The 288,358-nt window shown below is 49.6% G+C and overlaps 1 protein-coding gene across 7 annotated transcripts; it reads right to left on the bottom strand.

Annotated features, from left to right (window-relative positions):
• Nucleotides 1-52,421: 52,421 nt before the first annotated feature.
• On the bottom strand, nt 52,422-282,142 carry DYSF (dysferlin). 7 transcript variants are annotated; one of them, XM_030827268.1, is made up of 58 exons: nt 281,512-282,142; nt 254,743-254,798; nt 253,684-253,775; nt 232,654-232,759; nt 224,129-224,243; nt 222,718-222,810; nt 222,123-222,328; nt 219,978-220,106; nt 219,487-219,549; nt 218,705-218,755; nt 215,493-215,523; nt 214,796-214,911; nt 209,328-209,454; nt 207,266-207,369; nt 200,562-200,630; nt 200,340-200,383; nt 196,424-196,506; nt 187,906-187,947; nt 186,111-186,226; nt 185,547-185,660; nt 184,084-184,261; nt 183,343-183,467; nt 181,205-181,311; nt 175,277-175,469; nt 173,027-173,182; nt 169,137-169,268; nt 168,881-169,047; nt 167,185-167,299; nt 166,785-166,890; nt 166,382-166,524; nt 162,305-162,478; nt 148,629-148,722; nt 148,031-148,108; nt 139,593-139,774; nt 137,490-137,630; nt 136,789-136,818; nt 135,508-135,537; nt 129,702-129,743; nt 126,945-127,046; nt 126,665-126,826; nt 125,482-125,647; nt 124,877-124,953; nt 116,951-117,013; nt 94,016-94,114; nt 81,789-81,917; nt 79,044-79,199; nt 77,432-77,523; nt 74,696-74,866; nt 73,830-73,972; nt 71,611-71,750; nt 70,288-70,376; nt 69,919-70,014; nt 69,380-69,521; nt 64,841-64,940; nt 59,967-60,145; nt 58,073-58,182; nt 56,509-56,656; nt 52,422-52,731 (listed from the first exon to the last, which is right to left on the bottom strand). In XM_030827268.1, the coding sequence occupies exons 1-58, from the start codon at nt 281,597-281,599 to the stop codon at nt 52,693-52,695; spliced, it is 6,441 nt and encodes a 2,146-aa protein (XP_030683128.1). In that variant the 5' UTR covers nt 281,600-282,142; the 3' UTR covers nt 52,422-52,692. The 7 variants fall into 7 exon arrangements, with proteins under 7 accessions (XP_030683128.1, XP_030683132.1, XP_030683130.1 ...); XM_030827272.1 differs by lacking the exons at nt 116,951-117,013; nt 129,702-129,743; XM_030827270.1 differs by lacking the exons at nt 129,702-129,743; nt 187,906-187,947.
• Nucleotides 282,143-288,358: the final 6,216 nt, after the last annotated feature.

Raw genomic sequence — 288,358 nt, 5'->3', positions numbered from 1 at the left:
GATCCCCAGCCTGCTGCAAGCCCTTAGTCTTGCTTTCCCCAAAGACTAAGCTCAGACAGAGCCAGCATCCCCAACAGTGATGACATCGATGAAACCTGCAACTTGAGAGGGACAGCTGTTTGATGGAAATTTCTGAAAACTTTACTTATCCTTTTCTTCACAGACCCTTCATGAAGCACCCTACTCCAATCCTTGTCCAGCCTAAAGCAGCCATTGCCTCCAGCACTTCAGGAGGCAGAGACAGGAGGATCGCTGGAGCCCAAGAGTTCAACACCAGACTGGGCAACATAGAGAGACCCTATCTCTTTAAAAAAATACAAAAAATAGTCAGTTGTGGTGGCATGTGTCTATGATCCCAGCTACTCGGGAGGCTGAGGTGGGAGGATTGCTCAAGACCAAGAGTTTGAGGCTGCAGTGAGCCATAATTGTGCCACTGCACTCCAGGCTGGGTGACAGAATGAGAGCCCATCTCTTTAAAAAAAAAAAATATATATATATATAGATAGATAGATATTTTTAAATATTTAAAGAAATATTTAAGTATATTTTTATATAAATATATTTTGTTTAAATATACTTAAATATACAAATATACTTTTTATATAAATATATTTAAATATATATATAGCATGTATGTATGCGTGTATATATCAGGGAATAAATAGATATATGTGTGTGCATGTGTGTGTATATACACACACACTCAACATATATATATATTAGGGAAGGAGTCTGATTGGCCTGGAAGACACATGGCTGGTCTGGAATCAATGAACTAGAACCCGAAGGGGAGGAGTTGTGACTGGCTCAGCTTGAGAAAGTCCATCAATTGTGATCATAAAGGTAGGGTTGTCAAAGACCAGAGAGGGCAGTCCCCTCTCTTCAGCCAGGTGAGTGGTGGGGGCATCAGGGAAGGGAGAGGACTCCACATGAAAGAAGGCATGCTGGATGTTACTACCTCAGTGAGGCACTGCACTCTGCTGACAGACAATAAGAACTATATAGCAATGTGAGCAGCAGGGTGCAGAGGGAAGACTATGTGACTGAGTTGGGCGGATCGAAGGAGGTGGCATGAAAGTTAGTCCAAAGGATGAGCAGGTGTTCAACAGGTGAAGAGGGAGGCAAAGGCACTCCAGGCTGACAGGAGCAAATGACAAACACTGGAGCCCAAGAGTGGGTGGTTATGGCAGGAAACGGCATGTGCAGGTGATGAAGAGGGAGTTGAAACTGAAAAACCTGATGGTTCCTGACACGGTTTGGCTGTGTCCCCACCAAAATCTCATCTTGAATTGTAGTTCCCATAATCCCCATGTGGCAGGGACATGGTGGGAGGTAACTGAATCACAGGGGTTACTCCCACGCCGTTCTTGTGACAGCGAGTTCCCACAAGATCTGATGGTTTTATAAGGGGCTTTTCCCCCTTTTGCTCAGCATTTCTCCTTGCTGCTGCCATGTGAAGAAGGATGTGTTTGCTTCCCCTTCCATCATGAATGTAAGTTTTCTGAGGCCTCCCCAGCCATGCTAAACCGTGAGTCAATTAAACCTCTTTCCTGTATAATTTACTCAGTCTCAGGTATGTCTTTGTTAGCAGCATGAGAATGGACTAACACAGTCTCCACTGAAATGCCTTGGAAAACAGCATGGACTTTATGATATAGTCAAGGAGACACTATGGATATTTCCCGAGCCAGGTTTACATGGTTACCATTAGTACCTCATTCTATTTCTCAGTTTTTGTTTAAAATGCATGTATATCAGGCTGGGCTTAGTGGCTCATGCCTGTAATCCAGGACCAAGAGGTGGTCCTTGCTACATGGTCATGCATTCAACAAACACCTTGAGGATGCTTGTTATCATCCAGGCATCGTGCCAGGTGCTGAGGACTGGGAGAGGGAAAGCGTGTGATTTTGCCCTCATAGAGCTCCTGGGCAGGTGAGAGACAGATTCATAAATGGATCATCATAATTCTGGTATGCGACAGAGGTTGTGCTGTGCAGGCCAAGGATCAAAGATAAACCTCAGCCCCCCCAAAACGAATGGAAAGGGGAGTGAAGGGGCTTCCCAGAGGGGTTGACACTTAGGCCAAGTCCTGAGGGCTGAGAGGATGTTAGCCATGTGGTTGAGGAGAAGGAGAATCAGATGATGCAGAAAACCCAGGCAGAAAACAAGGATGGGCAGTTTTCAGAGCTCACCAAGCTGTTTGGAACAGCAGAGCAGGACGATGAAGAGGCAGAGCCCAGGGGTTGGACGGGAAGGAGCAGCCAGTGGGATGTCCACTGTGAGCAGTGACAGCCAAGGAGGTCTAGAAGTAGGCAACGGCTTGATTGAAAGCACATTTTGAAAGAGTATGGCTGTATCATAGATCTCCCAAGGTGAATGCAAACAGAAGTCAAGGGGACAACCAGCAGGCGGCTGTGAGGCCAGGTGAGAAATTAACAGGACATAGACCGAGGCAGTGGAGATGGAGAGAACCAAAGGCTTTGAGGGAGCTTGAGGAATGGATTACATAGGAATGATGGAGAGAGACCAGGGGAGGGTACCAGATACAAGAGCAAAGGCCCCAGGAGGAAAAGGAGATTCAGGAAGCATATAATGAGTTAGGTTTGGGGAATACCAATTTTGAGGTGCTAGTGGGACCACCAAAAGAAATTACTCAATTGTGAGGTGAAACTGTGGGTGTTGAGTCAAGAGGTACATCTGTACTAAAGTTAGTCACTTGGAACACATATAGAGAGAAGAGAGTAGACCTGAAACAGGAACCCTGGGAGCAGCAGCACTTGATGGGGTAGACAGAGGAAAACAGCCCATGAAACATATCGACAAGGAACCATGAGGGACGGCACCCTCCCTCCCCTACCCCCGCCCCTGCATCTGTTCTCCTCTCCTTACAGGCAATAGGATTCTTAGCCAGGTACATGTCTGCCTGCCTGGAGAGTATCGTCCTCGGTGAGACATGGCCAGGTGCTTATGTTCTGGCCAGGAGGAAGGGAGCTGATGTGACATTGCAGCCTCCAAGTCCTGTCTTTCAAGAGAAGCTGCTGGCTTCCCCTTCCTCTTCTTTTTCCCTGATGACAGGGTCTGGAGCGTCCATTCCAGGCCAAGAAATGAAAGCACATTGAAGATGGCAGCACGAGTAGAAGGAACAGATCCTGACACCATCAAACCACCGCACCAGCCATGCACCTAGCCTTGTACTCAAGAAAGGAAGGAATTTGTGTCTTGGTTAATTGTATTTGAGGTTCCATCAGTTCAGAGAGGTAACAGAGAGGCCAAAGAGAAGATGTGGTCAGTGTAATTGGCTTTGCAGAGGTCAAAGGAGGACTTGGCAATGAGGCACTGGTCACTGCAGTGAGCGTAGTCCACTGGAGTGGAGGGGCCTGAGTCTGAGTGGAGTCGGCCAAACTGTGGATGGCAGGTTGAGTGGAGAAACGAGGGTGGACAGCAACTTCAAGAGGCATGGAGAGCCAGGAGATGTGGGTAGGAGAGAGGGGGTAAGGAGTCACCTTCTTTGCAGGAATGATGTGGAAAACATTAAGCCCTCGACTAGAGCAGTGTGGCTGGGTTAGCCAAGAAGGGGGCAATGAGGGGCCAATAGGTAGGGGCATCCCAGGCCACAGGGACCCAAAAAACACCCCAAGGTCATGAAAGAGGCCAGGAGAAGGGAGGGCATTGCCAAGGCAATGGCTGCTTTGGGCTGGACAGAAGGGGAATCTAGATAAGGCCTGGAGTCAGGTGCTTCATGAAGGGTTTGGGAAGAAAAGGATAAGTTTCCAGAAAGGTCTGTCACACAGCTGCCCCTCTCAAGTCACAGCATTTATGGACGTCATCACCATTGAGGATACTGGCTCTGTTTGAGCTGAGTCTATGGGGCAGGCAAGGTCAAGGGCTTGGGGCAGGCTGGGGGCAAGGGGAGGAGGGAGAAAGGCTGATGGGGAAGACAGACCAAAAGGAAGAAGAAGGACCATCTCTTGGTCCTGGGCTTTCCATCCCTGGAACAGGAAGAGTGGAGACTGGAAAGGTCTGGGTCAGGAGTAGGTGCTGCCTGGACGGCCAGCCACACGCTGGGCCCCAGGCTCCCCTGGAGAGTAGCCGGGAGACAGAGGGTCATGGGCTCTGGTTCTCACGTCGCCAGGGCTGAGGGGAACATGGCTGGAATGCACCACAAGCCAGCAGTCATCCCTCAGGGAGGCCAGTGGGGAATCTCCAGCCCTGAAGTCATCGCCACCCGAGGAGCCTGGACCCCGACATGGAAAAAGGGTCCCGCAGGGGCGCCCGGCGCCGGCCGGCATGGATGAGCTCATCGTGCTTGCTGCTTCTTCCCCTCTTTTCCAGGCATCTCAGATTTCTAGATGTCAGGAGCATGTGACAGAAGGGAAGAGGACAAGAAGGGGGCTGGATATGGACTCAAGGTGGAATGTGGGATGTAGGGGGCCAGAGGTGTGCCCCCCACCTCAGCACTGCTTCTGCCTCCCTTGCTTTGTCGTGGGCCAGAGGCAGGCGTGCTACCTTCCCTCTTCACTTCCCATTAGGGCACCAATGGAGCCCTCCATGATCAGGCCCCTAAGAAAACACACCTGTGTTTCCTGGAGGAGCGCATGCACCTCTGTCCTCTCCCATCAGCCCAAACTATTATCACAGATTTGCTTTGGAAATGAGAGGCCTGGACTCAAATGGAATAGGAGACAGGAGGTCAGTGGCAGGAGCCTGGTGGCGCTGGGGGCATCATGGTCGGAGACAAGGAGCTTTCACATTATGCTACAGAGCACTGTGCTAAGAGTCAGAGATACGGCCCTAGCTCCTCCTCCACCACTTCTTAGCTCTGTGACCCTGGAGAAGCCACTTTCTTTCTCAGAGCCTCAGTTTTCTTTCTATTAAATGGAAATGCCACCCGACCTTAAAGTGAGGATCTATTGAAAGCACAGAGGTGAGCTTTGAGACCTTAAAGTTCTTTGCACTCAAAGAGAATGTAACATTAATGCAAATAAAAAAACAATGGTGCCGGGGGCACCATTCACATTGTAGCCTTTAAGCATGGCTCCCCCAGGAGCACAAGCCCATTTACAACTGCAATGTGAAGGGTGCTCTAGGAAGTGCTGCAGACCTGCAGACCTGACATGGTTTGGGTGTGTCCCCATCCAAATCTCATCTTGAATTGTAGTTCCCATAATCCCCATGTGTCGTGAGAGGGACCTGGTGGAAGATAATTTAATCATGGGGGTGGTTACCCCATGCTCTTCTCGTGATGGTGAGTTCTCACAAGATCTGATGGTTTTAGAAGGGGCTTTCCCCCTTTGCTCGGCACTTCTCCTTCCTGCCACCCTGTGAAGAAGGATGTGTTTGCTTCCCCTTCTGCCATTACTGTAAGTTTCCTGGGGCCTCCCTAGCCCTGTGAACTGTGAGTCAATTAAACTTTTTTCATGTATAAATTACCCAGTCTCAGGAAGTTCTTTATAGCAGTGTGAGAATGGACTAATACAAGACCCAATCCTATGGCTGGGAAAATAACTGTGCAGAAGGGTCCTTGGGTGGGGAGTGGGACTGCCATAGTCATCTGACCATTTGGGTGGCTATCTGGGAGCCAGGTCCTTGTAGAAGAACAGTTCTGCTAAAGACATTCTAGTCTAAACATTCATGCTGCTTTCCCAAGAGGGTGCTGCAGGAAGACGCCAGCCCGTTGCCACCCCACTGCATCTCCAAAAGCTAAGCCAAGAGACAAGGAAGAGATAGGAACACCTTGTCAGATCTGGCACCTAGGGGGCTAAACCAGACACCCCTGGATCACTTTGCCCAGAACCCTGTGAGTTTATCAGTTTTAAAGACTAGATTTCCTGTCTGTACAGGGCATACCAGATTGTCAAGGTTATTGCCATTGTCAATCAGAAATGTTAAAGACCAAAAGTGGCCGTGGAGTTTGAACACTTGGGCCTGACCCCTCCCCAGTATAGAGTCTCCACTGTGGGAATCTGAGGGACAAGGGGCAGCCAATCCTTCAGCTGGACAGCTCTCTTTCAGCACCCAGAACTAGAGGTTTCAAGGTGGGAAGTGTCATTTCACCAGCAGGGAGGATTTTCTAAGGGAAGAGAGGGAAGAAAATGAGTTACCAGTCACTGAAGCCTTGATGTGTGCTAAATATTTTACCTACTATTGCCCAGCATACAGTAAGTGCTCAGTAAATAAGGTGCTAAATGAAAAACTAGATGAATGGGGAGAGGAGTGGGAGCCAAAAGTCATTTAACACCCTGACTGCAGTAATTCAATTTCCTATGATATAATGCCTCTTTTAAGTAGATACCTTAGTGTTAAACTAAGCACCTTGGAGGATCACGTGGTGGCAAAGCTGGCCTTGGAAGAGAGATGGAAGGCAAAGTGAAATAAATTGCTCAGCACAGAAAAACAAAAAGTTGACAGATTTTGGAGAGAATCCAAGGGACCAAAAAAGGATGCCTGGGACCTGGGGAGAGGGGCTGGGCTGGGCAGTACAGCAGCAGGGCTGGGTCTGCAAAGAAACACAGCCGGTGAGAATGAGCAGCAGACTAAAATACTTTTCAGAACAGTAAGGTCTAGAGATCACTCTTGAAGCTATCACCTAAGCTGCATTTGCAGGGATCCAACCCCTAAAACATCACCCCCCAGAGCATAAGTAAAGGCTGCCGTGCAATTCTGTGTGAATTAGGCCATCAAAACTTTTAGGAAATGTAACAGGCTGCTCCATACATGGAGAGTGCTCAAGTGCTGGAGGTTTCTAAACAGAGTTCTTAGAAGCGGGGTTCAAGCCTCAGAGGTGCGTTGAACTCCTAGGTCACTCCTACTCCTGATAATTTGCGATTCTGATAAAACAGTCAAGAAAGTCCTTCCTTCCATTCATTGAGCCAACGCCTGCCTCTTTGTATGTTTCTCTCTTCTGAAGCAATGCTCAGAAAGTTTTGGCCCTTGTTCACATTGAAGTCCTTCAAATATTTGAGGTGAGTTCTCATGAAGCGAGCATTACATGTCCTCCAAAATCTCATCTCTCTGGATTTGGGCAAACATTCAGACTGTACTTCCCAGTCTCCCTTGTCGTTAGGTGTATCTATGTGACTGAGTTATCTCCAGTGATATCTGACTAGAAGTGATGTGCACCTCTTCCTGGCCTGGCCTATTAATAACCTCCCATGGGCCATTCCTTGTTCTTTTTCCTCCCATTGACCAGGATGTTGACATCCGGGGTGACTTTGGAAGCCATGTATTGAGGATTGCAGTGTTGTCACCAGAGAGCTTCCTGATGTAAAGAGAACCAATGTACAAAAGGGGGACAAAGCATACAGTATTCCCCAACCTTATTTAACTATGCTGCATTTTATTTATGGTTTATGTTGCAAAACATCTGAGCATGGCATTTGAATCCCCTTCAGGCTCTGGGTCTACCGATCTTTCCATCCTTATCATCTGCTGCTTCTCTCAGTGAATCCTGTGCTCCAAACAAATATTCTTAGAATCTGTTGGATTTCTGGGAAACCAGAAATACCAGAAAAACCGAGGATCAATGGCAAGTAGGTTTGTGGACTTTGCCATGACTTGTCCTGTCTCTTGCTCCTGGTGTTTCCTTCCTCTAAATTATTTTCCCCTCATCCCTAAGCCCCTCCACATTGGCCAAGTTCCTCCCCCATGACCATACCAGCCTTCCGTAATTCCTCCATTGCTCTTTCTACCTCCCACACTCCATGAGCAAACAGTGCCTATCACAGTCATTAGAGAGTTCACAAAAATTCCAGTTATCCTCTTTCCAGGCACCTAAGAAGACTGTATTTCCCTGTCTCTTTTGAAATTAGTTTTGCTTTAGCCAATAAAATGTAGGCAGAAATGATACGTGTCACTTCTGAGCAGAAGCTTGAAAATCCGGCACATGTTTAACCATATTCTCTTTTTCTTCTGCCACAAGACTGGCAAAGTTACAGATGGAGGCTGAACCACCAGCCTTGATCCCAGAGTGAAAATGATGAGGAGCACAGCCACGGCCAACCCACAGTGTCTAGAGAGTGTGAGTGAGAAATCCTGTTGGTAAAGGCTATAGAAATTTTGGAGTCTTTCATTACCACACTATAACCTAGCCCAAGCTGACCGACACAGAAACAGTGCATAACTCATCACATTCTCTCCTTACTGCCACAGTAATCCTAAGAGCACACCAAATTGGATCCTTCATCAGCACAGGTCCATAGGTGACAATGAGAGCAGGTCCCCCTTCTAACCTATTTTAAAAATTTTGTATGAAGATTTAACTTTTGCTGTGCAAACTCCCTAAGATGTGGGAGCTGGCTGTTACTGCAGCATAATCTAGCCTGTCTCATCTAATGACTTTAGATGCCCTACATGTATATCTGTCTTTGATCTTAATATCCTCCTGTTTACAATAGTGTCTGTCATTGCTGCAGCTACCATCATTGCTGTCATTTCCAATTCCACCATCCCCACTACTATGAGATTCAATCATCTTTGCCAACATTCCTACCACTACCACTTGCAACAACAATTCTACAGTCACTCCCACCATCCCCATCATTGTCATCACTAAGTACCACCGCTTATTTCCACTTTCATTGCCGTAATTATCAATGCTATCCTTATTCCTAACCCCCCCATTGCATCGCCCTCATTACTGCCATCAGTCCCATTATTACCATCTCTCTCAAACCACCACCACTACTGCCACTGTATCACCTCCACTATCTTTGCTAATAGCACCTTCTCTGTCATGTCTGCCTTTGCTGCCATTATCACCTCTATCGTCACTAGTACAATCACTTTTGTTATAGCACTGTAACTATTTCACCATTATCTCCAACAGCATCATCAATATCATTTTCACTATCACTGGCACCATCACTGCCTGTACCTTCTCCTGTCACTTCCTCTCTTATGCTCATTATAAAAACCCCCACTGTCATTGCCACTTTTTCCACCTCTGTCAACTCCATCATCACACTATCACCTTCAACTTCATTGCCACCATCACTGTTGGATTCTAGGAGTCATTCACAGCTCTCCCTTCCCCTTGTCCTACCCTCAAGGAGGAGGATGGCAATGGTTACTCAGGTCTGAGAAGAGCTTATGGTGCAGTGTACTGAAGAGACAGTGTGCCAGACTAAATGTCTAGCCCACATGGGTGAAGTATGAGGGCTGGGGACTGCTCCCCCAGTGAGAAGGCTTTTGGCTTGAACCTTTTCTCCCCACTCCTCTCTCTCCCATGTGGCAGCCACATGGTCCTGGAAAGGCCAGAGCAATGGAGCAAATGCAAGATGTTTCTGTGTTTCTTAAGCTCCATTTTGTGGCTTTCTGGTGAGTGTGGACATATCCAAGACTTGGGTTTGGACCTAGAGGCAGTAGATGGAGCAGGTCTTTTAGCTGATTTTGGTTCTGAGCCATTTGGACTGACTTATTTGGTCAATATGTTCTCCACATCATCTAGCATGGCTCACTAGAGTTCTCATTTTTATATTCTATTTAAATCTTTATTTTTATCAAAGTAATACATGTACATATTTTTGAAAGTAAAATGTTCTACAAGGTTTATAATAAAAAACATCAGACTTCTGCTCCAATCCTGCTCACTTCTGAGTCCTCTTCTCCTGAGGCAAGCATTTTGAATTGTTTTATTTCTAAGTGACATGATAATATATTTTTGCATTTTTCAGCTTCAGATTTCATCTTTTGACCTATCAATAAGTATTGATCTAGATGCTTATGGAAGATGAGAATTAAGTTCTCTTGCACTACCACTTACCCACACATATCACCCTCTAACACACACACACACACACACACACACACACACACACGAATATTGATACTGATCACAGCCATATTCAGGCTTTGCATTACTGTTACTATATGACTATGACTATCATTCACAATTGAGCCACTTTCCGTTCTTATACAACTTTTTTGTTCTCTAGGAGTTAGTCATTGCCTTGTTTTGCCATTTGCTCAATTTTCCATGTATCATTTACCAATTCATTCCCAAACTGTCCAACAGAACTAAAAATTTCCCTTGACTATAAATTACGATCAGTTCCATTTTATTCTTGTGGATCTCTTTCCTGATGAGTCCTCCATCCTTATGGCCCATCTGACTGATTGTTCTCTACATATTTGGATGACTGTCATCCTGAAACTTTCCTTCCATGATTCTCAGACTTCCCTTTGACTCTATCCTGATTGTTGGATCCTTCGATTCCTTTCTCTTCCTTGGTTTACTTCCTAATTCAAAATGGATAACATTTGTCAATATCCTCCTTCAAAAATGATGCTTAGAAAGTAGTTTTTAAAGATCATTCATGTCTAAAATTATCTTTATTTTTACTGTCACACTCAATTGTTAGTTTGGCTGGGTATAGAACTCTGGTTTGGAAAGCATTTCCCTCAGAATGTAAAAGCATTGTTTATTTTCTTCTAGCTTATATGGCAGTTGTTGAGAACTTTTATGCAATTCTGGCTCCCAATAATTTGTAAATAAACTATTTCCCTCATTCTGGAATTGTTAAAGTTTTTGAGGCCAAGGCGGGCGGATCACGAGGTCAGGTGATCGAGACCACGGTGAAACCCCGTCTCTACTAAAAAAATACAAAAAAATTAGCTGGGCATGGTGGCGGGCGCCTGTAGTCCCAGCTACTCAGAGAGGCTGAGGCAGGAGAATGGCGTGAACCCAGGAGGTGGAGCTTGCAGTGAGCCGAGATTGCGCCACTGCACTCCAGCCTGGGCGACAGAGCGAGACTCCGTCTCAGAAAAAAAAAAAAAAAAAGTTTTTGTCTCCAGTGTTTTGAGATTTCACTACAGAGTGCCTTTGGCTGAATTGTTTCTTGGTTTGGTTGATGTTTTTTAATTCAGCTTGTCATGTACTCATAGAAAATTTTCAATCTCTAAATTCATGTTTTATAGTTCTAGGAAATTTCTTATATTTTTCCTTTGGTAGTTTCATCTCCTTCCTTTATTCTGTTTCTCTCTAGGACTTATAGTTGTGAATGCCACTCCTAGACTGATAATCTAACTTTTTCTGTCAATTTCCATTTCTTTGGTATTTTTGTTCTACCTTTTGGGAATTTGTCTTGACTTTATCTTCCAACCCTTCTTCTGTTTTGATTTGATCTTTAAATCAAATAGGAATGTTATATTTGTATTTCTTTATTCTGTTCCTTTAAAAAATATAACGTTTGATTCTCATTTAAGAGAGACATTGGCTGAGTACAGTGGCTTACACCTGTAATCCCAGTGCTTTGAGAAGCCAAGATAGGAAGATCACTTGAGGCCAGGAGTTTGAGACCAGCCTGAGCAACAAAACAAGACCCCATCTCTACAAAAAATTTAAAAATTAGCCAGGCATGGTAGCATGCACCTGTAGTACTAGTTACTCAAAAGGCTGAAGTGAGAAGATCGCTTGCACCCAGGAGTTCAAGCCTATAGTAAGCTACAGTTGTACTACTGCCCTCCAGTCTGGGCAACAGAGTGAGACCTTGTCTTCTAAAAAAAATTTAAAAATGGGCCGGGTGCAGTGGCTCACACCTGTAATCCCAGCACTTTGGGAGGCCAAGGCTGGCGGATCAAGACCAGCCTTGCCGATATGCTGAAACTCGTCTCTACTAAAAATATAAAAAATTAGCCAGATGTGGTGGTGCATGCCTGTAATCCCAGCTACTCGGGAGGCTGAGGCAGGAGAATCGCATGAACTCAGGAGGCGGAGTTTGCAGTGAGCCAAGATCACGCTACTGCACTCCAACCTGGGTGACAGCGTCTCAAAAAAATAATAATAAATTAAAAAATAAAAGTAATTTCACCTCATTTCATCATTCTGAAAATGTTAGTTGTAATTTCTGTGCTGTTTTTTTCTTCATCGTTTCCTTTATCCTCCTTTTTCCTCTTTGTTTTGATCTCTGCCTTTCATGTCGAAGGACTTTCTTAAATGTCAAGTAATTATTAGGTCCCCATTTATGTCGAAGTGTGAGGCATTAAAATCTTGATTGAAAGCAGTGGGAGGAGAAGAGAGAATGGTACCGGCAGGTGGGCTTTACCATCGAGTGGCTGAGTGGGCTCACAGTTTCCCTGGGAGACCAAACGTCAACAACTAAGTCTTTTCCCTTGGGAAAATCAAGAGACGTTTCTCTGAGAAAACTTTTCCCAGGAAAGTTTCCTCGAATGTCTTGCTCATGTAATATTAACCTGGCTGCCAGTATTCTGGGATTTGAATGAGAAGAGAGCTAACAGCCTCACCTTTCAGAAAACAAATTTATCCTTAATATCCCTGTTTTCAGATTGGCTCCTCACTCCTCCCTCAACTGTGTCTGGTGCCCCTGTGCCCAGAACCTTTCTGGTTTAACATCTCAGAGCATAAACTCTGTTTTCTGCCAGCCTGGGAAGGGACAATTACCTGAATGAACAGAGTAAAGGAATACATCTGGGATGGAGAGGTTCTTACTGCTTCTTTAAAAAACTTGTAATCAACCCTCCCATTTTTCAGCCTCACTCTGAATCTGTGCCTTCAGAAGTAACTGGTGCCTCCAACTCCCAGGCCTCTGTAGCATTCTGTGGCTAGAAATAGTTCGCTACCTGTTGGTTTCTACCATCTACCCGCACACCCTTGCAGTCTTGGGTTTCAGTTTTCTGTGGTCTGCTAAGTCAGATACCACTCATCCATCTACTTTCTAATTTCTAAATTGTTAGCTTCTCTTATTTGCTGATGTTTCCTTTCCCATTTTCTTTTTTCTTGTGGGTTTATGCCTTTAAAAAAAACTATATTAATGACATTTTAGTGGGGCTTCTGGAGGTAACCAAAATAAACATTGTGTTCAATCAGCTATAATTAAGAAGTTTAATGTTCTGTATTATAGTTTAGGGCCAAAGTAACAGTTAATCATAAAGCATTCTTCTACCTTGCTGTGCCTGCCTTCTCTGTGCCTTTATCTACTGGAGTGGAAGACTGGTTGAGGTAGTCCTGATCACAAATCACCCTGTCTCACCATGACACCAAATCAAGTGGAACTTATCCATCGTCCTAAACAAGCAAACATTGTCACCTCTAACATAGCCTTTATCACCACCATCACCATCAATCACTTTTATCCCCATCACCACCACTATCCTCACCTTTACTTCCCCATTACCTGCATCATAGCCTCCATTACCACTTTTACCACTACCTCTATCATCACTTTATGCACCTTCTCCATCATCTCCTCCATGATTTTTATCACCACGGTCACTTCTGCCACCACCACCACTCTCTTCACCATCATTATCTCACCATCAACTCCACTGTCATCACCTCCATCATTTTCACCAAGACTTCCACCATCCTCCAGCATTATCTCCTTTAGAAAGATATTTTACATTCTATGTTGAATATATCCTTCTCCCATGAGTTGTCATAGTGATTTTCAGTAATATAAAGAAGTGATTTCCACATTTGAACACACATACTCTACTTCTTTCAGAAAAGAAAGTGGTAGAAAAGAAGCTACTGATTTCTCCAGCTCAAGTCACATTCATGGGTAGAGAGAGGGGGACAGGGAACATGTGGTGAGCCCTTTCTAGGCAAGAGGCATCATACTAGGTGTGTTAGAAAGAGGATCTTCTCGGGTGAGAATCATTGCCCCAGTTTTATAAGGAGGTAACTGAGATTCCCAGATGCTAAATAATGTACTCAAGGCCACACAGTTAATAAGTGGTGGAGCCAAGATTCCAACCCTGTGTGACTTCAAAGTCCATGTTCTTTCCATTACATTATGCTGGCAAGAAATCTCAGGAGCTTGGTTTAAGCACAATGGGATATGACTCTGAGCAAAAAAAAAAAAAAAAAAAAAATGTCATAGTCATGGTCTCTAATCCCAGCGCGATCTGGTCTGATGAGACAGGAAGAAGCCCCTCTCTCAAACAAAGAGAGAATCACTGTTATCTGATGAATAAGACTAAATCCCTGCCTTTACAAAGTAAAGGCAGACCCTTTACTTTGCCTGAAGTCCCCAGCAACTCTTCCCAATGCACAAGCCCTGCCACCTCTCCCTGACCTTGGGTTCCCTGAGGGAAAGAGAAGGAGTGTGGACATCCAGTCCTGGGAATGCCTGGGGTTGGGAGAGCTGAGTTATTTTGGGATTGTTTACATTTGGAATCTTCCTGATCTTTGGTCCCAGAAAAACACCCACATGTTGGAAACTCTTCCGAGTTATTCACTGTTGGGGTTTTTCTTCATCTCCTTCAGCTTTTTCTTCTTCTTGGATGGAAAAAAAATCTGCTAGTGATTAGTCACAACCTGTGAGGTTCAGCTTTTGACAGCCCCACTGAGAAGAGAGAGACAAAGAGGCTCAGAGAGGGGCCCAAGGGCAGATGCTGCTGGGAGGGAAATATGGGTTCACAGCATTGACCTCCCCGGGGTGAGGGATGGTCCGTTCACCTCTATCTACCAGAGAACAACCACTCCCTGGATGTAGGGCCCTTAATGGCTGTTCCATTCCAAGCCCTCATCCCAACTTCACCGGGGAGCATAGGCCAGGGCATGTGTTAGAAAGAAGCCAGGGGGTCAGGACTGGACAAGCAGGCTACAGAGAGAGGAGAAGAGGCGTGGCTACCAAGAGCAAAGGATGCTTGCCCCATGGGGTCCCTTTGACCACAGCCTCCATGGATAACCCAGAGTGCCCCATGTCAAGGTGGAAATAATACCTGTAGATGAAAATCCCAAACCTCCTTGGGCAACCAATGTGATCTCTGGCAGGTTTTATCATATCTTTGTTTTCCTGGAAATCCCAGGGTGTAAGTGGGCCTCCTGCTTTTTTGCAAGAAGACTAAAGGTTGAATGGGGCTAAGCACTGTCCACTGAGGCCAGGACAAAGGGATATTGTTTTAGCTGAAGAACTAGGGCCTAGAAGTCAGATCTGGATTCAATTTGAAAATCTAAGGATTGTGAAACAAGGTGGGGAGGGGGTAATAAAGGGAATTTGGGAAATCTCCCTTTGTGTAGGTCTTTTTAAAGAGGTTTCAAAGCAACAAAGGGAAAATCAATTTCCGTACAATAAGCAACAATACAGCAAGATGGCTTAATGTCAGGGAGATGGCAGAGCCTTCCCTAGGGTGAATGGGACCCTGGGCAAATATTTTCTTGCCAGGCTCCTGTCTATATAAACAATTGAGTCATTCAAAATCAGCATGTCAGCACCATTCTCAAGGCCCAATTTCGTGTGATCCCACATAAAAAGTTCTTCACCAGCCAGGGGAGCAATCCACTCACCAGACTGCCTGCCAGGAACCAAGTCCAGCTATGTGGCCCCAAGATGACTGCACAGGCATGAGGCCCATTGTTCCTTGCTACATCTAGTCAACCTCACACATGGGTTTGAGTGTCAGAGGGTGCCCCAAAGAGGAGAAACAGGGACTGGGGCCCACACAGGTGCCAGTTCAAGCTCAGGATGCCCCAGCTAGATGGCACTGCCAGTCTTGGTCAGTCCCAGCTACAGATAGAAACCTAGAAGATTTCAAGGCGAGTGCTACAAGGCATGAGGTCCTTCTTGCCCAGGTCTTAGGGTGGTCCTGGGGCTGGAGGCAGTAGCCTCTCAACAAGGCTCTTTATACCTCTACAGTGAAGGAGGCTGAGGGGCAGGCAGCAACACCAGGTTTTCAGTCCAAGCTGTGTCTGTTATTGGCTATGTGACCTCAGGTCACCCTCTGTTCCTCTCTGAGCCTCAGGTTTCTCCTCCATAAACCAGTGATGGCAATGCCCACCCCATAGAGCTGTTGTAAAGACTAATAGTCCAGTTTCCTGATCCTCCCTTTGCCTGCAAAGGGCCGACTTGCCTATGGGCAGTGTGGCCCAGGTCTAGAATCTTGGCCCTGCCTCCAGGAGCTCTGGGGCAGGCCTGTGCTGGCACCATTTCTCCTTGTCCCTAGTGCTAGCCTTGGGAACATGGCTCAGCCTCATTTGAAAAGAGGGGCCACCAGGCCAGGGGGAAAGCACAAGGCCAAAGTAAAGGCCTGTTATCCAAAGTAGGCAGTCGAGGGCAGTGAGTCCAAGCTGCGGGTCTGACAGGAGGGGAGGAAGGCACAGGCTGGGTCACCAAAGCAGGGTGCTTGAGGCTGTTATTCCAGCAGAAACACTGCCAGCTTGGACTGACGGAGACAGAGAGGAGAAAACAGGAGAAGGCAGCCTGACAATGAGAGCAGAATTGCAGTGATACAGCCAAGAGCCAAGGAATGAGGAAAGCATTCACCCTGGAAAAAGAAAGGAAATCACTTATCCTTTATGGGAACTACAGGGCAGGGGGCTGAAGAAGGTTCTCGTCTAGGGGTCATGCTGACCTTGTAGGAAAAGGAGGTGGCAGCTGAGCCCTCAGAGAAAACAATTCAAAACTGTTCAAGCCTCCATCTCCATCCAGTGCTATGTATGACTGAATCCTGGTGGCTGCTGAGCACAAGTCCACATTCTTTTCTACAAAACTGCCCCAGGAGCCGGCTGAGGAGCAGCCAGGACCTGGGGCCAGCTGGGAAGTAGGGATCTGGAATAAGCTAAGTATGCCCTCTCTCTGTCTCTCTCTTTCTCTACTGATTACCCACCCCCATTCTCCAATACTAAGGGAAAATCCCCTCTGATGACACCTGCTCTTGCCTGTGGAGATAGATGGAGGTCCCCTAGGACCTTCACAATTGTCAAACCAAGCTAGAACAGCCCCCAGAGGAAAACAAAAAGGACGCCCCTGGCAATGACCCATCAAGGACTCCCCTAGAGCCTGTCATGGAGACACTCCATGGACTTGCCATCTCCACAACTCTCCCCTGCCAGGCAGCTAGCTTGGTCAAACACTGTGGAGCCCTCTGCATTCCCAGCCTGGGGAACAGACCCCTGCCCAATTCTCACCTCCACTAGGGAGTGCCCCACTACCCCATTTATGGCCACTTTTTTAAAAAATCCAAAATGTAGTCTGTCAAAGAATCTTTTATCTTACTCGAAAATTTAAACGAAAGGTCTTACCAAGATATAAAAGTCAATTTCATTTCATTACAGTACACATTTAATGTACCAACGTTATCAGAAAGAAGAGGCTCTTCTGTACATAAATGGCCCCAGAACAAGGGGTGGAGCTGCAGGTGCAATGCCATAGCTGGCAATGCAGTCCTGTCCTGGTGACAGAGTATGGGACAGGTACTGGCCCTACCTGAATAGGGGGAGGAGCTAAGTTCCTGCTGAGTCTAGATTCCGAATGGGTGGAGGAGAGATCTCCATAGTTGTATCCCAGATCAATTAGTCATCCAGGCCTGAGATTTGCCAGAGGGAAGGGGAAGGGTGAGAAAGACCACTGGGCGAGGAGAGCACATGAGAGCATCTGCACCCAAGGGGAAAACTGAGACAGTGTATGGGGATTGAAGCCACAAGACTGCTGGGGTTTGGCCAAGTTTGGTGACATCGAGAGGCTACGACCCCTCAGGTCAACCAATGCCTTTCTGCTCAGAATGTCACTCTCATTTATTGTGATAATGAATGATTGAATATCCTTTTAGATCACTCTCATACCTAACAGCTCCAGAGAGGGAGGCTGTACATTATTTCTGCCATTTGACAGTGGAGAAACTGAGGTGAAAGGATGGCAGCATGTCCTTCCCCTGCACCACCCTCTTCAGAGGCAGGAGTGTGGGAAGGAGCCTAGGGCAGCTGTATGGAGCCCCCAGGGCCTGGCCCACCCCAGCATTTGGGTGGAGCCCTGACATCCTTTCTTACCCTCTCTTGATGGAGGGAAAAAGAGCCAAAGCTTCCCAAGCCAGGGCATGAGAAGATGGCTCTCCCCAGGACAGGAGGGGCCACTGGTCACCAGGAAGCAGCCCAACCATTTTCACCAGGCACCCTCGCCCACACTCACCGACCAAACAGCCTGGGTCAAGGCCTCTGACCTGGGCCTGTTCTCCATGATAACTGGCACCTGGGGAAGCAGCCCTCCTCTTGTAGGAGAAAGATTTAGCCTCATCTTGGGTGCCTGTGACCAAATATGCCCACTTCATCCTGCTTAGGCCACTTGATGCTGAGATCAAACCTAGGCACAGTCCCGCCAAAAGACCAGGAGTTCCCTAAAAGCAAATTAAACTGTTATGCATTTACTCCCAAGACCAGTTCTTGCCCATCTATTTCCCAGAAATAACTGGGATTTGAAGTTTGATAATTCCTCCTCCCAGATAGCCATTTGTCTTAGGTTTCCCTCCACAGACTGACCAGGTCTCACCACCTGTTTGCCATTCAGTGAATGAGCCTGAGTCTCCCCATTGCCCAGATGGAGAAAGCAAGTCCCAGAGACATCAGGTGACTTGCCTGTCAGAAGTGTCCTTAGTCCTGGACCTCTGGCCTCCCAGCCTGGGGTCCTTTCCTCCAGACAACCTCGCCATGGCCTCATGGTGTTCACCCCAAGTAAAATCCTGGAGCCAGGACAGGAACTGGGACAAAGAGAAGGAGGACACTGGGGCCCAGGCCTTGACCCCAAGTTCCTATTTATAATCCCTGTTCCGGAGACGGCCACTTAAACACACATTCCTGATAACTGAATAATCTTTGGCACCAAGCAAAAAATAGCCTGTGGCCCAGACCACAATTGCACAGCTGGAGCAGGGTGAGCAAGGACGGCGCGGCCCCAGTGGGACAGGACAGGCTGCTGAGGGGGAGGGGTGTCGGGTGGGGCCGGGTTGGGACAAGTGAGTGGGACAGCAAATATAGCCGGTTAAATATAGCCTTGCCGACCCGGACACAGTGCCAGACTCCTCTGCAGTGAGCATTTCCCAAATTGACTAGCATCTCCTCTTCCCAAAGGAAGTGATAGCCAGAGGCCTGGAGGGGAGGGGCTTGAGGGGCCTTGGTGACGATGGACCCCAAGGCTCAGGAGAAGTCTGCAGACAAACCGATGCTCTGCCAGCGTCTCCTGGAAGTGCCACTTTGATGGAGGAAGCGTGGCTGTGCCCTGAGGTGGATAACAGAGGTTATCTCATTCCCCAAATGAGCTGGTCAAGACCCCAGACACCTTCCCATCCCCGGAAGACTGACACTGAGGCCTTTTCTCCAAGAGGTCTCAAGTCAGAAATGAAAATGAGAGAAATGGAAAGTTCTGAAGTCCAGAGCCCAGAGGGGTCTCTGAAGAAAGCCAGGGGCCTGACCTAGGCGGGGGCCTCAGAGATGGCAGCCATGGACCTCCCTACCCGTACCCCCTCCTTCCCCTGAAGGATCTTGGCCACGCTGGCTGCTTGGGCTGACAGTCTCGCAAATCTTTCTCTGCACCTAGCAGTTTCCTCTCAGGGCCCCTCAAGTTGCTCCTGCAGGGCCAGAGCTTGGTTCTGAGTTCTGAGACTTGGAGAATCCGGTGGTGCACCCACCTAAGGAGTTATGACAGTGGTAAACAAGGCAGACAGCTCCAGATCTCAGCCCCTCTGCGTGCTGGTGTCTCCTGCACTCCCTGGAGGTCCCAGGGAGCATCACACTGTGGCTGAGAACAAACCTCCTCCTCATCCATGTCTACTCACCTGTAAGCCACCTGAAGAAGTCTCACCCCAGCCCTTGCTGCCATTGTCCCCTGAGACCCCATCCATACTCAGGTGTGTCCCCAAGCTCCCAAGGTCACCAAGCTGTACTACTCTTCTGCCAGTCCTTCCTTGGCTGGAGTCATCAGGGTCCCATGCGGAATTTGAGGAGAACATCCCTGTCCTCATTACTATCCTCACTGCCTGTGCCTCCAAATCTCACAAAGCCCAGCACTTTCTCTCTAAGCAGGATATGATCCACACTTATCATACTTCCACCATTCCTGCCTTCAGCCTCCTTCCAATCCAGGGATATCCTCCTTGTATGTGCTCTTGTGGGAAGTAGTGGCACACTCCCCCAACTCAGAAAGTACGATGTGCCAAGCCCTCCCCATCACTGTTCCTGACAGTTGGGCCAGGTAGTCCATGTCAGTTCAGCAAGGACCCTGCAGAGAGGAACTGCTAAACCTCCCCAAGCTGCGGCTGTTAAGGTTTCTGCAATTGTGTGCGGGAAGGGGCTGGGGCATGCAGGATCGGTGCAGCCAACTTTGGGGTCCCAATGTCAGACACTGGCCCTTCATTCCACAAAGATGCCCCAAGAGCCCACAATATGCCAGGCAGCACTGTGCGTATCGGAGGGAATGAGACCCAGGAGCTATTCTGGCAGATGGTCAGAATCAAGTGTGCTGAGCAGGAGAGCATGAAGACGAGGGATGTACAGGAAGCCTAGCCAGGGGATGGGGTCAGGAGAGCCTCTGGGGGGCAGGGGCCAGAGGGGTGAGGGACTCCAGGCAGGACCCCTGTGTATAAAAGGGCTCCAACTGCAACAAAGGGGGGCTGTTTGAGATGTGAAAGAAGGGCAGCCTGGCTGGTGCTCAGAATGAGAGAGAGAGACAAGAAAAGACCAGAGAGACAGGAGGAGGCTAGAGAAGTGTGTAGGGGCCAAATCATGCCTTGGACTCTGTGTTAAGGGAAGTTCTGAGGGCAATAGGAAGCCACTGAAGGGTTTTAACCAGGGGGTAGCCTGATCTATTTATATGTTACAAGGATCCTTCCAGCCACAGTATGGAGAGTGGATGGGAGAGGGCTTGGATGGGATGTGCGCAGGCCACTTCAGAGGCACTGTGGACATCCAGGGGAACAATGGCAGCAGCCCGAACTCAGCTGACGGAGGTAGGAGGTAGGGAAAGGTAGACAGTCCTGAGACATCAATAGGAAACAGAAACCACAAGACACAGTGAATATTTGGAAGAGAGAAGGAGAGGTAGAAGTAAAACACGCATTCATTCATGTATTCAGCAGCAATGCAATGAGTGTCTGATGCACATCAAGTTTTTTGCTAGGCACTGAGGATACAGTAGTGAGCAAGACAACAAAGTCCCTCCTCCCGGGGGTTACACTCTAATGGCATGGGAGCAATGTAAAATAAATAAGTAAACACATACAGGATCATTCACAATCATAAGCCACATGCCAGGAAGACAGAACAAGTTGAAACTGTATGCAGCCTTCCAAGCCCCTTGTTGTCCCTGCTTCTCCTTCTGGAATGGGCAGTCTCTGGGACAGCACATTAAAAGGCATGAGCTTCAGGCAAGGAAACTGCTTGATTGCCACTCTCCTTGGGCAGAGAAATGACCTTGAGTGAGGTCCCTGGTTATTTTAGAGGATGAGGTTGTCATCCAGCCTTGCTAAAGGCTTACATAGAGTCCATAGTCAGCTCTTCAGATCTGAAGAGCCCTAGCCATGGGCCACATTCCACGCCAAAACCTGGCCTCCAGGTGTCAAGCCCAGAGTCAGGAAAACCATCTGCCATAGCCCTCCTAAGGCCCCTCAGACTAAGGCCATATGCAGGAGTCCTGCCAGTGAGAAGCTAGGGTCATCCAGTTATAGGGACACATGGCCCGGGAGCCCTGCTGTCCACTGCCCCAGGCCTCGCCAAGGAGTTTGGAAGTGAGAGATGCTAACATCAGGATATGGCAAGAGTATCCATCAGAGGAGTGAGCGGGAGACCTTTCATCAGCTGAGGCCTCGCTGCAAGTCTCATCCACACCAGTTACACTGAGGATCAACTGCTTCCCAGCCACACTCAGCCCTAATTCTGGTCACATCAATGTGACCTCAGACTGACCACAGCCATGGCCACAGACCCATCCCGAAACTGACTCAGACTGATTCCAGTCCTGGCCAAGACTAACCTCTGATACTGGCCACAAAACTGACCTTGTCCAAAGACTAACCCTACCCTGGCTACAAAACTCACCCTGACTTGGACCACAGACTGACTCCTGACCTCTGAACAGGGTTAGTGGTATGTACCATGCCATCACAAGCCTCACAGGGCCCACAGGTGACGGTCTGGCTCTACTTGAGTGACAGCCACATGCGCCAGGAAAAGGAGGATCTGTCCTGTGCAAACCTAGGGCCACCTGCAGCAATCAGGCTCCCAGGCAAGAGGGCTCTGAAGCAGCATCCAGAACACCAGAAAGAAGCCATGCAGTTGTCCAGCACACCAGCTTATTGGCCTGTGGATCTTTGCAGTGCAGTTCCCCGCCAGGCATGCCTCCTTCTCCTCTCTGCTTACTCTAATCCTGCCACCTGCAATCTCACCCACCCTAGGAAGCTAATCTGACTGCTCCACTTAGCTTTTCAAAGATCTTTGAAATGGGCAGGAAATGTCTTCTAAGAGGGCCACTGAAGAGTGTCTTTCTCCAACCTTTCAATCCGAGAGTGGATGCAGGACCTGCCCCTTCCTTCCTCCAGCAAAACTCAGTGGAGACCAGCCTGGAGTTTCTAAAATAAAGTTTCACTGTTTTCTTGCACATATCATTGCTGGGGAGAAGTCTGGTGTCAATTTGACTTGGATTTCCTTTTGTAGGTTATCTGTTCTCTCTCTCTAAATAAGGCAGGAAGAAATGGGTTTGGGACCAAAGGATCAAGGAGAGGCTCATCCCTCGGGACAGCGGGTATGGATAATGAAGTGGGAGCCTGGTTGAGGGTTCCTGGGTCATGCTGTCCCCCACACTCTCTGCTGTGCCTCTGCTCCAAGCGCCACTTGTTCTTCCCACTTTTGTATTCCAGAGCCTCCAGGTTCCTGGGAACCAGGATGCTCTCCATACTCAGTCCCTATTCTCAGAGCTCTGGACCCCCCTTATTTCATGTCAGGGGGCCATCTCCCATTCCTGCATGGCTGGCCAAGGGACCTCGCACATATGAGTACCTCTTATGCAGAGTGTGTGAATAATTGTATCCATGCATGTGGATATGAGTGTGTGCATGATTATATGTTTCCATGGGTGCATGGATATGCCTGTCCATGAACATGGATGGGAGAGTATGTAGAAGGCACCTGTATGCATGTGAATGTTTGGTATGCATGTAGACCTGCATGAGGTATGTGGGTATTTGTGAATGTATTATGTGTCTAGGTGTGTCTATATGTGTGCATCTGGGTGTGTGTGTATGTGTTTTAGATGTTGCTCTTCCATCCCTGAGCAGCAGCGTTCTCCTTGCGAGAGACTCCCTGCAGTGCGCCCTCACCTGTGTTTCCTACATACTCCTCAGACTGGATGTGGCGGATTCCCAGCAAAGCTTCAGGGCTCGGGTTCAGTGGGACAAGATCCCAGGCCTCCCCTGTCTGTGGACAGTAGCCTTGACAGAGCCAGAAGCCTGTCAGCAGTTCAGTGCCCATGGGTGGCCTGGAGAAATGAGAATATCAGAAGCCTTTGGGGTGGCCTTGTGCCTCAAAGTTGTTACCCCAGTGCCAAATCCAAGTTCAAGGGGCAGTTACTGCCAGTATATGCCACCTGCAGCTAAAATCCTGCCCCCAGGCCCCAAGACCGCCAGTATGCAAAGTACTAGCTCCGGCCCCCACTCCGCCCCCACATCATCACTAACTCCAAGGTCCACCTGCCCCTCTCCACCCTCCACACACACCCTTGCAGAGAACAGAAAGAAACAGCCTGTGTGTCTTTTACCCCCAGGAAGTTAAGGCTTCCCACAGTTGGGATTCTGAGCAAGCCTGAGGGGTAAAACCAAAGATCACCGGTGGACAGATCCTGCATCCCTCCCTCTCAGCCCTGCCCACCCGTAAAGGAAAATCAGAGGCTTCAGAAACTGTTTAGGGTCCTACCCCACCCTGAAGGCAAGGAGAGATTTTTAGAAGGTGAATTGTGGTCTGAGAGACAGTTTGTTATAATTTCTGTTCTTTTACATTTGCTGAGGAGTGCTTTACTTCCAACTATGTGGTCAATTTTGGAATAGGTGTGGTGTGGTGCTGAAAAAAATGTATATTCTGTTGATTTGGGGTGGAGAGTTCTGTAGATGTCTATTAGGTCCACTTTGTGCAGAGCTGAGTTCAATTCCTGGATATCCTTGTTAACTTTCTGTCTCGTTGATCTGTCTAATGTTGACAGTGGGGTGTTAAAATCTCCCATTATTATTGTGTGGGAGTTTAAGTCCCTTTGTAGGTCACTCAGGACTTGCTTTATGAATCTGGGTGCTCCTGTATTGGGTGCATATGTATTTAGGATAGCTAGCTCTTCTTGTTGAATTGATCCCTTTACCATTATGTAATGGCCTTCTTTGTCTCTTTTGATCTTTGTTGGTTTAAAGTCTATTTTATCAGAGACTAGGATTGCAACCCCTGCCTTTTTTTGTTTTCCATTTGCCTGATAGATCTTCCTCCATCCCTTTATTTTGAATCTATGTGTGTCTCTGCACGTGAGATGGGTTTCCTGAATACAGCACACTGATGGGTCCTGACTCCTTATCCAGTTTGCCAGTCTGTGTCTTTTAATTGGAGCATTTAGCCCACTTACATTTAAAGTTAATATTGTTATGTGTGAATCTGATCCTGTCATTATGATGTTAGTTGGTTATTTTGCTCATTAGTTGATGCAGTTTCTTCCTAGCCTCGATGGTCTTTACAATTTGGCATGTTTTTGCAGTGGCTGGTACTGATTGTTCCTTTCCATGTTTAGTGCTTCCTTCAGGAGCTCTTTTAGGGCAGGCCTGGTGGTGACAAAATCACTCAGCGTTTGCTTGTCTGTAAAGTATTTTATTTCTCCTTCACTTATGAAGCTTAGTTTGGCTGGATACGAAATTCTGGGTTGAAAATTCTTTTCTTTAAGAATGTTGAATATTGGTCCCCACTCTCTTCTGGCTTGTAGAGTTTCTGCCGAGAGATCCACTGTTAGTCTGATGGGCTTCCCTTTGTGGGTAACCCGACCTTTCTCTCTGGCTGCCCTTAACATTTTTTCCTTCATTTCAACTTTGGTGAATCTGACGATTATGTGTCTCGGAGTTGCTCTTCTCGAGGAGTATCTTTGTGGCTTTCTCTGTATTTCCTGAATCTGAATGTTGGCCTGCCTTGCTAGATTGGGGAAGTTCTCCTGGATAATATCTTGCAGAGTGTTTTCCAACTTGGTTCCATTCTCCCCATCATTTTCAGGTACACCAATCAGACGTAGGTTTGGTCTTTTCACATAGTCCCAAATTTCTTGGAGGCTTTGTTCATTTCTTTTTATTCTTTTTTCTCTAAACTTCCCTTCTCACTTCATTTCATTCATTTCATCTTCCATCAGCGATACCCTTTCTTCCAGTTGATCGCATCGGCTACTGAGGCTTCTGCAATCTTCGTGTAGTTCTCGATACTTGGCTTTCAGCTCCATCAGCTACTTTAAGCCCTTCTCTCCATTGGTTATTCTAGTTATCCATTCGTCTAATTTTTTTCAAAGCTTTTAGACATAGATCAATGGAACAGAAGAGAGCCCTCAGAAATGATGGCACATATCTACAACTATCTGATCTTTGACAAACCTTACAAAAACAAGAAATGGGAAAGGATTCCCTATTTAATAAATTGTGCTGGGAAAACTGGCTAGCCATATGTAGAAAGCTGAAACTGGATCCCTTCCTTACACCTTATACAAAAATTAATTCAAGATGGATTAAAGACTTAAATGTTAGACCTAAAACCATTCAAATCCTACAAGAAAACCTAGGCAATACCATTCAGGACATAGGCGTGGGCAAGGACTTCATGTCTAAAACACCAAAAGCAATGGCAACAAAAGCCAAAATTGACAAATGGGATCTAATTAAACTAAAGAGCTTCTGCACAGCAAAAGAAACTACCATCAGAGTGAACAGGCAACCTACAGAATGGGAGAAAATTTTTGCAACCTACTCATCTGACAAAGGGCTAATATCCAGAATCTACAATGAACTCAAACAAATTTACAAGAAAAAAACAAACAACCCCATCAAAAAGTGGGCAAGGACATGAACAGACATTTCTCAAAAGAAGACATTTTTGCAGCCAAAAAACACATGAAAAAATGCTCATCATCACTGGCCATCAGAGAAATGCAAATCAAAACCACAATGAGATACCATCTCACACCAGTTAGAATGGCCATCATTAAAAAGTCAAGAAACAACAGGTGCTGGAGAGGATGTGGAGAAATAGGAACACTTTTACACTGTTGGTGGGACTGTAAACTAGTTCAACCATTGTGGAAGTCAGTGTGGCGATTCCTCAGGGATCTAGAACTAGAAATACCATTTGACCCAGCCATCCCATTACTGGGTATATACCCAAAGGACTATAAATCATGCTGCTATAAAGACACATGCACACGTATGTTTATTGCGGCACTATTCACAATAGCAAAGACTTGGAACCAACCCAAATATCCAACAACGATAGACTGGATTAAGAAAATGTGGCACATATACACCATGGAATACTATGCAGCCATAAAAAATGATGAGTTCATGTCCTTTGTAGGGACATGGATGAAACTAGAAACCATCATTCTCAGTAAACTATCACAAGGACAAAAAACCAAACACCGCATGTTCTCATTCATAGGTGGGAATTGAACAATGAGATCTCATGGACACAGGAAGGGGACTGTTGTGGGGTGGGGGGAGGGGGAGGGGGAGGGACAGCATTAGGAGATATACCTAATGCTAAATGACGAGTTAATGGGTGCAGCAAAAACATGGCACATGGATACATATGTAACAAACCTGCACATTGTGCACATGTACCCTAAAACCTAAAGTATAAGAATAAAAAATAAAAAAATAAAAAAAAATAAAATAAACCAATACATTTTTATTAACTAAATTCCAAAAAAAAAAAAAAAAAAAAAAGAAGGTGAACTGACTCCCTCTAGCTAGCTTTCAAGTTCTGGAAAGAGTCTAGGATCTCAGCACACAGGCTCACACCCTGATCTACACTATTCTTCCAGCCAGGTGGAGGGAGAAGCAGAAAGTGAGACATCTTGGGAGTGCCATGAGGCATCCTGGGAGAACTGTGAGGCACCCTGGGAGGGTTGTGAGGCATCCTGAGAGGGTTGTGAGGCATCCTGGGAGAACTATGAGGCATCCTGGGAGGGTTGTAAGGCATCCTGGGAGAACTGCGAGGCATCTTAGGAGGGTTTAGAGGCATCCTGGGAGAACTGTGAGGCATCCTGGGAGGGTTGTGAGGCATCCTGGAAAGGCTGTGAGGCACCCTGGGAGAATTGTGAGGCATCCTGGGAGGGTTGTGAGGCATCCTGGGAGGAGGCTGGGTTGTGAGGCATCCTGGGAAGGCTGTGAGGCATCCTGGGAGTGTTGTGAGGCATCCAGGGAGGGTTGTGAGGCATCCTGGTAGGGTTGTGAGGCATCCTGGGAGAATTGTGAGGCATCCTGGGAGGGTTGTGAGGCATCCTGGGAGGGTTGTGGAGCATCCTGGGAGAGTTATGGGGCATCCTGGGAGAATTGTGAGGCATCCTGGGAAGGCCGTGAGGCATACTGGGAGGGTTGTGACACATCCTGGGAAGGCTGTGTGGCATCCTGGGAGGGTTTTGAGGCATCCTGGAAGGGTTGTGAGGCATCCTGGGAGGGCTGTAGGGCATCCTGGGAGGGCCATGATACATCCTGGGAGGGTTGTGAGGCATCCTGGGAGGGCCATGGGGCATCCTGGGAGGGTTGTGATGCATCCTGGGAAGACTGTGAAGCATCTTGGGCAGGCCATGAAGCACCTTGAGAGGAGCATGTGGTTTGGGTCTGGTGCCAGCTGAACTGCTTGTCAGCTTTGTGACCTTTGGCAGGCTCTTTTGTTTTCTTATATACAGGGATGAAATCATTTGAAACCCAAATTGGAGCACTCTTGAGAGTGAAAGGGGGGTAGTATTAATAAGTATACCCAGAGAACAGGTATCAACTCCAAATATTGGAGGGAAATGGATCATATGATCACCCTACATCATCTAGAGTAGCGATGATGATGATGATGATGATGATGATGATGATGATGATGATGATGATGATGGTGGTGGTGATGATGATGACAGAAAAGGACTGTCCCTGGTAGATGTTCAGGCATTTCTACTTGGCCTGGAACCAGGGGATGAGCATGAAGATATGGAGAAATGACTGCAGACACTCCCTGCATCTTCCCAGCGTTGGCAGCCTGCCTCCCAGCCCCTCTGCCCCAAAGCCTTCTGCCCTCTCCCTGCCCTGTTCACCTCCACTTGCCCCAACTCTACAACAGCGCTGATGCCTTTAGCAGTAGCCTACGTTTATCTCCAAGCGAGTGTGAGGTTCAAAGATCAGATAAATTTTCTGGCAGACATGGGCCGATGGCAGACTGCCAGAGGTGGGAATGGCCCTGCAGGCATGGGGTCAGTTGGGTTATTTTGATTTCTCCATATGGAGTGAGGGGATCTTGGGAAAGAAAAATCTACAATGTGGAGGGAGAGAGATTGAGTCTCTGATGAGCTGCACTTGGCTTTGCCATCTAGCTTGGAACAGGAAAGGAAGAAGAAAGAAGCCCCAGTGCAAAGAGCTGAAAAGGCAGGGAGGAGAAGGAGCCAGGGAAAAAATAAACCTGGAGAACCTATTTTAAAAGTCATTCTTTTTGGTTCCAGCTCTCCCCCACCACACCCCAAAGCCCAGGCATTGGGCCACAGGGTGTGGTGACAAGGTGTGTGTGGTCAGTGATGGGAAACCCTTAGACATCCAGAACAGCTGGGGAAAGGCCAGGTGGAAGTGAGGGGGTGGGCAGGGCCAGGCAGAGGTCACCACAGCCAGTCCCCTGTCTCCTCACCCTTGACTGTGCCTTAGATTTTTGCCTTAGACTTCAAACTTTTTTTTAAAGTGATACACAGTATATGCCACAACCCAGGATACACAAAATTTTCCTCCAAAATACTTGCCCTTATTAAGTTGATGATCCTATATTTTTAATTCTACTGTTTTATTTTTTTAACACTGATTGTAACTCATGACATTGCTTTCACAACCCAGTATAGGTCATGACACGTGGTTCTGAAAAATCACTACTCCAGACTAGTACTTCTCAAACGTTAATGTACCTGCCAATAAATCACCTGGGAGCTTGTTAAATGCATATTCTGGCCCAAATGGACTGGAATGAGACCTGAGACTCTGCACATCTAACAAGCACCCAAGTGATACCGATGCTGCTGGTCCTCAGACCCTGGAGTAACAAGGCCCTGGACCACATTTCCCGGGCAGTACCAATTTCAGCAAAGTGTTTTGGGGATCATGCATGAAAAGTCAAAGGGGAAGATGGAGGATTATCCCACTGAGGGCTGCCCATCACTCAGCCTCCAGGCAAGGCTGCAACTGAAATGCAGCAAAGACATGGTGCCATATGATGGCAAAGAGCTGCCTCCAGGGATCCAGGTCAACTGCTATGATCTTAGGGCCAAGTGAGGGTACAGTGGCCAGTCAGCATTAGGAACCTTACACAAAGAAGAAATTTGTGGCCAAGCACAGTGGCTCACACCTGTAATCCCAGCATTTTGGGAGGCCAAGGCGGGTGGATCATGAGGTCAGGAGTTCAAGACCAGCCTGGCCAAGATGGTGAAACCCTATCTCTACTAAAAATACAAAAATTAGCCGGGCGTGGTGGTGGGCACCTGTAATTGCAGCTACTCGGGAGGCTGAGGCAGAGAATTGCTTGAACCCGGGAGGTGGAGGTTGCAGTAAGCTGAGATTGCACCACTGCACTCCAGCCTGGGTGACAGAGGGAGGCTCCATCAAAAAAGAGAAGAGAAGAGAAGAGAGGAGAGGAGAGGAGAGGAGAGGAGAGGAGAGGAGAGGAGAGGAGAGGAGAGGAGAGGAGAGGAGGAGAGGAAGGAAGAAAGAAAGAAAGAAAGAAAGAAAGAAAGAAAGAAAGAAAGAAAGAAAATAAGAAAGAAAGAAAAAAGAAAATAAAAGAAAAAGAAAACAGAAACCTGTAAGTCTGGGGCCCTCATTCAGCACTCTAACAAGTAGGATTGATAACATCACAAACTGAGGTTACTCATTCAAAGTCTAGTATTAACAAAGAAGAGCTCTCTGGTTACTGTCCCGTTCTCTGGGGAGAACAGTAATGTTGACCCTGTCTGTAAGGTACTCAAGTTAGAAAAAATTATGCAGGAATTGATTAGGGCAGCAGGTCCCGAACAGAGCTCCAGAAAACACTGGCTCTGCAAGATGATCAACCAGAAGTGAATTCCAAGGCAAAATGTGTTTGAGAAACACACAGCATGTTATTTATCTCCTCCAGTCATTCACAGTGAAAGGTTCTGAGAAGACCTGCAGTCAAGAATCCTGTTTGATTTGTTTGAATTCATCCTTTCCCAAACTTACTCAACCATGGAAGTCTTCTCTTTTCCTTCATTTGTAAACCATTGTTATAGACTGAATTGTGCCCCCCACCACCAGAATTTATATGCTGAAGTTCTAACGCCCAATGCGACTATTTGGAGATAGGGCCTTTAAGACAGTAATTAAGGTTAAATGAAGGGCAGGGTGGGGCCCTGATTCCATAGGACGGATGTCCTTGTAAGAGAAAGAGACACCAGAGCTCGCTTTCTCTCTGAGTGCACACACTGAGGAAAGGCCATGTGAAGACACGGCAAGAAGGCAGCTGTCTAATAGCCAGGAAGAAAGACCCACCAAAAACCAACCCTGACAGCACCTCGATTTTGGACTTCTGGACTCCAGAACCATGAGAAATAAATTTCTGTTGTTTTAGCCAACCAGCCTGTGGTATTCTGTTATGTTAGCCCGAACAGACTACCACGCTTGTCTGTTAATCACAGGTTACAGATAGCAAGAAGTAAGTGACCCAAAGTTACACAATTGCGTAGAGCTGGGCACACAAAATCCAAACTCAGCTCCAATTGAATCAGAAGACAACATCCTCAACTCTCCAGAGGTTTCAATCTAGTTGTGTGCAGATATGATATACCCACTCATGATGAATAGACAGCTCATCTTCCCAGGCACAAGACCATGTATTAGGAAACACTGATGTTCTCAGAGGTTTCTCAGAGAAGGTTGATTCTAGAAGAGGGTACAGGAGTGACTACATGAAACTGGTGAGATCAGCTCATGGCAGGAACTTAGGTGCTAGGCTGAGGACCTAATATTGGCACAGTTAGAGAATAGAGAGCTATCGTAGGTTCATGAGCAGCAGGGGCATGACACGGCCTGAGTTGGCCAAGATGTGTGTGATGGCCAAGGAGGAGCTTGGATCTGGGATGCCCAGGGGCCAGACTAGCCACAGAGTTATTCTGCAGCAGTAGAACATGGAGGGGTGAGGAGGCTAACTTCGCCATCCTGCCCCAGTCTCTGCCCCTATGATCTTGCCACCTGGGGTAGGAATGTATGGCCCCAAGTTGGATTTTCCAGGCCTTGACATTTAGAATTGGTCCTGGCAACCAGCCCCTCCCAGTCTTGCTGGGGAAACACAATGAGGGGTGGAGGGCGGGTGGAAAAACTCTTTAAGGTCACACACACACACACACACACACACACACACACACACACGTGTCTAGGATGGCTAGGGGGGCTCTCTCTGCTCTGCTCCTCTGCTCCCTGTATATGAGTGAACCCCAGCTCAATGCTGTCACCTCCATGTGTTCTCCCCAGGCCAACTCACTCAGCTCAGAATTGTCATCACATGAGAGGAAGGAGAGTGGCCTAAGTCAGGCTCAAGAAAGACTAGCTGGGACATCAACCAGGCTACCATCTGCCCCCTGAAAGATGCTCAGTTGGTCCCCTCAGGACAATGACTCGCCAGTGTGGGGAGTCCTGAGGCTCAAGGGACTTTGGAGGTGCCCAAAGGGGCCAGGTACCCCAGCATCACCCTCCTCACCATCACTCCCATCCAAACCAGACCTAACCCAGCTCAGGTCTGCTTTTACCTGTTTTAATAAATTGGGGTCCTCAGACATTTCACTTGGTGAAAAAGATCTAAAACTCAAAAAATATCATCCTAGGGTTTGGGGAAGCAGAGGTGCCGAGCTGCAGTGGATACTTCCATCCTTCCAGGCAGGGATTGGAACTGTGATAGGGAGGCCCTGCCATTCTCTATGTCATGCTCAGTTCCAAGCACATTTTTCCCATTTTACACTACACACCGAGTATGCAAGAAATAAACTGCCTTGCCTGGCCCTGGCCACGCAACCAGGATCTCCCATCTCCCCCAGGAGGGGTGACAGTAATTCCAGCACCTATTGGTTCCTGGAGGGAAAGGCCCCAGGGCCACTATTGCCCCAGTCCAGGGAGTAGCATGCACAGTGTGTATTCTAAGGAGGCAATCAGGCACGAGGACAGAGAGCAGAGATGACAGGAATTGGGATCCTGTCGCTGCCAGCCTCTTACAACTCACGTGAACTTGTGTGAGCCGTTCAACTATTCTGTTTCTCGTCTGTGGAAGGGGGACAGGTAATAATACCTACCTCATAGGGTTAGTGTGAGGATTAAGTGACAATACTTGCAACCACTTGTAACAGTGCCTGTCTCCTCATAAGCACTCCTCATACATGAGTGTTCAATTCATTCATTCACTCGAGTCCACGTGACTGGTGCCCAGGAGTTGGTGCAACTCAGTGGACCAGGAAAGAGGACAGCCACTAGAGACAAGAGAGTTCAAGACTGGGTCAAGACCTTGGATGTTAACCCTCTGACACTCACCGAATGATGATTTGGGCTGGCAGATCCTCTAGGAATTGCCCCTCATCGGGAAAGCCTACTGAGATTAAAGCCACAGCTTCTTCCAGCCCTCTTTTTGAGCTCTCTGATTTCCCTTACAGACCCTTCTTGTCCTCTCCCCACACACAAATGGCAAACACTCTAAGCCCTGAGCAGGTTCTCTCAAGAGAGGTCCTGCAGGGAGGGCCTAGGCATAGGGAGACACTGGCTCTTCTGGCCATGGTCAGGGGGGCATCTGACTTCTTGTCTCCTGTGCTGTAGCCACAACTCACTTCCCAGCCTTCCCTGCAAGGGCCAACGTGGCCAGGGCTGGGGAGGCACCTCTCCTGCAGCCCCCAACCTCCCTCAGAGGAAGGTTCTGTGTCTCTTCTGGCCCCTGCTGTTAGAGGCCACAGGGAGGGGCTGCCATTTGGGGGCCCTGGCTGGAGGCTTCGATGTCTTCCAGGTGTGCGGAGGCCCAGCTGGACGGGCAGGTGTGGCGAGGGCCAGAGCAGCTGCGAGTGCCTGGAAGGCATTCGGGCAGCTAATGAGTGCAGGATCTAATTAAAAGATTGGAGGAGGAATCTGGGTCCAAGCCACGTGGAGCAGGAAGTGTAGACCAGGGGCCCGCCTGAGCCTGGGTTCGGTGGGGTAGGAGGAGTGCTTGGCTGAGGAGCTGGGGCCAAGGGGGAACACAAATATGGTCCTGACCCTACATTCCCAGCCCTGCCTCTTCCTTCAGGACCTCAATCGTATGGATTCTAAAATGGCTGGAGACTTTGACACCATGTCACTACTCTCCGCAGACAATGGGCTCTGGGCTGAGGAGAGAGGCAGGGGTGAAGAGTGGGACCCGGGCCAGTGAAATTCTCCAGGCCTAGCCCAATTCAGCCCACACCTGTTTCCAGGACAGACACTCAGGTGGGGGCTGCACTCAACCGAGTCCCATGGGGACAGGGGCCAGGTCTGCCTTTGCTGTGACTCAGAACTCCACAGCTTCTAAATTAAGATCTCCAGTTGAGGCCACTTCCCTATGGTGTTTCTGAGGGCTGGAGATGGGTGGATGGGGAGTGCTGAAGAGGAAGCTGAGAAAGGTCACCAACCTGATACCCCCTGAACCCCATGAAAGTGGGCCAAGCAAGGACATGTCTCTACCACTATCACCCCATCCCGCTGTCACACGGTCACTGTCAGCACTGTCACCGCCACCTCAATCCTCCACATCACTGTCACCACCACCGTCACAGCCCTAATGCTGGTCACCAGCCAGCAGTGCCCTAAAGAATGTCCCCTCTGTTGGGCTCCCACCTCACTCCCTGCAGGCTGCGTGTCCCCCTCCTGCTCTGGGCCAGCAGACCCCGGCTTTCTCGTACACAGTCCAGATCCAAACGTTTGCTCCACCCTCACCTCACCCCCGCCAGGGTCCCGGACAGGGATCTTCTGACCCTCAAGGGCTCAGGTGTGGGCCAGGGCAGTGTGGCCCCCAGTGTCCACACACAGGAGCTTCCACTGGCACACACTCTCCGAGAGAGACCTGGCTCTTGGTTCCACCCTCCCGAAGGCCTCTGCCTACCCCAAACCTGGAATTCCCTTCAGTCTGGATGGAAAGACGCCCTGTGGAAGACCTGTTTCCAGCTAATGGGCTCAGGACGCCAGAGGTCTAGTGAGGGTCTTCCCAGGCTCCTCCACACATGCTCCCCCCACCCCCGCAGGCTTCCTCCCAGTGTCCCCGCCCCTCACCACCCCTTCCCATCTGCTCCCAATCACTGCAGCTAACGTCTCCCAGCATGCCTTTCCCCTCCTGGTCCCTGAGGGAGGCTGGGGAGCACGACACCCCCAATTCTGGTCCCTGACTCAGGGTGTTAACGAGGAACAGGTTTTCACTCCAGCTGTGGGCTGGGCCCTGAGACGGGAGTTTCCTCTCTCCTGCCTTCTCCTTTATTCTTCAAATGGCCCAATTTCCCCAACAGATGCTGGGGGGGATGAGAGGAGAGAGGCAGGTGGGGAAAATGAAAGCTGCTTTCTGGAGTGGAGGTAACAGGGAGGGGAGGAGAAGGCAGAGGAAGAAAAGGGGGTGACTGAGAGGCACCTCAGTCTTGAGGTGAGAGGGAGGGGAGGTCATGCAGAGGCCAGATCCACAGACCTAGAGGGAAAGCAGGGTCCTAGGAGAGAGCCAGACACCAGAGTCCCCGCAGCCAACCCACAGCTCCTCGGCCCTGAGCCTCAGCTGCCTCACCAGGACAGCCTGATCCCATCCTCCTCATCCCACAAGTCTCAGGGCAGGTGTCTTCCTAGGGACATCCCACCTTCCAGTAGGACAGACCATCCTCCCTGTAACAGAAGCAGCCTCTGCCACCCCGCAGGGCACAGGGACACGTGCTTGCCCAGATCTGCCTGCCTCCCCAAGGGCAGGGGCAGTCTTATTTATCAGCTCCTGGCATAGCCTTCTGGGCTTAGCACACGCTCAGCACATACTGCCTGATTGAATAAATGAAGTAATCACACTCATGCAAGTGGGCGGCAAGAGAAAGAGTGGAGCTCTGCTTTCTGCTCCCCGCTGTGTGGCTGTGCGGGCCCAGGCAGGCTCCCACCGCCTCTGGCCTCACAGGTGGACTGGATCAGCTGGGTGGGGGCCCTGCCATCTCCCCATATGGAAGGATCTGAGGGCTAGGGCTGAAAGGTGTATGCAGAAACTACTCTTCCAGGGCAGAAAAGGCAAACACAGCTGTGGGGGATTGAGCTGATCCCTGAAGTCAGCACCCAGGTTGGGGAAGAAAGGGAAGAGCTCCCCCTCCCCCGAGAAGGTTGTCATGTGGCCCACTCAGCTCTAGATGTGGACCTGGGGGTGTCTTTGCCCTCAGTTTCCAGGAAGGAGAAACCCCACACATGCCTGGATTTCTGGTGCAGGATGCATTACCAAGTGGGGCCATCCAGAAGTCTCCCTTGGTGTCTGACTGCCTTCCCTTCTGCTGCCTGACCTGCAGAGGTGCCATTCCAAGGCGCAGGCAAGGACAGAGAGTGTAGCAGCAAGGCACCCGCTGCTGTCCTCCATCCTCCCCTGTTCTGCCACACATCCCTCAACTTGGCTGCTGTGGCCACGATGGCAGGGATCCTGAGGAAGGGCTTGGCATCCTGGAGCTCACTCTGCTACATCATGCACGGTGAGCATAACACCAACGGAGCTGGGTCTTGAGCCAGGCAGGGACAGTGCCCGGGGTGCCTGATTAAGGGACAATGTCTGCTGAGAAGGCAGGCCTGGGTGGACCGGATGGCAGAGGTCCCCAGTTCTACCTCACCTGGATGCACACAGTCATTCTGCAAAGGTTAAAAAGTCTTTTCCCAGCCCCAGACTGAGCCCTCACCCTGGTCCCCAAAAGCATTCTCTCCACCATCTCTCCCTCCTCCCTTCTCTCCTCCTCCTCAGCCCCTGGCCCCAAACTCCTGGTGAAAGGACTCTTCCTTCGCCCCATGGAGAGTTCCCTGCACCCTCTGAGCCTCACAGTGGGGATCAAACAAGCCCCATGGCCACCACCAAGCATGAGGTCCAACCACTTCCCCAGGCATCTCTCTCCCAGCCTTCACTGGGGATCGGGTGGTTGGTGGACTGGCTGAGGCCAGCTCAGGGTAGGCTGTGGCCCCCAGCCCTTTCCAGGGGCAGAGCAGCACAGTGGCCGTGGCCCCTGATCATGATTTAATTTGCTTCTCACAGACCACACAGGGGTCTCTCAAAACGCCGCCCAGGATTCTACATGGGAAAGGCCCTGAGATGCTTCCGCAAGGCTTGGCTGCTCTGACCTGGCGTGCCAACTCCTGGCCCCCCTTGCCAGGCCAAAGGGAGGTATAAGAGGCAAGTCAGCGGCCACAACCGGGCTCTGGATGAAGGAAGAGTCGGCCCCAGGGCAGAGTCCTCACACTCATGCAGGGGGAGCTGGCTCCGCGATTCCGCCTTGCCTGCCACTCACCTTTGCACTGTAGCTCCTCACAGGGCAGGGGGGCCCATCACCTCCCAGAGAGACCTGTCCTCACCATCTCTAATGTGGGCACCTCTTGGGAGTCCTTTTATACTGGCAGCCTTGAGAGGGCAATGTGCACCGCGAAGAAGAGGCAGGCTGATGGACAGGCAGGAACATTCTCAGAGCTCCTACCCTCCTGCCACCTCCTCCAGGAAGCCTCCCTTCATGGGGAACTGCCCCCTGTGATCCAGGGTCCCTTGGCCCTCAAGGCTTCCAGAGGAGCTGCTGCCATGCCACTTTCTCTCCCTGTGGCTGGGGAGGCAGCTGGCCCTGCATCCAGTCACTAATCACTTTCCCCTTCACAGGACCCCAGTGAGGCCCCCTCATACCCACTCACTCCCAGGGAGTTCAGTGGGTCTTAGGAGTTCACGCAAGGGTCCTAGTCCTCTGGGCCTGCTGTGCTCCCAGCCTCCACTGCAAGCTGCACCCCAGCCCTGGGCAGGCAGGGCCCCAGCCTGCACGCTGCTCTGCCAGGAAAACACCAGCCTCTGCTATTCTGGGGCTGACACCTTCAGGAGCATCCAAGCTCTACCATGCTCCCTGGGTCCTCTGAAAAGTCCTTCTGATCCTCCCAGGACCCCCTCACAAGCCAGCGTGCACCCCCACAGGACCCACATGCCTGCCTTCCTCTCCTGCCAGGGCCTGGCCCCAGCTCTTCCTCCTTGGAAGCTCACTCATAGCGGTCTGTGTCTACCCAGGGACCCATGCCCTGCCCTTGGTCAAACTCCCCCATACCCTGAATGGCCTCGAGTCTCAGCAGGGACTAACCCTGCTATACACATGTGCACGTGTGTCCATCTGGTCTTTGTCATGGGTCCTAAGGGCCCCAAGGGCAGGGCCAGTATCTCCACCATTTGACTGTGGGCTTGGTAAAGGCTCTGTCTTCCCCGTCAGAATACACATTTGCCAATGGCAATGGCCATGCTTTCCCCACCAACCTCTGAGCTCTCCAAGTGCAGGGGCTGTATCTCCCCATCAGACCTGAGGCTCCCTGAGAGCACAGATGGGGTCTCCTACATAGGCCTGGGGGCTCACAAGGGGCAAAAGCAATGTGTGCCCCATCAGTGTGCATTCTAAGGGCAGCCATGCCTTTTTCTCTAATCTAAGGGCTCCCTGAAGGAGAGCAGATGCTCTCGCATCAGACCTGGGGCTCTGTAGAGGCAGAGGCCGTGGCTCCCTCATCAGACTAGCGGTTCCTAATAGAGCACGCCCACCTACGTAATTCATAGGGCCAAGTACAAAATACAAATGTGCCTTTTTCCAAAATTATTAGGAATGTCAAGGTGGTGATAGTAGGGCATTAAGCCAAGCGTGGGGCTGTTCTGAGCGTGGAGCCCTGTGTGACTGCATAAGTCACATGCCCGTAGAGCTGGCCCTGTATGGAAGGGACTGTGCCTTCCTTTTAAGATGAGGTGGCAGGTGAGGAACTCAGAGGCCAGGCGGGCACAGAGCCAAAGGGAATGGGAAGAGGCCTGGAGGTGAGCAGGGCAGGCCCCAGGCTCCGAGGAGGGACACACAGGGTCACCTCCCCAAACAATAGGGCATTCATGAGCAGCCTGGCTCCACAGCAGGGCCCTGACGCCAGGCCCCGACGCCAAGCTCAGCCCTGTAATTCATGCTCCAGTCCCTGAGCCGAGCACTGGCAGGGGCTCAAGTAGGAGAAAGTTGATGCTGCGGAGGTGGCCACAGTGGAAACATCTATTTTTACCCTGGCAGACGGGGAGACAGGTCAGCGGTGGCTTTGAGTGAATCCCAGTGCAGCCACCCAGGGCCTAGTCCCAGCCTAGGGACAGCCCAGACCAGCGGAGGGCCACCCAGGCAGCCCCCATGCAGCACCAGGTCAGGCCGGCCTCAGACCAAGGAGCGAGTCAAAGCATCCCGGGAAGGGGCCCCACCAGGGCCGTCACATTTCTCCCTGGCTCTGCCCCTGACACTCACTTCTGTCCCTGCCTTGTGAACAATGTCAGCTCAGAACAGAAGTGGAGATTCCTGAAGCCCTTCCCCAGCCATTCCTGGTCAAGCACCACCACCCCCTCCCCCACCTCCCCCCACCGCCTCCCCTGGGGATGCCCTGGGCCATCAGAGTCTGAGAATGGAGAAAGCAGAGGGAGGCGTAGAGGGTCTCATCTCGCCTGCCCTGAGGTGGGGAGATCTGCTCAGTGACCCTTATCAGGGAGGGGTCATTGCTGAAGCCAGTGAGTGAACACTGATGAGTGACTTTCAGACTCTGCACCAGCCTGGCTGGCACACTGGTTAGGTGGCTGCTACCTGGCTCCCGGGTGAGGGCAGCTTTTCCTCAGTTCTTACCTCCAGCAGCCAGCACTTGAGGCCCCCACCTGTCCCCCCTGCAGGTGGAACACTGTGTGCTGAGGTGTTTACGTTACATAAACCCAACCACACTCGTCAGGAAATTTGTAGCTCCCCTGAGGAATGAAAACTCAATGCCTTCTTGCACAGGGCCAGGCAGGGATCCTAGCCACAAGCCCTGGGTCCACCTCTGGCTCCTGGATTCCTCTGGTCTGCTGCCAGAGGGAGTAGCATGGGGCGGGTTGGGGAGGGCAGGAATGTCCCCAGCCCACTCACCTCCCTCTGCTCTGGTGGGTAGACAACCAGCCCCTCTGGCAGCCAGCTAAGACTGAAGCAGAGGAGGACCTGGGTCCCCTGCCCTGGGGTTTATCTCCAATGCAGCCTGGAGAGCTGTTGGAGAAGCCACCTGCCTTTGAGTGGCAGTTTAGCATCCCCACTCTGGGAAGCTCTCTCCTCGTTTAAGGACAGTCTGCAGTCCTCATAATCTCCAGTGCTGCCACCCAAGTCTTCTGGGCCCACTCCTCAGCCACCCATCCTGATCCACCGCCTCCTTGACATCCTACAAACACTCCTATCCAGTTCTAAGCATGTATTAGCTAGTGTACTCTCAGGTCCAATTTGCCCTCCTTCCTCCCTGTCCAAGTCCCCTTCCTTTGGGGCTGAGGAATGAACAATTGCCCTCCCCAGATGAGAAAAGTTGGGGTCAGAGATCCTTGGGGCAGGAGCTACCCTGGAGGATCAGGCAGGGATGGAGAGCCAAGAACCGTCCACCCACACATGGCTGCGAAGTCGTGTCCAACACAGCCCTGGGTTGGGGGGGTGACACCAACATCATTGTCCTTGAAGACGGGACCCTTAGAGGTGTGCAGTGCGCTGCCAGCTTCTGAGGAATGACAGAGGATCTGGGCTCCCGAGGGGCATCACTCACTTTTTATAGGTCTTCTGAGCAGCCCTGAGGCCATCCCCTAACAAGTCCTGCCTGTTCTATGGGGCCTCCCAGATTAGGGTCTCGCTCATAAACCACAGAGGTCTGAGCTTCTATGGGAGGAAAGAAGGGCCATGCCCCAGCCCCAGCTGGGGGAGGAGGGAGGAAAGGGGGCTGCAGACAAATGGTTTTTACACTTTGAGTTAATGAGGGTCAGGCAGGGGCACCCACTGGCAGGAGGGAATAAATGAGAGAAAAATTGAGGGGGGATGGAGGAGAAGGAGGGGTGAGGGCTTTGAATGAGGGAGGTGAGAGGAACGCCTAGTCATAAAAACCTCTTACAGACGCACACTCACACAAAGACACACATCAGCCCATGCAAGCTTCCTGAGCCCCGCTGTGTGCCCAGCCTGGGGCTGGAGGCTGTGAAGCGGTGACCTCCAAACGCACTGATAGAAAACCTCCACTGGTGAAAAGTCTGAACATGCACTCCCCTAGATGCTGATTTATCTCCCCACACAGTCTATCCATGGACAACAATGAGGACTTCAAGGCAAGTTCTAGGTCTAGGATGAGGGCCACTGCTGCAGGTGACCCATGCAAGGCCTCTGGGTCATTCAGCGGTGTCACTAACTTCTTGGCAGATCTGATTATGTCCTTGTTGTTTTTCAAGCTGGAGTGCAATGGTGTGATCTCAGCTCACTGCAACCTCTGCCTCCCGGGTTCAGGCGATTCTCTTGCCTCAGCCTCCTTAGTAGCTGGGATTACAGGCGTCCGCCACCACAACTGGCTAATTTTTGTATTTTTAGTAGAGACGGGGTTTCACCATATTGGCCAGGCTGGTCTTGAACTCCTGACCTCAGGTGATCTGCCCACCTCGGCCTCCAAAGTGCTGAGATTACAGGCGTGAGCCACCGCAACCGGCATGTTTTTTACCGCCTAATGCAGCTTCTCTGGGGAGCTCCTGCACGCGGTGGATGCATGGGTTAGCTATGCCCTCATTTCTATTTCCCATGGTTAGCTTATCTCCAATCCACCATTGTCCCCTGTTTGTATGCTTAGCTTAATTTCAATCAGAGTAGTTCCATGGCAGGAATTATTTTAAGCTGTGTGTCCATTTCCGTGAGGGTTACTTTAGTTAAATCCAGAATGTGTGATCTGTAAATCCCCTTAACTAACCAGGTTCACACCAAAAGCTAAGACACAAAAAGCCATACACCAAAAGCTGAAAAACAAGGGTGGGGCTACCACTGCCTTCCCTCAGGACTCCTATGCACTTAGCACAGAACACATGACCATAAGTCACATGGCATGAGTGGCACCCAAGGTCTAGCCAAACATCATACATTAAGAAAGAGTAACAGATTGGATTTGTGTTTTCTTCCCATACCCCAGTGAAGTGTTGTGCACCTCCCAGGGAGAGGTTTAGAGACCATCCCTGGGGAGGCACAGAAATGAAGATGCTTTACATCCCCTCAAAGACTTAGTCAAAGGTGGGAGAAGAAAATGTAAAAGAAGATTTTAAAGCTGAGCATCTACCAGGTGCCACATTCCACATTCCTGGCATCTGGATCTCATAGGAACTGAAAGAGCTCTGATGACCTGACCGCGTTTGACTAGGGGGAGCAGGGACAGAACTGCCCCAGGCCTCACAGATGGCAGGGAGAGAAGCCAGAGAGCTGGAGTCAAGTTCAGGCTGGCCCGAGTTATTCCTGTTAGTGTAAGCGGTGGGGGGGTTAAGGCCCTGAGGAGATACAACCATAAAAGCAGGAGCTCCAAGCCCGCCCTGATGGAGAAATCAGAGGCAGCTTCATGAAGGCAAAGGAGGTTTTTCACCCTTGGTGACACCCAGACAGCCTCTCTCATCCATGCTACATCTACACATCCCTGGGGGCCTCACCGAATACCCCCCACCTGCATCCCCATCCCCAGCTTTCCCGTAATGCCTTCCACAGAGGAGCCAGGTGATCCTCACCACCCCAGCCCTCCTGACCGGTGACCTCATTCCTCCCACTATCCCCCACCCCAGCCTACTATGGGCAGGGGTCGTGGAGGTGCCCTGAGGCAGGCAGAAGGCCGGAGTGTCCTTCCTCTATGGCGGCACTGCGTGTAGGGAAAACACTGCTTTCCCAGTTTAATCCTATCTCCTCAGTCTTTCCAGTGATTCAACTTTTGCCTAGGGGTGTCTTAAAAGATCCCTGCCTTAGACAAGGAAGCAGGGACTCACCCACCCACCCCAGACCCGTCAGGACCTCTGGCCTTCTGAGGCTTCTTATCCTGCCCTTATATCTCAATGGCTGCTTAGACACTTCAAAACAGCCACCTAGGATGGCCACGGAAAAGCCCCGCAGACAAGATGCTCAACAAGAAAGAAAAAGGAAACTACCTAAAATCCATCAATAGGAGCCCTGGCTAAATACACCACGGTTCCTCCAAGTGATCAATGATTATACAGCCATAAAATCATGTTATAGATGAATATGTAGACGCGGATGGGTGTTCACGGTACAGTGGTTACAAACCACTCTGCACAGTGAGATCACATTTTTTAAAAAATACTAACATATACTTTTTACTCACATGGAAAATTCTGGAGATACCCAAGTGCCAGCAGTGGTTCTTTCTGGGTAATAGGATTAGTGGCTGTTTTATACTCTTCTTTTGCTAGCTGTTTTCTCCAGTTTCTATAATGAACATATATTACTTTTGTAATAAGACAAAAACCAATAAAAGCTATTTTTAAAAATAAAATAGTCTCCCATGCCCATCTGGAAATAGCGTGCTGCCCTGATCTCGCCGGCGGGGGTTAGAGTGGGCAGCGAGGAGTGTGAACTCCGGAAGCATTTCCCAAGCCCAGGCCAGGGGCCAGGTGGCCAACCACGGGAAAAAGACGGCCAAGGGGGCTCTGTGCTTGTCTTGCCAGCTCAGCCTAGAGGGGGTGAGGACACCCGCTTTGGTCCTAGAAAGAGCCAAGCAAGGAGCAGATAGGAATGAGCAGAGACACCTTCCCTGGCCCAAAGTTTCCGATGAGCCACAGAGGGCTGAAGGCCCCACTTCCAGGCAGTATAAACACAGTCAAGCCAAGCTCAGTCCTGCCTCAGGCCCTTGGCAATTGCTGTGCCCCCCACTGCGATGCTGTCCCCCAGGTTTTGTATGGCTCACTCTTGTCCTTCAGCCAGGTTTCTGCTTCCACTTCACATTTCCAGAGGTCTTCTCCCCTCTCCCACCTAAAAAGGCTCATTCGTTTAGTTAGTTCCCACCACAGTGATTTTTTTTTTTAATCTCTTCACCTGGCTTTATTTTTCCTCCTAATGCTCCCTTATCACCGCTTGAAATTGTTTCCCATCTGACTCCCTGACCAGGAGCTTTTACAAGGGCAAGAAGTTTGTGCTTAGAACAGAGCCTGGGCACAGGTGTTGTTCAATACGTATTTGTTGAGTGAATGAAAAAACTGTAAGCTTCACAGTGCCAACACTACCTCTACACACAATGGCCCCCACCTGCCTCCTGCGTCCCACCTCCCCCCCCACCCACCTGGTGGGAGTTCTGGATCCAGCCTGGAAGTCAGCAGATGTGAGATTGGTTGGGGCGGGGTGACTGTGCTGGGGGCAGAGTCAGGAGGTGGGGGTAGCATGAAAAGCAAACATTTTGAGTCCACGTGGCTGGGGTTGCCTTTCGTTAACAGCTGCGTGACCTCCCTGAGACTCAGTTTTCTCATCTCTAAAATGGGGCTCATAATAGCTGTCTCTCACAGGTGAGGACTAAAGGTGGCATCGTGCCTAGCACAGTGTCTGACACAGAGTTGGCACTCAGTAGCTGGGGCTCCCTCTCTGACCAGCCTGGAGGCGGGCCAGTCTCAAACTTCATCCTCGGCCCTGAATGAGCCATCTCTAGGGATTGGGGGAAGGGCTGGCTTCTGGGGAGCACCCTGCCCCTGCTCTTCCCTCCTCTCCCAAGCTCCCTTACCTGGTGCAGACAGGAGAAGAAAGGAAAGGGCTGGAGAGGAGGGCTAGTCCTGGGTGAGGGCCCGGGAGCCTGGCCTAGTGGGATGTGAGTCCCAGGCACCTGGAGCAGCCTGACTACACAGGATGTGGAGCCTCCGCCATGCAGAGACCCCAGGGAAGGCAGACTGGATGCTGACCCAGGGCTGGTGCGGCTGCCCACAACACACACGGGCCTCTACTCCCTCCCTATCCTCCTCCCTCCTCCCCTCCATGGCGGAGGTGCTCCCTCAGGCCCATTCTTTTCATTCTTCTGGCAGCCTGAGTGTTACTGTGAAAACCCAGCTCTCCTTGGCCAGGCCTAGGTTACTTAAGGAGGCCCCAGAGGACCCCAGGGAGCGGCAAACAGAGCCCCCGCTTCCAGTCTGAGGCCTGCTCCTCCAGGCCCTGGACTTCTCTCCAAGGGACCGCTTCCTGTGGGGGCTTTCCCCTGGGGGCCTCGGCTCCCCTACCAGGACCAAATTTCTCCATCACTCTCCTCCCTCCCAGCCTCAGACACCCCGACTGCCCACTCACGCCACCTCACCACCACCTGAGAAACAACAGCAAATCGAATCTCCTCCAATTCGTCTCACCTCTTTCAAAACTGGCTTCCACCTGGCCTCCTCTGGGCATTCTTATGCAATCAAGCCCAATGCAAAGACCCCAAGGGAGTCCCTTAAAGTAACTGACTCCCCATCATGGCCCTCCCCTCTGGAAGAAGAAGAGGAGGAGGCAGCTATGTCACAGAGGACTGCTCCTAGGTCTGAGAGGAGATGCGCCTCATTCCTAGCCTGGGGTGGACATGAATGCCCAACCTCCCCCATCCCATGAGATGGGCGTCTCCAAGGAGAGGCTGGTCATGTCTCCTCCAGCAGGCCTCTCCAGGGACATTCTTGACCTAGGAGGGCTCCTAGCCTAGGCATGCTTGCAGGCTGAGACCCCTGATTGTGTGGGTCTGAGGAAGGTGGGTCCAGAGTGTGTCCCCAAAGGGGCAGACTCTCCTTAGCAGAGCTCAGAGAGGGGCATAGAAGCCAAAATGCCAGCATGTGAATGCACAGTGGGAAACACGGCTTGCGTCAGCATAATTTACACATGCACCGCCTGCAAGCAGGCCTGTGCCAGGAGCCACAGCACCATCAGAAGGCTGCCTGGGAATGTGGAGGGCAAGGGACATATCATGGCACACCCCAGTAGCCATGGGGGATAGAAAGTCTTGCCATGGAGTCACAAGCCAAGCCTCTCTTCCCTGGACATTGTCAAGGCGGGCGTCTGAGACTCACGTTTTTCTCCCTGGGTGGGTGAATGCATGGGCCATTAAGACTTGCCAGGACCTGGGACCAGTGGCCTCCTTGGCAAGGCTTTGCCAGTCTATGCTCTGAGCCTGCACGCAGTCCCTTCCTAGTTCAGCTCCCAGAAGGCAGCTCTGCTTCCATTAGCTCCACATCTTGGATAGCACCTTGCTGCTGCCCCAAGATCTGACTGGTGTAGGGAATCCAGGAATCCCTGCAACTCTCTCTCGGATCCTGGACAGCAGGGAAGGAGAATGAGGGTGTGGATTCAGAAGGATCCCCTGCCCTGCCCCATTTTCCAGGCTCAGCCACGTACTTGCTTGTCCCCTCAGTTCAGTAGCTGGCACAGAGTCATAATTGAATTTGCAGTAGGGCCGAGAATGAAAAAAAATAAAAAAACTCTTTATATGTCTGGGATTAATTTATCCCTGATGGCCACATTCACATGCTCCTTTCTGCTTGGGTTTCCAGAGCATATTCTGGCCGACAATGTGAAGCACGCACACACGCACACACACACGGAGAGGAAATGTATGTGCAGAGAGCACACTTGGGTGCTTGCTGTGTTGATGCCTGCGTTGTGAATGGGTCCGAGGGAGTTCGGGTGTGTCCTGGGTGAGTTGGAGTGTGGCTGGGCATAACCAGCTGCGTGAGTGGGTCTATACAAGGGGTCTTCAGTGTATACATCTGGAGGGTCCCCCATTGCGATCATCTGAGGTGACAGCACACCAGAAGGCTGCATGTGGAATAACCAAAGTCACGCTGCCAGCTAGCTATAAAAGGAATGCCTAGACATGGTGGCTGAGACAGGGTTGGGTGGAGGGCATTGCCGGGACATCGAGGCAGCTGCCCAGTTTCTCTGCGGTCCTTCCCCATTTCTAGGGAGAAAGCCCAGCCCTTTCTAGATGGAGAAATGAGTCAACATCACCCCACACTGGAGGAGCCCCCAACAAGGGGAGCCATCTCCCCACTGCTCCGTCTTCTTTAACCCTTGCCTCCTCCCCAGCACGCAGGACAGACAGAGCTCCTTGTTTAAGTGAATGATTACAGATCTCATGTGCTAAGTACCTGCCATGCATCATCTCAGGTAGTCCTCACAACACCCCATGAGGGAAAAGCCATCATCATTCCCATGTTTCAGATGAGAAAACCGAGGCCTAGAGGTCACACGACTCGCCCAAGGTCACATCACTCAGTGGCAGCGGCAGGACTTGGGCCACTGTGTGACTCATTCCAAACTTCATGCCCTTAACCACCAGGCTGGAGGAAGATCTCTGCTGACCGGGCATCTGTTAGGCTGGGAATCCCTTTTTAGACTGAAGAAGCCTTTGGCCCTGATGTGCTGCTGCCACACCGAGCCTCCCAGCTGCATCTGGATCTGCAAGATGGGGGAAGAGCTCCCTGGCCAGTGGCTCCTGTGAGAGCTGAGAGGGGCACTTTTCCTGGGGTTTCAGGGTATCTTTCTGTCTTCTGTATCCTGAGGCATCTTTGACCTCGTTCTCTTCTCCAGGCAGTAAGCCCGGATGGTAAAAGTGCTCCAGGGGAGCGAGAGGGAAAAACAGATCACAAAGAGGCAAAATACACCAGCAGGTATTTTAAAAATGTATTACCCTTTATACATGTGAGTGATTTGTGTATTTCACTCTTTTGTTTTGCCCTTGGTTCTCCGTCAAGTTCCTTTAGAAAAGATCCCAGAACATCTCTGTTGATGTAAAGGGAAGAGTGTCCTACCCAGACCTGAGCTCAATGGGGACACAAGTGGGCTCCTCAAAGGCTCCCCAGGGGGGGCCGGATCCCCTTCAGGAGTGCGAGGTGGGAGTCTGAGGAGGGAGTCCGAAGAGTATGAAGCAGAGGCAGGCTCCAGGCTAGGCGGGCGGTGGAAACAGGGAGAACCGGCCAGCAGGGGCAAGCGGTAAGCCTGGGCGCCAGCAGAATGGTGTGGCTCTGGAGCTGCCGGGATGAGGAGCACATGGAGGAAATGCTCCAGCGATTGCGTGAAGTTCTTGGTCTTGTTCCTGTCCCCGGCTGCCACTGTCATTCTGTCTCTGCCCCTCACCATGAGTCTGCTTCTCTCTGCATCTGCCTCATCTGTTGTCTCTCTGTTGCACACACACCCCCCACCCCATGAAAAACTGAGACCAAAACAAAGGCAGAGAAACAGAGTCTGCAAGCCATGCTGCGCCAAGCCACAGGGAATAGGAGCCGTAGCTATTTTTCCCCAAAGGGAGGAACAAAAGCACATGGGGAAAGGGGAGAGGGGAAGGTTGGTGTCACTCATTTCAATAGCTCGCAGCCGTGTAAGGACCTCGTGTGTCGGGGTGAACCCTTGCCCTCACCCAGTTCTCTTTCCCAAGCAGGAAACGTTTCCTGGGCTGTCACCGGGTCCCAGTCAGGGGATGCCCACCTGGCTCCTCTGGAAATCCCATAATCCTACATTTATGAAACACATGGAGAGAGGATTGAGACAAGTTTGAGTTCCCTGGGGATGGAGGCAAACTGGGGAGGGGTTGTGGGCTGGACAGCAGGGGCTACACTCAGAGCCCTTTCTGTCTGTCCACACTCCTGTCACCCCATCCCGGGTTGTCCACACAGCCCTAGAAAAGGAGCAGAAAATGGTGTGTGTGTGTGTGTGTGTGTGTGTGTGTGTGTGTGTGTGTAGAATCTCTCAAAAACACCAGCAGACAAAATAAAGGCAGGGAACTGGGTATTCTGGATACAAAAGGCTTATCAAGCTTTGCTGAACCACTTTTCTTTCACAGATGAGAGTTATTCTCCACCTTGCTGCAAGAATTGGTCTCAAGTGTTGAGAACTAACTGAATTTAGGAACATAAAACCCTATTTGAAATGGCTCTGAGAGCCTGGCTATTTAAAGAAAACTTGCAATGAAACACTTAGTAAAGTCCCTTCAGTGAAGGAAGCAGACATCTCATTAAGAATTGAGATGTGATTTCAGCCCTGAAGGCGCAGACTCCAGGGGTGGGGGTGGGACAGTCAAGTCTGCCGGTTTCAATGGAGTGTTAACAAGCCCTGTAACCGAAGAGGGACCGCATTGACTGAGCGTGGCAGACAGGCACCAGGGCAGGACACAGGGAACACCCGGAGGAAAGGGCCAAGCTGAGACCCAAGAGATGGGCACGGCAGAAGGAAAGGCAAGAGGTGAGCAGGGAGAGCGAGCGGGGCTGGCTTCCCTCCTGAGGGCAGTGGAGAACCACACAGGGCAGATCTGAGAGAGAGGAATGGCCAAAGGCGGTAGCATTTGGGTTTCAATGACATTGGCCTGCTGGGGGCCTGATCATAAGTGGAGATGGTGGTAATGGGACAAGAAGTAGCTTGACTCAGATTCAAGAAGCAGAATTTGTGGGATTTGGTGATGTCTTGGATATGAGGAGTAGGAGGCGACAGGCCTCAAGGATGCCTCCCACAAGTGCAGCTCCAGGGACTAGATGGGTGGAGGGAAAAACAGAGCAGGAGTTTTTTAATGGGGTGGAGGATGGAGACTTTGAGTGGGAGGGTTTGAGTTCACAGTGCCAGTGCGTAGGCAGTACACTAAGGCGCCTGCAGCGGAGGGGAGAAACTGGGCTACAGTGAGGGATTCTGGGTTCATTCACCTGTAGAGGGCAGAGAAAGTGGGGCAGGTGAGGGTGCCTAAGAGCTATACAATATGAGAACAGCGCCGGGGAAAGAGACCTGGAGAACATCACAGACGAACAGAGAGGGACGCCAGGCCACAGGGAGAGGAGGACCACCAGGCGACTGTGGTATCACGGAAGCTGGGTACAGACAGAAGGTTGATCAAGAAGCAGAGAACGTCCGTGCTGTCAGCCACAGCTAAGAGTCGTGAAGGGTGAGTGCCCACAGATTTAACCACCAAGGCTAGATTGTGCCCTTGTGTGAATTAGAAAAAGGTGCCCCTTCCTCAAGGTAATTTACTTCCATCAGAAAACTACTGTAACACACTGATTTTATTAGAACACTTTACTGCCATCTGTGGGAAAATTGCTATAATAAATAATAAACGTATGATGTCTTAGATGTGGTGCCTGTGCACGGCAGCCGTGGTTATTGCAGATGGCAGTGAAAACCGGTTTCAGAGGAGCAGAATGAAATTCACCGGCAAGGAGGCTTGGAGCTGTGGGTAACACAGGACCCAACCAAAGATGGCTTACGCTACAAGGAATGTATGGTCCTGAGTCACAAGCTGTCTCATCTGGTGGTAGGGCGGCTTCAGGGTTAGTTCTTCCTCAATAGCTTCACCAAGAACCAGGTCCTCCCCATTTCCTCTGCCGTCCTCTATGTGCTGGCTTTCTTCCTCAGGCTGATCCCCTCAGGATCACAAGATGGCAGCCACAGCTCCAGTCATTACATTTTTCCGTAATATTAAGAGGCAGAAGATGAGGATGTGTCTCCTTGTGTGCCCCTTTTTACTGGGGAGAAAATCTTTCTAAAGGTGCCTCAGTCCCTCTCATAACCACCACCCCCTGCCCCACCAGTTGCGAAGTCAAAAATATCTCCAGACATTGCCAAATATGCCCTGGAGGACAAAAGTGCCCCTGGCCGGAAACCATGGTCCCACGCCCATGCACCAACTCCTAGAGATCTTTGAACCAGCTTCTGGTTTTGAACTACTGCTCCCTCTATTGTCTTTTCCATCCCTGCTCTTGACTCCACAGCTCCTGCTCAACATCTACCAGTGTATTATAATTGCCCATCTACTTATCTGCCTCTTCTACTCAACTGTGAGCTCTAGGAGGGTGGGAACCATGTTTATCTTACTCAAGATTGTATCTCTAGAGCCTACCACCCTGCCTGGTACACAGATAGCCCCCCCAATGCATATATGATATATATATATATATATATACATATATGTTTCTTTAATGAACGAATGAATGGATGGATGAATGGATGAATCACCCTGAGCCCTGCCTTTCAGACCTTTCCCATTTGGCTCCTGGATTAGTGAACCACTCTTCTAGAATGACCCTCTGCAACCAGCTGCACAGCAGCCTCAGAAATTGTCCTTTGCCATTTGTGACCATGGACCATTTTAAGAATCGGGTGGGATCACTGGGCCCTCACCCCATCAAAGGCAGTTTGACATAATGTTTATATACCTGAAGCTCACCCATGTACCCCCAGGGGACTCCTGTCTCCCAAGAACAAAGCTAGAATGGTTTTTCAGAAAAACATGATTCTGATCAAGGTCTGTCCAGCTTCGAGTCCTTCTGGCCTTCCTCAAGCCTCGATAATGAAGTTCAAACTCCTCAGCTGCACACGCAAGGCCCTCCCCACCTGGCCTTGCCCATCCAGCCTCTCTTCCTTCTCATCTGTTGGGCCACTTCTCTCCAGGCTCACTCTCCCCAGCCATGCCCTGAACCAGCTGAGTTCTTTCACAGCTCCACCACTCAGCCTCCACTTCTGCCACTGAGAACACCTTTCCTCTCTTAGCCCCTGGGCCAGTCCAATGCTCCACTCAAATGGTATCCCTTCTTGAGAGAGTCTCCTGCCCCTTCCTTCCCCAGGGCGGTGGGGACTCCTTCTTTGATACTCCCAAAAGGGAATAATTTCCCCCACCATGTTGGGAGCTATGGAAGGCGAAGAGTCACATGCAACTCATCCTCAGACCTTGCACTAGGCCTGCCACATAGAGCATCTCAAGGCATGTTTGCTGGACATGGTGTCCCCTTGCCATCCATTCCTCAGCCCCCTCTGAGTTTTTCTTAGTGGTCTATGTGGTCTCAGAGAGCAGCTTCAAGCCCAGCCCTATGAATGGAGCCAGCTTTAAACTGAAGCCAACCTTGAGAACACAAACTCTCAATGATCTCATTGAGGAGCTGGATCAGGCTTTACCTGAAGCCAGTCATCTGGGTGTTTCATTTCTCTAAAGCCATTGAATTCCCTTTCCTAGCTTGAGTGGGGTTTTCCATTACCTGCAACCCAGACAATCAAGAATAAAGTGAAGGAACAAATGAGAAAATGAGCACAATGACCCCTAAAGCTCTTTTAATCCAGCTGATAGTTGCATAGAATTCATTCATTTCCTCTTGCCTTTCTGAGCCTGGAAGACAAAACAGACCTTCTTTCCAAAGCAAACCCCCTCCTCTCCTTCTCCAGAAACTGATTCCATGAATTACCTCATACTCTTTCTTGTGTCTTTGATCTTTCCCTAACCAGTGGCTTCCTCCTTCCTCCCTTCAAATATTCTCAGGTTTCCCCTCTCCTAAAAAACTCTCTCGGCGCCTCCTGAAGTGGCGGCCCTACCCCTTCCTTCCTCTCCCTCTAGCCCTCCCTAAAGGCCAGCCTCCTCACTGCCTCCCCCACAGACATGCTTAGCGTGCCCAGCGAAGGCTCAGCACCAGACTGACCTTCCCAGAAAAGCTCTGACCCCAGTCCCTGCTGTGTCCTACGTGCAGTGTGGCCCCTGGCTCTAGGGTTCAGGTGTCAGGGTCTCAGGACTCATAGCCACCTCTAGCCTGAAGCTCTCCTGATGGAAGAAGCACCCTGCTTTCAAGGTGTAGCTCCCTCACCCAGGCAGGTTCCAGACATCAACCCTGTCCCAACCACCCCCAGTCCCGCCAATCAGTGAAGAGCCAAGGAGGACTGGGCCAGGATGCAGGGTCACCGTGGAAAACAGGGGACACCCGCTGGGTAACAGGAGTGGAGGCTGCCAGCACTGTGCTCACAGAGTTCAGCCCCTCGGGCGAGAGACGCAGGAGACTCTTGGAAACGTGATGTTTTCAAGCTCTTGGCTTTCTCTCCAAGTATGTTCCCGCTGCTCCTGTAGATTGAGCCTGATTCCTGCAGGAAATGTCAAACCAATGGCTACAACTAAGCTTTAGACCACAAGAAAAAGGTGTCTTTGTCCAGATCAGATTCTTAAAGCAGAGGGAGGAAGCAGAGAGAGAGAATTGCAAGAAATCCCAGGATTCTATGGGAATAGGCCAAAGCCAGAGGTGCAGTGGCCTCCCTTCCTAGGGGATTTCTGGCCGAACCCTCCCCGCTGGAGTTCCCTTTCTATAAAATGGAACCTCTTCCCCAGCATGGGCAAAGAAACCAGAAGATACAGGTAGCTGCGCTCCTAGGCAAAGGGCAGCCTGGGAAAGAGACGGGGGTGCCCGAGTGAGGAGAAGGCAGGAGGAAAGGGGAAAGTCCTGGATTGGAGAGGAGGCACAGAGAAGGCCGAGGCTAAGGCAAGCCAGACACCAAGCCCCAAGCCCACCCCACCCCCAACCAGTCTTGTGAAAGCAGCAGCAGTTCCACGGGGCCCCACCCACTGCTTCTCAGCTGCCTCTCCCTCCAGAAGGCTGGGCCGGAAGTAGCACCCACACCCCGTCCACCCTCCCCGCCCACTCAGGCACATCCCCCTTCACAGTCACACCCTGTTCAGGTACTGTAGAGATACACACACTGACACTGCTGTGTGGTTCAAACTGTTTTATACTGAAATATGTCCGAGCTGATCCAAAAAAGCGTTGGGTTGGGGGAGAAGGAAATGATGGAAGTGGGGTGATCTCAGAGCTCCATGTTAGCAACTCTGGGAGTGTGGGCCGGTCCATGTGTCTGTCTGCCCACCCTGGCAGGACAATCAGGCCTGGGAGGTCTGGAGGAGCTCGCCGAGCTGGGCGGAGGAGGCAGGCCAGTCCCATGCTGGAGGGGACCCCATGCCCCCTTCTACAGGGCAGGAGAGTCCTCAGCTGAAGGGCTTCACCAGCTTCATGGCAGCATAGTTCTGGAGGGAGGGAGGAGACAGGGACCCATGGTGATCCCACTGGGGCAGGCACAGCCAGAGCAGCTGTCCAAGATCTGGGGCTCAGAGGATGGGGCTAAGCTGCCAGCAGGCAAGAGGTTGGGAGAGGACGCTCGTGGCTCTTCAACCACCTGCCCATGCCTCGCCCTCACCACTCGCCATCCATCCCATGTGGGGCTCAACACTCGGCCCTGCCTAGTGCTCCAGCCCATCAGGCAAACCCATACCCTCCAAAACTCCACCCGCACCCTCCCACCTGGGGGCCAAAGCTGCCCAAATTGCTCTGTCTTCTCCCCCATCAAGCCAGGCCCATTTCCAGGTACCAGCTGACTGCCCAGAGGACTCTGAGCACCCTGGACCTGGCCTCTTCCATCAGACAGGTGCTGAAGGCGGGGCCCAGGGTCCTCCCCCACATGGCAGCCCAGGGCTTATGGGTCATCACACCCCTGTCCAGAAAGCAGAGAGAGAGAGTTGGGGATGGGCTGTCATGGATGACCCACGGCACAGCCCAGCACTAGAGACAGGGCACCCTTGATTGAGCCCTGCCTGCTGCAGGATTGACAGTATCCTCCCCTCCCCACTTCTCCCCCCAAAAACCATGAAAACACATACAACACAACACAGGGCTCCTAATTGGGACAGTATGTTCCCCAGCGCCGGCTGGGGAAAGCCAACTCTGGAAACAGAGCTGGCCCGCCTTCCCCGCCAAACGCCTCCTGCCTCCCCACGCTGGCCCTGCTCCCGGCTGGCTCTGAGGGGGAAGCTGAGAGGAATCAGACAGGCTGCCCCTCATACCCCTCCCAAGGGAATTTCCAAGAGGGTAGGGGATTAGGCCAACTGGAGGGAGCTGCCCTGTCCTTGGGCCCCTCTCCACTAGGCCCTGGCTTGGGGCAGGCAGCCTCTGTCCCACGACCTGAAAGCCAGGTGAGGGTCACCAGGGCCCGGCCCTCATCGTCTGGTACTGGCCAAATGATTGAGTGACTTGGGTGGAGGAGGCAGGATGTGCTCAGCTTGTAGCAAAGACCTGTGAGCAAAGCCAGTCTGCAGACTCAGGCCCAGGCTGCCCGCTTCATCCCTAGACTCCTTACCTAGGATCTGACACCCCCACACCAGCCCTGGGAGAGGTGAGGCAGGGTCCATATTTTAAAGGGGACAACTTCCTGAAGAACTCAAAGGAGAGTGGCCCACTGCTGGGGGGGCCAGGAGACAGGGAGGAGCTCTGACCAGGCCCTCCACAGGGCCACTCTGCTCCTGCCCACAGGGATGAGGAAGGACCACAGGCTGGAAGTGACTGGAATCTTTCTTTCCTCTCCCAGCCAGGCAGCAGGGCCTCCTTCCCCAGGCCCCTGGAGGCCTAGATATGCCACCCAGTAGCCTTGCAGTGCAGGGCGCAGCTGGCAGGGGCTGGCCTTAGGCATGTCATGGGTGGTGGCGATGCCACTTTGGACCTGCTCTTCCCCTCCCCTTGGCTTTTTCAGAAGGAGGCTTGGCTTAATGTACAGCACCCAGGGAAGATGATAGTGCTCCCCTAAGCACAGTCCCAGCCACAGAAGGCCAGAGCTGACCTAGTGCAGCCCCTTCCTCATGTGAGCAGGAGGAATTTGCCAAGGTCACAGGGAGAGTTGGTAATCCTGACTCCAGTGACAGAGCTCTGTCACATCCAACAGGGTTTCTCCAACCAGCAGGTGCCTACATGCAGATTCCCCCTCAGCAGGGCGGGGCCGGCCCGGGACTCTGAGTTTCTAGTGAGTTCCCTGGTGCTGCTGCTGCTAGTCCTCCGACCATACTGAGGGCAAGGGTCTGCAGCCACTCTTCTCTTCCTAAACTCCCACGGCCTGAGCCTCCCAAAAGAGCATTTGATCATCCACAGTATTTTTCCTTACTCTCTGGTTTCAATGTCTCTCCAGGGGACTGAGCACTCCCCAGTGGCATGAGGCCTCATCCTCTTCTCCCTCATCCCCAAAACATGCCCTTACCTCCCAGACGCACATGCGTGCTTAGAGTCTCTGTGGCTAACTGAACACTGGCCAGCTGGGCTCCAAATGGGAGGAGGAGCTTGAGGTAGGCTGGGAAGGGTGCCGCCTGGGCAGGAGACACCAGGCAGAAGTCCTGGGGCCTGACCCCGGATCTCAGGTCGCAGCAACAGCTCATGCTGCAGGACACCACACGTGCACGCACCCTTCCATAGTCCTGTATCTCAGCTTATATTTGTAATCTCGTCTCTCTTTGCTTAAAGAGGCCTCCCACATCGTACACACCTCGAGTCCCTGCAACCTAGATCTACCCTGGACCACAGTCAGATTTTGCTGATCAACAAACCTCAGAACCTCAGAAACATCTCTCCATGGCGCCTCAGGCAACCACAGCCAGCTTAGCAGGCCTGGCCTGTAGGCAGACCCTTCACCACCCTGGTTCTAGACTCTCCTTAGTCACTATGGCCCAGATGGTAGCTGCTTTGGACATCCAAACCAGACATGCTTTCCCCAGTTCCTCTCAGTTCAGCTGTTAGGAACTGCATGGAAAGGTGTGCGGTTTTAACTCTCTTCCTCTCTGAGATGCATTCTGCAGACACAGGCATAGCCAGCTACAGTGGAAGGGGGGGCTCTTGCCCTTTCCTCCTCCTGGAGGACTCACAGAGCAAAAAGCTCACCTGGGGGCAGTTCCCCAAGCAGCCTGTCTGCCATGGGAACAATGGTCTGGGCCAGTGGCCTGGTGCTGACCAGGACCGAGGCCTGAAGTGGGAATCACAGTGAGCCCTGGATTGGGAGTGTGTGCGGAGTACTGTGCAGCCTACGGCCAGGCCCTTTCCTTCTCTGGGTGTTTGCGTCTTTGCCACTAACATAAGGTCCTCAAGGGGTGGATTACACCATTCTCTCCACTTTTATATAGGGTTGGAGTTTTCATATTAAAAAGATTTCTTTTAAATTTTAAAGAGCATTAGAAATCAGGTGTCAGCCTGAGAATGCTGCAACCCCTTCAAGGTCTAAAGTATCAGAGACACTGGGGGAAGCTCCCTGGTGATCCGGGTTCCCTAATGAGCTGTGTGGGCTGGGGAAGCATAGGCAGGGACCTTCCTCCCCAAAGCAGGGCCCCACAGAGCAGGGGCACGACAGCCGCCTCTGGTATGGCCCCTCAAGCTCATCAACTGGCTTCTTACCAAGTGAAAGGAAACCCAAATGGGCACTGAGCCAAGTAAGGGCTCCTGGGCCAGCCTCCCGCTCCCCGACAGCTTCCCTATGCCCACCTGCTGCAGGAGGCAGGACACACTCTATTAAGGGCCTCAGGTGGACCCTGAGATGCTCTCCCAGCCCCAGCTCCTCCCTTCCTCTGGATTTGCAACTGTTGTCAAGACAAAGGGACCTTCTCTGCTCTGCCATCAACATCTCACCTTCCTTTCAGACCCAGTTCCACACCTCCCTCCCAGAAAGTCCCCCTGCCCACCGCAACCCAAAGGGCCTCATCTTCTCGTAACCCCTTGATTACATATTCTAGGGGCTTGCTGAGGACAGCTTTGTCTCACCATGAAGGGCAAGAACTCAGTTTCTCTCACTGGACTAAGAGCTTCCAAGGGTAGAACTTCGTACAGCTACCGGATTGGAGACCCCCCAGAGCCGGGCTCTGTATCCTCATCAGACCAGGGGCTCTCCAAGGACAGAGGTTACTTCTCTCCATTAGACTGGGAGAGCTCTTTGAGGACAACGATGAACCCCCCCATTAGACCCAGAGTTCCTCCACCACAGTGTCGTCAGGCCTGCTTACCGGGAAGGCGTAGATGAAGATGGCCAGGAACAGCAGCAGGATGAAGAGGATGATGAAGAGGATGATGGCCCACCGGAAACGCCGCCACAGGATGAACTTCATGGTCTTGTATGGGGAGGTAAACCACAGGAAGGAGGTGTCGGGGCGCCTGGAAGTGAGATCCCGGAGGTCAATTGGGCATCCTCTACTAGGGCTGCTTTCTCCAAACTCTGCTCTCAACAGCAGGTCCAATGGTCTGGCCCTCCACAGTCCAGCCCCAGCGTCTGCCCAGGCCCTGTCCCTAAACTAGCCCTTTGCACTTGCATTCCCTCTCCCCCAAGCCCTTGCTACAGTGTCACCTCCACCTGTGCTGCCCTCCTCTTCTGGGTGCTGCCAAGCCCTAAGCATCCTCAGGGGCCCAGTTCTCTGCCATCCACTCCAGGACACCTTCCTTGGTGCCCTCACCCATTCCTGACCCAGGACTTAATCACAAACTACAGATTTAGGAGCTGGGCAGTGCCTCAAAGTGCTCTCCAGCCCACTGAGCCCCAGATAAGCCAAGCCACCTGTCCAGATGCACATGGCTAGTCCACGCTCAAGGAAGGATGGTGGGAAGAGAATGTAGGAAGCTGGTTCTCTCACAGCCAAGAACCTCAAAACCTTTCCCTAGGCCAGCTCCACAACTCAAAATATGTGGAGGATTCTGTGTCTCCATCATGACCCTGTTAACATCAGATTGCACACTGGTGTCTCATGGGTCTCTCCTTTCTTCCTGTGCAGATCCCAGCATCCTTGGGCAAGGGTGCCTCTCACTGCTCTGCCAGCCCCATGGCACTCAGGCACAAGGTGCTAATCATAGTACGGTGACTAACTGAGCCATCTATGCTAAATCCAACTTGAGCCAAGTAGGCTGGTGGGGCGGGATCCGGCAAACACATTCCTGAGCCCCCTCAGCCATCTTTCAGTGACCCTGCCCCTGTAACTGCCTTCACAGCATCTACATCCATTGGCTTGGTCTATCTCCCTAAGAGGTCTGTGATGTAGGGAAGACAGGGATTGGGCTCCCCATTTCACAGATGGGAAAATGAAGGCTGAAAAACCATTTAAAAGTCACACTGGCACCATAGGAGAGCCACAGAAGGCAGCTTGGTAGAGTCAAGACCTTGATCGGACTCTGGAGCCAATCAGACCAGGTGAGAGCATTTCCACTTCACCACTGTCCTAGCTGGAATGCCCTTATTTAACTTTGCTGAGATTGTTTCCCCATCTGTAAAATGGGGATAATAACAACTACCCTGCAGGGAAGGTTCCATAGCATAATGTACACACGCATATGATAGCATGCTTGGCACACAACCAACAGGTACCCAATAGCACCTTCGTCTTGAATTCACTGAGCCGTGTTCTCTGGAAAGATGCCCGTCACCTGCCCCCTAACTTACTATGTGGTCTTGGATGAGTCATGCCCCTCTCTGAGCCATGTTGGCTTTGTGACTTCTACATGGCCATGCAATGGGATGCCTCCTGGACTGTGGCCTACACCCCTAGACCTGTGGGCATTGGGGCTCAGGGGCTGGGCACTGACCTTGGGTCCTCAAGCTTAGGGTTCATGTTGGGCTCATCCCGGCCCTGGCCAGCGGGCCGCTCCTCATGCTCACTCTCTGCTACAATCTCCAAGGTCATTTCCAGCTTGCCCTGAGGGGACAGAGAGCACCTGGTTAGGGGCACAAAGGCTCTGCTCAGTGGCCTGGAGAGTAAGCAGGCCAGGAAAAACATAAGGACCACTTCATTATTTAAAAAATAAAACAAAAAAAAAAGACGTAGGGTTTCTGAACATAAAAGCAGCACCTGCTCTTTGTAAAACATTTGGAAACCTCAGAAATGTATAAAGAAGGGAGACTCTCCCCCATACTTCCACTACATGGAGACAAGCACTGTTAACATCTGCATGCATCATAGCTGATTTTCTCTGCAAGTGTATGAAATGTCACACTGTGCATATACAGTTCCATATCTGGCTTTTTTCACTTCAGAATATATTTCACTATGTAGTTGTCTATTCTTTAAAGTTCGGTTTTTAATGACTGCCAAACATTCTATGGGATGGTTGACCATAATTATTTAGTAAACTACTTATTTTGGTTCATTTAGGTTGTTTCCAACTCTTTGATAGGATAAATAATGCTGCAACAAATATCCCAGAACCTAGATTTTTTAAATTTATTTGGTTATTTATTTAGAAGAGATTTTAGAAGTAGGATGACAGAGTCCAAGGGCATAAATATTGTTAAATCTGTTACTATATGTTATCAAATTGCTTCCTCCACACAGTAAAACCATTAGCGCTCCCAGCAGAAGTAAAAGGGGGGCCTGTCTTCTCTCTGCATGCTCAGCAGCAATGAGCATTTCTATTTTAAAAATATATATAATTTAATAGACCAAAAAAACACATTTTAAAATACAGTAGTCCTCCCTTACCTTTGGGTTTCATTTCTAGGGTTTCAGCTACCTGTGGGCCAGTACAGTAAGTTATTCTGACACACAGAGAGAAAGACCACATTCACCTAACTTTCATAACAATATATTGTTATAATTGTTCCATTTTATTATTAGTTATTGTTGTTAATCTCTTACTGTGCCTCACTTAGAAATTAAACTTTCTCATAGATATGTATAGATGGGAATAAACATAGTACATAATACGGGTTTAGTAGTATCTGCAGTTTCAGGCATCCCCTGGGGGTCTTGGAACATATCTCCTCCAGATAAGGGGGGACTACTGTATCCCTTTATTTAATTACTAGAGAGACTAAACCTTTTTAAAAATGTTTTGCAGACATTGGTAATTATTTTGTGAATTATCTATGCATATTGTTTTCTCATTTTTCCTTTGGGGTACTAGTATTTCTTATTGTTACCACTCTTTATATAACAAGTATATTCAGTTTCAAGGACCACTTTCAGCGTTGGCTGGCTGCCTGCAATTTCTAAGTAAACTTTCAGGGATTAACTTCCTCTCCGTGGCTGCTGTGGACTCAGGGGAAGGATGGTTCTCTCGGGCCCTCCAGTCACCCCGCTAAGCAGACCTCTCAGAGAGTAGAACAAGGATGGTCCTTTGGAGGGTCCTGCTCAAATGGGAGAGGCATGACCCCTGTCCATTCACCCAGGAAGCCCGGATCAGAGGGAACCCAGGACACAGGTCACTATTAAAGCCAATGAGCAGAGTATAAACAGAGTAATCTTTTGATTTAAATAGGCTTCCCCTGGGATGTGAGCCTCAAAGGAGAAGGCGGCTGGGAATTGGGAGGAAAGAGGGAGAATGCCTTGGAAAATAGAGAGAGAGGGGGTACGGGGGCAGGAGAGGGGGAGAAAGGAGGAGGAACAGTAAGCATGTATTTTCTGATGATGTATTTTCCGACAATTTCTATGCAAGAAGCTGCCCCCATGCCCTCCACTGGGGCTGGAGGAAGTAGACTTACCGCCAGTATTTTCTTCTCACCCTCTTCTGCTACACAGGGCCACCAGCCCTTCACTGTTTTCTGCTCAAAAAGGGACACAAACCGTTCTGGGTGGAAAGTATCATCCAGCTGGTCCAAGGAGCACTTCTCGGCTGTCTTGGCTGGCTTGGGCATGCGGTTGAGATCGAGCTGCAGGGAGCCTGCAACACACAGGTGGTTTTTGGCCAAGGCTTTCTCGATCACTGCCAGCCTGTAGCCACCCTTAGGCAGGGCAGGTTCAGGAAAAACTCAGTCACCTCCTCTGTCATCAGCTTCTATCCATGGCCGAGCCACAGGTAAAATCTCACAAACTCTCCATCTCCCCACCCATTGTCTCCCATTCCATCTATACAGCTTCCCATTCATCTACTCATGCATTCATACACATGTTCATCCACTCCTATTTACTCACCCTTAACTAAGCCACCCACCTCTTCAATTACTCGTCTATGTACAAAGCCATTCATACACCATCTATAAACAGCCATCCATCAATTTTTTTAAAATTGTTTTTATCATGGTAAAATACATATAACATGAAATTTGTTATTTTAACCATGTTAAGTGTACAATTCAGTGGCTTTAATTACAGCCACAATGCTTACAACCATCACTACTATTTCCAAAACTTTTTCATCCCCCAAACAAAAACTCTGCACCCATTAAGCAATAACTCCCCATTCCTCCCTCCCCTTCGCCCCAGTAACCTCTAGTCTACTTTCTGTCTCTATGAATTTGTCTATTCTAGATATTTCATGTAAGTGGAATCATACAATATTTGTTTTTTTGTGTCTGGCTTATTTTGATTTCCATAATGTTTTCAGGGTTCATCCTTGCTGTATATATCAGTAGTGTTTTTTTAATCCGTATTATTTTTTTATGGTTGAATAAGATTCCATTCTAGGTATATACGGGTTGAACATCCATAATCTGAAAATCTGAAATTTGAAATGCTCCAAAGTCTGAAAGTTTCTGATTGCCAACATAATGCTACAAGTGGAAAACTCCACACATACGTACTTAAACTTTGTTTCATGCATAAAATTATCTTAAATATTCCATAAAATTCCCTTCAGGCTATGCTTACAAAGTATATACGAAAAAAATCTTGTATTTAGATTTGGGTCCTATCCCAAAGTTATCTTATTAAGTATGTGCAATTATTCCAAAATCCAAAAAGCATCAGAAATCTGAAACACTTCTGATTCCAAGCATTTCAGATAAGTGATATTTAACCTGTACCACACTTTGTTCATTCATTCATCTGTTGATGGACACTTGAGTTGTTCCCATCTTTTAACTTCATATTGTGAATAATGTTGCAGTGAACGTTAGCACACAAATGTCTGAGTCCCTGTTTTCAATTCTTTGGGGTGCATACACACACCTGGAGTAGGATTCTTGGTTCATTAGTAATTCTATGATCAGCTTTTCAAGGAACTGCCCAACAGTTTTCCACAGCAGCTGAATCATTTTACACTCAAACCAACAATGTCCCAGCACACCAGCAATGTCTCCACATCCTCAAAACACTTGTTATATTCTGGTTTATTATTATTATTACTACTATTATCTTAGTAGGCGTGAAGTGGTACCTCACTGTGGTTCATCCAACAGTCTTTTTCATCTACCACCTAGTTATCCAAGCGGCCATCTTTTTATATTGTTTTATCTAATCATCCCTTTTATCTGTCATCTCCCAGGATACCTTCAGCTACTAGGTTGAACCATATGAAAATTCTTGTATTTAACTATCTTTGACCCATTTAAACAGTAATTTCATGTGATTTCACCTAATCTAATCATAATCTGATAAAGTCAATGGGATTGGAGCATAGGTTGCTGAAGGGATTAAGAGAGATCAATAGAAAAATTGTTTTCCGAAGCCAAATTAAAGAAATTCCCAAACACCATGCAAAGGTGATTCAATATTTTTCAGTGTAGAATGCATAGTTACTATAACTGAACAGAAAATATAACTCTTTTTCTACTTTTCTTTCTTTTCACTCATCCATTTATCAATCCGTCCTTCCATCTGTGCATCTGCTTTGACCTAACTATACACATTTCTCTATAGCTACCATTTGTTAAGCACTATATCTATCCATTAATCAGGTTATTATTCCACCTGTCTGTCCACTTATTCAACTGTATATCGGCATTCATCTATGCTCCACCCACCCATATATTTCTCCATCCCTCCAGTGCAGATGAATGAATGTTTATTTTCTATTTGAAATGTGGTGCCAATATACTAAGCAAATGTCAGAATATTAAAACACACACACACACACACACACATTATCTCAGCATGATCTACATAAAAGACTGTAAGGAAACACAGGCTATCTGGATGGTGAGCTTATAGGTGCTTAACCATTACCTTTAAAATTAAAAAGTAATAAATATTCAAAAGACATAAATTATGTAATTAGAAAACAAATTATGAAGGTGGAAAAGAAAAATTTCATGTATAAAAGCTAGTATTTGTTAATGGTTTTATTTTTTAAAACGAAGGATGAGTCTGTTTAACTTTACTTTGAACATGATTTACTCAGTCAGTAAAAAATACAGGGTTTTTTTGTTTTTCTTTTAAAAACTAATTTTCTAAAGCCTCACTGCCTAAAGGAAAGATTGATGCCATAAATTCATAAAGTCTGTAAGAAAAAAAGACCCCATAAAAATTTTAAAGCATAAGAAAAATTGGGGGAAATTATTTGCAATGTATTCTTAATACATAAAAGGCTCTGAAAATCAATAATAAAAGATGAACATTGCAAAACCATGAAGAAAATTCCACAATACGGATAATAAATATATGTTAAAGTTCTACCTTAAATGCAATAAAAAAATGCAAATAAAAAGGAAATATCTTATTGGCAATTTTTTTTTAATGTACAGTGGTAGCAAAAGTTTAGGGAAAATGGCACCCTGTACAAACAGGGCACAGGTGGGAGGATAAACAAGCAAAACCTTGCTAGAGGGCAACTGAACAAAATGTTTCAAAAACCATTTAAATGTACAAAGACACATCTACTTCTTAGAGTTAAGGAAAGATATGCACAAAGGATCCAAAGATGTGCATATGCCGAGGGTCTCACTCACATTGGAAAACCTGGAGATGACCTGAATACCCACCAAGAGAGGATTAATCAAAATGAGGCCCATCTCTATGACAAAACATAGGCAGGCATTAAGTGTGATGATGGAGATATAAATGCAGATCGATACCTACTGACCAGAAAGGATGTTCTTGGAATATTAGGTTTACCAAAAAATCAGGATATAAAACAGTCTGTGTAATAGAAATCCATTCACATACATATGAATATATGTATATATTGTATATGTATGCATGTATATGTGTATATATAAATACATATATAAAATACTTATGTTTAAGTCTCAAATAATATATAATACAATAAAACATGCCAAAATGTTAGTGGAAATTGGGTGGTGAGATTAAGGTGGGGAGGAGGCATTGCTTATCTGCATTTTCTAATTCCTCTACAGGAATTATGTACACAATAATAAGTAAAATAATAGAAGTCAAACTTGGTGCCACCCTTTTTACACCTGATGCTTTTATAACAAAGTTATCTGTGCATTTGGCCAGGCCAGGTGCGCAGGGCGGGGAACAGTCAAGTGAACAGGCAGCCTTCTCCCCACTGCCGGAAGCCGCGCCTCAGAGTATCTCCTGCAGGGGCCCCAGGGCTCAGCTAAGAACGACTCACCTTCTCCAATCAAGGGCTACCCCAAGAGGGCTCCAGGCCACCCCGCTCCCAAGTGGCAGAATGGATCTAGAAACCAGGGATCCTGACTTCCTGGGCTGCCGTTTCATAAGCTCGCTTTATTTTTTAATCAAGGTAAAATCCAGCTCACATAAATGCACCACTTTAACCACTTTAAGTGTACAAATCAGTGGCTTTGAGTATATTCACAGAGTTGTGTAACCGTCACCACCATCTAATTCCAGAACCTTTCCATCACCCCAAAAAGAAACCTCTTACCCATCACAGTTACTCCCCATCCCTCCTTCCCCCAATCCCTAGCAACCACTAACCTATTTTCCATCTCTATGGATTTGCCTATTATGGACATTTCATATACATGAAGCCATATAATATTTGACCTTTTGTGTCTGGCTTCTTTCACTTGGCATGTTTTCAGGTTCACCCACAGTGTAGTATGTATCAGTATTTCATTGCTTTCATGGCTGAATACTATCCCATTGTATGGATAGACCACATTTTCCAGAGTTAACCTTTATAGCCATGACAGGGCTATCTTGAACTCACTGCTCTCACAGATGAGCGTGCTGGCCCCATACAATGTCTTCCTCCTTGTGCCCATATCCTAACCCTACAAGGCCACCATCACCACCTTCCATTCAACCCAGCCTCCCTGCTCCCCAATCACAGATTTCATCACAGCCCTTCCCACTAGAACCCTGTCTGGGGGTAATGGGGATGGATCCTGTGTTTGTTCACCCAGTCGGTCACACACGCACAAGGATAAAGACTGACTTGAGACCCTCACTCACAGGGCTCAGTCTGTGTCAAATGTGAGGCCAGACAGCTGGCGACAGGCAGCACACACTTGCGTCCCTCGCATACTTACATATCTGAGTCCCATCATCCAACATGGCCCAGTGTTCAGTGCCACCTCTACTGACAGGCCCACCCTCAGTGGCCACCAATCACTCTGACACTTCTGTATGTCATACACCTCACTTAACACTGGGGACACATGATCCTGAGCTCCCTGAAAGCAGAAAGCGGGACTACTCCTCCTGCTAGGCTTCCCCAAGGGTCCAACAGTGGCATAAACGGGATTCTAGCAATGGTGCTTACCCAGAAAATCATCAAAGGAGAACTTGTCATTGTCCCAGATCTGGAATACCACTCGTGCTGGGATTTTGCTCTCAGTCTTGTCCAGCCTCCAGAAGGCATCCTGACCCAGAGGAGGAACAGAGAAGGATGCAAGGAAGCAAGGTTAGAGAGAGGCAGTGTTCCCTTCCAGCCTGGAAGGCTGCCTGGAGGAGGCAGAGGAGTAGGACGTCCCCAAGGGACCTGCCAGAGCCAGGTCCTGTGGGAAGACTGGGAAGGGCAGATCCCAGAAGGCAGTGTTCAAGGGCCCAAAAGGGTACCATGCAGGCTCAGTTCACATAAGATGGCTCCATTAATCCTCCCAAATCTGTAAGTCAAGGTTATCACTCCCATTTTACAGATGACGAAGGTGAGGCTTGGAGAAGTTAAAGGAATGTGCCTGAGGTCTGACCACTAATAATAATAACAACATTAATATCATGCTTCCTATGCGTTGGCCCTCTACTGCGATGAACTCATTTATCCTTCCAACCACCTATAAAGGAGATACTATCTTTACAGTGGAGGAGACCAAAGCAAGTAATCTGTCCAAGATCACACAGCTAGGAGGTGGCAAGCTGGACTCAAACCCTGGCAGCCGGGTTCCAGAGTCCTGCTCTCTACCTTAAACCTTGCTCTGTACCTGGCATCTCAGGGTCAGGGTGGGGTAACTGAGACCCTGAGGGACCCCACCCTACCCTGGCTGTCATAGAAGGATCTCCCAGCGCACTGCTGTAAGGAGCTGGCACTGGAATCTAGACCCCAGCTCCTCCCTCTCCACCCCACCCAACTTCACTCCAAGAGCTTGACCCAGGGCAAAGCCAAAGCCTGAAGTGCTGGGAAGTTCCATCTCCTGCTGAAAGGAGAGGAGGGGCCCTTCTCTCCCCACCCACCTCCCTCAGACCAGCTCGCCTGGAACACGGTCATCTTGGGCTTCCTCCCACTGAGGCTTCATGGAGCAACTGAGTGGTGTGGGACTGCACACGCAGAGGCCAGGGAGCACCCCTCAGTCCAGCCACACTCAACCCACGGCACTGTCATGAGGGCTTTCCAGCACAGTCTTGTTCTCTGTTTTCTCACTATAACTCTCCCCTGGGTGAGTGGCAAGGACAGGAAACAGTGTGACCATCCTGCAGATGGCGGGTGCCAAGTCCTGAGTGCCGGGCCAGAGCACGGGCCTGGATCCAACTCTGCAGGGAAAAGCTCCACCGAATGCCTGGTAAACCCACCCTTGCTGTCCAGCCAGGGCCTGCTGTGTGGCCACCCCAGCCTCAGAGGTTGGCCTTGGAAATCCCAGTGAGCTCCCGAACCAAAGACCACGACCCCTGTCCCGTGAGGACTAGTCCCCGTGCAAAGCACCCAGCCACGGCCTGGACTGCTGCCTGGGTTGGGGAAGGGGCTCAGGTCTCCAGCTGGCCCCTCGCCTCCAGCCCTCTGTCTGGTGCCTCCCCCCTTTTCCGGGCCCCAACCTTTCTGCAGGTGCCTCCCTCCTCTGGCGAGCTTTTATGGCCAGCTCCGCAGGCCCGCCTGCATGGCCCGCCAGCAGCCTCCATTCCTCTGGCCAGCTTGGTTTATGGGCTCGGTAATGAGCCAGAGGTTCAAATGGCCCCTGGTGGGAGCAGCTGGGCTGGGGCTCCAGCCTGGGGAATGAACCCCCCCAGGTCCCAGGCGCTCATTATGCTCCTGGCCTGGGCGCTTTTACTAGCTGTTTATTTGCAGGGTGGGTGCCCGACGCACAGGCAGGCCCCAGTGGGTGTGCTGGGCTCCAGGTGGGGAGCCGGGCCGGGGCAACCAGTGGTGGTTCAAAGCCGCCGGATGAAAGGAGACCTTGTACTTTACGACAGTCTCGTCTGGTTAATAGGTTCCCTGGAGGGCCTGCCTGCCAGAGGCCCTGAACCCCACGGCAGAGGGCTGGCTCTGTGGCAGGCCCAGGGAGCCCAGCGGCTGTGTAGTGCCCCTGCACGAACCCGCCCCAGACTCAATCCTTCAGCCCAGCCCAGCTAACTGGTGCCCCACTGTGGCCACGGCTCTGCCTGCCTCCCAGGGTCCCTTCACTCCAAGAGGGACCCTCTGGCTCTACCTTCAGCCAAGCCAGTTTCTGTCTCTGCCTTTGGCCAAGCCAGTTTCTGTCTCCCACTTCTGGTTGACTTCAGAGCCACGTGGCCTCTGCTTCTGTTTCTCAGCCCCCTCTTCTGACCTTCTCCGCCCCTCCTTCCAGCCACCTTCTCCCCAGAGTCTGGCATCACGGAGAACGTCCCTTCCCCTCTGACCTTCCCTCCCAGTGAGCCTCTCCTTCCACTCCCTGACCTCTCTTCCTCCTCTCCACCCCTGCTCCCCCATGGGCTTCTCATTCTCCCAAGTCTGACCCAGACCCTGTTGGCCATCAGGCAGTCCCTTCCATATCCTCAGCCCCTGTCTTCCTCTGGAACTCGCCCACGGGTTGGCCCCACTCTCCCCTTCTTCCTTTCTCCTGACCAGGCCCTTTGATGCAGAGACAAAACCACATTGTTGCCAGAATGGAGCCACCCCAAATTCTTAATCAGCAACACAACTGGGTCCCCAGAACTGCCGGGTAACCCTCTCTGTGCTGCCAGTCGCATTCCCTCCCCATCTCTCTGTGTCCCTCCCCCACTGTCACTCATAGCAGCTCTTTCCAGCCTTTTCCACTGGTCTCAAGTCACCTGCCCCAGTACCAGATCATCTCTCCTCTTACTTCAGAGACAAAACAGCCACTCCTTATCCACATCTCCACCTGTCATGAGGAAGGGGCTGTCCCACCTCCCACTCCTCTCGGTCTCAGTCTCCATCCATGTCCAGCCCTTGTAGGTGAGCCCTGGGCGTGCACCAGCCCTCCCTCTCCACTCCCAGGCCCCCTCTCCCTCTGTCCACAGCAGAGCTGGCCAGGGCAGTGCTGTGTCTTGGGGCAGATGCAACCTTGGCTTTCTGATGGAAACAGGCTCATGACAGGGAAGCACACTGAACAGCAGCAAACGAGGCTCAACCTGCAAACGGCCCATGCTTTCCTTGACCTCCCAGAACCCTGTTGCTCAATTCTGCTTTCTGCCAGTCACTCCACAGCAATGGCTTGGTAAAGGGATCCACTTAACCCTGTTGAATTCATGTTTTCTTTTGTTTCATGGTTTCAGAATGTTCCGTGGAACATTTTGCTTTCTCTAACATGCAGATGATCCTGCATGTTAGGCTGGGAAGGGTCATGCAGAGGGGATGTAATGAAGAGAAATAAGAAAATCCAGGCACTGGAACACGTCATATATCCCCTTTCTTTCAGGAGACAAGGAGTCATAGGAGCTTTGAGGCTTAAAGCCTTGAGCCACCTCTGGAAGGAAACCAGGCCAGCAGAACCTAGATGCCAGAGAGGCATTTACCCCCTTGAGTTGGAGAGAACCTCAGGGTGGAACTTAATGCCAGGTGGGACAAGGATGCCCAGAAGCTATAGCAGAGACCCCTCTGCCTCCAACCAGCATAGCCCTGAAGTCTCCACTGCCCTCAGCACCTATTCTGTGCTCTGAGGGCTGCTCTCTGAGGGCAGGCCTGGTCCTACCAGGAAGAGGCCGGCTGCCCTTGAGTTCTGCCTAGTTCAGGGGTAAAAAGTTGATGCCCCAGATGAGACCTAAACTAGCAGATGCTGAGACACAGAGACCAAGGTCCCTAAATCCAGCCTCCCCTCTGGCTGATGCAAGCCAGGTCTCCCTAGGTGCCTTTGGCCTGCAGTCAGAGGTGGGAGTGGAGAGGAGGGTGATGGCTGTGGGCCTTGCAGGCACACTTGGACTGTGACCTAGCTTGGACAGTGACCACAGGCACAGATGTGGAAAATGGGATATGAGACTTAGCCAAGCAACTCCCAATCCTGTGGACACCATGATCTATAGGCCAGACTGGCCTTCTTGGTAAGCTCCCCGATGGGGTCTGCCCCACTGCCCCTTTGAAGGCCATGCTGGTGTCCCTACTCTACCCACTCAGACCCCATGATCCTTCCTGCTGCTTAACTTGCCTGAGGTAGGGAGGGAGGCAGTGACTTTGGGATCCGGATTTAGCTGCAAATGATGGATATGGCACTGTGTGATCATGAGGTGGCCGTGGGGTGGCAGCAGGGCTGGGGATGGGAAAGATGGTGGAAGAGAGTGGAAAAGGGGTGGATGCAGAGACGGTGGAGGTGGCTTTGGGGGTAATGAGAGCAGGGGTGGGACCACAGTAGTGCCATGAATGACAGAACAGTGGTGGTGACATTTGGCAGTGAGGAGGCAACAGTCGTGATAACACCAGTAGTGATGGAACAGCAGCCACAGTGACGTTAGCTGTGATGGGACAGAGACAGCAGTGGTGGTGACACTGGCAGTGCTGGGACAGTGGAGGTGGTGGCCATGTGGAGATGGCAGTGGTAGCTCCAACATGGTGAGGCAGCAGTGAGATTGTGACAGTTGCCGGGCCGTGACTTGGTGGTCAGGTCAGGCTAACTTTAGAAACCCTGGTGCTGGCACCACAGGGAACAGGAAGGACACTGACCTTCTTGGCAATGGTACAGACTTGCTCAGCCGGCAGGTAGTCGAAGGGGAAAATGAACCTCCAGTTGAAGTTGCCTTCACCTCCCAGGGAACGATAATGCACGTCTGTCTTTTGCTTGTGTTCTTCAAAGCCAATCATCCAACTAGACATACATGTTTTTAGAGAACGGTTCTCATTAAGATTTCCAACACAGTATATACATCGTCAGCTTAGGCAGACATGGAGTTAAGAAGGTAAATGAGCTTATTGCAAAAAGAATTCCCAGGAAATCGGCATGATGTACAAAATGTGCCATAAATTTGAAAACATTCTAACTTCCCAGCCACTAAACTTGTAAGTTCAACCCAAAGCTCAGTGCAGAAAAAGAAATCTGGTGGGAGAACGATTTCCCCAAAGGCAGGGACCACCCCCAGGAGCCCTCCTTGGAACCTTGTTTGTTCTCCCCTTCCCTAAGCCAGAGCCCCCCATGCTGTGCACAACCCAGAGGGAGCACGGGAGCTGCGGCAAGCTGGACAGGCAAGAGGACGCTGGCTCCCTACCCTTTCACATAAATGTCGCTCATCTTCTCCCCCGTGAGGCTCAGATCATCCAGGATCACATCTCTGGTATTCCAGATAATACAACGCAGGAAAAACCTGGGGAAAGGTATGACTCTAATCCACCTAGATTTCCTACCAAAGGATGGGAAGGCCTTGGCCAAGAAGCCAAGAAGCCAAGAAGCAGACTGGTCCAAGAAGACTCGATGCCTGCCTGGCTGGACACTGGCCCAGGCCCAAACGAGAACTGTATTCCATGGCCCAAATAGCCTGAAGCCCGGCAGAAAAGAGCAACCGCCTAGTCCCACCCACAGCAGGCTGCAATGCCCCCACCCCTCAGTCCAGCTCAGAGCCTGTGGCTGGGCAAGTCACCTTCTGGCTCTCCGTGGGGTGATGTTGAAGGGAGGTCCAGGCCGCCCCAGGGCCTTCGGAAACAGGTCGACCCACATCTGCAGCTTCCCCTGCGGAGACAGGGTCCATTCTCTCCCCAGCCTTGTCATTTAACCAACTGTTACCAAGCACCTGCTCTGGGCCAGACGCCGAGGACACAGAACAGAGAAACCCAGGCCCTTCCAGAGAAAGCCTCACTGCCCTAAACAGGGGACTACAGGGTCAACTGCAGAGGTGACCACTGCCCCACAGGCCTCTGACTTGGGCCTGTGCCTGGGGGTCAAGGGTCAGGGCGGGCTTCTCAGAGATGGTGGTGGCTGAGCTGAGTCTTGGCAGCTAGGGGAATGGCATGTGCACGGTCGTGGCGTGTCAGAGAGCACCATTCAGTTATGGAGGGCTCAGAAGGCTTCCATGGCAGGACATCGCTCTCCCTGCCCACCCCTTATCCTCCTCCCTCTCTGCAAGCGAGGTGTGAATTTGTCTCATCTTAGAGCAGAAGGAGCAGGGATTGAAGTAATTCGATTAAGCCACTTCTGCAGGGTCACAGAACTAGAAGATGAAAGAGACAAAGTTTCCACACCCATTGTGCCACTTTTGGGAGGCCGGTAGCCAAACCACCTAGGTGGAGAGAGAGCTCAGTTCCAAACAACAGAGGTAACGTCCTCTGGCATTCACAAAGGCATCCTCATGCCTCGCTTTGGCCTTTCTCTTTGCCTATAACCTTGTCTCCCCTTCTCCTCTTCCAAAACCCAGCTCTGAGCTCACCTCTTCCAGGAAGCCCTCCCTGTCACCATCCCAAGGCTGCTGTCTCTGTGGTCCCCACCCTTCAGTGTGAGAGGATTCCCCTCCCACTGAGGACTGTTCTCTGTGGGTGGCTTTGTCATTTGGTCATAGGATGCCAGGGCCACCTTGGCTGCATACCCCACAGCAGCCCAGCACAAGGCCAGGCATCTGAGACTGAGTCACTGACAGATAGCGGTTGGATGGGGGCATCCTGAAGTCAGGCTGAAACACAGAGGCTTCAGGATGACAAGGAGAGGTCGGAGGCCAGGCCTATAGGGGTGAAGGGGGAAGCTCAGACTCGTTTCGCAGACCCTGAGGGATGGAGGCAGCCAGGGGAAGCCAGGCCCTAAAGATCCCCTCCCAGGCCAACCATGGCCGCACTCAGACTGTGAAGAAATGGGTCAAGGAGGGATTGACCAAATCTCAAGGGACCCACTGGCTCCTCTGGGATATCCACGTTGTCCCTGGGGTTGGGGCTATCTGGAGTTCAAGGACTCTGGGGCCCAAGGGTCAAGGTCCTACCTGCTCGATGTCTGGCTGCAGGGGGCTGTAGAGGGGCCGTGACTCCACGTGCTCTGGGACCAGGCCCTGCTGCTGAAGCACGTGCAGAGCCAGACGCTCCTCCACTGGGCCCAGGTGTGGGTTCGGGATCCTGCCAGCTTCTGCCCCAGAGAGAAGACAAAAAAAGTTGCAGGAGCTGGGGAAGCGAGAGATAATGGGCCTGCCCAGTGAACAGGCTGAGCAGGGCTGCCTGAGAGTCATAAGAAGCCCCGAACCCCCGCAGCCTCACCCCCAGCACAGATGCACTTGTTCTGGTCCTCATGTCTCACTTTCGATAGGGGAAATCTTGCTGTCCACTAGCTCCAGGCTTAAAATCCAGATTCCCCATGGCCATCATTTCTACCAAGCCTGTTCTATAAAGTTTTTCTTCCTATTTTCCACCATACAAATCCTCCTGTCTCCAAAGCCCACTTCTTCCAGGAAGCCCTCCCTGACTGCTCCCAACTCTAAGCCTCAGCAACCTTTATCCCTAGATCTGGCATCTTAGTGCTGTTAGTATTATGCTCTCGTTCATGTAAGTTGTTCTATTAGTAGCAATAGCTAAAATAATAGCAGTAACAGCAAACACTTCTAGAGCAGGAACCACGTGCCAGGCACTATTCTTCAAGTTATTAACATATTTAATCTTCATGAGGATCCTAGAAGCTGAGTGCTGTTATTATCCCCATTTTATAGATGAGAAATTTGAGGCACAGAGAAGCCACACAACTAGCAGCAGGGCAGCTGAGATCACATGCTCACTTAGGAAAGGTGTGTGACTAGGCATGAACATCCCTTCCTGCCCCCAGGTGCGTCCCAGGTACAGCTCCTCCCTGCTAGGGGATGGGTCAAAAACTGGTGCTACAGGTGGGGAGAAGATATGGGGTATTCCTGACCCAGAGAAGCGTGGCTGACCATCCAACAACATGAACTTGGAGCCCACTATCTCAAAGGCCTTGGCTTGGGGAGCTGATGGTGGACACACACATCTGTACATGTACCCAGGTGTGCTCATGCACACCTATATATATACACACATGTGTTCACCCATCAGACCTACCCTGACCATTTCCGTAGGGGCCTCAGAGGAAGAGGCATGCACCTCAGAAGGCACACAGGGCCAGGAACCTGGCTCTGCCTCTAGCTGGTTGGGTGACATTGTGCAGGTCATTCACCACTCTTGGTCTTACCAGCCTCATCTGTAAAAGCAGGCAGATGCTGGGCCTCACCATCTCTAGTTTTCTGGCTTTTGTTTCCTATGACTTTATGACCATGAGCCATGGCCCTGTGCTAAAGTTGCTCACAGACTCGTAGAAGGAAATGAGACTCCCCCGAAAACAGATGCACATTCTATGGGAAAACGGAATGAAGGGGGGGTGGGGCGGGGGGCGCCTTATGGCCGAGCCTGGCTCAGCCATGACCTGGGAGAGTCAGGAAAACAGAATGAGAAGGAGGAGGGGGTGGGGGATGGGGGCATCAAAGCCATCATTTCCCTTTTATAACCTTGGCACCAGCTCTGACATCAAACATCTCTGAAGCAACCAGGAGGCGAGGGGCCAGCTGGGCCTGTAAACACCTCTGGGGAGTCTGAGCTGCTCTGAGTGGGTGATGCAGGCCTGCGGGCATCTCAGACACACGGAGAGCACGTGGTGGGATTCTCAGCCAGGAGTGCTGGGCAGGACCCAGGGCAGGGTGGGGGCACTACAAGACCTGCCTGCCTTGGGATCCTTTAGATGCAAGGGCTGTGAGTGGGCAGCTTGGAAGGTACCATCAGGGTCAAGCTGCCAGGCTGGTGCAATTCAAGTAGAAAACTGTTTCTGAGAAGTGGACTGTACCCTAAACTCCAACCAGTCAGACCAGCCAATGCCAGAAAGAGACTGAGCCTAACTCTGACCCTGATACTGGCTTCAGACTCACCTCTGATCTTGCCCTCAGATGGGCCCCAACCTGGCCTTGGACTGCACTCTGACCCTGGCCGTGCCCTGACCTCTAATTTTCACAGTGGCATCACAGGTCAGTACTGATCCTCAAAGTACCAAGTGCAAGTGGAGCCCATCTGTGCTGCCCTGGAGAGACCCATGCCCACAGCCCGCTGATGTGGGTTATGTCCGCTTGGGTCTTTTATGGCAGCAGAGTGTCTTATGACAGAGGGAGGGATACAGCGAGAGCCCACCATGGTTTGGGGTCATGTGGCAGCTCACCTATCTCTTCAATGGAGTATTCTTTATCCTGAAACATTACATGGTCTGTCCGATACACAGGTGCCTTGACTCTACGCTGCTGGCAGAAGAGGTGGAGGAGCTGGGAGGGGCGGAGCTGGTCCCGCCACTGGTTCGGTCCAGAGCTGAGGAGCAAGCACAAGACATAGATGAGATGCTTCAAGGACACTCATGAGGGCAGAGGGGCATGCAGGGACTGGTGTACCCCCATGCACGGCATTGCCCACCCCTTTCTTTTAAAGTGGGTGTCCCATCTGATCGCTCACCATGACTGGGCATCCCCATTTTACAAATGGAGAAATGGAGGCTCAGAGAGAAAAGGACTCGTTTAAGTATGGAATTGCAACTTAAATGTTTTCAATTTCCAGAGTTAGAGAATCAGACCCAGAGAAGACTCGAGATGGTGGGAAGAGGGGTGCAGTCCTCACATGCATTCCCCTGACATAAACCATCACAAAATTCCCCTTTGGGCCCAGTTGCAGCACACATGTCCTCCCATCTATTTTCCCTGCTTCTTTCCTGCCTTCCTTCCCTCTCTCCCTTTCCAGGTACCTAGCCCTCTCTAGGCCTTATACGTGCATTACAGATAACTGGATTCTAACAATGTGATGAGCCAGGTTCTTGGTTCAAATCCTAATTCCACCACTTACAAGCAATAACATCTCTGGGCCTCAGTTTCTTCATCTGTGGAGTGGGGATAAGACTCCCACGGGACTCAATGAGAGAATGCCTAGGAAGTGCTAAGCCCGGGGCTGGCACACAGTAAGTGCTCAGTGGTGGTGTGTTGTCAGAGAAGACAGGGGTGGTGTGTTGTCAGAGAAGCAGCCAGCCAGCCCCCATCCACGTACACACAGTAGGTCTGTGGGAGTCCACAGCGAGCCCCAAACTTGGACAGCAGCCTGTTCTCCAGGTCGATGACCGTCTCACCGATCTTTTCGTCCTTGGAGAGGAGGTCATAGTCATAGAGAGTGATCTTCAGGTCCTTCTCCAGAGGCAGAGTGCAGGTCAGCTCGAACATCCTGCAGGAGAGGCAGATTCCCGATGTCAGCCAACACGGTGCATCCAAGGGACAGACAGGCAGGGCAGGACAAGAGCTCAAAACTACCCCAGGGAATCTTCCTTCCTTGGGCCCCCTACAGCTCTTACAGGCCCAACCACCCACAGCACTGCTGTACTGGGCCTGAGTGTGTGTGTAGGGGGAGGGGGGACAGGACTTTCCCAAATAAACTGTGCTGGGCATAAGGCAAGTGCCTGCCTGATGGACTACAGACCGAAAGAATGAATTGGTAATGCACATTAAAACCGAAGCTTTGACCGTGACACCAGGAGACAACAGATGCAAGAGATGTGAAACTCCAGAGCCAGGGGCCAGAGCTTTGGAATTTACCGACGACTGGTACCTCCAGTCCAGAGAGGACTCCTGGTAAATTGGGGGACTCCAATTTACCGACGACTGGTACTCCAGAGCAAGGGGCCAGAGCTTTGGAATTTACCGATGACTGGAAACTCCAGGCCTGGGACCTGCTTTCTGGACTCTTCACACCCACTTCTGGGATGGGATGGAGGGAGAATTTGTGAAAAGATTTCTTTGGCGAGAGCTCTTGCTGTATCTGAGACCTCCATCTACCATGGGTATCAAAGGGAGAGGTATTCTCCCTTCTCCCCCTAAAATGAGCTCCCTGCAGGTGGGAGACACAAGCCTGGCACCTAGTGCATGCTCAGGGAAACTTAAGCAACTTGTGGCATGGAGGAGGAGGGCAGGGGCCACATTTGGGAGGAGCTGCACTCTGGCCCATGCCTGGGCAAGGAACGCAAGGACTTCCTGGGAGGAGAAGAGACCACCATGAGGCTAGACTGGAACTGCTCTGAATCCTGCCCTGTGAGACCCCCAGAGGGTTGCAGCAGCGAGAGATTGCGGAGTGGACCATCTGAGAACCAGGGGCTGGGGACAGCAGCTAAAGGGACGCAGCATCTGCCATATCCCAGAAAATACAGTGGGAGGGCTCACGGGGGGCTCTCTGAGGAACCTCTGGGAAGCACCCACAGGAGAATAAGTCGGCTTTCAACATCTGTGGTCCAGAGAGTACCCGGATGACAGCGGTGGTGGGCACATGAGACGGGCCCTCTCCCCAGCCCAGACACTGCAGGAGTCAGAACCTCAGAGGCCAGCCAGAGCAGGAAGGGAGAAACACTGGACCAGGAAGGGAGGAAGACAGGGCCCCTCCTTCCCTACACCACACACACACACACACACACACACACACACACGTATACATACACACATATACACACACCACACACATATGCAGACACATGGACACAGACATACACACACACACAAATATGCACACAGACACACACATGCACATACGTGCACACATATACACACACATACACACATACATACTCACGTACACACACATACACACACATACATGATGGACACACACACACATACCCACACCTACACACACATACACACAAATGCACATATACACACACCACACACATAGACACACAGACACAAACACACATACACACACACAAGTACACACACAAGCACATACATGCATACATATACAAATACACATACACATACATCCAAACAGCAATTCAGGATGCCTAGGGATTACTCCCATGCAATGGGCATTGATTCTTCCTTTCCTTGTTCTTAGATTTCAGGAATCATTTTACTATCTTGGGTCTACATTCTTCCTCTAGCTCTTGCTACAGACACATGTGGGACACTTACAGAGAATTAATTACTAAATGCAATGTCGTATAACAGATTGGATCCTGAGACATTAGTAAAAGGATATTAGTGGGAAAACTGACGAAATCCTTTAAAAAAAAAAAAAGTCTAGTTTGGTTAATCGTAATGCACCAATGATGATTTCTTCATTTTGACAAATGTCCCGTGGTTAGGTAAGATGTTACCAGTGGGGGAAATTGAGTAAGGGGTATGTGGAAATTATGCACTATCTCTGTAACTGTTTAGTAAATCTAAAATTATTCCAAAGTAAAAGTTTATCTTAAAAAAAAAAAGAATTAGCAAATGCATCTTCTGAGCTTACATACAGATTTCTACTTTTTCTTTCTTTTCTTTTTTTTTTTTTTTTTTTGAGACAGGGTTTTGCTCTGTCACCCAGGCTGGAGTGCAGTAGTTTGATCACAGATCACTGTAAGCTCAAACTCCTAGGCTCAAGGGATCCTCCCACCTCAGCCTCCCAAGTATCTGGAACCACAGGCATGCATTACCATGCCTGGCTAAGTTTTTTTTTTGTAGAGATGGGGTCTTGCTATGTTGCCCAGACTGGTCTCAAACTCCTGAGCTCAAGTCATGTAGATTTCTGATCTTAGAGGTAATTGTTTAGTGTTTAACTAGGAGCTTCTGTTGGGATCAAGTCTTTAGCAGCTAAAGAAGGGCTAGCTGATGCTATGCCCCCATAGACACGCAAGATTTAAGGAATACAGTTCTGCTCCAAGAGATACGGACTTCACAGTGCCAGTCACATCTCCCCCACTAGACTGTGGGTTATCCTGTCTGGCTCCTCCACCCCAAGACCCAAGATGCCCCAATTTACTTTCCAAATACAGGCTCCAGCGTGCAGGGGATGTAGTTATCCTGGTCACTCACTGATTTCTTCCCTATGGAGATCTTGATGTAAGGATCACACTGGAGGAGGAGACAAAACACTTCTGTGAAAACACTTTCCCAACCTGTCTTTGGGGCTTCGTGAGTGCCTTGCCTCTGGATGGGATGAGGGAGCAGCCATCAGGAAGTTGAGATGTGGGCTGTGTCCTGCCAGGACAGGGCCCCCTCCCACACACCACACCACTCCACTTGGCCCCTGACATAGGCTTCTGGTCTTGGCTCCAGCCATGGGAATGGGGCACCTGAGTCCTTCACACTCCCAATCTACTGCTCCATTGGGAGAGGCCAGGCCCTTATCAGAAACACAACAGTCTGCATCACACACATGATGAGGCCAGGCTGGGGTCCTCTCTGTGACCTCTGCTTAAGCATATGGAAAGGGAGAGGGGCAGTCAGCCTATGTCAGCCTAGGCTAGCCCAGGGAGGTCTCCCCCCATGCTTCCTGGAAGCAGCAGCACCCCTCAGCCAGCGGCCCAGCAGCTGGGGCTGCAGAGTGCCCAGGGTTAGTCTGGCATCAGGAAGGCTTCAAGCATATAAACCAATCCGCCAGCCATGACCACCCTTGGAGGCCGTCAGTGGTGCCTAGGCTGAGAACTGCTCCATTCTGTCCCTTGAAAGGTGAGGCTACAGGGTGGGATACCAGGCCTCCACCCACCACCTGAAGGACAGATGCTGGGCCTAAACCTGCCTCAGGAGACAAGAGGGGACCCTAGCCTCATGCCTGTAAAGGCAAATCAGGCCCCACCCCTGCCTCTCTTCTTTCCTCTTTCTTTCTCTTCCCAACATTACTCTGCCTCCCACCTCTGGCATCTCCCCATTACTCCAGACTCCTTTCCTCCTTCAAATCTCCCCTCTCTATCTCAGGCAATGACTAGGGGGAGACACCTCAGGCACTTGGGCACAAAATGTAAGGAAGGGCCAAAATAGTTATTAAGATAAACAGTATTTTAATGAAATATTTTAAAAATTAAAATCAATGTCAATAGTCCATGATGAACAAAATATCAAAATTTTAAATAAAGACAGGGTGAGTGTTACCAGCATTCCCTTTTGCCTGGGGCTCTGCCGTGACTAGGCATAGCAGTCACTAACCCTGCTCCTCTCCCCCATCACTCCTCCCCATTCACCACTGAGAGTCCCAACCTATACCTTCAGCCTTACTTATCTTTATGCTTTATTCTTGTTCTAGACACACATTAAGCAATTTTCTTTCAAACCTTTGCCTATGCTTTTGGCCCCTCTTAAAACACTATTTTCTTCTCCCTCCCAGCCTATCAAAATCTCATCTATCCTAAGAGTCCTGTTCCTTCCAGGAAGCCTTCCCCATTTTCCCAAAGTCCTGTACTGACATTGGCCTTCCCTGACCTTCTAGAGCACTTGGTCCTTAACACAACTCCATCCAGGCACCTCTCGGTTTTGTGTGTTTGTCTGTTTCCCAACCTACTATGAACTCCCTGAGGCGGAGTTTGTGAGCAGGTTCTATAGGCCACTTGTACCTGAGCCTGCTACTCTGGGGGAGGTGAGAGCTCTAGGAAAGTTACCTTCCCATTGGGGTCCTTGGGCTGCAGGCCAAATGCTCGGACAATGTAGATACGGACCAAGCACTCCTGGGGTCCCTGGGCGGCCAGCTGGTGGAACTGTCTTGGGGGCATAGGGATGGCTGGGTCTTCTGGGAGAGGATAAATTTTGAAGAGGCCCTGAAAAGAAGGAAGGGTTAATTTTCATTTTTATCATCATTGTTGATATGGTTTGGCTGTGTCCCCACCCAAATCTCAACTTGAATTGTATCTCCCAGAATTCCCACATATTGTGGGAGGGACCCAGGAGGAGATAATTGAATCATGGGGGCCAGTCTTTCCCGTGCTATTCTCATGATAGTAAATAAGTATCATGAGATCTGATGGGTTTATCAGGTGTTTCTGCTTTTGCTTCCTCCTTATTTTCTCTTGCCACCACCGTGTAAGAACCGCCTTTCACCTCCTGCCATGATTCTGAGGCCTTGACAGCCATGTGGAACTGTAAGTTCAAGTAAACTTCTTTTTCTTCCCAGTCTTGGGTATGTCTTCATCAGCAGTGTGAAAACAGACTAATACAGTAAATTGGTACCAGGAGTGGGGTGTTGCTGAAAAGATACCCAAAAATGTGGAAGCGACTTTGGAACTGGCTAACAGGCAGAAGTTGGAACAATTTGGAGGGCTCAGAAGAAGATGGGAAAATGTGGAAAACTATGGAACTTCCTAGAGACTTGTTGAATGGCTTTGCCCAAAATGCTGATAGCAATACGGACAATAAAATCCAGGCTGAGTTGGTCTCAGATAGAGATGGGGAACTTGTTGGGAACTGGAGCAAAGGTGACTTTTCTTATGTTTTAGCAAAGAGACTGGTGGCATTTTGCCTCTGCCCTAGAAATTTGTGGAACTTTGAACTGGAGAGGGATGATTTAGGGTATCTGGCAGAAGAAATTTCTAAGCAGCAAAGCATTCAAAAATTGACTTGGGTGCTGTTAAAAGTATTCTGTTTTAAAAGGGAAACAGAGCGTAAAAGTTCAGAAAATTTGCAGCCTGATGATGCAGAAGAAAAGAAAAACCCATTTTTTGAGAAGAAATTTAAGCCAGCTGCAGAAACTTGCATAAGTAGCAAGGAGCCTGATGTTAATCCCCAAGACCATGGGGAAAATGTCTCCAGGCCATGTCAGAGATCTTCACAGCAGCCCCTCCCATCACAGGCCCAGAAGCCCAGGAGGAAAAAGTGGTTTTGTGGGCCAGGCCCGGGGTCCCTGTGCTATGTGCAGCCCAGGGACTTGGTGCCCTGTGTCCCAGCTGCTCCAACCATGGCTGAAAGGGGCCAATGTACAGCTTGAGCTGTGGCTTCAGAGGGTGGAATCCCCAAGCCTTGGCAGCTTTCAAGTGGTATTGAGCCTGTGGGTGCACGGAAGTCAAGAACTGAGGTTTGGGAACCTCCGCCCAGATTTCAGAAGATGTATGGAAACACCTGGATGCCCAGGCAAAAGTTTGCTGCAGGGGTGGGGCCCTTATGGAGAACCTCTGCTAGGGCAATGCAGAAGGGAAATGTGGGGTCTCTGATGCCCCACATCTGGGGCACTGCCTAGTAGAGCTGTGAGAAGAGGGCCACCTTCCTCCAGACCCTAGAATGGTAGATCCACCAACAGCTTGTCCCATGAACCTGGAAAAGCCTCAGACACTCAACGCCAGCCCGTGAAAGCAGCCAGGAGGGAGGCTGTACCCTGCAAAGCCACAGGGGCAGAGGTGCCCAAGACCATGGGAACCTATCTTTTGCATCAGCATGACCTAGATGTGAGACCTGGAGTCAAAGGAGATCATTTTGGAGCTTTAAAATTTGACTGTCCCACTGGATTTCAGACTTGCATGAGCCCTGTAACCTTTTGGTTTTGGCCAATTTCTCCCATTTGGAATGGCTGTATTTACCTAATACCTGCACCCTCATTGTATCTAGGAAGTAACTAGCTTACTTTTGATATTACAGGCTCATAGGTGGAAGGGACTTGCCTTGTCTCAGATGAGACTTTGGACTGTGGACTTTTGGGTTAATGCTGAAATGAGTTAACTTCGGGGGACTCTAAGGAAGGCATAATTGGTTTTGAAATGTGAGAACATGAGATTTGGAGGGGCCAGGGGCAGAATGATATGGTTTGGCTGCATTCCCATGCAAATCTCAACTTGATTTGTATCTCCCAGAATTCCCACATGTTGGGGGAGGGACCCAGGAGGAGGTAATTGAATCATGGGGGCCAGTCTTTCCCATGCTATTCTCTGGTGGTGAATAAGTCTCACAAGATCTGATGGGTTTATCAGGGGATTCTGCTTTTGCTTCTTCCTTCATTTTCTCTTGCTGCCACCATATAAGAACTGCCTTTCGCCTCCCGCCATGATTCTGAGGCCTTGCCAGCCATGTGGAACTCTAAGGTCAATTAAACCTCTTTTTCTTCCCAGTCTTGAGTGTGTCTTTATCAGCAGCGTGAAAACAGACTAAAAACAAATACAATTGTCACCGACACAATCACCATCACGACCACCACTCTCATCTCTACCAGAGTCACCACCACTGAGATCACCAAGCCCAACACCATCCCATCACCAGTCAGATTCTGCCTCAGCGGCATCACCATCACTACCCCCATTACCCACGTGGTCACCAACATCAGCACCAGGGTCATCAGTGTAGGTACAACCCCTCCCCTTCACTTATTGCTCCAACACCATAGTCTTAGGCCCACCTGGGTTAGGGACATGTCTTCGAGGATTTACCTTAAATTCGCCAATGACAGATGGATCTTCTGTCTCCTCCTGCGTCTTGCCCCGGTACAGCTTGAAGGTGTTACAAAAGTCAGACAGGCCGTCAAAGGCCTCCACATTCTCCAGCTGTGTGTCATAGACCTGCCACACATGGGGATTAGAGGAGGGGACAAGAGACAGAAAGAAAGTAGAACAACAGCAAAGGAAAGGAAACAAGAGAAGGAGGGGAAACATGACAGTGTGAGAGTGAATAAAGAGAGAGAAGGAAGAGAGAAGAAGAAAAGGAGGGAAGGTGACCAAAAACAAAATAAAGGAAAGAAGGCAAAGAAGAGAGCAGGGTTGGAGAGGTGGAGAGGTCACAGAGGGAGCCAGGAAGGAACAGAGGAGGAGATGGACAGAAAATTCCAGGGGAAGGGAGCAAAAGGAAAGATATTTGTTCAGCTCCATTAGGGAATAGGGTTTTCTGGTCAATCAAATATTTTAAGTACCTAAGAGTCATCAGAGACATGGGCAGTACATTTTTTAAAAGAACAAGATTATGAATGAGCAAAGGGTGGACTGACATTTTATTTGAAGACTGTGATAGATGTCTGGAAAATTAACAGGTCAGCATTTCAAGCAAAAATGTTCACATACAGGATATCCAATGACAATGGTATCAAATATCAATCCAAGTGTATCTTTGGAGCATCACTTTAAACTTGTTAGCTCAATTGATTTACTTGTCTCTTCTCAAACAGCCAATGATTATTATTTGTTAAAGCAGTGCTTTAGAATTGCTTAGGATTTAATAAAGCACCAAGCTGTTTTTTATTATGCTGATAAAATGTACCTAATAAACAGTAACATTAAACAGGTTAACATACATGCTAAATTCATCATATCTGAAATCATCTTTCTAAATATTATTTCTCACTTAGGCCCAGCTCAAATTCTGTCTCTTCCTTGAAGGTCAAGTTCTATCTTTTCTAATAAATACTTAATTATGCAAGGGATACAGGTTCATTATTAAAATTTAGAAAAATATAAGCAAATATTTTTAAAAATTAATATTGTCTTAAATTCTAATTCTCAAAAATAACTAGTTATTTGATAAGCGTTTGGTATATGTCCTTTTGAATATTTTCTTTATATATATAATTTTTTAACCAAAATTATGGACTCACAAGATATAAACCTATAACTTGTTTTGTGGATGGGGGGGGCGCAAGTGAGGGGAGAAGTCTCATCTGTCACCCAGGGTGGAGTGCAGTGGTGCAATCATGGCTCACTGCAGCCTTGACCTCCTGGGCTCAAATGATCCTCCCACCTTAGCCTCCTGTAGCTGGGAGTACAGGCGTGCCACCACAATGAGCTAATTTTTGTATTTTTTATTTTATTTTATTTTTGTAGAGATGAGTTCTGGCCATGTTGCCCAGGTTGGTCTCAAACTCCTGAACTCAAGCAATCCTCCCACTTCATCCTCCCAAAGTGCTAGGATTACAGGTATGAGCCACTGTGCCTGGCCTGTAACTTGTTTTTTAACCTAATGATGTACCATGAAAATCTTTGCAAGGTCAAAAAATATACTTCCATAAAACTCTTCCTTCCTAATGGCAATATGATATTCAATTTTATAAATGTATCACAAGATATGACGAACATTTAGTTTTGCAGTATTTCAATATTATTATTTTATTTTCTGTAGAGACGGAGTCTCACTATGTTGCCTAGGCTGGTCTCCAACTCCTGGCCTCAAACAATCCTCCCACCTCGGCCTCCCAAAGTGCAGGGATTACTGGCATGAGACACCAGACCCAGCCATCAACATTATTTTTTAAAACCACTTCTAGGGTATAGGAGTTTTAAAAACTCCTATCCAAGTGTTTTGTGCACTTGTTTAAATTATCTTTATTATAAGCTCCCAGAAAAAGAATTCCTGGACAAGGAGCATGCACATTTTAAGACCTCTGATGTGCACAAATTGCTCTCTGGAAAAATTGTATGGATTTATATACTCCTATCTACAGTGTTCAAATGTGCCCACACTCCCAGCCTTTCGCCATCACTGTACACTTTCACCCCTTTTTAACTTTGTTAATTTGATAGATGGAAGATGGTATGCTGAATTTTAAATTGCATTTATTTAATAGAGATAATAATAATAGAGAAACTTGCATGGGTTTATCAGCCATTTGTATTTCTTCTGCTCATCCTTGTCATTTGTACATTTTCCATCTGTTGGTGTTTGTTTTCTGTTCTGTGGTGATTTGAGAGACTTCTTGGTATATAAAGGATATTAAACTTTGGTCTATCAAATGTTTGTCCCAGTCTGTCACTTGCCTTTCAGTTATTTTTATATTTATGATATTTTTATTTATGGTATGTTTATGTTTGTGTTTATGTTATATTTATGGTTATGTTTGATCATCTTGTTTATATTTACAATTTTTTAGCCATACCAGAAATTTTTTTTTTTATTATTTTTTTAATTTTATTTTTTTATTATACTTTAAGTTTTAGGGTACATGTGCCCAACATGCAGGTCTGTTACATATGTATACATGTGCCATGTTGGTGTGCTGCACCCATTAACTCTTCATTTAACATTAGGTATGTCTCCTAATGCTATCCCCTCCCCCATTCCCCCACCCCACAACAGGCCCCGGTGTGTGATGTTCCCCTTCCTGTGTCCAAGTGTTCTCATTGTTCAATTCCCACCTATGAGTGAGAACATGCGGTGTTTGGTTTTTTGTCCTTGCAATAGTTTGCTGAGAATGATGGTTTCCAGTTTCATCCATGTCCCTAAAAAGGACATGAACTCGTCATTTTTTATGTCTGCATAGTATTCCATGGTGTATATGTGCCACATTTTCTTAATCCAGTCTATCATTGTTGGACTTTTGGCTTGGTTCCAAGTCTTTGCTATTGTGAATAGTGCCACAATAAACATACGTGTGCATGTGTCTTTATAGCAGCATGTTTTATAATCCTTTGGGTATATACCCAGTAATGGGATGGCTGGGTCAAATGGTATTTCTAGTTCTAGATCCCTGAGGAATCGCCACACTGACTTCCACAATGGTTGAACTAGTTTACAGTCCCACCAACAGTGTAAAGGTGTTCCTATTTCTCCACATCCTCTCCAGCACCTGTTGTTTCCTGACTTTTTAATGATCGCCATTCTAACTGATGTGAGATGGTATCTCATTGTGGTTTTGATTTGCATTTTAGCCATACCAGAAATTTCTAGATCATCTCATCTAAAGATCTTTTTCTTTATAGTGTCTCCCTCTCAAATTATACTTACAATGTCTTCATAGCAAGATTATTCAACACTCAATTCAATTTGGTACCCAGCGTGAGGCAAGAATCTATTTTTTGCTAAATGGTTAGGCAATTATCTAAGCATCATATTTGTTTAAACTTCTTCTCCCTTTCCCATGACTTGTGTCATATGCCAAATGCTCACGCCTCCTTTTGTTTGTTTGTGATCTCTTCTCTGTTCCATTGATCTGTGCGTTTTTTTCACCAATACCATGTTTTAATCACTGTGGCTTCATAACCTGTTTCGTTACCTGATGTTCTTCCAGATGAAATTTTAAAACATTAAGTTCCATTCTCAACAAAATGTTTCTTTGGAATTTTTGTTAGGCTTGCATTAAACTGAAAACTAATTTTCAACAGGGGAATTGGTATCACTATGGTACTAACATTTTAATACAGGAACATGATCTGATTCTCAACTTACACAAGACTTTTACTATTTATAGGCATCTTCATACAGAGTCTATGTGTTTATTGTTGAGTTTATTCCTCATGAAGCTTTTTTTGTTGGTATTATGAATGTGAATCTTTCTTCCACTAGATTTTCTAAATAGTTGCTGCCATCTGACTGGGTTCTCCTGATGGTTCTACTAATTTTTTGGTTGGTTCTCTTCAGGTGGTAAGCAAGTCAGTCAGACACAGGGATAATTTTGTCTTCTCCTTTCTAAAATGAACGACCTGTTTCTTTTTGTTGACATTGAAATGGTTAGAAGATACGGACCAATGTTAGTGATAACATGAATGTGATCACGGTGAATCTTGTCTCGTCTTTGTGAAAGGACTGCCCTAGTGTCTCACTCAGTACCTTAACCTATATTGAGTCACAGAGCGCTTCCGTAATCTACAGTCAATAAGCCGTGGACTCTCTCCCCAGACAAATGCACTTAGGAACATTCTTGAGAAACACAGGTTCAATTTCTACAATAAAGAAACCTTCTGAAGTCATGAAGTTGGATGTTGGATGTTGGCTGTTGGCTTGAGAGATGCTCTTTTTAACATGAAGGAAACTCCTATTTCCAATATTTTACTTGATCTTAGAAATCATCAATAGATATTAAACTTTACTGAACGCTTTTCAGCACCAACTGAAATAATCTTTGTTAATGTTACCTACTGATATGATGAATACTGTTCATGATTTCCTAACGTTGAACTTTTTATATTCCTGGAATGAAGAAAATTCGGTTATCATGACACTATTTTAATATGAGTTAGATTTCATTTGCTATTATTACTCTAAGATTTTTCATATATACTCATGTCATAAATGATATTTATACATATGGCTGAACTTTATCAGATTTTGGTGGTAAGGTAATTCTAGCTCTGTAAAAATTGAGGTTTTCTACATTTTAATATTTTCTCTGTTGTGAAATAGTATATATAGCAGAAGAATTATTTATCCTTTGAAAATTTAGGAAATTCACTTTATAATTCCCTGGCTCCAGCTCTCTCTTTGAAGGTAATTCTTTGATGATTTTCCTGTTTCTTTCATATTTTTTGCTGCTTCTTGAGACAGTTCTGTTTCTCTTTTCCTTCACATTATCTCATTTTAAGGAGCTTTTCAAATCTATTAACATAGAAATATACTTAGAATTTTTCTAAAATTCCTAACTCCCAATTATCTCTGCTGTTATGTCCCTGTTTTCATTGTGGGTCTTGGCTTGGTTTTCTCTACTTCTCTAAAGTAGATTAGCTGAAGAGTTATCTATTTTAGTTGATTCATTCCAATCAAAATGCCAATTATTTGATTTTTTTCAATTCAATTCAATAATTTTCTCTTTTCTAATTTTTTCTGCTTTTCCTTTTTCTTTTCTCTTTTTTGTCCTGCTGTTTTAAGGGCTTTTCATTATCATTATTCTGACTTCTTGAATTGAAGCTTTATTTAGTCCCTTTTTCCAGATAATGAAAATATTTACTCATATGAAATTGCCTCTGCTCACTAATGACTTGGCATTGCCTCATTTATTTTGATACATGTTTTCATTTTCATTTTCCTGGCATTCTGTAATTACAGTTTTATCTTTATTATTTGATCCAGAGTTAGATACTTAATTAGTTTTCTGTTTTTGTAATTAACATAATTTCTTAAGCCACAAATTTCCTCCGAATGCTGCTTTAACTATAACCATTAAGTTTTAATATGTAGTGTTTTAGCACTGTTTCCTACATGTTCTGTGATTTCTGTTAGAATTTTCTCCTTCACCCAAGAATTGTTAAAATAGAGAGTTTTTTAATTTTCCAGGTAGAAGAGGCCTTTTGGGCTTTTGATCTTGTTACAAAATTCTAATTTTATTGCATTTCAATCAGAAAATGTTGTCTGTGGTATTGTCACTTTCTGAAATTTATTGAAGTTTTCTTCATGGCCTGTCACATGGTCAATTGTAGTAAAAGTGCCACACGTGTAGTCTTTATTTTCAGGCTACTGGGTTAAATCAGGTTACTAATCATGCCAAGCCTTCTACATCCTCTGACCTTTTTTTATTTATTTATTTATTTTTATTTTTAAGATGGAATCTTGCTCTGTCACCCAGGCCGGAGTGCAGTGGCACCATCTTGGCTCACTGCAACTTCCACCTCCCGGGTTCAAGCGATTCTCCTGTCTCAGCCTCCTGAGTAGCTAGAATTTCAGGCGCACGCCATCACGCTCGACTAATTTTTGTGTTTTTTGTAGAGACAGAGTTTCGCTGTGTTGACCAGGCTGGTCTTGAACTCCTGACCTCAAGTGATCCGCCTGCTTCGGCCTCCCAAAGTGCTGGGATTACAGGCTTGAGCCACCGCACTTGGCCTCCTCTGACATTTTTGTCTCCTTGATCTGACATGAACTGAGAGAAGGGAATTAAATCTCCCCCTACCAACCAGTGTGTTTCTATTGCTTCTCATATCTCCTGTAAGTTGTGTTTTGTTAGGTATTGATGTTGTATTATTTAGCACATAGATATTCTCATAAGTGTCATATCTTGGAATTGTACCATTTAGCATTATAAAGTGTCATCCTGTGTCTCATTTAATTTTAGGAACCTGAATACCCTTTCATCTAATACTAAGATTATGACTTCTGCTGTCGTTTCATTTGCATTTGCCTGGAACACATTTTCTTAATCTTATTTTCAAACTTTATCAATCTTTTCATTTGAGAGTTAGATTTTGCTTTGAGATCTGATTTAAATTTTGTAATTAGTAAGTGACTGATGTAACATGTATTGACAAGACAGATATGTTTGGTCTTGGTTTTAATTGTATAATTATATAGTCATGTAATGTATTTATATCACATTTCCTCATTTCATAGGTGTTTTTTTTTTAAATCTTTGCACGGTCCACTTTCTGTGTGTGGGGAGGAGGGGAGTGGTGCATATGACAGTTCTTCTGATAGCTGTAATGATCTCAGCTTCTGTTCTAGTATTATTATACATTTATATATTCTGATAATACTTAGCCCTCTATGTCTTTAGGCATAGTATTTATGGGGTCCCTACTGTAGCAATAATAAAATAATCCAATTTTATCTCCGTCCTTCTCCCTATCACCCAGTTTTAGACAACAACATCTTCCTTAACATTTACCTTTGTACTATTTGCTTGTATCTTGCTTCTATGCCTATTATGTGACTTACCAATTTCAAATAATATCTGTCCACTGTATTTATTTTATCATACGGCGATCATTGTCCTTACTCTATATTCCATACTCTTTTGTCCTTCTCCACCTAATTTTTGTCAGTTTTACCATCTCTACATTTTCAGTATATATGATATTTACATTCTTACCTATTACCTTAACCCTTCCATTTGTTTTCATTTTGGTTCTAAGGTAAAATATGACCATATTCGCTTTTTTTTTTTTTTTTTTTTTGTGGAGACAAGGTCTTGCTCTATTATCCAGGCTAGAGTGCAGTGGTGCAATCATAGCTCACTGCAGCCTCGAACTACAACCAGTTCTTCTGTTGTGGTTTCTCCAGATAACTTCCCAGGTTAGCTGAAGTTCATCCCCTAAGAGGTCCTTCAAGACAGGCTCATTGGAATCATATTACCCCAGTTCCTGAATATGTACAACTGGTTATCTGTAGCCTTTATGCTTGGAGGGGAGCTTGGCTGAACATATAATCCTCAGGTTACCCTGTTTTTCTTTGATGATCTTGTATCAGTGTGTTATTGTCTTTGGATATGGAATGCTGTTACGAATAAATGGAAGCCACTTTGATTTAGTTCCTATTTTAAATGACTTAATATTACTTTTTTCTTTTCAAGGGGTGGGGAGGAGGTATGACTACCCAAAGAATTATTTCTTTATCTCTAAAGTACAATAATTATATTAGAATATGTCTCAGATTGACCAATCTTTGTCAGTTTTTCCTGACACACCATGAACATTTTCGATATGTATATTCAACTATTCTCTCATTTCAATAAGGTTTTATTAAACCATTATGGGTTTTTTTGTAATTTTTTTTACTATTTTGGTTGTCTTCCTCGGAGACTCCAATTATGCAAATGTTAGGTTTCCTTTCCCTGACGTCTATATCTGTCACTTTATCTTTGTTCTTTTATAACTTTTTCATTATTTCCATTTTCGTTTGCTTACTTTTATAGTTTCTGTCCTCTGTGCCCTTGGTTGTGTTTTCCATGTGGCCATTCTGCCCTGTGCTCCTTCCAACTTCATGTTTTCATCTCTTTCTTTCCTGAGTCCTGCCGGCTCATAGTTTATCACTCGTTTTATCAGCCCTTGACTACTTTCATTTTTGCTTTGCATTCTGACTGCCCCATTTCTAAAAAGTTCATAGCAAAGCATTTCATATCATCTGCTCCTTGGCAAAATTTTTCAAGTAGGTATATGTCCTCTTCTATTGATAATTTTCATTTTGATTTTCTTTTCTTTTTTGCAGGATTTTTGAACTCAGGCTACACCATTTTTAAAAATTATTTCTCACTAAATGAGCTGAATTTTGTTCCCACCACAGAGACAGACTGCTTCCTGCAAATATGGCTGATTTGTGTAATTCTTGTGTAGCTCCACCTCTGCTTCTCTGAATCGAATCAGGTCTAAGAGGCTTCTGTCATCAGCTTCAACCTGTCTCCAAAGTTTCCATATCCATGGTTGTAAACAAAGGATGTAACATTTATATTTCATGGTGAAACCTCACTTTCAGGAAGTGTATTTTGAAACTATGATGAAAATTTTCAAACACACACAAAAGTAAAGAGAATAGATAATAAGCCCCTATGTAACCATTATCTGTCCTAAATAATTATCAACATTCTTCCATTAGAAAGTATATTTTTGCTAGGGCTTTCTGAGATCTGCTACCACTCTGATCTTTCAACATTCTGCATGTATCTTCTCTTCACTTACTGCTGAGTGGCCTCTAACCAATTTCAGTTGTCTTTGAGCAGCCCTTACATATATTTTGAAGTCTGTGGCTTCTATTTGTTTCCAACTTTTCTGAAAATGGATTTTGTGGGTTTGAATGATTTCCAAGAGAAAAGGGGAAAAATGCTGACTTATGCAGCCATGTTCATACTGGAAGTCCCAATAAAATATTTTTTAAATTTCTAAGCGGTTGAACTTTTTGTTTAAACTTTTGTTATTAATTTCTCATTTTATTGCACTATAATCTGTCTTGTATGATTTCTGCTTTTGGTAACTTACTACAAAACTAATATGTGATCAAATTTTGTAAGTATTCGCTGAGCATCAGGAAAAAATGTATTCTCCATTTTTTATTATTTTTATTCTCTATTTTAAAGCTGTAACTTTAACTTCATGTAGCTTAAAAAACATTTACCTTGTTATTCAGATCTTTTATCTTCTTATGTATTTGTTGTTTGCTTGATAGTTAAGGAGAATGGTGTAATGAAATCCCCACTGCAACTTTAATTTCTGTCATTTTGTGCTTTTATCAGTGTGAGATATTAGTTTATACATTCTTATCCATTTTTGCTTTAAGTATTTCTAAGCTTTACTATTCTATGCATAAATATTTGAGAGTCTTTTCATTGAAATATACATCTTTTATTTATATAAAACACTCTATTTTGTTTCCTTTGCTCTTCACTTTAAATTCTGTTTTCCTTTGGTTTACACTTACCTTGTTTGCTAAAATATTGTTTTCCAAAATCTTTATTTTATAGCCATTCTAAGTTGTATTGTTTTAGATGTGTCTTTTAAAGACAGCAGAATGAATTTTGACTTTTGATATAGTCTAAGAGTCTTTGTCACTTAATGGGGAAGTTTAGTCCATTTTTATTAATTAGGAACATTAAGATGTTTTGTTCTTTTTTTACTATGCGTTTTCTGTGGTTTCTGTTTTTAATGCTTTCTTGTTGTGTCTTTTGTTCCTATATTTTTCTATTTAGATTAGGAGTTGTTTCGTCCCCCTATGCTAGTGATTTCTAAAATCTGTTTTCCTGTACCCACTGTGTGTTCCACTCTCTCCATAATGTGGCAGGCTATTTTTCAAAGACCCACGTTGGTGATGGTGGTTTTCTTCCATTTACTTATCTTTAAAGAACCAGCGTTCCTTCCAGGTCTAGTTTTCCCCTAGAAATAGTTTGAATGCATTTTTCTTTGGACAGCCTATTTCCACTTGGACACTGTCAGAGACCTCCTCCGAGAGGTCAGGCAGGAGGGCTGGGTGCCAATTCAGCATCCGCACCTGAGGGAGCAGCGAGGGGCCAGGGCCATGGGCCGCGCTGGCAGGAGTCCTCATTCTTGCTTGGGTTGTCTGACTTTTTGGCAAGGCCACAAGACCACATGCCAGACCTAATGTGTCAGACCTTCTTCCCGGTACACAAATAGTTCTGTCTCTTTGCCCAACCTCACACACCCAACTACCAAGTCGAGGAGGAACTTGCTGCCTGAGGATTGCAGCTGCTGCTGCCTGTGCCTCATCTCTGAGCAGCCAGGTCTCCAGGCACAATTCACCAGGCAGGCCCATAGAGCAGAGACAACTTTTGCTGACTGGTGAAACTGCCCTCCAGAGTGCCTAGCAGAGACTCTGCGCCAAAAGAATCACCTGAAAGCGCAGGCCACCTGCTACCCTGACAAGCTTCAACTCTCTCTCATCCAGTCCCCTTCAAAGGGCTCTTGGGGCCTTTCCTATGTGTCTAACAGCCTGTGCCCACCTCTCATTTTCTCCTCTCCAAGCCTGGGAGGTAATTGCGGGGTACAGAGTCTCCCCCATTTATAATCCAGAAGTAGTGTTGCCAGATTTAGTAAGTGAAAATACACAATTCCCAGTTAAATCTGAATTTCAAATAAATAACTGATACAGAACGGGGTCAGGGAAGCGCTGGGTAGAGGAGGACGGGGTCCCTGGCGAGGGCTTCACCCCCGGGCCTGTGCCCACAGACCTAGGGAGGACAGGCATTTCTGTTTTCTTGCCCAAATGCTGCATTTCACAAGACCATCCTGGCCTGCCACACCCCCATCCTGTGTCTATAAAAACCACCAAGACCCTAGCGGGCAGAAACCCAAGTTGCTGGACATCGAGAGGAACACACCAGCAGAGGAACACACGAGCGGCGGGATGTTGAGAAGGACCCACTGGCATAGGAGCACACCAACAGGCTTCAGCAGGCCAGCAGGCCATCGACCAGCAGAACAACGTGGAGTTTGGTCCCAGTGGTGGGAGGAGAGTCCAGGCCACTGAGCAGCATGACTCCAGGGGAAAACCACCTTCCCATTCCATCTCCCTTCTGGATCCCCAATCTGCTGAGAGCTACTTCCACCCAATAAAAGCTTGCACTCTGTCTCCAAGCCCACGTGTGATCCAATTCTTTCAGTACACCAAGGCAAGAAACCCCGGGATACAGAAAGCCCTCTGTGCTTGTGATAAGGCAGGGGTCTAATTGAGCTAACACAAGCTGCCTACGGATGGCTAAGCTGAAATAGCCCTCTGTAACACACATCCACTGGGGCTTCAGCTGTAAAAAAAAAATTCACCTCTGGACACTGCTGTGGGGTCAGAGCCCCACAACCTGCCCATCTGCATGCTCCCCTAGAGGTGTGAGCAGCAGGGCACCGAAGAAGCCAGCCACAGCCCCACTGCACGCCCTGTGAGGGGGATAAGGGAAATTTTCCTGTTTCATAACCAGTAATTTTTAAAGAAATATGCTCCGTGCAATATTTGAAGCATGCTGATATTAAAAAACTATTCATTGTTAATCTGAAATTCAAATGTGACTGGGCATCCTGAATTTTAACTGGCAACCCTAGCCAGGAGACCACGCAACTCCTTTAAGGAGTAATTTCTGAGTCACCTCTGATTATCTTCTTTAAAAGTAGTCTACTTTTTCAAAGCATAATTATATTTGTATAATTTCCTCAAAATACCACAATTTGGCTGACGCATTTCTGGTTTTTTCCACAGAAACAGGGTTTCCCATATTTTCAGATGTGTAGGTAATTTTCTGGCCCAACTGTAGGAGTTAGGCGTCAGGAGTACATTCTCAAACCGACTCTCTTTTTATTTTAACACAAATTTTCTATTATAGAAAAGTTCAAATAACACCAAAAGACATGGAATAGGACAACAAATCCCTGCGTACCCATCTCCAAGCTTTAACAATTTTCAATGTCATGCAATATTAATAATGTTGACTATTTCGAAAATCGGTGAGGGGACCACCCCGATTTTGGGAAGGGGTAGGGGGCTGGGACATGTTGACACAGGTCATTTCACCTCTAAACACTTCCGTATTTCAGCATTCTCCGGGGAATACTGTCTTGGTTATCCCAGCCCACACTCGCTTCGGGCTGTAAATCGGTGGGTGGCTTTCTCACCCAGCTGGTCTAGCAGCATTCATCACCCTCAGACACCGAATGAGGAGACAAATGCAAATAGATCTACTGCATGAGCTCTCTTTCTGTTGTGTCTCCCACTGCCCAGCACACACACACACAGCGACTGTCAGACTGAAGAGAGACCTTACCTTCAGGGTGTCAAAATCCTTCTCCAAGTAGGAGCCGCATTTTTCCCTCTCCCCTATGGAGGCAAAGAATTTGCTCCACCAATCGATGAACTCTTCCTCCTGAGTGAGTAGAAAGAAAGAGACCATTTCAGAAACAGGACTCGCCAAGCAGCGTCCTTCAGAGTTGGAAACCCTCCCTGCCCTGCTGGGCCGCTCTGGACCACAAGGCTTTCCTAAGGGTGATTTGGGGGAGCAGAGAGAGGAAACCTCTGCCTCTCCTTCGGCAAAGACTGCAGACTGAGGAAGAGGTTTCAGCATTTGGTTGGTGTTGAGAGGCGGAGGCTCTAGCCCTGGCTCTGCCCCACAAGCATGTGTGTTTCTGTCAAACTCCCCAGCCTCCCTTTTCCTTTCTGTGAAGTGGGCATAAGCATCTTCGTAGTTCCTGCATCCCAGGGACACAACACACTGAGACCAAAATCAGAGGGTACATAGGGTAGCTCTTAGGGGAAAATGTCAATAGTGTATTATTTATGAACAAAATGCAGTAGATCCAGGAAAATCCAGACCCCAAAGAGTTTTATCTATTCTGCCCACCCACGTCCCTACCCAGGCAACAAAGGAAGCATTGGAAATCAGCACTTAACCTCCCCAAGGTCAAATCAAGGCAGAGTCCCTGAAAATCAACTAATACTAAGTGCCCTTTATTCCAAAGACACTGCTAAATGCGAGGTATTATGTGTGAAGAAAGGAAGTATATGACAGCACCCATTTTCTGTGACATACGCATCCTTCCTCCAGTCACTCCTATTTGCAGGAAAAGATGGACAGGCCTGTTGTGGCAAATCCTGACCTCCCCACCTTTTAACTCCTCCTGTACATGGTGTGTCTACAGGCCCTTTTAGCTCTGGTGTCTAGAATATTCCTTCAGCTGTGTCCTGTCTCAGCGGGTGGGGTGTCCTATCACCTAGAGGGTCACCAAGCTCCCTGAAGGTGGGATGGTCAGTCCACCCCAAAAGCCCACCAAGGTCCCATCACTCAGTCTGAGCCCATCTGTACCATTAGAGCTCATCTGATTTAGTGGGAAGAGCCAAGGACACGGTGTCAGGAGCTCATTCTGGAACTCGCTTTCCTCCTCTGTATGAGAAGGTAGGCTAGAAGATCTCCCAGGAGCCTGCTCTAATTCTCCACCAGGAACTGAACATCTATCACAGAGTTTCTGAAAATGCTGGTGGCCCCTTCAAACTAAAGGCAAGCGCTCTGAGCTCCAGCTTACTAAGGGCAAACACAAGCTGGTACCCAGCCAAGTGTTCCTGAACAGGCATCCTGGGGAGAGGGTAGGATGAGGTTCTCAAGTCTCCACCCGTCCTGGAAGTGTGGTCCTAACACACCTTGTGTGGCCAGGTGGTCTCCATACACACCACACAGGGAACGTGTACCAGAGTGAGGCTGAATCTGCAGCCAGGCCCTACCAGACCCACTTACCCGGAGGGTCTTCTGCAGCCAGGAGAGAGGAAACAAGGTCAGGTGGGGTAGGGTACAGCATGGCAGAGCTTTCTGACTTGTAACCACTCTAGAAAAAGCCAGCTTAGAGCAAGGCAGACCCAAGCCTTGATGTTTAAAGTTCAATTTAAAGAAAAAGATGCTATGGGTGACACACATATACAGACAAACATATCAAACTCACAGGATGACCCACACGCAGAAGAACAGACTTACACAGTCACGTCCAAAGGAGATGTGTATGCTAAAACACACATATGCCCCCACAGAAACACACAACTGCACATACTGGCACACAGGCAAACGTGGACAGTTAGGTAGAAATGGTTAGAATGGAATCCAATTTAGCTGTTGAGTCCCCCTAAATCTTTATTTTTCTTTCCCAGCCCAAATACTTAAAGGTTTGAGTTTATAACTCAGGCTCAGAGTCAGGCACAGACAGACAACCAACCAGTAAGTTCTGTACAAAGAAAAGACAGGAACAAGAATTGTGGGGAAGGTATCACACTTCCCTCAATCCTGAATAACCAAGTAAATTTCCAAAGGAATTAGAGACAGATAGTCTGAATAATACCATTAACAGTGACAACTAAATAGACAAACATTATTTACACTAAAAACAGAAGATATACCTTCTTTTCCAGCATCTTTGGAGCACTTAGAAAAAAATAAAAAAGCCACAGAGCAAATCTCAGTAAAGTCCCAGAAATAAAACCACTATCAGTCACATTTTCTGACCATACTGCAATAAAACTAGAAAAATGAGAAATTTTAAATAAAATACTAACCTTTTGGAAATTTAAAGGCATATGCTTAAAGCCCTCCTGGGTCAAAGAGAAAACTAAAACTAAAATCTCAGATACTTAGGAAATACCAACAATAGGAGATACATGTCCCAAAACGTATGGGTTGTAGCTAAGCCTGTATTCAAAAAAAAAATTTATCTTAAGTGTTTTCACTTTGATACAAAAGGAATGAAAATAAATTACCTGATAATTCAAGAAATTAGAAAGGGCAGAAAGACCAAAGAAAATCATAAATAGAAATGAATATATTAGAAAGGAGAATATTACAATTGATAAACCCCAGAGCAAGATTTCAAAAGACCATTAAAATAGGTAAACATTTATCAAATCTAATTTTTAAAAGTAGATATACTATTTGGAATGAGAAAAATCAAATAAAAAGATATTATAGCAGACAATGAAAATATTAATAGGTTTATGAGGCTGAAACCAATGACAAAATCTTAGAAAATGTAGATGAAGTGAATGATTTTCTAGGAAAATAAAAATTGCCAAAATTGATTCAAAAGTAGTAGAAAACATGAAGAGATCAATAACCTTAAAAGAAAGTAGAAAAGATCTCAATGAACTACTTCCAAAAAAAGACAGGAGGCCAAGATCATTTCTTTGGGGGAAAATTCTATGAGTGTTTCAAAGAATAAATCATTCTTTGTTCCACAGCATAGAAAAAGACGAAAGTTTTTACATTCGTTTTGTGAAGCAAAGCTTGACAAAGCAACACACACACACACACACACACACACACACACGGACTAATCTCATTCCTGAAGAGAGACATAAAGATCCTAAATAAAACACTAACGAACAGAAGGCAGCAGTCAATCTGGCGTGGTCAAGCTGGGTGATTCCAGAATACAAGAGTGGCTCAGCATCAGTGAGTCAGGAGAGGAAACCCACAGGATCATCTACAGCAGAGATCTGAAAACTATGGCCTACTGGCCGGCCACCTAGTTTTGTAATTTAAATATCAATATATTTTGTAGCAGCTTTCAGCTACAATTGCAGCGTTGAGTCATTGCAACAAAGACCTTACGTCCCCCAAGACTAAAATACTTACTATCTGACCCTTTAAAAAAAATTTGCCAGCCCCTAGTTTATAAGACGCAAAACAAAAGCAAAAAAATGGATATTTAAGAGGTTAGAATTTTTCATTTATTCTCAAATGAACCTCTCAGTGAATTAAAAATAAAAGGAAGCTTTCTTAGTATTATAAAGAATATTTTAAAGCAATAGTCAGCATTGTGTTTGACAGTATCAGGCTTTCTCCCTTCTGGGCTCTTGCACATATAGGTGCCTCTGCCAATAATTTTCATGTGATATAGACATAAAGAAGCAGTAAAGCAGGGTGGGTGAGAGTCAGGACCCAGAAGCTAGACTGCCAGTGTTCAAATCCTGCCACGCTCAGTGGTGTGACATTGGGTCACTACTTAACCTCTCTTGGACTCAATTATCTGTAATGGAAAAATAATAGTATCAATTTGACAGTTATTGTGAGGAATCAATGAGTCAATATAGAGAGAGTGCTCAGAACTGTGCCCTACACATAAATGCAATGTAAGTGTTTATTGCTCTTACTGATAATAGTAATATTGCTGTTGTTGCATGGACCTGGTTAGCTTCTTGGCCAAGAGCTAATCTCCTACAAACTGCTGGTGGGGCACGGATGGCCACAATCATTCCAGAAGGCAAATTGGCTGCACATTTCCATAGCCTAAAAGAACATGCAGTTTGATACAGCAATCTTATTCCAGAATTCTATCCAAAGAAAGTAATCATGGATATGCATAAAGATTTTACTTCATTTAAAACAGTGAAAAATTGGAAGCAACTTAAGTGTCCAACAATAAGGAACCATTTGGACCTGAACTGTTTGGAACTGAATGGTACCTCCATATGATTAAACATTACACAACCTAAAAAGTGATGCTGGAAAAATATATTTACTGACATGAAAAGTTACTCACAACTGATGAGACTTATAAAGGGTTAAAAAATAATGTGATCTTATTTTAACAAAAGGACTAAACCCCAGAAGTTCATAGTGGCACTCTGAATGGTAAAATTGTACATGTTTTATTCCTTTTATTTTGTGCATAACTCAAAAATTTCTAATTTTTCATTGTATGCAAGTATTCCTTGCATAGCTTTAAAAATTAAAAATTTTTAAATAAAAAACAACAGCAAGATGCTTCAAAATACACTACCAATAAAGTGAAAAAACAACTCACAGAATGGGAGAAAATATTTGCAAATCATATATTTGATAAGGGATTTGTATCCAGAATATATAGAGAAATCACAACTCAATAATAAAAAGACAAATCATCCAATTTTAAAATGGGCAGTGGATTTAAGTCGACATTCCCCAGAGAAGATGTACAAATGGCCAATAGCACATGGAAAGATGCTCCACATCATTAGACATCACAGAAATGCAAATCAGTACCACAGTGAGAAACCACTTCACACCTGCTAGAATGGCTATCATCATAAAGTCAGATAATAAGTGTTGGTGAAGACACGGAGAAATTGGAACTCTTGTACACTGCTGGTGAGGATGTAAAATGTTGCAGCACTTTGAAAAACAGTTTGGCACTTCCTCAAAACATTAAACGTAGAGTTGCCATATGGCCTAGCAATTCCATTCCTAGCTATATATCCAAGAGAAATGAAAACTTATGTCTACACAAAAAGTTGTACATGAATGTTCAAAGCAGCATTATTCATAACAGCTAAAGGGTGGAAAGACTCAAATATGAATCAACTGATGAGTGGATAAAGAAAATGTGATCTATCCTTACACTGGCACATTATTTGGTAATAAAAAGGGAATGAAGAACTGATACATGTTATGACATAGATGAACCTAGAAAACCTTAGGCTAAGTGAAAGAATTTAATCACAAAAGACCACATATTGTAGGATTTCATTTATATGAAGTTCCAGAATAGGCAAATATATAGAAACAAAAAATATTTAGTGGTTGCCAGGGGCTGGGAGTGGTTGGGAGGGACTGCTCACTACTTAACCTCTTTAGGATTCCATTTATCTAATCTGTAATGGAAAATTAATAGTATAAATTTGACAGTTATTGTGAGGAATAAATCCTCTTCAGTACTTTTTTTTTTTTTTGTAGTGATGAGGATATTCTAAAATGGATTCCGGTCATGGTTGCACAACTCTGTTAATATACTACAAACCATTAAACTGTACACTTTAAATAAGAACCTGTATTCACATGGATTATCTCCATAAAGTTGCTAAAATTAAAAAGAACAAATGATCAAATACAACCATATAACATCAAACAAAAGAATAAAAGCAGGAATCTCAAGTGTTTCTTTCTAAGGAAATAAGAGTTCAATTTTTTTTAATAGAACAAGCTATTTACCACCAACGGGACCTAAATCTTACCACACTCTGTTTTCCCCAAGTTCCCCTCTTGGCTGCAATTCCCTCTTCCTTCAAAGTTCCAGGTGATGTCTGGTGGCTGCTATTCCCCAGCAGACTCACAGCTGCTGAGATGAATGGCCTATGACCTTCCTCCTGGCCACGTCAGCTGGCCGGCTGCTCAGTGAGTTTTGCCCCCATTTTCTTCCTGCATCCCACAGGCAAACCCTCTTCTAATCAATGGCCTCCACCTTTAACAGCAATTATGCATGTGGCAGAATCATGATTTACATATTAACTAATATTTTCTTGGCCCTACAATTCTTTGTTTACCCCCTCGCCCTTTCCTTCTCCTAAACTCCTGGCACCTCTCTTGTTCCATCGTACTTCTGGCCAACGCCACCTGGGGTTAAATCCAGCTCTTCTCCACTTCACATCAGCCCCCCACAACCAAATGTGGCTGAAGGAAACCATGAAACCAGCTTCTGGGTCTCACACCAAGTTCCTGGCACAGCTTCAAGGAGCCCCAGTGCCGCCCAGCACCCCATCTCACTTCCCTGGCCCTTTACTCGCCCCTTCTCCTGATACCACCTGCCATACTCGCCCTCTCCCCAGCCCTCTAGCACCTCCTCCCTGGCCTGATGCTCAGCCCATGTCCCTGCTTCCTTTCTCCTAAAAGCAGAAGCAACCAGAAGAGATTTCCCCAAGCCCCCACCAGCCATGCGCTACCTTCCCTTCTGCTCCTGTGGGTGCTCGGCTTGCACCCCAGCCCAAGGCCAACCTCTGCCCTCATGCCTGGGGCTCATCCCCTCTGGTCCATTCAAGGCCATCAGTCCATGACTCTCCCCACCCTCTCCTGTGTCACCAACATCCCTCCCCTCTAGGTCATTCCAGTTAGGCTTCACACACAGGCACCAGTGCCCCACTATTCACAGAATATGTCTCTCTCTCTGCCCACACATTCCCTTTTGGCTTCCACCTCATTACCTTGGCTCCTTGACAGAAAAACTTCTAGAAATAGTTGTCCACACTTATTGTCTCTAATTTTTATCTTTCCATTCTCTGTCCTCCCTCAAACATTCTTGTCAAGGTCACCAATGACTCAGGCCTCAATAATCAATCCAGGAGCAGTATTTGGCAGAAGTGGTCACTGCTCTGTCCCTGAAGCATCTCCCCTTGCCTTGCAGAGCTCCACTGTCCAGAGCACCACAGTGTTGTCCTCCCACCTCATCGGCCACACCTGCGCAGTCTTCTTTGCTGCCTCCTTCTTGTCACCCACACTTTGGCCATCTGAGTGCCTCGGGGCTCAGTGCTTGAGCCCCTCCTCTCTATCCACTCTCGCTGCCTTGGGCTCTCCCTGGGTCTTAGCTCTTTAAATAGCACATACGCTGATGAGTCCCACCTTGAGCTCTGTCCAGCCTGGGTGCCTTCCCTGGACTCCAGCTGCCCATGTGACATCTCCCACTGGACACCTGATAGGCTTCTCAAAGGTAAGTCCAGATTCCTATCTCCGAACATCTCTGCCCAACCTGCTCCTCCCACATCCTTCCTCATCTGAACAAATGGCAACTCTCTCCTTCCAGATGCTCAAGCCAAAATCCCTGCACTCAGCTTTGACTCCTGTTCCTCATGACCTGCACTCACTCCATCAGTCACTCCTGCTGGCACTACCTCCAGTGTATACTCAGAACCAGACCACTCTGTCACCACCGCCCCAGTCCAGCCCCATCATCCCATGTGGGATGACTGCAGCAGTTTCCTAACTGGCCTCCCCACCTTTACCTTTGCCGTCCTGCTCCCTGAATCCGTGCTCAACCCAACAGCCATGTATATCGGATCCTGTTACCCTCCGTGCAAATCCCTCCAGTGATTTGTCAGCTCACTCAGAATAAAACTAAAGCCCTTGTAGTAACTTCTAAAGTCTCTTGTGATCGAACCCTCACACCTCCCTGACCTCACGTCCTTCCGCTTTCTTCTTCACTCATGCCGCTGCAGCCAACAAGCCTTCCTGGTCCTGAACACTCCCAGCACCCTCATGTCCTTCCCCTGGCAGGAACACTGATAGATCCCTAAGCCACTTCCTCACTTCCTTCTTGGCTTGATTCCAGTGCAGCCTCAGTCTCACCCTCGTTATTTTCCATATTCTAAATCACAATCCCCTGTCAACAATTCCTATTCCCTCTTTGTTGCTTTTCCTCCACAGTGATTATCTCCATCTGATATCCCATAGATTTTACGTGGGTATTAATATTTGTTTATTGTATCTCCTTCTCCATGAAGGCAGAGCCCTTCATCTTTTTTCTCTTTTTTTTTTTTTTTTCTTTGAGACAGAGTCTTGCTCTGTCACCCAGGCTGGAGTGCAGTGGCACTATCTCGGCTCACTGCAAGCTCTGCCTCCCAGGTTCAAGCAATTCTCCTGCCTCAGCCTCCCAAGCAGCTAGGATTACAGGTGTGTGCCACCACGCCCAGCTAATTTTTGTTATTTTTAGTAGAGATGGGGTTTCACCATGTTGGCCAGGCTGGTCTCAGACTCCTGGCCTCACATGATCAACCCGCCTCTGCCTCCCAAAGTGCTGGGATTACAAGCGTGAGCCACCGTATCCAGCCCCCTTTATCTTTTGTAACACTCATAACCTCAATGCTTAGAACATTGCCTGAAAGACATAATTGCAGTTTTGTCAATATTTGATGGATACAGGAATGCCTAAACAGCAAAATGTGGGGAAAGGGGGTGATCCTTGGCTTTTAAGTTTACAAAGGCTGGTCAAGTGCCATTAAAATAATAGGTTTAAAAGAATGTTTTGTCCAGCCAGTTTTTCCCCATCATAGGCAAAAGAAATGAAAGCGTAGAAGGAGAAAGGAAGCAAGAACTAGAGACTTGTGATGGTTTCTGATAAGGCACCACACACCCTGCCTCCAGGTCAGCTCCAAAGTGTACACGGAACAGACCCCTCCATAACTTTGGGGGTCCAGGCAGCAGCAGCCACCCAGAATTTGCCAGAGGAATTGGATGTGGGGCAGTTGACTGGAGATGGCTGCGTGGGTGTCATGGGAGACAGAGCCTAAGCCCTTGGAATTTCCCATAGACCCCAGAGTGTCACAGGAGAGCTGCTTAATGGTGCCCCACTCCCTGTAGGGCTTGAAAGTTAGTGGAGAGAGAAAGAGCCAGGAAACCTAGAAAGATTTGGGGGCTGAAATGAGAAGATGCAATATGGCCTGTGTGCCCAGAAATCAGTGGGTCTCTAAATGTCAGAGTAGACACATACTGGTGACCAGGACTTCCTCCCCGTGGAGGTCACGACATTATGGAAGCCCAACCCAGAACTGAGCTGCCTCCCAGGGTTAAGGAGGAAGATAGAAAGCCCAGACTGCCTAAGTTTAAACCTAAAATGTTGAAGATTACCGGGGTTTTTCTGCCACCAGAAAAAATGTGGGTTCACAGGAGAAATTAAGTTGATTTACAGAAAAATAAAGTTATATTTTTAACACACTCACAGATGTGACTTGAAAATATCATTTCTGCTATTTCACTAATCTGGCTTCTGATGGAATTATTTCAAGCCCACTTCTCCCTTCTCTTCCCCAGGAAGTCCAGGAATAAGTTAGCACATAAGAAAGAGCCCCACAAAAACAGGACAGCTATTCCATGTCTGAACTCAGAGGTGCCAAAGCCAACTAATCCTCTGATGTTAATGGAATCCCATATTCCAAAGCTCCAAAAGGGAAATGGTGGTATGTTTTCTCATTCCAAATGTGTTTTTTACCTCATTTTGCAACAGCTAAGCATCCAGCTTTGGAACATGGCAAGGAGGAAAAAGAAACACAAAAGGTTTGATATTTGAGGTATCACCTTAGGCTTTAACAAGAAGTCTGGCCATTAAAACACCACTCCCCCATGCTCAAGGTTCAAGGCCCCTCATTGTGCAGTCAGCCAACCCAGTAAGTCTGATCAAGGCATGGACTGGAAGCCTCTCCAGTTTCAGCTAATAGCCAATATGCAGTTCCTGGGCAGCCAGAGCAAAATAGCGGAGATCTATTTCTCCAGGCTTGATCCAGTCTAATGAGCACCTTAATCCCCCTGAAGACCCAAATCAGTATGATACATTCCAAATATTTAATCTCCCATCATCATTCAGTAGACCTAACACATTTCATGAATATGGCTAGAAAAACTGGCAATAATAATTCCTTTCTGTGAAGTCAGGAAGCAGGAGACAGGGGGCAGGTACAGAACTTGTTTTCTCTCCCCAGGATGACCAGTTGAATCAAAGAGAAAAATTTCTGGTCAAATCCATTTGTCACCAAGGTTATAACATTAAACCTTGGGTCACTATACAGAACTATATGCCCAACTCTTAAAAAAATTGTGGTCTCTTATTGTCTATAATTTTAAGTAGGCCTTCATGCCTATGTCAACCCAGAGATAGACATCCTAGGCTGTGCTGAAAGTAATTTCCCTCTTAGTACAAATCATCATCATCAAGATAATAACATAACAACCCAACACTGGGGTTACTGTAAGGCTCAGAGTAGATATCTACAAAGATATGCTGTAACCTGTAAAGTTTACCATGATTAATGTTCTTGTTGATAATGCCAGTGTCATCAGTTTGATCTCCAGTACTGCTACCCCATAGCTCTACATCTGTATTACTGGAATCACGGTACAAGGGTTCCTCTAATTCTTTCATGTCCTAAGATTTAGGAAACGAACTATTTACTCATGCACACATGAATAAACACATAAGTAACATAAAATTACTCATGCCTACATGTAGATCAGACAAACCCCCAGACACGCAAATACCCTGACTTCAAACCTACCCCACCCTGTGTATACCAAATCACTTATGACCCCCAAAGCCACACAGACATATGCCCACAGCCAGCCACCGTGTTGATTCAGCAGAACTCCACACACTCATAACAAAAGTCACTTAATTATTTCTACAAGTGGAACACTGGGCTTTCAACCTCTTGTTGACACTCCCTGCAGTCCAGCCTCCTAGTCTATGGAGGGGATCATTACTCCACCTACTCTGACTTCTGGATCAGCAGAGGTGGGAAAGAAGTGAAGACCTTTAACCAAAATGCTGAATTGCTTCCAAAGGCCCAGAGACTACATGGGACTGAAATCCAGTAAAGTCAAACAGATGGCAAGGGGACCTGATCACTTGACTATTGGCCTGCTCCAGATGGGGGACTCACAGAGTGTCGGGGAGCTGTGGGGAACTCCAGGTTGCTGGTGCTTTCTCAATTCAAGAGCCTAAGATAGATCCTTGGGGGCCCATGACTGGATTGCTCTGAGGGCACCATGACCCCACACAACTATGCAGAAAGCCTAGAGGAATGGAACCCAGCCAGTAGGTGAATGAAAGAAGCTCCCATCAGACTCTTCAAACATATGAAGAAAGCAACAAAACATGACTAATTCAGAATCTGTGACAATTCCAATAGGGCCTGGGCAGCATACCTTATCTTCCTTCTGCTTATGTAGACAATTTTGCTTAACAAGAGTTCCAACTACTTAAGAGAAAAACTATTTTTGAAGGCCTTCCCAAGACTGCAGAAGCATTCATCAAGCTACAGACACTAATATTAGCTCTCCTAAATTCAATTTTAAGAGGATTTGGGGGGAGCCTACTATGTGCCAAAGTCAACATGCTTTCTAGTTACTGTGTGCATTTTCATACACAAAATCACATTACTTTTCAAATATTTTATATTTTGAACTTGTTGCTAATTTGCTCTGGTTTCCCTGTGCCTTCGTTAATGTAGAGAAGAGTTAAAGACAAAAGGTGGGTTAATAAGCTTCACCAAGCACACTCAGAGGGGTCTTGTGCTCAGCAGTGAGCACTGCACCAACTTCCAAGGATTATTTTGACCCAGGCTAGGGAGTAGCCAGTGCATAGGACCAATAGGGATAGGAAGACATCAAGTTAGAACTCAGAGAGAATTGCCTATCCTGTAGATTTCCAAGGGAAGCCGAGAATATCCCTCTAGGAAGAGATGAGTGTTTTTTCTCTAGATGGGAAAACAGATCCCTCTCAGACCAGGGGAAAGACCTCTTGGGGCAAGGGGTGGTGGACGGGTTATGTCAGGATGAGGTGGAGGCAAGGAGGGCTGGAGGGTGGGAGCCAGGGCCTCCTCCTCCCTGATGGAGCTCTGAAGTTTGCCAGACAAGTTTCACCCCAGGCTGTCCCCCCTGCATTGTGCAGTGAGGGAGGAGGGGTGCACCCCCGAGGAGACCACAGGAATGCCAAGCAGGGAAAAGGCGCCCCGAGCCAAGGGCTCCGGCAACGAGGATCCAATATCGGAGGGTGACTCCAGCCCCCGTAACAGGAGAGACCGTGAAGTATGTGCTCTGCTTCCCAACCAGCAAACACAGCAAATAACCAATTACTCCAAATAGCTAACAGATTTCGGCTCTGATTCCCCCCCTCGCCTCCCCTGTGCTTTCACTTGTCATTTGATGGGCGATTTGTATTTGCTCTGAGAAAATGAGAGAAAGAATGAGTCACAAAGGAAGGTCCAGATTACACCAGTGACGGGCATCAAACCTCCCTAATCAGAACTAATAGGAGTGGGGGGAGGCCAGGCTGCACTGGCAACACTTCTGAACGGGTGATATTTTTAAAGAAGTACAGTTACTTTCAAGCACATACAGTAATTCTTGCTAAACCAATATTGCCAAATACATGTCCTTAGGAAACTACTTTAAGGAAAAGATAAGTGTCTTCCTAATTAGCACATCTGATATGTACAAAAGTACAGGTAAAACCATGAATGTTATTAAAGTTAAAATACTCCCCCTCTAACTCTCAAGTTCAGAGGTGCAACCGTGAAGTTCAGAGACAAACTGCTTTGGATGCCTTCTGAAAATGCTTCCTCACTTGGGAGCCACACCCTGTAATTGATTCCTTGGCTCAGAAAACCTTTGCTTCAAAGTCTTGGAATAAATTGTTGTCAGTACTCATGAGCTGCAATAAGGCATCCCGTATCCCCCCAACCTGGAATTAAGGGAAATAGGGCTGCCCTTGGAGAATTAGACCATGAAATAACTTCATAGTCGGTGACAGCAAGGAGAGGCAAAGTCACCTCAACAGGGAAGAACGCCTCCTACACTAAGACTTAACCATAATTGGGAAGAATGAATTAATCCAGAGAAAGAGCATATCCATGAAGAAAGGTACTAATCAGGCCTGAAGAACAGGCAAACAGGAGTAAGGGGTAAACACTGACAGGTGTCCACACCAGCACCATCAGGAGAGAGGGGACCTAGGCTTAGGGACTAAAGCTGCCCCTACCTTTGGAGATGGATGTGCCAGGCCATCTTGTTCAGCTGGCACTAAAGTTCAAATTACAGAACTCTCTCTCCTCATTCTGATTTCTCACTCTTAATCACAATTTGGCTTCCCACTCACTGAGCCTACAGGAGACTATGGGCTGGACCAGCCACCAAGGTCACATGCCCCAGGGAGGTATATTTCTCATGTAAGTGTATGCATCTGGCCGTGAGAAAATTGACCCAACAGGTGTCTGAACCCACAAGGTTAAGGATTCACTCAGCCAAAACTGTAGAAACTTCCCTAAAGCAACACCCTGACTGGTGGGCCTAGTGGGAGAGGGTCAACTCTACTTCACTTAAGAAATTCCTATATAGGAGTTCATTGGTAGGGGCAGCAGCTCTGGCCCTCTGGCCTACCCTAGCTAACCCCTGACTACCATAACAAACATAGGAAATAAACGCTTCAGCCCAGAAGAATAGCCCCACATAGCTGCCTCTGATCCTAGTTTCCTTCTTACTTCTCCTACCCTGCTGGATTTCTAACCAACAAAGTGAAACTACTGCAAATCTAAACTATTTCCTTCTTCCTTTTGTTTCCTTCTTCCTGAGTTTGAGATTAGAAGGGCCCATGAATTTATGGAAAGAATCTAACTGAGCTCCCAGTATTTGACAAGCAAGGACTTCCCTCTGTAAGGATAAACACAAGGAAAAAAAAAAGAAGATATTAAGGGCAAAAGAAGGAGAGCGATCTGAAGACAAAGGCAAATGTCTCCCAATGCTCTTAAAGAGTTGAGTAAAAAGCAGAAGAAAACAAATGGCTCATGTATATTCATAGGATGTCTTAAGAGGAAACTGCAAACAAGAAATTAGAGTACACAACCCTGAAGGAGATAAACCTGCATGATGAAAACCATGACTTCAAATTTAAACTTCTAATAAAGACATTGATTTCCAGCAAAATGACACATTAGACAACCGGAGAAACCCTCCAAGTAAGAACACCTAAATTAACAGAAAAGATACTTCTAAAATCCATTTTAAATGCATGGCTGAGCTGATGGGAATGTAAAGAAAATCCTTAAGGGCAAATGAGAAGGGAGAAATCCAGAGAAATAAAGAGCCAAAATGCATACTAACTAGTGGACCCAAAAAGCCACACACTGAACATTTAGTTTTAAGTTAATCTGGGTTTATAGTGTCTCCAGACATCTGGTAAAAGTAAACACATATCCTCTCTAAAAAATGTAACTTCCACCCAGGCCCCAAAGAATTCTCAGATAAAGTTCCAAGGAACATGAGTTCACAATCAAACACATAAGGAACTAGGCACCATGAGCAAGAGCCAGCTAAGAGCCAATCAGTTGCAGAATCAGACAACAGAAGTCAGAGTAGTCAGAAATAGGGCTTTAAGGAAAAACTGTTTAAATAAATAAAAGGCATTAAAAATATGCCAAAGGGACAGGAGACCTTCAAAAATAAACAAGCACATTGGGGGAATAAAACTTTTAGAAATAAAAATATAGTACTTAAGACTGAAAACTCAATAGATAGGGTAAAATAGCAGATTAGAAACTGCTAAAGATCAAGTGAACTAGAAGATACATCTTCAGAAATTAGCCAGAGTGCAACCCAAAGAAATAAATAATATGAAAGAAAATTTAACAGACATGAAGAATAGAAGAGGTCCACTGTATATCCAGAGTTCCAGAAATGATGGGAGAATGGAATCTGTAACATTTGAAGAGATAATGGTTGAGAATTGCTCAGAACGAATAAAAATAACATCTTTTAAAAATTAAATTAAACTAATTTTATTTTTAAAATTTTTTTTTTTTTGAGACAGGGTCTCACTCTGTGGGCCAGGCTAGAATGCAGTGGCACAATCATGGCTCACTGCAGCCTTAACCTCCTGCGCTCAAGCGATCCTCCCACCTCAGTTTCTTGAGTAGCTGGAACTACAGGTATGCACCACCACACCTAGCTAATTTTTTGTATTTTTTGTAGAGACGGGGTTTTGCTGCATTGCCCAGGTTGGTCTCGAACTCCTGAGCTCAATGATCTGCCTGCCCCATCCTCCCAAAGTGCTGGGATTACAGGCATGAGCCACTGCACCCAGCCAAAACTAAACTTAACTTTAAAATAAAAATTTTTTAAGTCCTCAGATTTGTGAAAACAATAGCACAATGGAAGCCAGAAAAGAGTGCTGACAGAAAATAACTGTTAGTGAAACTATTATTTCCAAAATAAGGGTGAAAAAAATATTTTCAGCCAGTTAAAAAGTGAGAAAGTTTATAATGAACTGACCTCAATTATAGGAATTTCAATAGGCCCTACTTCAGGAAAAAGATGACAGATATTTTAAAAAAAAGTGAATGTGAATATAGCTAAAAGAAATAAATGATTACTTAAAATATAATAATGCTTTAAATAGGTAAAAAAGATAAAACTAAAATATTGTACAAAAGTTTGCAAATTGATAGGTGATTGGAGTTAAAGCAGTCTAAGTTTCTTGTAATATTCTGGAGGAAGATACAAATACCAATTAAATTTAGACTTTGCTAAGTTAAATATGCATGTTAAAATTTCTATACTAATCGCTAAAGAAATAGAAACAATATATAGTTTTGAAACTAAAAAGAAGAGAAGGGATGGAAAAAAGAGGGGGATATTTTAATTAAAAAAAGGCTGATAGAGATACAAAATAAGATGGCAGAAACAAATTCAAATATATTAGTAAAGATTGTCAGAATGCATTAAACTCAAATAGAATCTATTTGCTGTTCACAGGAGAGATAGTTAAAACTTAAAGACAGAAAAGTTGAAAGTAACAAGATGGAAAAAGCTATACAAGGAAAATACTAACCAAAAGAAAGCTGGGGTAGCTATATTAACATGACTTTAAGAAAAACTCATTAGCAGAGATTTTAAAAGACAGAGATGGGCAGAGGCTTGCTACATATTGTTAAAAGATTCAATTCTCCAGGAAGATATAAGAATTCTCTATAGAGAGAGAAAAAATATAGACAGCGTCAAATATATAAAAGTAGGTGGAATTATAAGGAGAAATTGACAAATGTCACATCAAAGCAGAATATTTGTATATCTCGCTCAGAAATTGATAAACCACACACACACAAAAATCAGGAGTACCGATTTTAATAACAATTAACAAGCCTGTTCTAAATGCACATTAAATATAGAAGACATCTGGACAATACACATTCTTTTCAAGCACACACAGGACAGTTACAGATTTAAACTAGACCATAAAGCAAGTGTCAGGCCATTCCTAAGTATTATATCATTACACACAAACTACATTCTCTGGACCATAGAGACCATTCCAGTTAACCTAGAAATCAATAACAAAAGATAACTCAAAATATAAGTTAGTAACTTCCAAAAACCATATTTTTAGACAATTTAGGTGTCAAAAAGAAATAATAAAAATCCGAAAATACTCAGAATGGGAAATAACAAAAATATTACTTGTCAGAACCTACAGGACGCATAAAGCAGTAGTGAGAGGGAATTTTAGAGCCTTAAATGTTTACATAGAGGTTAAAATATAATAAACTCCCCCAAAATAGAATGAAGAAAAGAAATAAAATGGAAGGAATAAAATAGAAGAAAATAAGTTAATAAATTATAAAATAAGGAAATAATAGAGAAGATCAACTAAAAATTCTTGAATAGACTGAAAAAAATCTGATAAATTCTGGCAAGAATAATAAAATATAATCTTGAGAATGAAAGGAGGTATAACTAGATGAGAAGAAATTCTTTTTGAAAAATTAAGAGATCATAAAAAATGTTACACCAATATTTTTAGGAAGAAATAGATAATTCCTAGAAAATTTAAATCACCAAAAATCACTCACATAGAAACAGAAAATCTCAAAGGTCCTATAAACATTTTTAAAAGTTGCATCAGCAGTTTAAAATATTCCCAAAAAGAATACTAAGTCTAGACAGTTTTATGAGTGAATCTACCAAACATTTAGGCAACGGATAATGCCAATCTCATGGTTTACACAACAGAAGTCATTTTATAAACCTGAAAATAATAGTATGAAAAAGAAAAACTTTTAAGCCAATATCATTCCAAAAAAGATGCAAAAAAAGTCCGAAACTTAATGTTTGCAAACTGAGTCCAGCAATGCAGAAAAAAGATATCATGATCAGATTAGATTGTTTCAGAAATGCAAAGTTGTTTAAGTACTCATATAGATATATTTATTAGTGTATGTTAAGCTCTCTAAATCTGAAATTCCTGTTATATATATTTTAGATACCTTGGGTTATCTAATTAACATATATGTAAATATATTATATAGTTATGTATTATATATTAATGTAATTCACTACATCAACAGGTTAAAGGAGCAAAATTATACGATCACTTCAATGGATACTTTAAAAACATTCAATAAAATTTAACAACATTCATGAAAAAACAGCTAACTAGTAAGGTTCTAACAGGTAACCAGGTTCACCTGATAAATTTGATGATCAGTGGTAAAACATAAAAACATTCATTTTTAAATTAGGAGCAGAAAAGAATACTCTCTATAACCAAGTACATAGAACATCAGCTGAAGGTTCTAGTCAATGGCAATAAGACAAAAAAATAAAATAAAAAAAGTAAAAGAAATATAGACAGAAGAATTAAAATTGTAATTAATCATAAATTATATGATTGACTCTATAGAAAATCCAGGAGAATTCTCAAGCCAGTATAATTCATAAGAGAGTTTAGTGAAGTTTCTGGATATAAAATCTGTATATGAGAATCGATTTCATTTATATACAAGCAAAAACCAGTTAGAAAATGTACCTTTAAAAATTCAAGTAAAGAGAACAATAATGCATAAAATTGCTAGAACTAAATATAATAAAAGTTGTACTAGACTTTTTTGGATAAAATTATAAAAATTCATTAAATTACCATTAAAGAAGGCCTAAATAAATGGAAAGATATATTATGTTCATGGTTAAAAGGCAATTTAATAAAAATGTCTGCTTTCCCCAAACTGATCCAGAAATTCACTGTAACTCTATCACAAATCTCAACTTTTTTTTAAGTTGACAAGCTGATTCTAAAACTGAAGTGGAAAAGCAAAGGACTAGAATAGCAATGGTACTTCTGAAAATGAACAAAGTACTTCCTTATCAGAGATCACGACCTATTAGAAAGCTATAGTAAATAAGATAGTAAAATAGCCCAAGGAAAGACAAATAGACCAATGGAACAGAATAGAGAGCCCACAAATAGCTCACACTTATATGGAAACCCAACAAATGACACAGCTGTCACTGTGGATCAATGAGAAAGGACAGGTCATTCTATGATGATATTAATTCATTGGTTAGTTACATGAGAAAAAAATCTCTACCTCACAGTTAACATGCATGCAAAATCAATTCCAGGTGAAATAAATACTTAAGTGTGAAAAGCAAAACTTTAGAATTTTTAGAAGAAAATATAGACAAATAGCTCCCTTTAACAGTCTTTTCTAAACAAGAGAGAGAGAAAGAGATAAAGTGATAACCCAAGATATCTAGAATACACATAATAGGAATTTCAGATTGAGAGAGCTTAAAAATGACTTGAACGTAGAAATTAAAGAAACTAATCTATTATAATATCAGCAGAATTTTTAAAGAGCTGATTCTTTGGATGGAAAACAACTATAAAATAGATGAAATGATATGAAGCCTAATAAAAAAGGAAAATAACATAAATACATAAAATTAAGAATGAGGATGAAAACAGAATAGATACAAAGCTTTTATTATAGTAATATGTACAAATTTATACCAATGTTAACAGGCAGTATCTGATGACATCTCAGCTACCAAATTGATTGAAGAAGTACAAAATGATCAAAGAATCCCCTCCCAGAAAATGTGGTGAGCCCAGTTTTACAAATGCGTACAAGACAGTTGCATCTTATGCAATTATATAAGATATGCATTCCTGAAAATCTTCTATAATTCAAAACATATAACACCATTTTAGAGAAAAAACGATGGCTATCCTGTGTTAGCTAAACCATAGATACAATTTCACCACCTTTTAAATTACATGATTGTCAGTCATTTTTTTTTAATTTAGGTTTCCTACTATTACACATTTTGTACATAAAGCCAAACTACTGAAATATTTGCATCATATAATTTCCAAATTGCATAATTTAAGTTCATAAACAGTGGCTCTGGTGTATTTTAGGGCCTTTCAGCAACAATAATGATCATGCCATACAGCCTGTTTAAGAGCCTGTTTAAGAGCAGAGAAAGTAGGAGTACACCTGAAAAGGATTTTAAGGGACTAGTATAACCCTGATATCAAAGTGTAACAAAGACAACTTGAAAGTAATACTTATTAATAGAGATGTAAAAATCCTAAGTAGTAGCAAATCCAACTCAATAATATATAATAGAAGCTCTCCTTAAAACTTCTTCTTAGCCAGGATTAACAAATGCTGTCTGTCCTGTCTGCCAACAATCTGCCTGAGGTCCAGAACCACTGACTGTCCACAGCTGTTCTAGGATGCCCACTGCAGCTCTAGAAGATGAGCTGGGTGTTTGCCATCAGTCAACTGTGTTTCCTCCAAGACCTGTTTATGCCAGTTGTACTAATACGGTAATTGGATAAACAAAGTATATATTTAAAAACACATAGAATTTGAATATAAAAAGGAAAGGCATTGTATCTATGAAAACTAATTTAAGGCTTTTGTGTTTTGGTGAGGTTGTTTGTTGCAACAAGGTCTCACTTTGTCACCCAGGCTAGAGTGCAGTGATGCTATCACGGCTCACTGCAACATTGTCCTCCGGGGCTCAAGCAATCTTCCTACCTCCGCCTCCTGAATAGCTGGGACTACAGGCATGTGCCACCACACCTGGCTAATTTTTGTATTTTCTGTAGAGACGGGGTTTCACTATGCTGCCCAGGCTGATCTCAAACTCCTGTGCTCAAGCAATTTGCCTACCTCGACCTCCCAAAGTGCTGGATTACAGGCAAGAGCCACCACACCTGGCTTGCTTTTGATTTTTTTTTTAAGTGATGAATATCAAGTACAAGTGAGATAACACAAAAGGTGGAAGGGCATCTTAAACTTTAAGACGACTCTACACTCAGATTTTTTTTGCAAGTATCGTTAAGTTCTCATCAAATTTTAATAAACCTAAAACTAAAAATCCTAGATAATGCATTTTGGATATGATTTATACCAAAAGGATGACATGACACGCAAGTAAGCACATCCAAATTCAAAAAGAGGGTGTGGCACATGTCAAATGATTGGCAAATAAAGTTACGTGGATATGGTTAAAAACAAAATGTTTGTGGTACATTTGTATGACTTTTAATAAGTCCCGATTTAATCAACTTTTTCAATTAGCCAATCAACTACCTGTCTTGATTGCATTGCATAAGAAGGTTGCAACTGTAGTAAACTATAATACCATGACCAATTGACTGATTCGGGTTTACCCCAGGAATATAGCACAATTATACACTATATTAACAGACAATGGAAAATAAAATTATCATCTAAATAAATGCCAAATGACATTTGATAGAATTAAACTTCCATGCCTAATTTTTAAGCTATTAATAAACTAACAATCAGCTGGGTGCGGTGGCTTCACACCTATAATCCCAACACTTCGGGAAGCCAAGGAGGGTGGATCACTTGAGGTCAGGAGTTCAAGATGAGCCTGGCCAACATGGTGAAACCCTTTCTCTACAAAAATACAAAAATTAACAGAGTGCAGTGGTGGGCACCTGTAATCCCAGCTACTCAGGAGGCTGAGGCAAGAGAATTGCTTGAACCCAGGAGGCAGAGGTTGCAGTGAGCCAAGACAACACCACTGCACTCCAGCCTGGGCAACAGAGCAAGACTCCATCTCAAAAACAATAAAAAAAAAATAAACAAACAATAAAGGACACAACCTTGCCAAAATCAAATATCTGTCTGAAACCATCAATCATTATCCTAATTAACGGAAATCTGGCAGAGGCAGTCTCATTAGAATGAATGACTAAATAAGTCTGCTCAGCAGCATCTCAAGTATCAAATGGTATTTGGAAAAAGGAATAAGGCATTACTATTAGAAAGAAACTAACACGTTTATCATTATTTGAAGAAAACGATCTTACCTACTTGGAAAACCAAACAGAATCAATTAACAATAGTCAGAACTAATAAATGGGGCTTAACAAAGAGTCAGTCCCAAAGTAAATATACAAAAATATTGTTTTCCTATATTCTAGCGATAGTTCGACAAAGTCATGAGAAAAACATATATTCCATTTAGAACAGCACCAAAGACCAAAAAATGCCTAGGAATACACTTTAACAAGAAATGGCCTGAACAGGTGTACCTGGGCGTAACAAAAAACAAACAAACAAACAAACAAAAAAAAACAGAAAGAAATCGTCTGGATGGACATATATAAAGTGAACTAAAATAAGTCCTTTAAGGGACAAAAGAAGACAATCGGAGAAATAAACAAATTAAATGCCAAATGATAAGGAGTAGTTAAAAGTTTACGAATGTTCATGTGACATGCAGCCATATCTTTAAAGAATATAAGAATAGGCTGGGTGTGGTGGCTCATGCCTGTAATCCCAGCACTTTGGGAGGCCGAGGTGGGCAGATCATGAGGTCAGGAGTCCGAGACCAGGCTGGCCAACATGGTGAAACCCCGTCTCTACTAAAAATACAAAAAATTAGCCAGGTGTGGTGGTGCACACCTGTAGTCCCAGCTACTCAAGAGGCTGAGGCAGGAGAATTGCTTGAACCCGGCAGATGGAGGTTGCAGTGAGCCAAGATCGTGCCACTGCACTCTAGCCTGGGTGACAAAGCAAGACTCCATCTCAAAAAAATATATATATAACATATATAACATACATATTATATATATATATATAATATATACACACACAAATATGGAAAAATATTCATATATACTTTTAAATTTAAAAAATCCAAATTATAAAAAAGTATGATTCCAATTTTGTTTTTAAAAAGTATTCACGTGAGCTTAAAAGATATCTAAAAACTCTAGGCACATCAAAATCCTAACAGTGCCTATTATTAACTGGTAGGAATAAAAGTGGTTTTAACTTCCTACTTGACACTTTTTGTGTTTTCCATATTTTATTTTAAAAAGATAAATCAGAAAAAAATACATATATATATCGATAGCCTCCTTCTAGAAGCTCATGAGACCCCCAGTACAGCAGTGCCTCCTCTTGACACCATAAATAGAATGTAACTCACTGCCTTTAGCAAGTTCTGTCTCTTACGCCACCCTCCACAGGTCAGGGGCTCCCACTGGCCCTCAGCATGGGACTTCAGGGGCACATGCTGAAGGCTAGACATCAAAGTCATCTTCCTAGAGGGACCAACAGCCCAGAAAGATGACACCTAAGGAATCCGCTCAGGCAAGCAGAAAGGAGCCCTGCCGGAAACTGCAGGAGCAGACTGTGGGCCCAAGCAGACCTCTTAGCACCCGAGGGGACCAGCCAGGGTGCCTCAGTCACACACACCCTTCACACATCAGGGAGGAGCACAGAAAGTCAGCCTGCCATCTGAGGTCCCACGCCCAGAAGAGGCTTCTGGGGTCCCACGCTCCAGAAGTCAGAGTCTAACTGAGAGATTTCCCTGCTTCCACTGGCCCACGCAGCCCCGCCTAAGCCCCCAGCCCTCACATAGGTAAATAAAGTTAAGGTAAATCCCAGAAAGTAACCTAGGGGTGTCCATTTCTGAGCATCTACTCCATAGCTTTTTCTCCCCCCTCCTTTTCGGTGAGGCAAAGATAGGTGACTTCCCTGCTAGGGCTCAGGAAACACCTCCTTTCTTCCCTCCCACTCTCCCTTCCCATTTCCCTCCTAACCCCCCTGCCCCCAGCCCCACAAGGGAATACAAGGAGCCCACAAATAAGTAAACAATACATACATGAGGACTGGATGGAGGAGAAGCCATGTTAGTGGGGGCCAAGCTCGACAGACCGTCTGCAAGCTACAAATGAAACATGCCGGTTAGCAACAGGATTAGAGAATCCACTTTAGGGAAGGCTGGACAGTCCCCAGGAGGTAGCGCTCTCTGACTAGGCACCCTCTGCTCTTCCTCCAGGGAGAACATGTGCTTTGGAGGTGGACAAGCCTGGCTCCAACACCTCACCAGATGTGTGACTTTGGGCAAGACCCTTGACCTCTCTGGATCAGTATCCTATCTGGAGAATGGGCCCAAAGCCCACCTCACAGGGCAACAGTGAGTATGAATGAGATGAAGGCTGTGCATGCCCAGCACTAGGCAAGGCACGTGGAAAGGGCTCAGCCAATGCCTGACTCTTGCCCACTCCCTCACATGTCCTCCCTCCCTCTCCAAAATCTGCCTATTTCAGGGACACTCCAACCCCAGCATCCTAACCTCTGAGCCACACCAACACTGCAGGGCATGGTTCCTAAGCTACAGCAGGTTGCTCAGTCTTCCCGCCTCCAGGACAAGAACCAGGGCATCATATGTCTTCCCCAAAACCTGACATCAATGGGGACTTCAGGAGTCTTATAGTCCAACCTCCACTCCATGCCACAAATCACTTTCTGCATCCTTTTCTGAGCATCAGCTCCTTGCCTGCAATCTCCCAGTACTGTGAATCAGTCTCCCAGTACTGTGAATCCCTGGGCTGTAGCCTGAGGAGGGCCTCAGGGCTGAAGGCAGGGAGACTTGTTCAGAGAGCACTGCGATACTCTAGGAGAAGGGGATGGGGCTCTGGGTGGATGAGTACCAGGCTAGCGGGTGGGCAAAGTGAGAAGACGCATGCTAGGCAGAGGGAGTCGCAAGCGCAAAGGTGGAGGGGAAGAAAGAAGCACAGCCCATTCGAGAAAGAGCAAAGGGGTCAGGAGGGTAGGTGCTGGGGAGCAGCCAGCTAGGACCCAGAGCTGCCGGGGCTGGCCCCTCAACCTCTAAGCCTTGAGCAGGGGGCTCTGGGAGGACTCCAAGGGGCGAAACCCCAGGCTGCCCTGCCTTCCTCAACAGGAAGATCCTGGGAGACACTCCCCCGATGCCCACAGAAACCCACGGAAGGTGAAGCCCTGCTGGGCCCAGGAGGGGCGTTTGGGGACTCGGATCCCTCCCTGCTCTGTGAAAAGACACATCACTGAGGGGCCCCTCAGGGCTGTTCAGAGCCAGAAGCATACGCAGGAGGGCAGAATCAGCCTTGGGCACCTAGCCAGGGCTGCTGGATGGCCCTGGGGTGCTGGCCACATGTCGTGTGACCCCTGGAATAGACAGGGTGAACTCCACGTGCCACCCCTAGCTGGCCAGAGACGGGCCTCGCCAGGCAGCAGCTCTGCCCCTCCCATTTGCATCCTGAACCCCACAGAAGCCTTACTGTTATTTTTAATGCAGTTCTTTTTTAGAAAGGTGAGAGGGAAACCGGCAGTTCACCAGAGCAAAATAAAGCTAAACATAGTGCTCCAAAGATCTGGTCCAGCTTCAGAAATTACACGTTCCCCTTTGGGACTCGGGCATAATTTGCCACTCTGGTTCTGGGAGCACGTTCCCACCTTCACGGCATCCCAGAGACTATAACTGGAGCAGCAGGTTCAAAATTAGCCCCAGCCCTAGCGCCTGGGAGCCTGGGAGCCTGGGAGCCCGAGAGCCGGCCAGCCCCCAGCACCCGCCCCACAGAGTGAGGAAACAGTCTCCTGAGGCCTCTTGCACACTAGCAGGACAGGCCTGTCTCCTGCTGGCACTCCACGCTCACCACACACACAAAACACACACACACAGACACATACCGACCACCTCTACTCCACATACACAACCACCTCTGCCACACACACCATCTCTACCATGCACATACACTCACATCCCACCTCTACCACACACACCACCTCCTCTAACATACACACCACCTCTACCACAAACACCCACCACCTCTACCACACACACACCACACCTGTACTCCACACAAACACACACACTCCACCTCTACCACACACACATCCCCCACCTCTACCACACACACACCACCTCTACCACACACACCACCTCTACCACACACACACACACACCTCTACCACACACACACACCTCTACCACACACACCACCTCTACCACACACACACACACCTCCTCTACCACACACACCACCTCCTCTAACATACACACCACCTCTACCACAAACACCCACCACCTCTACCACACACACACACACACACCTCTACTCCACACAAACACACACTCCACCTCTACCACACACACACACACCTCCTCTACCACACACACCACCTCCTCTAACATACACACCACCTCTACCACAAACACCCACCACCTCTACCACACACACACCACACCTGTACTCCACACAAACACACACTCCACCTCTACCACACACACAGCCCCCACCTCTACCACACACACACCCCCCACCTCTACCACACACACACCACCTCTACCACACACACACACCCCACCCCTACCATACACACACACACCCCTCCTCTAACACACATATACCATCTCTAACACACACCTCCTCTACCACACACACCACCTCCTCTACCACACACACACACACCTCTACCCCATACACACACCATCTCTGCCACACACACACACCCCATCTCTACCACACACACACACCCCACCTCTACCACACACACACCCCACCTCTACCACACACACACCACCTCTACCACACACACACACCCCACCTCTACCACACACACACCACACCTGTACTCCACACAAACACACACACTCCACCTCTACCACACACACATCCCCCACCTCTACCACACACACACCCCACCTCTACCACACACACACCACCTCTACCACACACACACACCCCTCCTCTACCACACATATACCATCTCTAACACTCACCTCCTTTACCACACACACCACCTCCTCTAACATACACACACCTCTACCCCATACAAACACCATCTCTGCCACACACACACACACACCCCACCTCTACCACACACATACCCCACCTCTACCACACACACACACACCACCTGTACTACACACACACCCCTCCTCGACCACACACATACCATCTCTAATACACGCACATGCTTCCTCTACCACACACAACCACCTCCACCACACACACCCCACCTCTACCACACACACACACCCCTCCTCTACCACACACACACACCCCTCCTCTACCACACACACACCACCTCCACCACACACGCACACACCATCTCTGCCACACACACACACCCCCCTCCTCTACCACACACACACATCACCTCCACCACACACACCCCACCTCTACCACACACACACCACCTCCACCACACACACACCCCACCTGTACCACACACACACACCCCCTCCTCTACCACACACACACACACCCCCTCCTCTACCACACACATACACCACCTGTACCCCACACACACACCATCTCTAACACATACATATGCTTCCTCTAACACACACACACACCCCACCTCTACCACACACAACCTCCACCACACACACACACCCCACCTCTACCACACACAACCTCCACCACACACACACACCCCACCTCTACCACACACACACACCCCTCCTCTACCACACACATACCATCTCTAACACACCCCTCCTCTACCACACACACACACCACCTCTACCACACACACACCACCTCCACCACACACATCACCTCTACCCCACATGCACACACACCACCTCTACCACACACACACACCACCTCTACCACATACACTCATACATACACACATGTACCCCTTTGTCACATAAAACATACACACAGAGTCCCACTTCCAAGCCTTTGCCCGAGCCCTTTTGCCCGCCAGGAAAGCCTCCCTGTCCTCCCCTGTTCACCCACCCGCCTCAGAGGCCGCCTCCCCGGAGAAGCTTCCCTGGTTGCTTAGCCTGTGGTGAACTTGCAGGGCCAGGAGACCCCAAGAGCTTGGTCTCCTTGTTAATGAAACATCTCCTCACTTTGACATCACTCATTTGAGATCTTCTGGACACCCCCTCATCCCTTGTCTCTTTGTGACCAGAGTCGGAACTTCCTAAAAGTTATTTCTCTAATTCTTCAACACTCACATATTCCCACCTCCCGAAATTCTCCTTCTCGGAGGACTTGAAAAGGAGCCCCTCTACCTAAGTGTGCTGTCTCAGAATGCTAAGCAAGAGCCGCCCTTGCCATGCCCAGCTGGCTCTGGGGGCATCTCAGTGCCTCAAAGGTGCGATTTCTGGGGGCACAGCCTCTATTTGGAGCTTTGAGACCCTCTATAGGAAATGGACAGGGGGTGGCAGGCTCTCTGTGTGTTCCTGAACATTGTTTTTCTTCCCCTAATCATAATCATAACACCAAGAACTGCCTTAATAAAAAAAAAACAATAACTAGTGAACAAAGGCCTTAATTTTATTTTAAAGGTAGAAATGAAGTCAGAGACAGAATCAGAGACAGAAAGAGAAACCTAGAAAGAAGAGGAAAGAATAAGAATGAAATGTTGGGAGCAGTGCATTCGAATTGTGTGTTTGGTTGGAGGTAACGCCTATTTTTTCATTATTTTTCTATATTTTCCAAATTTTATATAATGAACACGTATCATTTGATTATCTGAAAAAAATGAATATATCATTTTCTAAAGCAGAGAACTAGATGGAATAGGATACTTCTGCTCTCCCTGTGTGAGGACACACCCAGGCCTGCCCTCAGAAAGTTCAAAGTCAAGGCCACAATTCCTGTAACGCCACCACCAAGCCTAGACACACCTCTGGCCAGCACCCATGGGAGCTCTTGCACACACCTGCTCCTATCCGCACCTCTCATGCTCACTCATGTGCACACACCACCCCCACCCCTAGTCTGCCACTCTAAAGTCTACACATAGGATGGCTGCACAGACCAAGAACAAGTGGTGGAGTTAATACATTTGAGTATTTCTCATCCCAATCCTCATCACCACGGAGAACAGTTTAAAGAGGCCAGGCACCCCCCTTACCCCTAGAGACAGACACTGATCTGCGAGCCCTGGGATGCTGAGCACAGACCTGCCTTATACACTTTTTGAGTCACCTCCAGAACTGGCCACTCTCGACACAAACCAAAACATTTCTAGAAACCTGAGAAATGCTCCGTGTTGAGTGCCAGCCCATGATCTGAACATCAGGCAAGGGTCTCTGGTGACATGTTCTAAATGTGTGGCCAGCTCATCCCAGGACCTGGGCAGATGCTGGTAAGAAGGCTTCAGGAGCAGACAGAAGGTGTCACTGAGGAAAGAGACAGGAAAGGACCAAGATGCAAGGGTAACTCTGGCAAGAGCAGGTTTGAGCTAGGAGGGGTCCTAGGACCACAGCCAGGACACAGTGAACACATCCAGCACCAGCCAGGGCTGCATCAACTGTGAGGATGGAACAGGCTGCTGAGAAACACCGGTGGGGCAGACAGGAGCCAGCCAAAATCCAAATTCTGCCAGACCTCTCATCCCTCCTGTCCCCAGAAGCCAGGGCCCTTCATGCTATCTGCACTGGGGGAAGAGGGAGAGGAAGAGAGCCCAGCCATAGTTATCTAGCAAACCACTGGAACTGTACCCAGGGTCAGCTGCCTCCTGGGTTGGCCTTGGAGCGCCTGTCCTCCAGAGTGCCAGGGACAGGGAGGAGAGGCGAGCGAGTAAAAGATTTCCTGGATCAGCCAAATCAGAGCAATAGATCTGAGAGAAAAACATGGAACAAAGTCAGATACCAGAAAAGGGGCTTCCCCAGAGGGCCAGGGCTCCCTGCAGAACAGAACTGGTGTCCCTGCTGGGTTCGAGGCTCTTGAGAACAGAATTTTGTTTCCTTCATCAGACAGGGAGCTCCATGAGGGCAAGGTCCAAGCCTCCCCGATCAGAGCAAGCCAGTGTCATTTCCTCCTCCTCCCCATTCCCAGGCCAGGGGAGGCCCAGCCCCTCCCCAGGTGGGGACACCTCCAGGAGCCCCATCCCAGCTCCCACCAGTGCTGCTGGTCTGGCCGGCAGCTCTAGCCAGAGTGGCCGTGTGCTCCCACAAACAGCACAGGCCTGGCTCTGGCTCAGACCCCAGCCCCAGTTCCCTCATGTCAACACCGGGAGGATGGCCAGGCTGGGCCTCCTCATCGTCTACCTCTGGCTGTGCTTGTGGCCAGCAGGACCTAAAATAGTCCCTCCCCATCCGAGTGTGTAGACATTTTGAGGGCAGCACACACAGAACGGAAATCCTGCTGGGCAGGCCCTGCACTTCCCTGCACAATCTCAGACAGGCCCATGGAGCAGCCAGGAAACAGGAGCCAGGAGCAGGCAGCCAGAGTTTGGGGCAAATTATCTGCCTAATTCAGCTATAAACACCCAAGCAGGCCAGAGGCACTAGCACTGAGTTTAGCTAAATTTCACGTAGGGACATCTGAAATTTCCATTTGGGTTTCCCCAGCCAAGAGAGAGATTCCTCCTCAGATCCATACAGACAGTAGCCAGAACATCCATCCATCCATCCATCCATCAACCCATGCGCCCATCTACCCACTTGCCCAGACAGACAGACTTTCATTAACACCTCTGCTAAGCGAGGCATTGTGGTGAGCATTGAGAATACAAAGAGGAAGGAGCCGCAGTTGCTCCCCTGAGCTTAGCCTGGGGAATATGCTAACATTGACAGAGACGAGCAGGCCCTAGAGCAGCACAGTGACCCAAAGATGGGCAAGTCTCACTGGAGAAGAGGAGGAGCCAGGAAAGACTCCCCCAAAGAAGTGACCATGCCTAAGCTAAGTCTTAAAGAATGATCAAGAGTTGGCCAAGGGACAGGGGGCAGGAGGTCTTCCCAGCAGAAAGGCTGGCAGGGCAGAGCCCTGGAGAGCCACAGAGGCTGGAGAGATGGAACGCAGGGCTTCTGAGGACTTTTAGCATCAGTGAAACTACAGATGCAGCAAGGCCCGAGGACACAGGTGTTGTCTACACAGGCCTGGAGGCTCCGCCTCTGGGTGGCCTAGAAGTTCTGGGAGCCCCAGGGTGCCAGGGGTATGACCAGTATCTTGCAAAGCCCAGAGAGGAGGGTGACAACCTGGAACAGATGGTGAGTTCAAGGCTGGTGCTCACAGTGAGACCTTTCTCCATGTCTACTGTGGGAAGGACCAGATGGGCTCAGCCCTACAGAATCCAGAGCCACTCCATGGCCCACAGTGGCAGGAGCGCTACCCCTCAGCACAAGATGCCACAGACCTCCTGCCACGCTCTGTGGCATTGGCATCTGCATCACCGGCTGGCCCTCAGTTGCTGAGTATGCAGCAAAAGGATGACTCCTACCTCCCCCAGGGCTGGAGACCTTAGAATAAGGCCCCTTCCTGCCTCCTTCCTCCTTTTCCCTGCAGATGGAGGAATGGGGCGAGATGGACTCTTGGCTTGGACACAGCCTCCTCTTTCTAAGCTGTCTCCAAGGAGCCACCAACCACAAGCCCACAGAATAACCTTCCCCCTAAGAAGGGGCCTGTCCCAGGTAGGGAGATGGGGCTGGAGGACCCCAGAGATGGCCCACTCACTCCCTCCCCTGTTGTCTTTCTCTCATTTGCTCCTCACCCTGATTTTCTGGTGATCTCCAGGAGAAAGCCCTCACCATGGCCCCCAGGGTAGAGGGGCTATTTTTCACATATGCGTCCAAGAAAAGGGATTGAGTCTTGCCCAGATGAGCACACCCCATTCCCCTCAGCCAGACTGAAAGCTCGCATCTGGGTCTCTCTACTGGACCGTGTCCAGCCACTGGAGCCCAGAAGGGGATGTGTATAGAGGCTGTGTGATAATGAAGGGTGGGGGAGAAGGGGGTGGGAAGAAATGAGGAATGAAGGGGAAAGGTGACCCAGGCCTCCCTGGAGGATGCCCATCCTACCTGGATGGGGATGAGGGGCTCCTTGTCATCAATGTCGATGAGCACGTCTTCCCCAGGACTGAGTAGGCTCACATCGTCTGCAGAGGAGGGAGCCATCCAGGCCTGAGAGGGGCTCTGTCAAAAGGCTCGCCCCTCACCAGCCCCAGGGCTCAACCAAGGGACCAAGACAAGACCCTGCAGTCTCTCCACATCTCTCAGTCAGTATCTCTCTCTTCCTCCTTCCCAATAAGTCCCTCTCTCATCTCCATCTCTCCCATCCTCCTTCACATGCTCTGTCTCCCACTTCTGTCTTCCTCTCCTCACATTTCTTTCCTCCCTCCCCGCATCACTGTCTCCCTGCCCTCTCTCTCCCTCCCCCTGGGCCCACTTTGAGCCCTCGCCCCTCAGCTCCAACGGGTGTACAGTCACCTGCTCCTGGTGCCCCCCAACCAGAGCTAGGCTCCGCCCTAAGGAAGGTCTCCACCCTGTGGTCTAGCAGAGCAGAAACCACTTCTCATTCAGGTCTCCATAAGAGAAGGGCTTCAGGATGCATCTCAACTAGGAAGGGTAGCTTGGCCCTGAGGTCCCCCCTTTCCTGACCTGCCCGTCATCTCCCCTTCCCCTACCTGGGCCACCCTGTGGGGATGGACTCTCCGCCGAGTAGGGGTCACACAGGAAGCTCTCCAGGGAGCGGATGGTACACTGGCCCACCAGAGGCCGGCGGCCAAACTGGCGGTTATCAATGACCTTGATGGTGATGGGGGGGCAGTAGAGCTCCTCCCTGGGCAGCATCTGGGTGGAGGAGGAAGAATGCACTGGCCTGAATCCCTCTCTGGGAAGTCTCCAGGTCAAGCCCAAAGAGCATAAAATGACTATAAACCTCAGATAATCCCCACAGCCAGAAATCCAAAATGATGGCTGGCCCAGAGCTAGGCAGTTGAGCGAAGCCACACACCTTTTCTGTCGGCCCCTTGAATGCTGCATGCAGAGGCTGGCTTTCCCCCCACAGCTTTAGCTTCCAAATACAACCCATTCAGCCTGAAGTGAAAACAAGGCTGTGCTCCCTCACTGGCTGGGGAGCAGGCGAGGGGAGTTGGCCCGGGACTCAACATTTCTTGCAGACAGCCCCCCCAAAGTGGATACTCAAGAGTTGGCTTACAGACCCAGATTCTTCCCCCCACACACCCCAAAAGCACTTTGAACACAACTTGAAATAATTTATATGCTCTCCTTCAGGGGCGGCTTTGGCTCGGCCAAGAGGAGGCTTCTGTTGACAGTCACTGGGCCTGGAATTTCTACAGTGCTTTCATCTTGCAAACCATTTTCTTTTCCTCAGATCTGCCTTACTCCAGTCACTAGGTCTAGGCATCCCAGAGAGAGCTGGAGAGGCCTGGAGGGCCTGAGGACTGTGGGGGTGAGCTCCTTTGAGGGGGCCCAGGCTGAAGGAGGACATGGTCAGAAAAGGTTTGGAGGAATCCTGGGAAGCCAAGCCCTAGCAGGTCCCTGAGGGCGCTCCAGCGGACTGAAACCTGTCCCAGAGGGAAAACAGCCAGGGGATGTCTCCTTGGGACTTTCGCTGATCTAGGATCTGGGTATAGGAGGAGCAGGTTGGCCCCGTTTGTCCTACTCAGAGGCCTGAACCCTTCCAGTGAGGAGGGTATGAGCATTTCTCTCCATGTTCACAGGAAAGTGAAGGGTCCTACCCTGGATCCCGCAGGGAATTGGAGAACAAGCCCCAGGCTGCTCAGGGACATGTAGAACTTCTAGCCTCAGGACTCTGGAAGGGGACAGTAGGGAGGTGGGGCTCACCACTTCCATGAAGAGGGTGCAGATGTCAAAGTTGGGGTTCTTCCGGAGGTTCCTGATGACACAGGACTGCACCGTCTGGCCCCCACACTCTACCACGAGGCTGGGGGAGGAGATGTTGGCCAGCTGGTAACTCTTCATGTTCCGCAGGCCCCATGCCAGGATCTAAGCACACAGAATGAGGAGAGTAGCTCGGAAGGCCCCGGGCCCCAGGAAAGGCTGGGGCCAGGAAGGGGAAGGGCAGGCTGCTCCCAGCCTCCACGCCCAGGCCCCGCCGGCTCACCTCGATGGCGGTACGCTGAAGTGCTGGCTTGATGTTCTGAGGAACCATGTAGATGTTGGCCTCCCTCTGGGGTGGTGGGTAGGGCAGGTCTGTGTCCTCAGACTGCAGTGGACAGCAGGTAGAATGGAGACAAAGGTGGGAGGAAGACCAAGGCAAAAAGACAAGAGAAAAGGACAGATAGGGCAGAAAGAAATGCCAAGTGCAGGGAGAAACAGAGAAGGAAAGACAGAAGTGGACAAACAGGGAGGCAGAAACAAAAAAGCTAAGTCAGTTTCAGCCAGGCACCATCTTCTCCAGCATCACAATTCCAGCACCTTCACCCAGGGTTCAGGTCACCTTGTTTCAACTGAATCCCAAGTCACCCCTCCTCCCATAATGCAGGCTCTGATGCCCCCTGAGCTGCTTCGGGTCTGCCCCCCCGAAACACAAACAGCACATGCGTACACACACTGCCTGTTCCATCCTGGCAGATCCACTTCAGCCCCTCTCAGTCCCAGAGAGGACCACGTGCCTGCCTCCCAGCCTGGTTCTCCTGCCTTCTGGCTCAGACCTTTCCGGGTTATCATCTGCCCTGGTATTTCCTCCCCACCCCCATCCCCACCCCCAGACACCTTCCAGTCCCAAACCCCACCTCTCATACCTGTCCCCTGTGAGGACAGAATACTTGTACTGTGAGCCAGAAAGAGGAGAACAATTGACCAATGGGAGAAGGGGCTCCCCAGAGCACCAAAGCACACTGCTGGGGAGGGTCTCTCTCCACTACAGAGACGAGCAAGTGTGTGTCAATTCTGGCCTACTAAGGGTTTGCCAGAAAGAGTTGGGCAGGAATCCTCAACGATCACAAAGAACTACATGAGGAAGCAAGGTGGGGCAAGGGAGGCAGGTACTGCCTTAGATAGTTAACCACCAATAACAGCAGTTAGGAACACAGGTGTGAGTCCTAGCTCCACTATGTATGACATTAAATAAATTATTTCACCTCCTATAGCTGAGTGTTTTCATCTATAAAATGGTTAGCAAAAGTTGTCAACCTCTAAAGGTTAGGGTGAGGGTTGAGGAAGTTAATACCTGTATAACATTTAGAGCTTCATGTAAACCTTCAACAGGACTATTAGCCCATGTGGTGCCTTTGTGACGATTGGAGAAAGATGTGCTTAAGACTCTTTACTTCCATGTCAGAAAATCATCATATCATATTTTCTGAGTTTATTAGAACAAGACACTTTACTGCCACCTATTGGGAAATTGTTATAATAAATACAAGTATATGGTGCCTGTGCTAGAAATGCAGCCCCTTAGACACAGTATCCTTGTGCAGTGCCCAACCTGCACATCCATACGTGGAGGGCCTGACACTTAGGAAATGTTAACTATAATTAAAAGGACTGTGATGGACACTCTACAGAGCTTGCCTCATGTAATCTCATTTATTAAACAATGAAATCATTGGATTCATTCTCCAAGTGACTTGTGTTGGGTTCCTTCTGCAAGGATGGTGCATCCATATACAGACGCTCCGCCATAGATGGTGGGAGCAGTCAAAGCAGAGAAAGATATCAGCTTCCCCCACCTCCATGAGTCACTTCTCAGCCAACCCAAGCCATGCTCCTGTGCAGTGATGCCCTGATGACACCATGTTTCCCCTGACCTACAGCAGTTGGAAACTTAGTCCTAGAATCAGACCTCAACTCTAGTTCCAGCTCTGCCACCTCCTCACCGTTAGACCTTGGGCAGATTACTCAACTTCAGTGACTCAGTATTCTCAGATGAAGATCTGAGATAAGCTGCTCTGAGAATTAAATAGAGAACAAATCTGAAGAGCGCCTGGCACACAGGAGGCGCTTAGTAAATGGCCATGACTGTAACTATTACTAGAATTGTTGTTAGTACCATTGTTTTTGCCATTGGTGTTGGTGTTGATCTTCCCAGGGTGACTTCAAGAGAGCTGAGCCATCAGAATCATCTTTCAGGGCAACACTGGCTTTATTACTATCTCTGAGTCACCAGGGCATAAAGCAAAAAAACTTATCATTTTCCTCCAGACCCACAATGCAGGTGACATGATGCAGGAAGCACCTGCATTGCTGACTGCCTGATAGGGAGGGGTGATGGACAGGGCTGCTGCAGTGCACAGCTCCAGGGACTGCTATGCATGTCACAGTCCACATGAAAGGTGCCCTTGGAGGATGGAGGCAGGGCCTGCACAGCTTCCGCAGTGACCTGGCTGCTATGGGGACCTGGCTGCTATGGGGACCCCCTGTTTGATGTCCCCCATGGGCACTCCAAGGCCACCAGCTGCAGGTGGCAGCACAGCAGGGTGTCCTCTTTAAAGACAGGGTTGCACTTATGGCCTGTTCATGGCCCCTTATGGCTAGTGCCCAACCCAATATGGACCCAGAGCCAAAAACCCAAGACAAAGAGGAGCCAAAAAAAAGCCATCAGGGAGGGAACAGCCCCAGGATCCCCTGAGTGGAGTGGCAGAAAGACCAATCTTTCTCATACACTTGTTCTCTTAAAAATCACTAAGGAAAACTCATGAACACATTCCTCCCAGAATATTTCCTCTCTAGGCCCCCAAACACTGGGCAGTATCCACTTCATCCCTCGTTTCCTTGGTCTGTCTCTCCCTCGGGGCTCCCTCGAGCTCCGTGTTGATGACATTCCTTTCTAAATGCTGGGGACCAGGCTCCCCATCTTCAGGAGCCTGCTTGCTGAGGACAGGAGAACAAGAACCTGGAGAAGGTCAAGCTCCAGTACCGTTTGGAGAAGGCCCTGGAGGAAGAAGGCAGGAGCACACAGCTGTGGAGCATCGGGCCCAGCGGAGGCAGAAGGAAGAGACAGGCAGAGACAGTGGTTAGAGGTATGTCCAGGCAGCTTCCTCAGCATGAGGCCACCGCATGCATCCCAAGGCCACCTCTGTCCACCGTGCTGTCCCCAGGGGTCCCAGGACATGCTTCTTCCCTGCCATTTCCTGCCACCTCCCAGGGTTGCCTGCCTCTGTGGCTCCCCCTATCCTATGACCATGCATCCAAATGCTCCTCCCCAATTTTTCACACTATCTCCTGGATCTTCTCCTTCCCAATTTAAAGACATCCCCATCTCCCAAATCCACCCGCGCCCTCCTCTCTGTGTCCCCTCTGCAGGCTCCCTCCTCTCCTCTCTCTAATCCTGTCTCCACCCACTACCTCTCCTCCCTCACATCCACACCATCCACTGCCCAGTGCACCCTGCTTCTGCCCTCAGCACCCCTCCCTGGAAATTTGTCTCCAGAGGACACTCATGGGCTCTTCTCTCTCACCCCCTCAGCAGCATCTAGCCAGCTGACCTCGTCTCCTTCCCAGTCTCTCTGGATCCACACCGCTGGCCCCCACCCTGTTTGCTGAGCCTCCTCTGCAGCCTTCCCATCTTTCTCCACCAAGCCCTGATCTGCTCCTTAGCCCTCTCCTAGACTTTCTGTTCCCAAATATCTCTGCTAAGCCCCAATATCTTACTGTTTAGTTCATTAATGTGTCCTACTGGCCTCTCACACTGAACTTGTCCAAAACTGGATTCTTCATCTTCCCCCTCAGAACCTGCTCTCTTCAAGTCTGACCCCACCATCTAGACAACCAAGCCAAGAGCTCCCATGCCACCCTTGGCTCCTCCTGCCCCTCATCGCCCTGCCTGACTGATCACCAAACACTGGTGATCTTGTCTCCTGAACATCTCTCACACCCGCCCACCCATCTCCTTTGCTCAGTGCAAGCCACCACCCTCTCTCGCCTGGATTCACCAGCATCCCCCTTTCACTTGGTTTGACACCCTCTCCCAGTAGCCCACGCGTGCTACAATCTGCAGCCAAGGTGGGCTTTCTAATAATGTCACTCTCCTTTTCAAGTCCTCCAATGTCTTCCCATCTGCTCAGGATGAAGTGCAGACTCTTCAAAGTAGCCTCCACAAGGCCCCTAATCTTCCAGCTCCTGCTGCCTTTCTGGGCATGTCTCTCACGAGAAAAATTTCCCCTTGATGACCCCAAGTAGTGATGAACCACCTCCTGGGATACACGCAACCCCTGCCCTTCTGAATGCTAGCAGGTTGCAGGAGGCACCATGCTCTTTTAGCTTTGAGGCTTGGAGCTCAGTGGTCCCTCTGTCTGAAATGCACTTCTATCCCCACTCCTTCTGTACTTCCTATTCAGATGGCAGGTGTCCATTTAAATCTTCCCTGGTGCCCCAGGCTTAAGTACACCCGTAGCTCCCATAGCAACTTACACTTATTCCCATAGAAAGACACATCAATCCATCACCCGTGCTATCTCCACGTGTTCATTTGATTCTGTCCTTGGTTAAACCAGCAATTCTGTACACAGGGACCATAGATGAATTTCCCCTTCCAATAAATAAATGATTATGAATGGATAACTGAAGGGGAAGAGGGAAGGTGAAGACAGAAGAGTGGGTGGATGGGAGGATAAAGGAATGAATCCAGCACACACTCTCCTCCTTCCTAGCACCCATGCCTGCTCCAGCCTGACCCCGGGTCCTCCCCGGGCCTGTTCATTACTCCCTCTAGTTCAGTGGGCTTTGTTTACTGCCAACTGAATCTAACCCATTTTTAGGGCCTAATTCAAGGTCTCTAGAAAATCTCCCCAAGACGCTCCAGAAATGTCTCATAACCTGACTCTGACTCTCTTAACCCCGTCTACATGACCCTTTCTCCACATACCCCATTCCCATGGTCCTAAGGGATCTCTGATCATCTCACAGGCAGGAGTCCTGAGGCCTCTGCCAGCTCTTGAGCCTGGTTTTCAACTTTTTTTTCTGGTCCAGCCCACTTGAGGGGTACAGCACCACCCCCTCCAGGACAGTAATTCTCAGTGAGGGTGCTGTGACCCTCACTGCAACTGGGAAGCCTCTCAGCACTGCTGGGCAGATGGGGTGTAGACTAGAAGTGCCACCAGAACATCCTGATTCACTGTCCTATGGGTGATGGTGGACTCTGATAAGCCTAATTGGAGGAAGCCATATTTGACCAGCTCCCATCTTACTCCCTCAAATGCAGGGCAGACCAGGGACAGCTGCAGAGATGGGTTCTACAGGTGTGCAGGATGTTGATCAAGCCAGCCCAGACCAAGAGGACCCCAGGAACAAGTGAAGCTCTCTCCCCTACCGGAGCTGAAGCCATCCTCAAGCCCACTTCAGTCTACCTGTCCCGCTGGCCAGTTTAGCACAAAGAACCAAGGCCCTGAGCCATGAAAGGGGCTCCCCCAGCCCAGTCTAGGGGCCACCACGTTAGACAGGAGTCGCTCCCAGGGCAAGAGAAGTGTTGGCAAGCCTCCTGGGTCAGCCCAGTCACCAGTAGCCTATGGACCCTCACCTCACCCAGCAGGGGACAGAAGACTCTGCAGTCACATCCTGGTTCCTTGGGGAGCTCCAGGCAGGGGGCAGCCAGGCAGGCTGGGAGGGCTCCATTGTCTGCCTGCCCCACCCAGCTCGTTAGGAACAACATGTTGCTCTAATTACACTTCCCAGGAAAAACAGTGTTTTAAATTAAGGCCTTGGGGGAGGAATGGGGGATGGGGGACCACTAGCTTTATTTTCCTGATTGCAAAACACCAAATTTTTCCTTCCAGTGGATTTAGGGGTACAGAAGAGTACCCCAGGTACATCTCAAAGTAAAAGCCATATACCCTGCAGCCTGGATGGGTGGATGGAGTGGTATCCAGTGGCCCCCACCCCTGAGCTGGCAGTAAAATCAGCCACAAAGCATACAATCCCCCCCACCAGGGCATCCCCTGCCCCAGCAGGAGAAAAGCAGCAGAAGCAAGGGTAATACTCTAAACCGCGCCCCCTCCCCTCCCCACCTCCCCGAAATGGTCAGGACCGCAAGCCCCTTGGGTCTTCTTCTATACATGTTCTGTATCCTAGGGGGCCCTGGGCATTCAGGGACCCACCATCACCTCTGCTGCTGTGTGTGCGTGCATGTGTGTGCCCTCGAGAGTGTACATACTCGCACACGCTCACACGTGCATGCACACATTCTCCAGTTCTCAGGAAATCTAAAATTGCAGTTTCTTTGAACTCATTCCCCTTGGCAGCAAGGACTGCCTTTGTTCTCCAGACAAAAAGGAAAAGAAACGAGACAGAGGGCTCAGAAGAGGCGGGGAGAAGGAGGAAGCTGGGGCCAAGGAGCAAACAGGAAGAGTGAAACACGAAAGGAGAGTGGGAAGAGACTCAGGAAGAGAGGGAAAGACAAAGAAAATGCAGACTGGAGAGCGAAAAGGAAACCCTTCCCTCCATCTGCTCTCTCTGTGAAGACCCAGATCTCCCGGACATCATCAAAGCCTCAGACACACCGTGCAACAGCCTCACTTCCTGACCAAGAGCCGCAGAGAGAGGTGTACTAGATGGGCATAAAGCCTGGGAGAGGGGAAGCTTGTTGTCCAACAGGCCACATCCAGGAGGTGACATGCCCCCAGCCCAAGACACTGCTGCCTGGGCCACCTCCCCACATTTTCTACCAATCCCAACTTCAAAAGCTAGCTCAGTGGCACCTCTTCTGGGAAGTTATCCTCACTGTCCTACTCTGGGAGCCTTCGACAGGGGCAGAAAGTACTTCACCTCATTCACAGGCACTGTGGCTTGGGAATCTCCGCACCTGGCTGCGCTAGCTGAAAGGCACTTCCCACGAGAGAGGATATACTTAAACCATCCTTCAGAGTCACTTGCCCCTTCCGTTCCTACTGGCCTGTCTCCAGTCCAGGCCCCTATCTCAACTGGCTCAAGAGCCTCCTAGCTAGTCTCTCAAACCCACAACCCCTGCAGCCAGACAGCTCCCCAACACACCCATCCTTCCCTCGCCACCCCTGACTCTTATGGGCTCCCGTGGCCAGGGGCTCAGGAGGAGGCTCCCAGCCCTCCAGGAAGGCTTGAGCACTCTTCACGGGGATCGGGCCAGGAGCCTGGGAGCAGCCAGATGGGAGATACAAGGCAGGAGCTTGGTCACAGCAAAGAAGACAGAAAAACCCTGCTGCAGGACTGGCAGCAACAGAAGGACCACCCAGTCCCAGGGCTTCTTAAAGCGAAGAGGACTCAGCATCTTGGCATCAGGCTTAGCCTTCAAGTGAGAAGGACATGGGCTGAGCTGGGGCGGGCGGGGGGGCGGGTCCCACGGCCGTCCCCTGGGACTGAGGGAGATCACAAGGTCATCTTCTGGGGCAGGTCCCTGGACCAACAGATCATTCATCCCACTGGGATAGGTCCTCCTCGGACCCTTTGATCCTGCTGGCCTGGCCCAACCCTGTGCCTAGCACACTCCTAGGACTTGCTCTCCCCTGGCCCTGCTGACCCACACCCGCCCTCGGCCTGCAGCCTGCTTGGCGCTGCAGGGGGCACTCGGCACTCTTCCGGCTCTGGCCCACGAGCTGCAGTTTTGATTTGCTTTCTGACTAGACTGCAGCCAGATCCCTGCCCTCGGAATCTGAGCCTTCACTGTTATACTTTACGAATCCAGTTATTAAGGATTTTAACTTTTTTTTAATAACTCATCCCTGGGTTGGGTCTTCTTCAGAGCAGGCTGTGGGTTTTGGCCACAAAGTGCACTCAATCAATAGAGAGGGCTCCGGGCTGCTTCCCTGGACAGGACTCCACCTCCCTTTCCAAATCGGCAGTCTTTCGCAACTGCAGCCAGAAGCAGGAGGCCGCCTGTCAGGCGCAATTACGGCGAGCTTACTTGGCGGACCCCACCTCGGTCTGGGAGCAAAAGGAAGTGAGGTAAGCAGTGCGGGGCCTGTGGATCCCACATCCTGACTCTGCACTTCAAGTCCAAATTGCACTGAAAATGTCAAATAGTGTCCGCTGTCAGTCTGGGGATTCCCTAATGGCAGGAAGTGGCTGCCCTTTTCCCAACGCCTCATCTGACCAGGGCTCTCCTTCCTGTCTCTCCACCCAGGTCTCTGCCACCCACTCTCTGGCCTGGCTCACGACAATCCACCCACAGATGCACAGGAGGCCATAGGGAACGTGCGTCTCTCCTCCCATGGCAAAGGATGCAGCCTTGCTTTATCTAAAGGCAAACTCTAAACTTCTTCCAGTCCCTAGGAGGTCCCCAGCTTGCCCCATCCCCCAAACCAGCCAGGACCCAAACTGGTCCTTGGCCTTTTGAGCCAAAGCCATGTTTCTCACTTTCTTCCTAAGTGCTGATGGGCATAAAGACATTTGACTAATGCCACCTCCACCAGAAAGGCCTCCTTGACTACTCTAGCCCCTTCCAAACAATTTATTCTTCAAAATGTGCCACCTGGTACTTAATCATTTCAGACTCTGTATTGCTGTTCATGTTGTCTGGGTGAAATCTGGCCTCCCAGCAGGACAGCAAGCCTTCTTAGACCAGGATCACCCCCAGGACACACTCTGGGAGGCCCTGAATCCACACAGAGCATAGGGAATAAAATACAGACAGGTCTCCATGTGACAGGTGCCTGCTGGGCACCAGGAACCTGGAAGCCTCCAAGTGTGTGCTTGGAGGCTGGCTTCACCTTCCCTCCACCTCGGCCCACCCACCCCAGCCACCACGCCCAGCTCACCTCATCCAGGATCCTCGATGTCTCCTGCACCTGGCCCACAGCCATGGGATGTGGCACATCCAGGAGATGGTGAGGGGGGGTGGGAGGGGAAAAAGTTCTCTATTAGTATCAAGGAGCACTAGGCAGGGCCAGAGGTCAGCATGCCAGATGCCAGCACTAAGAGGAGCCAACAGAAACCACCTCCCACCAAGGGTAAGGATGATGCACTTCCCAGCCATGCCCCCAACACGGTCCCTGAGAAAGAAGGTGTGATGGATGTCAATGCAGAGGGATGCCTGGAAAGGCTAAAGCATAAGCCTGGACGCCAGGAATCTCTGGAAGCAACAAGAGGAAAGAGAAGAACAGCAGGTGGTGGGAAGGGCCTGGGGGCCTGTGGCCTTGGCAAGCCGAGGAGAACCAACCTAGAACCCCCCAGAGCAGCAGCACCAAGAGCAGGAGCTTAGGACAGGGAGGGAGAGCTGGAGGGGCAGGGCTGGTGAAGGAGGGCCTGCATGAAGGGAGGGCCTCCCAAGAGCTCTCTAAAAATTGTGTGGGCTGCCTTGTGAAGGACCATGGAGGTGTCCAAACACAGCCCAGATGACTACTTCTCATAGATGCAGCTGAACTTGGCATGGAATCAGGTAATGCATCCAGTGCACCTGGGTACCAGTCAAAGCTCAACATTTTCTACCAAGACCCCCAGAAGAAGGAAGGAGAGCAGCAGTAAGGGAATGAAGCCCCCATCACAGGAAAAGAAATGAAAATGAGGTCTTGGTAAGAACAATTCAATGGGAAATGTAGTCTGAATTAGGGCTTCTGAAACTCGTGCGTGTGTGAGAAGGCCCTGGAGGGCAAGTTGATACAGAGGTTGCTGGGCTGCTCCCTCAGAATTGCTTCAGTGGGTTTGAAGTAGGACTCAAGAATGGGCCACACTTTCGGAACCCTGGGGCTAAGTCAGTGATTCTTAGTCCTGGATGTGCATTAAGATTCCCTGGGCAGTGCTGTCCGGGAGATTCTAATGCTCAGACAGCTGAAAGCCACTGGGCTGGACAATTATGAGGATCCTTCCATCTGGGATTCTGTGGTTCTTGGACTTCTCAGAGAAGGGCAGCAAAGGCCTGAGCTGGGCAGAGAGACTTTGAGCTCCCTCCAGCCCAGGCCCTCCTCTGCTTGAAAGAGCTTCCCCGGGGGCTTGAGGCAGGATCGTGGTAATGCCTGACTGCCCTTCCTAACCCAGAGAGATGCCAAACACAGGAAGACTGGCAGTCAGTTTGAAGAAGGAAAGGTCAGAGCAAGACTTACCTCAAAACCAGGAATATGGTGGATGGCCGGCTGGAGTGAAGAAAAGAGAGCTCTGGTCATGTGCTTGTCACCTAAGGCCCCCATCACCCTCATGACACTCATGGACCATGTCACTGATCAGACAGACCATGGTTTGCAGCCTCTATTCCTTGGGGGTAGAAGGGATGCTAGGTTGGCACTGTGCCCGTCCCTCCAGACACTTCACCCAGAGCAGCCCTACTCCTATTCAGTCTACATATTGCGGTTCACATCATACAAAGAGGAAGTTTGAAGGTATAGCTCCAACCCAAACCTCTCATTTTACAGCAGGGGAGTGGCTGGCCCAGGGCCATGAGGCTAGGTCATGGTGAAGCCAGCACTGCAACGGGGATCCTGCCCTTGCCTGTCCCTGGAGTCCCTCACACTGTGGCAATTAAGGCTCCCTTAATCAGACCACAGAGGTCCTCCTCCCAGAAACCACATCAGGATATGACCCAAGGAAGATTAAATCCAGTGACCAGAGGCCTCAGACATTCCTGATCCCCAACTTTCTATTCCGATGTTAGATGGTGTCCTGACTTAGGGTTTAGAAAATGGGTCTCAGCAGGAGGCCTGGCTTCAGAAGAGGCGTTCCAGGCTCCCACAGAGGGTTGGCCCCCACCCCACCCCTGCCATGCACCTCCTGCCTGGGCCTCCTGGATCTGGATACAGACCAGCCTCACCTTCTCTCTCTGGATGAGCTCAAAAGAGGCCAGCAGCTCCCCGGATGGCTGGCTGCCCCTCGTCAGTGGGAACCAGGCCAGCCGGGGCATCCGTTCCAGACTCGGTTGACAGATGCAGCGACCCATAAACTCGTCTGCACCCTAGACCAAGCGTAGAGAGACAAGAATCAGCATCCCTTACCCAGGGCTCTGGGGAGCCTCAGAGAGATCAGGTCTACATGTGCCTTCTGAACTAGAAAGGGCCTTGGTAGTCAGGGCACCCCCTCCCACAGAATGGTGAATTCTGCTCTCCTTAAGAGGACTCAAGGACAAAACAAGCTGTGAGCCGCCTGTGGTGACTGTCACTAGGTTTGAATTCCCATCATGGTCGGGAAGTCCCTCTGGACAGTTAAACACTGTCCAACTAGTGTTTGCCCTGCTATAATTTAATCAGCGCTGAGACTATTGGAGACCAGAGAGACAGCCTCCTGGCATTTCTCTAATGCACTCAGCAGTACAGTGTTTGCAGTTCCAGGGACTTCTGTATCTCCTGCTCATTTCACCCTTAAATTCCCCCCCACTTTGCAAATGGGGAAACTGTGATCATGTTCATCAAATTAAATGAGCCTGGATAAAATGATGTTTTCTTTAAGGAAGGTGCCTTTTCTTCAGGCACCTTCCTTGACTCCCTGCTGCCCAGAAGACATATCCGTCATACTGGATGCAGGGGCAAGCCCCCTCAGGGCTCCGGCAGCCTGCAGCTCGTACCGCTGCCCTCCCGCCCTGTTCTGCACTTGCACTCAGTCCTGCCGAGTCCCCCTGAGAAGTGCCAGCCTTGCCGCCTGCCTCCCTCCTGCTCCAAAGGTGCCAGGGCCTGTGCCCTTCTCCAAACAGTCCCACATGGACTCTTCTTCTGGTTGCTCATTCCTCCCCATGGTACCAGCTTTTCCTTCCAAGCACCCCAACGTTGGACCCCCAGCCCAGGCCCACCTTACCCATGGCCAGCTGCCCCTGCCATCTGGTGAGGCATACAGACAGCAGAACCTTCCCCCACCCCTGTTCACCACACCCACCCAGGGAACCTGACGTCTGGTCAGGGCAACTCTTACTGACAATGTCTTCCAAACCCAGCCCCTCCCCTTTCATCCCACCGCCACCTCTAGCACAGGCTGGGCCTCTTTGCTGTGCGCCCAGTGGATCTCTTCCAGCAGCATCCAGCCTCCTCTTCGGAAAATGCTGCCCTGACGTCATCACTCTCCTGCTCCCCTGGCCTTATACTCCCTTCTCCTCCTTCCAGGCCTCTGGCTCGCGCCGACACCCCAACCCCACATTTCCTCCAGGGCCTGGGTCTTTCCCAAAGGCTTCCCTTTTCCTTTCATTCCAGCCCATAGCACTCTCTCCCTCCTGGGAGTCTCCTAGAGCTGCTCTGTCCAATACAGGAGCACCAGCCACCTGCAGCTATTTAAATTTTAATTTTACTTCGTTAAAATGAAATAAAATTTACAATTTCATTTCTCAGCTGCACCCGTCCCATTTCCAGTGCTGTGCAGCCTCGTGCAGCTAGAGGCTCCCTTTTGGGACAGCACAGCCCTAGAGCTCGCCTGTCACCACAGGAGGTCCTGTGGGACAGTTGTGATAAGAGGCCCTGCCTGTGGCACAGAGCTGGGAGGCACTCGGGGACCCGTGCTCTCACATGGAGGATTCTCCACTGTGTGGGTGTCTCGGCTCCCACCTAAACAGGGAACCCCAAGTGAAGGGCCACTCAGCCAGAAACGCAAGTGTTTGATATACATTTAAGGATTCCACGCAGCTCCTCGATGAGAAGAAGGGACAGGCCTGGGATCACACAGGCAAGGCAGAGGCAGAGAAAACCCAAGCCCCTGACCCACAACCAAGCGCCTTTTCCGGATATGTTCCCTTTCACTGACGAGCAATGTCTGCTGTGGGAATGGCATCTGTGCTAGCAATCCATTTTTAATGACTCTAAAATAGTTTTAATTGTTCTAGGGCCCGCAGGGTTAGGGAAGCACCCATCTGGCTGGGCAGCCACGAGTCCCTAGAGACCCCACCTTTGCACATGGTCCCTCCCTGTGAGGGGACGAGGCAGGAGCTGGGCAGACTCACGTAAGTGTCATGGTCATACAGCTCCACCACGATGCTGGGCGGCTGCTCAGCAACCGTGGCCGGCTCGCCGAAGATCTCGATCTCGTAGAAGATGAGCGTCTGGTCCCAGGTGGGGTTAAGGGTGTTCTTCACCACCACCGTCTTCTGGCTCTGGTGCAGGAAGGAGACGATGGCATAGGGATCTGCATGGGCCGGAGATGGGGAAGGGAGACAGGACACAGCAGGTACCATGAGAGATGTCTGCTCCAGAGCCATGTGGGGCCACAAAGCTGGAGCAGGGCTGTGGCTGCCACTCTGGAGCAAAAACATTCATGCTGGGATGCATCTTCCCTATGGGGCTCTCCTAGCCCCACCATGAGGCCAGCTGGGGGCCACAGTGGGGACATGGAACCTGGGTCCTGGCAAATGGGCACAAGATCCAGAGAGCATCCCCTTTTGTGCCGCTTCCTGAGCTGTGGCTGCTGGAAGCAAGGTCCAGCTGGGGGAAGTGAGTGCCTGTATGGTCTTCATTTATTCATTCATTCATCCAACAAGCATTTATTGAGTGCCTTCTTTATGCCAGGCTAGGGGCTAGGTGCTAGGGGCTGAGAATACAATTTGAACTAAATATAAAATATCCACACAAGCTAATGTAAAATTACAATTTGGGTCAGAGCCTTGAAGAATAGACATAAAATGCAGTGAAATGTGTTAGGGAGGGATCTGGCTTCCTTGAGGAAATGGGAGCAGAGCAGAGCTGCTGGTGTCTGTGAGCTCTGGGATGCCACCAGACTGACGTGTCTAGGTCTGCATTTCAGCAAGCTCACTCTGGCTGCCACATGGAGAACAGACTGGAGGGAGCATGAGGTCTAGGGAGACCAGTTCTGAGGCCACTGCAGTGGTCCAGGGAGGAACAATGGTGGCTTAGATGGGTGTGGGGTGCTAAAGGGAAGTGCACAGACTCAGCAGCTATTTAGCAGTAGGGGTGTGAGAGAAACCCAAAGGCCCCCGCAGCTCCCTGCTGCCCCCAAACTCCTTTCCAGCCTGCCAGCCTTGGCCATGCCAGCCTGGGACCCAGCCACAAGTCATCCCCTCTACCTTGTCCCAAAGGCAACTTGGTGTCACTAAAGCAGACTCTAGGGCAGTGGTTCTCAAATGTGAGCATGCTGCAGAATCATCTGGACAGCTCATTCAGGCTGCTGGGCACTGCCCCCAGAGACTCAGATTCAGCAGGGCTGGGGTGGGCCGGAGAATGTGCATTTCTAACAAGTTCCTAAAAGTGATGCTCATGCTGCCTTCTGGGACCACATTTTGGAAACCAATGCTGGAGAGGGACTGAGTGCATATAACCTGGGAGAGGAACACAGGGCTTGGAGGAGGGGATTCCCTTCAGCTTCTCCTAATGGGATGTCACCTTGAGGGCTGAACCCAGTGCCTAACCATGCACTCAATACCCTTGGCACCCTACTCCATCCTGCAATGACCTGTGCCCTCTGAGCCCCACAGTCCAGCCCTAGCACTGCCATTCACTCCCCATGTGACCTCAAGAGGGCCTCAGTGGCCTCAGAGGTCATGGCTTCTATGTCGCTGGCCTCAGACGGATGCAGGTTCAAACACAACCCAGGGGCTGGGATGGGGAGACAGGGCTTCCGCACAAAGGGGAGAAGAGCAAGACAGGCTCCCTGGCCACAAGAAGACCAAATGGGACACCATGGCCACTGCACAGGTGGCAGAGAGAGGGGCTGGCAAGGAGTGACCAGGAAAGAGGTGGCAAGGTTGGGGTGGGCAATGGCAGGAAACCCATCAAGGGATGGAGAGAGCAGGGTCCAAGGTTGTGCCTGTTGCCCAAAGAGCTGGTTTTAAGAGCAGGAAGTATCTAAGTTAAGGGGCGGACTCAGCCATGGCCACCCACTGGCTGAGCAATGCTGGGTCTGGTTAATAGAAGGCAGCCACCAGCCTGGGATCAGCCTGACAGCCATCAGGCACAAATCATGGAGGACTTCCTGCAGGAAAATGGTTTTGAGCCTGATTCTGTGGAACAGAAGAGGGCAATGGGAGGCCCTTGGCAGGGGAAGGAGCCAGAGAGAACTGCCCACCCCCACCTGGTGGGAGCCTCCCTGGCATGGGGCTCCCCTTTCCATGCACCGGACCTGGTAGGGCTGGCCCTGAGCCCTTTCCGTCCTGCCCCTGGCAGGGCCCAGCGGCATCTGTGCATTTAATGAAACCGTCTGGCTGTGATACCATCAGCTCCAAGCTCGGCAGAGAACCTCTCCAGGTTCCAGTAAGGAAAGGAGGGCGCGTTCCGATAAATAAAACCATATTAGAGAGCCAGCGAAAAAGCCCCTTTTGTTCCCGCCCCGCCCCGTGCTTCCCTACGCTTTATTTTTATAAGCATGCGGGCCCCAGACCGACCGCGTTTACACAAAGATCACAATTGCACATTGTAGCGGCTGTGCACACTGTATTGGTGTTGGCAGCACCCCCCACGCTGGCCCCCGAGCAGGCTGACTCCTTCCAGCAGCCCCATCAGCCCAGGCAATGAGCTCAGCGCTGGGGGGGGAACGGAGAGGGGGTGGCTTTCAAACAAAAATCACCCAGACCTACACACGTGCCCCACCCGCCCATGGGAGGAAAAAACACACAACAAAGGCATTGTAAAGAGCAGGCCTGGAGGCCTGGGGCCTCAGACACTGGGCTACTGTGTGCAGGGGCCTGGCCTCTCCCTGCATGGGACCCCACCCCTCAAAAAAAAAAAAAAAGGAAAAAGGGGAGTAGGGGTGTTGCTAGAGCAAGGTGGTCAGATGAAGGACAGCCAGACACACTCACAGACAAATCCCTCTTCCAGGAAAGCTAAGAGGAGGGAGAGGCAGATTCCCAAAAAGCGGTGGAGGGGAAGGTGAGGGGCTGGGTTTTGTGCATGCATCACAGCATAGGGCTCTCCCCAGGGCCACACCCACAAGCCATATGCAGCGCGCAGCGTGCCCTAGCTGAGGCAAGCACTTTGGATTGCAGCTCTGAGGACCATGGCTGCCCCAGGGAGGATCCAGCTATGAGCACACGAGGATTCTACCTCACTGCATCACCACAAGGGAGTCAGGGACCTGTCACCAGGCCCCAGGCAGACGATTCCTTAGCTGGATCCAGAGCCCTGCACCAGGCTGTTCGGGCTGAGCCCTGCTGCTCAGACCTTCCTGGAGCTCTGGGGAGGATCTTCTGCATTCACAATACACTAAGCTTTCCTCCTCGGCCTTCCCACCAACCACTCAGACCACCAGGGTCAGGGACAGAGTGGGAAGTATCACCCCATTTTTCCGAAAAGGGAGCTTTCCCCAGGAAGACTAAGTCGCTCGGCCATGATCGTATGTACTAGACCCCCTGACTCCTAGTACGGTGCTCCTTCCACCATGCCACCTCATAGGAAAGGGCCCTTAAGAGAGGGTGGGATCAACTGCCAATAATCAAGGCAATGCAGATTAAAACTAGACTCCAGCAATATTTTTCCTATAAAATTAAGAAAAATTGTTCAAAATTATAAAAAGCCAGTATGGGCAAAGAGTTGATGAAATAGGTACTCTCCCTTATTGCTGGAAGCAATTCAACAACCCTTCAGAAAAGCAATTGGGCACTATGCCCTGAAAAACATAAAACCATTTATACCCTTTTCCCATATTCCTGGGAGTCATCCAGATTCACCAAAAAGCTAGATGTATGTACAAAGATGTTCACTCTTGCGTTACTTGTATGCATCATTCATTCACTATACAATTATTGATTGGCTACCCTGTGGGAGGTTAGCACAGTGCTAGGAATAGGAAGATGAATGAGACGTAATCCAGGCTCTTAAGAGTGTGACTACTGGTTGGAAATTGTAACCTAAACGGGTATAATACAAGGTGATGTGCTACTTAATAGTGGAGTATACAGGGGAAGGGGTAAGGAGCGCCTGATGTTGCCTGCTGGCATCAAGTCAGGCTTCCTAAAGCAGGTCTCAAGGATGAGGAGGTAGGCCATGCAGACCAAGGAAAAGGGGGCATTTCAGGTGCAAGCACGGCACGGGTAAACACACCAAAGATTTTAGGCACTTGGGGAGCAGCAAGCCATTGGTCTGGCTGAGGGGATGAAGGGAGCACCAGGGCAGTGGGGACAGAGGAGGCAGGAGGGTAGGAGGGGCAGATCACAAATGGTCCTGGATTCCTTGCTGAGCAATTTGGACTGAATCCTGTAGATCAGTATTTCTCAAAATGTGTTCTTTGAGTGGTGGGTTCTCTGGGGAGCTAATGAGTGCTTAAACAGATTAAACAGGCTCCTTCCCTGCAGCCGCCTCAGAGCCTCTCATATGCCACTGTGCATTGTAAATCTCGAAGCGTGCAGTGTTTCCCAGTCTCTCTTACTCAGGAACCCTTTTTAAGTGGAGCATTTCACAAGCCTCCAATGCACTTTGGAAAACACCTCCTTAAGCTCGTCTGGTGGATTGCCCCAGCCAGAGCCAACCTTAACAAAAAGCTGTGCTTAAAAAGGGGTTGGGAAGGAAGACTGGAGGTCAGACTTGGGAAACCCGAAAGCAAGAAACCCCCAGCACCACCCAGGACTGAGTCTGAATCTGAGGGAAACTAAGGCACCGGCCATCAAGACGTGGCCCCAGCTGTGGGCAGCTCTGGCTCATCAGACCTCACTGTGGCCTGGTCTGGCAGGACCATCCCACAGGATCACCTACCTGGCCCACCGCTGTGACCTTACCTGGAGCTGTAAGGCCAGCAAAGAGGGCACAGGACCTTCTAATTTCTTGAGAGGTACTCACCCCTGTAAATTAATAAATGATGTGGCATCTGGTCTATCAGCCATCTCTCATTGGCTTGGTTAGCCAAGTTGGACCCCCTGAGCCCAGTGACCTGGGAGGCCCTCAAAGAGGGATTTCTGGGCCCCTCCTAAGCTGAGGGCCATCCCTTGGAATGTGGTGACCTCATGATAGAGCTGCCTGAGGGTCTTCCATCTGGGTAGGCAGCTCTATAAACAGAGCTTATGATCCCTCCAACCACAACAGCAGTTCTTAGCTGGCAGAGGGGGCCAAACTGACACCTTCCTCCCTGGTTCCCTGTGAGACATGCCAATCTACAATGAAGAGTAACTCAGCTCAGGCTACCATTCAGGGAAGCAATGCTACCCACTCCACACCAAAGGGGTGGGCACAACGGAGCTAGGTGTGGTGTTGGTGATGTGTTCTAAGTCCTCTCGAGTCATAGCTTTTCATTTCAAAGCAAACCCAGTACATACAACAGATGTTCACAAAGCAGTGGCAACCCCATCCCAACAACAAAAAGAAGTCATTGAACTGGCCAGGCACGGTGGCTCACGCCTGTAATCCTAGCACTCCGGGAGGCCGAGGTGGGTGAATCACCTGAGGTCAGGAGTTCAAGACCAGCCTGGCCAACATGGGGAAATCCCGTCTCTACTAATACAAAAAAACTAGCTGGGCATGGTGGGGGGTGCCTGTAATCCCAGCTACTTGGGAGGCTGAGGCAGGAGAATTGCCTGAACCTGGGAGGCAGAGGTTGCAGTGAGCCAAGATAGTGCCACTGCACTCCAGCCTGGGCAACAAGAATGAAACTCTGTCTCAAAAAAAAAAAAAAAAGTCACTGAATTAAGTATCACTTTATGTTTTTTATGACTAATTGCTGCACAGGGCACACACATTAATAAACACACAAGCACACACCACAGATGCCCTTCCACTGGTCCAGAGAATTGATATCCCAGCCATACACTCAAACCCCACCCAAGGTGCAACCCTCAGGCCATCTGGATGGCAATAGCTCTAGGAGAGCCTCCCTCTCCCAAGTTCAATATTATTCAACAAGTGTTTTCTGGGCAACCCCTGCCTATCTCCTCAAATATTCGACCAGGGAGAAGGAGCGGCCATGGCCCCAATGTCCAGGCAGCCCCGAGACCCACCATATAGAGAGAAGCAAAGAGCACAGCAGAGGGCTGTAGGAGTCCCCGGGGAAAGGCCCAGAGAGCCACAGGTCAGAGGCACTGGGAGAGTGGCTCGAGGAGAGCCCTCTCTGCCCCAGACACCCAGCAGGCAGCTGGAAGCTGCATCAGCGACAGAGACTGTGCCAGGCCCTCTGTTGGCCCCAGACATTCCGGATTCACACATGAGTTTCCTCAGAGAAATGCCAGCCGGTGGCCGTGCACAGCCTCCGGCCGCCAGCCACCCCAGGGTCAGTTCCAGGGGAGAAATTGCTTTGGTTTAGGGTTTGGGAGTGAAAATAAACACTCTGGGTTTTATAGGTTCACCCATGTTGGCTGCTGTTTTCCTTTCCAGCAGCTGCTCAATCGGGCCTTTCATTCAGAAGCCAGTGGCCTCTGAGGAAGCCCTGGGCAGTGCCCTCAAAGCTCAAGGGATGTTTATTTGGGGGAGGGGGTGGGGCCAGGATGGAAAGTGTGACGTCTCCGCAGACCAGTGCCACTGCCCTACCAATGCCGTCTCCAGAGGGGAGCATATGCTCCCAGCACTGGGCCCTTGGAGGAGTTCCCTCCCCTCTCTGCAGGGTCCTCAGCCCGCAGGGCCCACAGAGGACAAGGGGGCTTCTGCCTGGGCCCCATCTGGCCACCCCCCTCTCATAAACCTGCTCCCGGCACCCTCACCTCTCACACCCTTCCAGGAAGGGAGAGGAAGCAAGGCTATAAACTTGTCCATGTCCTTTTTCTCAGAGTAAGTTCTAATCGTCAGACTCCTGGACAAGTTTCCCAGGACAAGTTAGCCACTGCAGATGCTTATCTGGCCTGGGCCTGTCAATTCTGGTGGGCTGCTGCTGTATACACTTGCAGAGGGAGCTCTCAGGACCCTGGCCCCAAAGCAAAACAGGGTAGCACTTCCTCATCCACCCCGCACCTGGCTGCACAGAGCTGGACGATGGGCCACTGAGGGCCACAGCTGCTGGAGAGGAGGACGCAGAGTGGACCCCATATCGGGGAGGAGAGTGGACCAGCAAGGAAGCCGGCAGATGGCCATCAGCTGCAGAGTCATGCTGTGACCAGGAAGTCACTCCCATGGAACTCAGTTCTACTCAACCAAACAGCAGGCACTCAGACAGTGATAGCCTTGGGTTCCCTTCCAAGCTCTGTCACTTGGTAGCTATTTTAATGCAAGCATTTAGTTAACCTATCCGAGTCTCTGTTTCTTCACCTATAAAATGGGGTGTTGACCACCTACTTCACAGGACAATTGTAAGGGTTACATGAAATAATGTCAGCAAAATGCCTGGGCACATAGTGAGCACTCAGCAAGTGTTTGTTCTTTAGCCATCAAGTGCTGCAGGTTCAAAGGTAAGACGAGACCCTTTCCTGGGGGAGCTCATGGTCAGAGCAGGAAGGAGGTGGCAGAGATAGACCACTGTTGATCTGTACAGAGGGGAAGGCCTCTGAGGGAGCTGCTGGTGAGGAACTGGCCAAGTGCTGAGGAAGGAGCAACCAGCTTGGCTTGGGAAAGTCAGAGGGCATCTGGGCTGGGTCTTGAAGGATAACTAGGAGTTTGCTGGTTAGAAATAGGCAACAAACGCGTTCTAGACAGAGAGAGCACTGAGTGCAAAGGCCAGGTGTGGGCAATGTGGACAGAGTTGGTGGGGCTGGAGCTACTGGATAGAGGGCAATGAGCAAAAGGTGAACCAGGTGAGGACCACAGGGTCAGATCACAAGGGACTTGTCTGCTATGCTGAAGAGTTGGAGGTTATCTGTCAGTGTTTATACTTGAAATCAGGGGAGGGATGTGACTAGGTGTGTCTGGGGCAGTGCGGAAGGTGCCAGGGAGATCAGGAGATAACCAGAATGACCTAGATACAAAGGGGCAAGGCCAGTGTCAGATGGCAGTGTGACATTAAAGAGGAGGGAACAGATCTGAGAGGGATTCAGGAGGTAGAATCCTCAGGACTGGGTGACTGAGAATTTCCAGCCTGGGTAACAGATAGCTGCCAACCCCAGGGCCACAGCAGGAAATGCAGAGGCAGCCTGGATCTGGGTGGGGGGAGCTGGGGAGCAAGGTGACATGGCGGTTTGCACAGGATGAACTGAGGTGAGTGAAGGTGGAGAAGCTGGGGGACCCCGGTGCCCAGAGAGAGGACACAGACACGACTTCTTGGAGCACCAGACTTATAGGGCAATGAAGCATCAAGGAGGAGCAGGTCAGGGAGGAGGCTGCAGGGACCCTCCAGAGACTGGCAGCTAGAGCCAAGGCCAGAGGGGCTTTCAGGAAAGACGGGACAGTCAGCGAAGCCTGATCCTACCAAGGAGTCCAGCAGGCCATGGACAAGAGTTTGCTGCACCTGACGACCAAGAAGCCACAGGACCCTGGTGACAGCAACCACCTCCATGCAAACAGCACCCCTCGTTGCCCGAAAGCCAGATGTCTCCATTCCCAGCTCTCAGCCCACAGTCTCTGACTCTCCTGCCTCTCTCCCACCTACCAGAAAAAGAGTCCTTGTCCATCGCAGCCAGGTCCCGGGCCTGGTACATGTAGCAGCGTAGATGGTAGCGGTTCCCATCTTCACCAAGGGAAAAAATAGAGGTGCCAGAGTGAGTAGCTGGGGTGGTTAAGAGCTGGGGCTCGGGGGGAGGTGGAGTCTGTCCCTAGAAAGGGCAGCAGACAGAGGGGCTGAATGAGGGAAACCACGTAGGCCACTATGCGAGGTCAGGAGAATAGACCACAGCTTGAAAGCGGACACCTGACTAATTAGCGTGTCCTTGGGCCAGGCTAGGGCTGGGGAGAAGAGGTAGAGGAAGAGGGGAGGGGGGAGGCCAAATAGACAATGGGAGCAGCCACAGAGCACAGGGCCTTAAATGCCTGATCTCAGATTTGAGTGGGTGGACACACCACACAGACAGGCACGGACACGTGCACGCGTGCACACACACACACATACACACAGCACTGACCCACCAAAAAGCACACAGACTCAGCTCCCCAGAGCCCCACATACACATCTGATCATATAACTCCATCCAAACAGAAGCATAAGCTGACACACCCCTATCACCCCATAGAGGCCTCGAAGCCTCACTTACAGTCGAATATGCAGGAAATCGTGGGTCTGTTCACACCAAAGCTCAAGGTGGAGACGGACATGGAATCTTCACTCTTGTCATCCATCACGCCGCCCTGGAGACACGAAGCTGGTTATGGCAGATTCTGCCCCCAGGCCTGGGGGTGGCAGGGAGACTAGCCCAGAGAGGTAGATCCCCAGGGCCAGGAGATCGCTCCGCTGCTGAAAGCTGAGCCATCAGCCTCTAATTTCATTCTGGGGAGCTCATCCTCTCCTAAAAAATCACCAGACTCCAATGTCAAAGCACCAAAGGACTGTAGGAAATTCTTCTCCCTCTCTAGTGAAGACCAGATGAGCCAGAATGGAATTTTTAGTTGTTCCAGGCAAAGAGATTAGAAGGAATGACTCGAAGGGGCTCTCCAGAGGAGAATCAAACGGGGATCTGCCCACTAGGGACAAGTCCAGCGGAATCGAAATGTGGAGGTTCCAGGCCAGCATCTCTGGGTCCCCATCTCTGCCACCCCCTGCTAACATCGAGCTGGGTCCCAAGCTCTGGAGGAAGCTGCACCACACACCCACCATCTCTCACCAGTTCCCACTCTGCTGAGGGTGAGTAAGGCTCAGGCTGAGGCCAGAGGTGGGGACAGGAGTGGGTGGACAGTCAGGCTCGGAAGCCAAGCTGTCTATTTACTGTGTATAAAGCTAGATGGTCAGCCCTGCCACCTCGCCCTCATTAGCACTGGGCTCCAACCACTGAGCCACAAACCACTTTGGGGAGCACTAAGACCAGACCACCTCCCTGGGCCAGACACCCAGCTCTCCGATGCACTTTCTCAGCCCAGGGCCAGAAGCCCAAGCCACAGCCTACAGAGGGACTGGGGAGAGTCGGGGGCCATTACTAGACACCCCGCGCTGTCTGCTCCCTCTGCACTCACTCAGATTTCTCCAAGTGCCTCTCTCCTCTCCCTCCTGCCCACTACCCAAATTGTCGCCTGCTCCATTTCAGAGGGGTGGGGTTAAGTAATAAAACGGTCTCTGCTCCACTTCCTTGTTCAGTTCCACATCTCACAAATGTGTACACACCCTTGAAAGAAAACCCTGGCCTCTTCCTCAGACAACCCGTTCATCCCACCCAGGCCCACCCAGAGTGGCCAGTTCCCAGGATTCTTCTGCTGGGCCACCCTGACCTTCACCCTGGAACCATTTCCCAAGAATTTCAACCTCTCCCCAGGCTCTGAAGCTACAAAGCCCCCCAGTGCCTCCAACACAAGACACCACTGCCACTACTGTGCCCCTGCTCTCCAAGCCATGCCCACCCTCAAGGCTCAGTCCCAGACCCCCTTGTCCAAGAAGCCTCCCTGGACACCTATTCTCCCACCTCTGGCCAGCCCATCCCCAAGCCAAAACCAGCTTCATCGCCCTCGGTCACTATGCGGCTCCTTGGCCTGAATCCTTCGGTGGCCTGAAAGATCCAGTCCAGCCTTCTCCCAGTCAGACCCCCAGTGACCCACCCTATCTTTCCCCATCCAACACCAAGGCTTTCTTCCCCCAAACCCGGCCCTTGGCTTCAGGCAAACCACGCTCCTCAAAGCTGTCCCAGACGCACTCACTCCCATAGCAAGCTTATGCTGTTCCACAGCCAGAGGTGCCGTCAACCATCTCAGGCCTCCCCATCTTCAGATCATCTTAGGACACCTAAGCAAAGCCTGCCCTGGTCACTCTGGGTCAACAAAGAATTGCATCCTAAAGGTAGGCTGGGTCTTCCTCTGCTCCCTTGCTGCAAAGGGCCTGCAAAACACACACTTGGGAAAGACTGAGTCCCTCTGTTCTCCCAGGGGACTCTCCAAGGTCCTGCTATCCCCGGGTGGTCTCTGACTTCCACCACAGGACAACCTCATTTCTGTCAGGGAGATGCCCGGACTCTCCTCTTCCTTTGGCCACAACTTCAACATGGGCTCTGAAACCAGATTCCTCTGGCTCCAGTTCTGGCCCTGCCGTTTACTACTGGCTGTGTGACTTTGGGCAAGTTGCTTAACTTCTCTGAATCAATCACTTTATAAATTTGGGATAATTATACAGTATCTATTTTAGAGAGTTGCTTTGATTATTAAAGAAGATAGAAAACATGTAGTTCTTAGCACACTTCCTGGTTCACAGTAAATGCTCAAGAAATGCTAGCTATCAATGACCTTACGAGAGAAGGCACAGGGCTTGGGGAGGGGGCGTGTCATAAACTATAAAGTTTGTCATGTGCTGGAAGTGGTGTTCACATCACTCATATTTGTTCAAAATGATTCCAAGGTGTAAAAGTGGACATTTCAGTACGAATCAAGCAAACCAGCAAGGGCCTCTCCCAGTGCCTCCAGACAGTGGTGGTTTGTACATGGAGTTTCTTTCTCCCTCTCTCGCTCTCTCTCACAGACCCAAAGGCCTGAAATCCTCCCTTGTGAACAGGTATGGAAGCCCTGGGCCCCTGCCAGGAGAGGCATTTGGCCTGGCCCTGCGGCGCTGGCAACCCACTGGAGGGAGCACCAAGCCCAGCAGCGAATGACCACAGAACACCCCTCTGGCTGCAGGGTGTGCAACACCAAACGCAAGGCAAACCTGGGGACCCAGCAGGCCTCTTAGACCTGGGAGGCAGGGACACTAAGGAAAGCTAGTTAGGACGCCGGAAATAGGGCTTGGCCAGCCCCCAGGTGCAACAATGCGTGATGCCTGCATCTCCAGCACCTCCAGCTGCTGGGGCACTGGTAAGGGGTGGGAGCGGTGGGAGTAGGGAGGATAGGGGGTGGACTCAGCTGCAGGCAGGTGGGATGGACTCTGTGGTCTGTCTACCTCAGTCCGGCCGCACACATGTGCCCCACCCACAGGTAGGGGGCTAGGGTGAGTATAGGGAGGGAGGCGCCTCCAGCTCCAGGGCCCCATCCTTCCTCTCTCCCTCCCAGCGCCTGCAGGGACCTCCCTGCTCGCGGAGGGCTGCCAGTGCACATCCCCACTCACCTCGCACCTCCTCTAGATGGCCCCCCTCAGCGGGCCCCTGTCAGCACCACTCCCAAGGCCTCTGTCTGAGGTTCTGGCAGCACGTTCTGGGTCTCTGTCCAAGGGCAGGGCCTCCTGCCTGCAATTAGAAGCAGCATCTCCCTCCTTGGGATTTCCATGTGGACCTCACTGAGTCCCTGGCCCTGCAAGTGACTGTTCTGCAGGAGAAGGAACCAACGCTCCCTCTGGGAATGCCTCTCACGCTGCCTGGGTTCCAAAACCTGACCTGGCTCCAGAGGAGGGGCCCAGCCACATCATACCTGGTCCAGGGGCCTGCTGCCCACTCTCACCCCATCTGCCACCCAAGTGCTGACTTTCTCCCTCTACCTCAGGGAGACAGATGGGGATTGTTGGGAAGAAGCATTGCTGGCGGACCAGGGGAGACACACCCCACAGAGCCAGGCTGAGGGAAGCCACTCAGCTCAGTCCCTCTTTGTACCTGATTCACAATCTGGGCAAAATTCCACCCGCATGCCTGGCCAACGTCCTTATATCCTCTGGTCCACTGGCCCTCCCAGGGGAGCCTGGGCTCTCCATACATCCCCATTAGCCCCTGGGAGCAGAGGGAAGGCCACCCCTCCCTCCTGGCCCACTGTGGCCTCTAAATTGAGTCTCTGGCAGTCAGGACACTACAAACCCACAGACCCCCAAACCCCTACACCCCCTACCTGCTCACACCAGCTGGGACACTCTGAGGTCTCCTTTCTTGCCCCCAGGCCCTTGCCCCATGTGTCCCCTGATGTTTCCGTGCAGTCTTATCATCAACGTCACCCTGCAAGGATGTGTTAGGTACCCCTCCTTGGCACTCCCACTTCGCCCTGAGTTTCCCCAGCCCCTGTGCAAGCCAAGCTGCAGGAGAGGCTGATGCCCTGGTTTCTCCACCCCCACTCACACACACACACTCTTGCCCAGCCCCAGGGCCAGGCCCAGGGCATTGGGTTTCCCACAGTCACATTCCTGCCTTGATAGCTCATGCCACCGCAACTCCCAGGCTGGGGCTGGCAGCCACGCGGTCTGTGGCCACGCACTCCATCTTGGGCTAGCTGTGTAAGGGATCTTGCTGCTCGTCCAGGGGACTGGGTGGCCTCCAACCCGCTGCTGCCCGGCTGGAAGCCACGACTCCCTGGAGGAGCCTGAGCATAGGAATATGAGGAACTCTCTGCCTCCCAGAGCCACAGGGCTCCCCCAGGGGTCCCCAGAGCCAATGGCCAAACTCACCTGAGTCTGCCAAGGACTAATATCCAAGGACCACAGCCAGGAGGAGATAGTCAGGTTCTGGGGAAACACAGCCTACAAAGGGGACTCCTCAACCCACCTAAATCAGATCAGTACCAAGATCGAGCCCACCAGCATGTCTGAGATTCCTTCTGCACCACGGGGTGTCTGTGCCCTCTGTCTGCAGACCCTCTGTTTGCAATGGTGCCTTGCTCTAAACGGGGCCTAGAGTTCTGGCTCAGGATATATAAAGTGGAGACAGTAAGGTGACAGAAGGGCCAGAGCAGGGGTGGACACAGCAACAAGTCACAGGCTAAGCAGTAGGCTTCCTGGGGCTGAGCAGGCAGGGGAAAGCCCCACAGTGGCCAGAAAGAAAACATCTCAGGGGCCACCAGGGAGGCCACAGAGACCTTCCCTGCCCCAGCAGAGTCAAGCAGATGGGTATGGACCAGCTGGAGGCTGGCTACCCTCCTTCACTTTATGGGGAGGACTCAACTCCTACACAGGATGGGCCTGAAGAGCACCTGTGGCAGGGCTGGTGGAAGGGGCACTACTGTTGGGGGCCATCCCCTATCTCTTATGTAAAAGGGGCCAGGGGGCCCCTGACAGCAGCAGGTGCTGGAGTGAGCATGTGTGGTTCACGAGAGCAGATTACATTTTCAGGAATTCTGCAAGCCAGTTTTTAAACACAGCCATTAGTGAAAATTAAATCATATACATTTACCACTAAAGAAACTATATTTAAAAACTCAAGGTGATAAATACTTGAAATCATTCTAATTTCTTTTCTTTTCTTTTTTTGGAGATGGAGTCTTGCTCTGTCACCCAAGCTGGAGCGCAGTGGCGCAATCACAGCTCACTGTAGCCTTAACCTCCCTGGGTTCAAGCAATCCTCCCACCTCAGCGTCCCAAAGTGCTGAGATTACAGGCGTGAGCCACCACGCCTGGCCCATTCTAATTCTTGTACTACCTTTTCCCGTTATCTCTGCTCCTGAGGCTGCTTCCGTCTCATGTATCTGCGATGGAAATATTATGTATCAGTGTGCTACTGCCCGTCTCTTCCCAGCTCTGTGTTCAGTGGTGCCACATTGCTAGCTTGAAATTGGTCATGGCAGGAACAGCTACACCATGGAAATCAGCAAATGCTACAAACCAGGGCTGGGGATTGTTTTGTTTTGTTTTGTTTTGGAGACCTGGTTGTTAAACATTGACCAGCACAGTTCTAGGGTGACCTTCCAGGTCTTCACCATCTTCACTCTCTTCACTATGGGCTTTGCTGGGACATCCAAATGCCAACACGATGACGTAGTGTACACTACCACAAACCCTGCGCAACCCAACCATTATCCATAAAATTTTTCACAATATTCATGGGAGGAAACGCAGCTAAACAATTACGACTTGGCTTCTCGGTTGCCTCAGTTTGCTTAAGTGTAAAATGAAATGGGAGTGCTGACAGACCCTATCTCCTAGAATTGCTGGAAGGGTTAAATGAGATACTATGTGGACAAGACAGAAGGCAATGGCTGGCCCATGGTACATGCCCTAGAACAGAGGTTGACAGACCTTGTCTATAAAGGGCCAAGTACTAACTACTTTTGACTTTGTGGGCCATAGGGTCCCTGCTGCAACTGTTCGGCTGCTGTTGTAACACAAAAGCAGCCACAGGCACTACGTAGGTGAATGAGTACCAGCTGTGTGCCAATAAAGCCTTTTTTTTGAGACGGAGTCTCCCTCTGTTTCCCAAGTTGGAGTGCAATGGCACGATCACAGTTCACTGCAACCTCTGCCTCCCAGGTCCAAGCGATTCTCCTGCCTCAGCCTCCTGAATAATTTTTGTATTTTTAGCAGAGATGGGGTTTCACCATATTGGCCCAGCTGGTCTCAAACTCCTGACCTCAGGTGATCTGCCTGCCTTGGCCTCTCAAAGTGCTGGGATTACAGGTGTGAGCCACCGGCCAATAAAGCCTTATTTACAAAAGCAGGCAGACGGCCAGATTTGGCCTCTGGGGCATAGTTTGCCGACCCTTGCTCCATAAGGGGAGGTTATTATTTTTGTTGTGATTTTAGCATTCCCACCTGATAAGCAAGAAAACTGGGGCCCAGAGAGGTTAAGGTCTTCCCTGGGGCTACACAGCAAATTAGCTGGCAGAACCTGGGGTCCTCCTGCCCACTCTCAAGACTCTTCCCAGGCTCCTACTACCCCATCAGAGCTCAAAGCACCTGAGCAAAGTTCTGGAGCTACAGATGGTTGAATGCCAAGTCAGGGCTGTGGGGAACCCAGGGCCCACTTCATTTCCCTGGCTGCTCCAGCCTCAGCTTGCAGGGAAACCCCACACAGGCCAGGAGCCCAGGCCAAAGGAGGGGAACCCTTTAAAAGACAGAATGGAACGCGGGAACACACAGACTCCCTTTCTAATCAGGGCTGATTGCAACCTTAAGTGGAATAGCAGGCGAGAGTGCAACCCCATTTAATTTACAGCTGGAGCCAGGGCTTGGAAGCAGCTGCTACACTCCTTGCAAAACTACTGGCTGGCCCCTGGGGAGCTGAGGGTGGAATCAGGAAACCTGGAGAATCCACGGTGCCACGTGTGGGCTGGCGCGAGCATGTATGCGTGTGTGTTTGTCCCTCTAGGGTTTCCATGTCTCCACATGTGGATGTTGCAGAGAACACTGGAGCAGGTTTCATCCCATGCCAGGGTGCCTTGGTAATTAGGACAACTCTATGGCCCAGTTTGCCTAGAATGGTCCTACTTACGCCTGTTTTTCCAGTGTGATTATTAATAGTGTTCCAGACTGGACAGTAAATTATACGGTCACTCTAGCAATGGCAGATGAAGACCCTCATGCATGTACAATGACCCACATGGGTGATACCCAACACACGAGCCCGACTGTAACACACTCCTCTGCAGCCATGAATCTGGGTGCTGGCATTTTGCCTGAGGCACGTGGATATGCAATCGAATCCTCCAGACCTTGGGGTTCAAATCTTGAGCAAGACAGATGCATGGTCCACACATTTAGAGTTACCCAAATTGTCCCCTACTGTGGGGCAGTAGGAAGAGCAGCGAGGCCTCTGCTTGAGAGGAGATCCAGCCCTCAAGCCGCCCATGCTAGCACAATGCCAGGTATAGAACAGGTGCTCAACTTGAATATTGGAGAAACAGAGTCCAGAGATCCACAGAGCTGCCTTCCAACACCCCAGCCCCAGCCCCAGCCGTAGGCCTTGTTTCCTAATGAGGTAAACCCCTCGCACCTCCCAGGGCCTGCCCTTGCTTACACTGCCAGCTCTGGGAACCAGGCCTGGGTCCCCTGCCCACAGCATGGCTTCCTTCAGGCACAGAGCCGCCCCTCCCTCCCCATCCACATCTGACCTCCTTTTCAGCCAGCCCAAGTCCCAAATTACTCCTCTCTGGAACCAGCCTTTCCCTGACCCACTTCCCTGCACTTCTGACTCTCAACTGGCCTTGCTCGCCGGCCCAGGCTTGAGCCACCTGTCTCCGAGGGTCCTCTCTACTGCAGTCGGGACACTGGCCTCCACCAACCCTCTGGAGGTTTCCCAGGGTTGGGGCCCGGGGGCCAGCTCCTCTCTAGCTGCCCGACTGCCCTAGGACTGCCAAGCTGCCTGGCTATCAGGTGAGGAGATGCCTGCCCAGGGCAGAGGCCTCTAGGCAGCAGCATCCAATCCTCCCACCCTGGGACTCCACCACAAAGGGACTCCATGGAGCAGGAGGGACATGATGCCATCATATAAGTGAGGGAATGAAAGCGCCAGATGGGGGTTTGGCTGCTGGTCAGGAGACACCTGGAGAGAGGGGCAGAAGAGCCGCTGCCTGGACCTTGGTTCTAGCACTGACTCGTGCTGTGCTGCTGGACATTCCCACTCAGGCCTCTTCCAGGGCGACATTAGGGCTCGGAGTCGTTCCAGAGCAGCATTGTCCAGTAGACCTCCCCACAGTGATCAAACCGTCAACGGCTGCACTGCCCAATGTGGTAGCCGGCTGCTTGGCAGGTGTGGCTACTGAGCACTGGAAATGTGGCCTGTCTGATTGGGGAATCAAATTTTCTTATTCTGATTACTTTAACTGTAAACTTAAGTAGCCACCCATGGCTAGTGGCTACTGTGTGGGAGAGCGCAGCTCTAGAGCCTCAGTTTCCCCAACTATAAAATGGGGCTAATAATAGAATCCAACCTTCTGGGGTCACTATGAAATGATGCATATAAAGCCTGGGTTTTAGTACATGGTAAAATCAATATTAATAATTCTTATCCTCTATGGGGTCCTGGATCCCCTGGAGAGTTGGATAAAACTATGGCCCTTACACCAGATCATACATGCGTGCATGCACATGCACAACTTTGCATCCAATATCAAGATGCTCCTACACCTCCCAAGGCAGGTCAGGCACGCCTTTAGAAAATGAAAGTTTCTTCCAGCAGCAAAAATCTCCAAGACTCTGAGCACACGTTGCCAACGTTTCTGTCCCTCCCCTCCCTGCCAGGCCCAGGCATCTCATAGAACCCTTCCCAACACAGGGCCAAGCACAGAGGCAGGGCTTGGAAAAATCCTCGATCATGGAGGGCAGGCCCAGGGCAAGGGCAACAGGATGGATTCTGTGAGCTCATCCCAGCAGCCGTCACCAGAGTTCCCAGAGAGGCCGGTGGCGTCAGGAGGGGGTGACTGGGTGGGAGGCGGCGGTGGTGGCTGCTGTGGCCACAAGGGGTGTGGGGTGGAGAGGGAGGCTGGATGGAACGCGCTATAATAGCGGCTTTGTGCTCTGCTTCCCAGCTCCCTGGGAACGCCAGGAAGATTATGAAACCCGGTGTCTTTGGAAATGCCAGGATATTAGCTGGAAAAAGAATAATACGAAAATAAAATAATGCTCGGGATGGAGACAGCAGACGATTAGCAGACGGAGCCAGGGCCTCCCGCTCCGTGGAAGGAGCCAGGCTTGGCCCCTGCAGAAGGTTTCAGGGAAAGGCTGCCCGTGCTAATGAGCAGACAGGGCCTGCCTTCCAACAAGACGTCTTCCAGAGGGGAGCTGGCAGGCAAGGCCCAGCTCGCTGGTGGACGTGTGGGTCAGGGAAAAGGTGGCAGGAGGCAAGGGGGCACCACAGACCTGGTCCAGAACTGTCAGATTACCTGCAAGGCTACCTGGCTTCCACCCACGGTCCTTCCCCAGCCCCTGCAAGGCCTGCTGCCTCCCAACATCCTTCTTCAAGAAGCCTCCCCTCATTAGACACTGCCACTCTGGAATGACTCTTATTCTACCTCCAACACTTCAAAGACACAGATTCTAGGGGTTTATTTGCACTCACATGTGAACATCTCTCTTCTTGATCAGACAGGAGTTCCCCATGAGCCAGGCCTCCACCATCAGATCAGGGGATCATCAGAAGACCACGTTTCCCCCACCAAGCAGCGGGGAGAACATGTCATCTTGCCATACCTCCCTCTCCAGGACCCTGGCCACACACCTCCCAGCAGGAATGCACATGCTCTGCCTCTCTCAGAAGGGCACCCAAGTAGGGGGCCAATGGGAGCCCCATCTTGATGAGGCACTTTGTACTTCACATCTGTGCTACTCTGAGATGGCCCCTGGACCAGCGGCATCAGCATCATGTGGAGGCTTGTTAGACACAGAGACTCTCGGGGCCCACCAGACCCTGAATCAGAGTCTGCATTTTAACAATATCCCCAGACAGTGCCTACTTTTGCTAAGTCTGAGAAGCGCTTCACTACATGCACCGTCATTCATCCTTAAAATGGCCCTGGGATTCAGTTACTTGCATGAGTGAGGTAACAGAGTTGCTAATGGCATGAGTGACCCGTCCACAGCTAGTAAGCAGGGAAAGCAGAATTCGAGCCACAGAGGCCTCACCCATCCCACCCATGAATCACCAGGCATCAGGGACCCGTGGGCAAAGACCAGCTCTCAGGACAGAAGCCAGGTCCTAGCACCCAGAAAATCCAACCACCTTCCCCAGGAGGCAGGGAGGACCTTAGCCCCAGTGCTGTGCTGGGGCATCAGGACATCCCGGGACAAAGACAGCAGCTTGGCAGTGGGAGCCCAAACTGTTCTGGGTCCCAGGAGGCAGACGGAAACGTGACTGTGGAGGGGGAGTGTAAGTGTGAAAGAGTGTGGGGGGGAGGGTTGTGCATGTGATTGTGTATGTGCGAGTGTGTGTAAGAGAGTGTATGTCAGAATGTGTGTGTGTCTATGTGTTGGTGTGTATGTGTAGAGTGTGAGGGTGTGTGTGATTGTGTACGTGTTAGTGTGAGAGAGTGGGGGGTGCATGAGAATGGGGGAGTGTGTGTTGGTATATATGGGAGTGTGTAGAGAGAGGGTGTTGGTGTGTGTGAGGGTATGTGTGAGTGTGATTGTGTATGTGTTAGCGTGTATGGGTATTAGTGTGTGGGGGTGTTGTATGAGTGTGTATGTGTGCATTAGTGTGCTTGTTGGTGTGTATGAATGTGTGGAGAGAGTGTGTGTTGGTGTGTGTGTTGGTGTAACAGAGTGTGTTGTTGTGGATGAGTGGAAAGAGTGTGTGTGTTGATGTGTATGAGTGTGTTGGTGTGTGTGCTGGTGTGTAAGACAGTGTGTGAGTGTGTGTCACTCCGGTATAGAGTCTTCCAGACAGTCAAGTGGGCCTGTGGCCCTGTCCAAATGCCAGACACCCCTAAACCTCCCAAAACTCTCTGGTCCTCCAGCTGCAGGTCTGCGGGGTCCACCCTCTGAAGCCACTGCCTCCCTCTCTGGTTCTCTCTGCCAGCCAAGCTGTCCCAGGACTCGGGGCTTTGCCACTTTGGTTTCTTCCATGTATCACAGGCAAGTCACAGGTGAATTACAATCCATCACCCGCCCATGGCTGCTGACTTCACGCCTGGTTTCAGCCATCCCTCAGGACAGTCTCTTCCACAAGAAGAATACGCAGATCAGTCTCTCTGCTTCTGGGAAGTGCCCCCCTCATTCTCCCAGGCGCTGAGCCATGAAAGCTTGGCCTGGGTCCCCCAGCCTTGTCACTTTCTTCCTCCAGGCCCTAGCCAGCCCCAGGGCCCATCCACGCTTTGTCCACGTGTCTCCGGTCACCTCTTCCCCACTCCCGGCCCCCTCGGCTCCCCGCTCCAGCCTTCCTGCCCTGGGCCGCCTGGCAGGCAGCCGTCAGCTCTGTCTCCCTCACACAGCACTTCACCGTGTGTGTCAGCCTTGCCAGGGCCAACCGTGAACTCATCACAACCCGCTCCACCCTGCCCTGCGGCCTGGCAACCACAGGGTCCCCATTGTCCACCTCTGACCCTTCCCTCCCCAAACCCTGCGGTCCCACCTCCCTCCACCTCAGCCCCACGGCCTCACACCAGGTGGTCACCTCTTCCAGATCTCTACCCAAGACTCCTGGGATTTCCTGATGTGAGGCTCTGCCTCCCAAGCATCCTCCATGGCTGCTTGACTGATGGTCCTGAAGTCCAGCTCTGACCAGAGGACTCCTCTTATCAACAACTCATACTGGCTCCCTACTGCTCTGGTCACCGTCTGGACCATCTGAAGCTCTTTGCCCAACATTGCTTTGGTTTTTGTTTTTTGTTTTTCTTTTCAGAAGCTCCTCTCCCCAATCTGGTGGCACTGTCAATCACAGAAAAGGGGCATGACCCATGCCGGCCAATCAGAATGCTCCATCCCTCACCCAGGTGCAGGGGCTGGCTGGGCACCAACAGGCAGAGCCGGTCAGTCATGCCCAAGACTTCACTGACATTACTGAGAAAGCAGCACTCAGGGGTCTCTCCAGCTGCAAGGAAAACAGAGTGTGGCGCTGTGGGCTGGGCTACTTTATCTAGCAGGACTTTGCTGGCTGGAGGGATGATGTTGGCCTTTCGTCACCAGCAGCATCTTTGCTACCACACAGAGAGAGCCCGTGTGAGACAAGGCCAAGACACGGGTGTGAGTCCTGGGGACACTGTGTGAACCTGTTTCCTGCCAGGCCTAATGCCTGCTTCACCTCTTGGGTTCTTCCCAGTTCTGTGAGTCCACAAACCACTTTTCTTCTCAGCCCCTTTGAGTGGAGCTCCGGCTGATGAAAACAGATCCTGATTACACAGCGTGCTTTCCTGGCCTTCTCAGACCTGGCCCTGACTCTGAGGCCTGTCAAGGTCTTCATACCCCACCCCTCAGCTAGAGCCGCAGGACCATCACCAGCCCCTGCCCGGTGCCCAGGCCAGGCCCTTTCTGACTCAAAGCAGAGGGGGCCACAGAACACCAGCTGCACCCCAGGAGGCTCCCCAACTGCTCTGACCTGGGCAGCAATTCCATCCTATCCTGCCCCACCCTGGCCAGAAGACCAGTCCATAGCCCAGAGAGCCGAGAGCTCCGCTACCTCCCCTCAGACTCCCCTTGACCTGGCCCCAGGACAAGCGAGGGGCTCTCTCCGAAGCCTATGGCAGCCTCCTCTGACGTCCTCAGGCCCCCAGAGAGCTTCCTCTTCTATACTGCCACTGCTGGGCCGTGCCCACCCTCGAGGCCTGAGACTGACAGAGCCTCCCTAGCCCACCCACCCCTCTCCGGGCCACGGCTGGCTTCACCTCCCTGCGGGTGCCCAGCCCAACAGATCCTGAGCCTCCCCACAGCACTCCTCCAGCCTTCAAAGCCAGGCTGTCCTACAGATAGGTGCCTAGCCTGACCCCAACCACACAGCTGGCTTCACATGGACACCCTCACATCCCATGGGACCCGCTCTGTAGGGCCCCAGCCCAACCCCTAGGGAGGTGCCAGTCCCGGCTGGATTTCAGAGGGAGCGGCTCCTTCCCCAGAGCAGCAGAGCGGGGACTGGTTGTGTGCCAGTACCGAGTGCTCGCTCAGACTGTCCCCGAGGCATCTGCTCCTCTCTTTTGGGGAGCCCGTCACCCAGGCCCTGGAGAACCTTGAGCCTACCCCAGTTCCACTGGCTACAGAAAGTGCACCCTGGGCAGGAAAGCCATCCTGGGGCTCAGCTTCTAAGACACACCTCTTCCCCAAAATTGCTGAGGATGCCCATGAGATGGTCTCTGCCTCAAGAGGATGCACATGCAACCAAGGACACTGTGGGGCCACAAGACCTCTCTCACTACTCCCATGGGCCTCCTCACCCATCTTCATGCCAGCCAGCCAGGGACAGGCCAGCCAGACGGCCAAGGCCATCTTCCCCTCTGCTTTCATCTTGACACCTCAAAGGAGTAGCAGCAAGTGTTTCAGTGCCAAGGAAGGAGCTTTTTCATTTTAGAAGAACACTCAGACTGGGGCTGCTTTCCCCACATGCCACCTCACAGGTACTGACGCCAGGATGACCAGCCAGTGTTCCATCCAAAAGTCCTAACCTGGGGTCCCTGCACCTCTCCCACATCGGCCCGAACAGCCCTGGGAAACCAAGATACACCTCACCCGACCCAGGACAAGTGCAGCCCCACGTACCAGGGCCCCCTCAAGGGCAAACACAGCCGCAGGCCCCGTCTTCTCCAGTGGCTCCATGCGGCGGCGCCAGCGGCGGCGGCGGAAGGCATCTGTCTTGCGGTACTCCAGGTGGAACTTCCAGCCAAAAAGAGAGGCGTACTCCCAGCCCTCACCCTCCGCCTCCGCCTGCCTGTGCTGCACAAGAGAAGGGGCAGACTCAGAGGCCGGTGGGAAGGCTGGGGGAGTCCTGTGCTCAGCTCCACCTTTGCCTTCCTGTCCTCCATGAAAAATCCCCACCAGCCCCCACACTAGCTGGGAAAACCTGGGAGCGCCACCTAGAGGAGAGGGGCTTTCTGCAGCCACAGGAACCCCAGGTCAGAAAATCAGGAGGGAAGGCCAGGCGTGGTGGCTCATGTCTGTAATCCCAGCTACCAGGGAGGCTGAAGCAGGAGAATTGCTTGAACCTGGGAGGTGGAGGTTGCAGTGAGCCAAGATCGCGCCACTGCACTCAAGCCTGAGCGACACAATGAGACTCCATCTCAAAAGGAAAAGAAAAAAAAAATAAAGAAAAATCAGGAGGGGAGAGGAGGCTCCACGGGTTGCGGGGAGAACCAAACAACCAGAAAGTGAAGGTAGGCTGATGCAGTGACGAAAACACTGGGCTTTTGACTTGCTTATTTGTTTGAATTCTGGGTGGATTTCATGAATCCAAAGTTTTCTTGTCATTTCCTTTTTCATCTTCACATCCTGTAGTGGGTCTGCTGCTCAGAGGTAAAAGGAAGATCCTATTTCCCAACCACAGCCAATTTCACCCCCGGGAGCTAGACCCAACTCAGCTGTGGAGGCACCCTTGTACCTCATTCATGGGGTCCCTTTCCTGGGCCTGAAGGGAGTCCTGGGAGCCCCCTTGCCATTCAGCTCCTGGGAGAGGGTGACCTGGCACTGTTGTCTGACACCACCTTGGGTCTGGGCCAGGAGCACAGTGACAAGGGCCAGTCCTGGAGGCCAGCTGTGCCACTATCCAGGAAGGACGCTGGCTGTGGGGTGGTGGGCAAGGCACATGAGCCTGGGCAGGCTTTGCCTCTGTCTGCTGGGTGCCCCTTCAGGGAGAAAGTTGAATCTGTCTGGTTCACAGCACCAGGAACAGCTGGTTGTCCAAAAGCCTTGCCCCTCCCTGGACCCAGCAACGGTCCTCTCTAGGTTCTCTGCCCCCAAGGAGAAAAGAAGGAACCTGGGTCATGCCACAGGCTACTCCTGGACTAAGGGAGGTCTGGTTCTTGAGCCAAAATTCAAATGTGTGTTTAGGAAGGAAGATCGTAGACCAAGAAGGTCCAGGGCAGGCGGGCACAGAGGCTGTGCAGCGCACAGGCCCCTGTGTGACCCCAGAGCAAGTGCATGTGCTTGCGTGTGCTCATCCATGTGCACGTTGGGCCTGACAGTGTCCCGTGGCATCTGTGCTCCACTGTGGGCATGTGTGCTTGCATTGCATGAATGCCAGCGGGGCCTGCCCCAGCCCCCTCACCAGCCAGTGTACACGTGTGGTGCACCCATCCCCAGCTGCCATCAGCATCGACAGCTCCCAGCTCCCAGAAGCCACCTGCTCCAGGGAACCCCCATGCTAAAGGAAACCCCCTCACTGAAAAGCTAGGTATGTGCCCCAGCTCACCCCAGCAACCCCAAGCCTAGACAGATGGCTGAGAGGATACAAAGCCCAGCCCTGCCTCCAGGTGAGGATTCTGTGGTGTTCCGAGTTGTGCACCTCCCCAAGCCACAGCTCAGGCCACAGCTGACCTGCCTGAAGCTGCATCCTTGCTCCTCACACTCCCGAGGGCACTGCCCCAGTAATGTGCAGCCAAATCCACATCTTAGCTTCTGCCTCCAGGAAACCCAGCCTAACACACAGTCCGTGGGTGTCCTTCCATCTTCCAGGTTGGTGTGTGAACTTTGTATGTGACCTCCTGTAATCATGGGCATCTGAGTGTGTCTGTCTATAAGCATCTGTGTGTGTGCTGGGTGCGATCTGTGGGTGTGTTGGGTGTGATCTGTGCTGGTGTGATCTGTGGGTGTGCTGGGTGTGATTTCTGTGTGCTGGGTGTGATCTGTGGGTGTGCTAGGTGTGATCTGTGCTGATTGTGATCTGTGCATGTGCTGGGTGTGATCTGTGCTGGTTGTGATCTGTGCATGTGCTGGGTGTGACCTGTGGGTGTGCTGGGTGTAATCTGTGTGTGCTGGGTGTGATATGTGCTGGGTGTGCTGGATGTAATCTGTGCCGGGTGTGCTGGGTGTGATCCGTGCTGGGTGTGATCTGTGGGTGTGCTGGGTGTGATCTGTGCTGGGTGTGCTGGGTATGATCTGTGGGTGTGCTGGGTGTGATCTGTGCTGGGTGTGCTGGGTATGATCTGTGGGTGTGCTGGGTGTGATCTTTGGGTGTTTTGGGTGTAATCTGCTGGGTGTACTGGGTGTGATCTGTGTGTGCTGGGTGTGAACTGTATGTGTGCTGAGTGTGATCTGTGTGAACTGTGTGTGTGCTGAGTGTGATCTGTGTGAACTGTGTGTGTGCTGGATGTGATCTGTGGGTGTGCTAGGTGTAATGTGTGTGTGCTGAGTGTGATCAGTGCTGGGTGTGCTGGGTGTGATCTGTGCTGGGTGTGCTTGGTGCGATCCGTGCTGGGTGTGATCTGTGGGTGTGCTATGTGTGTTCTGTGTGTGTGCTGGGTGTGACCTGTGCATGTGCTGGGTGTGATGTGTGTGTGCTGGGTGTGATTTGTGTGTGCTGGGTGTGTTCTGTATGTGTGCTGGGTGTGATCTGTGCATGTGCTGGGTGTGATATTTGGGAGTTTTGGGTGTGATCTGTGCTGGGTGTACTGGGTGTGATCTCTGTGTGCTGGGTGTGAACTGTATGTGTGCTGAGTGTGATCTGTGTGTGTGCTGGGTGTGATCTGGGGGTGTGCTAGGTGTAATGTGTGTGTGCTGAGTGTGATCTGTGCTGGGTGTGCTGGGTGTGATCTGTGCTGGGTGTGCTGGATGTGATCTGTGCTGGTTGTGATCTGTGGGTGTGCTGAGTGTGATCTGTGTGTGGTGGGTATGATCTGTGCATGTGCTGGGTGTGATCTGTGCATGTGCTGGGTGTGAGCTGTGTGTGCTGGGTGTGATCTGTGTGTGTGCTGGGTGTGATCTGTGTGTGTGCTGGGTGTGATCTGTGGGTGTGCTGGGTGTGATCTGTGTGTGGTGGGTGTGATCTGTGCATGTGCTGGGTGTGAGCTGTGTGTGCTGGGTGTGATCTGTGTGTGTGCTGGGTGTGATCTGTGTGTGTGCTGGGTGTGATCTGTGCTGGGTGTGTTGGGTGTGATCTGTGGGTGTGCTGGGTGTGATCTGTGTGTGGTGGGTGTGATCTGTGCATGTGCTGGGTGTGATCTGTCTGTGTGCTGGGTGTGAGCTGTGTGTGCTGGGTGTGATCTGTGTGTGTGTTGGGTGTGATCTGTGTGTTCTGACTGTGATCTGTGCATGTGCTGGGTGTGATCTGTGGGTGTGCGGGGTGTGATCTGTGCCGGGTGTGCTGGGTGTGATCTGTGTGTGTGCTGGGTGTGATCTGTGTGTGCTGGGTGTGATCTGTGTGTGTGCTGGGTGTGATCTGTGCATGTGCTGGGTGTGCTAGGTGTAATCTGTGTGTGCTGGGTGTGAACTGCAGGTGTGCTGGGTGTGAACTGTGGGTGTGTTGGGTGTGATCTGTGTGTGCTGGGTGTGATCTTTGGGTGTGCTGGGTGTGATCTGTGCATGCGCTGGGTGTGATCTGTGTGCTGGGTGTGATCTGTGCATGTGCTGGGTGTAATCTGTGTGCTGGGTGTGATCTGTGTGTGTGCTGAGTGTGATCTGTGGGTGTTCCCAGTGTGATCTGTGTGCTGGGTGTGATCTGTGTGTGTGCTGGGTGTGATCTTTGGGTATGCTGGGTGTGATCTGTGAGCACCTCCAGTGAGTCCCAGGTGTCTGGGCATGCTGTGTGCACACATGCATGTGTCTGTGTGCATGCAGGTCTGCATCTGTGCCTACTGGCCACCTGTGACCAGAGGCCTCACTCCCACCCACCACCTGCTGGCTCACCCTCTTCAGTGCTTCCATTTGGCTGAGATCCCTCCTGCGCAGGCGCACCCAGCGCCGCCGTCGGTGTGTGTAGTACATCTTCTCAGCAGGGACCCAGTGCTTCGGCTTCCGCTCCGGGGGGATGGTGATGCTATACTCCCAGCCTGGGGAGGGGGAACCCGTCACTCATTGCCTGGCAGTTCCCCATCTCTCCTGGGACCATCTCTGAATTTGGGGCATGGTCACAGATTCTTGAGTGGCCACTGACTCTCGGTCCTAATTTGCAGCTTGGAGTGGGGGTGCCTTCAAGAAGTGTCCCTGGGTGAAATAGCCCGGTGAAGGGCCCTGGCATTCAGTTGTCCCCACCAGCATGGCTTGAGAGCTTGCCGGGGATGGGGCTCACCAGGCTCCACATGCTGCCCACCTTGCTCATCGACAGCCCGGTTGAGGTCTGTGGACCATTCCTCATCTTCCCACTTCCAGCCCAGTGGGCACTCAATGTCATCCTTGGGAAGCACCTTCTCCCCGTTCTAAGGACAAAACCAAACAGGCAAGCAATGAGAGGAGACAGACAGATGTGAGCAGGGAGGCAGAAAAGATGCAACTTGACAACATACGTCCTCCGAGTCCCAGGTAGAAGGGCAGAGCCCCAGAGTCAGTGTCCTGCCACCACTGCACCCCACACTTTCCCTCTGGAAACCAAAGCATAAAGCCTCCGGAGGTAAGAGGAGGCAAAAAGGAACATGCCCCACCCTTCCCTGAGTACCAGGTGCCTCCAGAGACCAAATGTCTAGACCCCACCTGCCCCTGAGTGCCTGCTTTACCACATCGGTGTAGTTGTCACTCATGTAGATCCACTGGCCTCCGGGAAGCCGGGTCTGGTTCTCAAACACCTCCTCCACGAAGCTCAGGTGACCGGCGTCCATGTCATGGAGCAGACTGTGGAGGAGGGCTGGTCAGAGTCTCTGCTGGAGAGGCCCCCATCCATCGACCACCTCCTGGAGAGCAGCCCTGCCTGTGTCAGCCGCACCCCAACCAACAACGAGAGACATGGGGGTGGGCAGGGAAGGGTGCAAGAGACCAAGGCAGACAGTGAAAAGGAGACCTAGGGACACTCCGAGATAATCAGGGACAAAAGAGCACATCACCCAAGATAAAGAGAAAAGGAGGCCAACTGAAGACAGCAAAAGGAGGATGGGCAGTCGAGGCTTGATGGATAGTTGTAAAAATATCAAGTTTTATCAAGTTGTACTCATAAGATTTGAGTGCTTGACTGCATAATATGTTATACTTCAATTTTTTTAAGTAAAAAAAATTAAACACCACAGAGTTGAAGCCCAACCAAACAGGAAAAGGAGAGGAGAGAGAGGCAAAGGCAGCAATAAACATGGAGAAGGACCACGTGGATCTGAGACGGACTGAGAGAGAAAGGACCACTCAGGGGATGTGTGAGCAGCCCAGACACGAGAAGGGTTCATGTGCAGAGGAGGTGATGGGCTTGTCCTGGGTGTCTTGGAGGATGGGGCCACATCCAATGAGCACCACACAGAACGGAGGCTTAAGAATAACGGCCTGGGCCGGGCGCGGTGGCTAAAGCCTGTAATCCCAGCACTTTGGGAGGCCGAGGCGGGCGGATCACCAGGTCAGGAGATTGAGACCATCCTGGCTAACACGGTGAAACCTCGTCTCTACTAAAAATACAAAAAAAAATTAGCTGGGCGTAGTGGCGGGCGGCTGTAGTCCCAGCTACTCAGGAGGCTGAGGCAGGAGAATGGCGTGAACCCGGGAGGCGGAGGTTGCAGTGAGCCGAGATCGCTCCACTGCACTCCAGCCTGGGCAACCAAGCGAGACTCCGTCTCAAAAAAAATAATAAAAAAGAGAGAATAAAGGCCTGGCCGGGCGTGGTGACTCAAGCCTGTAACCCCAGCACTTTGGGAGTTCGAGGAGGGAGAATCACTTGAGCCCAGGAGTTCAAGACCAGCCTGGGCAACATAGTGAGACCCTGTCTCTACAAAAAATTTAAAAATTAGCCAGGCATGATGGCTACTCATGTGGTCCCAGCTACTCAGAAGGCAGGAGCAGGAGGATCACCTGAGGCCAGGAGGTTGAGGCTGCAATGAGCTGTGATCATGCTACTGCACTCCAGCCTCCAGACAGAGTGAGACTGTCTCAAAAAAAATTTTTTTTAATGAAAAGAATAAAGGACTGTCTGACCATCCAAGCCCTTCTGGAAAGGATTGCTGCCTGGCGAGCCTCAGTCCTGGGAGAGTTCAGTGGAAGTTCCTATGACCAGCACAGGAGCAAGCAGAGGGATCAATAGACCCCAGCCTGCCTCCAAAAGGGAAAATTTTCACCAGGGAAAATTTTCAGTTTGCATTTCCCTGAGGCTACATGGCCAAGAGGTCAGAACCCGGAGCTCATCCCCTCCCAGCAAGTCCACCAGGCACAAGTGCACCAGGGTGCAGTCCATGGTGGGCAGCCTGGCCTGGCTCTCCCCAGCCCTCCCTGCCCACGACTCACGTCTTCTCTGGACACACGAACCAATCTCCAGCCCAGGTCCAGCCGGCCGAGGGGCGAAAGCTGTCCTTGGGTAGCTTGATCTTGCCCGTGACGTCAGAAAACTTGGGGTAGGTGAGGCCCGTTGTGCCCCAGTTCCCAACCAGGGCCAACTTGGTCTCGTTCTCATACTGGAGGGCCAGAAAGAATGAGACGTGAGCAGGGGGCCAAGGCAGCTCCAGGGAGTGGGAGGCAGAGGTGGGGGCTAGCAGGTACTCACGGTTTCAGCAAAGACAGACAGCTTCCCCTCAGCAAACTGGTTGAACTCCTTCTCATCCACAGAGAGCCCAAACCACAGCTTGACCCGTATCTGCACTGGCATCCGGGCCCCAGGCACCTTCTCCATCGGATACTGGGTACCAGAGAAGGACAGAAACCCACACTCCCCTTCAGGATCCGGATGTCCCAATGAGACGCTGGGGAGGAGGAGTCCTCCAGGCCTGGGTAGACCAGCCTGACACCCTCACTGGGAGTATCCCTTGTGGGAGCGCTTACCAGAATTGCATGGAAGGGGAGTGTACAACTAAGAAACGCCCACCCCACCCCCTACCCCTCACCAAGATTCCTCCCCATCAAAGGCAAAGGCTACATCATTCCCTCCCAGGAGCGCTCTGCAGAGAAGAACCACGTCTAGCCCAGGACCTCTCCTCTCCCCTTCTCCCACCACATCCTCGCTTCCATTTTCTTCTGGAACAGTGCTTGCCAATGGAACTTTCCACTATGATGAAAATGGTTCATATCTTCACCATCCAATATGGTAGTCAACTAGGCCCGTGTAGCTACTGAGCACTGGAAAGTGGCCAGTATGACTGGGGAGGTCAAGTTTTCAGTTCATTTACTTTTAATTAATGTAAATTTACATAGCCTTCTGTGGCTACCATATTGGACAGCACAGTTCTAAAACTTGTCTCTAAAGGAGATACAACGATACAGATGTGGAAGGAGAAGAAATTAAAGCCTCCCCCTTCATGTTTAGTATTTTATTTCTTTGGTTAGTGTATCATCTAATATCCCTACCCTTTCAAGTGACTATCAGCATGTCAACCACTATTCACTGGTCTTTAACTGCTTTTTATCCTGAAACTTTCAGAAGCTTTGCCAAATGGAATAACCACAACAACCCAACATGAAACAAAAATTATTCTCCACAATTACTTCACCATTTGATTGAAACCAAAGGTCAGACATGGCCTGAGGAGCAGAAGCTCCTGCTCTTAAAATTCACATTGTCCCCTAGAGGAGGCAACACATCAAGTACCCAGGCCTAACGTCATGAGCTCAGAGCAGTATATCCTTCAGGGCAGGGAGCCGAGTGAGAAAAGGGGTGGGTTCAGAAGACGAAAGGGCAGCTGAGGTAAGGGGTCCCACGCTGGTCAGGGAGGCCTGGATCCCTGGAGGGAGAGCCCAGGGCAGGTAGGAGGCTCAGGAAGGGCCAGAGGACATGCCAAGGCTGGGGCCACCTCACACTTCCCTCCTGCGGACACAGCCCCCCTTCTTTTGGTTCATCTTCAATGAAGCCTGGAGGAGCCCCTGAGTCCACGTGTCATGCCCCGGGGAAACCTCTCCATGGCTGTTCGCTTCGGCTGTCCTCTCCCCAGAGTGGTTAACTGCCTTTACCCTCCAAACCACCAGCCCCAGGGAGATGGCAGGAATGCCTGACCCCCACTTCCCCCATCCACCCCCGGCTCTCTCCCCTGTCCTCCCCCAGACGGGGCCAGCCTGCCGGACCCAAAATAGCAACAGCAAATAAAGAAATGTCTAGTTTGGGGCTCCTCTCTCTCTCTGCTGGTGCTCATTTTTTCCAACTTTGGTTTAAGTTAAGAAACACCAATGTTTTCTTGGTCTCTGCTTGCTGCCAACATTTTTGTAGAGCTTGCTCAGGAGCTACTGGCGGGGCTCATAAACTTAGTGGGGAAGACTTCGAGAAACAATTCTATATCTTTTTTTTTTTTTTTTTTTGAAACCAGGGAAAATTTTCAGTTTGCATTTGCCTGAGGCTACATGGCCGAGAGGTCAGAACCCAGAGCTCATCCCCTCCCAGCAAGTCCACCAGGCACAATTCAGTAGCACCCCCCACCCCCCACAACTCTCGCAGACAGCCTTCCCCGGTCACCCTTTCCCGGTCAGCCCCACTCAGATATGGCCACTCCTTGACTTCCTTTCCTTTCTGCTCTACCAGGCCAGGAACTGGCTTAGGAGGTAGACTCTCAGAGGTTAGGCTCTGACAAGCACAAGAGGTTAGAATCTAACGGGAAACATGCCCCAGGTGGCCTGTGAGCAGGTGGATGGGGGCAGCCTACTGCCCAACACACACACACACACAGACACACTCACTCACACAGCTGTGTGCAGACATCTACTATCCTTGGCCTTGAGTTGGCCTCCAGTCATGGCATGCATAGAGCAGGGGAGCTCCGCAAAAGGAAAAGGGGAGAGGTAGGGAGAGAAACTAACATCCACTGATCACTTAGTTCCAGCAAGACCCATCACCTGTGTCGCCTAACTCAACCCTCAAAACCTGTAAAGTGGGCAGCCCCACCCACCCTCATTTTACAGATGATAAGACAGCAGGCAATTCAGAGAGGTTAAGCAACCTGCCCAAGGCCACACAGAGCTCCAACCAGCCCTGGCATCCTCTGTGCTACTGAAACCTGCCCTCTCCACACCCTCCAGGGGACAACAAGATGACTGGCCAATATACGAATGCATCAGCATCACTCAGGGGGCTCTGCTTCAGGGTTCCAGGCTAAAGTAAGTCAACAACGACTTCCTGGAAGAGGGGAGGAGGGAGGAGAGATGTAGGGAAGGGGAAGGTCGAGTGCAGAGGGGCTTTGGAGAGGTAGACTAGGCTGGATGAAGGCCTGGTGCCTTAGGCTGAGGAGTCCTTGAATGCTAGTAGAGCTATTCAGGGCAAATGAAAAGAGGTAAGGAGGGCTGGCGCGGTGGCTCATGCCTGTAATCCCAGCACTTTGGGAGGCCAAGGCAGGCGGATCACCTGAGGTCAGGAGTTCGAGACCAGCCTGGCCAACATGGTGAAACCCCATCTCTATTAAAATTCAAAAAAAAAAAAAATGAGCTGGGTGGGGTGGCAAACACCTATAATCCCAGCTACTCAGGAGGCTGAGGGAGGAGAATCCCTTGAACTTGCAAGGCGGAGGCTGCAGTGAGTGGCAATCACACCACTACACTCCAGCCTGGGCAACAGAGTGAGATTCCATCTCAAAAAAAAAAGAGAGGTAAGGAGCAGGCCTGCTTCTCAGGGCCACTCCTCCCCAAGCAGGGGCAGCCTTGCTGACAGCCCTTCAAGGAGGGCCCTCCCTTGGGCCTGGGCAGCCATCGTGCAGGGAAGGATCTCCCACATTGTGTCCTGCAAGCCAGGCCACACGATGACCACAGCAGCTTTGGCTCTATGTCCGCACATGGGCCTAGAGAGGAGCACAGATGGGCTCTCCCCAAGCACCCGCTCACCTCCCTGTCACCCATCCCCAAAGCTGGTGACTCTCCTGGAAAGGAGGAAGAGGGAACAGGGATAGGTGCTAGAAGAAGAGAAAGGGCAGGAGAGGTGGGGACTGGTGAGACCGAGGGACAGAATTACATGCTCCCAGCTCTCCAGTGGGTCCAGATTGTGGTGTGCCTGTCCCAAGCCCCAGATACCAGCCTTCCCAGCAGGGGGGACCTGAGCCTCAGAGTGGCTCCAGCTCCAGTCCAGGGCACTCGGGTTGGTGTGGAGGCCAGGTCATGCAAGGCCTGCTAGTGCCTGGGAGCTGAGGACTGAGGCCTCCCTATAAGGGACCTGCCTGGAAGGACAAACACAGCCCCAGGGGTCAACCCTCCCAGATGGCCTGGGCCACAGACTCCACCTCATTCACTCCCAGCGCCAGTGATTCCAGCTCAAACCTACTAACTTCCTAGTCTAGGTGCAGGGGCCTGGGGACTTTGGGGGGAACTGAGGAAAAGAGAAATTGTTTTACCCAAAGACCTCCTCTCCTTCCAAGACCACAGCCTAAGAACTAAGATAGGTCAAGAACAGGAGGGGGAAACAGAAGAGATGGCAGAAAGGCCTTGTGTTGGGAAAAATACGATCATGACTTGGGAAAAAAGAAAACTCACTTTCAGAAAGATTGTCTGCAGCTTCCCACAATTCTTGCCACAGTAGTTGGCACCCCGCCGGGAGAAGAGGACTTGGTGGGCGGGCACCCGCTGGTATGCCACACGCTTGTCTCCCTGCAGCATCCAGATGACGATGTCTGGCAGGCTGTTCTGGGGCTGAAGAGAGGGTGGTGGTCGGGGTGGGGATGGTGACACACCAGGCCCATGCCCCACAGCCACACCGTGAGCTGACCTCTGACTCAGAGGCCACAGAGGCCTCTCCTCTCCCAGCTTCCATCCCACATGCTGTCCACCCTGGCCTTCCCCCAGACCTCCCAGGGCTGGCCGGTGTCTGGCTTGAGTGGCGGTGAGCCCCCAGAGGACAGAGCATAAGGCTGCCCCCAGCTCACATGAGAAGTCTGCCAAGGTTACTGAGCTGAGTACATCCTTCTGGGAAGAGACACTCCTGCCTGGACCTCAGAACTTACATTCTTAGGTCCTCGCTACCAGGTAGACATTCCCAGGGGGCAAACATCAGAGAACTAGATTTGACCAGGGAGGTAACATTACGCCTAGGACACCACCCGCCTTCCTCAGCCCCAAGAGTGGGAACAGATCCACGGAAGGTATGTCCTTCCCAGAGGACACACACCCTCCTCCCCTAGCAGCAGGACTCCCATGGCCTGAAGACACTGGACTCTGAAAATGGTGACTAGTCCAGAACAAAACTGCGAGGCCCCCAAGCCCCTCCAGCATGATTGACAACTGCTCCCAGCTGCACACTCTGGAGAGCAGGCTCATTGGGTAAGGGTCCATTTGCTTCCAAGGATGGTGAGCAAAGTGAGCCCAAGAGGGGCCAGGTCTCCACCCAGGGCTCCTGCTGAGCTGATGCTCCTGCAGCGGGGGTGAAGCATGCCCATGCATCGCTTCACTGAACCCCAACAGCGAGCCCAGGAGGTAGGACAGGCAGCCCCATTTGACAGGTGAGGAAATTCAGGCTTCGAGAGCTTAGGAGCCAACGCAGCTTTTTCTGACTCCAAATATGTGTTCCTAACCACTATACCAGGGGTTCTCAAAGTGTGGCGCCCACAGCAGCAGCAGCTTCCGGGAACTTGTTAGAAATGCATATTTCAGGCGGGCAGGAACTTGAGGGGTGGGCCCTAACCTGCTTTTCACAAGCCCTCCAAGGGATTCTGATTCACATGCAAGTTTGAGAAGGGCTCTCTCCACGGGGCCCTTACAGTGACAGCACTGTTTGACCTTAACTCCTTCCAGCCATATCACAATTTGTGCTTACAGTTCACGGGTCAGTCTGGGCTGAGATTACAGAGGGAAGCCCGTGACCAGCCTGAGGGGTTGGTCTGCTGCCACTGTGAGGGGTTGGTCCACAGCTGAGTGACACAGTGTCCACCAGGAACCAGCCTGTGCCTATAGGCCCTGCTGACTCCAGGGACCCACATCCCTTCCCGAGCAGCCTCCCTTTCCCCTTCCATAGCTTCCTCCAGCAACCCCTCTCCTGGCTCTGCCCTTCTCACACTCCTGGGGAGAGCCCCTACCTCTGCCCTGGGAGTCCCACATGGCTCTGGTCAGAGCAGGCAGCAGCTGTGTCTGCCCACCACTTAGGAGCAGACCCTTCTCATTCCAGACAAATCCCTGACCTGCCTGTTTGCCACAGAACCGGGTGGGTGCATCTGGCCATACAGATCTCAGGGGGAGGGTCTGCAGGTGGGGAAATAGTTCCCCAAAGAAAAACCAGAGCCGGTTCTCTCTGATCAGATACAGCAAAACTCAGAGTTACTGAAAATGTAGCCTCCTTGGGCCTGGGGTTCAGAGGCATCCAGGACAACAGGAAACAGAGGGTCCGGGCAGAGCAGGTTGTTGGCCAGGTGCAGACAGGCACTGGCTGGCAGGAAGAAGGAGTCGGGAACCTGGGGAAGCAGGCCCTGGCACTGAACCTAGAACCAGGTACCTTGGATTCTGGTCCCGGCTCTGTCTCTGACATATTTTGGCAAGCAGAGGGCATTTATTAGTTACCTTTTGTGTGCCAGGCTCTGTGCCAAGCCTCATAACACCCAGTATTCCATCGTACCCTCTCTCTTCCTTCTGCAAATTGGTCCATTGAGGTTCAGAGAGGTTAAGTCACCTGCCCAAGGTCATCCAGCAATGGAACCACGGTGGGTAATAATCCAGACATTCCCCTTGTCCCTGCCAGTTCTGATGTTCCAGGCAGCAGGAGAGCAGAAGAAGAAAGGCACACACAGGCTTAATTACCTCCTCTGCGAGGGCACGCAGACGCAGGAGAAAGTCCTCAGCCTGCTCCAGAGCTGCAGGGAGCTCACTGTGGCCGAGCTTCAGGGCAAGGGCAGCCTCAGTGATTTGGCTCAGGTGACAGGTGCGCAGCTGGTACAGGTACTGGTCCAGGTGGGTGGCAGAGGGTGTCTCACGGATATCACCCAGAGGCTGGCTGTGAGGGACAGAGAGATGGAATGCGCCTGATGAGCCCAGAGGTCCCCCAGGTCCAGGCATGCACATGTGCCAGGTTCTCACAGCAGGCCCCATCCCCTCCGCCTGCCTGCTGGGTGCCTTCTTCAGCCCGCTCCACATGCACAGCCATCTCTGTGTGATGTGCTCCATCCTCATCTCCTCCAGGAAGCCTTCCTCACCCATGTCAGCCTACGCGCCTCCTGATCTGGAGCCCCCATCCCTCGATTCCAGGACTGCCAGTTTGGAATCTGTCCTCAACTCCAGTCCAGTGAGTTCTTTTTCATGTGTGTTCCCCTCTGCCCCACTGACTACAGGCTCTCGGAGGGCCCAGGGGGTCCCGCTGCTGCCCCCTGGATCCTCCTAGAGTAGAGGCTCCAGCGCTGAGTGTCCTGCACTGCAACAAGTCTGCTCTGTGCTGTGTGTCCACATTCTTCAAGGAAGAAATTTAGGAACCCCTGAAGAGCTACTGCAGGCACTGCAGGGAAGCCAGCAGCTCAGATGTATCCACCTGAGGTGGGGTGGGGAGCCACAACAGAACCCTTCCCAGAACCCCCTGCTTTGGGAAGCCTTTGGAGAGGAGGTGGGGGGTACATGCAATGCCAGAAACACAGCCCTGAGCCCCGAGAGGTAGGAGGTCAGGTTTAAGCTCAATCCTGTTTAGAGGCAAAGAACTCTGACCTCCCCCATCCCACGGAGGCGCCCTAAAAGTCCTTCATGTGGCTCCTCCTCGCCATTCCAAGCCCAGGGGTCGGTACCCACACAAGGGCCATGCAGAAATGCAGCGGGGCAGTCTGTGCACTCCCTAACCAAGCGGGACTCCTCTCCATTTTCCATTCTCCACTGAGGGTATGGGGGCTGCCCTGCCCCCACCCCACCCCCTTGACTCCCAAACAGGACATTAGTCAAACCCGCTCCACCAGGTCTGCTCCCACCACTTGCAGCCCCCCCACCTCCCCTCCCTGCAGCGTCTGACTCCCGGCTCCCGGCTGATTTATTTTTCTGCCAATTTCCCCGAGCTATGCAGAACCAATTACCGCCGGAGCGCAGCGGCACCGCCGCCGCCAGATACACCACTCTGGCAGGCCCTCGGCGCACTACATTTTTCCTGTTATTTTTTTTAATTGAATTTTTAGGATGGGGGGAGCAGTACGCAAACTCCATCTCGGGAAACTTAAGCCCCGGGGCCTGTCTCAGGTCACGTACTGCACACGCTGTAGTAATATAATATTTACTGCCCCGAGGGTGCCGCGGATGGGCTGCCCCAGGCAGCTCCTTGGTGGTGGAGGGGCATGCTCGGTGGGTAGCGGGCCGCGGGGGGGCCTGGGCCAGAGCCTTGGGCTGGGGCCTGCCTGGGAACCAGGCCTGAGTGGGCCTGAGGGTGGGGGCAGGCGGGTCTGGAGAGGGATAGGGAGAGCAGAGCCAACCAGGGTGATTTATGCGCCCAGCCTGGGTCGGGAGCCGGGAGGGGCTGCAGTACAGACCACCAAAGGGAGATTTTCATGGAGGCCACAGCCCAGCCAAGACTCCCCAAGAAACATTTAGGACCTGTGAGTGCCACTAACAAGCTGTCTCCGTGCTGTCTCGGCTCTTTCCCTCCTCAGGAAAGCCCAAGGCAGGGGGTACGGAAAGAAGGGGAGACCGGGAAGAGGAGGCTGATGGCGCTCCACCCAGCCCTAAGCAAAGCCAGGGGCCCCGCCAACGCCGGCTGACTTGGAAGTTGCAGGTAGGCCCAGTGCAGGGCTCAGCAGGCTGAGAGCAGAGTGGGCTGGGCTGCTCCCAAGGTCCCTGCCTGCCTTTGCAGGGCCAGGTGGGTACCTGTACCCTGGGCAGTGTCCAGCCTGAAAGATGAACTGGCCTCGGGGAATTCATTTCACTCCTAGTGAGCAACAGCTCTGCCCTGGGCTTGGGCTGGATGCTGCCTCCGGAGATGAGACCTGGCCCTGTTCTCAGGAAGTCTGCAGAACAGAGACGCAAACAGATCCCCGCCTGAGCAGCCTCAGAGTCAGGAGCCCTTCCTGGAGAAAGTGGCCTTGAGCTGCACCTGGCAGGGCCAGCAGGAGTTAGTAAGGCCCAAAGAGCGGGAAGGGCATCCTGGCTGATGGAGCAGCATGTGCACAAGTGCAAAGACACAGAGGCAAGGGGGAGCCTGTAGGGGTGGGGGCGCTGAGGGCCGGACGAACGAGCGCAGAGCTTCAGAAGCGCTAGGGCTCCGTGAGGCAGGTGGTGGGACAGAAAGGCCTGTCCACCAGGATGAGAGCAGGGGCTTTTCCTGGATGCAGCAGCAGCCACTGCAGGGCTGACATGGAGGCAGGCATGACAGAGCTTGAAGACGATGGGGATACTAAAGGAGGGGTGGGAGAGGAAGGAAGGAGGAAGGACATGGGTGAGGCAGAGCCACCAGGGCTGGGCAGAGAAAAGCGGAGGAGGGCAGTCAGAGCTGGCTCATGTTTCCAGCGTGGGTTCTGGGGACCCAGGAAAAGACAGTGCTGGGAGGTGATGAAACCTGTCTGGAACATGTGTAGCCCCAGACGCAGCACGGATGTGCTGGTGGGACATCCACATGGACATGTCCAACACGTTGGGTTCATAGGTCTAGAGATCAGAGGAGAGGGCTGGGCTGGAGGAACAGAGTGGACACCACCGGCCCTGGGGAAGGGGGAGGCTCCCGGAAGATGAGCCTGGAAAAGGGCTGAGATGGAATGAGGAACACCGATGCTGGAGAAGTGGACCAGGCTGGCTGGAGAAAGGGTGAGCTGCTGTGTTCAGCTGTGGGCCTGAGTTCGCTCAGGGCCCCCGTGCCCGGCTGCTCTGCCTGTCGGCTGTGATGGTGCTCAGCACTGGAGTGGGAGGTGGAGTAAGCCCTCTAGCTGAGGTGCTGGGTCACTCATTGGCCTCAGGTGGAGCTGAGCGAATTGCTCCTGCTGCCTGGAATCCCTCCCCTAGAGAGCCATTATGCATTCCCAAGAGGACGGGAACCCAGCTCCACTCCCAAGCTCCTGAGCTGGAACCAGCATCCCTGCTGGGAGGCCCAGCCACTCTTCCAACCCCGGGAGAGTGACTCAAAGGGGCCAGAAGTGTTTGTAGGCAGATCCTCCAAGAGCAGAGCCCTGCGGAGGTCACTGAGGGCAGCCAAGAACTGAGGGCCCCCAGGTCTCAGATGTCCCAGGCCCCTCAGACCTGCCAAGCTACAAACAACACACGGATCATGTGCAGGGCCACGGGTAGAACCCAGAGTCCTGGCCCACCCACCTCACCCAAGGTGGTGCCAACGTGGCACCATGAGTCACCCTGCAGGTGGGGTCTGGGGCCCTGGGGATGCCCTGGGGAGCTCACCCAGTGGCTGCAGCTCACCCCAGTGGCTGCAACCACCGCAGGCTGACCATGCCCGTATGTGCCCCTCCAACCCCACTCTGTCCTCCCACCTCCAGACCTCAGGCCAGCTTCCTCACAGATGCCTCAACACAGCCTGTCCTGAATGCCTCACCTCCCCCTCAACTGGCTCCTCCTCCTGCTGACCCTCTCAGAGCACAGCCCCCATGCCCACCTAGCCCCCCTGGCCAGGACCAGGGGATCATTCTGAACCCTCCTGTGGCTCCCACATTCACCCCATCATCAGGTTCTGTCCGTTACAGAGCAGCACAGCAAGGGGGTTCTGCCATTCACCAGGTGTGTGAATCTGGGCAAGTTAACCTCTCTGTGCCTCAGTTTCCTATCTGTAAAACGAGGGTCATTTACTTTTTTTTTTTTTGAGACAGAGTCTTGCTCTGTCACCCAGTCTGGAGTGTAGGGGCACAATCTCAGCTCACTGCAACATCCACCTCCTGGGTTCAAGCAATTCTCCTGTCTCAGCCTCCCAAGTAGCTGGGATTACAGGCACCTGCCACCACACATGACTAATTTTTGTATTTTTATTAGAGATGGGGCCAGGCTGGTCTTGAACTCCTGACCTCAAGTGATCTGTCCGCCTCAGTCTCCCAAAGTGCTGGGACTATAGCTGTGAGCCTCCACACCCAGCCTACTTGCTACCTCATAAGATTTCATGGTTGGTTAATACATGTAAAATTCTTAGGACAATGCCTCGCACAGAAGGCTGTTGTCATCATAATCCCTCCTAAACAGTCCATGCCGCCCGCCATTTCCCTCAGCCCCCACCCCTCCCACTATCACTGCCTGAGTTACACCATCATCACAGCTCACCTGCCATATGTCCAGTCTCCCCTCGCCTGGTCCCAGCATCTGCCACTCGCCGCCACCACCAGTCCATTCCTCACATTGCAGCATTTAGACCCTGGGATCACCTTGCCCTCGGCCTTGCTCCCAGGGCTGAGCTCTCCTTAGCACAGACCCTCGGGGCCGCCCAATTGGGCAACAGCCTCTCCTGCCACCTCCCCCACCCAGGAGGCAGCAGGCATCTCAGGCTTCTGTGCCTTTGCCCTGGCAGCCCCCTGTCCAAAGGCTAACTCCTGCTCCTCCCTCGAAGTCCACCTCGGGCATCCCCTTCACCAGGAAGCGTCCCTGAATTCAATTTGTGGGAATGAGATGCACCTGCTTGGAGCTCCTACCGCGCACCTCTAACTTCCTAACACACTTTACCTCCTCTGCCCATTTTTTGCATCCAACCATCCCTGGAGGGCTGAAGTTGTACCTTTGTCAGTATGCTCTGGGCGTCTGGCACTGAGCCTGCCAGGCTTCAGGAAGGTTGGGGGAAATAGGTGAATGGCCTGTCTGGAATTCCACTGCTGGGCTGGGAGCATTTCTCTGGGGTAATATTTTGATAAAGATATACTTCCTAACTGAGCCACAAACGACAGAAAGGATGCTGGATCAGTGGCCATGGTTATCAATTTCTCAGATGCGTTCAGCAGGGCTGTACAGCCAGGCCGAGGGAGGGGTGATGAGGCGTATGGAGCATAGAATACATTTGCATATATTCACACATCTGCATATATTAACCCCATGGAGAGCAGAGGGGCAACTATTTAAGTCCATTTAACAGCTGAGAAAACTAAAGTCCAGAGAAGAGAAGCTTCCCAAAGTCACAAAGTCAGATAAAGAGACCAGGAGCGAAGTCTCCTGACATTTCTTCTTCTGAGCAATAATTATAGCTACCATTTATTAAATCCTTCCCAAGGGCTGGGCACTTTGTTTAGAAGATATTATAAAGTAGTTATTCTTCATGCCAGGTTGAAGTTGAGAAAACCAAGGGTCAAAACCCATGGGCGGCTCCCCAAAACCGCATGGCAGCGGAGGAGATGTGAGATGTACCCCTCTGCTGGGCCTCCACACCCCGGGCCCTCTTTTCCTGAAGTCAACAATCAGCCGTGTCAATAGAAGGCTAAACAGAAACCATGATCCCCGACATGGCCTTGAGGGAATGAGGGGCGCCGTCACCCCACCCCCCAGCCAGCTCCTCCTGGAGATTCCATCAGGGAAATAAGAGGTCGGGGATCAGAGACACAATGCTCCCCATTCAGGTGAGCCGGCCGCCGGGCCCGCAGCTGCCGCTGCTGCAGGGAGATTTATGACCTGCTCTCAATGTCACCTTTTCAACTCCTGCGCTGGCTCCACCACCTTTGGACTCAGCACGGGCTGGACTGCTGGCCAAGCGTGGCTGGGAGACGTGCCATTGCTCACCGCCACACAAGAGCACTCCCAGCGAAACAGGCCCAGTTGAGCCAGGAGAGGAGGGCACCGGGGGCGCCAGGTCCCCCCTACCTGCAGCCTGCGATGAGCTCATCCATCAGCTGAGCCACCAGCGAGTCCACGTCCTCCGCAGAGCACTGCGCCTTCAGGGCCAGGTGGACCTGCTCCAGGCCAGCTTCCTGTGGAACGGGCAGGCAAGGGTCAGGTGTGTCACCACAGGGCAGAGGGTGCATGCTGGACCCAACCCCTAGGCCTTGTCACTGCTACTGAACCAAAAAGGAGTGAACAGTTAGAGCAAAGAAGGCAGAGTCCAGGCCCAACAAACCAGGGTCTATCCTGGCTCAAGAACCTTCCAAGGCTCACCGCACCCAAATACATCCAGTCTCATGCCTGTAACTCCAGCCTCACAGGTAGTCATGAGGAGCTCAGGGGTGTCTGCAGACTTGGACAGAACTTGATGGCTTCTGACTCCTCCCTGCCACCCTCAAACCAGGCCTGGCTTCCCACAGGTGAGTGGCCCTCTCCGAGCCTGCTCTGGTTCCCCACCTGGAACCCTCTCTCCTTTCCAGATTCTACCACCTGATGAGGCTCAGACCAAGAACGCCCTCCTCCAGGATCGTCCCCGCCACCTCTAATCACAGGCAGCTCCTTCCTCAAACTCCTGTGGCCTGCTCACTCCCTGTGCTGCCTCCCAGGGAAACAGGCCCTTACCGAACTCTTCTCCAGCCCTCTCCATGGGGCCTCAGCCCTGAGCTGAAAGGCCAAGGACTGTCCCTCAACCCCCAACACACCCCTCCCCACCCACTGGCCTTCCTGAGCAAGGACACGTGCTCAGGACTTGGACTACCAGTCTCGTAGAACTGGAAAGAACACGGTCCCTGCCCTCTTGGAGTCTGGAGTCTTGCTGTGAGCCACTGATTGGCCCAGAAGGCAGAGTCTGAAGCTATATAGCATCGACTCCATGTTCTCCTCATCTCAGCATTCACTGGTCTCCTCTTTCCCCTAGAGCTGCCAGTCTCTGGGAAGGTGGGGCCACCATGGCCTCCTTCCCTTCTCTGTCCACCTTTCCTTCAAGCCATGCTCACCTCCCCACCCACAGACATGCCCAGGCCTCTCCAGTCCCCCTTCCCTCCACCTGCTGATCCGAGCATGCTCCTGCAGTGGGGCCTGCACATGTCTCCTCCACTTTCTCACCAGCTGTCCCCATCCATGCCACAGAAACCCCTAGAGCCACCGCCAGGACCATCAGCTTCCCGCCCAGCCTCTTCACCTCCCTTGGCCTCTACACCTCTGCCCACCTGTGATTCTCCTCCATTCTGGCCAAGTGCCAGGACTGCAGCATCCACCATCTGCAGGGGGCTCCCCAGAAGGCTCCTCCTCACCCCCAAAACAGAACCTGACCTCATATGCTCTGCTCTTCTCCCCAGCTTCCCAATTCCCCAGCCACTTGAGTTCCTCCTCATAGCCCTTTCTCAGCCCCAAATCCAGTCGACCACCAAGGCCTTGTAGCTCAAGTCCTGCAATTTCCCCCCGAGGCCATCTCCTTCCCAGGGCTTGGTCACCCTCCCCCAGGCCCCTGCAATGGTGGCCTAGCTGGGTTCCCACCCCCCATCTCCTTGCACTGGACACAGACCCCTCGCTGGCCTATGATGCCTTCCTGATGCTCCTTGGCCACCCGCCCTGCTCTGAGCCCCACATCTCTTTGCCCCTGGAGTGTCACCTGTACCTAAGTTTGGAAAGCCCTGTATGAGAGGCACAAGTGAGCCTATGCCCTCCTTTAATAAACTGACTCCCTGAAGACAGCCAACTCCTTGTTCACTTCTAGCCTCTAGTTTCTGGCTAGAAGTTTCTAGCACAAGCCCTTGTGTGCATTAAAAGTCCAAAGGCCTGTAATGAGTGAGTAGGGGAGCGAGAGCCAGGCCGTGCCCTGCTGCGTGGCATAGGTTTTCTTTCTGCTCCCTTGCTCTGTGTCCTACTGCACACTGGGACTGCCTCAGGTTGCTCACATCCCCTCTCTTCTCTTCCAAGCGTGCAGGACAGGACCACAAGCCTGGTATTGCCAAGACACAGAGGACACCAACCACGAAGGTCAGTAGGCACAGCCATGTGTCAGTGTGTGCACCAGTGGGTGGTGGTCTGAGACACCCCATGCAGCAGGGGTAGCAGATGCATGCACAGGCGTGTGCAGCTTTGGGCAAGTTTTCACTCACCAGCCGGTCAGCAATCCCAAGCAGCTGGTTCTGAGTCTCGATTCTATGGCTGATGTCCTCCCAGTAGGATGACAGCACCACCACAGGTTTCACATTACCCCAGGGTAGGTAGTAGTAGTGGCACCCTGGAATGGAGAGACGGGCCTGAGCGCTGTGCCAGGAGTGGAGGGCGGGTGGGATGGGGTGCTAAGAGTGTCGGCCTCCTGGGCACTCCAGAGCTATGACTGGCAGAGCTGGGAAGGGGACCACACAAGTGGGACAGAGACAGGCACCTGCTCACCCTTCCCATCTAAGAACCCCCTTGGACACACGTGGAGTGACCCGTACCCGTGTTCCCCAGTGTCTGAAGAGGTGCCTGAGCTCCCTTCGTGAGTTGAGCAGACAGCTGCAGCTCTCATTAGGGCTCCTGGGCATGTCAAAACTGAGGAGATGTTAGAGCCGCCCTGGGAAACCCAAGGCCACACTCCCTAAAATGTCCAAACCAAGGCTGGCTGACTCCGTGAAATGATCAGAATGGGTCAGGGTCAATGCTGACCACAGCTGGTCCCAGGAGCCGCATCTGTGGGCACTAGTAGCAGGGCCCCTCACCTGGAGGAGAGCAAGGGGACGGCTGGAACAGGTTTGCCAGGGCCAGGGCCTTTGAGTAGCCTCCGGCAGCTTTCCATGGGAGGCGGGATTTAAGGTGTGGCCCCCTGTTCTATGATCCTGTGATCGGGGTCCCAGCCAGGAGCACTGCCTCACCATCAAAGACTGCACGGCTGTACTGAGTGGTGGAGGCCAGCGGCAGGCAGGTCATGTCGAACTTGTTCCCATAGTTCCCAATGCTGACCTCAAACTGGATGGCGTCATCCACATCCTGCAGCATGGTGGCTGAGTAGAAGGCCGCAAACAAGGAGTACTTGCGCCTCCTAAGGTACTTCTGAGAGCAGAGAGTAGACCAGAGGGTCACAGGAGGAGCAAAGGAAGGCACCAGGGCTGGGGAGGGGACATACATCTGGCAGGCCCTGGCCATAACCGGCACCCGATAGCTCCTGGCTGGACTGACGGGTGGCAAGTAGCCCAAGAAACAGCATCCAGATTTCACTGCTAACTGAACAAGTTCATTCCAGGTCTGCGTGTGTCTGGCCATGTTTCCCTAATAAGAGCTGCTCCTCTAAGGTCAAGCTGCCCCTAATCCAAACCAGCAGCCACGGTACCACCACGTCAGCTGAGTGGGGGCTCCCACTGGGCCCGCAGGGGCAACCTGGGCCTTATCTGCCATTCAGAGGGGCTGAAGGCTCTAAGCCATCAGGCGCCTGCCCAGAGCTCCTGTCCCATGCCACTCAGGGTCTCTCCCTCAGCAGCCAGCTCTGCAGGACACACGGGCTGCCACTGTCATATGCCTGGGATGAAAGGGTCTCATTGTCCCCTCCAGGCTCTGAGCACGGGGTGGGGACAGGGCAGGAACTCTATCCTATGATTGAGAGAAGAGGAGTCAGACAATTAGGCGTTAGGTGAATGTAAATAGTAGCAACAGCTAGCACTTAATAAGTGCTTACTGCATATGTGTATTAATTTCCTTAATTCTCACAACCATCTTATGAGATAAGTATAATCATTACCCCCACTTTCCAGATAGGGAAACTGATGCAGCCGGTAAGTGCTAGAGCCAGGATTCAAACCAGAGCCATCTGACCACTGTGTCTAAGAGCTTAAAGCACCACACAGACTCCGCACAGCTGCCTCCTGGACACAAGGCCCAGCTCTATGATTTGTTGCTCTGATATATCTGAGCCTGTTTCCTCATCTGTGAAATGGGGATAATAATAATAATAGCAGCCACCTCATGGTGCTGGGAGGAGTCAGTAATGGCAGAGGTGTCAGCAGCACAGTGCCTGATACATGTTCAGTGCTTATTTGACTTCACAGTTAGCTATCCTTATGTTATTATTATAAAATCGCATCTCATTTTGCATCAAGCTCTAGACTTTTTGAATATTTTCATTTATCTTCTCTGAGCCTCTGATCATCCCTCCAGGGAAGCAGGGCAAGTGTTGATTTATTCCTACTTTACAGCTAAGACCTGAGGCCCAGAGAGGTAAAGGCACGATGCGTGTGGGCAGAGCTGAGTCCTCCCTCCGCCATGACACCTCAAGGCCAGTCCCGGCCTGGCCATCCCTTCCCCGCCCCGACGCCCAGCTGCCACCCAGAGCCACACCCCTCACCTCCACCCGGAGGATGTCATCCGCAGGAAGGTCCTCCACCTTTTGTTCACTGTGCTCCACCAGCTTGGTCTCCAGGGAGAGCAGAAGCCGGCCACGATAAGCCACACCTTCCCCCTGCCAGGGAGGTCAGGTCACCAGGAGCAGGGGAGACAGAGGGGAGGAGGGGAAGGAAAGGGGCACCCTCTGGCCCTGAGGTAGCTCATCTCTCAGGCACCCAGGAGGTCCCTCAGCCAACCTCATCCCCCCTGCAGGTGAGAAAAGCATGGCCCAGGGAGTTCAGGGGATATGACAAGCCACCCAGATGGACAGTGCCAGATTGCAACTCAGCCCAAAAGACAAAGACAGAGAGACGGGGCCTGGGTACTTCAAGGCAAGGAACATGGAAGGATCAGACTGGCACTCAGGCAGAGGCAGCGTCAAGGGGCAGAAGGAGAACTCCCTGAGGGGGTGGCTGCCAAGTCATGGGCCCCCAGGAGGGGCTGGAAGACCCTGCATGCAGGCCTGGGCTCCCGAGGGACCTGGGCATCTGGCATCCTGCCCTTACCAGGGCTCCAGCTGGCTTACCTTGCCTGTGTTGAGCTCTGCATAGGGGTCCGGGAAGCCCGTGAACTCTCTGGGACTGCCATAGAGGTTGATGTAGCAGGGCCCAAAAGTGGGGAGGAAGCCCAGGTAGTCATCCACTGGGAGACACAAGTGGCAATCAGAGGGGTCGGCCCAGTGGGGCTTCCCAATGCTCAACCCAGCCACCTTCCAACCTGAGCCCACCCCTGGCCCTCAGTCCCCCTCCACATGCATCAGATGCAGCTCCTGTCAGTGTATAAAGAAGAGCGCCACGAGCGATAGCTCTCATGCCCTCCCCTAAGTCTCTTTAGTCATCACCATCATGCTGAGATGCAATCATATTTTTATTAGTCTCATTTTACAGATGAGGAAACCGAAGCTTGGAGATGCAAAAAAACACAAGACTACAAGGTGGCAGGGTCCAGAATGGTGATAAGGTGGCAGCGTCCAGAATGGTGTCACCTCAAAGCCCATGCACTCAGCCAGCACACAAAGTTGGGGTTCGAGGCCCTCCACTGCTCGTGCCCCTCCCCAGCCCCACCCCCACCAAGTCCTGCATCTGCTCTCCATCCTACGCTTCTATAGGCACTGTAGGCCCTGCGGCCAAAGGGGAGGGGCTAAGAGGTCCCAGAGCCCGGTAACCAGAGAAACCATCTCCCGGAAGGCCAGGGATGGAGCCCAGCTAGACATTCCTCCTCCCTAGGGCAGCCCCCAGGCACATACCCCCTGCCCTAACAGCCTTGCTTCATCCCAGAATCTCCTCCCCACACACACATTGTACAAAGAACAATTTTTTAACAGAGCAGGTCAGAGGAGAGTTAGAGAATTACACTCCTGAAGAGAGGAAATCTCTCCACATTCTTTCATCCTTTTGTGGAGGCTCTCTTTTACTAACATCATTTTCCAGCTGACAGCCGAGTCTCCTGGACAGGACTTTACTGGCCATGCTCTGAAAACCCTAAAATGCCACAGTGTCCCTTTCAGAGGAATGGGGAAGAGGTCGTTTCCAAGATGCCAAAGGTAGAAAGCAGTGCCAGAGACAAGAACCCTCTGGAACGACCCAATCAGTCCACACAAGCATGGGCCAAAATAGGCACAAAACAAATAAATGGCCTCAGCAAAGAAGTGTTTGAGCTAGACCTAAGGTCATGCACTGTGAGTCCAGCCCCTGCCGAGACCCTAGGGATGAGGGAGGGGCCAGGACAGGGAGGGACCAGAAGGCTGGAGCCTCACCTCCCCTCTCAGCCAGGGGCCTCCCCACCTCCTTCAACACCTTCTCTCTCCTAGACCCCAGCACAGACAGGGCACTGGCCTTCAGGAGAGGTGGGAGGCCCAGGTAGGTGGGCTAACAGGAGCATTACTAATAATTTGCGTTAATCATCTCAATTATGATCTACCTTGGGGATTTCAACTCCAAGAGTTTTTAACTCCTCTTGGCCTCCTCCTGGCCCCTGAAACACCTCACACTCTCCCTGCCCCACTCCAGACCCCCATGCCTGCCCCTACCCCTCACTACCAGACAGAGTGGTCTAACTTGAGCATCAGCCCAAGCCTATCCCATTTAGGAAGGGTTGGGGGAAGTGGGAGGAAATTGCCCCTTAAAGCATTCCAGACGATTTACATGCTCCACAGAGGCCGAGAGGCGACAGCAAAGGTAAGTCCAGGGACTTACCTCTGTGGGGGAATCTCAATCCCACCTCAGGCAAATCAAAAACCCCATGCCTCCAGCACCCTCACCCCTCCAGCCAAAACCCAAGGCCCCGCTCCCCTGGTTGTCCCCCAGGTGACAGCAACGTACAGTCTGAGGCTTTCGAAGGCTTGACAGCACCTGCAGGCTCCTCTGAAGCGTAAAGAAATGGAAAAGGGGTTAGGGTGGGCATGGCTGGGAGAAGGACCGGTTACATGAACAGGCTGTGGATGGACTGCTGGCAGACAGACAGATGGAAAGACAGCTCCCGGGTGTGAAACAGATGCGGCCTGAGGCCCCACCCTCTGCCCAGCTGTGAATTTGTCATAAACTGAATCATCACAGCCCCTCCAGATGCAGCCCCCAACACCCCGTGAGCCCCGGGGGTCCCACCTGGCCTGCCCATCACTGTGCGTTCCGTTTGCCAGTTGAAAACCGGACCCGAAACTTGATTCAATACACTCAAGGAATAATTCAGAAAAGAAAATGTGCTTTTCCATATGATAGCCAGATAAGTGAGGGGAACAAAGTACAGACACAACGGAAGGGTGGGGAGACACAAAGGGGCCAGAGCTAGGCAGCGAGGCACACCCCACACTCCAAGCCCACAGGCAGGTCGCGCTTGGGACCAGGCGCACTGAGCAGGGACATTTCAAGGCACAACATCTCCACCTAGTGGCCGTGTCCAGGATCACCCCTGAGGGCTCCACGTTGCATTTTCACAACAGCAGGCACTGGCTCTGGCTTCTGACACAGGCTGCTTCCAGGGAAGCGCAGAGCCAGACACTGTCCACAAGCTGAACACGCTACACACTTGGGTGTGCCCCTAAATGTTGGTAAGGAATGTCTAGAAATAAGAAAAGCAAGGAAGGAAATGCTCTGGCACATGTATGGACTCTGAATCCGTCCCTCACTGCTAGGCAGGTACGCGATGCCGCCAAGGAAGCGGACACCCCTCAGTCTTCCTCCACTGTCCTCTGATTTCTGCCCCTTCCCAAATCTGACCTTCCCGTTCTCCTTCTCCAACAGTAAAGTGTAATACAGTCTCAGGTCACGTGCACACCCGGGATGTGGTTGGTGAACTTGCTGATTACTTCCCTTCCTTGTTCACCTTTACCTGTTGCTGTCCTCCAGAAAACACTTGTTTTGCCCCTAGCTCTGTGACTGCAGTCAGAAGTCAAGGGTTGAAGAAAACTTTGTGAAGGAAGAATGCACAAAGACACAGAAAGAGTGGAGAAGAGAGAAGGGAGCGTGGCCATCCAGAGTGAGGACAGGGCAAAGGCAGCAAGGAGGGCCCGGCCCAGCCCCTCGGCCCTCCTCCGCGAGGTCTCAACTATGAATGCCAGCCAGCAGACACCAGGGCTACAGAAATCATAGTTCATGGTCACCTTCATCTCCAAAGCAAGAGGTTTCCTTCCATGGGCGAGCCAGGGCTCTGCTCAGAGGGAGCTTTCTGCAACAGCGAGAGGGCCAACACAGGCACAGCTGCAAGCCCGAGGAGAGCAGTGGCCAGGCACCACCGGAAGGAAACAGATCGCATTTTAAGCTCCTTCTAAATGATTACTAACAGGCCTGGCCTGTTATCTCGGGCTAATGAGGCCAAGGTCACAGTTCCAACCCCCATGCGCTTCTTACAGAGGCAAAGTCGGCTTCCCACCCAGACTGATTGTGAATTCTGGCTGCAGACTGGTGCCCAGCCCAGATGCAGATGTCCCCCTAATCCCATCGGCCATCTGACCAACACATGCCTCTGGTGGCTCAGAGGATCAAGTGGGTGACTGCGGAGCAGCCTGCCCCCCAACCACACCTTTTCATTAATTCACCCATTCTTTCTTTCTATTTATTTATTCATTTATATATTTTATTTATTTATTTATTTATTTAGACAGTGTCTCGCTCTTGTTGCCCACACTGGAGCACAGTGGCGCAATCTTGGCTCACCGCAACCTCCGCCTCCCAGGTTCCAGCAATTCTCCCTCAGCCTCCCAAGTAGCTACAATTACAGGTGCCCAGCACCACGCCAGGCTGTTTTTTGTATTTTTAGTAGAGATGGGGTTTCACCATGTTGGCCAGGCTGTCTCGGACTCCTGAACTCAGGTGATCCACCACCTCGGCCTCCCAAAGTGCTGGGATTACAGGTGTGAGCCACAGCACCCAACCTAATTCACCCATTCTTTCATTCATTTGTTCATTCAGCAAACCTAACCAGGTGTAGGAGGAGGCACTGGGAATGTGTAATAAGACACGGCCCTGTTGATGTCTTAGGTCAATGACTCCTGACTTGGGGGCGGATCACAGTCTCTGGGTGTGAAGGCCCACCCCGGGCTGTCTGCAGACAGTTCAAGAGCACAGTGACCAGTGAAGCCACCCAAGACAAAGCCTCTATTTAGTCCACATCACCGTTCTGCCAAAACACAAGTGTTTTATTGTGTTTTCCCTCAGCCCAGGGAGCTGGGGCTGTGGAAGTCCAAAACACAGATGAATGCTCCCAGTTCTGTGGCCCGAGCAACGAAGCCCAGCAGCTGCCTCACCTGGGGGAAGCTGAAGGAGATGAGACAGCAGGACCTCCCAGCCCAGTGAGCCACAAGTTCCAGCCCTACACACAGTCCCCAGGACGTGCATGAAGAAGCTGAGGCCGTCACCTGCGGTCTGCCCCGCCAGCTCCCTCTGCCTCTCGGCACATCCCCAAGCCCGTGGCGGCTGGCTGCCTGACTCTCACTTGCGCCAGGCAAGAGGAGAAACTGAAAACTGCTGGGAAATCAGCATCATCTACATTCCAGAGACGAAAGGAGACTAACTTTGGATTTCTTAACTATGGAAAACACTAGGATACAAGTGCTATTTATGGAGCATGAGTTTCCTATGTATAAAGTTATCAAAGAATCTGTGTATGTTTCACAGAGCTCATGTGCCTGTTACCTCTCAAAAGACCTGCAGCTTCTAAGGAAAGCACTCTTTTTTAAAAAACAAAATTCTTACTTAATACTTCAGAGCACAGGGTCCAAGGAACACTCTAGTATGCCCAGGCAAACTTGTGGGCAGAGGTGTTTAAGAGGTTAGTGTCAGGTCTTGTCCTCACTGGAAACAAAAACAGAAACAGAAAAACAAAAACTCCTAGTTGAACCAAATCATCTAGTGAACCCTGAGGCGGGGAAATACAGAGAAAGAACTTGTTTGCTCTTTGAGAGCAGTGAGGAAATAGAAGTGTTGTCCATCGCCCCAATGGGCTGCAAGCCCACAACGTGGAGAAACAACATAAAAAAGGGCTGAAAGGAAAGTTGGAGCGACGCGTTCTGAGGGGGCTGCGGGCAAGTCGGGGAGGCTTGGCCCGAGCAAGGCAAGGGCCCAACCTCAAGACCAGAGAGAGGCCCTGGCCCCAGAAAGGGACTCACCTCTGCAGGAACGGGTCGGCAGGGTCCGAGAGTCATCAAGGACAGCTCCAGTTGGATGCACAAGTTTAACTCTTTTACTGCCACTTAGATCAAGCTATTTAACTGCATGTTCAAAACCGGTTAGCTGGTTGCAAGAAGAGTCTCATTTCTTTCCAGAACCATCTGTGATGGAAGATGGTCCGGACTTTGAATGCCTTCCGAAGCACGCTGGGTTGCCCGTGACCTTAGCGCCATCTAGTGACCATATAAACATCTTTCTCGCCTTCCCACCAGCACACTCATGCGGACACAGAGAAAGGTGAGGGCTCACACAGCATAGAAATGAAGACAGGTGGGGGGATTGAACTCTCCATCAGGGGCTGGTGGTAGGCACGGCTGCAGCCCTCATGAAACACGACTGTCAGAAAACAGTCAGAAATGCCACACTGTGCCTCCACCAGTGTCTGCCCCTAGATTGAGAGACAAGAGACAGTGCCAGTCAGAAAACTGAAGACGAAGTTCCTTCCATACCAAGAGTGCTGACCTGTGAGGTGACCCTCTGTCTGCATTACCACCCCCAAATCTCTCTACCTGTGCAGGAGACAGCCCTTCTCGGAAACTATCTGAACAGCAATTAGTGAAGGGGCCACACCCCGGAACAGATTGTTCCCCCAGCAAGGAAGGGAGGGGCTGGGGCAAGAAGAGCAAGTCCGCGGTGCCTTCAGGAAGGTCGTTTCTGGGACTAGTCCAAAGACCCAACAAGGAAATCAGAAGGCAGACAGCAGCTAGAGGTGGAAGCTCAGGGAGGATGCCTGGGAGTTTACTGTACAATTCTCTACTTTTGCGTGTACTTGAAATTTTCTATAATTAAAAGTTGCCCTTTAAATGTTTCAGAGAACTCAGCCAAACCAGTCTTTTCATTTCTTTCTTGCCACGTGGCCTTGGAATATGTCATCACCTCTGCCTGGAACTCTTTCCTACCTACTCCTCGCATGCCAGTGGCTTCCCCTCTGGCAGCCTAAGACACTTCCTCCTAGAAGCCTTCCTTGACTCTACCAGGCAGAAGCAGCTCTCCCCTACTCTGTTATTCTCTTTCACTATGCATGTCCTTTTCTTCGAGGGCACTTAAGACAATTTATACCCATATTTTTATTTGTCTACTTGTTTGTCGCCTGCCAGGACTCTAAGTTCTCTGAGGATGAGATCAAGAATATTTTGTTCAATCCTGTATGCCCAGCCCCTGACAGAAGGCATATGCTCAATAAACATCTCCTAAAAGAATGAAGTGAATGAAAACCAATGTCAGGTATATGCCTCTGATAGCTGCCTACATTTATGGAAGGATATGAGGACATCAAGCAGTTAGAAGTCTAAGTTAACAATGTCTTGCTTAAAAATGATGTAACATTTGGAAGGACAAGGCGGGTGGATCACCTCACGTCAGAAGTTCGAGACCAGCCTGGCCCACATGGTGAAACCCTGTCTCTACTGAAAATACAAAATATTAGCCAGGTATGGTGGCAGGCAACTGTAATCCTGGCTCCTTGGGAGGCTGAGGCAGGAGAATCACTTGAACCCAGGAGGCAGAAGTTGCAGTGAGCCAAGATCACACCACTGCACTACAGGCTGGGCGAAAAGAGCAAGACTCCATCTCAAAAAAAAAAAAAAAGGAACATTTTTAAAAATGGTATCTCCTCCTGTCTCCTCTTCTAGGAGAAGAACTCCTAGAGGTCTCCTACAGATCTAGAATCTGGAGACGATCTCCAGCTTCAAGAGCACTGGGTAGAGTTGGCCAGAAACTGGGCACGTTAACCTGTCCTCCAGCTAAAGATCTGAGGCGATGGATGGACAGAGAAAGACCCACACACCCTATCTGTGGGAGATACCAACACTGAACAGATCTTGTGGGAGAGTGAATAAAGCAGGGAGAGGGCAGAGAGCCAACCAGGTTATGGAAACTGCAGCCATAAGATTCAGGAAAGCATTCACCTGCATATTGCAGAAAATGATTTGGAATCCTCAGTAGAGTACAAGAAGATGTAGTTTTTGTGGAACAAAGCAGACTGCCAGGAGAGAACAGACAAGGAACAAAGAAGTAAAGGAAAATATAAAAGGAGTGACAGGGGAAAAAGAAGGCTTGACAAGAAACTACAAATGCAATAGCCCATTTTAAACCACGTACGAAGCAGTAAAAGGCAGAATTGGTACAGAAAAAAATCAGATTAGCAACATAGAAAGCCCATCTTAATGATGATAAACAGCAAATGTTACTTTAAGGTTATTGTGTACTAGACATTATAAGAACCTTACTTTTATAACCTCATGATTTTTACAACCACCTCATGAGGGTTGGGACTTGTAAGAGCCCCATTTTACAGAGACTGGAGCAACTCAGTTACAAAGAAGCAGAGCCAAGAGCATTTGAACCCAAGTTGGCGGGCTGGAGAGCTAGAGCTCTCCCCACTCCCCCACTCTGCCTTCAGCTGTCCATGGCATAATGTCAGAATTTTTAAAAAACAATCCTCAACTCAGATTTAAGAATTCATCATGTCTCAGACAAAATTCAATGGAAAGTATCCTGTACCAAGATAGATTAAAATAATTTTCTAAACTATAAGAAAAAAGATAAATTCCTATGAGCAGCATCTAGTCAAGGAAAAAAATAGACTAACTATGAAAGAATCAAATCAGACTGCTGTCAGAAAACACACAAAAATAAATTCAAAATAGATCAAATGTTTAAATGTCAAAAAAAATTAATAGAGTTAAATATAACCTTAGGGTCTGCTGAATCTTAGGGTTTGAGCATGACACACAAGGCAGAAACCATACTTTCATTATTTAAATAAGAAATTTTAAAAATAAAGACAAGAAGCTAGAAAGTTAAAGAAGGAAACAATAAAATCAGTCTAAAGAGAGTTAGAAAGTGCAAAGATTAAAAGTCCAATAAAGTTTTAAAATAAACTTCTAACCAGCTAATCAAGAAAAAAAACCTCAAATACATAGCATTAGAAATAAGAAAAAGTAAAACACCACAGGTAGAGAGAATTATTCAAATTATAAAAATTTGCTCTGTACAACACTATGTAAATAAATTAGACCTCAATGTAATGGATGCTTTTCTAGGAAAATATAAATTATCAAAATTGACTAGAGTAAAAGCGACGAACTAAAAATAACAAACATCACAGGAGAAATTGAAAAGTTTTTAAAGAGCTATTACTATACGCACTCAAAAAGGGCACCCAGCCCATATGGTTTTATGGGTGAATTATTTCAAACCCTCAAAAGACTGTATTCTTATGTTATAGAAACTGTTCCAGATGTTAGAGAAGACTTTAAATCTTTACAATTAATTTTACAAAGCCAGCATAACCCAGATATCAAAACCAAAGAAATAATAAGCAGACATACCAATTGGAGATAATAGAGAAACAGGCCCAAGAACACATTTAGAAATTTAGTAGGTGATAAAGGCAGCATTTCGAAATATGGGGAAAAGATTACTCAAAATACAGTGTTTGTATCACCAAAGAATAATTTTGAAAAAAGTAATGCTAGATCCTTGCCTTATTCCCTAAGGAAAAGACTAACAGATTTGGCTACATAAAAATTTTAAATTTCTATAGGTCAAAAACTATTAATTGGTAAAATAAAGCCAACAAGAATTATTTACTACATATATGACAGGGGAAAAGTTAATATCCATATATATACAGAACTCTTACCAAAGTATGAGAAAAAGATAAACATTTCCTCATATGGACCAAGAACATAAAAAAGACATTTATAATAGAATGAATATAAATTATATAAACATGTTATATATAAATATAAAATAATTATTTAAATATATTCAAATTGAAATCGGTCAACTTCACCAGCCATCAATAAAATGAAAATTAAGGCAACAATGAAATACCATTTTCACCTATAAAATTAACCAAGTTCTTTTTTAATGTTATTATTTTACCCTGTGTTGGGGAAGGTATAGCAAAATAAGCCTAGGGGCATGAAGAGAGTATAAAAGTAGTCCAGCCTTTTTGAAGGGCAATTTTGATAAATATCAAAAGTCTTAAAAATGTTGAAATCCTAGGCTGGGTGTGGTGACTCATGCCTGTAATCCCAGCACTTTGGGAGGCCGAGGTGGGCGGATCATGAGGCCAGGAGTTCGAGACCAGCTTGGCCAGCATGGTAAAACTCTGTCTCTACTAAAAATACAAAAATTAGCCGGGCATGGTGGCGCACACCTGTAGTCCCAGCTACTCGGGAGGCTGAGGCAGGAGAATTGCTTGAATTGGGGAGGCGGAGGTTGCAGTGAGCTGAGTTTGGGCCACTACACTCCAGCCTAGCAACAGGGCAAGACTCCATCTCAAAAAAAAAAAAAAAAGTTGAAATCTTTTCACACAGCAATTCCAATTTCAGGTATTTATCCAAAAGGAAACTCATGAATTATATAAAGATTCAGCTACAGAAATATTCATTGCCAATTTAGTTGCTTATAATGTGGAAAAATTTGAAAACACCTACATGTTATCCTTAACTAGTTAACGTGGATCATGATACATTCACGTAATGAAATATGTGTATTCATTTAAAATTGTATTATAGAAGAACTTTTAATAACAGGAAAAGATATCTACGTTGTATTGTCAAGTATCAAAAAGCAATTTTCAAAACAGTTTGTTCTAATGTATATATACACATACCCATGTATTAAATACACACATCTTACCTGCATGTACAGATATATACATACATACATATATACATACATACAGAAAGGTCTGGGAGTGCTAATAGTTCTTGTCTGGAGGGGTGGGCTTATGGGTAATTTCAGGTAAATTTTATTTTCTTTCAGATTATTTCTTTATTTAAAATTTTACAAAATGATGATGAGTTGCTTTTTTAATAGAACAGTAAGAGCTATTTCAATAGCTTTTGAAACTGCTAGAGCACAGTCGGCCAATGCAGGACCTGATGGATGGCTTGGCCACAGCCAGCCAATATTCTCTGCAGGAGTGAATTATCCTCTTTGTGCCCTTCAGTGGCATATCCCACAATCCAAGTGTGGAGAAACCTAAATGTCTGCAAGACATCTCTTTCATTGCCAGAGCCCTTCTCAGTGGAAAATGGGCAACAGAGGCCTTATAATCTCCCCTTTTCTGCAAAGTCTCAAAACTAGAAAAGTAAGCTGGATAGAGGGGGGACAGGGGAGAGCACAGGGGGTCAAAGGGCAGAACGAAGAGGGAACATACCTTCTATTTCTCCTCCAGGGGCAGAGATTTTTGACATACTCAGGTAGGTTGTAGCCACGATGTCATTGTGAGTGAGGCGGTCCCTAGAGCAAGGGAGCAGAGAGGGCCTGAACACAGGAAAGGAACTGCAGGCCACAGCCCACCAGGGAAGTATGCGGCCTCGGTTACACATCACAGGGGGGCAGGGGGCGGGCAGAGAGCACTCCTGGTCTCCACTTTGGTATGTTACTGAGGCCCGGTACTCCCAGAGATGAAGAGACTGCACAGAAGGCTTGCCCAAGACTCTCTGAGAGGGAACTAGTTCATCTCGCCAACCACCAGCATCCCATCAGGCAACCAAACCCAGGCTGCCAGCCTGGATCTCTGCAGACACATCTGCAGGCTGACAGGGAGGAGGCCAGAGGCAAGGAGGCAGGGCCAGGGACTGGCCTGTTCAGGGAGCCAGATTCCCAGACCCAGGAAGAACTGAGAGGCTCCAGGAGCTAAAGAAATGTCCAGATCAAGGAGAAAACTAGGTGACCAGGAAGAAACTATCTCCAAGGCCACAGTCTTGAAGTAGCCAATGGTAATACACGATTCCTTTTTGTATCTGACTTTGTATGTAATGGAGCACTTTCAGCCTTTATCACACAGGAGGCTCACACAGCCTTGAGAAACAAGCACTTTTATTATTATCTCTGTTGCACCCATGAGGAAACTGAGGCTCAAAGCCATGTAGGTACTTGCCCAAGGTCATCAGGGGAGGAAGGGCAAGGCCAGGATGGAAGCCCTAGTGTCCTGATTCCTGGAACACTGGTCCTGCATGGCATAGGGCCTGCTTCCAGGGGGACACTTCTTGGCTCCCCAACCAGGGTAGGGGACTGTGGCCAGGAGCTCAAGGAGGTTAACTGCTTGATTCATCTGTTAGCCAACCCCATCCTACGCAGACCCTCCCTCTGAACGCCACTCCTGCCTCCTTTGATAATAATAAACAGTAATAGCTAACATTTATTGAGCACGTACTAAGAGCCAAGCACTACGCTAAAACCATCAGGTGACTTAACTCACTCAAACTCACATCAGCACTACCAGGTAGGTACTACAATTAGCTCCAAATTCAGATGAGAAGGCCAAGGTTGAGCAGGTTAAATAATTTGCCAAGATGGCAAAGCTGGGATTTGAGGCCAGATATGCTGACGTGGAGACCAGAGCTTTGATTGCAGCCACCTGCTGCTTCCCAGGTAGGCTAGACCTGGGGTCAAAACCACTAGGTTGAGAACCCCCACAGCAAAGAATATTCCAGCCCCAAATGCCAATGATGCAGAGGCTGAGAAACACTGGGCTGGGCAGGACCCATCTCCTTCAGGAAGTTCCTCCTGGGTATTTTCCCCTTCTTCTTGGTGCCCCTTAGACCCCCTCTCCCTGTTGTGAGTGCCTTAGCCATGGGCAGCTTCAGATGACACATCCCAGCTCCATTGTGAAAGGCACACCCTGGCATGGTGCTTCGATTTTTCTTTGAAATCCTAACCCTATGAGGTACCCTAATCTCTGCGCAATTTCTGTGCTCCTTTCTTCCTCTTCGTATTTCCCAGGGAGGTGATTAAGCTTTGATTTTTAAAGTTTTCCATCGCCAGCACTACATTAGGAAGAATGAATTGTCAGCACAGACAGATCTTTATCATTTTTCCAAGTGAATGATGTTAATAAAACTGAAAAGCAGGGTGTGGTGGCTCATGCCTGTAATCCCAGCACTTTGGGAGGCCAAGGCAGATGGATCACCTGAGATCAGGAGTTCAAGACCAGCCTGGCCAACGTGATGAAGACTTGTTTCTACTAAAAATACAAAAATTAGCCAGGGGTGGTTGTGCGTGCCTGTAATCCCTGCCACTCGGGAGGCTGAGGTAGGAGAATCACTTGAACCTGGGAGGCAGAGGTTGCAGTGAGCCAAGATCACGCCATTGGACTCCAGCCTGGATGACAAGAGCGAAACTCCATCCCCCCGCCCCCGCAAAAAAAAAAAAAAAAAAAAACTAGAAAGTAAAAATTTCCTGGAACATTTTACAATGATATTCTCAGCACCAGATGACTGACAGTTGATGGCATTTGTACCCGGTCTTCATGACCAAACCCTAGAAAAGGCCAGCACTTAAAAAGGAATTGGATTTCTGACCTCCAGCCTTCTCTGAACTGGGAGAGGAGGGAAGGAGAGTGGGAGGAGAGAGGTTTTGTTTTATGGAGGTAGGGGGTGGTTTGGGGGTTTTTTTGTTGTTGTTGTTTGGCTTGGTTTTTTAATGAAAAGGGAATTTCTGAAGAATTAAATGGAAGATTAAGTTACAGAGAAAAGGCCATATGGACTATATCCTATTTCCAGGATTCAGGTAATAACAAGAGCTTATCTGCATTGTCTGGGAAGAAAGCACTCTTCTGGATAGGAACTTGAAGCAGCAGAATGCTTTCTGGCCAAGAGCTGGGTTTTGGGGCTTGGGGTTGCTTTTGGAAAATACAGCAAGTCTGAAAATAGACTCACAATAAAAATGCCACTTCAACCCAAACCAGAGATGCAACCACGAGATTCTGTAATGTGTTTGGATTGTACAGTATGCCGATGCCTTTGACACAGCTCACCCGGACTCGGGCCAGACACATCCACAACACAGGAGACAACCGCACCCACTCACATCCACATGCGCAAACACACAGGGACACGCACAGCTCATCGCCCGCAGTCAGAGCGGCACACATGGAGAGCGGAGATGAAGAGATCATTCTGGGATGTAAAGCACATCTTTCCTCCAAACCGCTTCCCCATGGTACATACCCGTGGTCACTGCCCTCGCGGCCTCTCCCTCACAGGCCCTCCTGGCGGCTCTCTTTCCTCTCCTCTAATTCTCACAAGCTGTTTTCTTTAGGCCTGGGGAACTGGCACACAGCTTAATGGCTCTGTGGCCTGGGGGTTTTTCCCTAGCCTCTCATTATCCTCCTGGTTGGGGGTGTCATGGGCATGAGACCAAAGGAGAACACGCTGGGGAACCACATAGCCAAGACTTCTTGGGGGCAAAGAAAGGACAACTCTCTCTTTTTGGGAAGCCCAATGCCCGGAGATCACATGTGTGGACCCTGAATGTTCCCCTCAAGTGTAAGAGAGAGCTCCCCTCAACTAGTAGGAGGTGGCATGCCTAGTGGTTAGGAACACAGGCTTTGGAAACAGCAGGCTTGGGTTCAAGCCTGGCCTCAGCTACTTTCCAGCTAGCTGTCAGCTCGGGCAGGTCACTCAATCTTTCCCAACCTGCCTTCTCATCTGCGAACTGATGTTGGTGAGTTGATGGACAGATGAGATGACTCGCGTCAAGTGCTTGCTGGGAACAAGGTTTGGTGTATAGTAGGCGCTCAACAAGTATTAGATGCTGTGATCTTTCTAAGACGCCCATGAGCTGCTGTCCTCACCTGCTGCACAGCTGCCGTGGTGTCTCCTGCTCAGGCAATCTGGTCCACTCCTTCAGCCTGGGGACCCTACCTTTTCATCCCACCAACCCAGGGCAGCACCGCAGCCCATCCTCCCTGAAGCTCTGCTCTTTTCAGCCCCTTCCCTTGGTTTGTGAGCCTCTCCTCACTGGAATGTCCTTATCGTGAGCTTAGCAAAACCCCACCCCTCCTGCCAGGCCATCACCTGCCCCACCTCCTCCAGGAAGCCTTCCCAGTTCCTTCTGCCCTCAGAGATGATTCCTCCTTATCTGCCTACCTCCCAACAAGCAGGTGTGAGTAAGCTTCCCAGGAATTGCCCACACCCTCTCCATCCCTGGCTACCCCAAGGGGACATTACCTCACCTGAAACTTCTCCCTCACACTCTTACTACCAGTCACTGAGCCGAATGAAACTAAGGGACCCAGCGCCCCCTCAGGACAGCCCGCCCCAAAGACTCCAAGACTCAGAACTCACCAGTCTATGACACGAATCCTCATTTTTTCGCACATGGAGGGAAACTGAGGAGGGAATAGAGGCGTGTCGGGAGAAGAGTCCTTTTGAAGATAGAACAGCCCCTCCCCACCCCGAGCTGAAGTCTGGGATAACAGCAGGATGCTGGGGAGGCAGGAGCCCTGGACCTCCCGAAGCCCAGAGCCCCAGGGGCCTCCTTGGGTGTGCTGGGGGCAGGAGGCTCACCATGGCAGGCAGTGTGATGTTCTGGTTCCACTGAGGGTTGGCCGTCTTCTCCAAGATCTTGCTGCAGAGCTAGAAGACACAGGGAGGGGACAAGTGGATCGAGCTCCATGGGGACTCTGGGCTCCCCCCGGGCCACCATGCCAGCCAGTGGCCATTCTCTGCCACGCTGGCTGCCCTTAGGGCTGGGTGTAAGACCCTGGGGTTGGGGCCTAGTGCAGGGGGCTGACACAGGGAATCTTTGCAGAGACAAAGCTCAACGGAAGGTCAGACCCAGAGCTGGGGAGTGGGTAAGGGTGGGGTGGGTTGTCTGAATGCCACAGCCCTTCTACCCTTAACTCACATCTCTGGCTGAAAATCCCCCTCCATACCTCCTATTATGGCCATGACCCTAAATGTGGGGGCCCTGAGTCCAGTCCAGACGGGCTTTCCCAGAGACCCTTATGGCCCAGAAGGCTCTTTTGCCCATTACCCCAGATCATCCACCATGTAGGAAGACTGTGACCCCTAGGAGATCAGAGATGGGGGAGGGGAGCCATGCACCGAGGTCAGAGAGTGAAAGAAAATTCAGTGAAGATACAAACCCTATAAGCCATAGTCTGCCTCCAACCAGCCCTGCCCTAAAGACCAGGCTTTTCCCAAACAAGAAACCTCACAGGAGTGGAAACCAGGTCCAAACCAGCAGCTCACAGGCCAGCCTGTGAGCCCCTTAGCCAGCCCCAGGGCATCCTGTACGCACACACGGGGGCAGCAGGTAAAGACTCAGTTTCAGATACACAGAGCCTGGTAGATTTCCATGTTCTACACATGAAAATAATGAGCAGCCTTTTCAGAGCATTTACTATGATAAGCCCTGCAGTGTGCTAAGCACTTTATGTGCATTATCTCATTTAATGAGCATCTGACTTAAATCAGAGACTTCAGGTCCCCAGGGGTGAGGATGATGTCTCCATTCCTGGTCCACCCAGTGCTGGCCCCTGCCCCCACCTTCCCCCTCCTCCCTGTAAAAAGAGCCCCAGACAAAGGCCACACAGGGCTGGGTGTGGGGCTGAGTGCCAGGATTTGGCCCTTGTGTTAGTTAGCAAAGAGAGGAGTAAGGAAAGAAGAGAGACCAACGATCCAATCCAGTGGAACAAAGAGCAAAGAGTGGAAGAGACAGTTCACAGAATGAAGACGCAAGGCCTTGAGACATATAAAAAGATGCTTCATCCCACTCATAAAGAAACACAAAGAAAACCAACAAAATACCATTCCCCACCCATCAGATCCATAAAAATCTCTAAAGTCTGATAGACCACCGTTGGCAAGGCTATGGGAAAACTGCATGCTCGTGTTTTGCTGGTGGGAAAACAAAATAGTTTGACCCCTCCAGAGGACAATTGGCCACTATCTATTGTGGTTTTAAATGCATGTTCCCACTGCCCTATGAATCCTACCTCTAGACAGCCATCCTACAGAAATACTTGCACATGTGAGGAATGACAAATGTGTGAGGCTATTCACTGCAGCGTGGCTTGAACTAGCAAGGATTTGGAACAACCCATGTGTCCACCAATGGAGAGCAGGTTAAATGAAGCATGGTCCATCCATACAATGCAGTACTAGGCGGCTCTCAAACAGAATGAGGATGCCTCTAGGTAGTGACATGAAACAATCTCCAAGTTATATGATTAAGTGAACAAAGCAAGGCGCAGAGCGGTGAGTGTGATGCGCAGCCATTTGTGCTAAAAGGTAAAAGATAAAAATCTATAGTTGGCCAGGCATGGTGGCTCATGCCTTAATCCCAGCACTTTGGGAGCCCAAGGCAGGTGGATCACTTGAGGTCAGGAGTTCAAGACCAGCCTGGATAATGTGGCAAAGCCCTGTCTCTACTAAAAATACCAAAATTAGCCAGAAGTGGTGGCACATGCCTATAGTACCAGCTACTCGGGAGACCAAGGCATGAGAATCACCTGAATCCAGGAGGCAGAGGCTGCAATGAGCTGAGATTGCACCACTGCACTCCAGCCTGGGCTACTGAGTGAGACTCTATCTCAAAAAAAAACATAAAGGAACAATCTGTAGTCATATTTGCTTGCATGTGCATCACAAAACCAGAATAATATAAAAGAAACTAATTGCAGTGGTTTTCTTTGAAAAGGAAGAAATGGATTGATTGTTGGATGGGGTACAGAGCAAGAGGGAGATTTTTCATGAAAGATAGATAAAATAAATGTATATAGTACATAGAATAAATGTACTACCTAATTCAAAAATTAGATAAACAAAATTTTAAAACAAAAGACACTTTAGCAAGACCCAGCTGAGCGGCCCTGCCAAGTCTGTGCCCCAGGTCCCTGGAATAAGAAGGCACAAAGGCACAAGCTGCCCCAACACACACACAGGATGCACACGGGCTGCTTCAGCCCCTGCCCCAGGAATCTGGCCCTCCTCCATCGCAAACACTTCAACCTGGCTGCCTTCACCAGGATGTGGGTCTGGGGGTTGAACAGCAGCTGGTCCATCTGCCACACCCCAGCCAGCACTGCCTCTGGCCCCAGAGATCCCTGCCAGCATTCCCCCCATCTTGTTCCACCCACAGGCACTCAGCCAGGGCCGCACCCTGCTGCTTCTTCCTCTTCCTCTGATTCTCTTTTTTTCTTCCTTTACCTTTTTTCTTTACCTTCCTTCACTCCCCAATGGAGTATTATTAGCACACTCTCTCTGGAAGGCTATTTGTCCATCTGTATCAAATACTTAAAAATAAGCCCTCTGGCTTAGCAGCCCCAATTCTAGAAACTTCCCTACAGAAAAGCAATCAGAGTGTGGACAAAGATTCCTGTATGCTGTTGTTTGTCACAATGTTGTTTATAAAAGAGGAAAATTGGAATTATATATATCCAAAAATCGGTCAAATGTTATGGTATGCTCATCTGACAGAATATTATGCAGCCATCAAAAAAAATCATTTCAATGACTATTTAATAACCTGAGAAAAGATGAGACAACACAAGCAGTTTACCAAACTGCATGTATATAGTTGATTCTCATTATTCATGGTAGTTACAATCTATAAGGTCACCATGAACCCTGAATTAGTGAATACTGACTCATTACCCCAGAGGAAAAGCAGGGTTAAATTCCTGGCAACCTCTGTCACAACGTTTTTGTCAACTGATCAATACGTAACTTTGGTTTATGTGTGCTTCTGTTGAAGGACACCTTACTTTTTAATATATATTGCTGAGTCATCAGCATTGAACTCACAGCCAATGACACTGACTCAAGCCTGCAGGAAGCTTATCTATCACACACACTTCCTCCGTAAGGCACATCACAGCCTTTTTGAGCTTAGGAACGCCAGACAGCACTTCAGCACGACATTTGGGGCCATTTTAAACAGCGAAGTCGCCAACAAAAGGCACAAAAACGTGAAAAACATGAGACTACACAGGATACGTATCAAAGGACACGTATTTTGTCTGCGTCCTTTGATACGTGTCCTGTGTAGTATCATGTTTTGAGACTCTCTGCCTCCCTGTTTCAACTCTCATGGAGTAAATGCATGTCCTTTGATCATGGACATGTTGTATTTACTCCATGAAAGTTGGAGCAGGGAGGCAGAGAGTCACCTTATTCAACCTCAGCAACCAACATACGTGCCAGGAGACTCAAAGTTTTCAAAGCCCTGAAAGTGTCCACAAATCATCACCAAAGTGCCATGAGTGTTGATTTTGGGCTTGCAAATACATTTTAGTGAGTAGGCAAATTGGCAAATACAGAAGCCTTGAATAATGAAAATCAATGTTTTCATTATTTTTTCCCAGCAAGTGGGAAGAGGGGAGGTAAGAGGGTAGTGGGAGCTAAAGAGAGAAAACATACTAGAAGGAAATACAAACCAATGTTATCAGTAATTCTCTCCAGGGTGGTGCAAGGTACAGAATATGGTGCAGTGGGAGTTTTTGTTGTTTTCCTTTTCTCTGATTTTTTTTCAATTTTTTTGCAATTAATGGGTTTTATTCTTGAATTCAGAAAAAAAAAAAAAAAGGTTGTTTTAAAACTTCGTGTCCTGCCCTAAAGTACCTACCTTTACTTTCTTCGATACCATGAAGTGCACAGTCGCACACACTCTCCCACACTATCTTCTTAGTAACTTGGCCCAATCAAGTATTGTTCACATCTTGGATAATACTGCCACCAAGTGTCCATAAGGGGAAATGCAAAGAAGGCCAGCTGGGGTGGGTGGGCACACAGAATGTAACCTCAGGGCTCTTCAGCTTAGGATGTAAAGAGAGAAAAGGGACATGCAAGCAGGCTAAAAGAGAGGGACAGGCAGAATGAGACACGCCATAAGAGCAGCAGAAGCGGGGAGGCCACAAGGAGGTGGCTCAGGGCAGAGAGGACGCAAAGGCCTGGGGCCCAGCAGAGGAGGCTGGCCAGGTTGAAATTTTCAAGACGGAGCATTCCAGCTGCCTCCTTCACCATAAGGTCATTCTTCAACTCCCTCCACCTCCTTCTAGAGGAAAAATGGGAGGTACAGCTTCTTGCGTGAGCCCAAATGCCAATCCACTGTATACAGTGTCTTGCCTTGGCCGCCTTTGTCCTTTCACCTCCCCCTAGACACTGGTACCTTCCTAAAGAAATCCCCAGGGCCAGCCAAGGGCATCTCAGAACAGAAGACCCTGGGAGATCAGAGATACTGGCAGGGACCCAGGAGCAGCCAGGAGCCCCAGAGCTCTGAGGCTTAGTTCCAATGAATGTGAAGGCACGTCGGTCTTGGTTCTAGCCACCATCGAAATACTTTCCATGATGGGAATGCGAAATAAGAACAATCTCAGGATGTGAATTTCCCCAAGTGTCAAGTGGAAAAATTAATCCTAGTCCTTGGAACTAGTGTCCCACAAAAACGTACAGCCGCAGCTTCCTGTTTCCTTCCTACCTTCAAGCAGCTGTCCCCATTCCTCCTGATGCCAGGCGCAGGGCGTAAGACCTGGACCCTGAGCCCACACCAAAACCTTCACTCAGGTGAGAATCTGCAGTAAGCATTTACACCTCCACATGAATGAGTTTAAAATCTACATTACATCCCTGTGTACATTTTCACTGGGACCCTGTGCTAGTCTCTGAGGAGAGAGAGCCCAGCTCAAAGGGGCTCCTGATGGCCACCTTCAGTATAATTCATACATGAACACAATAATGACCGATTTAACACATTAAAAATAAAAAGTATTGAGGTCCATACTAATACTCAACAAAGCAGGAGGGAGAAAGCTCTTCTTTACAGAAAAAAAAAAAAAACGTTGGCTAATCAAGAGAAAAAGAATGATAATGAGAAAATCACCACTTTGCAGTCCCAACTAAATGACTTCAGACAGGAAGGTCAATGGATGCTTAGACCATTAGGTAAGAGGTAGCTGAGAAGTAGGATATCCATATAGTGCCAAGATATCGCCCACAGTTTACTTGCTAATTACAAAGTGGGAAGATTTACTTTTATAAGGGAGCTGTCTGGAGGCACCATTTTAACTGCGTGATCAGGCGATCATCCCTGATGATGGGACAACCCGACATTATGGCTCTCTGTTGTGATGCCATATGACATGCAGATCACCTATGCTGAGTTCTTGCCGAAATACTTCATCTGAATCTAATGGAGTCTCTAGACCTAACTTCCAGTTTACAGAAAAGAGAGGAGCCAGAGAAACAAGTTAAACAACAGAAGGAAACAACCGAACAAATCCAGTACTTGGACAAATGGCCTGGGCTGTTCAAAAATTCAATGCCAGGAGGTGAGAAACAAGGGAATGGTCCTGGGAAGAGCTGGCAGTGGCTATGCGGGCACGAGGTAGGGATGGGCCGTGGGGACAAGTTTAAAGTCAAAAGCTAGAGATGGCATGTGGGATGTGGAGAGAGAAAAAAGAGGGAAGAATCAAGGCAGGTCCACATTTTCTGCCTTTGATGGTTGTACCTGGTTAAGACAGAGGCTTTTGGATATGGGGCAATTTGTGCAGAGAAAGACTCCCTCCAGGGCTCAGAGGTGCAGCAGGCAGAGCTGTTTAGAGGCACAGAGAGGCCTGGGGTTGAAGGGAGGGGTCAGAGAGCTACGGAGTTCTCTGCAGAGAGGTGATGGCTGAAGCCTGGGGAGGGCTGGGGCTGCCAGGAAAGCCTGTGGGGGGTGCACAGACATTGGGGAGTGGGCAGCCTGTGTGGCGAGAAGGGCTGGGACAGAAGTCAGCAGGGACTGGAGCCACAGCCCCACCTCAGGGCAGGAAGGTGGGCTGCAAGGAAGAGGCTAGGGTGCCCACCAGAGGGGTCTTTCTCTGCCCAACTACCTCCCACAACATTTTTAAATAATCATTATGTTTTTATCCCACATCTTTAAAATATAGTTTCCCTATCTTTATGCCTTCATGTCTAGTTTCCATGCTATTGCTCCATTTTCCCCCAAATGTTCCTCTACTATCCACTGTCCGACGTCCTCTCCTGGGCCATCCGCATCTATGTGTCTGTCTGGGACACCCCAGGGCAGACCTGTCCACATTCGTGTGCAGGGCAGCCCCTGAGAGCTGGGCCCATGTGGGTGTCTCACCACACACCGGGATCAGCCCCTCCTTGTTCACACACCTCTGGTGGGGGCACCTCACTCTGTCTTGCTCTCACCCGGCACCGTCCACAGGGCGCCAGGAAGTCCCCTCCCAAGAGAACCCTCCTGCTCCCTTGCTCCTTACCATTTTCCCCGCAAAGCTGACCTCCACAAAGGGGTCCACCAAGTTCTTCTTGTTACTCTCAAAGCCAAAGATCTGTCTCACGTTGTCCATCACGGCATCGTCCACTGGGAGGAGGGACACACCAGTCACTGCCTGCCTGCTGTCTCTCCTCTAAAACCCTGACTATACCTTCTCTGTCTCCAGGCAGTCCTGGGACTACCTCAGCAAGAAGCTTTGGCCCCTTCACACAGGGACTCAGCCCAGGGGCTCCCCAGAGGGAGGACTGTCTCAGAGCAGCAACTCCTGAGAGCTCCCGGCCACTTTGTCACCAGTCCCAAACAGCTCGTTCACTGTCCCCGCCCTGCATTCAAAGCCTTTCAGATTGAATCTACCAACGTATGGACTGCCTGACTAATTAGAAACCTACATCATTAAGGGCAGTAAGTACCCAGAAAAGGACTGGCAGTTGTTATAACAATATCCCATTATTGGTGCCTGGTTGACATTTTCCTTTAAATCTATTAGCGCAGCGATTTACCTGAGGTTAACCAAGAAGTCAATTCTGTCTTTTTTTAAAAAAAAAAATTGGTTTGCTGCCCCAAACCAATTATTTTTTGAATCAGTCACATTATTTATACATGTAGATACAGATATATATGTATATGCGTATACACATACATATGTGTATAAATCATGTTATGTTTATAGACATATGAGTGGGTGAGTGGAGGGGGGTAATTAAAGATTATACGCTAGCTAATATCTACATGAATACAAAAGGCAACAACAATTGGCAAACATTTATGATCTGTTTGCCCATCTATTTTGGTTTTTTTAAAACACCCTTGCAGGGAATTCAACACAAAGCTCTTTCACCTTAAGAACAGCAAACATTTCTATTTCCCCATGCCCCTCTTGAAGTTCGCCAGCCTCACTTCCACATAGTTGCAGTCAATAAGTGCAGACTATTTTTAAGCATGTGTTTTAGTACTGAATTAATACCCATTACTTATTTACAGGCTTTCTTCAGGATTTGGTCCAAGTAAGCTTGTACATTTCATTTCTTGATGTCAGCAGCCAAAGCAGAAACTCTCAATAATCTTTATGGAAAAGTTGTAACCAGGGACCCAAGTTGCAAACCTTCTCACTGACTCTGCGGTGGACAGTGGCTTGGTTTTGTTAATGCCATGCTCTAAAATAGTGGCTCGCCACGGGGCCTCACCACAGAACAACCTGGGGAGCCTTTAAACCCTACCAATGCTGAGCCCTGCCCTAACTCGAATCAACCTAAAATGCTGGAGGTGGGGCCCCGGCATCTGGACCGTTTTGAATCTTCCCAGGGAATTCTAATATCATGCCCAAGTTGATAACCAGAGCTCTAGAATATTCGGTATAATTCCTCAGCATTTACTAAACACACAGATGGGTCTGCTACTGGGCCAACCACTGTGAGAAACCAGGCAGTGGCCACATTGGCCTTCCTGGGAGGAAGAGGTGGTTGCAAGTCGGGTGCCCACTGTCCCAGTTTGCCAGAGACTGCAGGGTTTCCTGGAACAGGCACTTTCAGTGCTAAAACCAGGACAGTCTCAGGCAAGCTAGGATGGTGGGTCACCTTGTGGATCCATGTCCTTCATCTGTGAAGACAGTGGGCCCCAGGAGTGCTTCATGCAAACCCTTCCAACATTAGAGCAACTGCTCCCCAGGCCAGCTCTGCCACTAGCAGGAAGGGCTTCCTCATAGAGGGAGGGAAAATCAGTGAGAGCCAGCCCTAAGGCCAGAACAGAGTCCAGATGGCGCTGACTTCTCCATGAGAACCAAGAAAATGGGTCCACAGAGTAGCCAAATATTGCCAGACCAGGCCCAGAGGACACTGGAATGGAGCTGAGGGGCAGCTATTACTCTCAAGAGTTCTTGAATCTTTGTAACTCCACCAGCACTGATTACTTTTCATTAAATTCTGATTGTTTTCCTAGACGCCTCTCCTTCCCCCAGGGAGCTGACCCCGCCCGCCATCGCCCACCCTCACCAGCCCTGCGCCTTCAGCCTCCTGTAGCCCTCCCACCCAAGGGCGCGCCCCACGCACTCTGCGGCAAGTCTTCGGCCCGGAAGACCTTCAGGCAGAAGTGGGCTCCTCGCAGGGCCACGCCTGTGGGCCGGAGCAGGTTGCTTTCAATGTCCTCCTTGTCTTCAGAGGGGTCTTTTCTCTCTAGCTACAAAGAAAACCAAATATGATTCCTTCACGCGCTCCTGAGCACAGGGTTTTACTTTCCTTTTCTAAGAGTTCCACCTTCGCCACATAAATGCTGCATTCTGCAGTAAGGCAGACTGCGCTCCGCCACTTACTACCGCGTGGTCTCGGGCAAGGTCCTTCACCTGAGCCTCAGCCTCCTCTTGAGTACAGCAGAGACCATGATACTGACCTTCCAGGACTGTACGAGGAACGTCTCCAATAATGATGTAAATGCATGTGGCACACAGCAAGCATTCCACCAACCTCAGTCTCCTTCCCGCTCTCCCCCACCTCCCAGTTAAAACATAGTACAGTAGTAACTGAGGTCTAAGCTGGCCACTCTGTCTTCAATAACATGCAGGTGTTCATTCACCCAGCCATTAGCTACTGAGTGACTATTAGGTGTCTGTATGGTGCTGAAGGGCAGAGGATATGGCAATGAATAAGGGGACGACATGAATAAGCACCGTGTTCCCATGGAGCTGACTACCATGCAGGGAAAACAGACTTTCAGCAAACAAATCCAATAACATGTCCCGTGTCTTGTGGCTGGAGCAGTAATAACAAAAATCACATCCCACATGTATTGATGTGTACGCAGTCTCTCATTTAATCCTCATTGCACCCCCACCTTGAATGGGTCTCAAACTGGGCTGCACATTAGAAACACCTGCGGAGGGCCAGGCGCGGTGGCTCACACCTGTAATCCTAGCACTGTGGGAGGCCGAGGCATGCGGATCACCTGAGGTCAGGAGTTCAAGACCAGCTCACCAACATGGGGAAACCCCGTCTCTACCAAATAATACAAAAATTAGCCAGGCATGGTGGCGTGCACCTATAGTCCCAGCTACTCAGAGGCTGAGATGGGAGAATTGCTTGAACCTGGAAAGCAGAGGTTGCAGTGAGCTGAGATTGCACCACTGCACTTCAGCCTGGGCAGCAGAGTGAGACTACCCATCTCAAAAAAAAAAAAAAAAAAAGGAAAAGAAAAGACACACCTGGAAAGCCCAGGTCACACCCTAGACCAATTAAAACAGAATTTGTGGGAGAGACTACCCATGCAGCAGTGGTTTGTAAAGCTTCCCAGATGATTCCAACTGGCAACAGAGGCTGAGAATCAGTGTCTTCTAGACCACTGCTGTGCATTCCAATTAAAATGCACATTCTAGTTCAGCAGGTCTGTGGTGGGGCCCAAGATTCTGCATTTCAAAAAGTGTCCAAGTGATGCCCATGCTGCTTGCCCACAGATGATGCTCTGGGTGCAAGGGGCTAGAATGCCCCCACTTTGCAGATAAGAAAGCTGAGGTTTAACACAGGCTGGAAGCAGAACCCACATGCTTGGAGAGCACAGAGCAAGGGGGCTTGTAACTAGGTGGGGTCAGAAATGCTTCCCAGCTTGAGACCTGGATGATGAGCAACAGGTGGAGGCATCCAGACGAGGAGGCAACTCATGCAGAGGCCCTTGCACAAGGGGAAGCTGGCAGCTGGAGGAACAGACAAAAGATCTGGTGGCTGCTCTTGGGCTAGCGAGCAGCGAAGGGACAGGAGAATAGCAAGGTCAGGCTGTGCCCAGCAGCCAACTCCCTGGACAGTTGCCTGGACTAGCCTCACCCCATTTCTCACGCAGTCACACTTGACACGTAGAAGCCTGCTTCAGGATCCTTGCTGCAAAACACTCAATCCCAGAATTGCCCATATCACAGCGTGCCCAAAGGGATGTGTTCTGTGTTTATTCTCCTCAGCTCATATCAGAAGAAAACAATCATCTTTCAGCCATCCATAAAAATATCTATTCCCCTAGACAATAAGCACTGATTGAGCACCTACTGTGTGCAAGACCTGCCATACTAGGCAAGAGGGGAGATAAAAGATATCACATTTGCTATATTGTCCCCATCATCAAGAAACTGAATCTCAGTGATGAAGACAGACACATAAGCTGATTAGACTACCAAAGGGCTGGGTGGTGGCCCAAAGGAAAAACCAGTAAATTTTCCTGGAAGACGAGGCAAGCTTCAGGGAGGAAGCAGCATCTGAACTGGGTCTGGAAGAACAAATTGGCTCTTGGTAGGCAAAGAGAGGAAAGGCATTCCAGCAGGGGAAAAGGCCGGAGAGGGATAGAAGAGCATTCTGGAAAGAGTCACATCATCTGGTGTGGCCACAGACGGTGCCCATGAAGATACATAACAGCAAGTGGGACTGGGAAACTAGGCTGAGGCCAAATGTCAAGGGCCTTGAATGTCATGCTAAGGATCTTGTACTCTATCCTAAAAGCAATGGGAAGTCACTGGACATTTTTGTAAGAGGAGATGCGCGTGATTCTACCTGGGTTTAAAAATGATGACTGGTGGCCAGGCGTGGTGGCTCACGCCTGTAATTTCAGCACTTTGGGAGGCCGAGGCAAGTGGATCACAAGGTCAGGAGTTTGAGACCAGCCTGACCAACATGGTGAAACCCCGTCTCTACTAAAAATACAAAAATTAGCCGGGCATGGTGGCGCACGCTTGTAATCCCAGCTACTCAGGAGGCTGAGGCAGGAGAATTGCTTGAACTCGGGAGGTGGAGGTTGCAGTGAGCCGAGACTGCACCACTGCAGTCCAGCCTGGGTGACAGAGTAAGATTCTGTCTCAAAAAAAAAAAAAAAAAAAAAAGATGACTGGTGATAAGGTGGGGATAGGTGGAGAAGTATAACATAAGAAGTTAGGAGACCTCAGAGGTCACTTAGGAGGGATGACAGAAACTGCTAGTTGTTCTCCCAAATCCAGTCTTCTCTGCCTCCTCTAACAAAATCTCAATTTTTGGCTGGACAGCATTAGGATGGACTTTATTTCCCAGGCTCCCTTGTAGTTAGATGTGGCCATGTGACTAAGTTCTGGTCAATGGGACCTAAGCAAAAATGTGTACAACTTTTGGATCATGCCTTTGAAGGAAGAGATGTGGCCTCCATTGTCCTTTACTCTCATTTCCCTGGCTGGAATACAAACACGGTGATGGGAACTGGAGCAAGCATCTTGGGCCGTGTGACGGAGGCTACATGATGATCACAGTGGAGAGAAGACCAGGAGCCTGGGTCTCTGATCATTGCCGAAGCACTGTGCCAATTTTGGACGGTGGCATTCATGAGAGAGGAATAAACATCTGTCCTCCTTAACGCCTATTATTTGGGGCATCTTTGTTACACCAGCTGAACCTATATTGTAATTCACAAACAGACCCAAGTGAGAGAGAGTGGGAGCCGGGCCTCAAACCTGGGTCTTGGGATGGGAAAAAGAAGAGGCGTACACTGAGGTTTTCACACCAACAAGACTGGCCAGCTGCTTGCATGGGGGCTGAGGGGTAAAGAATGAAACTCTGGCCTCTGGTTTGGGGGACTAAGTGGATAACCATGCAATTTCCTAAGATGTCACCTGGTACAGGATGGGGAACAGGTGTGGGGAGTGGGCAGCAAATGATACCAGGCTTTGCTATAATAAGTTAGACTTACTATAATAAGTTAGAGGGGCCTAAGGGACACGTTAATGTGGCCTGATGACAAGGCAACTGAAACTGAGCGTCCAGAGCTCAGAAGATCCAGGCTGGAGAAGAGCAATTTACAAGTCTCAGATGGTGTCTGAAAGAGACGGACTCCTCAACAGTGAGGGGCAGGACACAGCAAAGGAACAGGGACTGAACTGCACATCGAATTTGAAGAACCCACTGGAAAAGGAGCAAGGAGAGTCATGAATGCTAAGGGAGGAGACAGTTTCAAATAAGGCGTGGGCTCCAGAATCGAACGCTGTGGAGCAGTGGTGCAGACTAACAACACAGGAGAGCTCCTAAGCTGTGGTAATGAGTGACCCTTATATCAGTGGTTTCAGGGAGGGGAGGTGGTGGGATTCCTACCGAAGAGGAGAAGGAATGAGCAGCTGGTAATGGAGTGGAAAAAGGGGGATGCAGTGCACCCTTTCAAGAAGTTGGTGATGACCAGCAGTAGGAGACAGAGAAAATAGTAGTGCAGAGGAGGGGTGGGGAGAAATGGGTCAAGGAAGGGGTGTTTTAGGATGGGGAAATCTTGAGCCTGCCTGGTACAGATCATGGAGCAGGAGGCAGAGGAGACAAGTGTGAGAAGAGATCAGAAAGAGGAGGCAAAAGAAGACAGTGGAGGATGTGAGGTCACAGCCAAGGAGGTGGTGGGATGATGGAGCGGGAGGGACGGAAGAAGGGAGGGAAGGCGGATGAAGATGGGCGGCAAGTTGAGGACCACAGGAGCTCCCACAGCTCTCACCGCTCATCGCTGTGCAGCTCTGCCTCTCCAAGGGAAGCTGAGGTTGGAGCTTAGGAAAGGGAAGAAAGTCTGGAGACAGCCAGGGAAGATAAGGAGTAAGGAGATGAGGAGAATGAGGTAAGGAGTAAACTACACCTAGGTAAAGGAAGAGGCAGACAGCACCCGGGGCCCAGCTGAGCGGAGCAATAGAAACCCACATTCATCCAAGCAGCACATGCAGGTGGCCAAGGAGCCAGTGTGTGGTGAAGATGGGGGGGGACACAAGGCATGGCATGAGACCCCAGGGGCCCTGTCCTCCTCTCCCTCCCTGCACAGTGCCATCAGCCATCTTCAGGTACCTCACCCCTGACCTTCACCTCACCCCTGACCTTCACCTCACCCCTGACCTTCAGCACTCCTGGCTTGCCCTCGCACAACATGTCCACCACCCACCTGCCTCTCTTCTGCTTCTGCGCTGCTGAGCACCATGAGGGAAGTGACTCCACTACAAACAAAGCGTCCACCCCAGAGTGGGTGCTCTGCTGTTGGTGCAGAAATCCTTTCATTAAATCTAACCCCTCATTCCTCTCCCACAAAGATGATTCCAAACCTTTTCTCCTCTCCTCAAACATAGAAAGATGCAGATACCTCTCCTGCTCTCAACACTTTTCTCATTCTTACCACCTCCAACTTATAACTTTACTTACTGACATGTAGAGATGAGCATGATACATTCTTAGGCAATGAAATTCAAGTCACAATATAATATATGTATACAATAATCTCACCGTTGCAAAAAGAAAAATACGTGTGTATATCCTTCCAGAGGGATGTGCAGTGAGATAATAATAGCTCTCTCAGAGTGGTAGGATTATGAGTGATTCATTTTTTATTAATACCTTGCACCCAGAGCATTCATTTTTTATTAACACCTTTCTACATGTTCTACATTTCTCATTAATTACCACATATTAGTTTAAATCAGAAAAAAAAATAGAGTTTTTGTTTGTGGTTTGGTACCTCCACCACCAAGTGCTGCATGGGGGACCATAAGGAAGACCCAGGAAAATATACTCACAGGTGCTTCATCCCCAGGCCCCAGCACACAAAGGCTTGTTTTCAGGTAGCCTCTGGCCCCAGCAGAGAAGTCATCAGGGTCTGAGAGCAGCAGCCACTTCCTGAGATAGGCGTGCCCTAAGAGAGACAACATCCACTGGTGATCCCAGAATCAGAAGACCCCAGCCTGTGACCACATCCAGGAGCCCAGGATGGACTGCACAGGGGAGGTAAAGGACTCATCCACTGGGCCATGAGTGCAGGACTCAGATTCTAGAATCAAAAGATACTTTGAGTGTTCATGTGGTCAGAGTCAGAAATATTAACAGAAACCCCTGTAAGAGGCTGGCAGAGCCAAACCCAAGGCCATTTTCCTCCCCTTCAGGAAGTGACCAGATCAGAATGGAAACCAGGGTGAGGAGAAACCCTGGCTTGCCACCCAAATGACCTGTCCCTGTCTGCCGTGAGCCCAGTCTCCAGTAATGGGGCTTTTCAGATCTAGCCTCCCTGAATGGGCCAACGGAGACACAGGCGAGCGTTACACCCTCCCGAGCGCCTGTCTCACATGGAGGATGAGTGACCTGCTTTCTCTCCCGAGATCAAACCCTTCCTCTAGATTCTAAAACCCCCAGGAGGGACAGTGAGGATCCCAAATGGGTGTCCCCAGTCAGCCTCCAGAACCAAAATGCAAGGATACGGCCAAAGTGGTGAGAACTCACGGGGCTCTCTGTAAATGGTGCCCACGTCCATCTGCAATCAACGAGAGGAGACACAAATCAAACTCTTGCCACCAAAGCGTTAAATAAAGTGTGGTGCATTACACGATTCCATTAAAAACCATGTTTTTGAAGAACATTTGGAAACACAGGAAAACAGTCAACATTTGATACTACATGAAAAGAAAGTGAAATATATTTTGATTCCAGTTTGATAAAGAATGATTATGTACAGAAAAGAAAGAGGAAAGGAGGCTGGGTGTGGTGGCTCACACCTGTAATCCCAGCACTTTGGGAGGCCAAGACAGGTGGATCACGTGAAGTCAGGAGTTTGAGACCAGCCTGACCAACATGGTGAAACTCCATCTCTACTAAAAACACAACAACAACAACAAAATTAGCCGGGTGTGGTGGCGCATGCCTGTAATTCCAGCTACTTGGGAAGCTGAGGCAGGAGAATCACTTGAACCCAGGAGGTGGAGGTTGCAGCTTGTGTGCTACCATTGCACTCCAGCCTTGGCAACAAGAGCAAAAATCTGTCTAAAAAAAAAAAAAAAGAGGAAAGGAAATTCAACACAATAGGACTATGTTATCCCTGCATGGTAGATTTGGATGATTTTTACTTCATTTTTTATTCCTTCCTGTGTTTTACAATTTTCTATTAAAAATCCATAGATGATTGGGATGATGATAGTGGGGAAGGCTGCAGGGGGCAGCGGGGGTAGGGGCAGGGAGTATATGGGAACTGTGTACATTCCACTCAATTTTTGCTGTGAACCTAAAAGAGCTCTAAAAAGTCCTCTATTTTTTTAAATCATAGATTAGTTTTATAATTAAATACAAGTAAAATAATTTTTCGACAAGTAAAATAATTTTTCGACTTAACCCTTGGGTTCTCAGAACAAGAATGTAAAGGGACTCAAAACATAATTAAGATTTAATTTGCTACAGAATGACTCAGGGTCAAGCTCATTCTTTTATAAAATGCTTCTCCAGGTAAACAGACTTAGTTTTTTATCTTGTGATTTCTTCCCACAGGCAGTGATTTGGGAAGACATCACAAAGACAAAGAAATCTCACCTGCTGATCTAGCCATCAGGTCCAACCCAGCATTTCTTTTTTCTTTCTTTTTTTTTTTTTTTTTTTTTTTTTTGAGATCGAGTCTCGCTCTGTCATCCAGGCTAGAGTGCAGTGGTGCGATCTCGGCTCACTGCAACCTCTGCCGCCCAGGTTCAAGCGATTCTCCTGCCTCAGCCTCCCGAGTAGCTGGGATTACATGCGCACAGCACCACACCCAGCTAATTTTTGTATTTTTAGTAGAGACGGGGTTTTACCATGTTGGCCAGGCTGGTCTCGAACTACTGACCTCAAGTGATCTGCCCACCTCGGCCTCCCAAAGCACTGGGATCACAGGCATGAGCCACTGTGCCTGGTCCCAGCAATTATTTATTGGGCAGAATAAATAATTCTAAGGTAACTGTTCTGACAACAGGCAGAACCAAGCCCCTTATTTTAAATTCATATTTAAAATACAAATTTAAAGAAGGAAGGCATGATATACTTGGATAGAGGGGAGAGGGTAAAATAAGTTTGTGCTCTTTCTTTCCTTTTGATAAATCCTTGAAAATTTCAAAATGAGAAAATTAGTAACAATTACATCAAATTACATTAAAACACCATGCAGGCCAGGCGCAGTGGCTCATGCCTGTAATCCCAACACTTTGGGAGGCCAAGGTGGCCAGATCACAAGGTCAGGAGTTCAAGACCAGCCTGACCAACATGGTGAAACGCCGTCTGTACTAAAAATACAAAAAAAAAAAAAAAAGAAAAAATAGCCAGGCGTGGTAGCACACACCTGTAATCCCAGCTACTTGAGAGGCTGAGGCAGGGGAATCACTTGAATCCAGGAACCAGAGGTTGCAGTGAGCTGAGATCACACCACTGCACTCCAGCCTGGGCAACAGAGCAAGACTCCATCTCAAAAAAAAAAAAAAAATCATACAGGCCTCCTTTAGTCTGTGCAATTACTAGTTACCTTTACTTTACGTAATCTGTTAAATCCATTGGCTCTCGGTTCTCAGAACAGGGCTATTCACTTCTGGACTGTCTGGGACAAGTGAGGAGGCTGGGGCAGGGTTCCCCTCTCTCCACTGCCCCTCGCTCCCCCAGGGATCTACATCTGAACCCCACTCCCATCCCAGAGTAAGAGTGATGTCAGGGCAGAAAGCGCTGGGTCTCACTGGCCCAAGAGGCCAGGATGAGGAGGGCTGCCCAAACTCAGATCTCACACTGCCTTTCCAGAGGCGGGGGAAAATCCAAATTACAAATAAGGGTCTTGATTCTGCCTGTTGGAAATAAGGGAAGAAGTACTTCCATCCCCTCTCTTTTTGTCAGAACACTTACATTAGAAAACTTGTAAATATATTACACTTTCCCTGTCTCTTTGAAACGCATCTTTTTAAGAAACTAAATAAGCCTTTTGTCAGCTTTAGTATACAAATGTCATTCTCAGGACGTCTGAAATGTAAACACCAAGGGAGACGGCTCTCCTGTGTCCCAGCTTCTGTGGGAAGATAGGAGCCTAACTCCCGTGGGCACCTTTTTCCAAGTTGTAAAACTACTTCCTGTCATAAAAATATGAGTTTGATTTTTGTTTGGTCTTCTGGATACAACAAATTAGCTAACATAGATGGTCACCCCGATTACCAGGTGACTTTGGGATGAATTCGGTGTGACCAAAGGTACTGTACATCTTTTTAAGAAACTAAATAAGCCATTTGTCAGCCTTAGTATACAAATGTCATTCTCAGGAGGTCTGAAATGTAAAGTCCCCTGACCTGAGGGCGGGGCATGGCTTCTCTTGAGAACGTATGTGGTGGGCAATTGGTCGGACTCGCTGGCTAAATTAGCGTGAGATTTCTTTCTTTCTTTGCAGCATCTTAGCGGATCATTGCCTGTGATGTGCATCTCACTCTGGTTTAAGGCCTCTTCAATGATAAAAAGTGCTTTTTTTTCTCTTCTACCTTTGTGGAGAGGTTTTCTGGGGTGAAAGGACATGCTGTGCAGAGGGTTTGGCGTTGTTTTTTGAAATTATATTTTCCCAAAGCAGAGACACACAGGATCTCTGGAGTGCCAGCCCCTGCCCATGGTCCACAGAGGCTCCATCAACGCCAAGAAGTGAGAACTGATTGCTTTCATAGAAAATAAGCAATTACCCGGAACTCCCCGAGGAGAGCATCTGTCCTGAGAGAACGGGAGTCTACCACCTGCAGAGAAAGATCACGGAAACTCACATTCACAGGGAACACGTGGCCCACACGGCCAACCCAATAGCTCTTCCCTCCCAAACAATAACTGTCAACACTTCACACTTACTCAATTCCAGAGATTGTTCTAAGCAATGTTTAGCCCTCACAGGAACCCCATCAGCAGATACTGTCATTATCCCCATTTCACGGATGAAATCTTGTACAGAAACACACAACCCCTACACGGCATAGACAGAGGTGGAATCCACTCTAGTGCCAGAGCCTACACTTTCAGCCACTAGGCTGCAGTGCCCTTCAGAGGAGATGGGGGAAGAGCCAAGGCCCAGAGAAAGAGAATCTCGGTCAGAAGCAGGCACGTGGATTAACAAAATAAGATGGAAACTTAAATGTTCATTGCCACAAGTGATTTAAGGACCCTGACCTGAGGCCCCAGGGGGATGGTGAGCAGTGGGGTCTCCCGCGGCTGCTGCCTCCCTGCTGAGCTGTTGCAGGCATTTCTGTGACCCATAGAGCCTGACTGTGAGTTACTCCACATCATCCACGTGTCAGGCTTTAACACGCCTTCCTCTCATGCACATACTCACATGCACACCGACAGGCACACACACGCTTGCCACCGATGTGCACACGCACACACCTGCACAATCTCACACACACACACCTGTGCGCACTGACGCCTATGTGCATACATACGGCCCACGGAGCACACTTTGACTGCTGAGACGCACCGTGATAAAGATGGGCTCATCAAACAGCTCCGCAGGAGAGTCAAACAAGTTGAAGAAAAGAGTCTGTTGGTTCAGAGCAAAGGGAGACATATCAGTGCCTGCTGACCCCTCAGGCCAGGGAGAGGGTGGACCACCACCCCCAAGCCTCCATGCCTAGCAGTTTAGTCCCCTCAGAAAACGTGGATTGGACTCAGTTCTGGGGATTGGACAAGTTCTGGGGTGATCTGCCCCTGGCCTCACAGACCTGGTCATTTCAGGGTTGGGTGGGTGGCTGGCCCTATAGGGTGACAGGGATGTGGAGCAGCAGGAGAAGTAAGAGCAGGAGCCCTTTCTCCAGTCCCACAGATAACCTCCTTGGGAGCCAGCACATCTCACCACCCAAGTTCAGTGCCATACGTAAACACTCTTGAATGAATTGCCAGGTGTCTGCACTGGGCTTCCAGATCGGAAGGCCCACCAAGATTCTGGCCCTCATGCCCCGTGTCTCCCACCTCGTTGAAGAGTGGGCTGTTTCCCTTGTGGATCCGCGTCCGCTTGGTCTGCCCTGCGGCGGTAACTTTGACCACAGGCTTGATGTTCACCCCCGGCAGCTGGCGCCCCTCGATCACCTGGACCCTGATCTGAAAGCCAGAAGGAGGAAAGAGCAGGAGAAAGGGGGAAGAGTTAAGGACCACCCACCATCCACCCCAAGAGTCAGGAATCTCAGGGACCATCTCACCACTGGCTTCTTGGGAAAAGTATTAAAAAGGAATTAGGAAGAGCATTATACGAACTATCATATGTTCCTACCAAGGCCCCTTACATCTATAAAATTCCACAGCTCCACAGAAGAGCTGCCAGGCTGCCCCTCGTCAGCTAGCCACATTAAACCCCAGGGGTGGGCAGATACAGCCCCCATTTATGTCATTCGGCCATTGGCACAAGCCCTACCCGAGACCCCATTGATACTGGCATTTTTGAATGCCTTGAATGGCTTGAATATTCTTTATTGACAATTCCCTCAGAGGTTGAACTTACACAGTGAAGTAACCCCAGAAATCGTCTTTATTCTTTATAAGATGCAATGCTTTCTTACATTCTGAGAAATAAATTAAGAATTTTTGCCATTGAGCTGTAAGCAAATAAATACTTCAAGAACATCAATGCTTCCAAATATTAGGTAAGATATTTTAAAATATGAAATTTTACAATATTAAGCAATTCTATGGAAAAAAATAAGACATTTGCTGGCTCCACTTTAGAATCAACTGTTATTTATTGACCAACTTTTTTTTTTTGTAAATTGCATAATATGGAAGGATATATTCTTGATAGCAGTGGGAAGATGGATGAGTGATTTTTAATCTCCTCATTTTAATATATTTTCCAAACTTTCTAAAATAAACATATGTTATTTCCATAAAGAGAGCAAAGGCAATATGAACACGTTTGGGGAATAATAGCATATGGGGGGCTAGAATTTTGTCTTTTGGGGCAAACAGTGGTTAGAGCTAGGACTTCTGCTTAAATTACCATGATTTAGAATAGAAATATATTTTTGCAATTTGTTGCACTTAGTATTTTTTTTTTTTTTTTTTTGAGACGGAGTCTCACTTTGTCACCCAGGCTGGAGTGCAGTGGCACAATCTCGGCTCACTGCAAGCTCCGCCTCCTGGGTTCACGCCATTCTCCTGCCTCAGCCTCCCAAGTAGCTGGGACTACAGGCGCCCGCCACCACGCCTGGCTAATTTTTTGTATTTTTAGTAGAGACGGGGTTTCACTGTGTTAGCCAGGATGGTCTCGATCTCCTGACCTCGTGATCCGCCCGCCTCTGCCTCCCAAAGTGCTGGGATTACAGGCGTGAGCCACCGCGCCTGGCGCACTTAGTATTATAAATAGAGATTTAAGATTCTTGCTTTTAACCTTAAAAGTAGTTGTGAAGAGTTAAATATCACTGTGTGACTACATCAAAATAGAAAATTCTTTTGAAAAGAAAAAAAAAATAGGCAAAGGACCAAAGTTAAAAGCAAATAAAATGGGATGGATTTTTTGATAAAAATGTGTCAAAGTGTTAATATTAATAGTTTTTATTCTGTGATGAGCTTGAACAAATTCAAATTCCACATGACTCTCAGAAAAATCCATGGCTATATGCAGGGGGATAGATATAGGGAGAAGAAAAGATGTTAGACAGAGCTTCTTTGATGTAAGGATCTTGTTAAAATGCAGATTCTGGTAAAGCAGGTCTGAGTAGACTCTGCATGTCTATCAAGTATACAGGTGATGCGGAAGGTGCTGGACACAGACCACACCTGAATAGCCAGGAGCTTGCTGGCTGGATATACCCTGGTTAGAAAAATCAGGTTTTTCTCTGATCAGAGATGCAAAGACATGCTGAATCTCTGCAGTGACTTTTTTTTTTTTTTTTTTAAGTACAAAACCACGGGGCTGGGCAGAAGCTTATTCTGTGGACCTAAGATGTGAACTCCCTGTTCGGCATCTGCCCAGGCCCAGGAAAACTACAGATTCCCCCCACAGGACGGCCCTGAGGATCCCACACCCATCTTCCCCTGAAGCTGGACAAACCAGGCAGGTGCCTGGCACCCGCAGCTGATGGCTGAAGAGGAGCCTGGGGTCAGAGAAAGCCCGTTCATCACCTGGAAATCCTGCGGTTTGTCTGACAGCAGCTTTCTAGATGTAGGCGCACTTCGCTTTCTTTTGATCCCGGGGTAGTGGGGTGGAGGATGTGAAGGTGGTTTCCTTGGGGTGGTGGGAGCCCCCAGGCCTCCGCTTTGATCCAGGAATGGCTCCGCCTCATCTCCAGTGAGTCCCTGGTCCTCTGTGTCTTCCTCGCCTCCTGTGTCTAAGAGGAGAGGGCCCTAATGAGGCCTGGGTCCCTCTGCCCCTGCCCCTGCCCCTGCCCCTGCCCCTGGGACCCAGCCCAGGGGGCAGAAGATCCAAAAGGCATGGGCACTAAGACTCACTCCCTCTTCCTCTCCCTCCTCCCTCTCCATCAGTGAGCCAGGATGGATAAGGTAGAAAGAAGAGGAGCTTCCAGCAGCTGAAACTTGAGGGCAGTCAGTCCAGTTAGTCAACAGGAAGAAAACAGAATGGCCCTAGCCCTCCCACCCACCAAGTCCTGCAGGACGAGTCCTCTGCCACCTGGCCCCACTCCAGCAAGCTGACCATGGCAGCTAGTGAGACAGTTACAGGGAGGGTCTGGGATGGGGACAGTCCTGGCCCGTGTCTCACCCGTGGGGGCTGGCCACTTCTTTCCAGAGTATCTCGTGTCCACGGTGCTGTCACTGAGCAGGGACCATGTCTCGGCCCGGCTCTGTCCCCCACCTGTCTTGTGGGCAGGGCATAACCCCAGGAGGGGAGGGAGGAGGTTGGGGTGAAGGAAACCAACCTACTGCACCCCCAGCCCCAACCCTGCCTTCCCCGCCCACCCCAGCCTGGTGCAAAGCTCAGAAATAGCTGTGGGGCCCAGTGGCACCTGTCCCTTCTCACCACCTCCCTGGCGTGTCCCGAAGCCTCCCCTGATTGGCCTGCACCTAACTCTGTCAGATCCACCTCAACATGGTCCCAGAGCATTCAGACCTTCCCTGCTCCCCACCCTCTGCCACCAAGGGCACCTCTCCTTCCTCCCCTGAGCCCACTCCAGCTGCACAGCTCAGGATTACCAGGTTACTCCAGCCCAGACTGATCTCCCATCTCTAAGCTCGGACAGTGCTGAGCCCCAACGAGACGGCTCTGCTCTGCTCACCTCACCACAGAGCCCTGTGCTGGGCTGGCCCCAGGTCAGGCACAAGGCACACTCAATTGAGACATGGGCTGCTGTGGTTTTAATGCTGTAGTTGCTTCTAGCTCCTTTCACTAAGAGAAAAACTCTAGAATCTTTCCCATGGGCAAGTGCCCACTAGCCCGTCTATGTAGCTTCCTCCCAACCCCAGCAGGCTGGACCACATGGAGGCTCCCACACCCAGGCCCACCACTGGAGAGCCAGCCACCCCAGGCTGGGTCCTCGCTTGACCAGCCTGGCAGAACCAAGTGAAGAGAGCTGAGACAGGCACAGCACTTAGCTAACTTAGTCTGCTCCCTTCACAAATAATCTATGGGCCCAGAGAGGGAAAGTAATCAGCCCAAAGTCACACAGAGACTCAGTGTCAAAGGGAGGACTGGAACCCTGAAGTTCAGCTAAGGGCTCTTTCAAGAAAAAAAAAATAGTTCTTTTGTCACCCACCATCACCGAAGGCCTGCTGGGTGCCAAGGCAGGGAAACATTTGGTTCTGGGGAGTTTGTAGGGCCTTAGGTATCACCTGGGCCAGACCCCATCCCCACACACCCTTCTCGGAACTGCACAGCTCAGAACACCCAGCCTGGGCTCAGCCCCATCCCCAGGCAGCTGGGGCTTGGAGGCATCCTCACACTACTCCCTGCAGCGCCCAAGGGAACATGCCTGCTGCCCCGTCTTTCTGCACGACAGAAGGCAGCCCTCAGGACTTCCCACCCACTGCACCCTCTTCTCTCCAGGCCTGGGCAGCCCCAACCTGGGGAGGGCAGCAAAGGCTGGGAAGCCTCGCTGCAGCTCCCAGCCCCCATGCTCAAATGTCACTGCCGGCCTTCTTGCTGGGGCCCGGCCAGGCCAACGTGGGCTACTCACCTGCCACTACATCCAGGTCAGGCAGAGTCGGGGAGGGCTCCAGAGGAGTAGGGGGTGGGAACAGGGGCACAGCTCCAGGCAGCGGTGTGTAGGACACCTGCAGGACCAGCGAGGCCTGGAAGAGATGAGACGTGGGGGACAGGTTGGTGCACTGGCCTCGGACCACTGCCCTCCAGTATCTTCCCTGTTTCGGGCATCCCTCCACCAAGGAATATGGCTCTGACAAGAGCCACGTTTGCAGGAGGCTGTGGCAAAGCCACCCCAGGGACCTATCAGCATAGTCAGGTGGTTCAAAGCACAGAATCTGGGGTCAGCTTCCACCACTCAGGAGCTGTGTGACCTTAGGCAAGATCTGTGACTGCCCCGTGCCTCAGTTTCCTCATCTGTAAAACTGGGGTTAGTCATAGCAATAGCACCTTCCTCACAGGTCAAATGTGGAGCAAATTAGTTGATGTAGCATGTAGTGGGCTTCTGCAAATGAATCAGGGATCCAACCTCACCTGCAGGATTTTTCCCACTATCCACTTGGCCTGTCTTCAGGAAAATGTCCCTTTGGCCACTCTGCTCAGTCAATGGCTTGCCCCTACTTCTCCAGGGACAACTCAGCTTTGCTCTGCTTTGCTCAGGCTGCAGCTAGCACTGAGAGGGTCTCAGGGTGCTGCCAGCCTTGCAGAGCCCTCTTCCTTCCTGCCCCTCCTCCCCACATCCTCAGCTGCTCCGGCTTGCACCGGCCAGAGAGGAGAGGGACTGGTGACATCCCTCACAGACAAGGTCGGGTTGCCCATGTGCCCACCCCACCCCAACCCTCACCCCGAACCTAGGAACAGCACGACCTCAGCAGGGTCTGCAGCCTGGCTGCTTCCGGGCCTGCCTGAGCCCTGCCCTGGCACCATAGGTCCAGCAAGCCTCTCGGGGCAGCCATTCTCTCAAATTAGCACAACGGATATACTCTAAGAAAGTTTGGGAAGCACAGAAAGCTTAAAGAGGAAAAATAATGCAAAAGAAAACTAATTGTCCATAATTCCCTGACTCCACATTTCAGTTCTCTCCAATCTTTCAAACAAATAGTAGACAGGTCTGCTGTATGCAAAATGATTTTCTTTTACTGAATGTCAGGCAATAAGCTCTCCCCAGGTTTGGACAAACCCTTTATAAACACAATTTTTACTGAGGCATAATGTCCCTCTGAGTGGCTCTGGCACAGTTCACTGGACCTTTCTGCTGAATGATGTTAGGGACGTCCAGGGACTCACGGAGCAAACTCAGTCCTAAGACAGAAGGGCCTGAAGGCTCCCGACATACTCAGCTCTTGAGCTTGAACTCTCCAGACTGGGGCCTGGGGACAGCCACACTAAGGGAGAGCAGCACTGGTGGAAAGCAGGGCTCAGAACACTGAGGAAGGAGACAAGAGCCAGCTCAGCGTCCCAGGAGACCCAGGAGGAGGTCAACAAAGGCAACTGGGACCTTTGAATTCCCTCACCCAAGGAATGGACATCACCTGCCCTGTAGGTTCCTGAATCACCACCAGGTGTCGCCACTTGAGAAGCCAGTCCCTTCAGCTCCTGCAACCCGTGGAGGGGAAAAGAAGAAAGGGCCTTCCCCTCCGCCCAGATGCCACACCTGACTCCTAGAGATGCCAGTTCAGTAGGTCTAGGGTGGCCTGGATATTTGCACTTTTAACAACTGCCCTGGGACTTTCTTCCACTTCAGCAAAAGGTAAGTTGGGCTCTTTGGAGAAATAACTACTTCTAGGGCTAGGGCAGAGAAGATACAAGATAAGCCTGGACCATCTTCTTGCACCAGCAAGAAAGGAAATGCTCAATGAATGAATGATTCTTAAAAACACATCAAAAGAGGCTGGGTGAGGTGGTTCATGCCTGTAATCCCTTTTGGAGGCCGAGCCAGGCGGATCTCTTGAGGTCAAGAGTTTGAGACCAGCCTGGCCAACATGGTGAAACCCCATCTCTACTAAAAATACAAAAATATTAGCCAGGCGTGGTAGCGTGCACCTGTAATCCCTGCTACTCGGGAGGCTGAGGCAGGAGAACCGCTTGAACCTTGGAGGCAGAGGTCACAATGAGTCGATCAAACCACTGCACTCCAGCCTGGGTGACAGAGCAAGACTCCGCCTCAAAAACATAAAATAAAATAATAAGTAAATAATAAAAAGTAAAAACATGTCAAAAGGACACAGAAGCCAACTTTCAAGAGCTCCCACAGGCCAAATTTGAGACAATAGAAACATGAAAATACATAATAACGTAACAGATTAAACAATTGAATAAAATAGAAATACACAAATCCATATTGCAGTAAATAAATAGGAGAGGAGAAAGCTTTTCCAGACCACAAAATGCCAACTGACTAATGCAGGAAAAATAATGAGAATATCACTATTTAGCAATCATCAAAGCAATAATGAATTCAACCAAGAAACAGCAGCGATGTTAAAACTCCTGGGTATGGCCAGGTGCAGCGGCTCACAACTGTAATCCCAGCACTTTGGGAGGCTGAGACAGGAGGATTTCTTGAGCCTAGAATTCAAAACCAGCCTGGGCAACATAGTGAGACCCTAATCTTTACAAAAAATAAAAAATTAGCCAGGCGTGGTGGCCCACGCTTGTAGTTCCAGCTACTCAGGAGGCTGAGGTGGGAGAATCACTTGAGCCTGGGAGGTCAACGCTGCTGTGAGCCATGATTACACCACTGCATTCCAGCTGGGCAACAGAATGAGACCAGTTTCAAAACAAAAACAAAACAGTTCATGGAGGCTGGGCACAGTGGCTCACACCTGTAATCCCAGCACTTTGGGAGGCCGGGGTGGGTGGATCACCTGAGGTCAGGAGTCAAGATCAGCCTGGCCAACATGGTAAAACCCCCTATCTCTATAAAAATACAAAAAAATAGCCAGGTGTGGTGGCATGCCCCTGTAATCCCAGCTACTCGGGAGGCTGAGGTGGGAGGACTGGTTGAACTCGGGAGGCAGAGGCTGCAGTGAGCCAGGATCGTGCCACTGCACTCCAGCCTGGGCAGCAGAGTGACATACTGTCTCAAAAAAAATAAAAATACAAATACAAAAATAACAGCTCATAGAACTCATGGGTAAAGGTTAGATGACAAAGAGGATATTACAGAGTCACAAAATTCTGACATGAGAAAGGGAAGTAGATGAATGATTAGTGGAGACACTCAGCAAATGCTAGTGTAATCAAATGATCACAGTTAACGGTGTGGTAACAAAACGAATCACAATCATCCCACCCGATAGGGCACAAAGACAGCCACGCAGCATCAGTGTTACACTCACACCCAAGACACACAGCCTAAATCTAAAACACAGGAAACATCAGACGAAACCAATGTGGGGGACATTCTACAAATAATTGACCTGAATTTCAAAAAAATATCCAGCTACAAGGTTATAAAAGTCAAAGAAAGACTGAGGAATTATTCCAAATGGAAGGAAACTGAAGAAACAAAACAACTAGGCACAACACATGAGCCTTAGTGGGATCCTTCTGCTACAAAGGACACTGTGGGGAAAATGGATGAGCCGTGACTGGGGTCTGGGGATTAGACGAGAGTGCTGTGTCCACGTTAGTTTCGTCCTTTGGAAGGCTGTGTTTTGGTTATGTAGGAGAAAGTCCTTAACTGGAGAACACACACTCAAGTTCAGAATGATGGGCCAGGAGGTTGGCACCCTCATGTCAAATGGCTCAGGACAAAATACTCTTTGTACCATACTTGGCAACTTTTGTCTAGATCTTAAATATTTCCAAATAAAAGGTTTTGAAAATCTGCTTCTTTTTAGGAATAGCCACAGGAATCTCCCGAGGCAGAGACAAATAAAGCCCCCTGCCCATCCATGCTGGCTCCGGCCCTCCAAGAGTAGCATGAGGTCAGGACCAGCTGCATAATGTGCAAGCCCAGCGCAAATGAAAATGCAGAGCCCCTTATTCCGAAATCAAACATTAGTTGGGCACGGTAGCCACGCTTGTAGTCCCAGCTACTCAGGAGGCTGAGGCGGGAGGATCACTTGAGACTACTTGAGCCCAGGAGGTCAAGGATGCAGTGAGCTTTAAGAATTTCAAGATGGAAACAGTAGAGAATTAAGCCAAGCACGAGGCCCTTGTGAGCGCAGGGCTCCGTGCAGCGGCCCCAGAGGCCAGGCCTCTGGGGGTGTTTGTTTGACTTGGCCTGAGTTGGGCCCACATCTGAAAGATGAGGACTGAGGGCCCTGCCTGACATGTCTGGCCTGACCCATTCATTCATTAACTCACATATTCATTCCCTCTACGTGAGTGTGTGTGTGTGTGTGTGTGCACACGTGCATGTGTGTTGGGTACCTGCCAGGGCCAAACACACTGTTCAAGATTCTGGGGACACTTCCATAAATAAGGCAAAGGCCCCTGCCCCCATGGAGCTGATGTCTTGGCAGAGAAGACAGACAATAAATAATAAACAAAATAAATACATAAAGAAGAGAGTATGTTAGAAAGAAAAGAAAAAGTAAACCAGAGCAAGAAGGATCAGGGGAATGAGACGGTTTGCAGATCGCAGTGTTAAATCAAGCAGTCTGAGTGGACCCCAGTGAGCTGAGGAGAGTTAAGCAAAAACTTGAAGAGGCCACACCTGGGCTGCCCTTGGGCCTCTGACGGGCTTCTATACACCATCTCTGTGAGAGATGGAACCGCCGGAGTGTAACTCCTCCACACCATGCCCAGTGCCAGCTCCTCAGCACTGGGGCTTGAGAGCAGCCCTCTCCGGGATGCAGATACAAGCAGCCCTCTCCAGAGAGAGGGCTCCAGAGACCACTTAGGCAGCGCCTCCTGGGGTTTCCTGAGCATCCGGTGTTTCTACACCGACAGCTCCACACCAACCTCCTGAAGAACTGGCACCATCTGGGTGGCTGTGGGCCCTTGAATGAGACTTCCAGCACAGAGCCAGGTCTGTCTTCTAGCTGCCCATCAGGAAGCCACAGGGGCATCCCTGCAGCTCCAGAGGCTCTGGAGCTCAGGGTCTAGAACAGACCTCAGCACCAGGGGGCGGGCCCCGGGGACCACAGCTTCAGGATCTGATGGTGAATACTGAAGTTCTTTAGCTCTGCTGAGGCTCTTAAGGGAAAGTGGGCATGTCTGTGGGCCCCACCCAGGACCGGGACCTTGTACCCTCACCATGACATCACAGCTCAGCCCCTGTCTCCTTCTCTAGACAAACAGAGCTGAGATTTTCTTCCTGGGGGATATATATGAGCCCTGTGCTCTCCCAGACTGCACAATCTGGGCCTAGAGCTCCCAGTGGGACCTTCCTCAAGGTCCTCCACATCACGGGTCCTGCGCCTGACAGCCCAGGTCCTCAGGTCTCCAACCCAGCAGCACTCCAGGGTTCTCCACGCACAAGGCCATTGTCAGTCAATCGTGCGTCCACCAAACACGCTGCCTTGGAGCAGGGTAGCCTCGGTCGCCCTCGTCTGCTGCCTTGGGGCCCATAATCAACGAGATCAGCAGAACTTGAGACTCCTATCTGGCCCCAGGATAAGAGGGCTCAGGAAACTGAAGGCAAATGACCTCCTCAGACCCTCCCTGGCCGTGACCCTCCTCCAGGTTATGTGGTCAGGCTCTGGGGCCCTTCGCCCACCCTGCCATACCCAGCCCATTGTGTGCCGCCTACTTCCTCGACCACAGCTCTCCAACACTGAGCTCATCAAAACCAAAACCCAGACCAGCCCACTCTCACCTCCCCTAACACACATGTCCCGTGTGGACAAGACAGGCCTGATATGTGCCTGGCCCTCACTAACCTCTCCCTCAGACAACCTCCAGAAGCAGGCAGAGGGTAGCTTTGGCCCTGAGCTGATACAGGGTTGGTTGGCAGAAGCTCCAAACCCTTGAAGAAAGCTCAGGGACCCACTGAGCACTGTCCTGCCCGCCTCAAGTCCCGGCTCCCAACACACAGTGCCCTCCTGGCTCCCTGACCTGCACACCACTGGGCTTCATGGGCTCTTGTCCTCCTTTGTGATCCGATTCTGGCTTTAAGGCCCAGGTGATGCCTACTGAGTTTTCTCCATGTGTCCACACCTTCCTGAGTGAGCTGCTCTTAAAACACATCTGAGAGGATGCTACTTCTTTTCCTCCGTGTGTACCCTAAATCCCCATGGCCTGGAGGTTCCTCCAGGTCAGGGTGAGTGTTTTCCCCATCAACCTAGCAGCTGTCAGAGGGTAGATTTGACACATAGCCAGATCCTCCATGGCACACAGCCCAGCCTGCCGTATCTGAAGGGACTCGGGTGAGAACACAGCAAAAGGTAAATGGGGTCTGCAGTCAGCCTGCGGCAGGACTCCCAGCCTCCCCCACGCCCCTCAGTCTGCCAGAGTTTCCTAAGGATCCCACTGGCCCTGTATTCACTCCTATCACCCCATTAGCAGGTTCCTTTGGCTCTTAGAGGCGACTGACCTACAATGAAATGGGGGCACCTGGCATGCTCTGCTGATTGGGCTCAGCTCAGAAATGAGGTCTCAGTGAGCAGCCAGCGAGAACCCTCAATGTTGTTGGCTGTCTGTCCCTGCCAAGCACACCCCCAGTTATCCCTGCCTCGCACTACAGTGCAGCCAGCCCAGGTCCCAGGCAGGAAGCCTCAGCCCAAAGGTTCATATGACCTGTCTGGGGCTGCACTGTGACCTTAATGCCATCACATGGACTAGAATCTGGTCCTAGACCCTCCGTACAGGTGAGGACTGCCTCCTGGGCAACAGGGAGGAGGCTCCCCCACTCCATTTCCAGCTTGTGCTCAGCTAGTGGGGCTCAGCCCAGCAGGGTCCAGCACTGCCTCCCATCCGCCACCTCCTGGATCTCACACACTCTTTTTGGAGACATGGTTGGTGAAGGATTGTAAAGCTCTGCAGACAGCCAGGAATCCCCAGCCAGGGAAGAGAAGGCAGCAGGCTCCCTGCTGGTAAGCGTGAAGCCCAGACAGTGTGGGAACGAGGAGCAGGAGGAGGCCAGGGGAGGCATGGAGGGGATGGCCCCAGCCTGGCACGGCCCCATGAACAGGGACCAGCTATGGAAAGCTCTGCCTTGGGGCTGGACAGGCCTTTGAGGTTGGAAAGGACCGAAGGGCAGGAAACACCAGAATCATGGATGCACACAGAGCTGGAGGGGAGAGATGCTGGTGTTCCAGCAAGGAAGTGAGAACCAAGCCCGACCCCAGGGCTCTCTCTCGCCAGCTGCCTTGATACCTGTCATCCCTCCATCTGTGTTCTGTGCCGCGAGGGTTGGATCTGAGCCTCCTCGGGACCCCCAAAGGGGTAGTTCCAGAACTCCTTGAGGTCCTCCTTGACCACAGGGTGTGTTAAGAGACTGGAGGCTCAAACGGAGGATGAGAGGGGACTCAGGGTGATGGAGACAGGCTCAGTGAATACTGCTCTAAACCAGAACATTCGGCCAGTGAGCCCTGTGTGGGAAAGGCATGGACTCTCCTGGGAAGTGACATCTCCCATCAAGGGAGCAGCCCAGCCATCCGCAGCCTAGGACCCCTTGGGAGCAAAGTCCAGCACCAAGAGGGCAGCAGACTGAGATTTCAGTGAACCAGGAGTCCATCCACGGCCATTCCGCCAGAGGGTCTAGGGGATGAGCTCCTGGTCCAGGCCCCCGTGGGGACAGCCACTGAGGTGACTTCAGTGGTTCCTTTTCTCTAGGTCTCAGCAGCCAGTCTCGTTCCATTCAGGGATCTGCCCAGACCGGCCACTTCCTGACTCACCCAGCCAGCCAGGAGCCCCGGCCTTACACACCCACCACGGGGCAGTACAGCCGCCCTGTCTGAGAGAAGTCAGGGCCGGAATCCCCCAGGCCTCACAGGGAGGAAGTAGTTCCAATCCATGGTTCCTGGTACATCCTGGAAGGCGGGGCTAACCCACAGGAGAGGTCAGGAATTCTACCAGGAAGAGAGAACCCTCCAGGGTATATTTAGCTCCCTAAAAATAACAGGCAGAGAGGAGGGCTGGGAATTGTCTGATTGGGGAGCACTGAGAAGGCCAGGGGAGGGGCAGGAAGACAACGGAGGAAAAGAAAGAGGGTCCCGGTGGGCAGGGGAGAGGGCTGTTTCCCTCCCTCCTTCATGCCCTGTGACCCAGATGGCTCAGAGATTCTGAATCTGGAGAAGAGGGCTGGGTGGTGAGGGAGAGGGGGAGGTCTGCCAGGGAGACTAGGTGGGCTATAGCCAAGGCTGACCAGGAAGCTGGGGACAGGAGGTGGCCAGACCGGCAGCACCAGACCAAGGGGCAGGCCAAGCTGCTGTGAGCCAAGGCTGACTTGAGCCCTGCAGGTGGGGTCAGGGCTCCCTCTGCCCTTCCTATCTCCCCTAGTCCAGTGCACCTCCAGACACTGCAAACTCCGGTCAGGGAGGGCCAGCCCTGCTTCAAGGGAGCTGAAGTCAGACACGTGTCTGGGATCAGAATGACAAGGCCCAAAGAGGAAGCCACCCGGCAATGCCTTGGACCTTAACCTGGCAGAGGCTGATGGGCACTTACCCCCGTGGGCTGCTTCTTGGTGTCCAGCAGGGGGGCATTGAAGCTAGCGGACAGACTAGGGGTGGTGAGGACCTCTCGGAGTGGGACCTTGGCTTCCCCCAGGAACCTGAGAGGAAAGAGAAGTCAAATGTAGAAAACTAGCGTAAGGCACCCTGGCTCTTCTGCCAGATCCCTCACTGCCACCACTCAGATGAGGCTGGTCTGCCTAGACCACACAGTCACCCAGCACCCCACGAGGGCTCCCCTGCACCCCCACACCCAGTCACCATCATGCACCATCCCTGGAAGGCCTGGCCCCTGGGGAAATACTTGACCTGGGGAAATCCAACTTGACCCCTTCCTGCCCCTCCCCAGAGGCCCAGCCACGCCTCCCCAGAGATGAAGGGTTGTCTTCCCATGAGCCCTTGACAGTCCACCAGGTCAGTATCTCATCACCCCCACACTGCCCCTGAGCCCCAGCAGCTCATACGACCCATTTACACAGGCTGTCTACACAGGCCGTCTGTATTGGAATCCCAGGGCTCAGCCAGCAGTGATTGATTGTACATGAAAAGCAAGGAAACCTTCCTGTCTTCAGGGACAGGGAGAAAAGGATATTGGGGCAGGGGAAACAGGCCCCACTCCTGAGAGGCCCTGGGCGGTCCACACCACACGCACCAGAGGCTGCATTTCTGACTGACAGGAGGCTTGGGGCACATGTACAGGCTATTAGGAAAGAGTAGGTCAGCAGCACGATGGTTGGCACATGCTCCCTTCAAAGACAGCAGAGGAAGCTATGAAGTGGGCTCACCATGTGGGCTCACCATGTAGTCTGCCCCTCTGTAGAGGCAACAGGAAACCATGGGCAGTGAGTGGCCTGTGACTGTCGGAACCTGTCGCCTGGTGTCTGTGTGTGACTTCTGCTTGCCTCCCTGAGAAATGGACTTACCCTGAACATTACTGTCAGGGCACAAGGCCATGTTAGGCTAGTGAACAGCCACAGGTGTACTTATTAACTGCTTTTTCCTGATGGATGAACAGCATACCTGTCATCTGGGCTCATCCCTTTTCTGGTCTCTGCAAATATTGATTGGAATATACATTTTTATTACCCTATGAAATAAAACTGCAACCTCGACCTAACTAGGTGATTTTTAAAACTGACTACTCACACTGAGATACTACTTCACATCCATTAGGACGGCTATTATAAACACACACACACACAGAGTCATGGAGAGAAAAATCACAAGTGTTGGCCAGGATATGGAGAAACTGGAATGCTTGTGCATAGCGCGTAGGGAGGTAAATGGTGCAGCCACTGTGAGAAACAGCATAGCAGTTACTCAAAAAATTAAACCTAGAATTAGCATGTGATCTAGCAATTCCACTTCTGGTTATATACCCTCAAAAAAATTGAAATCAGGGACCTAGATATTTGCACACCTGTGTTCACAGCAGTATTATTCACAAGAGCCAAGATGTGTAAGCAAACCAAGTCTCCATCAACAGAGGAATAAACAAGATGTGGTCCAATGGAATATTATTCAGTCTCAAAAAAGAAGATTCTGACACATGCTACAACACGGATGGACCTTGGAGACATTCTGCAAAGTGAAATCAGCCAGTCACAAAAAGACAAATATTGTATGAGATAGCTAGAGTAGTCAAATTCATAGAAAGTAGAATGGTGGCTGCTACAAGCTGGGGGGAGGAGGAAGTGAGGATTTATTATTGAACAGTTACAGAGTTTCAGTTTTAGAAGATGAGAACATTCTGGAGGTGGACAGTGGGAATGACTGCATGACATCGTGAATGCACGTAACGCCACTGAACCATATGCTCACAAATGGTTAAAATGGTAGCATTTATGTCTATTTATCATAATAAAACTTAAAATTAAAAACTAACCACTTATTTAAGCTTCTCAACAATGAAATCCCTCTTTTTCCATCCTTCTTGAAAGCAACAGACTCTGTCGCCTTGCATGTGCCCTTGCTAGCAAGGCAGTAAATGTAATACATGCTCAAGGTCCATTTTCTAACCCTTCCTAAAAGGGGATAGAGGGGGGAAGATATTCACTAATATTCAATCCAGGGTTCGAAACCCCCTCACAGTGCTAGAAGCCATATTTTCTAGAACGTGAACTGATTTGTGTTCCATTCCTTCACAGCATGGAGCAGGATTTTTACCATCACTTAATAAGCTGGGGCTCCTGGAGTGTCTCCATCCCAGGGGCTAGTGCCAGAAGGCACCCATCAGTATGTCGACTGAATTGTCCTCAGGACCCAGACGATGTCAAAAAGACCAGACAGTAGGTATAGAGGATGCATGAGTCCATGCGACATCAGAGATCAGAGTCACCCTGTCCATCACGAGAAAACTGGGGTGGCAGAGGGGAGTGACTTGCTCAAGCAGGAGAATGGCTGAGTCAGCCCCAGGACCCGGGTATCTAGGTTCCCTGTCAATCCCCCAGAGCACTGAGGCTTCTCTCCTTGGGGACTGGGAGGCAGGGCCCAAGGAGGCCTCATGGACCAGAGAGCTGTACATGGCAGCTGGAGCTCCAGCTTAGGAACCCTCAGGACTGAGCAGAGCAGAGTAGCAGCCAGGTCATAGGGTGCCGAGAAAAGCCAAACCTCCTCTGCCTCCCTTGCGGTTGTCCAGCCCTCCCAGCCCAGGGAGAATTCCCGGAAGTGGGTCAGGGAACAATGGCAGGAAATGCAGAAGGAAGTAGCACCCCCACCCCTGCCAGCCTGGGGTGCCTCTTGGATGCCCAAGAGACAGCAGCCAGGGTTGATTGCTTGTTATTTCCTCCCTGAAATGCCTTTTGGGGCCATGAAATGCACCCCCCAACCCCTGCTATTGGCCTGGGGGCAAGTCCCTCCAAGAAGGGTGGCTTCACCAGCCCCCACTCCTGTAGGAGGAAGGGCTGGAAATAGCGGGGCAGGCTGCCTCTCCCACAGTGTAGGGAGCAGGCTGTGGTAGTCAAGTTCACAAGAGTCAGAAATTCAGAGCCTCCCAGGAAGCATTGCTCAGGGAGGAGAGGTGGGGGGCGCAGAAGAGGGACCCCTGGGAGGCTAGAGGGGTCTGAGGCTTGGTCACAGAAAACTCAGAAGGCCACTCATCATTCATCCATTCATTTCACAGGGGATGGAGGAGATGTGGCTTTATCCAGGGGCCTCTAGGTCTGGGGCCCTTGAGGAGACCCGCCCCATCTGGAGTCAGACTGAGGCACAGTCTCCAGGGCCAGGTGCCCTCTGCTCATCAGGGATGCTGCACTCTCAGTGGGCACCAACCAGGGGCCTGGCAAGTGGCAGACAGGATTCCAGAGGGTCAGATGAGGCAAGGAGGGGGCCAGGGGTCCTGCACAGGGCCAGCTCTGAGTGTGTGCAGAGCAGAGCCTACATGGGTAGAAATGACACCCGTGGGCCCTGGCCACACCCCCTGCAGCCCACATGGAGGAAAACACCACAGGCGCTCCCATCGTCCTCAGACCTCTTGGCTAGTTATGCTCTGGAGCCCCTGGAATGTGGGGGCTGGAGAAGTGTGGGGACTGAAAGAGCCGCTGCCATCCCAAAGAAAGAGAAGGCAGGAACTGGCATGGGCAAAGGAGGGAGAGGCCAAGGCAGCTTGTGGTCTGACAGGGCACATGCTTTTCCTCCATAGAAAAAGAACTAGTTCCCAAACTCACCATCCAGGGGTGCTACTACTGCCCTATGGCAGAAGGGAAGGAGGCACGGGTGACCCCCAGACCTTAGCCTTAGGCAGCATGTGGGAGGGTGGGAATCATGGTGGCCAAGTCAATTTATTTTAATAAAGCACAAAGAAATCAAAACAATTTTATTTTAAAACATTGGGTCTTATTACATCATTGTAAGAACAAAACAAAACACAGGAGGCAATTCACATATCCATCATAGACAACAGGTAAATAAAGTACAGTACATTCATACAATGGAATACTAGACAGCTATAACAATAATGGGGAATTATTCACTTATATGGAAAATCTTCAAGATACACTGTTAAGTGATAAAACAAGGTGCAAAAGAGCATGTATAATAAGCTACTTGCTGCATAAAAAAGAGGAAAGTTAGAATCTATATGGGCGAATAAGCAATAATATAAGATCTCTGGAATGATCCGTAAGAAACTAAGAAGAGGGGTTACTTGCTGGGGAACAGCAAGAACTGGGCAGATCAGGGACAAAGAGGCCAGGGAGAATTTTCACTGCGTTTTTAAATATAGTTTCTGTTTTTATAACTTCTTCAAGATTTTACCAAATAAAAAATTAAATTTAAAAACAAATCATTAAAAACTCCTTAAAAATCTTAGAATTTATTCGTTCAACAAATACTTATTTAGTATGTCCAACAAAATACAGTCTCTGACCTCATGGAACTTGCATGCTAATAAAGCAACCCTCCTACTAATGAAAGCAGCTTTGCAAAAATTATAAAAAATGAGAGAATTATGACAGTGAAAGGGATCTGACCCAGCCGACTCCATCTTGCCTTTAATCTCCAAAATGCCCTTATTCATTCTTGGGCATAGGCCAGCTAACCATAGAAAAATTTAGTTTATAGTTTAACTTTGAAACAAAGATGATAACAGCCCTTTCCAGAAACAAACCTCGTCCTTGCCTGGAGACCAGAGTAACTTTGTAAAACTCAGATTAGCCACAAGCTTAGGAATTATGGCTCAGGAGTCATGCAGCCAGAGGCCACGGGATTCCGAGCCTCCCCAGTTGCTCCTGTGGATAACATCACTATGGTAGAACCTAAGATTGATGTTTGAGGTATTTTTCAGACCCTGTATTCCTGCTGGCACTACCTAGACTGGTAAACTGGCTCATCTGGTCATGTGGCCCCCACCCAGGAATTGACTCATGGCAAGAGGACAGCCTCAATTTCCTGTGATTCCATCCCTGACCCAACAAATCAGCACTCCCAGTCCCCAGCCCCCTGCCCACCTGTGGCAGGCCAGATCTCACTAACAGCTGTACAGGCAGGCCTTCCTTACAACTGTTTCAGCACTGACTGAGTGGTGAAGTTAAATATTCAAAGCTGATAGAGCCAGTGCCATCGTACAAAGGCTGGAATGTAACAAAAGCCCACCAAGAGTTGTGCCCAGGCCTTTCCGGGGCCTTGAAGCAAGACAAGATAACAAAGGAATTCTTAACAGGACCCATTTAGGATTAAACAAGTTTTTACTGGGGGTCTGAAGAAACTCCCCAGGCCTCGACAGTCAAGTTTTATTGGCGGTCTAAAGGAATTCCCCAAACCTCCATGATTTAGCAGGAGACAAGAGAAGGGTAATCACCCCTGGCCCATGGACACACCTTGATTAAGTAAATTTACTGAGGCTCCAGAGGAAGGTCTGCAAAACTCAGACCTTAGTTATAGATTCAAAGAAGTTAGTCACTTATGTCTTTAGATGAATGCACACTTACACGTAGAGATATAGCTTAGAAGGTATATAAGCTCTGGAAAACTTTGTAATTTCGAGTTGATCTGCTGATATTTTCCAGGCCTTCTGCCTGTACCTGGTTACAGAAACAAACTCTCTTCTTTCCCAGTTCATCTGCATCTCATTATTGGGCCATGAGAATAAGCAGCCAGACCCTCGGTTTGGCCTGGGAACACACCTGTATTAGTCCATTCTCACACTGCTAATAAAGATATACCTGAGACTGGGTAATTTAGGAAGGAAAGAGGTTTAATTGATTCACAGTTCAGCAGGGTTGGGGAGGCCTCAGGAAACTTACAATCACGGGGGAAGGGGAAGCAAACATGTCCTTCTTTACATGGCAGCAGCAAGAAGTGCAGAGTGAAGTGGGAGAACCACTTTATAAAACCTCAGCTCATGAGAACCGGGTGGAGATAACTGTCCCCATGATTCAATTACCTACCACTGGGTCCCTCCCACAACACATGGGGATTATGAGAACTACAGCTCAAGATGAGATTTGGGTGAGGACACAGCCAAACCATATCACCACCAAACAATCTTTAAAAAACTCTAGCCTCTGAATTTTCGAGGAGGCTGATTTGAGTAAGAATAACACTCCAGTCTCCCATTTAGCCAGCTCTGTATGTGTTAAACTCCTTTTCTGTTGCAATTCCCCTGTCTTGATAAATCAGCTCTATCTTGGCAGCCAGCACGATGAATCCGTAGGGCAGTTCCATTAACTAGGTACATATTAGATACACTACCTCCTTTAAATGGACACTAGTCCTGTGGGGTAGGTACTGTTATTAGGTCAGTCCACCTCACAGACAAGTAAACTGGGACTTGGGAAGGTGTTTGACTTGCCTGATTTCACACAAATAACAAGGCTGACAGAGCCTGACTCCAAAGGCTTTGCTTTGAACCCTAGTGAGCCTCCTGTGCCACCTTAGAGGCCCATGAGTGCATCATGAAAGAAACAGAAAGGTCATTGGTTTGCTTAATCCATGGGAAGGGGAGCCCAGTCTATATATTTGACCTGGCCCATATTTTTTTTAATCTTATGCCAAGCTATATTTTTTGTATTTCTGATGCTTTGACATCTGGAGCCTTGTTGACCTTGGAGGCACTGTCTTCCCACAATTCCTGGAGATGATAAAGGACTCCCCACTTGCCAGCAGGCCTTGCATATGCACACCAGCCACTCTGAGCCCATACCCCACACCTCCTCCACGGCCTGTCACACTCAGAGCCCACATTCCCCTGTCCTAAGCACCGTAGGGCCAGGTTCCAGCAACTCAGGACAGCCCCTACTGTCTATGTCTGTACATAGACAGCTATATGTCTACGTGTAAGTGTGCCCAGAGCCCACAGAAATTATTCAGACTCGCCAGTCCCCAGGTCTTACCCTGCCTCGCCCATTCCTTCCCTTGGAAACCACAATAAAGGCTCTTGTCCCTGTGTTCCCCTCGCTCCCTCTGCCTCCTGATCGACCCCTGCACTGATTCTGGCACTGACCCCAGTGCTTCCCTGTGTGGCCCTGCACAGCGTGGCCTCCCACTCTGCTACCCAGACTGGTCTCAAACTCCTGGGCTCAAGGGGTCCACCCACCTTGGCCTCCCAAACTGCTGGAATTACAGGCATAAGCCACCATGCCCAGCCTTGAGTGGCCATTTTAAAAAGCTTTTAAAAGCTAATTAATTGTATTTTTCAGATGGGTTAAAGTATCATATGAAGAGGAGGTTGGGAGGTCTAATAGTCTATGCTGTGCAGGGATGGCATTTGGAGTTTTCAGGAGGTGGCCTTGAAGGCAGGGCCCTAAAAGAGGGAGGGGAGGTGGAAGAGAAGGGTGCACTGTGGGTGCAGCATTGCATCACGGTAACTGGCAGAGACCCCAGAGAAACAAGTGGGTCAGAGAGAGGCAACCTTGTGGCGGGACACCTGAGGACCCAGAAGAGAGCCACCAATGAGAGTGGTCTCCATGTCTCCGCACCCACAGTGAACCCTTCTCTTCCACCTCTCCTCCCTCTTTTAGGGCCCTGCTTCCACACCTGCAGAGGGTAGCAGAGCCCCTGCCCCAGTGACTCTGGGCCTTCCCCTATGCCAGTGGCGGTTTAAGCTGAAGAATGTGGGTGTGCAGCAACCAGGGCTGGGGCAGCCCAGAGGACCACAGCCCCTGGTGCTGAGAGCCATGTTAGCAGCAGGAAGATGGGAGGAGTGGGTACGGCTCAGACTGAAAAAGAAGTGGACAGGAGACAAGCTACCTTCCCCCAAATGCCCCAAAGGAAAGTGATCCAGAAAGGCTGGCAGGCCACATAGCTCCTGTTCTATTGGGTTCATGGAACAGCCCAGGTGGTTGACCCTAGGATGTCACACTCACCAACCCAGCGTTTTCAGACTGTACCTTTCAACCTGCAGCAACACTTTGAAAATGTTCTTTCTCTCAACTATCTTCCAAAAGTATTAATCATTCAGTGATTAACAGTAAGAGCCCTCAAGTCATCCTACCATGCCAGAAACCTAGCCCTGCAATCCGACCAGCTGCGTGGCTGGGCACACATGACATAAACTTTCTGAAACTGTTTCCTCATCTGTAAAAGTCATTCATTCATTCATTCAACAAATATGTAGTGAGCACCATTCATGGGTCAGGTACTGTTGTAGGTACGGAGGATACTGATGAGAATAAAATGGACAACCCGCCCTGCACTGTTGGAGCTTGGAGGAAATAATGCATTCTTTTCAGAGGGTTCTGGTAAAATTTCAGTTAATGCACCTATCACGGCCCACATGTGCCTGGAACCTAGATAGGACTTGGTAGGTGTCAATTCCCTTCTTCCCCTCCCCACTCACCATGTTCCTGTGCTTCTCTGCGCATTCCCATCCCACCCAGTGACTGTCAGGACCACATTAGACCATGACTTGAAGTGCTGTCATATGCAAGAGGATTAGATTTCTTTTTGATCATTCCTGAGGGTAAAGAAATAAGATCCTCAAAATATCAGGGAGAAAAACTGTAGCCAATAGACGGAAGGACTTTCTAATGAATAATCCAGCCCCAGAATGGGTGTCTGTCTCACTCCAACACTGTCTATCAAGGATGGAAGAGATGAGACACCCAACCTAATGACCCAGAGGTCTTTCAACTCTGAGAGAATGGCCCTGGGCCAAGGGGTGAGGCTCAAGGCATGAGTCACCAAGGCACAGTGCTAGGCACAGATAGGGATCAATGCGTTATGCCAGCACCACTGTGACCACGAGAGCCTCACACAGCCCAGCCTGGTACATGTGCAAGGAGTGCTGGAGATGAAAATCAGCTCATACCCATCATAGTAAGGATTGGATCATGCAAGGATCATCCATGGATGCTAAATTTAGGGGGATATTTTCTTGAGAAGCAGGATATTTGCACCATCTTAAAGTATATCTTAACAAACTTCAGGGGGGAGAAAAGAACATTAAATATGCGGTGGAAAAATCAGACAACGCCTTGACCAGGTGATTGAAATTAACGCTCCCCAGTAAGGAACATCACGTGCCTCCAGATGCGGAGATAGACACAGCATCATTTAGAGAGTGTTCTGTCCAGGGATGAGTAACCTAATCCAAGCTTGAATCTAAGCATGAGAAAACATCAAACAAACTGCCACGAAAGTTGTCAGAATCAAAATGGAGTCGCTCATGTTAAGAAAACCCTGACAAAAAGAGCTAAGGAAGGCCATGAAGAGAGGGTTCTCATGCTTGTATGCCTGATAACAAAAACCCTCACAAAAGACTGCAAAAACACAATTTTGCACAAAGGCCATAACAGCCTTACACAAAAAGCATTTCGGCAAGAACATCTGCCCACTAATTACCTCTCCAACCTCAGACCGGAATCACCCTTGTAATTGATTTTTATAGCCAAGGATAATATTTCAAAATAATTATGTAATCCTCATTGTTTTCCTCTAAAAACTTTTGTGTTTCTCTTTTTTTTTTTTTTTTTTTTTCCGAGACAGAGTCTCATTCTGTCACCCAGGCTGTAGTGCAGTGGCACAATCTCAGCTCACTGCAACCTCCACCTCCTGGGTTCAAGCAATTCTCCTGCCTCAGCCTCCCAGGTAGCTGGGATTACAGGCGCACGCCACCATGCCTGGCTAATTTTTGTATTTTGAGTAGTGACGGGGTTTCACCATGTTAGACAGGCTGGTCTCGAACTCCTGACCTCAAATGATCCACTCACCTTGGCTTCCCAAAGTGCTGGGATTACAGGCGTGAGCCAGTGCACCCAGCTGAAAATCTTTGTGTTTCTTTACCTCCTTAAATACTCACATGGTTTACTATGGCATGCATATTCCCATGGCTGGCTCTATTCCCTCATAAATATCTTTTTTCTTTAGAGAGTCTCTCTCTGTTCATTATTTAGGTTGACACCCCAAATGAGGAACATTCTATTAGAAAAAAGGGATACTATATTATTCAAAAACGTAAATTGTCATAAAAGACAAAGACTATGGAAACATTCCAGATTAAAAGAGGCTGTGGAAACACGATAAATTCAATATGGACCACAGACTGGATCCCGCACTGGGAGACAGGGAAAGGGAAATTGCTATGAAAAACATTATTTCATCCATTAACATGACTGAAATATAAACAATATATTAGATAAAAGTATGGCATCATGTTAAATTTACTGAAGTTGATAACTATGTCCCTATTCTTAAGAAATATACACGGAAATATTTAGGAGTCAAAGACCATGATGAATATAACTTACCTTCAAATGGGAGTAAGAGAAAGACGGAGAAACAAGAAGGGAGAGAAGACAGAAAAGAGAGAGAGACAGGGAGGAAGGGAGATAATAATAATAAATATAATAAAAAATATATAATAAAACTAATAGAGTAAAATGTGAATAAGCGTATCTGAGTGAAGAATATATGGATATTCTTTGTACTATTTTTGCAACTTTAAATTTGAATTTAAAAAAAATGTTCCAGAAGGGTTACCGTGTATCCATTTCTCATTCTTTCTCTGAAACTAAGAAAAGTACATGCCAATTAAAACTATATACGTATTACAACTAACTCATCACTGACTCACTGCATCTTCCCCTGGTTAGCGTCAATGAGCCAGGTGACAGGAAAGTGAGAGAGCCCTGTCCTGGAAGGAGACACATGCCATTCAGGGGAGGAAACACCTGTCCTCTGAGCCCCTCCAGCTCTCCGCTATGCGTGCCAGGCAGTGAGGGGCAGGAAACGGGGGACAGCAGGACATTCCACAGCCCCTGATTCCCCTGGCCTCTGGCAGCCTTCCTGCCAGTATCTGATTCCCCAGGGCCTGCCCAAAGGTAACTCTAAATAGTTTTCCACTTCAGTCTAGAGAAAGACAAAAGAAAAATGATTCTGAAACCCAGGGATGTCCTGGATAGAATCCAGGGCAAAATATAGTCATAAAAATCCTTGAAAATAGGATATGGTCAATGCTTTCGGGCCCGCTGAAAACAATGGGGCAGTGAAGAGTAAATACTCCTGCCCAAAACAGCCTCCCAAGCATGTCAGAACTGGGGGCTGGCAAACCAGCTTGCTAAAACCAGAGGCCAAGCCTATGCCTTTTCCCAACTTCTAACACAGCAAACTGCCGCTCTGCCTTTATAAAGTTCTGTGTGCTGTGTATGTTCATTGCAGCACTATTCACAATAGTAAAGACATAAAATCAACCTAAATGCCCATCAATGATAGACTGGATAAAGAAAATGTGGTACATATACACTCTGGAATACTATGCAGCCATAAAAAGAATGAGATCATGTCCTTTGCAGGGACATGGATAGAGCTGGAGGCCAGTATCCTTAGCAAACTAACCCAGGAACAGAAAACCAAATACCAAATGTTCTCACTTATAAGTGGGAGCTAAATGATGAGAACACATGGGCACATAGAGGAGAAGGGCACATACTGGGATCTTTCAGAGGGTGGAGGGTGGGAGGAGGGAGAAGATCAGGAAAAATAACTAATGGGTACTAGGCTTAATACCTGAGTGATGAAATAATCTGTACAACAAACTCCCACGACACAAGTTTACCTATATAACAAACCTGCACTTGTACCCTGAACTTAAAATTTTAAAACAAACAAATAAAGGTCTGTGTGCACATATGCACCTCTGGGTAAATGCCTGTTGCCATATGAGTGTGCAACTGACAGGTGAGAAGCAGAGAGAAAAAAGTTTTTTACAGATAGAACAGAGTGAGGGTTCGTATTCCTAATAATATTCCAAATATATGTAATCATTATGAATTAAAAAGATGAGCAACCCAAAATACAATGATTGGCAATCACAAAAGAAGAAATAGAAATGGGCAATCAGCACAGAAAAGATGCTGAACCTTACAAATAGCCAAGGAAACACAAATTACGACTTTTTTGGTCCCTCATACTAGCAAAAATAAATTGGCAGCCACTTTATTGCATTGTTGGTGGACATCAATTGGGACAACATTTTTGAAAAGCAATTTGGCAGAATCTACAAAAATGTTATTTGCTTATACCCTTTGATCTAGTAATCCCACTTCTAACGACCTATCCTAAAGAAAAAAATAGCGTAAGAACATAAAAATATTTGGATAAAGATGTTCACTGGATAATCATTTGAGAGCAAGACATTGGGAAGAAACTAAATATCAGTCAATGAGAGTACAGTGGGGTAAATTACCGTGCACACATACCGCGGAATACCACACAACCATTTAAAAATGTGACGTACTGACCTGGGAAAGAGTCAATGATGAAGTGATAAAAGCAAAGTGCAGACCAATACGTATAGCATAATTCCATTTTTGTATAAGTAAACAAGTATGCATGTATATAAACAGATGCCTGTAGATAACTTAGGAAAAGTCCAGAAAGATATGCACCAGGCCGGGCCCGGTGGCTCACGCCTGTAATCCCAACACTTTGGGAGGTCGAGGCAGGCGGATCACCTGAGGCCAGGAGTTCAAGACCAGCCTGGCCAACATGGTGACTACAAATACAAAAATCAGCTGGGCGTTGTGGCAGGCACCTGTAATCCCAGCTACTCCAGAAGCTGAGACAGGAGAATCACTTGAACCCGGGAGGCGGAGGTTGCAGTGAGCTGAGATCGTGCCATTGCACTCCAGCCTGGGCAACGAGAGTGAAACTCTGTCTCAAAAAAGAAAGAAAGATACGCACCAAATGGTTAACAATGGGCACCTCTGGAGAAAAGAGAAGAAATGCATGGGTAGAAGGTGGGTGAGCTTGTACTTTTTCCTTTATAACTTTTTAAGAATGAAATGACTTTTATACTTATAAAAGTTACTTAGGTTTTTTTATAGTTTTGTGAAATTTTTTGGTTGTTTTAAATTAAAAAATAATGCATGTGCACATATTATGCAATGCTAGTGTACACTCAGGTACAGCCAGGTGTCCATACGGGCCATGCACATAGTGTTCACATGTTTGTGTGGTTTATGTAAGTGCATCTATGTGGATCCTGCTCCCAACAGCCCCCATATATTGCACCTTCAGTATTCCAAGCGCTGAGCAGGCATTTGACACACATGCATTATATTATTTAAATTTCACAGCAACCTTGCAACATAGGGACTGCTTTTGCCATTGTCCTGATGAGGAAACAGTTTCAGAGAGGTCCAGGTCACAGACAGTGCCAGGATAGGACTCTGCTGACAGTGAGGTCCCTGAGCAAAGCCCCTGGCCCTCATTCTTATTCCACCACCCCTGCCCTGCAAGCTCTGATGGGCAGCCCGAGAGTTAGAATACCTGCTCCTCCCAGTACAGAGCCCCTCAATCCCACCAGCACACTCCAGGTGTGGGTGACAGGCCTCAACTGGCCAGGCCCCCTCCCCAGGCGCCTCTGTCGTCTCCCGTGCATGGCTACCCTAAAGAACTAAGGGCATGTTCAGCCCCTTCCTGGAAACCTCCACATTCCCTCAACAAATGAAACTCATTGTCATAGGAGGCATCAGGCCACCCTCGCCTCCGCCCCGACGACACCAAGGCCAGGCTCAGAGATGGCCCTATGTCAGGAAGACACACCATTCCTAAAGTATCTCCTCATAATCTATTGCAGTGGCTGGACACCTACCATTAACACTTCCGTTTTTTCTAAGCAGAGTCTGAGCTATAAAGCAGCATCCCCCCGATTCCTAAAATAGAGTGAAACATGAAGCCACAGGCTGCCACCTATGCATTCATATGATTTGGTGCCTTTTCAACCCACAGCTGGCTGACAGCAGCCTTTGGTGGGAGAAGGCTGGGTCAGTGGGACTTTGAGTGGTGGGGGCAGCAGAAGGAAGCACGGGAGGACTTCTGCACTGCAAGGCAGCAGTGCAGAACTAACATTTAGGGAGCCCCCCCTTGTGGCAGGTCCCTTGATTTGATACTCCCTAAGAATGGAAGAAAGCAAGGCTCGGGGAGTGTAGTGACCTGTCCAAGGCCATAGAGCGTTGCAGCTAGACCCTGGCTCTTCTCAAAGTCCACGCTTGTTCCACTGGGCCAGATCATCCAGCTCAATGTGGGGGTGGGAGGAGGAGCAGCTGAAGGAGGAAGGAGGAGAAGAAGCATTGGGGCTCAGGAAGGTTCTCAGGTTGTCTCCTGGGTCCCCTCCAGTTGCAGGCACCATGATTGATGCTCAGACCATGGGGAAGGGTGAAGGCAGAAAGGCATCTGAGTGCAGGTGAGAGGCCCCTCAGTGCCCACTTTACAGAGTCACCAGGTCGCTAAAAGGTACAGAGTAGATCACACTATTCCAAAGAAAATGCCACTGTGAACATCTAAGAGCGAGCTTCTTTAAAGGCAATCCTGTGCTTCCTGACTAGACCTCCTCCTGTACCGCTTGATTAAAGCAGGAAGGCTGGGGGCATGGTCAGGCTGGAGGGTAGAGTGACCAGGAAAAACACAGGGGGCCCACTCAAGTCTGTATCTCAGAGAAACGATGATTAATGCCTTAATATAAGGTGTCACCTGTGGTATCTGAGACCTCCTCATTTAACAGGGTGTTCTGTATGTTTCCTTGTTGCATCTGGGCCCCCTGTCTTGGGGTCCGGTTAGGCCTGGGGTTAGTGAGTCACTGCAGTCAAGGTGAGCGTCATTTTGACCCTGGTGCTTTGCCAGGTGGATGTTTTGACCCCATGGAGATTTTTGCTTCCATGTTTATATTTACCAAACATTTAAATATAAAAAACACCTACAGTAATTAATTTCCACTGAGTAATTAATTTCCACTGAGAAGGCATTTTTCCAGAACAAATTAAATGAAGCCAGTTTAATGTGTTGATACGTTTTGCACACAGAGCAATTAAAGTGTTTTCTTTTTCTCTTTTATCATCTTTATTTTCATTTTACTAAAATTCTTTTCATTGGGGACAATTAATCCCTGTTTAAATTTCCCAACACAGATTTGGCTCACAGATTTTTAAATTTTTTTTTTGGTTGACATTAAGTTTTATCAAATATTGCTCCCTGCCATTTTGAGTTTTCTTTTGTGGAATTATTTCCACTAAGTCCAGTTTCCCAGGTCAGTGTTTGCAGTTACCAACAGGATTCTTCTGTTTTTCAGTTCTGTAACAATTTTACCATGTGCAGTTTCAGCCATTATTACTCGATGGTGATTATTTTGCCAATAATCACATACATAAACAATTACAAGAATGGCCATTTCTATTTTTTTCTTAGCTAATCCATGGAAAAATTGAGAGCAATTCCTTTCAGAAGTGCCAGCATCAGACCAGGCACAGTGGCTCACACCTGTAATCCCAGCACATTGGGAAGCCAAAGCAGGTGGATCACCTGAGGTCAGGAGTTCAAGACCAGCCTGACCAACATGGTGAAACGCCGTCTCTACTAAAAATACAAAAACTAGCCAGGCGAGATGGCAGGCACCTGTAATCCCAGCTACTCGGGAGGCTGAGACAGGAGAATCGCTTGAACGTGGGAGGCAGAGGTTGCAGTGAGCCAAAATCATGCCACTGCATTCCGTCCTGGGCGACAGAGCGAGACTCTGCCTAAACAACAACAACAACAAAATGCCAGCATCTCTCTAACACAGTGAGTTCTCTACCCTGGGGGCACACTGCCCCCCTGCCATCCTGGGTGGTTTCCAAAAGTGCTGACTCCTGCAGCCCACGCCAGAGGTTCTTGTTTAATCAGTTTAGTGTGGTGCTCAGACACTTTTTTTTTTTTTTTTAAACTCCCAGGTCATTTCTAGATGCAGCCAGGGTGGAAACACTGTTCTAAAAATCTAAAGCTGCTCTGTCCAACACAGTAGCCACTAGCCACATGGAGTTAATTAAATCTAAGTCATTAAAATTAAATACAATTTAAGATTCAATTTCTCAGGCACACTAGTCAACACAGAGACAACATTTCCATCGTCTCAGAAAGTTCTAGTGGGCAGCGCTGGTCTAGAGTACAGATCAGTGGCTCTCAGCCCAGGCTGCACAATGAAAACACCAGCACCTGGAGAGTAGGTGATGATGCACAGACCCTGTCCCAAATCAATGAAATCAGAACCTCGGCCGAGGCCCAGGCATGAGTGTGTGTAAAAGCCACCCAGGTGATTCTGTTGTGTGGCCTGAATTGGGAACCTCTGGGCTGAACATCCCAGGGGTCGAAACACCTGGTCAGGGACCTGGATCATCTCCTCTTCAGCTTCTCTCTGAGACGCCTCAAGTAAACAGGAAATTGTCCAGTGCAGCCTGGAACAAGATCCCAGGACTGCCCGCTAGGTTTGCCTGAGTGTCTTCCATCCTAAGGAGTGGAGCTTCCTTTTATGTGCATTGGAAACCTGATTTTAGCCAGATAAAGTCGTTCCATCACTGAAGTTGGCTCAGGGGTCCTCGGGCTTAGGGCTGCCCCTCTCATGGGTTAGTGGCATGCTGAGCAGCCCAGAGACAGTTCCCAGATGGAGATTTCCTTCCCGAGACATGAAAGGATTCCCCAGATCCCACTCTGGGCCAGCAGACCAGTCTGGTTTAACAAGGTCACCCTAAACTGCCAGTGATCATCAGGGAAAACACAGAAATGCCAAATGCCCCAGGAGCCATAGGAAAGAGAGGACAGTGGCAGTGAGGATGGTGAGGATCGAGGAGGGGCAAGAGAAGGAGGAGAGAAAGAATAAAAGGACGGGCACAGGAAGGAAAAGAAGCAAAGCAGGAGATGCAGAGACAGAGTGAGAGGCTGTAAAGAATGAGGGAGGCTTGAGGGCAAATCTAGAAGCAGAGAGAGCCAGAGGGTGGAGGTGGGGAAGAGGGAGGGGAGGCAAGGTGGAGGGGGACTGAGAGGGTTAACAGATGCAGAGGGCTGTGATCCCCTCACTTGGAAGAGGACGAGGTTGGACAGCGGGTGAGCTCACAGAAGACACGCTCGGGACTCTCACAAACAAAAGGGGTGGCTGCATGATGACTCCGGGGACCCTCACTGGAACCCACCAACCGGAGAGGCCTGAGGACAGTTGCAAGGCACAGCCACCTAACCCATGAGTCCCTGTTTGCTTCCTGACCCAACAGGCAGGACTGGAGGGCAGTGAGGAGGTCTTCAATTTAAAATGCTCATTGAAGGGCTGGGCGCAGTGGCTCACGCCTATAATCCCAGCACTTTAGGAGGCCGAAATGGGAGAATCACTTGAACCCAGGAGGCGAATGTTGCAGTGAGCCAAGATCGCACCACTGCACTCCAGCCTGGGTGACAGAGCAAGACTCCATCTCAAAAATAAATAAATAAATAAAATGCTCGTTGAACTGGATTCCCTGAAGGTTTTTCCTTTTCTTTCAAAATTTAAAATGTCATGTGGTCGTTCTTGTCACTCCCTGGTATGATTTTCTTTTTACACTCTTAGAATTTGTATTGCTGCTTGTCTTTGGTTGTTTTCTCACATCCATGTGTAGGGTGGAAGTACTTTGCCATCTGGTCATGGGGTGGGGGTGACAGAATTACCTTGCAGGTACCTGTGCTCTCTCCCCTGAGGCATCACATCTGCCTGCAAACAGCTGAGGAGGCCACAAATCCCATGTTCTCCTGGCACAAAGCCAGCGATCTCAGCTCACTGCAACCTCTGCTTCCTGGGTTCAAGCGATTCTCCTGTCTCAGCCTCCTGAGTAGCTGGGATTACAGGTTGCCCGCCACCACACCCAGCTAATTTTTGTATTTTGAGTAGTGACGGGGTTTCACCATCTTGGCCAGGCTGGTCTCAATCTCCTGACCTCATGTGATCTGCTGCCCTCGGCCTCCCAAAGTGCTGGGATTACAGGTATGAGCCACCATGCCCAGCCATGAAGCCAAAATTCTATCATTTCCTCTCATGACAGTGTTGCTTTCCATATTCTGAGAGTCCTCAAGTATGTATGAATGTACGTGCACATTTCAATCTAGTTTAATTAAGACAAGTTTTAATTGCTAGAAATTTGAAACTGAGATAAATGTTTGGAAAAATCAAAAATTACATTTAAATGTTGTAAGACAGGTGTTTCTGGTAAGTTGGTGAGGCTGGTGAATTGGCTGTCCTGTAAACTGATCTTTGAGGACCTGATGTCTGGCACACAGCCCTGCAGTGAACTGCTCATGTGGGGCACTGGTTTTTAGGGAGCCAGCTGCCCCCAGGAGCTAGAGAGCACCCACAGGGGCGAATGGGAGGACCCCAAGGTTCGAAGCTTCCCGTTCCCCGTACGACCTCTGCTCCACACAGCCAGAGCAGCCTGCATGTGGCCCTCACCTACTGTTAGCCTGAGGGCTAGCCTCGTCCTTGAATTGATCAAAAATATGTTCACAGCTCTCATTTTGCCTTTGTGGTCTTAGAAATCTCCCTACAGAGAGCTAATTTTTAAAAAATTGAACTTCCGGAGATAGAGTAGAATCCAGAGGGAGGGGAGGGTAGCAGGGAGAGGGGGATAAAGCAAGGTGGTTAATGGATACAAAAACACAGTTAGATGGAATGAATGAGATCTAGTATTCCCTAGCACAATAGGGTGACTACAGTCAACAATAATCTATTGTATATTTTAAAACAACTAAAAGAGTAGAATTGGAATGTTGCTAACACAAGAAATGATAAATGTCTGTGGTGATGGATACTTCAGTTACTCTGACTTGATTGTTATACATTATGCCTGTGTCAGAACATCACATGCACCCCATAGATATATACAACTATTATCAACCCATAATAATTTTTAAAAAATTTTAAAGGAAATGTCTGGCCGGGCATGGTGGCTCACACCTGTAATCTCGGCAATTTGAGAGGCTGAGCCAGGAGGATCACCTGAGGTCAGGAGTTCAAGACCACTCTGGCCAACATGGAGGACCCTTGTCTCTACTAAAAATACAAAAATTAGCCAGGCGTGGTGATGGGCACCTGTAATCCCAGCTAGCAGGGAGGCTGAGGCAGGAGAATCGCTTGAACCTGGGAGGCGGAGGTTGCAATGAGCAGAGATCGCACCACTGCATTCCAGCCTGGGCCACAGAGCAAGACTTTGTCTCAAAAAAAAAAAAAACAAAAAAGGGAACTCTCCCCACAGAGCCTGTAAAAATGCTGGATAAGATAATGAAAATGAAACATGTGCTTCTGCTGCCTGGCCTGCAGTAACCAGACTGTCCTGCCTCTGCCCCTCTAAACTCTGTCAACACCAGCATTGTCAAGGGAACTGAACTCTCCTGAAGAGACCAACACCATCCTGGGGCTTCCAGGAGCCTCCGAGAGGCACATGGGGCTCAGTGACTATGATCATATCCCAGAAACCTGCCCTCCAATCACAGCTCTGCCATCACTAGCCTTCAAGAAAGTTGCCCAATCTCTCAGAGGCTCAGTTTCCCCATCTGTGACGGCGACAGTTACAACAGCTGTGCCTAACTGATGGGAAAAGGTCTTGCATGTAAGACAGCATGAGGCCAGACACTCAGCTTTGTGGCAGTTGTGTGATTTTGCTGCTGTTCTCCTCAGCCTGGCATTGGAGACCCCCCTCTCAATTCTTCCCCACTGTCCACTTCTCACAGGGCCGCACGTGTCCTGAGGCTGAGCCCCACCTGTAAGGCCTGAGCCTGGCTGTCCGCCACATCCACACACTGGAATACCCTCCCCTTCTTGCCTTTTCAAAGCCTACCCCTGCCTTCAAGTCAGTCTGAGTGACCCTCCTCCAGGAAGCCTTCGAGGACTGCCCACTGTCCAGGGCTGCTCCCTCCCTGATCTGCGGGTCCACCATTCACGCTTGTTAGCGGCTGCCTTGCCTTCCACAGTGTCTGCGTTGGAAGGTAGCTGAACTGATTCCAATCCCTGTCCCCCGTGCAGGTGGAGATGGCTGAGGTCAACAGCTGGAAGAGATGGGCCCAAGATGCCCTGGCCCACAGGCCAGGGCCCCACATCTTGCAGCCACACTTTTGGGAGCCCAGTGAAAGTGCCCCACCCTCCCCACACCATGCACCCATGGCCAGCACAGCCACAGAGAGAAGGTGGCAATTGGGTTTTTTTCTGAGTTTTTAACATTTCAAACTTTCCAGGTGTTTTGCAGCCAGAGACCCTGATTGCCCTTCCCTGGGTTCCTGAATTCTCCTCCTTCCCCAACCCCTTCTGCCCCACCCCAGGGCAACACAGCCAGGCTTCCAGGCCTCAGATGCCACTGACCCAGTTCCCAAACAAAGGCTCCCCTGTGAGCAGGTCACAAAACAGCAAGCTCATCCCTGATGCTTGGGCCTAGACCTCCATAAATGGCACTTGAAGCATGAACCCACTCCTGCTGGCATCTAACGCAGGTGCCTCCTCTCATGCCCAGCAAGGACAACCGGACTCCCACTCTGATGCTTAAGGCTCATCACGAGCAGTTTCATGTGCTGTGTCTCCCAGTCCACCCACAGCCCCAGTCCAAGACCCACCCATCTGCAGGTTGGGTTGAACCTGTCCACCCCACCGCCTCTGTTGACAAGGCCCAGGGGCTCAATGGCAAGAGAAGGGATTCCTCGCCTGCCTAGGGGGAGCCTGCTTTTGCCACCACAACTTTGCTCCTGCTATTCCCCGCACCAGGAAACCCACCCACTAGGTACATGAAAAACTCAGCAGAAACCCCAACACAGGGAGGCGCCCAAGCCGGGCTACCCATTTTTACTGTTCTGATTTCTAAACCACGAATCTTACCTCTAGTCGTACCCCTTCCATGAAGACTTCCTGGAAAGCTCCCTGCTAGCTGCAGCTTCACTTTGCCTGCCTGCCTGCCTCCTGGAGCGGGCCTCTGCCCTCACTGGCCTGGGCTGGGCTGGGAGAGACAGCCCACCTCAGGGAGCCTCTGGGCTGGAGCAGTAGGCAGCGAGTCTTCCTGCTCCCTAGGGCACACACTCTCTGTGCAAATGCGTAGACATCTGATTCCAGCCCATCTTCCCTCCCCTGTAGCCTGGCAGCTCAGCTGTACCCATGGCTGAGTTCCTGAAGCCACAGCCGGATTCTCCCAGCATCTACCACTGGGCCAGTCCCACAGGAGGAGGTCCTTGATAAACGCTAATTGAAACCCCAGCTCCCTGGGGCCTGGATTCTGCAGTCTGCATCCTCCACAATCCTACCTGCACCTTCAAGTCATGGAGCACCCCCCTCTGGCCACCTTACCTGTTCCTCCCCATCGTCTCATGGTCTTTGACCACCACATGAAGCTCAGAGCCCTGGTCCAGAGGGATGCCCTTGAGGTCCCATTCAAAGCCCTGGAAGAAAAAGAGAAAAGGCACCTTAACCTATGGCCCTCTAGGAGAAGAGACTGTGTCTGGTTCTCCTTCATGCCCCCAGGGCACTGAGTAGGCATTCATGAATGATTCTAGTGGATAGGCAGATGAATTGATGGATGGATGGAAGGATGGATGGATGGATGGATGGATGGATGGATGGATGGATGGATAGATGGATGGATGGATGGATGGAGACCACAGCTCCAGAACTTCAGAGGTGACAGTAAGAGCTGAAGACAGCAGAAGAGAAAAGGAGAGAGGGCTCTCACAGGCCCCTCTCCCAACTCAGTTTCAACCCATCCCCAGGAAGCCAAGCCAGGAGTGTGGCTGGAAAAAAGCCAGGTGACCCTGAAGCATCCTCAAGGACCAAGATTATTGGGCTCATCCAGAAGCCAGGCCCTGGTAGGCAGCACAAGTTAGTGCCATGTTCGCTAGGCCCCCATGACCCTCCTCAGAGCAAAGGCCCCCCTGTGCATCCAACCCCATCCATGCAAGGCAGCAGGGCTTCCAAAGGACCACCCAGGAGCCATGTATGCAGGGAGCTGGTTGAGGGGACAGGGGCCAGCAGGAGCCAGAGGAGGACCTGCCTCATCAGGGAGGGCTGTGGGGAGAAGGTGAGCTTTGAGCAAGGAAAACAAACAGCCTGTGTGGGAGAAGCAGGCAAGCAAGAGAGTCCCTGAGCACCCTTTACCTGGCTGGCCAGAGCTGGGGGGAAACAGCAACAAAAAAATATCTAGCTCCCTTCCATTTACCTAGTAGGCCAGGCCACCAACCCTCCTCCCAGGTTCCTAGAGCCAGAAGGATTTCATTGGCAGGCTAGACCATCAGCCCCTCCCCACATCAAGGACACTGCTGAGAAGGCACCTCCTCCACGAGCCCCCTAACTTGTCCCTGCAGACACAACTGCAGCAGAGAGAGAGAAAACGAAGGGGAAAACCTCACATACCTCATTCCATACAGGGTTCACGCTGTTCTTGATGACTTTGGTTCTCTTCTTCACCCCTACAAGAGACACAAAAGGGAGAGTGGAGAGACACATCCCGCCCTGCACCTTCCGCTGAGTTAGGCTCAGCTTCTGAGACCTGTGCTTCAGCCTGGTCGCCAAGGGAAATCTTACAAAATCAACAGATTCCCTGAGAACCCACCAGTCTGCAATGAATCCCCAATGCCAATCACACAACTTCCCCCTCTCAGCAATGGGACATCAGAAACATGCTTTCAAAAGAAAGTATCCAGGCTAACTCTCCATAATGAGTTTATTATTGTTATTTCTGACTTTTTAAGCAATTTTTTTAATTATAAATTTTCTGATTGTAGTATTTTTTTTTTCAGAGACAGCATCTCACTCTGTTGCCTAGGCTGGAGTGCAATGGTGAGATCATAGCTCACTGCAGCCTCAAACTCCTGGGATCAAGCTATCCTCTCACCTCAGCCTCTTGAGTAGCTGGGATCAGCTACTGGATCACTAGATCCAGCTGGTGTGTGTGTGTGTGTGTGTGTGTGTGTGCATGTGTGTGTGTAGACGGGGGCCTCACTATATTGCCCAGGTGGGTCTCGAACTCCTGGCCTCAAGGGATCCTCCCACCTTGGCCTCCCAAAGCGGTGGGATTACAAGTGTGAGCCACCACATCCAGCCTTCTAATTCTAAAAATGAACAATCTTCCTGGAAAGTATTTCATTTCTCTTTTGAACAATATCTACCTCCAGAAATTATATGATTCCATCTATAAGAAATGTCCAGAATAGGCAAATCCATAGAGACAGAAAGCAGATTAGTTGTTTCCAGGGGCTAAGAGAAGGAAAAGGGAAGATGGAAATGAGGAAGTGATTGATTAACGGCTATGGGGTTTCTTTTTGAGGTGATAAAAATGTTCTGGAATTAGATCATGATGATGGTTGCACAACACTGCAACCTAAAACCATATAAATTATATATGTTGAAATGGTTAAAACGGTGAATTTTATGATATGTTAATTTTACTTCCATTAAAACAAAATCCACTTCACCCTCCAAGGCCTTGAAGGGGTCCATCTGAGGCAAGCTGTCCCAGGGAAGCTCTATGTGGCTGGGAGGACTGGCTGAGGGAATGCAGAATGGCTTTGAGGTGGACAAGAAGAACTAACACTTTGAGGGCTGAGAGCTGACCCACTGTGCCCCAGACGATGCACAGCAGAGGCCCTTCCTCTGGAGCAGTGGGCATGAAGGGGCAAGTGCCTGTCCCCAGTGAGGGGCAGGTGAAGCTTGAAAGAAAGGTGGCGAGGGAGACGCACAAGGAGACCCTCCTTCTAGGGTAGGTTCTACAGCAGTGGGCAGGGAAGTCATTTCCATGGAAGAGCCATAGGCTGGGAGAAACAGGCAGGTGCTGCAGCCCCTGGTCCTTTACTGGGCTGGCAAGTGCATTTCTCTCTCTGGATGATCCACAAAACAAGGAGTTTGGACAGAGCTTCGGCCCTCTCTGCTTGATGGCCCACCATGTGGACTGACAGGTCAGAGTGAGGGGTTCCCCCACTAAGCCCAGTAGGCCTGGAGACACATCTTCCATGAAGACACTGATCCACAGAAAAAGAGTGTTGAAGGTCCCAAAGAAGAAGAGAAGGCATTTAATGAAGCTTTGTTCTGCAGTGCCCTGGGGAGCACAGGAAGGGCTAACCATGTCTGACTTTTCCAGTAAGCATCAGGAAATGAAATGATGGGCGCTCAACAGACAATTCAAAGGGTTCAGCCCGACACAGAACTTTTATTTGGGTCGGCTCTTAAAGATCACCTCATTCCACCCAACCTGCACAAGACTCAGTGGAAAGCCTGTGGTCTCCACCTGGATGGCTCAGCTTTCAGAGAGTCCTGCCTGGACCACGAAAGCCCCTCGAGCCTCTGGCCACATCTCCCAGGAGCCCCAGTAGGCTTTAGAGCCAAGCACATCAGTGTCCATCCAGCCTGGAGAAGTGCAGCCTCCTGTGGGGTCGGCCCCGCCCTGCCAGGTCCAGAGCCTGGAGGAGAGGAGGAGGGAAGCAGAGAGGGATCAAGGAGGCAGGCAAGGGGTGAGGGAGGATTTGAAGAAGAGGAGAGAAAAAAAAAGAGAGAGAGAGCATGTGAGAGGGAGCAAAAGACCATCTGAGGGAGGGAGGCAGAGAGGGGCTTGGGGAGATTCTAAGGGAATTATCTTGTAAATATTTGCTCGTTGTAGTGAGTCCCGCAGAGATTCCCATAAACCTCTCTCCAGGGAGAGGGTGAGCTCCCAAACTCCCTCTCCCTCTGTGAATCACTGATCGTGGAAAAAATCATGAAATTTGAAATCACAGGCCACTATAAAACACTTATTTCCTGTGATTCTTTGGGGTAGCAGTTCAAACTTTTTCGTCACAGGATGTCACTCTTAAAAATTATTGAGGATGCCAGGGCCAGGCACGGTGGCTCACACCTGTAATCCCAGCACTTTGGGAGGCCGAGGTGGGTGGATCACAAGGTCAGGAGATCGAGACCATCCTGGCTAACATGGTGAAACCCCGTCTCTACTAAAAATACAAAAAATTAGCCAGGCGTGGTGGCAGGCACCTGTAGTCCCAGCTGCTCGGGAGGCTGAGGCAGGAGAATGGCGTGAACCCGGAGCTTGCAGTGAGCCGAGATGGCACCACTGCACTCCAGCCTGGGCGACAGAGTGAGACTCTGCCTCAAAAAAAAAAAAAAAAAATTATTGAGGATGCCAAAGAGTTTTTATTTAGGTGGCCTGCATCTATGAATTTTTACATTAGAAATTATAACTGAAGCATTTAAAAATAATTATTTAGTAATTTTAAAATCACAATAATAAGCCCAATAAATATTAACATAAGTGACACATCTATAGCAAAAAAAAAAAAAAAAACTATAACTTCCCAAAAAAGGAAAGGTGACACTTTTAGATTTTTGCAAATCTCTTTAATGCTTGGCTGGATTCTCGTATCTATTAATACCTCAGCATTCAAACTGCTGAGACTCCTCATTTTGATTGATGTCTATGAAGAAAATCCAGCCAGATATGTAGTTGGAAAGGGAGGCCTATTTTCATAAACTTTCAGATAACTGTGAATATCCTTCTTTGATACTACATCAAAACTCAACAAGTAGTAGTTCTTAACTTCTTACCAGTAAGTTGCAATGTGAAATCTGAAACCAGATCAATGAACATTTTGTACTCTGCTACATTAAAATTCATTGTTCTATCTTGCACTTTGAATGAATCTTTCACCCATGTATGATTCTGTAACAGCTGCATTGGTCATTTGGAAAATTTTTGTTCAATCATTTATGTAGATCTTCCTAGATGTTGACACATTTCACAATGCCCTACCAAAAAATTACACTCATTCATTAATGTCACCATCAGCCTTCTGTAAGCAGGTAGGGAGATTGAGCAATCTGCCTGCTTTACAGCTTTCTGTCTTACAGCCTGTTTTTTTCAAGCTTTGTGTAGTAGGCAGTCATCTAGTGGTCTAAAACCAGCTCCTGACAGAGCCCAGCAACTTATAGATGAACCCCAGTGAACTTTCCTCATGACCATGCTAAAGCCTGCACCCCAGGAGAACTGTAGCTTCATTACCATAACATGCAACCTATGTGCTGGCACCATGACTCACTGCATCTGTGTCACTGGGAACCCTCCTCTACATGCGATGATGCACCCTCTCCCCTCTCCATTGCACCATAAAGCCCTCCTGTCACTTTCCCTCAGGGAGACACTGCTTTGTCCCAGTGCTCTTGCTTGTGACAAGTAATAAAATTCCTATTGATCAAAACCTGCATTCTCATGGAACATCGTTTGTTATTCACCATGTGAACAAATCCCAGAGTTTTGGAGGAGTAACACTTTCAGTACTGGGAAGCTGGAAGTTACTTCTCAAAGTTTTCTAAAACTCCAATTTCTGCTTGAAAAGCTCCAATTTTTTGATTGGCAGCAAGTGGTGTTTCAAGCCATTTTCCTTGAAATGGCAGGCTCACTCTTTCATTTTTAAGAAAATATCTGCCCAATGCCTAGGTCAAATAACTATAATTTGTCAGTCATTCTTTAAAGTAAAAACAGTATTCTATGGAAAAAAAAAAAAAACAGCTAGTTGGGTTTGTCACTCAAGCAGTGACTCCAGTGCTTTTCCTGGAGACAATCATCATTTTGTGATGTGCAGCAGAGGTGCTCGATACATACTTCCCATTTCATGACACAGAACATTCTCAACACGTGTACAGGAGGATTCAAACTAATCCTTTTACTGCTTCATCAAGGACACTCTTAAATGAAACTGCCTTTTTATTTTTAATTGTGAGTGCATGCAATCTAAAAAACACAACAAGAAGCACAATTTAGTGCCAAGGCCTTTTTTTATTTTTCTTGAGATGGAGTCTGCTCCAGTCATCCAGGCTGGAGTGCAGTGGTGTGATCTCAGCTCACTGCAACCCCCGCCTCCCAGGTTCAAGCGATTCTCATGCCTCGGCCTCCCGAGTAGCTGCGACTACAAGTGCCCACAACCTAGCTTGGCTAATTTTTGTATTTTTAGTAGAGATGGGCTTTTACCATGTTGGCCAGGCTGGTCTCAAATTCCTGACCTCGGGTGGTCTGCCCACCTCCGCCTTCCAAAGTGCTGGGATTACAGGCGTGAGCCACCACACCCAGCCTGCCAAGGCCTTGATTAGTGTTAAGGTGCCAGTAGCGTTAGCTGCCATTGCTGTTGTACCATCAGTACAAATGTCCAAACAGTGAAAAAGGCAGATAGCTTCTTAGTGTTGCTGTGAAGGAGTTTTGACCTTCTGACCTGCTCAAAGAGTCTTGAGGATCCCCCCAGGTTCCATGTACAACACTTTAAGAACTTCTTAGGGGCTGGTGAGGTCCTCACACTTGTAATCCCAGCAGTTTGGGAGGCTGAGGCGGGAGGATCACCTGAGGCCAGGAGTTCAAGACTAACCTGGGCAATATAGTGGGGCTCCATCTCTGCAAAAAATTTAAAAAATTAGCCAGGTGTAGTGGTGCATGTGCCTGCGGTCCCAGCTACTCGAGATGCTGAGATGGGAGGGTTGCTTGAGCCCAGGAGTTTGAGGCTGCAGTGAGCTGTGGTAGTACCACTGCACTCCAGCCTGGGCAACAGAGCAAGACCCTGTCTCTAAAAAATAAAATAATCTCTTAGGAAATTCATTTAACATTTCTGCCTCAATTTCATATCATAATATCTACCTTATAAGGGGTCGTTGTGAAAATTACCGAGATAGAACGTTGAGGTGCCTGGCACGTAGTATGCTGATTACATGTGAGTTTCCTTCCCCTGCCCTCCCCTCTGTGCCCACTCTGATGGATCTAGTGAACTCCTACTGACTCTTTAATACCCAGTACGGTTGCCTCTCCTCTGGTAAGACTCCCCTGACTCTCCCAAAAGAGGTGGCTGGTCTCTCTTTGGTGCTCCCTAACCAAGCTGTGACCACATGTGCAGGACAGCAGTGTAGCAGTGTGTTTCTAGCTCTGAACCCCCAACTGGGCTGGGAGTTTCTGGCGGCAAACAGCATGCCTTACTCACGTTACTAATAGTAACCCTGGTCTATAGCGAGGTGGCCAGTAATCGGATGCTGAACAAATGGGTCCTTTTCTTTCCACGTTGACTGCAAGTTGACTTCCTCACAAGAGGATAGAAGTGCTGTTTCCAGGGAACGCCCCAAGACTTCATTCATGGTGTGGCTGTTTGTCAGTGGAGGGAGGATGAAAGGAGGCGGCATGTGGGGGAAGGGTCCTGGCTGAGCCACTTTGAATTCTCTGTGGCCCATATTGGTGTGGCTCCAGCAGGAGTCAGACACACCGCTTTGGAGTCACTCAACTAACAGCCACTACTGTGTGACCTCAGGGAGGACTCCTAACCTCTAGGCCTTGCTCCTCAGCAATCAATGGATCATAATAAAAGTGTCTGCTGCACAGGGTTCTGAGGGGGCCTGAGATGCAAGCTACGTGTCCACTTCCCCTCCCCTATCACAGATCAGCTTCCTGTGACCTACAGGAGTAACATGGAAAATTCCATCTGCAGCCTCTCTTGAGTTGCACACTTGGAAACTCATTTCCTGGTGCTTCAGGCTTTCTTAACTGAGCGATATCTGTGTGCCAAGCCCTGTACTAAATATCTTTTCATCATTTTCCGCTTCCTACCTTCCCTGAAGATGAGGAGAACAAAAGCCCTCAATGAGATTTCACTAAGTCCTGGTTAGAAGGGCCAACTCTGGGACCCTCTGGGTAACATGAAGGAAGGGGTCACTCATGGGTGCTGCAGCCCCAAAGAGGAGTAGGAAAGAAACGAAACATTCACTCAGCACAATCACATGATTTACAGACACCAAGAAAAGGGAAGGCACATTGATAATTAGGAAACAGTTAAGAAAATAGTTCCTCATCATGGATTTCGACCTGCCCTTTTCCTGATTATTAATTTACGCCTTGAGAGACGTGGCTTTATGCACGTAATTTAACAGAAGTTTAAGATACAGGAGAGCTCACAGCTTATGCTGGGTGAGGAAAGGGGGCCACGCCCTCTTCCCAAACTGCTCTGAGGAACTGGGGACCAGCAGCAGGTGTAAGATTCATGATGAAATCCTGAGGGTTCCTCTAGACTGAGTGACTCAGCCAGTTACAAAAAGACAAATAGTGTGTGATTCCATTTATATGAGGTACCTAGGGTAGTCAAAATCGGCCGGGCATGGTTGCTCACGCCTGTAATCCCAGAACTTTGGGAGGTGGATGCGGGTGGATCACCTGAGGTCAGGAGTTCCAGACCAGCCTGACCAACATGGAGAAACCCTGTCTCTACTAAAAATACAAAATCAGCTGGGCGTGGGGGCGCACACCTGTAATCCCAGCTACTCGGGAGGCTGAGGGAGGAGAATCACTCGAACCCAGGAGGCAGAGGTTGTGGTGAGCCAAGATCGCACCATTGCACTCCAGCCTGGGCAACAAGAGCAAAGCTCTGTCTCAAAAAAAAAAAAAAAAAAAATCATACAGAAAGTAGAACTGCGATTACCAGGGGTGGTGAGGGAGGGGGATAGGGAGTTAGTGTTCAATGGGTATAGAGTTTTGGTTGGGGAAGATGACAAGTCTGGAGATGGTGATAACTGCACAATGATTAATGCCACAGAACTGTATACTTAAAAATCGCTAAGATGGTGCATTTCATGTTATGTGCATTTTACCACAACTTTTTTTAAGTCCAGGTGGGAAGTGGTATGGGTACAGATGGTGGGCCTGAGGTCTACCGGCCAGTATCCCCATTCCTTGGGGAATGGGAAGGAGGAGGAGCAGAAGAGGTCTCCCAGGCTCGGATGTCCCTCCTAGAGAGGGGACAGAGAGAAGGAGAGGAGTTGTGGTGTCACAGACTCCCAGTGAGAGAGACAGAGAGACAGCTGCATCTGCCCATGAGTCAGGCAACAGGAGTTACTCTCTCAGAAGCTGCAGGGGGCTTCGGATCCTGCAGCAGCCTGGATGCAGACTCTTGCTTATCCCCCAGATATTTATTGAGGGCTTGCTTTGTGCAGGGCGTTTCTTGACGGCCCCATTAGAATACTCATAAGACCAAGAAAGTGACAGAAATTCAAAGAATCAGCAGAAAACCCAAAGGCAGCAGCAAGTGAAAGAAGAAAAGATGGCCCTAGCTTGGGCTGAAGGAAGGCCTGTATTACCTCTTGGTACAGACACCCCCAAACAAAAAGCAGAGGTAGATGGTCGTTCTGACACCTGCCCTGCCATGGTGTTCTCAGGCCTGGACACCCCAGGAACTGGGCAGCTGTCTCCCCTATCACCAGCAGAGCACTGCTCCTCTCCCCCTCAACCACCCTCCACCCCACCTTTCTAAGTCCTAGCTGGAACCACAGAAGTGGCCAAAAAGGGAGGGAGCCAGGGTGAAATACACTTCAAGAAGAGTGGTCTTTAAACTCAGAAGGCCAATTAGAACTGGGGAAGATATTTACATATAATTTTTACTTGCCAATTAAAGAAAAACAGAACTGGGGAAGATACTAGAAACATCTATGACAAAAATGGTAACATTCTCAATATATAAAGAGCACTTGCAACTAAGGAAGAAAAAGACAAACATGCCCCTCCATGGGCAAATGAAAAAGTAATTCAGTAAGAATAAATACGAATAGGTGATAACAATGAAGTATCACAAGTACTATTTGAACCTTAAGAAAGTGTCAGCTGGGCGTGGTGGCTCACGCCTGTAATCCCAGCACTTTGGGAGGCCAAGGCGGGTGGATCACGAGGGCAGGAGATCGAGACCATCCTGGCTAACACAGTGAAACCCCGTCTCTACTAAAAATACAAAAAATTAGCCAGGCATGGTGGTGGGTGCCTGTAGTCCCAGCTACTCAGGAGGCTGAGGCAGGAGAATGGCGTGAACCCGGGAGGCAGAGCTTGCAGTGAGCCGAGATCGCGCCACTGCACTCCAGCCTGGGCGACAGAACGAGACTCTGTCAAAAAAAAAAAAGACAAGAAAGAAAGTGTCAAAGATTTACAGAACAATGCTGTGTGTTAGCAGGATTACTAGAAAAATAAGCCCTCATACTTGGCTGACAGGAGAATAAAGTTGATACAGACTTTAAGAACAATTTGGGAAATGCAGCAACGCATTAAATCTGTCTATAACCTCTGACATAGCAATTCATCTTCTGATATTTACCCAAAGGAAATAATTAAATATGTGGCCAAAGATTTAGTCACCAGAATATGCCTCACGGTGACTATATAATTTAAGCACTGGATATAAATATAAACACTTATATAACCTAAATATTCATCAGTAGGGGGTTGAGTAAATTAATGATGGTGCATCCGTATAATAAAATATTGTGCAGATATTTTTAAAGGTGTTATAGAAGAATACTTACTGACATAAAAAAAAGCCCCCTTTTTTTTTTAATTAATTAATTTGTGTTTTTGAGACTGAGTCTCATTCTGTCATCCAGGCTGGAGAGCAGTGGTGAGATCTCGGCTCACTGCAGCCTCCACCTCCCGGGTTCAAGCAATTCTTGTGCCTCTGCCCCACAAGTAGCTGGGATTACAGGCACGCATCACCATGCCTGGCTGATTTTTGAATTTTTTGGTAGACACAGGGTTTCACCCTGTTGGCTGGCCTCGAACTCCTGCCCACCTCAGCCTCCCAAAGTGCTGGGATTACAGGCGTGAGCCACCACACCCGGCCCCCTGGTTTATTTTTCAGCAAATGTGCAAACATTTGGAAAAAAAAAAATCTATGATGGGATTACTTCTGGTGGAGAAATGGGGCTGGCCAGGTGCTATTTCTTGACCTGTTTGACCTGGGTGATATTACATAGGTATTCTCTTCACACACATATTTATTCTCAACCGTGGCATGATTACTATGTGGGCTGAATCACTCTGTGGTTGGTGTGGGGGACCTCCCCTTGCACTGTGGAATGTCTAGCAGCATCCTGGGCCTCTACCCTGTACATACACACCCTGTGCCCCCAACCCCTGTGGCAACAACCCAAAATGTCTCCAGACATTGGCAAATGTCCTCTAAGAAAAAACTGCCCCCGGTTGAGAACTACTGTATTAAATCATATATTTATATCTTCTGCACTTTGCTTGTATGTTAAATTTTACAACTAAAATTTTTAAGAAAAAAAGTCTTGAATGTGTCAAATTGTTAACAAGTTAATTCAAAGTGGCAGGATTTGGGGCTATTTTTTACTTTTGCCTCATGCCTTTCTGTAGCTTGTCATTTTTAACAGCAAGTACATATTATGTTTACAAAAAGAAAACAGGCTAGGAGGGGTGGCTGACGCCTGTAATCCAAGCACTTTGGGAGGCCAAGGTGGGTGGATTGCCTGATGTCAGGAGTTCAAGACCAGCCTGGGCAACATGGTGAAACCCCATCTCTACTAAAAATAAAAATAAAAATAAATTAGCCAGGCATGGTTGCAGGTGCCTCTAATCCCAGCTACTTGGGAGGCTGAGGCAGGAGAATCACTTGAACCTGGGAAGCGGTGGTTGCAATGAGCCAAGATCATGCCATTGCACTCCAGCCTGGATAATAAGAGCAAAAGTCCATTTCAAAAAAAAAAAAAAAAAGAAGGAAGGAAGGAAGGAAGAGAAAGCTCTTTTCTTTTCTTTTTTTTTTTTTTTTTTGAGATGGAGTCTCACTCTGTCTCCCAGGCTGGAGTGCAGTGGCGCGATCTCGGCTCACTGCAAGCTCCGCACCTCCCGGGTTCATGCTATTCTCCTGCCTCAGCCTCCCGAGTAGCTGGGACTACAGGCGCCCACCACCACGCCCGGCTAATTTTTTTTGTATTTTTAGTAGAGACGGGGTTTCACTGTGTTAGCCAGGATGGTCTCGATCTCCTGACCTCATGATCCACCCACCTCAGACTCCCAAAGTGCTGGGATTACAGACGTGAGCCAACACACCCGGCCGCTGTTTTCAATATTTTAAGTCATTTGTAATGTGTAAACAGCTAGGTTCAGAGAGTCCGGGGCCTTCAGCCCACTTTCCCTACACAGGTGGGTGAAGAGTGTTCCCTGAGCACAGGAATCCACCTCCAACTAGTTCTATAAGATCCCCCAACTCCTGCCCAAAATCTAGAGACCCCCAGGAGATCAAGAAGAGAAGAGGTGGGAGGGGGAGGCTGGAGGAGGAGACACCCTGACAGGATGAGAGAGAGGGAAGTGTCAGTAATGACTTCTGGGTTCCTGGCTGGTGACACAGGGCAGAAATTCACCAAGTGGGGACACAGCAGATCTGGCCTTCAAGGAAATAAGATGTTTCAGCTTTAAAGCAGTAGGGATCTGGTTTTGTTCTTGTATGCATCCAAGCACCTAGAATGGTACTGAGTACCTACCTACTATGGTAGGTACTCAGTAAATATTTGTTCAATGAACTAAATGCATGAATAGAGGGATATAAATAATCACATTACGGAATGGAAAATGGGCAGGGCAGAAAAGAAGTACAGACGATTAAATGCTATAGGAAATTAAGCTGCTCGTTCACACAGACAGTCAAAAATATCTACTATGGCCCAGTTACTCATGGTATTTTTAGTTAATGAATTAATTAATATAAAAACAAAAGAATGAGAAGTATTCATTAGTAGCCTCTACTATTAATAGAGGTCTTTAGACAGGGAAGCCAAAAAATTGCCCTCAGAGTCCAGCCTCCCAGAGCTCATAGTCTATTTTGGGAGGCAGGTCCTGAAATTACATCTGAGACAGGGAACAACTGCAAGGAAAGTGGGGCCAGCCCAGCCCCATACATTTCAGGCTGCCTGTAAGAGCCAAACACACAGTGCAGGCTGGCTTCTCTGCAAGCAGGCCACTGTCCCATCTGTGCCATGAGGAGTTGGGCTCAGTGGTTCTCAACCCTGACTGCATATCCAAAACACCTGGAAATTTGTCAGAAACAACACCTATGCCTGGGTCCCCACCGGAAGGGATTTGGCTTCAGAAAAGGCAGGCAGGGAGGTTGGCAGTGGTCTTTGGCAAAGCTCCCACACACTATGTTGACCTGTAGCCAGAGTTGAGTCCCCCCAGCCTACATGCTCTGTAAGTTCTGAACCTGGTTCTAACGGTTTCCCTCCTTAGGCATCAACTCAGCCCCAGACTCCATGGTGAATGCTCCCACAATGGGGAGCACATTAATTTCACCTGCCATCACATCTCAGACCCGTTTTTCCCAAGATGTGGTTCCAAAATAACCTGCATCGGGTATTTGTTAAGTGCTGATTCTTAGGTCACCTTCCAGACCTGCTGCATCAGAACCTCTACAGATGGGGACTCTGGAATCTGTTTCTCAAACACATTCTACAAGTGATTCTCAGAAACAATCAAGTGAGCGGGCCATGTCCCAGACTAAGTGAAGCTCCCAGGCACACCCGGAGGATGGCTAGAGGCTGGGCCAGAAGGCGCACAAACACTAGAGAGCACCTACTTGTGCTCAGCACTGGGACAAACCAATGAACAAATAGGACAGGTCACTGCTCTCAAGGCACCCTGATGCCCTAAGCATGGAGCTGAGCACAGGCCAGTGGGGGCGAGGGTGCTAGCATCCCTAGCAAGGTGCTGCTGCTTGTCATCCAGAGAGGAGAGACTCTTGACAGCCAGGGGAATCCTGGGTATCCTCCTGGAGAAGATGGCATTGCCCTGGGCTTTGAAATACAAATAGACTTGAAATGGTTGGAGATGTTACATTCTATTATATGGTATTTCTGTTTTCCGAGGAGATCATCGGTGCAAATAAATAGGCATTACAAAGAAGGAATACAGAGATCTGGGGGGAGATAGCAGCTGCACGTGTTCGGGGTACTTGGGCCAGGGCAATAGTAAAGAGGGGCCTCAAGGGATTTGGTCATCTTCCCGACTCAAGGGCAATGCCCACTCCAAGCGCTGGTAGCTCCCTGCCATGACCACTGACCTGAACACAATTAACTTCCCTGGGTTTCAATTTCCTTATGTGCAGAATGGAGATATCGGTAGCCACCACAGGACTGTTACAGGACAAGGGAAAGAGCTGTGAGCAGACCCAAACGAGTGTTAGAGCATCCAGAGCCCTATGCTAATGTGTGCCCTGCCCAGTGTCCTTAGGGAATTTCTTTTCCTGCCAATGGTGACGCCGCAATTTCTGCATAGCAAAGCCTTAGGCAACATCTGATGGACACTGGAGAATGAAGGACTTTGTCTTGAAGTTGCTCTTGCATAGTGAACTCCCAGGCATGTCACCAATCAATGAAAATAGCGAAATTTTCTTAAACGTTTCAAATCACACTTTTCAAAAGAGGAATACATACAACTTGTCCCACAGCAAAGAATAAAAGCTACACATAAATCTCCCTTTGCCAAATCGTGTCTTTCATCTATCATTATTTTGGGGGTGCTTGGAGATATGATTCAGATCATGGATCAGACTTAAAAGAGCTCCCTTGGTGCCTCCACTGAAGGAAGCTCATGAAAACACCAGCTACTCTTACCTCTTCATTTGACTATCTTTTCTGATACATAGATTTTTATTATTATTATTAATTCCACAAAACTACAGGGTATGGCTCCTGGCTAAGTGGAAACCCTCTCTCCTCTCCTTATTTATCTTTCTCTGCAGAACCGGGGTCCTGACTCACAGCTATTGTTCCTTCTCTTAATTTTGACAGATCCTTCCTCTTCCCTTTCCCCTCCTGAGACACCCGCTCCCTTGGGAATCTGCCTTGGAGGGGTTGGGGGAGGGGGTTCAGGACGCCTGGTGAGAAGGGGAGTGTGTGTGTGATTTCTCTGCTGCCCCACACAGAGATACCTGTATCTATTCTAAGTACTACATGTAGGGACTTAGCTTCTTGAATTTAAAGAAAATACCCTTGACATTCCTCAAAATTCCTTGTGTCAAGGCCATTTCCATCCTATTCTGTTCCTTTTCCTACTGATTAAGACGGGGCCGATTCAATATAGCCAATGTTGGATAAAGATGGGTGAATGAATGAGTGAGTGAATGAATGAATGAATGAATGAATAAAAAAGACACAACTTTCAAAGCACATCATCTACACGCCCCCTTTTTCAGTGGCCCTGATTCCTCTCTACCTTCTGCACCCATCTTCCATCTTAACCTTATCCCCACTACCCAGTAAAAGCTCGGACTTTATTTCCTCTGGGTATCAGTCTTAGAAAAGTGATAACCGCTGACCTACGGCACTTTCGCTTTTCCAATTTTTCAAAGCCCTGTGGCATTTATTGTGCTCTGCTTATTCCTCCTCGCCCCCCTGCAGAAGTCGGGCCTGGGATTTCTGTCCCTGCTGACAAAGGGAGAAACTGTGGCCTGGACTAGGGTTAGCTCCCGAGCAAGGGCTTCAGACCCGCCAGTGAGCGCCGAGAGTCGGGTAGCACCCGAGCGGGCGCGGCAGCCACGGGGCTCTCACCTCGGAAAGTCAGGCTTGCGACAGGGTCGCTGCGCCGGTCCTTCTTCGCACTGGGGAGGTTGCTGGCCCTCACCAGCAGGCAGCACAGCATGGCTGGGCAGCCCCGGCGGCGCACAGGCGCGCAGTCAGGGCGGGAGCGGGAGCACCGGCCCCGAGCACCCACCCAGCACCCAGCAAGCGCCCGGCTCCCAGGCAGCCGCGCCAAGAGAGCTGTCGCCTTCGCTGCTCCTCCGAGGGGAAGTGGCCAATGCCTGAGAGAGGCTGCAGGGAGGACACCGGACACCCGCTGGGCGGACCCTCCCCTCCGGCCCCTACCCAGATCCGCCCTGCCCGCGGCGGGCGGGGAGGGACAGGGGTCAGACGGGCGCCTGCGGGGGCGCTGGTCCCTAGCTCCGCGAGTCCCAGCTCCCGGCCAGGAAGAGGCGCCGCTGACGCGGGCGCGCAGCTCGGCCTCCGAGAGCGCACGAGGCGCCGCGGGGCCTGCTCCGCGGGAGCCTCCGGTGACCAAGGCTCCACACCAGCCAGGGCGCCCGGGCCCGGTGCGCACCGGTGCCGGCTTGGCAGCCGCCCTGTGCGCTCGACGAAAGGGTGAGAAGGAGGCAGGAGTGCAGGCGGAAGGAGTGGGCGATCAGCGCCGGGGAAGAAGTGTGTCTTCGGGGAAACCAAGTCTGAGGGAGCGCTGAAGGGGAAGCGTGCGGAGCGTGCCGTGCACCCCGAGCCCCCCGCCTCCCTGCCTCTCGCCTCTTTCCACCCGCCCCATGATCTGCGCCCGGGAGCCGGTCCTCTCCTGTCCGCAGGCTGCCTAGGCGGCCGTTCTGGTTTGCTGGGACCCCTGGGCCGGGAGAGACTCCGAGGTTCGAGTCCCCGCCAACCCGCCTCGGAGCCTCCTCCGCGGCGGTGTCGAGTCACTTATCTCTGGAGGCAGAGATCTGTATTCAAATCATACTGCGTTCCCTGGAGAACTAGGGTCCAGCTGCGGCCCATTCTGTCCCCTGCAAGTCCCCCATCCCCAACAATCTCTACACTCCCTAGTCTCCACAGTGGGAAAGCTGTTCAAGGTGTAAGACTTGAACGGTGACAGTCGTTTCGCTTATTATGTCTGGTTCCTTTCCAGCGTATGAACTTCTTGACACAGGGGCCCTGGCTTCACACTTCTATCCCCCAGCACTCCAGCACCTAGCCCTGGTCAGGGCACTGTCCGTCTTCCCACCGCCCAAGTCCTCACTAACCAACCTGCTCACTTAGCCTAAATGCACTGCTGCGCAAAATCTCAACTCCGTTTCCCCTCTCTTATTTTGAGGGATACAGCATTCTCACAGGGCTAAGCCATAACCCTGGCGAATCCAACTCCGCCTCCTCCACACCTGCCCCCAACCATTGATGTGTTGGAGAGTAACACAGCCAGTGTGAGTGGTGCCTTTTGTAGTCATGACCCTTAACTCAAGGGAGCCCTCACTGCTGGGGGCAATCATACTATATGTCTTGTCTCCCTGTCTCCCGGATGCCCCTAGAACACCCCATCGCCCAACCACACTCTCAGTTTGCTTCCTCTTTACGGAGCAGAGAACTTCTTCAGGTCCCCAGGCTCCTTCTAACGCCCGCCCTCGGCATCTGTGCCCAAATCCTGTGAGTTCTCTCCTGTTCTTACAAATGAATCACCCGTACTCCCCACTGGGAACAACTGGACACTCGGGCATAGACCCCATCCCCTCTCGCCCATTCAGTGGTGAGCCTGCAGTGATTCTCTCCCTCTCTTGCCTTACCAAGTTCCCCTGTTTACCAGATCATCCCATCGGCACACAAGCATGACGTTATTGCTCTCAAGAAAGCACACCCTTGACCCCACATCCCCTTCAGCTACTGGTCATTTCTCTCTTTTCACAACAATGCCCTTTGAAGGAGCTCTCCTTACTTTCTGTCTCCAATCTCCCTCCTCCATTCTCTCTTGAACCCACCCAGTGACACCTTCAACCCCACCAGGTCATCAAAACTGTAAATCCCCCTCCCACTCTCCTTCAAAATACGTCCAAAATCCCACCATATCTCACCATCTGCATTGTAACTGCCCCCAGTGGAAGCCTGTCATCCCTTGCCTAAGTCATTTAATCGACTCCATGGACTCCCAACGTGTCTCCTGCTCTGCCCTTGCCCCCATGGTCTATCCTCAATCCAATTCTCATGACCTGTTTCTACTCAAAGTCTTCCGTTGGCTCCCACCTCACTCAGTGCAAAACTCAAAGGCCTTACGTGACCTTGAAAGCCCTGGCTGACCTCGCTGACCTCCCCAGGACCCATGCTAGCTTTCCAGCTGTTCCCCAGACAGGCCAGACCACTGCCTCCCCAGGGTCTCTGCCAGCTGTTCCCTCTGGCTGGCATGTCTTCCCTTCCTTCAGATATCCGCTCCAGTGAGACCAACCCGGCCACACAACTGAAAACCACAACTTTCCCTCTTTCATCTCCCTTTCAGGCTTCTTCTCTAGCACCAATCACTGTATAGCATGTGTCTTACTTGTTTTCTGTCTTCCCCATCAGAATGGCTGCTCCAAGGAGGCAGGGGTTTTTGTCTGTTTTGTCCACTGCTGTTTTCTCAGTGCCTGAAACAGCACCTGGTGCAAAGCATGGTCTCCATAAATTCTTTCTAAATGATGGACTGAAAGAATAAATATTCACCCATCACCTCTGACTTGCTGGGAATAAGTCACATCCCTGCCCTCAGGGAGCTTCCAGTCAAGGGGTAGAGACCACAGAGGGTGTCAACCACATCTACAGGCACTGTGGGAAGTGCTCCCAAAAAGTGGAAGGTCGGTAAAGGACAGAGCTGGGATGAGCATGGGGGTGGGGAAAAGGAAAGAGAGGAGGGTCTGAGCCTGTTCTCATCACAGCACCTTCTCTAGCTGCTTGGACCCTCACTCCTTCCTCCCAACTCTACCCTTCTCTTCTCCCCTCAAGATGAGGCAGACATTTGATTCCCTCAACATCCATCCAGAACCCCTTCCCTCGTAGCAGAACCTGACTGCTCAGTTACGCAGCCCCAGCTCCAGGATGGATCCCACTCTATCTCAGCATATTTCTTGGCAACGGCTATTGGTCTAGCAAGAGGTATGTGTCCTAAGTTGCTCCCCTGGAAAGACCGATTTATATGCCATGAATAGAGAAGCCCAACTCCCTCTCCTGCTTCGTGTGCATAAGGAACCTTGCAGATCCAATTGCTGACCAGTTGAGGACATAGCAGACATCATGGACAGCAGATCAGAGAGAAAAATGGAGCCTGCCTGGGTACAGGATGATACTACGGAGTTGCTGGCAGCAGCGGCCCATCTGGAGTGGCCACTGCCAAGACGCAGGCTGCAGTGGAGAGGCTGGCCAGTGTTGTGCACTCTGCAGAGCCGGTGGGGGCTGGGAACAGGTGGGAGCCCCACCTCCTACCAAGTTGGTGGGGTGGGAGCCCCGAGCTCCCAGGCACAGCTGCAGCCGCTTGGCTGCAGCCCCAGACCCAGGCATCCCTGCACTCTCTGGGGCCCAGGAAGCTTGCAGGCTCAGAAGTGCCTTCTCCCCGTCTCTGGCCTCTCCCCACTCCAGTCACCCACTCCAGGGTGGAGCAAAGTTGTGTCCAAGCCCACATGCTGTTGCAACCCAGCCAGATGTGTGCACACTTGTGGTGGCACTGACATGCTAGGCCGCTGCTGCCCCAACCCCCTCCAGACTTTGAGTGCTGACAAGCTCAGGAGGGAAGCTGAGGGGTAGCTCCACCTGGAACTGCAAGCACCCCTCTGCATGAACAGCCTAGGTTCCCTAGACGACATGTTGATGGCAGCAGGAGGTAGACAGGCTCCTGGGCAGAAAGGGGTGGGTCCCCAGCGAAACCCCACCTACGAGCCAGGGATGGCCTGAAGCCTGGGGGCTGGGCTGCCAGTTCCAGGTGGAGTCCTCAGCCCGGAGTGAGAACTTATGGTGCTTTTTCCCCCAGCCCACTCCTGGTCACCCATGGACCAAATAGCACACACTTGCTCCCTTCTGAGCCCATAAAATCCCAGGACTCAGCTAGACTCAGACAGATGTTGGGACTACCAGGTACAGGAAGGAACTACCCACTCCAGGTCAGGTCTCCTCCACTCGTCGGGAAGACCTGCTTGCCATGACAAGCTACCCTCTGTGGGTCTCCTCTCTGCTGAGAGCTAGACACTCATCAGGAGGACCTGCCTGCAGAAAGGAACTACCCCACTTGGGGTCTCCTGAGAGCTGTTCTGTCACTCAGTGAAGCTCTCTCCACCTTGCTCACCCTCCAGTTGTCTGTGTACCTATTCTTCCTGGACATAGGACAAGGACCCAGGACCCACCGAACAGCAGGACTGAAAGAGCTGTAACACAAACAAGGCTGAAACAGCCCACCCCCCACCCCAACCTTGCTCACCATGTTGCAGGCAACAAGAATGAGAGAAAAGCTTCAGCTCTTTGGGGAGCCCAGACCTAGGGGTCACATGGCTGTGACACCCTCTTTGGGGCTCTGCAGTTCCTGGTGCCTCCAAGCTTCTGGGCACCACCATGTTCCCCAGTAGCCACAGTGGAAGCCCCTTGCAGTATGCCTGGTCCAGCCGCAGTCTCGCACAGAGCCAGTGCCTGTACCAGCACCTGGAGCTGCCTGCCCCACCACAGCTGGCATGCCTGGCTGTGCGTAGTGGCTGGACCCCGCACTCACTCACACACCCCTTGCTGTTCAGTGCCTGGCTTGCCCTTGGCAGGCGTGGGATCGGGGCTGTTACTGTGAGCTGAGCACAGCCTAGTGGGCCCAAGCAAAACTCAGGCAAAGGTGCTACCAGCCACACACGTTTCCAGCTGGGAAAAGCAACACCCTAAGGATCCTGTGACAGAGTTGTATAGTCTATATGCCCAGAGCTCACTGAGTCTCTGGACACCAGTTAAGTGAGCTGATCCCCTTAAGACTATCATTTAATAAATTGATTTTCCCAAGGCTTAAACATGGGGTGTCCAGGAGGCAAACAAACCTTGCCTCTCTGCTCATTTAAGTCTATTTGAGCCAGGATTTCAGTTGCTTGCAGCCTAAATCATCCTTACTGACCCCTGTGACGTTGGTACCGTCTATGTGCCCACAGCATCCAAGTGACTCCACCAAGTCTTACCACCACCCTCTCCTGCCCAGGCCACTGCAGGTGCCTCCTAGCTGGTCAGTCGCCTCATTACATCATCACTCTGGCTATGTCTGGCCCATTATCCACACTGCAGCCAGGTGATCTTAAATATGATCAGGTCAATCTCCTGCTAAAAGCCTCTTGGGAGGTTTATCCAAAGGCCTCCTGTGCTCTTGGGATGAAGCCCAGATTCATTTCCTTGGGCCAAAGGGCAAGGCCATTCCACCTCTCGCTCTCTGAGCTCTAGCTCCAGTGCCTCGTCAGTTTCTAGAATATGCCAAGCTTCCTCTCAGCTCTGAGGTCGGCTGTGCTCTCTGCCTCCAGCTGCCTTCTTCTCTTTCTTTGCAAAACCACCTATTCACACTTCAGGCCTCAGCTTAAAGATCACCTCTCCAGGAAAGCAGTCCCTGATATCCTGGGGTCTAGACAGGTCCCTCTGGCAAATGACTGCACAGCAGCGCTTTTCCTTCTTAGCATGCATCACAATGGTCAGGAATAACTACTAGTGTAATCACCCGTTTCGTGTCTAGCTAGACTGTGGAGTTGGTCAACGAGGGGAGAGACCAAGGCTGTCTTAGTGACTCAGGTATTCCCAGCGTGTAGTACAGGACTGGCCTGGCATTGGTATAGTGGACACTGCACGTGGCTCCTGGGTGTGGATTCTGCCCCCTGGTGAGTTCGGCCAGTGGTTCTCAAAGGGGATAGTACTGCCCCCTAGAGGAATTTTTGGATATTACAAAGCTTGTTTTTCTTTTTCTTTTTCTTTCTTTTTTTTTTTTTTCTGTCTGTCACAATGATTCCCGGCTTTGCTTTTGCCGCTATCATACCCCACCCTACCCCAGCTCCAATCCTTCAGAGTCACCACAGGAAATGGAAATCTGTAGGGGGTATAACTAATATTTCCACAGGAACATTCCAAGGGACTTCTGCCTTCCCTTGGCTTGTGTCCAAGGAAAAGGGTCTCCCCACATCTGTTCTGCAAATCAGAAAAGCAGCTGCTGGTGATCTGACCCCTGGACACTTCCTGAGGCCTCCTTTTCATCCCAGCCTCCAACTTCCTAGTCTGGCTTATGTTCACTGCCCTGGACTTCTCCCTAATCAGATAACTGACTGTTCCCTTGCAGACTGAGGCCTAGTAACTCAATAGGGCTTCCTCCCGAGGGGACATTATCAGGAATTAAGTTCTAATGGAGAGTGTGGCTGAGAGCTGACCTCCACCCCCCAGTATATGTTCTCCCCTGCATCCACAGAAATTTCCCACAGCACTTTACTTGGGTACATGGTCACCCAAATAAAAACATTTCCCAGCCTCCCTCATAGCTGAATGTAGCCAGGAGACTAATTGATGACTAACAGAATATGAGCAGAGGGGCTGTATATAACTGCCCGGATGTGTCCTTAAAGGGAAGGGGCACGCCTCCCCGGCCCCCTTTCCCCTCTGGCTGGAATATAGACAGGGGCGTGCGCCATCATGGACCATGTTGTCAAAGGGAACTTCTGGGGATAACAGGGCAATAAAACAAGAGGAGCTGGGGTCCTGGACAGCCTGTGGGTCAGAGTCTTACCAGTCAGGACTGTCTACATTCAACTATTATTTGAGTGGAGAGACCATCATGCTTATACCAGTGTTAGTTAGGGCTTGTTTACAAATAGCTAGATCTGCATCCCACCTGAGGCTTCAGGTGAGGGCAGCTCCTCAGGACCCCAGGCTACTCCAGCCCCCCTGTAAAGGTGATGGGGCCAGCTTAGGAGCCATAGCATGGAAGGAAGGGCTTGAGGGGCCTGTTTGGAAACTGAGTTTCATGCTTATTGCAGTGTTTCGGGGCTGACAGAGGTAAAGGGGAAGGGGACTAAAGCTCTCCCACTCACTCCATCCTGTAGTCACTGATGACAGGTGTTGCCTGATGAGCCCAAGGGAGAGGACACTGGCTCTTTGCTCTCCAGAGAGCCCAGGCCCAAGGTCTCCAGGATTGAATGAAATACTGTGTCTCAGAAGTGGTCACTGGTGTTCTCTGGGACATATCCAGCCCACAGACATGTTGTCTTTAATCAGTACAATGTTTTATAACAAAATTGTACCTTAAACATTAGAAGATTTTTCCATATAAATCTGGATTTACAGCTTCTCTTGAAAAAAATCAGAGAATGTGGCACCTGGGCCTGGATTTTCCACCTAACACTGACCGTCTGGCACCTGTAGACCAGGTGTCCCCCTCTCAGCTCACTTCCAGTATGCACATATGATTTCCCCTCCGGCTTGATCTTAGTCCACCTGCCACGTTTCTGAAAGTGCATGAGTTTGTGACCCCTGTCACTTATTTGTGGCCCTACCTTCCTGACCATCGAGGAAGGCATGCTTCTAATCCTCTCTTGCTGCTGGAGTTGGGCCAGTTCTCCTCTGGCCACATTCTCCTAATGTTAGCTGGTCCTTTGTGTTTCCCAAGACCTAAACATGGGGTGCCCAGGAGGCAAACAAACCTTGCCTCTCTGCTCAGTGACACTGACCTTGAGAGGAACATTCTACATGAGTTGACAGGACTCCTTCAGGGCATATTTGCCAATGTCCAAAGGCTTCCAGAAGTATAGATGAGGCCTTCTTCCCTCTCCCTTCACATTCATTTAAGAATATGTGTCCGGCGGATATCCCAATCCACCAGGTGGGATTGACAGGGGACCTGTGTGTCCAGCAAGAGGGTAGAACCCACATGCAGTGCTGGTTCTGACTACAGCCATGATTAGGGCCTGTCAGGGGAGAAATTGTCCATAGTGGAAACAATCAGACAGTCCTGGGCTTCTGTCCCAGCCCACCCTTTCCTAGTGGTGTGACCTGAGGCATGTGATTGGACCTTTCAGTGTCTGTTTCCACTTCTGTGCAATCAGAGAATGAGGACAGTTTGCAGCGGTGTTGGGAGGATTAAACAAAACACTAGCAACTCCAGCACAGTGCTTGGGGCACAGCACATCCACAGTAGATATGAACGCTCTCTCTGCTAACATCCCATGCTAGTGGACCAATCTGGAAAGAGACTAGCATGCAGGAAGTAGAGAAAGAAAGTGAGTTTGGCCTGGGGAGAGGGACTGAAGAGGTTTGTGGGCTGCTAGGGAGTCACCAGAGGAATACTTGTTCCCAGAAGGAGAAAGTACCCCAGTGAGGGCCACTGCCAGCCATCAGGCAGGTGGCCAAATGCCTTCGCCTCAGAAGGGACTGCTCTAGGAGGGGCAGCCAGAGAAGACAGGCCCAGTGTCCCTGGGGGCAGACAGACGGCCACCCACCACTTGGCCTGTTGTGTCCAGCCTGGCAGGACAGTGGATGGACAAACAAAGCTGAGGAGAATTCACCAGGCAAAAAAGACATTGAAAGCCTTTGTGGATGTGTACAATTATTTCTTAGTACATGTACAATAAATGTTAATAATAATGATTATTATAAATTTATGTAAAATTATATGTAATAATTATTATAGTTAACATTTATTGCTTGCCTGGCTGTTCGAAGTGCTTTATGTGGACTAACACATAAACTCTCCAGAATGATTCCTCCAAAGCCGGTACAAGCTATTGTTATCAACATTTTACAGATAAGGAAACTGACACAGAGTGGTTAAGTAACTTGCCCAAAGCCACACAGCTGGAAAGTGGCAGACCTGGGATCCCGAGTTCAAGATGCAGGCAGTCCTTCTCTCCCTCTTGTTCGATGCTGTTATCCCACTGGACTGTGATGCAGGCTGCCAGCTAGCCGCTCTTCTGAGCCCCCCGCCCAACTTTTACTTTCTCCCAGACTGGCTAAGCTTGAGATCCACAGTTACATGACCCCCCTCCCTGGAAGTCCCAGAGCACTTGCCATACCCACCACAGGTTGTCCACCTCAGTGTCATATGACCATTGCCCTGACCTTGGCTTATCAGACCCTAGGCAGCCACCATAGCCCTGTCAGAGCTGTGAGCCGGCCCGGAATGAGTGCAGTGCCTGGAGGGAGCGTCCTGCATCAACTGGTGACTGATTGGTCCCATCAGATATAGAGAGGGTGAGGCAGAGAGCAAGGACCCCCTGAGATAAGAAAGCATCTGCAAGACCAGAAGAACATAAGGGCTGAGGATGTGTGTGCTTGGGTGAGCAAGCAGCAGTAAGGACCATGCACATGATGAGAAGAGTCAACGTGCAGAACGAGGGGGGCATCAGGGTCTCAGCCAGGCCTGGGTTCAAGTCCTGCCCCTCCACCTTTTCTCACTTGTCTTTGGTAAGTCCAAGCTAAAGCCAGATGTAGATAGCAGAGTGGTTAAAGCTGGGGATATTGTGGGGGCTCAGGAGCCAGATACTTAGACTCGAATCATAACCCACTACTTACCAGTGTATAACCTCAGGCAACTTACTTAACCTCTTCATGCCTCAGTTTCCTTATCTGTAGAATGGCAGTGATGACAGTTGCTACCACATATGCTTGCTAAGAGGATTGAGGTGTATGTGTCTACATATAAGTACCTGGTACAAATTATAACTGGGTCATGATGTAGCTTATATTAATGTTCTAGTTAGAACAGTATCTGCCATAAAATAACCATGGTGTCAGTTAAATAGATCTCTTTCATAGGACTGTTGGTGGGATTTTAAAGAAACACCATCTGACAATGGTATGCTTTTGCGCTTAGCAAATGTCCATTCCCTCTCTTTGTGAGGAACACGCATTTGAAACCCCAGAGTCCTCCATCTTTTGGTCATTTGTCTCACAACATGCTCCTGCAGCCCTGCACTCCCCCTGCTCTGACTCAGCCTCTTGCTGGGGACCCCAGGCACCGCCCTCCCTGCCTGGCTCAGGCCCGAGTGCCCTGGTGCCCTGGGTGTGGGCAGCACATGGTATGCTCTCCACAGCAGTTTCTTATTCATGCGCCAAGGATGCTGAGAACAACAGAGGGCACTGATGAGGGGTTGGGGGTGGGGACGCTGTGGCCACTATGTGACCTTGGCCAGGCTCCTGCACTTCTCTGGGCCAATATCCTTGTCTTTAAGGGGGGATAATATCCTTGCCCTTTACCTCACAAAGCTTCTGTGAGCTTGAAATGAATGTATACATGCACAAAGGGGCTGCGAAGTGTGGCTACGGGGTATTATAATCATGTAACCAAAGGAGGGGCTTTATGGGACAACAGGTAGAGTCTGGGAAGAGCAGACCCAGCCCAGCTGGGGAGAGAAGGCTTCCCAGACTGGTGTTTTGCTTTGAGCTGCATCCCTGAGACCGAAGTCTTCTGTGTAATCGTTCACCAAGCTGACCCTGCCAGGGAGAAGGAGAGCGAGCAGGGCTGAATGTCACAGGGAGGCCAAATTTGGACATGGGTTAGGAGCTTAGCTAATGCAGGAGGTGAAATGTGGCCAGGGGCTGGGGGAGGGGAGGGACTGCATTCCCCAGGACTGCCTGGCGGTTTCAGTGATGACTAGGGGTGGGGGCCCCAGCCAGTCTCTTCCTAGGCTCAGGGGCTCATGACGGATTGGCACAGAAAATGTACTTCCTTTCCCCAAGGTGAGCTGTGTGCTCTGGGCCCTGGAAAGGGGGAGCCTACCCCGAATAGCCAGGCAGCAGGCAAAAAGCAGGTGGGGGTGGGGAGAGGATTCAGCCAGGGATGTGTAAATGGGAGGATGCAGGATGGGGGGATCTGCTCCACACACAGGCCCTTGGGGCTGAAATAACAAAAGAAAAGCCACACCAGCAGCACTTCCTGCACTTCCGGGGTTAGAAAGTGCCTGCCATTTATTATTCATTCTTTCCTTTCTCCAACCAGAGATCTGAGCCTAGCCTGGGTGAGGGACCATGAGGTAGGAGCTAGTGTATTGAGTGTATGAGGATGCAGAGGGGGCATGTGGTCAGGGAAGGTGGAAGAAAATCTGGTTCAGGCTGAGTGGAAGCCAGAAACAAAGCCCCTGACAGCAGGGGCTGTTGCAGCTGAGTGTACATTTGTGCACCTGGGGAGGGCACCATTCACAAAGCCTACTCAGCCCCCATGTTCAGGGGCTATAAATGGGGAAGAGGTGCTGGGGTGGGAAGAAGCTGCTTCACCCACAGAGTGCCTGTCCTCCCTCCCCTCCTCCAAGGGGCTATTTACAGTATGAATGGTGCCCCCTGGAGTTGTGCACCAGGAGCCCAGAGCCCTCAGCCAGGCTGCTGAACAGGGCCACTGACCTGGCCTGCCCAGAGCTGAGGATGCAGAGAGGAAGCATGAAAGACTCCCTTGTCCTCCCTGCTGGAAACACCTGGATAAAGCTCATTTCCGGAGGCCACGTGGGAAACTGATTGAGAGCAGATCAAAGCAGCACGTTAGGAAAAAAAGCACACCTGGAGTGCCACCACTACCCCCTTGGCCCCCGCTCTTGGTGCACACTGCTTTCCAGGCCTCAGGACCATTCACCAACTCCTCCTCGAGCTCTGCTCTGGTCCAACAAATCCAGAAGCCCTGAATCTCACACCCAGGAGAGGGTACTCATGACACGATCCCCTGCACATGCTAAGCTGGACACGGGCCTGTGCTTTCGGAGCTTCTATTCCTTGGAACATCGCAGGTGTCCCACACGCTCCAGGGTGTGCATGTGCCTGGGATCATATGTGCAGATGGTGTCTGTGAACAGGTGTATCCAGGAGCTTGTGAAACTGTGCTGAATGGCCAGAAACCAACTAATGCTATGATTTCTGGAAGCCTGGGATGTAGTTAGAAGTCAGATCTCTGGGGAGAAGGGGAGTGGCAGGTAGTGGAGGCTGAGAGGAAAACCTACAGGCTGGGTGAGAGGTTCACACTCTTTCCCCCTAGTTCTTCTCCCCCAGTATGGTTCCAAGCCCAAAGAGCCAGCTGTGTAGATCCTAGCTCTGGCTTGGTCCTGAAGGGTTCCTGGAGAGCAGACAGGGCCCAGCCCTCAGCTCCTGGAGGAAAAGTCAATTCATAACTCTATGAAGGCCCTCCTGTGGAAGGTTCCAATCTGATAGGGGAGTGGCTTCCCGGCTCAAGGAGGCTTCACTCTGATGATGGAAACCAGATACGACCCTACCTCCCTCCACCCACTGGTCCGTTGGGGGCAGGGGTTGGGGGAAGAGAAAGTCTGTAAAGGTTGGTGCTGTGACCGCTGTGCCCAGCTGCTAAATTTCCCCCATCCTGTGCCCAAAGCAAGGGTAGGGTGCCTTCGCCTTCAGTGGCTGCCAGCCTGCCAGGCCAGCCTCTGAAAGAGAGCAAAGGGCCAGGAAAGCAGCCAGGCGCAGAGCGGGGCGGGAAGAGAGCTAGGTTATAAATAGGCCTGGGACCAGGCCTTCAGGGAAGGAGGAGGAGAGCCCTGCAGTACAGCGCTTCGCCGCCCGCAACGCAGAAAGACTTCTTTTCAGAGATCCCGAAAAGGTGAGAAGAGAGATGCTGGTCCCACCTTCCTGGCCTACCTCAGTACCAACCCGGGCTCAGCTTCCAGGAGAGGCGCCAGTCAGGCACCTCTCTCCTTCCAGCCTCAGTTTCCCTCTGGGTCGCCCTCTGCAGACCTGTGTGGTTGCAACACTCAACGGCAGTCTGGCGGGGCCAGAAAGTCTCCTGTCTCTCAGCTCTAGGTGCTCTCCAGGGTTGAGAGCCGCGGCGTCCCCTCCTCTACCCGACCCCGACCCCGACCCCTCGCGGGGGTGGCCGGCCCCTCCTACCTGCAAACACCGCGGAGCAGTAGGCATCGCTGATGTCGGTGTCGGGTGTGTGGACGTTCTCGGCATAGAGGATGAAGACCCTCAGCATGCCTGGCGCGTGTAGGGCCCCGTGCGCCCAAGGCGCAAAGAGGGCTCGGAAAGGTCGGGAGGGTCGAGGCGCCGCTTGTGGGTCCCCTCGCTAGAGAGGGCTGGCTGGGCGAGGTCGGCTCGGATCTCTGGCTCCTGGCTTAGAGCGGTTGCTCTTAAAGGGGAACAGGCCACCCCCGGCTGCTCCAGTGGGCTAGGCTGGGTCCCCGCCCTGGCTGCGCTCACCCCGCTTGTCAGCCGGCGTTCCGAGAACAGGGGCTTCTGCTCATCTTCCACCCCCGCCGCCCTTCCCGAGCTCCGTCGAGCTGTAATCTAATGCTCCGGCTGCGGAGTCTCCCAATGACACGGCATTTTGCACCTGGCTGGGCGGCGGCCGCGATGGCCGGGGGCTGGACCAGAGCTCCGGGCGCCCGGCGTAGCCCAGATCTCGCTCTTGGACAGGAGAAAGGCTCGGCTCCTCCCCTGAGCTTCTACCCCCTGGCTGAGTGCTGCGCCAAGTCGGTTGCCTCCTTCCGCCTCGGGGATTGGAGCAGTCTCTCCAGAACTCAACCCGACCGCCTGGGGAAGGACGGGGGATCCTGGGGAGGCTCTTTCCCTAAGAGAAGCCTGGAGCTGAGAATTTCATTGACAAGCAAGGCAGCTGCCTTAAAAACTTTGCCCCCTTCTTCTGGCTTTAAAAGCAACACATGCCATTTTAAAACAAAAAGCATAAAGAAAGAAATCTCTGGTTCTGAAAAAAATAGTATATTAACATTTGGGTATTTGGCAGCCCAGGCTTTCTCCTCTGAATGTATATACACATGTAAATTGCAGTATTTATTATATATCTGAGTGTAGAATGCAGTCTGTGTCCCACGTTTTCATGTAACATCTTACATCATTAAAAAATTATTCATAAACACTATTTTCAATAGCTATATAATTGTCATATGAATGTACTAGATTCACAAACTTTCTCGTTTCACATTTAGGCTCTCCCCAGATTCTATTATAATAGTGAGAAAGGGAGTTTCTTTTTAATAAAAAAGATATAAACTCATCTTAGCCCTCCCCTTCTCCCCACCCAGTTCTTCAGATTAGATTGTAAGGTCACAGGATATGACTTTTTTTAGGTTCTAGTACCTATTGCTAAACTGCCTTCCTGCAGATATGTAGATCCACACTCCTGGAAGCCTGTGACTCATCTTCTAAAGAGGACCAGTTGGATGGGTGTGCAGCTGTCAGCAAAACTCCCACAGCAGCCCCTGGGGGCAGTAGACATACCCAGGGCAGGATGGGCTGGCCGCTGAAAGGTGGCTGATTTTTTCCCCATAGGGAGATACTATAAGAGAGCAATCCTCCCCAAAAAGATCTGTAATTTCAAGATTAGAGAAGCAAACATTTCCTGTGGTCACTTAGGGTCCTTCTGTAGTGATCTATGCCTTCTTTTCTTTGCCTTTAGCACAATGTGTGGTGGGGAGAGGAAGAGGAAGGGGGGAGCTGAAGTGCAATCATTCATTTAATGGGAGTGTATCAAGTCCTAAAATAAGTCAGGCACTGTCCTGGGTGGGGGACACAGTGGTGGGCACAAGTGACACAGTCCATGTTATGGGCTAAATTAGGTCCCCTCGAAATTTCTATGTGAAAGGCAACCTCCAGTACCTTGGAATGTGATTCTACTTAGAGACAGCGCCTTTAAAGAGGTGAACAAGTTAAAGTGAGGTCATTAGAGTCATCCAATCTGACCAGTGCCCTTATAAAAAGAGGAAATTTAGATACAAAGACAAACCAGGGATGCATGCACACAGAGAAAAGGCCATGTGAAGACACAGGGAAAAGGCAGCCATCTGCAAGCCAAGAAGAGAGGCCTCAGAAGAAACCAAACCTGCTGACTACACCTTGATCTTGGACTTCCAGCCTCCAGAACTGTGAGACATAAATTTTTGTTATTTAAGCCCCCAGGCCTGCAGTATTTTGCTGTGACAGCCCTAGCAAACAAGTAGAGTCCCTAACCTCAAAGAGCTTCCACTTTAGTGAGGGAAACTGACACTTATGGAATAATCACGTCAGTCACATACCATTACAAATATGTAAGTGCCATAAAAGACAGAAAATGTGGCAGTGTGAGAACAGAGAGCAGGGAGTCCTCATCGAGTGCCCAGGACAGTAAGAGCTATTTGAGATGAGATCTGAAGGCCAGCTAGGAGTTCACTGGGCAGGACTGAGGTGGGGGCAGGGAAGAGAGTATTCCAGAGAGAAAGAAGGAAGCGCTCTGTGTCAAGGCCATGGGAGGAGAGGAGTGTAGATTAAGGGGTTGTGGGATGGGGCAGGCAGGCTGGAGGGCACCATGCAGGGCCTGGGGGAAGCTGCCTGAGGCCTGCTAAGTCCAGAGGAGTGGCAGGATCTGATTTACTTCTCAAAAGCTCCCTTTGGCTGCCTTTGGAGAATACAGTGCAAGGGATCAGAGTGGAAGTGAAGAGTTAAAAGCTACAGCAGAGGGTCAGGGTGAGAGTTGATGGTGACTTGGACCAAGGTTGTGAAAAGGGGGATGGCGCAAAGTAAGGCAAAGCTAGGAAGAAGAAAGGAAATTCTGCAAGAGCAGGTGAAGCAATCAAGTTTCCCACTACAGAACTTAGCCATTATGTGTTGCTGGAGAAAACAGCTTTGGCTTGGATGTAGTAATTGATTGACTCAAGTCATTCATTCATTTACCAACATTTATTGGTACCTTGTCTGTGGCAAGCATTTTTCAGATTCAAGTTTTACAGAAAGATAGCAAGGAGGGAGTAAAATTTAATTGCTTTGGGAAGAAGGGCAGGAGGCCCTGTTGATGTAGGGAAAGCCTAAATTATGGTCTATTTTTAAAGAAGTACAGTTTGGCCCTATTCAGATGTATAAAGTAACATGAACCTGCTCTGTGGCAGAGCTAAAATTGGACCTAAGAAGCAGCTAGCTGCTTGCAAATATGGTGTGGCTACAGTGATTTGAAAAGAGCCAGTTTTCTGTATAGGTTAAACACCTTCCTCGCAACTTCACTACTTTATTCATACAGAAGGCTGTCTTCAAACTTTTTCTGCACAGCCCAGTCTGTACAGAAATAAACCTCTAGTGAGCATGTCTGCCCCCAAATTGTAGGACATGTTTGGGGTATCTTCTCTATTTAAAAGAACCACTTTCTCTGAGACTACCCAACCTGAATCAATCACATTCTCTCTCCCAAAAATGTGGAATTGGGACTGAGAGAAGCTAGCTTCTGTGTGGCTGGAGCTAAGATGAACAAAATGGGAGGCTCAGAAGGGGCCCCGCACATGGAGAAGTGGAGAAAGTTCCGCAGTCAGAGAAAAAGAGATCATGTGTAGGGGGTGAGGTGCGGAAAACAAGACCCAGAAAGAGACCCTTCTGGTGGTTGTTCCTGGCTCTCATTCCTCGAGTCTCCCTGCCTGTGAGTGCTCAGATAGCCCTCATGGTGGATATTTGCCATTTTTGGCCTCCAGCTTTTAATCTCCCTCTTCCTAAAACATCCTTTTCCCACCTCTCTTGGTGGGCAGAAGTGCCTGCCTTTTTTCTGGAAGCTTCAGAGATAGGGCCTCCCTCTCTGTGTCACTGGGCAGTGTGGCCTAGGCTCAGACAGTTGGATGCTCTCTCCCAAGACTTGAAACAAGTTCTTGAGCTTCAGGAAGTCAGACATGGCAGCTGCCATGTGACAGCAAATGACCAGGTAGGGTGCCTGCTGTCCAAGTCCTGTCCATAACCAAAGCCAAGTTCTCCAACCTCCCTCCATTCTGTGAGCCCCCAAAGCTCTTCTGAAATCCTCTCTTGCTTCAGATATCCAGGCTTGGCTGCTGTAGCTAGCAGCCAGGGAACCAGACTAACATGCCCAGTGTCTTTATAGTGAGTCGCTGCACATTTTACTTAGGGTAACTTGAAGCGCAATTCTTTTTTATTTTTAATTTTTTTAGAGACAGTCTCCCTCTGTCACCCAGGCTGGAGTGCGGTGGCAAAACAGCTCACTGCAACATCCAACTCCTGAGCACGAAGCACAGTTCTGTTTCTTGCTATAAAAGAACAAGTTCTTGTGGCCCTGATGACACTTTGATCTTGAATTTCTGGCCTCCAAAACTGTGAGAATAAATTTGTTGTTTTTAAGCCACCATGGTTGTGACAATTGGTTAGAGCAGCCACAGGAAACGAGTACACCAAGGCTTTGTTAACACAACCAACCACTGTTAAAGAGGCCTGGTTTTCAGGCCACTTTTACTGCTTTACTGTTTCAGGACAGAAATGAAGGGGAGGGAGGTGGCTCTCCAATTTCACTGAGAAACTAAGGGACAAGTTTGATACTATTTTCCAACAGAAAATAGGAAAAAAAAAAAAACAGAACAGATTTTTCGCCAAAGAGGTAGTGTGAACACACTACATTATTTCTATGTTCTCTGTCTTCCGTAAAAACCACAGATCCTTGCAAAGCTTGCTAAGAACCACAGACCCTGGTAACAGCCTGGACATTTAATCTGCTTCCCCTAAGAAGAAAAACTAATGGTAGTGTCTGAGAGTTTCAATTTCCCAAGAATCTACCATAATAAACAGCACTCAATAAATAGAAACTACTTTTTGTTCAGGCATGGCTGCTGATACAATGGAAAGGAGTGAGCTCAGCGTAAAGGTACAGGGGCTTCTGAAAGCCCTCACTCCCCTTGAGCAGGGAGTGAAGAGCAGCCTATCTGCTGAGCTGCAAGAGCGCCGCGCTGGGACTAATGTGAACAGGTCAGTCTGTGTGCACAGTCCTCCTTTTGGATTTAGTCCAGAGGGTGAGGAGTCTCTAGACAGCACGAAGGAAAGCCTACACACACAGTGATTGTTAGAAGAGCCACTCTTTCTTCTTGAGCTGGACATTCATCTCCTGCTTTTGGACATCACAGCTGAGCTCCTCGTGGCCCCCCTACCTCCATTCCCAACGTGTGGCCTTTTCTGATTCTCCAACATGCAGATGGCATATTGTAGGACTTCTTGGCTTCCATAATAGCATGAGTCAAATCTCGTAACAGATATTTATTTACTCTCCTTTCTACTCCATTTTACTCTCTCTCTACACACACACCTCCTATTGGTTGTTTCTGTGGAGAACCCTGAGTAATACACACATAGAAGGCTTCTGAGAAGTGAGGGAGATCCAAACCAGGGTGATAAGAGTGAGGAACAGAACAAGAGTTCAACTTCTTTCCAAAGTGGTGTTATCTCATCTTCTGGAAGAGGCCACAACATCCCAGGATGCAGCAATCCTAGCAAATGTGAGGAAATCTGTTATAGGCCCCAGCAGTGAGAAGAGTCAGGTGCTGCTGATGGCTGATTCCCGGCTGGGGTGCAAAATGAAGGCACAGGGAGAGCTGATGCAGGCAAAAGGAGCAGGTTTGGGTGTCCCTATTACATGTCTCAGGGCAGAGAGGGGCCAGAAAGCTTTCTGAAGCTCATATACCAAAGGACTCCTGTTGATTCAGGGGAAGACATCACCAGAAAAGGCCTAAGGAACATCTTTAGGAGTTAAGAGGGCAACAAATGTCTCATTTTGTTTCCCCCTTGGCTGATGGCCAGGACTTTGGAAAAAGGGCACCAAGAGAAGTGAATATTTGACTTATGTGATTTTTTTGTTGTTGTTTTTTAGAGAGACAGGTTTTGCCATGTTGCCCAGGCTGGTCTTGAACTCCTGGGCTCAAGCAATCCTGCCTCAGCCTCTCAAGTGCTGGGATTACAGATGTGAGCCACTGCAAATGGCCTAGTGTTTCTTAAAGTACCATCAATCTAAACGTCTCCTGCATCAGAATCTTCCTGTAAAAAATGGAGATATCTGCGTCCCCCTCCACTCCCAGACCTACTCAATCAAAATCTCTGGGAATGGCCCAGGAATCTGGCTTTAGAAGTTCTCACTTATTTTTATGCAGACCAAAAACCAGGAACCACTGACTTAGGTTGTGTCAAAGAACAGACATTGGCTCTTTGGATCATAACCTAAAATGCCAGATGAATACACTCTTTAATTTGGATGGAGTACATTTCACAATGATTGAGAAGACTGTCTGAAAATTGGCTTTAAGTGAAAAAAGGGGGACTTGGGAGGCAGGGGTAAGACAGTGGGAAAGATAATATTCAGCTAAAAACTGTCAGTAGGACAAGACAAGAACAATGACAGCGGTGTAAAAGGATGACGCTACAGTCAGACTACCTGGATTCACATCTTAGCTTTCTTTACCTACTAGCCGTATGGCCTTGGGCAAGTGATCTTACCTTCCCGGCTGGGTTTCTTTATCTGTAAAATGAGAACTATAGAAATACCTGCCTCATAAAAGAAATGCTTTACATACATTATGGTGTTAAATATTAGCTAATATTACTGTTATTGGAATGTGTGACGAGTATTTCATAGGATTAAAACTTTAGAAACGAAGCCACAAATAATGTCTATGATCTCTGATATCTATAAAATGTTGGAATCATTTGAGGTTTGAACAACAGAGGTATTGAAAATGGTGCGAGATACTTCTTGTTCAAAGAAGAGTTACTACCAGGGAGAAGAGAGTTCTGCAGATCCTGAGGACAAATGCCTGCATGGAAATCCTTACCAAGACTCATGCAAGATAGGCTCTAGTTGAGGATGAAAGGAGAGATAATCTGAAGAGTATGATCAAGGGAGGTGCACGGGCAAGCTGAAGTGGTGAGAGACTTCCACTCTCTGGACATTTGGGGAAGTTACATTAGCTCAAAGATATGCATCTGATAATGTCGACTT

Source organism: Nomascus leucogenys, chromosome 14, assembly GCF_006542625.1.
Source record: "Nomascus leucogenys isolate Asia chromosome 14, Asia_NLE_v1, whole genome shotgun sequence".
Lineage (NCBI taxonomy): Eukaryota > Metazoa > Chordata > Mammalia > Primates > Hylobatidae > Nomascus > Nomascus leucogenys.
Note: the sequence above shows the minus strand (reverse complement) of the source record. Positions and strands in the feature narration are given on the sequence as shown.

Bases quoted from the DNA above. Each gene is read 5' to 3' on its own strand.
- DYSF (XM_030827268.1), bottom strand. From the start codon at position 281,599: ATGCTGAGGGTCTTCATCCTCTATGCCGAGAACGTCCACACACCCGAC. The intron at 253,776-254,742 runs GTATGTGAGGTT...TTTTTCTTCCAG, and splicing joins TGAACCCTGTATGGAATGAG to GGCTTTGAATGGGACCTCAA. The intron at 220,107-222,122 runs GTGATGAACGGG...TCTGGCTTTCAG, and splicing joins ACAAACCGCAGGATTTCCAG to ATCAGGGTCCAGGTGATCGA.